Source organism: Bos indicus, chromosome 13 (assembly GCF_029378745.1).
Source record: "Bos indicus isolate NIAB-ARS_2022 breed Sahiwal x Tharparkar chromosome 13, NIAB-ARS_B.indTharparkar_mat_pri_1.0, whole genome shotgun sequence".
NCBI lineage: Eukaryota > Metazoa > Chordata > Mammalia > Artiodactyla > Bovidae > Bos > Bos indicus.
This window is the reverse complement of record NC_091772.1, coordinates 47154240-47442597: the sequence shown is the minus strand read 5'-3', so window position 1 is coordinate 47442597 and position 288358 is coordinate 47154240. Positions and strand designations below refer to the sequence as shown.

At 42.0% G+C, this 288358-nt stretch overlaps 2 protein-coding genes and 2 non-coding genes across 8 annotated transcripts; all 4 read left to right on the top strand.

Moving 5' to 3' along the window:
* Window positions 1-61185: 61185 nt before the first annotated feature.
* SLC23A2 (solute carrier family 23 member 2) lies at window positions 61186-203902 on the top strand. Of its 3 annotated transcripts, none has more exons than XM_070801141.1 (16): window positions 61186-61291; window positions 114424-114669; window positions 132179-132277; window positions 149297-149413; window positions 151919-152076; window positions 167609-167697; window positions 168718-168788; window positions 169761-169942; window positions 182121-182241; window positions 182903-183059; window positions 186351-186498; window positions 187621-187726; window positions 193359-193488; window positions 194559-194696; window positions 197599-197694; window positions 199533-203902. In XM_070801141.1, exons 2-16 carry the CDS (start codon window positions 114562-114564, stop codon window positions 199763-199765), a joined length of 1953 nt encoding a protein of 650 aa, XP_070657242.1. In that variant the 5' UTR covers window positions 61186-61291; window positions 114424-114561; the 3' UTR covers window positions 199766-203902. The 3 variants fall into 3 exon arrangements, with proteins under 3 accessions (XP_070657242.1, XP_070657244.1, XP_070657243.1); XM_070801142.1 differs by lacking the exon at window positions 61186-61291 and adding an exon at window positions 95495-98942; XM_070801143.1 differs by lacking the exon at window positions 114424-114669 and having other exon boundaries at window positions 61209-61291.
* On the top strand, window positions 74314-74386 carry TRNAW-CCA (transfer RNA tryptophan (anticodon CCA)). Its single transcript has one exon. It is a non-coding gene; the product is annotated as a tRNA-Trp (tRNA).
* A 9622-nt stretch (window positions 203903-213524) lies between the features above and the next one.
* LOC139186690 (U6 spliceosomal RNA) lies at window positions 213525-213631 on the top strand. The gene has a single exon (XR_011570362.1). It is a non-coding gene; the product is annotated as a U6 spliceosomal RNA (small nuclear RNA).
* Window positions 213632-219149: 5518 nt separating this feature from the next.
* On the top strand, window positions 219150-278250 carry RASSF2 (Ras association domain family member 2). 3 transcript variants are annotated; one of them, XM_019973352.2, is made up of 11 exons: window positions 219150-219461; window positions 251898-251988; window positions 253424-253499; window positions 255512-255663; window positions 259181-259269; window positions 264842-265002; window positions 268528-268629; window positions 270423-270474; window positions 270966-271087; window positions 272497-272594; window positions 273756-278250. In XM_019973352.2, the coding sequence occupies exons 2-11, from the start codon at window positions 251930-251932 to the stop codon at window positions 273823-273825; spliced, it is 981 nt and encodes a 326-aa protein (XP_019828911.1). In that variant the 5' UTR covers window positions 219150-219461; window positions 251898-251929; the 3' UTR covers window positions 273826-278250. The 3 variants fall into 3 exon arrangements, with proteins under 3 accessions (XP_019828911.1, XP_019828912.1, XP_019828914.1); XM_019973353.2 differs by lacking the exon at window positions 219150-219461 and adding an exon at window positions 225573-227775; XM_019973355.2 differs by lacking the exon at window positions 219150-219461 and adding an exon at window positions 227606-227626.
* The last annotated feature ends 10108 nt before the right edge of the window (window positions 278251-288358 follow it).

Sequence of the window (288358 nt, the reverse complement as noted above, 5' to 3'; positions counted from 1 at the left end):
TTTATGCATAAACTATGGGAGATCAGCCCTGGGATTTCTTTGGAAGGAATGATGCTAAAGCTGAAACTCTAGTACTTTGGCCACCTCATGCGAAGAATTGACACAATTTCCTAACTATGCTGCCTCAGATTATACTTCCACAAGGCAGTGAGGTTGATGTTTGTGTTTCATTCATGAAGTCTTTACTCCAGTGTTGCCTTCTCATTTAGGCTAACCTCTGTCCTCCATACTCCTTATTTATTTTTCTCCTGTAATACTTTTCACTATCCATCATGGTATACATTTACACATTTATCTTATTTATGTGTATCTCCCCTACTAGAATGTAATCCATGAGGGCACATATTTTTGTCTATTTTGGTCATTATTATATCCTCAACACCTAGGACAGTGCCTATCATATAGTGATTACTCAGTAAATATCTATCGAAAGAGTGAACAAATGAATTTAAAGAATATCAATAAGAATATCTAACAGGCATCCACACATTATTGGTTCACCTGCTCAACAATAGTTAATGATTTTGTTTCAAGTCACAGTATCATGTTATCCCCTGTGAATAGGGTAACAACTGCACCACAGCATTCTCTGTCCAATAACAAAATTGGGTCCTTGGCCCATTGCTGGAAATCCTGACGGTAATTGTGAAATTGCTCATTACACAGGATGTCATGAGGTTGGGACTCTATAGAACAGAGGGTCCCCGCCACCCACGCCTGTTAGGAATTGGGCTGCACAGAAGGAGGTGAGCAGTGGCAAGCGAGCAAAGCTTCATCTGTATTTACAGCTGCTTCCTATCACCGTCTGAGCTCTGCCTCCTGTCAGATCAGCAGCAGCATTAGATTCTCTTAAAAGCACAAACCCTACTGTGAACTGCACATTCCAGGGATATACATTGTGTGCACCTCACGAGAATCATCCTGAAACCAACCCCCACCCCTGCCCTTATCCCCAATCCATGGAAAAAAATCATCTTCCATGAAATTGGTTCCCGGTGCCAAAAAGGTTAGGGACTGCTGCTACAGGGAAAGAGTCTTTTTTAAAAAATAATTTTACTAGGTTGTAATTTACCATAAAATGCACTCATTTGAATGGTATGGCTTGATGCACTTAGATATATGTATATACTTACATTCTATGTTGTTTTATTTGGTAAAAATACACAAAATTAAGTTTACCATAATAACGATTTAAGTGTACAGTTCAGTAATGTTAAGTATATTTGCATTGTACAACAAAGATTCTCTAGAATATTTTTATCTTGAAAAATTGAAACTGTATACCCACTGAACATGAAATCCTCCTCCCCAGGGGAAAAGTTTCCTTTTAATTCATCCCTATAATGAAGCATTCAGAATGCATAAAGAACTCCTTAAAGTAATCTCAAAATCGGACTACTTCCAGAAAGAGTCAAGGAATCATTTACTACTCTTAAGTGTACAAATAAAAGAAAAACTATCCAACTCAAATCAACTACTAAATTAATAAAAAGAATTTAGAGGCTCCTGTAAATAATAGTCTTCTATCTGGGGCTCAAATGATGGGACCAGGACTAGCTTCTCTTTGCATTTCAGTTCTGGCTCTAGGTATTATAATCCTTCCCAGGGTGGTGGGAGCAGCCAACCTTTTCTTCCTGGGCCTTGTGAGGAGGCTCTTCCTTCCTGGCAATCCAAACAGATAACTCCTCAGTCCAATGGTAAGATGACTTCCCATTAGATCAGTCTGGTTTCCTGCCCAAGATGGAACTAATCTCTGTGGGCAGAGGAATGGAGTCTATTGATAGTCTTAAACCAATTAGGATCCATGAGGGAGCTTGGGTAGGAGTCTACCTTCTATGCACTGACTGGCTGAGAATGTGAGAGTGATGATTTTAATTAAGAAAATTGAGTGCAGGTGATAAGGGGGAATGGCTGCTGGGGCAACATCAGAATGTCATCATTGCTATGTACTTTATACAATTATATCAGTCAATCACTTAGTATTCAGTGAGTTCCAGTTGCAAAATGAGCACCTTGATGAACTTTGGAGTTGTGGATCAGGTTGTACCTGAATTTTCATTTAGGGCTTCTGAAAGAAGTGTTTCCAGGACAAACCTGTAAGGTGGTGAGGTGGGAGAAACAGGACAGGGAAGGAGAGGAAGCCCAGCAAGAATGTCAGCCCTGGCCTGATCACTCCAGAGCTGAGAGTAAATTACACACCCAGGCAAAGGAACTAGGCTATTGTACTCCCACACCAATGTTTGTCTACTGGCCATGGAGAAGGGGGGAAATTTCCAGGTACTTCCAGCCCTCCAGGTAATCACGGAGGCACCTATACCCAAGGGCACTCTTCTGAAGGTTTCTAGTGGTAGCCATTCACAATGAAACTGACTGGAGATAGGTGCGCAGAGCTGGTCAAAGGTGGGCTTTCAACAGAAACCACTACAGAACAGATGTGACCATGATTTTCTGTGAAAGCTGGTGCCAGATGAGCAGGCTCAGGGGCACAACACCAGGGCAGAGGTCAAGCATCCTACCTTGAGAGGAGTTGTTACCAAAAGTGCCACACAAAGGAGTAAGGTGCAAGGATGGCACTGGGAACAGCCACCATGGGCCTAGAAGAATGTAGTTGTGGAACAGAGAAGAGTGAGATGCAGGTGTCAAGAGGGACAGTCAAGAGTGGGTGGGGGGCTTCCCTAGTGGTCTAAAGGTTAAGAATCCACCTGCCAATTCAAGGGGCACAGTTTTGATCCCAGGTCTGGGAAGATTCCACATTTGTTGTTGTTCGGTCACTCAGTTGCGTGTGATTCTTTGCAGCCCCATGAACTGCAGCATGCCAGGCTTCCCTGTCCTTTACCATCTCCCAGAGTTTGCTCAAATTCATGTACATTGAGTCAGTAATATCATCCAACCATCTCATCCTCTGTCACCCCCTTCTCCTCCCGCCTTCAATCTTTCCCAGCATCAGAGTCTTTTCCAGAGAGTCACCTCTTTGCATCAGATGGCCAAAGTATTGGAGTTTTATCTTCAGCATCAGCCCTTCCAATGAATACTCAGGGTCGACTTCCTTTAGGATTGACTGGTTTGATCTCCTTGCTGTCCAAGGGACTCTCAAGCATCTTTTCCAGCACCACAGTTCAAAAGCATCAGTTCTTCAATGCTCAGCCATTTTTTATTTTCTAGCTCTTACATCTGAGAGTCCAACTTTGAAGGTCAGCAGGATTTAATTACAGAACTTCTACAAGACTGGGGAAACAGAGACTCTTGGAGGGTACAAGCAAAACCTTGTGCACACCAGGACCCAGAAGAAAGTAGCAGTAACCTCACAAAAGACTGAGCCAGACTTGGCTGTGTGTGCTTGGGAGTCTGGTGGAGGTGTGGGTCAACTTGGCCTACCACAGGGTCAGGGGCACTGACTACAACAATCCTGGGAGGCCCAGCATGCTGGTGTCAGTCCCTCTGAAGGAGGTCACCATTGCCCCTACCATTGCCTCAGGTCAAACTACAGGGAGGGAACACAGCCCCACCCATTAGCAGAAAATTGGATTAAAGATTTACTGAGCATGGCCTTGCCTACCAGAACAAGATCGAGTTTTCCTCATGGCCAGTCCCTCCCATCAGGAAGCTTGCACAAGCTTCCACATACCTTGAAGCAACTAAGCCTGTGTGCCACAACTACTGAGCCTGTGCTCTAGAGCCTGGGAGCCACAGTAAGAGAAGAAAAAGGTGAAAGTGTTAGTCGCTCCACTGTGTCTGACTCTTTGCGACCCTGTGGACTGTAGCCTGCCAGGCTCCTCTGTCCATGGGGTTTTCCAGGCAAGAAGAGAAACCCCCTCAATGAGAAGACCATACACCACAGTGAAGAGTGGCCTCCACTCACTGCAGCTAGATAAAGCCCACATTCAGCAAGGAAGACCCAGCTGAGCCAAATAGAGAACTATAAATAAATAAATTAAGCAAATAAATCTTTCAAAAAATTTTTCCTACTTCTTAACAACATAACAAAAAAGTGAAAAGGACAAGATAGCTTTTTTCCTATTTTCTCACCTTGCACCATCAACACTCACCAACCCAAGCCTCAGATTGGCCTTGGGCTCACCCATCCCAGAGCACGTCTGGGCTTGGCAAACTGCTCTTCACCTGGGCTCCAGAGATGCTCTCCCAGTGCTGTCACTGGTGCAAGGCCTCAGTCTCAATCCTCAGCTCTACCCCTCCCGCAGTGCCCTGACAACACCCAAGCCCTCCAAGCCGGCTCCAGCAGTTAACTTTCCAGATAGTAACTTTGGCTGTGCAGCAGTTACTATCAGTGTGGCATCCAGATCCTCTGGCAGTCCTTTCACTGGTTATGTGTGCCCAGCCCTGGGGTTTCTGTTCTTTTTCAAGTCTGTGACTTTCATGGGAGGACTGTTCTGGAGTTCTTGGAGCTCTTCTGTAAGTTCTAGGATTCTACATTCCCTGCGTGCTAAGCATCTCAGTTGTGTCTGAATCTTTGTGACTCTATGGACTATAGCCAACCAGGCTCCTTTGTCCATGAGATTCTCCAGGCAAGAATACTGGAGTGGGTTGCTATTTCCTTCTCCAATGCATGAAAGTGAAAAGTGAAAGTGAAGTCGCTCAGTTGTGTCCGACTCCTAGCGACCCCATGGACTGCAGCCTTCCAGGCTCCTCCACCCATGGGATTTTCCAGGCAAGAGTACTGGAGTGGGGTGCCATGGCCTTCTCCATATGTTTCCTGGGACAGCCCTTAATCAATGAGTGATAGTATAGGAGAAGGAAAAGTCTAGTTCTCTTGCCTGAGGGCAAGGTAACTCAAGAGCTCAGGTGAGGCTGGACTGCACCTGAAAGGCTGCCCTAAATCAGATTTGCTTCCCCATCTTCTTCCATCTAATTTCCCCTAAGAAGCCCTTCCTCAGGAATCTGTTGCACATAACTCTTTTCAAAGTCTGTTTCCAGGGAATAAGACCTAAGTCACTATGCTGGTTGGCTCCAGTTACTTGGGCCATCAGTCTCCATAAGAAGGCTGGAACTGAAACTGTGCAACTCGGATTGGGACTTGAACCCATGGTCTTTTAATTGAGATCACACATGTGGTCTCAGGACTCCATGAAACTCAGGTTCTTGATATCTCATTTCAGAAAGTATTCAGTGAGAGACAAAGTATTGGGGAAGAAGTGGATTTATTTAGAGGAACACAGTCCACAAACAGAGTGTGGGCTACCTCAGCAGGTGAGAGTGGCACCAGAGTACAGGGCCGTCAGTTTTTATAGGGGTGGCTAATTTCATAGGCTAATAAGTGGGAGGAGTATTTTGGCTATTTAGGGGAAGGGGTGGGGAGTTCGAAGAATCAGGCTATGACCCACTTTTGACCTTTTATGGTTGACCTTGGAACTGTCATGGTGCCTAGGGGTGTGTCATTTAGGATACTGATGTGTTACAATTAGTGTATGCTGAGGCTCAAAGTCTAGTGGAAGTCTTGTCTTCCATCTTGGACCTAGTTGTTTCTAACCATTTATGTCATGACCTATGGCTATGGCATTCTTTTAAAGTTTGTGCCCTGTCCCCTTCCCTCCTATTTCAGAACTAGATCCTTAGGAAGCTTCAGTTCATGCTCTGATAGCCTCATAACTGGTAAGGAAAAGTTTCTTCCCTACCAGCTTCAGGTAGAAAAATCCCAGAAAGCGTTCTGTTTAGCCAGAGTGTATCCAGTGTCCATTCCTGCAACCATTACAATGGACAGGAAAATGGGACTCTGCAGACTCCCCAAGAATTACATTGTTAGAAAGTAGGAAAGCATTCCCTAAGTGATAGGGATACTGTTCTGGTTAGACAGAGGAATAAATGGTAACTGCATTTGTGAGAATACAGGCTTGGCTGCAAGTGACAGAGATAAAAAATAATATCACCTGAAGATGATAGAAATGGGCTTTTCAAGCGCACTAGTGGTAAGGTGATGCTGGGAGGGATTGGGGGCAGGAGGAGAAGGGGACGACAGAGGATGAGATGGCTGGATGGCATCACTGACTCGATGGACGTGAGTCTGAGTGAACTCTGGGAGTTGGTGATGGACAGGGAGGCCTGGCGCGCTGCGATTCATGGTGTCGCAAAGAGTCGGACACGACTGAGCGACTGAACTGAACTGAAGTGGTAAGGAATCCGCCTGTCAATGCAGAAGATGCAAGAGACACAGTTTCGATCCCTGGGTCAGAAAGATCTCCTAGAGTATGAAATGGCATTCCACACCAGTATTCTTGACTGGAAAATTCCATGGACAAAGAAGCCTGGAAGGCTAAATTTCATGGGGCTGCAAAAAGTTGGACATGACTGAGCACAAACAGATAGAAATAGTTTTTTCTCTCACAAAAAGGTCCAAGGTGGTATAGCATCTCAGCTCTATCATGTTGCCAGAAGCTCTGGCATCTTCTTTCTTCTTGTTCTACCTTTCCTGCTCTGTGTTGCTTTTGACCTCATGATTCAATATAGCTCCCCAGCCCTCTGCCTTCCATCACTGTAGTAGAGACAGGGGGAAAAACAAGGGAGAGCATACTCCTTTTTTTTATGAGTGCGATCCAGCAGTGAGACCTATGGCCACATCTAGCTTCAAGAGAAGCCAGGCAGAGCTGACTTTATTCTTGGCGGCCATGTGCCCAGCTAAAATTTGTTGTTCTGGAAAAAGGGGAGAAGAAATATTGGGAGACACCTGGTCTCCCAAGACTCTTTCCAGATATTTATATTTGTGGGCATTTAGGGAAAAGACTACTGGGATTTTTGAATCCCAGTGAAAAAGGACAGACTTAAAGTAATATTTTTCAGTCATATTCTATAAAATGCTTCTTCTAAGGGATTCTAATAGGTGTAACAGTAAATCGGAGTTCCATAATCAAATACATTTGGGAAATTCTGGACTAAATGCTAGGGTTTTTTTTCTTTAATCACATGACTTCCGTCATGCCCTCATGGACACTATGACACTCCCAGGAGGACACAGATTGCAATGACATGTACTGATATCTCCAGGAGGAGTGTTTTTAGGAAACTGTTTGGAAAATATTTTCTTCAAAACGGGTCATCTTCTCCAACTCTCTCATTGGCATTTTTCCACTGTAACTCCTACATTCACAAAGATAACTACCATACTCCTGGTCATTTTTCAGTTCATTTCTACTGAAACTTTTGTTGTATGCCCCAAGCTGGTTCAGTTTGGAGAGGTGGAGAGACCTGTGCACACACAGTCCCAAAGGTAGGGAGGAACAAGCAAGTATCTCAATGGGGTGCTGACTAGGTTGATTTGACTGAAGTCAAGTACCTGTAGGGGCTCAGCCAGTGAAGAATTTACCTGCAATGCAGAAGACCTGGGTTCAATCCCTGGGTCAGGAAGATCCCCTGGAGAAGGGAATGGAAACCCACTCCAGCATTCTTGCCTGGAGAATCCCATGGACAGAGGAGCCTGGAGGGCTAGAGTCCATGGGATCTTAAAGAGTCGGACATGACTGAGTGACTAACACTTTCACTGTCTTTCAAGTATCTGCAAAGTTGATTAATGTCAGATGATGACAGACTAGGAAAATAATTTGACTATCCAGCAGGCACTGAGGAGTTCTTGAAGGGCTTTTTTTTTTTTTTTATGAGGGAACCAATACACTTAAATTTGTATTTTAGCAGGAGAAGGCAATGGCACCCCACTCCAGTACTCTTGCCTGGAAAATCCCATGGATGGAGGAGCCTGGTAGGCAGCAGTCCACGGGGTCGCACAGAGTCAGACATGACTGAGCGACTTCACTTTCACTTTTCACTTTCATGCATTGGAGAAGGAAATGGCAGTGTTCTTGCTGGGAGAATCCCAGGGACCGGGGAGCCTGGTAGGCTGCTGTCTATGGGGTCGCACAGAGTCGGACACGACTGAAGCGACTTAGCAGCAGCAGTAGGATTATTTCTTGGATGGCATTACCAATTCAATGGACATGAACTTGGGCAAACTCCAGGATACAGTGAGGGATGGGGAGGCCTGGCGTACTGCAGCGCATGGGTTTGCAAATATATGGACACGACTTCGTGACTGAACAACAAGTAACTGTGACAAGCTGGGGATGAGAAGAGGACCTACAAAGTCAATGAAAGTCACTTTTGGAACCATCCAAGTTCATGTGGTACCAGGCTGAAACGTTTCTCTGTTCCATCTACCAGTTTGGGCAGATTAGGAGGGACCTTGAAGACAGGGCAGTGCAACTCAGCAGGCAGAGCCACAGCCCTCTAGGAATGTCCTCAGACAATAAACTTCTATTTTCTGGAATTAAGGTGGACCCCAGGGCTGCAGTTTGACCCATCTTGGTACTTGTTCTTCCACTGTTTCTTAGCCTCAGCTCCATTCAGAGCTTTGTCTCTGTGGATATCCCTAGATTATTAATATCCTTCACCCTGATTCCTGGACCTTGGGAGAGGTTAAGTTGCCCTCAAGAGTATCACAAAGGTCCACGAGTTTAGGTTGTCCAAAGGCTATTCTGGGCATATAGATGGTCCCAATACAGATCACAGAGGGCCAAAGTCTGCTGACTTTGTGCAGCCCAAATATTTACTTGTCAAGCCCCCTAAAATGAGGGAACAAGAGCAGAAATGAGTCAATGCATTCTTGTGTTTATTTTTTGACCTGGTTTACTATAGAAGGACTCAGAAAACCTCAATGTGGCCAACATCTGCCCATCACCATGCTGAAGTTGCTCCAGTGACCTTAGAGGCCAAACTAAGTGAATTCTGGGTCTTGAGACATACCAAAGCAGACCACTCCTCCTGCTTGGGTGAGCCAGAATTTTAAATTTCAGTGTTTAACTTCCTCTCTCCTTTTTCTCCTTTACTTTTTAATTGTTGTTATTGAAAATAATGCAACATTTAAAAATTGTACATAAAAATAATTACCCTCAGGAAATTCCCTGGTAGTCCAGTGGTTAGGACTCAGAACTTTCATTGACGATGACCTGGGTTTGATCCCTGGCTAGGGAACTAAGATTCCACAAGCCTTGTGGTGTGGCCAAAAAAAAAAAAAAATTTACCCTCAGCCCTCTCCCTTAACACAATCCCACATATTTAATGTTTGATTTCAGTTTTTGTTATTTGAAGATATTTTTGTATGTAATTGTATTCATAGCACACACACGATTGTGTACCAATATTTAAACTTGCTGTTGATTAATTCCTAGGTTGTTTGAAAATATAACCATAGTTTTTAAAGATAAGACAACCTAATAGTAGTAAAAAAATCAAAATTAGAAATACTCTTAGTATTACCAGCCCTCTTAATTTTCTATCCCAGTCTTGTGTCAAGAATTTATTTTCTGGAGTCAGTTAATTTGGGGCTCAAATTCTGGGTCTGCCACTTAATACTTTGTGTAAGGTTACAAAAATTACTTGACATCAGATGTAAAGTTGACATAAAGTTATGAGAGCTCAGTTGGTAAAGAATCGCCTGCAATGCAGGAGACTCTGGTTTGATTCCTGGGTCAGGAAGATCCGCTGGAGAAGGGATAGGCTACCCACTCCCATATTCTTGGGCTTCCCTTGTGGCTCAGCTGGTAAAGAATCCATCTAAAATGCAGGAGACCTGGGTTTGATCCCTGAGTTGGAAAGATCCCCTGGAGAAGGGAAAGCCTACCCACTCCAGTATTCTGGCCTGGAGAATTCCATGGACTATATAGTCCATGGTGTCACAAAGAGTCGGACATGACTATATGACTTTCACTTTCACTATGGCTATAGTGAAGAGTAAATAAGAGAATGTACATGAACTATCTGGCACATTTTTGGTCATGGTAAGCTTTCAAGACATCTGAGTTCCTTTTCTTTGGTTTTACTATACACACATATTTCTGTAGAGTTGCAGTTATGAAATACTTGTTAGTTTCCAATTGAAATTGTATTGTAACTAATTTCTGTTACTGCAGTTTTCAGAATTACTATTTAAAAGTGGTGGAGTTAGGATCTGAAGCTAAGCACTTCAAATCCTGCTGTCCTACTCTTGATTTTTTTTTTTCCATCAAATGATTTGGAAGCTATATATCTCATCTTTATTTTATGTAGTTACCTTTGAAATTTAAAGACATCTGAACTTATATTTTTTAGTCAGGTGTCATCAATGAAACGGAATCTATTGCTTTCATTTGGTAAGGTAATTTAAGCACAATTTTTCTTTTTTCCTCTTCTCTTGCCTCCTAGTTTCTATTTAAACTTTTATTATTCATAGTGAAAAAATTTTAATTCTTTTAATAACTATTTTTATATCAGTAATGTTTTTAATAGCAACATAAACAAGAATTACTTAGACTTAGTTCAAAGTTTTATTAAGTTTCATTGTTCATCATTATTTATTTTATACAACTCTTCTTTTAAAAACTGTGGTAAAGTACACATAACATAAAGTTTGCCATCTTAACCATTTTTGGGCTTCCCAGGTGGCACTAGTGGTAAAGAACATGCCTACCAATGCAGGTAGATGCAAGAGACACAGGTTCAATCCCTGGGTCAAGAAGATCCCCTGGAAGAGGGCATGGCAACCTACTCCAGTAACTTGCCTGGAGAATACTATGGATGGAAGAGCCTGGCAGGCTGCAGTCCATAGGGTCGCAGAGTCGGACGTGACTGAGTGACTTCACTTAGTAGCATTAAGTACCTTCACATTCTTGTGCAACCTTCAGCACCATCCATCTCAAGAATTCTTTTCTTTTTGCAAAACAAATTCTGCACCTTTAATGGGTGAGCTAACTCCTCATTTTCCCTCTCCCCAGCACTGGCAACCACCGTTCTAATTTCTGTTTCTTTTAATCTGGCTACCCTAGGTACCTCATGTAAGTGGAATCATACAATATTTGTCCTTTTGTGAATGGCTTATTTCACTTAGTATAATGTCTTCAAGGTTTATCAGTTGTAGCATGTGTCAGAATTTCCTTTCTTTTTAAGGCTGAATAATATCCACTGTATGTGTGTAACACATTTTTTTTATCCATGGGCTTCCCTGTAGCCCAGCTGGTGAAGAATCCGTCTGCAATGTGGGAAACCTGGGCTCGATCCCTGGGTTGGGAAGATCCCCTGGAGAAGGGAAAGGCTACCCACTCCAGTATTCTGGCCTGGAGAATTCCACGGACTCTATAGTCCATGAGCAAAGAGCTGGACATGACTGAGTAACTTTCACTCACTCATTTATCCATATTCAGCTCTTTCTTAAGTTCTTTTTTTAAAAAAGAAATTCATCTGCTGAACTAATAGCAAACAAACACATTACTTAAAATTATATTAATTATTTAGAACTTTAATATTACTTAACACTATTTTAATAATTTCTGTATGTGCTGAAAATAGCACTTTGAGTTATTTTTTCAAGTAGGGCATTTGGTTCATCTCAAGTTGAATATTTCATGCCTGGCAGAATTCTAAAGATGGATTCCCCCCACCCCAGATTCTCATCCCCTGGACAGCCAACAAACACTAACCTAGGTACTGCTGGAAGGTGATGTTGCAATTACTAATTAAAGTTGCCAATCCAGAGGAACTTTAAAATACAGAGGTTATCTGGGTAGTCCTGATCAACTTATGTGAGCCTTTTAAAAAGCAGTAGAAGGCAGAAGTAAAAAATGATTCACAGAATAAGAATGACTTTACATGTCATTCCTGGTTTGAAGACTGCAGGGATCACAGGAAAAGGAATGTGACTGGCATTAAGGAATTGAGAGAGAAGTCCCTGGTCATCAGCCAGTGAAGAAAGAGCCCTCAGTTCTCTAAACTTCAAGGAATTGAATTCTGCCCACATCAGAAGGAGTTTGGAAGAACCACAGTAGAAACTCCGGAGAAGAATGTAGCCCTACTCCCACCTCGATTTCAACCTTGTGAGACCCTGAGCAGAAAAACAAGCCAAACTTGCCCAGATAACCTGAACTATAGAGAAGTGTAAGATAATAAAGAGGTGTGTTTCAAGCTGGTAAGTTTATGGTGATTTTTACACAGAAACAGGCAACTAATACAATGCTTCACTGTCTTAGTTCTCCCATATAATTAGAATAACTTTTTCTTTTAGATTTGTTTTTTACTTTATTTATTTTTTGGCTGTGGTGGGTCTTCGTTGCTGCATGGGGGCTTTTCTCTAGTTGCCGCGAGTAGAGCTCTTCGTTGTGGGGCTCTGGCTTCTCTCGCTGCGGAGCACGGGCTCTAGAGCACTGGCTTAGTAGCTGTGGTGCACAGGCTTAGTTGTTCCGTGGCTTGTGGGTTCTTTCCAGACCAAGGATCAAACCAGTGTCCCTTCCATTGTAAGGCAGATTCTTAACCACTGGACCACCAGGAAAGGCTGGTTAATAGTAACTTTTGATGCTTCATATAACAAATCCTTCCTCAGAGGATAAGAATCATTTACAATAAGATGAATCCATTTTATTATGGGCCTATTTGTGTATTATCATTAATAAAAAAATGTGCTGCAGGTTCTGAAAGTAATGTGCATGTTAAAAAGCCTTTCTGGATCAGAAATACCCACAAAAAACACTACTCTGTCCTGGAACAGCTTGGTTTAAAATTGGATATTTATCAAAGATGGTCATTTGTCAATAGTAACTAGTTCACAGAAATAAAACATAGTCAGTTATATTATTAACTATTTGGGACCATGAACATAGCTTTAAAGATTTCCCCTTTTTCCTAATGATGGAAGCCCTCTACTTGCCTCAACACCCTAACTAGATGTGAGATAACTGAATGTGTCTGTTAGTCTGAAGCATTTCCTACAAAATGTTTTACACTTTTTCTGTATCTTTAGACTTGTCTTTTCTTTTTTTAAAAAAAGTCTTTCTTTTGCACAAATGATACCCAGGTTCATTTTAGGGAAACGACAATGTGTTTGATGAACAAAAGGGAAAGACTTCTGCTTGCAATATCATCATACATAGGGAAATGAGCTCTCATGCATAACACTTCTTTACACTTTTCTGTTTCTCTCTCTCTCTACATGCACTTATTGGTATTTATATTCACCTCTATACATATTGCTATGATTATAAATCTATACATCCATATAAGTATATTCACGTCCTAGCCTTTCTCCAGCTCCTCATCTCCCCACCTGTTTCTTTATCTGTCTGGATAACTGTGTGTTCTTGACTTGCTCCTGCCCTGGATTAAACCACACACAGTTTAGTGATCCATGCTTTCTGAGCCGAGACATTCCCTAATGATTGGAGTCAAATATATTGCCACTCCAAGTTTTACCATCCAAGTTTTACAGGGCATCTAAGGATATGAACATCTGATTTTTGAGTACATCCTGACAGCCACCCCTTTGTGGATCACAGCCTTGTCATTACCAAAGGGCTTGTATAACTCAGTAAAGCTATAAGCCATGCCATGCAGGGCCACCCAAGACAGATGGATCATAGTGAAGAGTTCTGAGAAAATGTGGTCCACAAAATGGAGGAGGAAATGGCAAACCACTCTAGTATTCTTTACTTGGAACCCCAAGAATAGTGAAGAGGCAAAAAAGATGTGACACCAGAAGATGAGCCCCCCAGATCAGAAGGTGTCCAATATGCTCCTGGGGAAGAGTGGAGGGTAATTACTAATAGCTCCAGAAAGAATGAAGTGACTGGGCCAAAGGAGAAATGATGCTCAGTTGTGGATGTGTTTGGTGGTGAAAGTAAAGTCTGAAGCTGTAAAGAACAATATTGCATGGGAACCTAGAATGTTAGGTCCATCAGATCAGATCAGATCAGTCACTCAGTCGTGTCCGACTCTTTGCGACCCCATGAATCGCAGCACGCCAGGCCTCCCTGTCCATCACCAACTCCCGGAGTTCACTCAGACTCACGTCCATCGAGTCAGTGATGCCATCCAGCCATCTCATCCTCTGTCGTCCCCTTCTCCTCCTGCCCCCAATCCCTCCCAGCATCAGAGTCTTCCAATGAGCCATCTCTTCGCATGAGGTGGCCAAAGTGTTCCATGAATCAAGGTAAATTGGACAAGGTCAAGCAGGAGATTACAAGAGTGAACAGTGACATCTTAGGAATCAGTGAACTGAAATGGATGGGAATGGGAGAATTTAATTCAGATGTCCAATATATCTACCACTGTGGGCAAGAATCCCTTAGAAGAAATGAAGCAGTCTTCATAGTCAACAAAAGAGTCCAAAATGCAGTACTTGGGTGCAATCTCAAAAATGACAGAATGACCTTGGTTAGTTTCCAAAGCAAACTGTTCAACATCACCGTAATCCAAGTCTATGCCACAACCACTAGTGCTGAAGAAGCTGAAGCTGACCTAATACACGACCTACTTCTCTCATGATCGACTTCACTGAAGACCTACAAGACCTTCTAGAACTAACAACCAAGAAAAAAGATGTCCTTTTCATAGAAGATTGGAATGCAAAAGTAGGAAGAGAAGATACCTGGAGTAACAGGCAAGTTTGACCTTGGAGTACAGAATGAAGCAGGGCAAAGCCTAACAGAGTTTTGTCAAGAGAACACACTGGTCATAGCGCACACCCTTTTCCAACAACACAAGAGATGACTCTATACATGGACATGACCAATGGTCAATATCGAAATCAGATTGATTATATTCTTTGCAGCCAAAGATGGAGAAATGCTATACAGGCAGCAAAAATAAGACTTGGAGCTGACTGTGGCTCAGATCATGAGCTCCTTGTTGCAAAATTCATGCTTAAATTGAAGAAAGTAGAGAAAACTACTAGGCCATTCAGGTATGACATAAATCAAATCCTTTATGATTATACAGTGGAGGTGATGAATAGACTCAGGGAATTAGATCTGGTAGACAGAGTGCCTGAAGAACTATGGACAGAGTTTCATAACATTGTACAGGAAGTGGTGACCAAAATCATCCCCAAGAAAAAGAAATACAAGGCAAATTGGTTGTCTGAGGAGGCTTTACAAATAGCTGGGGAAAGAAGAGAAGTGAAAGGAAAAGGAGAGAGGGAAAGATATACCCATTTGAATGCAGAGTTCCAGAGAATAGCAAGAAGAGACAACAAGGCTTTCTTAAATGAACAGTGGAAAGAAATAGAGGAAAACAATAGAATGGGAAAGATTAGAGATTTCTTCAAGAAAACTGGAGATATCAAGGGAACATTTCATGCAAGCATGGGCACAATAAAGGACAGAAACAGTAAGGACCTTACAGAAGCAGAAGATATTAAGAGGTGGCAAGAATACATACAAGAACTATACAAAAAAGGCCTTGATGACTGGGATAAGCAAGATGGTGTGGTCAGTCACCTAGAGCCAGACATCCTGGAGTGTGAAGTCAAGTGGGCCTTAGGAAGCATTACTACAAACAAAGCTAGTGGAGGTGATGGAATTCCAGTTGAGCTATTGCAAATCCTAAAAGATGATGCTGTTAAAGTGCCACACTCAATATGTAAGCAAATTTGGAAAACTCAGCAGTGGCCACAGGACTGGAAAAGTTCAGTGTTCATTCCAATCCCAACGATGGCCAATGCCAAAGAATGTTCCAAGTACCATATAATTGCACTCATTTCACATGCTAGTAAGATTATACTCAAAATCCTTCAAGCTAGGTTTCATCAGTACATGAACTGAAAGCTTCTAGAAGTACAAATTGAGTTTAGAAAAAGCAGAGGAACCAGAAATCAAATTACCAACATCCATTGGATCATAGAGAAAGCAAAGGAATTCCAGAAAAACATCTACTTCTGCTTCATTGACTACGCTAAAGCCTCTGATTGTGTGGATCCCTTGGGAAGATCCCCTGGAGAAAGGAATGGCCAGTATTCCTGCCTGGAGAATCCCATGGACAGAGGAGCCTGGTGGGATAAAGTCCATGGGGTCCCAAAGAGTTGGACATGACTGAGCAACTATCTCTCTCAGACATTCAGATGATACCACTCTAATGGCAGAAAGTGAAGAACTGAAGAGCCTCTTAATGACGATGGAAAAGGAGAGTGAAAAAGCTGACCTAAAACTCAATATTCAAAAAACTAAGATCATGGCATCTGGTCCCAACACTTCATGGTGAAAAGAAGGGGAAAAAGTGGAAATAGTGACAGATTTTATTTTCTTGGGCTCCAAAATCACTGCAGACAATGACTGCAGCCATGAAATTAAAAGACACTTGCTCCTTGGAAGGGGACTATGACAAACCTAGATTACATATTAAAAAGCAAAGATATCACTTTGCTGCCAAAGGTCTGCACAATTTAGTCATGTAGTCATGTATGGATGTGAAAGTTGGACCATAAAGAAGGCTAAGGGCCAAATAATTGATGCTTTCAAATTGTGGTGTTGGAGAAGACGCTTGAGAGTCCCTTGGACTGTAAGGAGATCAAACCAGTCATTTCTAAAAAATCAACCCTCTATATTTGTTGGAAGGACTGATGCTGAAGCTGAAGCTCCAATACTTTGGCCACCTCATGGGAAGAGCCAATTTATTGGAAAAGATTCTGATGCTGGGAAAGGAGGAAAAAGGAGAAAGGGGTGGCAATGAATGAGATGGTTAAATAGCCTCACCAATTCAAAGGACATGAATCTGAGCAAACTCTGGGAGCTCATGAAGGAGACGGGAGCCTGGTGTGCTGCACTACATGGGGTCTCAGAGTCGGGCATGACATAGGGATTGAACAACAACTGACAACCACTCTATTGCCATTCACCTGGAAACAGGACTTTGTCAGCTGCTAACCAATAAGGAACAAAAAACAAAAAAATTCCGTATGTCTTCTGAGAAGTGTATTTCTTTTCCTCTGCCACACTTGGTCCCAACAACAATAACAACAAACAAAGCCTGCCAGATTATGTGCCCAAGAGGGACAAAATCCTTTTATGCAAATAATTTTTAAGTCTTCTCCCACTCAATAATTACCGCTTTTCACTTCCACTTGGTGAGTATAACCAATGTGGTGGAAGAGTGCCACCTGTCCACAGCTAAAGCCTTACTGCACCTGGAAAAGGGGTATGGCAGAGCAGGTGCTGGGCTGTGCTTTCTCACCAGTGAGATTCCTGGTAATCAGGACAACTTCTTCAGGGTTCTCCTCTTTAGATTTCCTTCTTTCCATGTATCACTTCCCCACTTCTTCCTGCAATCACTTCCAAACTGCTCATACCTAGATCCTACCTTTGTTGGGATTCACACTAAGACTAGTTGGAGGTCATCGGGTGCACCTAGAAGTTTCAAACAAGGGCTTAGTTGCATGAGAGTTGGCACTGGGGGCCCTAGAGGCATGGCCAAGAGATGGAAACAAGGTCAGTCAGGAGATGAAGACACTCCTATCCAGGAGGGGTGATGAAAGCCAGCCCAAGTCAGCGATGTTCTGTCTAATCCCAGAAACATTCACAGTAATTTAATGAATCACAGGAGGGTGTAACTCTGGAAGGAGGTTCTTTGGGTATGGTGAGGGTTTTGACATTGCTTCCCAGTCTTGCTTTTCCTGGGATGTTCCAGGACTCTAGGAAGACAAAACACCATTTCACATGCTCCATCAGGGAAAGCAGCATCTTGCAAAGAAGAATGATTCCATCCTGATAGGCCAACAGAGTGGTCCAAGGTCGTCCAAGCCCAGTCTATAAGAAGGCTTGCCAGGTTGGCAATGGTGTGTCACCTACTTGGTTTATTGGCCTGACTATGACTTAGCAAAGCTAAGTGAACTTTTCCAGTCTAAACCAGTGTGGGTACATGGGCAGAATAGAGCAGGGGGTGAGGGCATAGACCTGAACAGAATGCCAGAGCTGGGAAATTTTGTGGATGCCTTCTGCTATGCCATAGCTTCTTACTCAGTTTGGCTCCTGCTTCTCTGGTCCTCAGGGATGGGGTTTCCAATGCAGCCCAGCCCACATCATGGTACTGCCATCTCCAGTGCAACTTCAAGCTGACCTACAATTGTGGCTTCCAGAACAACAGGGGCACCACCTGCACCCCAACAACCAGTGAGTCACAGCCTGGGTGGTCCGGTGTGTGGTCTGATCACTCCGTGTCCTTCATGCTGGAGCCCTGCCCCAGAGTTCAGTCATTAGATATGCCCTGGTTTTAACCCGATTATTTCAGAAGTATCCCCACCTGAGTCCAGGGGACCTGAGAAACTGGTAGCAGTTAGCGGTCTCTACTCCAGCCGCCAAGCCTCCTCTAGGCCAGGCAAACAGGCCACCCCAACTGCCCCTCTTCCCTGCCTGCTAGTCTCTAGGAGATCATCAGAGCAACTTTGCTGTCCATAAGAATAACAGCCTGTTGGTGAAAACAACAGCCTGCTAAGGGAGGTAGATCAGGGAAATCAAAGAAGCAGAATTCTCTGTTTCAGTCCCTCCAAAAGCACCAGCCTGATCTTGCCAGGAGCAGTGTCTGATCCATCTCTCAGACCATCTCTCAGACCACATGTCTGGCTTACCTCTCGGGAACAACTGAGCCTGAAATGTTCCCTTCCTTAGCAACAAAGGTCACAGCATTCATGAATCATTCCAACTTGTTATGAAGTTACTCCTTATAATGAAACCAAACCTGCTTTCCTATATTTTCCATCATTTCGTATGTTTATTGTATATTTGTATTTCATTCACAAAATATTATAACTTTTGTTTAAATTTTTAAATTTATTTTTATAAAGTTGTGCCAATTTTTGAAATCTATTCATGTATCTATAGTTTATTCTCTCTCATCCATCATGAGGGAATTGAACCCACTAGACTACTGGGAAGTCCCAATAATTTTTTCTTTTTTTTTTTAATAATTTACACCAGGCCTGATATGGTCAACATTGGCCCACGGATGGGTCAGCCATGCACTCTGCCTGCAAATCCTAGCCTCGTGTTCAGCCAGAACCTGAGTGTTGACTGCCTGAGCGCTTACTCTGGGCCAGGATTTCGCCCATTTTTTTCTTATTAACATTGTCAAATGTTATTTTTGTTTTCTCCTTTTTGCTTTGATATTAATAATACTTTTCAAACTTGTCTATTTTATTGTTTTTCCTCCAGTTAATTTTTAGTTTTCTTTGGGGATTTTATTTGTTTCCATTTTATTCATTTATGCTTTTACCTTTAGTGATTTCTGCTTATTCTTCCTTTGGATTTATTTTGCTATTCACTTGCTAACTTCTTAGGTTGAAAACTTAATTAATCTAATGCCAGCCTTTCTTGTTTTGTCCTCAATGCATCTGTGGGTATGCATTTTCCTGACTACTGCTTTGACTACATGCCAAGATGCTGACATATAGGTTTATAATTATTGTTTATTTCTGAATAGTTTATAAAAAATTCCTTTTGCAAACAAGAATCATTTAGAAAGCTTTTCCAAAAATTTTGGAAATAAATCTTTCTTATTTTTTAATTTTGTTGCATGGTGGCCAGAGAATATGGCGCATGTGAATTTTCAGTTTTCTATAACTCTCATCCACCTCAAATCTGTTCTTTGATCCCCCTCAAAGAAACTCTCATTTCTTTTTCATGGAATGCTCCAGTGAACATGTGCCAGCAGTTCATGTGGCAGGAGAGGGGTGTGGTTCTCCCCTGGAAACTCCTTCATGGTGAGCTCTGCAACTGCCCACTTCTCTGCTCTCTATCCCATCACGGTCATGTGTTGACCCAGGAAAGGGAAACCTGCTCTTAGACATTCAAAGTGGGACATGTGTGGTTTGCCTCTACTTCCTGTGGTGCTTCTCTGGAGATGTTTCAATCCCTCCTCAATAAACCTAGGAAATCAAGATGGCATTCATTAGTTTTCAGGAAACTGGTGCCTCCTCTCTTTGCCCTGAAAACTATACTTCTCTTAATGTGTTCCAAAAGCAGCTTTCTCTTTTTCATGGCCCAGAGCATAAACTAAAACACCAAGCCAGTGTTTCCCACACTGTGTTCCATAGTATCAGTCCTGTAGATATTAATAGGTGATGTACAGAAAGGTTTCTGTTTGGGCACTGTTGAATCAAACAAAGAGGAAATGACCCCTTCAGAGCCTCTGTATTTTTTAGTGCATTAATTGACATAACAAAAGGAGAGGAGAGCATGGTTGTGGGTCCCAAAGTAATCTGGAATGCAGCCTTTCTGTGGGAAAAGGGTAATGTTTCACAGCAGACACTGTATGCCACTGCTATTTTCTTCTTTATTGTTGTTAAACATTTATTTTTTTTTAATTTAAGTGCAGTTAATTTACAATGTTGTGTTAGTTTGAAATGTACAGCAAAATGAATCAATTATGCATACATATGTTTATATGCCACTACTATTTTCAAATATGCTCCTACAAAGTCTTTAGTCTTGGTCAAATTTTATTTAGCCCAAAGGTTAGAGCCAGTCCTTCACACCACACTCTGAATGTGCTTGTATCTTGATTTTGAAATCCAGTGTTTCTGCTACCCCTCTAGATTTCTTACTGTGGGTATATCAGATCAGCTTGCCATCTATGTTCCCATGCAGTGCACAGATAAGCACTTGGGAAGGACAGGACCAAGGACAGAGCCTCGCAGTGTGTTTCTGGAATAGGGAGGACACACACATTTCACTGATACTTTTTAGATATTGCCTAAGCCATCCCAGGGACGGGGGAGCCTGGTGGGCTGCCGTCTATGGAGTCGCACAGAGTCGGACACGACTGAAGCAACTTAGCAGCAGCAGCAGCAAGCCATCACTTCTCATACTTACTTGTGCAGGTGATCATCTGAGAATATTTTTAAATGCAGAATCTGGAAGATTGGACAAGAGTCTGGTATTCTGCATTTCCAACAAGCTCCCAGGAGACGCTAACGCTGCATGCCCCAAGACTACATTTTGAGTAGTAAGAGCACTGAGTTGAGGTGGATTCTAAGGCTACATTTGTACTCAGTGAGAAAGAATACCATAATCAATTAATTAGTAATGCTTGCCATGGACAGAGGAATGAGTTGATAATACATGTCATCTTTGTCCTATAACTCTATCTCTGTTTTGAAAATGATGTATTATTCAAGAGAGTAGAGAAAGAAAAGTTGTAACATCCTGGAATGCGAAGTCAAGTGGGCCTTAGGAAGCATCACTATGAACAAACCTAGTGGAGGTGATGGAATTCCAGTTGAGCTATTTCAAATCCTAAAAGATGATGCTGTGAAAGTGCTGCACTCACTATGCCAGCAAATTTGGAAAACTCAGCAGTGGCCACAGGACTGGAAAAGGTCAGTTTTCATTCCAATCCCAAAGAAAGGTAACGCCAAAGAATGTTCAAACTACTGCACAACTGCACTCATCTCACATGCGAGCAAATTAATGCTCAAAATTCTCCAAGCCAGGCTTCAGCAATAAATGAACCATGAACTTCCAGATGTTCAAGCTGGATTTAGAAAAGGCAGGGGAACCAGAGATCAAATTGTCAACATCCATTGGATCATGGAAAAAGCAAGAGAGTTCCAGGAAAACATCTACTTCTGCTTTATTGACTATGCCAAAGCCTTTGACTGTGTGGATTACCACAAACTGTGGAAAATTCATAAAGAGATGGGAATACCAGACCACCTGACCTGCCTCCTGAGAAATCTGTGTGCAGGTCAAAAAGCAACAGTTAGAACTGGACATGGAACAACAGACTGGTTCCAAATCAGGAAAGGAGTACATAAAGGCAGTATATTGTCACCCTGTTTATTTAACTTATATGTAGAGTACATCATGAGAAATGCTGGAATAGATGAAGAACAAGCTGGAATCAAGATTGCCAGGAGAAATATCAATAACCTCAGATATACAGATGACACCACCCTTATGGGAGGAAGTGAAGAAGAACTAAAGAGCCTCTTGATGAAAGTGAGAGAGGAGAGTGAAAAAATTGGCTTAAAACTCAGCATTCAGAAAACTAAGATCATTGCATCTGATCCCATCACTTCATGGCAAATAGATGGGGAAACAGTGGAAACAGTGCAGGCTTTACTTTGGGGGGCTCCAAAATCACTGCAGATGGCGACTGCAGCCATGAAATGAAAAGAAGCTTGCTACTTAGAAGAAAAGTTATGACCAACCCAGACAGCATATTAAAAAAGAGAGACATTACTTTGCCAACAAAGGTCTGTCTAGTCAAAACTATGGTTTTTCCAGTAGTCATGTATGATGTGAGAGTTGGACTCTAAAGAAAGCTGAGTACAGAAGAATTGATGTTTTTGAACTGTGGTGTTGGAGAAGACTCTTGAGAGTCCCTCGGACTGCAAGGAGACCCAACCAGTCCATCCTAAAGGAAATCAGCCCTGAATATTATTGGAAGGACTGATGTTGAAGCTGAAACTCCAATACTTTGGCCACCCCATGCGAAGAACTGACTCATTGGAAAAGACCCTGATGCTGGAAAAGATTGAAGGCTGGAGGAGAAGGGGACGACAGAGGATGAGATGGTTGGATGGCATCACCAACTCAACGGACATGAATTTGAGTCAACTCTGGGAGTTGGTAATGGACAAGGTGGCCTGGCGTGCTGCAGTCCATGGTGTCACAAAGAGTCGGACACGACTGAGTGACTGAACTGAACTGAACATGGATTCTCTAGTTGCATTGCCCAGGCTTGTTTCTCCCAGGAATATAATATCTTAGTTACTCAACCATAGATCAAACTCGTGTCCCCTGCATTGCAAAGTGGATTCTTAACCACTGGTCTACCAGGGAAGTCCCCTATCATAGGGATTTTTATCAATTGTTGATATCCAATTAAAGAATTCAAAATAAAATGACACTGTTATATTACCCTAAAAGGGGCAAGCTTGGAGAATGAACTTTCTATGACTTTCCTATTTCTGTAAAATAATAATATATTCTGACAATACCAAGAACTAATAAAGCTATTGAAATTTCTTATACTGCTGGTGAGAATATAAACAGTTACAAACACTTTGGAGAACTGTCTGACAGTACTATTAAAGTTGAAGGTATTTGTGCTCAATTCAAGCTAGGCTTCAGCAGTATGTGAACTGAGAACTTTCAGATGTACAAGCTGGGTTTAGAAAAGGCAGAGGAAACAGACATCAAGTTGCCAACGTTCGCTGGATCATAGAGAAAGCAAGGGAAGTCCAGAAAAACACCTACTTCTGCTTCATTGACTACACTAAAGTCTGTGACTGTGTGGATCACAATAAACTGTAAAATTCTTAAAGAGATAGGAGTACTGACCACCTTATCTCTCACCTGAGAAACCTGTATATGGCTCAAGAAGCAACAGTTAGACTGAACTTGGAACAATTGACTGGTTCAAAATTGGGAAAGGTGTATGTCAAGGCTGTATGTTGTCACCCTGTTGATTTAACTTATATGCAGAGTACATCATGTGAAATGCCTAGCTGGATGAGTCATAGACAGGAATCAAGATTGTCAGGAGAAATATCAACAACCTCAGATATGCAGATGATACCACTTTAATGGCAGAAAGTGAAGAGGAACTAAAGAGCCTCTTGATGAAGGTGAAAGAGGAGAGTGAAGAGTTGGCTTAAAACTCAACATTTAAAAAACTAAGATCATGGCATCTGGTCCCATCACTTCACGACAAATAGAAAGGGAAAAAGTGGCATCAGGGATAGATTTTATTTTCTTGGGCTCCAAAATCACTGCAGACAATGACTGCAGCCATGAAATTAAAAGATGCTTGCTCTGCAGAAGGCAAGCTATGACAAAGCTAGACAGCATATTAAAAAGCAGAGACATCACTTTGCTAACAAAGGTCCATATAGTCAAAGCTGTGGTTTTATCAATAGTCATGTATGGATGTGAGGAGTTGGACCATAAAGAAGGCTGAGCACCAAAGAATGGGCACTTTCAAACTGTGGTGCTGGAGAAGATTCTTGAGAATCCCTCGGACAGCAAGGAGATCAAACTTGTCAATCCTAAAGGAAATCAACTGAATATTTATCAGAAGGACTGATGCTGGATGAAACACTAGCTGGAATCAAGATTGCTGGGAAAAATATCAATAACCTCAGATATGCAGATGACACCACCCTTATGGCAGAAAGTGAAGAGGAACTAAAAAGCCTCTTGATGAAGGTGAAAGAGGAGAGTGCAAAAGCTGGCTTAAAACTCAACATTCAGAAAACAAAGATCATGGCATCTGGTCCCATCACTTCATGGGAAATAGATGGGGAAACAATGGAACCAGTGACAGACTTTATTTTGGGGGGGCTCCAAAATCACTGCAAATGGTGACTACAGCCACAAAATTGAAAGACACTTGCTCCTTGAAAGAAAAACTACGACAACCTCAGTTCAGTTCAGTTGCTCAGTTGTGTCCGACCCTTTGCGACCCCATGAATCGCAGCACGCCAGGCCTCCCTGCCCATCACCAACTCCTGGAGTTCACTCAGACTCATGTCCATCGAGTTGGTGATTCCATCCAGCCATCTCATCCTCTGTCGTCCCCTTCTCCTCCTGCCCCCAATCCCTCCCAGCATCAGAGTCTTTTCCAATGAGTCAACTCTTTGCATGAGGTGGCCGACATACTGGAGTTTCAGCTTCAGCATCATTCCTTCCAAAGAACACCCAGGACTGATCTCCTTCAGAATGGACTGGTTGGATCTCCTTGCAGTCTGAGGGACTCTCAAGAGTCTTCTCCAACACCACAGTTCAAAAGCATCAATTCTTCAGTGCTCAGCTTTCTTCACAGTCCAACTCTAACATCCATACATGACCACTGGAAAAACCATAGTCTTGACTAGACGGACCTTTGTTGGCAAAGTAATGTCTCTGCTTTTCAATATGCTATCTCGGTTGGTCATAACTTTTCTTCCAAGGAGTAAGCGTCTTTTAATTTCATGGCTGCAGTAGATAGTATATTAAAAAGCAGAGACATTACTTTACCAACAAAGGTCCATACTATCAGCCCTATGGTTTTTCCAGGAGTCATGTATGGATGTGAGAGTTAGACCATAAAGAAGGCTGAGCACTGAAGAATTGATAACTTTAGAACTGTGGTGCTGAAGAAGACTCTTGAGAGTCCCTTGGACTACAAGGAGATCCAACCAGTCAGTCCTAAAGGAAATCAGTCCTGAATATTTATTGGAAGGACTGATGCTAAAACTGAAACTCCAATATTTTGGCCACCAGATGTGAAGACCTGACTCATTAGAAAAAATCCTGATGCTGGGAAAGATTGAAGGCAAAAGGAGAAGCGGGCAGCAGAGGATAAGATGGTTAGATAGTATCACCGACTCGAAGGACATAAATCTGAGCAAACTTGAGAGATAGTGAGAGACAGGAGAACTTGTCTCTGCATGGCGTGCTGCAGTCCATGGAGTTGCAAAGAATCGAACATGACTTTTTGAAATTTCCATGACTTTTTGATTTTTGAATCTCTTTAAGAATTTTCCACAGTTTGTTGTAATCCACACAGTCAAAGGCTTTGATGTAGTCTATAAAGCAGAAGTAGATGTTTTCCTGGAACTCTCTTGCTTTTTCGATGATCCAACAGATGTTGGAAACTTGATCTCTGGTTCCTCTGCCTTTTCTACAAACTCGGTTTGTACTTCTAGAAGCTCTCAGTTCATGTATTGATAAAACCTAGCTTGAAAGATTTTGAGTATAACCTTACTAGCATGTGAAATGAGTGCAATTGTGTGGTAGTTTGAACATTCTTTGGCCTTTCTTTGGGATTGGAATGAAAACTGACCTTTTCCAGTCCTGGGGCCACTGCTGAGTTTTCTAAATTTGCTGGCATATTGAGTGCAGCACTTTCACAGCATCGTCTTTTAGGATTTGAAATAGCTCAACTGGAATTCCATCACCTCCACTAGCTTTGTTCATAGAGATGCTTCCTAAGGCCCACTTGACTTCACGTTCCAGGATGTCTGGCTTTAGGTGGGTGATCACACAATTGTGGTTATCTGGGTCATGAAGATCTTTTTTGTATAGTTCTTCTGTGTATTCTTGCCACCTCTTCTTAATATCTTCTGCTTCTGTTAGATCCATACCATTTCTGTCCTTTATACAAACACTTATATCTTTTAACCTATTCCCTCTAGGGAAAGATTAATGACTATGAGTGATCACAGTGGTTTTTCAGGTGTTCAAAAGATTGAAATAAGATCCTCTGAAGTTTAAAGAAAAATCCAAATGGATGGTCATGATGGAAAGGACTGTCTTACACGTTTCCACATAGGTGGACTCTTAGATGAGGGATAGTATGGTTCCCTGTGGGGAGGAAGAGAATGAAGGTTACAAGAGGGAAAAAGGATGCTGATGAGGCCTACTCAGTGATAAAAGGATTTTTCTTACTTAGTTCCTTTGCATTGCTTTCTCCGTAACCCTAAAGACCCTCCTAGTCTGGCCCTGGAGAGAAGATGCAGGACCTGGAGAAGGGTCTACAGTTCAGAATGGACTATCAGACACAGGGAAGAGGGAACATATACCAACAGTGACTGAGCCATGCGTACTTTCTTTAAATAATTTTATTTATTTATTTTGTTTATTAATCTTTGGCTGTACCAGGTCTTTGTTGCTGCATAGGCTTTTCTCTAGTTGTGGCGAGTAGGGGCTACTGTCTAGCTGCCATGCACAGGCTTCTCATCACAGTGGCTTCTCTTGTTGCGGAGCACAGGCTCTAGGATGCGTGGACTTCAGTTGTTGGAGCATGTGGGCTCATTAGTTGTGGCTCCCAGGCTCCAGAGCACAGGCTTGGTAGTTGTGGCACACTGGCTTAGCTGCTTTGTGGCATGTGGCATCTGCCCAGATCAGGGACTGAATCTGTGTCTCCTGCATTGGCAGACAGATTCCTTACCACTAAGCCTTATGCACGCTTTCTAATGCAAGGAACATGTGAGTTGAAGACTTAGAAGACTACGTGGATCTGAATATAGGCCTACCCATGGGAATTGCCCTAAAACCTTGTGTTTTTGGAGCTGGGCCAGGGGTCGAGGGGAGCCTTGGGCTTCCCAGGTGGCACTAGTAGTAAAGAACCCACCTGCCAATTCAGGAGACATAAGAGGCTCAGATTGGATCCTGGGTAGAGAAGATCCCCTGGAGGAGGGCATAGCAATCCACTCCAGCATTCTTGCCTGGAGATTCCCTAAGGACAGAGGAGCCTGGCAGGCTGCAATCCATAGGGTCGCAAAGAGTCAGACACGACTGAAGTGACTTAGCACACTGGTGTTATTATCTGATGTACTAACTGTTCCTTCAACCTTTGAGTCATTTATAATTTGATAAACATTTCTTCAGTTTTTCATTTCAAATCACTGATTAATATGTTAAACAGGCATGAACTGTACAGGCTTCCATTTAAAGAGTATGAAAGTAAGCCTCCATTAATAAAGAAAGTGAAAGTGAAGTTGCTCAGTCGTTTCCAACTCTTTTCGACCCCATGGACACCAGGCTCCTCAGTCCACGGAATTTTCTAGGCAAGAGTACTGGAGCGGGTTGCCATTTCCTTCTCCATTAATAAAAGATCCACACAATTCCTTGATTATGTTCACAAGGGTATCTCAAATTCAGATAGCTTATTATCAGGAAATGTTGGGATTTGGCTCCACCAGAGGATACTATGTAAGGCTATGGGCTTCTATCTTTGAGATCCATGAGTATTTTGAAATATTGTTTAGTAAATGATAATATTATTGATTAAGCTTCCCTTGTGACTCAGATAGTAAAGAATCTGCCTGCAATGCAGGAGACCTGGTTTGATCCCTGGGTTGGGAAGATCCTCTGGAGGAGGGCATGGAAATCCACTCCAGTATTCATGCCTGGAGAATCCCATGGACAGAGAAACCTGGTGGGTTACTGTCCATGAGGTCCCATAGAGTCGGACATGACCAAGTGGCTAACACACACACAATGCTGCTGCTGAGTTTGAAATTCTCTCCTCCTTCTGGGCATGAATACAATTATTTCCAGCCCTCAGGATTATAGGAACAACCTTTGGAAGATAACACATAAGGTCTACTAATCATCTGGTTGTATTCTTTTGTTTCTCTTATCATGTAGGTATATAAAAAGATACATTGTATCTCTCAGTCTAGTTGTAGTCATCAGCCTTGAAGAGGGTCCTCATGATAATCACCTCATGGTATTCATGCCCTTGTGTAATCCCCTCCCAACCTGAAGCAAGCCTGGCCTGCGTGATCAATAGAATATGGCAGAAGTAATAGTAATGGTGGATGTCTTCCAAGCCCAGATAAGAAAAGGCAACTCTGCTTCTGCCTTGGTCTCTTACTTTGCTTTCTCTGGGAGAAGCCAGCCTCCAAGCCATAAGGCCATTCAGCAATTTCACAGAAAAACCCATATGGAGAGGAACCAGCTTGCCAACCCTGAGAGAGCCTTGGCCAAGCTTCCAGGTCACTGCAGTCCTGGCTGACTGTGACGTCAAAAGAGATCCTGAGCCAGAAACACCCAGTGAAGCAACTCCCAAATCTCTATATGGCAGAAACCATGGGAGATGCCACTAAATTTAGAATATTTTTCACACAGCAATAGTAACTTGTATAAAAGTCCTTGAGGTCATGACATTAATCAATATCATAAAAGATGAAGATTTTGAAGAGAATAGTGCAGCAAAAAGACAGAAAGGTAGGTTAGGGACAAGCCCTGCTTACCAGCCTTACCAAAAAAAATTCTCCCAGCAGTTCCCAGGGGGAAATCAGGTTCTTTCTGCCCCTAAAACATGTTCAGTTCAATTCATGAGAAATTTAGTGAGCACCCGCTATACGGCAGGTCCTGCATGAGATTCTGGGGTTTCAAGGACAAAACAAACTGCTTTTCCTTCAAGAGCCCACATTTGAGCTGGAAAGGCGGCCTCACATACAACTAGCAAGTGGGTAGTGAAACAGCAATTCCTAGCATTCTGTGATAATGAGGTTGGGGGGCTCAGGCAAGAATGGGGCACACAGGTGGTGAGGCTTTGGGGAAAAGCAACATCTTCCCAGATGAAGTGGAATGCAAGGGCAGGAAATAAACATTCATTCTAGGTAGAGAGGGCAGGCAACACCAGTTAACACCCTGTGATGAGTCTGGGGGAAGGGTGAGGTAGAGCCAGTCTAGGAAGGGCCTTGAAGGTCTTGCAAAGGAATATGGACTGTCTCTCCAGTAAGCAAAGAAAGGTAAGTGATGAAGGATGGTATTAGGAGCAAGCTGAGTGGTGGGTATTAAACAGTTTTAAGCTGGACTAAAGTTTTAATCCTAACAGTTTTATGAAAAGGCACCATGCACCTCTGTACTTTAGTTGAAGTTAAAAAGAATAAAAGAAAAAGTTATTCAAATGCTGAGTTAAAAAAATTAACATCAACAAGACATATGAACAGTAAGCTTTGCTGTTATAAACAAGCACTTCATATACTGTATAGCGTTTTGGGTCAAATACATTTAGGAACATTTATACTTTGGGTAGCTAGATCATTAATATGGATATAAATATATAATCTTTGTCATTGCATTATAATAAAAATATGATATACAATTGAGCTCATCAACACCAAATATTAATTTAGTTAATTAATATTTATAATTTATTAATATTAATTTGGTTTAATATCTTAAACTGGTTCAGGTTCAGCAAATTGTTACTATTAAGTAGCAAAGTGAAAAAACATTTTTAAGGAAATATTTATTATAAGGATATGAGGTACGTTTTTATAATGCAGAAGTGCACTAGGCTGCAGAAAAGAATTGGAACCAGAAAGACAGACAAGTCAGGAATCCAGACCATAGTTCCTCTTTCTTCTTGGCCTTTCTTTGCATTATAGCCTACTTCTCCTTCTCTTTTACTTTGCCCTCTCTCCCTTCCTCCCCCTCCTCCTCCCTCTCCTACTTCTTTTTCTCTGTCCCTGCAGATTGGCTTTCTCTGTTTCTTGGGCCTTGCAGCTGCAGTGGTATGTTAGAGTTAGCATCTTATAGATTCTTGAAAGCTAATTGCTATTTTCAGGAATTTTGTAGGCTAGTGCTTAAACACACTCATTAAAAATTGTTGTATAAATTAAAGATAGACATATTTTATTAAAGATAAAAGTAATAAATACTTGAAAGTCATCAATTCTTAATTATGTATTTTACTACATTTTCTATTGCCTATGCTCTGGAGGCTATTTGTGTCTATTTTATTTGTATGTTGAGAATACAATATAATGGTAGAGCATTGTGCATCTCTTCCCAACTCTGCATTTGCTCACCTTCATGTCTGTAGCCTGAAATCAGCTATGATAGGAATTTTTACATCACAGAAATTGGCAAAAAATATAATTGATTCATTGTTTTGTTGACTGTCAAAACTTAAGAAATTAATGATAAAATGTTAATAATGCAGAAAAGACCATGTGAAAGGATTACCCATTCAAAAATTAAGCTTAAAATAGTATTTTTAAAAAATTTATTTGGCTGTGCCAGGTTTCACTGTCCACACAGGATCCGCCATCTTCCCTGTGGCACGTGGCACCTTTTGGTTGAGGCACGGGGGAATCTTTGTTGCAGCGTGTGAACTCTTAGTTGCTCATGGGGGATCTAGTTCCCTTACCAGGGATCAAACCTGGGCCTCCTGCATAGGGAGCTCAGATTCTTAGACACCGAACCACCAAGAAAGTTCCAAAATAGTATATTATGAACTACAAAAATAGTATACAATTAACATATTGTATATATGTAACCTTTGCACTGAGAATAGCACAAAAATTTAAGGAAATATTTTCCAGTGTTCAAAAACATTGCCTTTTTTAGCAAAGAAGTTTTGGGTTGGTTTTTTTTTTTTTTTTTGCCACTTTATATTTTTAACTGAAGGATATTTGTTTTACAGAATTTTGTGGGTTTTTTGTAATACATCAACAAGAATCAGCCATAGGTACACCCATGTCCCCTCCCTCCCATCTCCCTCCCCATCTCACGCTTCTAGATAGTCACAGAGCCCCTGTTTGAGTTTCCTGAGTCATACAGCAAATTCCCATTGGCTATCTATTTTACATATGGTATTATAAATTTCCATGTTTCTCTCTCCATACATCTCACCCTCTCCCTCCATCCCTCCCCCAGGGTCCTTAGGTCTGTTTTTCTATGTCTGTTTCTCCATTGCAGCCCTGAAAACAAATTAATCAGTATCGTCTTTCTAGATTCCATACGTGTGCATCAGTGTATGATATTTGTATTTCTCTTTCTGACTTACTTCACTCCGTATAATAGGCTCTAGGTTCACCCACCTCATTAGAACTGACTCAAATGCATTCCTTTTTATGGGTAGTATTCCGTCGTATTCATGTACCACAGCTTCTATATCCATTCATCTGTCGATGGACATCTAGGTTGCTTCCACGTTCTAGCTATTGTAAATATTGCTGCAGTGAACATTGGGGTACATGTGTCTTTTTCAGTTTTGGTTTCTTCAGGGTATATGCATAGTAGTGGGATTGCTGGGTTATATGGTGGTTTTATTTCTAGTTTTTAAAGGAATCTCCATACTGTCTTCCACAGTGGCTCTATCAATTTACATTCACACCAGCAATGCAAGAGGGTTCCCTTTTCTCCATGCCCTTTCCCGCATTTATTATTTATAGACTTTTTGATGATGGCCATTCTGACTGGTGTGAGGTGGTATCTCATTGTAGTTTTGATTTGCGTTTCTAATAATGAGTGATGTTGAGCATTTTTTCGTGTGTTTGTTAGCCATCTGTATGTCTTTGGAGAAATCTGTTTAGGTCTTTTTCCCACTTTTTGATTGGGTTGTCTGCTTTTCTGAAGTTGAGTTATATGAGCTGCTTGTATATTATGGAAATTAATTCTTTGCCAGTTGTTTCATTTGCCATGATTTTCTCCCATTCTGAGAGTTGTCTTTTCACCTTGTTTGTAGTTTCCTTTGCTGTGCAAAGGCTTTTGCATTTAATTAGATCCCACTTGTTTATTTTTGCTTTTATTTTTTTTTTTTTTTGAAAGTCACAAAACTTTTATTTATTTATTTTTCAGGATTGATGGCAATGTCTATTTTAATGGGGTTGAATTTATATAAATATAAAATCCATTTGCAAAAATTCAGCAAATGAACACTTAATTTTATGCAGTTTGTTGTACATATATTTTACATTAAAAATTTGTAAGCAAACATTAACTAATTCACTCTGAAATACTTTTTATTTTTTTATTTAATTTTTAAAAATTAAAAAAAATATATTTTTTAAAAATATAAGTTTATTTATTTTAACTGGAGGCTAATTACTTTACACTACTGTAGTGGTTTTACCATACATTGATATGAATCCGCCACGGGTTTACATGTGTTCCCCATCCTGAACCCACCTCCCACCTCCCTCCACACCCCATCCCTCTGGGTCATCCCAGTGCACCAGCCCTGAGCACCCTGTCTCATGCATTTTTGCTTTTATTTCCATTACTCTAGAAGGCAGGTCATAGAAGATCTTGCTTTGATTTCTGTCATCGAGTGTTCTGCCTATGCTTTCCTCTAAGAGTTTTATAGTTTTTGGCCTTACATCCATTTTGAGTTTATCTTTGTGTATGGCATTAAGAAGTGTGCTAATCTCATTCAGAAAAGTCTTCTTATCACTGATAAACCTGTCAGGTGTTTTTTTGTAAAGTTCTAAAATGTGTTTTTGTTGTTTTACTTTTGTCCTCCTTGGTTACATAAATGAAAACTCATATTCATAACATTCATATCAGAGCTATCAGTTCAGTTCAGTCACTCAGTAGTGTCTGACTCTTTGTGACCCAATGGACTGCAGCACAGGCTTCCCTGTCCATCACCAACTCCCAGAGCTTGCTCAAACTCATGTCCATCAAGTCAGTGATGTCATCCAACCATCTCATCTTCTGTCGTCCCCTTCTCCTCCTGCCTTCAATCTTTCCCAGCATCAGGGTCTTTTCTAAGGAGTCAGTTCTTCGCATCAGGTGGTCAAAATATTGGAGCTTCAGCTTCAGCATCAGTCCTTCCAATGAATCAGGACTGATTTCCCTTAGGATTGACTGGTTTGATCTTCTTCCAGTCCAAGGTACTCTCAAGAGTCTTCAGCACCACGGTTCAAAAGCATCAATCAGTTGGAGCTATACTCACTTTTAATTGCAACTATAGTTTTGCTACAAATACAAGGGTTCAGCAAAAATCAATGAAAGTTTTCTGTTAGAATCAATTGGCTAAGTGGAATTTGCAATAAACAATATTGTATATTTTATTATCTATAAATTTTTTGCCACACATCCTTTATGTCAGAAGGGTTTGTAATAAATTTATGTATTATTATAAGCATTTATTTTTCATAAACATCTACCAACATACCACTTGATGGTCACCTTATTTTTATTTTATTTTAATTTTTTTGGTGGTGCTGGATCTTCATTGCTGCACTCGAGCTTTCTCTAGTTGCGTGTGGGGGCTTCTCACTGCAGTGGCTTCTCTTATTGCAGAGCACAGGCTCTAGGTGCATGGGCTTCGGTAGTTGTAGCACTCGGGCCCAGTAGTTGCCTCTCTCAGGCTCTAGAGCATGGGCTCAGTAGTTGTGGCCCACAGGCTTGGTTGCTCTGTGGCATGTGGAATCTTTCTGGATCAGGAATCAAACCCATGTCCCTTGCATTGGCAATCGGATTCTTAACAATTGTACCACCAGGGAAGTCCTGGATGGCCACCTTACACTCCTCAAATTTCCAACCAGATTAAAACATTGCCTTTAAATTTCAATTTCATATTTCCATGGCAGGTAATCTTTCAGTATGAGTCAATTGGTTGCCTTTGGTTTAGTCAGCTGAACTGAGGATGCTGGTCACATAGTATTTAAATCTTCCTCCAAGGCCAGGGAGCCTTTTCTTAGAGAAGAGAGGAGGGCAATGGGCTGAGCAGGCATTCCAAAAAAATGTCTACTCTAACATACTCAGTAGACAAACTCACATTTCTTCAAAAAGTAAGCAAAAGTCACACAGAAGGAAATGGCTGAGACAAAAAGATAGTAGGGTAAGTTAGAAGAGGAAATATGGATGAGATCAGAAAATCTTGCAGAAAAACTAAAATTTAAGAACAGAATTAAAATCCATTTTGGAGAATGACCTTTAGAAGCTGACGTCTAGTTTTGTTGGAGTTCACATTAAATACATTTTACCATCTCCCTTAAAGAAAGCTGAGTGCTGAAGAATTGATGCTTTTGAACTGTGATGTTGGATGAAGACTCTTGAGAATCCCTTGGACTGTAAGGAGATCCAACCAGTCAATCCTAAAGGAAATCAATCCTGAATATTCATTGGAAGGACTGATGCTGAAGCTAAAGCTCCAATACTTTGGCCACCTGATGTGAAGAGCCAACTCACTGGAGAAGACCCTGATGCTGGGAAAGATTGAAGGCAGGAGGAGAAGGGAACGACAGAGGATGAGATGGTTGGATGGGCATCACCGACTCTACAGACATGAGTTTGAGCAAGCTCCCGGATCTGGTGATGGACAGGGAAACCTGTTGTGCTGCAGTCCATGAGGTCACAAAGAGTCAGACACAACTGAGCGACTGAACTGAACTTGCCCCCAGATGACATTTATTTTTACAACATTCTTCTGTCCAGTGAGATATAAGCTGAAGACTTCTGGGAATTACTGGGCCAGTTTTGTTTTCTTGATTTAGGTGCCATCTCTTCCTCTCTCTAGCTTCTTCTTTTTTTCTTGTTGAATTATGGGTTGCATGCTCCTTATGATACTTTAATGCCTGATGATCTGAGGTGGAGCTGAGGCAGTGATGTTAGGATTGGGGATTGGCTGGAAATACAGATTATCATTAGCAGAGAGGTTTGACTGCACAGAGACAATAGTAAATTAATTGCTTTCAGACTCATATTGAAACCCTACCAGTGAGGGGCAAGTGACAATTAAGCTGCATCTGGTGGCAGACTTTATAGTGGCGAGTTTGATGTATTCCAATTCTACAGCTGCATCTGCCAGCAGGCTTTAAGTCAGAATCTGAAACTTATTTTAGAGTGTGTGTGACCTGCCCATTATTTTATTTACCACTTGTATCTGTTGCTCTTTCCTGCAGTACACACTTGTCTCAGTCACAGTTTTGGCCAGCTCACAAGCTAATCCTAGCCAAAATATAACACCCTGTAGATACTACTGTTAAGACTAGGCTGATATTTGTTTCTTTGTTGATATCCTTGTCTTTTCTACCTGGACCCCATTATTTTCTCAGATATTTTTGTTGATTTTATTCAGTACATGGTAAGCTCTTTTATCTGCACATTTCCTCATCTCAGGATAATATTATTCTCATATAATTTCAGTTACTAGGTCTAATCCACTTGTTCTGGTCTCCTTCTAAGAAATTAGTTATAGTCATGCTAGCACAGCAGTCAGGGATTTTGAGTTCATGTTTCAGAAAACTTGAATTACTAATGGCTTAAATAAAACAGGAATTTATTTTGCTTACATAATGACATGTCCAGTGATAGGTAGTTGCTAGTCTTGGTCCAGTGTCCTAAAGGACATCTTGGTCTTTTCCCTCATGGTCAGAATATTGCTGCTCCAGCACCAGCTATCACATACCTAAATCCCTCACATATGCAGTTCACAGTAGAGTTCATGCTCCTATGAGAATCTAATGCCACCACTGATCTGGCAGAAGGTGAAGCTCAGGTGGTAATGCAAGCAGTGGGGAGTGGCTGTAAATACAGATGAAGCTTTGCTCACTCACCAGCCACTCACCTCCTGCTGGGCAGCCCAGTTCCTAACAGGCCACAGACTATATTGGTTTTGGTCCATGGCCCAGGGCTTGGGACCCCTAACATAGAGGACAAAACAAATGTCCTCATATTTACCGTAGAGCTGAGCGCCGAAGAATTGATGCTTTTGAACTGTGGTGTTGGAGAAGACTCTTGAGAGTCCCTTGGACTGCAAGGAGATCCAAACAGTCCATTCTGAAGGAGATCAGCCCTGGGATTTCTTTGGAAGGAATGATGCTAAAGATGAAACTCCAGTACTTTGGCCACCTCATGCGAAGAGTTGACTCATTGGAAAAGACTCTGATGCTGGGAGGGATTGGGGGCAGGAGGAGAAGGGGACGACAGAGGATGAGATGGATGGATGGCATCACTGACTCGATGGACGTGAGTCTGAGTGAACTCCGGGAGTTGGTGATGGACAGGGAGGCCTGGCATGCTGCGATTCACGGGGTCCCAGAGTCGGACACGACTGAGCGACTGATCTGATCTGATAGTAATACCAAATAACAATGCCAGATAATTGAAAGAATATATATAATATAATAATTCAATAATAATCATGTTGACCAAAAGCTTGGATTATATTATACATTTTATTTAAGATGAAATAATGTCATTCCTAATTCTAACAGAAGATAATAGATTAAAGAAAGTTTTTTATTCCCAAAGCATACTTTATTTTTATTTATTTTTTATTATTTTTTAAAAAGTTATCTTTCATTTTTAATGGTAGCATAATTGATGACAATATTATGTAAGTATTGGGGTACAGTATACTGAGTCACAATTTTTGAAGGTTAAATTCCATTTAGAGTTAATATAAAATAGCAGCTGTGTTCCCTGTATTGTATCCTCACGGCTTATTTACTTTACACACAGTAGTTTGTACCTCTTAATTCTCTCCCCTTCTCTTGCCCCTACCTTCTTCCTTTTCTCCACTGGTAATCACTGCTTTGTTCTCTATATCTGTGAATCTGGTTCTTTTCTGTTATACTCATTATTTTATTTTTTAGAGTCCACACATAAGTAATGTCATACAGTATTTGTCTTTCATTGTCTGACTTGTGTCACTTAGTATAATACCCTCCAAGTCCATTCATGTTTCTGCAAATGGCAAAATTTCATTCCCTTTTTTATGATTGAGTAGTATTCCATCAAATTGCTGACATCCGTTGGATCATAGAAAAAAGCAAGAAAATTCCAGAAAAACATCTACTTCTGTTTCATTGACCATGCTAAAGCCTTTGACTGTGTGGCTCAAAACAAACTGTAGAAGATTCTTAAAGAGATGGGAATACCAGACCACCTTATCTGCCTCCTAAGAAACCTGTATATGGCTCAAGAAGCAGCAGTTCGAACTGGAACAACAGACTGGTTCCAAATTGGGAAGGGAGTACATCAAGGCTGTATATTGTCATCCTGCTTATTTAACTTATATGCAGAGTACATCATGCAAAATGCCGGGCTGGATGAAGCACAAGATGGAATCAAGATTGCAGGGAGAAATATCAATAACCTCAGATATGCAGATGACATCACCTTTATGGCAGAAAGTGAAGAAGAACTAAAGAGCCTCTTGATGAAAGTGAAAGAGGAGGGTGAAAAAGTTGGTTTAAAACTCAACATTCAGAAAACTAATATCATGGTATCCAGTCCCATCACTTCATGGCAAATAGATCGAGAAACAATGGAAACAGTGAGAGACTTCATTTTCTTGGGCTCCAAAATCACTGCAGATGCAGCCATGAAATTGCTCATTGGAAGAAAAGCTATGACCAACCTAGGCAGCATATTAAAAAGCAGAGACATTACTTTGCCAACAAAGGTCCACATAGTCAAAGGTATGGTTTTTCCAGTAGTGATGTATGGATGTGAGAGTTGGACCATAAAGAAGGCTGAGCACTAAAGAATTGATGCTTTTGGACTGTGGTGTTGGAGAAGACTCTTGAGAGTCCCTTGGATTGCAAGGAGATCCAACCAGTCAATCCTAAAGGAAATCAGTTCTGAATATTCATTGGAAGGACTGATGCAGAAGCTGAAGCTCCAGTACTTTGGCCACCTCATGTGAAGAGACAACTCGTTAGAGAAGGTCCTGATGCTGGAAAGACTGAAGGCGGGAGAAGGGGATGACAGAGGATGAGGTAGTTGGATAGCATCACTGACTCAATGGACTTGAGTTTGAGTAAACTCCGGGAGTTGGTGATGGACAGGGAGGCCTGGCATGCCGCAGTCCATGGGGTCGCAAACAGTTGGACATGACTAAGCGACAACAAAACTGATACACATACCAATTCCATATATGTGAAATTCTTCAGGATTTTCCCTAAAGACAATTATATTATCTGCAGATGATGATAGTTTTTTGTTTTCTTTCCAGTGCTTTCACTTTTCTTTTCTTTTTTGATCTTTCTTTACTGTGAACAATGTGCTGACAGAGGCTATTCTTATTTGTATCTTTAAAGGTAAAACTTTTAATTTTTCACCACTGAGAAGGAGGTGTTTTTCTTTTGGTTTAGGTTTTTTCCACTTGTTTGTTTTCTTTATGGTAAAATTCTTAATGATGAAAGATAGGTTAAAGTAATTAAGTGATTCTCTTCTGTTTCTAGTGTGCTGAGTGCAGCCCCTTCCATATCTTACAGCTTCAGGGTGTGTAGTGAAACCGCTCAGTCATGTTGGACTCTTTGTGACCCCGTGGACTGTAGCCCACCAGGCTCCTCCAAGAATTCTGGAGTGGGTTGCCATTTCCTTCTCCAGGGGATCTTCCTGATCCAGGGATCGAACCCAGGTCTCCTGCATTGCAGGCAGACGCTTTAACCCCTGAGCCACCAGGGAAGCTTCTCTTAGGAACTGGACTATAAATCGCCTTGTTCCCTCATCCCTCTGATGGGATTATTGTGAGGGTCTGTAGACTGTTTTCATAAAATGGTTGTTGAATTTATTATTTGTGGGGTTTTTTTCTGAATCTATTGAGATGATTTTTTGCTTTTCAGTCTGTAGCTGGGTAAATTAATATTGCTATTTTCTAGTGGCTAAATGGCATCCTTTTCTTCTTGGGATAAACACGCCTTGGGAACATTTGTTTTCTACAGTTGCTGCATTTAGTTAGCTGTGCATACATGCTCAATCATTCAGTCATGTCCAACTCTTTGTGACCCCACAGACTGTAGCCCTCCAAGGTCCTCCTCTGTCCATGGGATTTTTCCAGGCAAGAATATTGGAGTGAGTTGCCATTTCCTACTCCAGGGGATCTTCCTGACCCAGGGGTCGAATCTGCATCTTCTGCATTGGCAGGCAGACTCTTTACCTTTGTGCCACCTGGGAAGCCCCATTTGGTTAGCTAGTGGTTTATTTATACTTGTTACATCTGTAAAGTGAGGCTGAACTATCAGTGTCCTTCTTTCACTGTCCTTTCTGATTTGCTGTGAATGTTACACTAGCAGTGGTTAGTGACCTGGTGTTGTTTGGTCACTAAGTTGTCTCTGACTCTGAGACCCTATGGACTGCAATGCGTCAGGCTTCCCCATCCTTCACTATCTTCCAGAGTTGTTCAAACTCATGCGCACTGAGTCAGTGATGCTACTCAACCATCTCATCCTCTGTTGCCCCCTTCTCTTCTTGCCCTCAATCTTTCCCAGCATCAGGGTCTTTTCCAGTGAGTCAGCTCTTTGCACCTGGTGGCCAAAGTATTGGAGCTTCAGCTTCAGTATTAGTCCTTCCAAATCAGGGTTGATTTCCTTTAGGATTGACTGGTTTGATTTCCTTGCTGTCCAAGTGATTCTCAAGTCTTCTCCAGCACCACAATTTGAAACCATCAGTTCAGCAGTCAACCTTCTTCATGGTCTATCTCACATCCATACATGACTTTTGGAAAAACCATAGCTTTCACTATATGGACCTTTTTTGGCAAAGTGATATCTCTGCTTTATAATATATTATCTAGGTTTGTCATAGCTTTCCTTCCAAGGAGCAAGTGTCTTTTAAAATCATGGCTGCAGTCACTGTCTGCAGTGATTTTAGAGCCCAAGAAAATAAAATCTGTCATTGATTCCACTTTTCCCCTTCTATTTGCCATGAAGTGATGGGATCGGATGCCATGATCTTCGTTTTTTGAATGCTGAATTTTAAGCCAGCTTCTTCACTCTCCTCTTTTACCTTCATCAAGAGGCTCTTTAGTTTGTCTCTACTTTCTGCTCTTAGAGTGGCATCATCTGCATATCTGAGGTTGTTGATATTTCTCCTGGAAATCTTGATTCCAGCTTGTGATTCATCCAGCCCAGTGTTTTGCATGATGTACTCTGCATAGAAGTTAAATAAGCAAGGTGACTATTTACAGCCTTGCTGTACACTTTTTCCAATTTTGAACTAACCTGTTGTTCCATATTTCATTGTAACTATTGCTTCTTGACCTGCATAAAGGTTTCTCAGGAGGCAGGTAAGGTGGTCTGGTATTCCCAGCTCTTTAAGGGATGGTTAGTGACTAGCCTCACACAAATTGGTGAATCTTATTTCTGAGTTTGGGTAAGACAGAGTTTTTCTGTTTCTTGAAGGTAATATAGGTGCCTACAAAGACATCTAGGTTTGGTGAAGTACTTTTGTGCCTAGAATTTTTTATTTGGATTCAATTTCTTTAATGTATAAATCTATTCAAGTTTTCTATTTCTTGAATAATTTTTTGGTAAGTCATATTTTTACCAGTAATTGTCTACTTTATCTCATTTTTCAAAGGTATAGTTTAAAATACTGAGTTCAGAGTTTTAGGAGAGCTGCTCATCTCTGCTCCCTTGCAGGGTTGGGTAAACATGGAAAGGTGACAAAGAAAGATATGCTCTTGTTCTGTTCTGAGATAAGCCTCCAAAAGACATGGGGGAGGAGCTGTTAATTTCTCAGATACTCCTAGTTATAGTCATTAACAATTTTAAAATTTAATTGCAATTTAAAAAGAAAACATTAAATGCCACATTCTAAGTGTGTAGGGGACAGGGTAAACAAGGGTCCATGGGCTAGGCAGAGGCACCAAAGGTGACTTCAGGTGAAGGTGAGAGATAAGCAAGGCGGGATGCTTATTTGGCACAAAGGCCACAGCCACGTGATGGAGACCTAGAGGCCAAGTCAAGGAGGTAGAACTTCATCCTAGTTACTTGGTTTCCCACCTTTTGCCAAAATGCACCATTTTGGAGAGAATGGTAGGAGAAGGATGAAAGACACAGACTTTTTCTTAGTACTTTAAAGCCTTGTTTTAACATAACTTGGGGTGAAGGAGTGATAAGGATAAAAAGAGATGAAGGAGAGGCTGGATCAATAGAGTGCCCTTAGAGTAGCTAAGGATGTGGTGTGACCAGAGTGACAAAAGCCTGCAGTCAAATGGGAGAATTTGACCTGGGTGTTGGGAGGAAAGGGTGTGAATGGAGCTTTGGGACAAGAATGCACTAGGGGTTCGGGAAATCAAGTGCTTTGCAGCTGTGTGACCTTGGGCAAGTTACTTAACTCCCAAAGCCTTGGAATACCAGAATAAGGTCTCTGACTTTCAACTGAGTTCCATGCAATTTGAAATTTCTGTGGCTACGTCACAAGGATCAATGGGGTGGGTGGAAACTCCAGGGGTGTATTTCCCAAGGTCCCGTCTTTAACCTCAGTAGCACCCACATTCTCTCTCATTTGTGCAGCAGGGACCCGAGCGATAGCATTGTTTGGGAAGCCAAAAGATTCTGCAGTATGAAAAATTAAAGTAGTAAAGAGTAACTGCCACGGCTGATTCATGTCAATGTATGGCAAAAACCACCACAACATTGTAACACTCCAGTTAAAATAAATAAATAAATACCACCACCCCCAAAAAAGAGCAACTGCCACGGATATTCAACCACCACTGGGATTTTTAAAACAGTGAAACACAGCATTCTAGAAAAATTAATGCACAATGATGTGCAAAATGGATTAGAGAGGGGAGAAACTAGAACCTCGGTTCTCAAGGAATGGTCTGTTGACCAGGAATATCAGCATCCATCACCTGGAAGCATGCAAAAAAGGCAGGATCTTGAGCCCTGACTCAGAACTGCTGAATCAGAATCTACGTTGACTTTAGATGATTTAGAAATACTTCAAGCCTTTGTTAATGAGGGACCAAACCAGGGACTTCAGATTTAGTGAACTGCTGGGACTAGGAACGTCCAATAAATGAATGATGAGCCCACTATGTGGGACTGATGAATGGCAGGGAGACGCCACCCCTTACCCCCAGTGGGGAAGGACCCTCAGATCCAGCCCCAAAGGTGGTGGTCATACCACAGCAGAGGGATCAACAGGACTTTTGATTTTTCACGAGAAGCATGAAATCCTGATTCCAATGTTTAATCTTCTGACTTTTTAACCTTGACAATGTTAAATTTCCTGAAAGTGATATTGTGGTTGTATAGAATGTTTTTGTTCATAGGAGACTTACGGTGAAGTGTTTGGAGGTGAAATATGATGTCTGCTGCTGCTGCTGCTGCTAAGTTGATTCAGTCGGGTCCAACTCTGTGCGACCCCATAGACGGCAGCCCACTAGGCTCTCCCATCCCTGGGATTCTCCAGGCAAGAACACTGGAGTGGGTTGCCATTTCCTTCTCCAATGCATGGAAGTGAAAAGTGAAAGTGAAGTTGCTCAGTCGTGTCCGATTCTTAGTGGACCCCATGGACTGCAGCCCACCAGGCTCCTCTGTCCATGGGATTTTCCAGGCAAGAGTACTGGAGTGGGGTGCCACTCCCAAATGGTTCAGCCAGGTGAAAAAAGGGAGAATGAGAGAGAGGAGGTACAACTGGAAGATCTAGTATTTATTATAAATAAATGAGTATTTATTATATCTTTCTTACAAATTTTTTTTTTTTTTTTAGTTCTACCAGTTTATTGCTACCAACCCGTGACCCTCCACCCTCATGCACACATGCTCAGTCATGTAACCCTATGGACTGCAGCCTGCCAGGCTCCTCTGTCCATGGACTTTTCCAGGCAAGAATACTGGAGTGGGTTGCCATTTCCTTCTCCAATATCTTTCTTACAACTTTTCCTGAGGGTTTGAAGTTTTCAAAATAAAAATTGTTATGGTATTGATCTCTAATATCAGTCTATATTAAAATTTCCTTATTTGTCCTAATAATGTCCTTTATATATATGTTTCTTTTAGATCTTAAATCCAATTAAGGTTCACATGTTGTATGTTGCATTTAGCTGTCACACCTCTTTAATATTTTAATCTGCAGGAGTTTTTTTTTTTTTTGTCTTTCATGATGTATATGTGTATGATTTGCAGTCCTGATGTTTGGCCAGGCTCCCCTACTTAAAAACATCTCTGCCATCCCTATCACAGTGCCTAACAAGAGAGACATTGCTATACTCTCACTATAAACTCTGAGCCAGTCTTGAGGACAGATGACGAAATGGTGTGATAAGTGATTTGGAAAGGCCCCTTAATATGAGCTGGTGAGGGAACAGTGAAAAGGGGGCAGTGAAGAAGGCACCCCAGAGGAAAGTAACTGACAAGTTGGGGAGAAAGATAAACTAGCTGAGGTTTATGGGAGATGAGGGTGTTAACAATGAAGAGAATGAGAAAAAAAGTGGAGAGAGAGAAGTGAGAGTTATTGATTTAAGTATGCTTTCTTCAAGGGACAGAATTCAGACAGCTTTCTTAGAATTCTAGCTCATCACCTTAAATCTTGTGCAACATTGAGCAAGGTTACTGAACCTCTCAGGCTCTGTAATCTTAGAGTGAAAATGGAGGAAATAATGCCTCCCTGCAAAGGGATAGGGAGAAAAACATGGTGCAAGGAGCACCTGGCACCCGGTAGACACACATAAATGTTCATGTGGTATTCTTGTCTCTTCTCCACCATCCTGTGTTCAGTTGAATATGCTCCTTGCTGCATCATCTCACAAGACTTTCAGGGTCAATGATTCCTGGGAAGAAACAAAAGCAAGGTTTTCCTATTCCCTAACGAATTAAAATGAAAGCTGGCAATAGAACAGGTACAACTCCAAGAGAAGACGCTGGAGCAGAACCAAGCTGGGTCTGTAAGGAGCCCCACACACGAGGCAAGCACACTTATGTTGTGTCAAGGTCACGTGCATCTTATCATACCACTCTGAGAACATCACTACCTGAACAGCTGGCTGTGTTCTACTGCGGAAATGATTTTCCTCTTTGTGTCAGTGTTTCTGCACTAGTGCTTTGGCTTGGTAACAAATATGTAAGAGCTTTTGTTGGAAGGAAAAAAAATCTTAATGTGACCTTCAGTTTCACAATTTTGCCTGAGGCCAGTTCTTGCAGTACTTGTAGATGTATCTGAGAAAGTCTCCGTGTCCAGAATGTCCAGAATGTATAAAGAACTCTTTTTTTAAACCATGATGAAGTGCTGTTTATTACCATAAAACCAATTACTAATTTTCTATACACACATAGCACAAATTTCCATATTTTAAGTTACCCGTTGGCCATTTTATATTCAAAAAATAGCTTTATTGAATGTGCAAATTAAAATTGAGTGTATTTTACAGAGTGTGTGCAGTTATGATCACAATCAAGTTCTGAGCCTTTGCATCACTCCCAGTAGCAGCCATTCTCCCTTTCCTTCCAATTCCTCCGGCCTTAGGCAACCACTGACCTCCTTTCTGTCTTTGTGACTTTGCCTATTTTGGACATTTTGTATAAATGGAATCATACAGTGTGTGGTCTGTTGTGACTTGCTTCTTTCACTAAGCATGTTTACAAGGTTCATTGATACTGTGGAAGAACTCAGAAATTAGTAACAAGGGGCAAATAATTTTTAAAAATGGGCAAAAGTCTTAAATATTTCACAACAGAACATATTACAATGACCAATAAACACATGACAATATATTAATCTTCACTGTAATTGAGAAAATATAAGTTAGGGACTTCCCTGGTGGTTCAGTGGTTAAGACTCTGCGCTTCAAAGCAGGGGCACAGGTTCAATCTCTGATTGGGGAACTAAGATCCCATATGGTTGATGGTGTGGTCTAAATAAATAAATAAATAAAAATAAAATACATCTTTAAAAAGAAAATATAAGTTAAAATTACTTCAAGGTATCTTTTTATGCATACTAGATGGTTAAAATTTTTTTAAATTAATAATATCTAGGATTGGGGGTGTGTGAAGCAACTAAAAATCTCATACACTGATGGTGGAAGTGTAAAAATGTTGCAATCACTTTAGAAATCTGATTGCTCTCTAACCCCATAACCAGTAATTCCACTCTTGGTATTTATCCACATGAACGGAAAACATTTATCTGTAAAAAAAATAAAAAAACAAACACTTGTACATGAGTATTCATAACAGTCTTAGTCATAAAAGCCAAAAAATTAGATAAATAATTCCAAATATCCATTAACAGTATCTTCATACAATGGAATGGGACATCTATCAGCAATAAAAAGGAATGAATGATTGCTGCTTGCAACAATACAGGTAAACCTCTAAAACATTATGCTGAGTGAAAGAAGCCAGACACAAAAATTGTATATACACTGTGTTATTTCATTTATGTGGTAAACCTAATCGATGATGAAAAAAGTCAGAAAATGGTTACCTCTTGGAAGGTTACTAACTGGGAAGTGACATGGAGGAATTCCTAGAGTGATGGAGACATTCTGAATCTTGAAATGGGTGGTGATTATGTGGGTATATATAAGGGTAGATAGTCACCCAGATGTCTACTTAAGATCTTCACATTTTCTCCATGTAAATTATACCACAGGTAAAAATATTAAAGGTTATTGCTTGACTTTGGCTGGCAGGCAACTTATTCTTGTTTGGTTAAACACCCCGGCACCACCCCCACCCCTCCCCACCCTCCCCACCCCCCCCCCCCACTGCCCCGCTTCTGTCCCCTTCACCCTGTGCTGTACCTTTAGTTGTAGTAATACTAAAAGATGGGTATTCTGCCTTTTGAGCAGGATTAGAGCTGGCTCTGACCTGGGGAGGGGGCTGGGGCTCAGGGCAGCTACTCAGCAGTGCCCTACCAGGAGGGAAAAGAGATGAGTCACGATGTAAAGGGACTTTTGACTCAGAAAGGAAGGAACTTGCTAGAACAAAAAGTTGTATGTAAAGCACCTGGCACTGGTCTAGGAATCTTGTTGTTTGACCTCAAGCTTCCTTCAGCTTGTTTTTGAGGTCTTTGCACACCTGCCTGCTCTTTTGACCATACAGAATTTTGTCTGCAAAGTGGTATCTCTGCTTTTTAATACGCTGTCTAGGTTTGTTATAGTTTTCCTTCCAAGGAGCAAGTATCTTTTAATTTCAGGCAATTCACTGTGATTTTGGAGCCCAAGAAAATAAAACCTGTTACTGTTTTGACTTTTTCCTTTCCTGACAAAGGTCTGTATAGTCAAAGGGATAGTTTTTCCAATAGTCATGTCTGGATGTGAGATTTGGACCATAAAGAAGGCTGAGTGCCTAAGAATTGATGCTTTTGAATTGTGGTGCTGGAGAAGACTCTTGAGAGTCCCTTGGACAACAAGGAGATCAAACCAGTCAACCCTAAAGGAAATCAACCCTGAATATTCACTGGAAGGACTGAATACCCATTGGAAGGACTACTCCTGCTCAAAAGGCAGAATACCCACCTTCTTTTAGTATTACTATAACTAAAGGTACAGCACAGGGTGAAGGCGGCGGGATAGGGGATGCTGGGGTGTTTAACCAAACAAGAATAAGTTGCCTGCCAGCCAAAGTCAAGGAACAACCTTTAATATTTTTACCTGTAGTATCATTTACATGGAGAAAATGTGAAGATCTTAAGCAGACATCTGAATGACTATCTACCCTTATATACATCCATATAACCACCACCCATTTCAAGATTCATCAGTCCTTCCAATGAATGAAGGATTTGAGGCTGAAGCTCCAATACTTTGGCCACCTGATTCAAAAAGGCAACTCACTGGAAGACCCTGATGCTGAGAAAGACTGAGGGCAAGAGGAGAAGGGGGCAACAGAGGATGAGATGGTTGGATGGCATCACTGACTCAATGGACATGAGTTTGAGCAAACTCTGGGAGATAGTGAAGGACAGGGAAGCCTGGCATGCTGCAGTCCATGGAGTCACAGAGTCAGACACAACTTAGCGACTGAACAACAAATCCTCTTTTTGGTCCCAGGGCCAAGAAGCCTCTTCAGAGAAGCTGTCCTGGATGTTGTATTAACATGGATTCATCTCTACTCACTCTCATCTTGCTCTATTTGAATCAGAGTGCAGTACCCTACCCACAGTAAGTCTTCTACAGGTATTTATGGCATCAGTAAATAGTAGCTTATTATTAAGCTGGGGCTATTATTGATATCATCTTTGTTGAATCAAAGAAGAAATAGGTGATTTTGAGAAAGAGCCTAGAGGAAGCTGAGGGGTGGCAAATGGTGGGGAAATCCAAGGTTGGTGAGAATGAGAAAAACTCAGTGAAATTGGAAACGGACTGGTGATGATGGAAATGGGGGCTGATGAGAGATATTGAAACTCAGGGGAGGACTTCCCTGGTGGCCCAGTGATATGGTCTTCTAATGCAGAGAGTATGGGTTTGATCCCTGATGGGGGAACTGGGGAACTAAGATCCCATATGCTGGAGGGTGTGACCAAAAAAAATTTTTTAATGGATAAATAAAACCTGTTAAAAAAAAAAAAAAAAACTTCAGGGAAAAGTTTTCTTTTCACAGAAACAAAAATCAGAAAATTTTGAGTCCCGTAAGACCAAGTCAGGTCTTGGCTGACTCTCCCTTCTTCTGTCTCTCCAGGATGAGGTGTCCCTGCTGCTCTGTGGCCCCCTAATATCCTCTGGGTAGATTTATGGAGATGAATAAATCTCCATAAATGGCCAAGTCTTTATCTCCAGCCCTAAGCTGTCTCCCAAGCTCCTGACTCGTGTTTCTAAATATCATCAGGCATTCCTAGTCTGGTGTTCCACAAACATGCAAACCTTAACAAGAGTCAGACACAAAGTCCTTTTTGCCCTCTGGTCTCCAGCCTCTCAACCCTCCATTCACACTCCCATGTTCCCAATAACACCACGTCATCTGTGAAGTCAACATCTAACCATCCACCAAATTGGACTCTTAGATGATTTTCATCTTTAGCCTTTCTCCCCAAATCTGCTGTCTTTTAAATCTTGTCACTCCTAATATCAGCAATAATAAAAATAATGATGATAATTATTATTTATGGCTGCCATTTTATTGTTTCAACCATATTTTGAGAAAGGTGCTAGTCATGGGACCTTAATCTCTCTGAGCCTCAGTATCTTTGTCATATGGGGACAAGAACCGTGTACTTCATGGGGTGGTTGTGAGGGTTACACTAAAAATAACAATTGTGAAGTATTTGGAACAGTCAGTATCTTGATTGTAGTAAAGTGCTCAACAAACATTATTGCCACTAATTTTATTTTTTCACTATTATTAAAATTGACCCATTTCACAGGTGATGACCAGATAGGTTAAGTAACTCTTCCAAGCTCAGCTAATTGAGTTTTTCCAGCCTGGCTCTTCATATCTATCCCTATTGCCATAGCATTAATGAATCACTTCTCATATAGACTTTTCATCACCTTCTAAGCAGTCTTCTCTCCATCCATTTCTTTGTCCACCTCTCCATCCTCCACACAAGAAACACCTCAAATGCCTATAAGGGGTGCTTAGTAGATGCTCTCAGTGTTCCACCCAAATGCTCAACTCCCCCTGGGTTCCACTGACAACAGCTGTTCGTCATACACCTGGCTTCTCTGTGCTTTTGTTTCCAAAGGTCTACATCTATTTAGAGGACTATCCTACATCTGTACTGGGCTACTGGAATTGTTCTGCCTAAAAGCACAGAGAGGACAGGAGCTTATGTCTTGACTGTCAAGTACTGGGTACGAGCACCCAGCTCCCTTATTGAGATATAACTTCTTCTCCAGAACTCCCCTATGAGATCAGGATGAGGCTGAGACCTTACCTAAAATCACTTCTCTCTTAGCTTCTGTTCTCCTCATTTTGCATTCCCCACTGTCTTAGCAATTTCTCCTGGCAGCCTTTCCTTCATAAATCACCTGCAAACAAACCTTTGTCTGGTTCTGGAAAATCTGATCGAAGACATTGGATCTTACAAGGCTCTCAGGAATTTCTCCTGGTTTCTGTTTTTAGTTTTGTAGCACTTGACCTCTATGAATGAACTATGTAGTATTAGCCTTGTGGATCACCTGGAGAAGACAGAATTTGACTACTAGGTGAGACATCATGGTTTCTTGGCCAGCCAAGAGACACATGGCATTGTACAGGAGACTAACCTGAGTACTGTGGAAAAGCAGGTGGGAAGAATCGACTAGAGAGAGAAAGGTAATATGAAGATTCTAGTATATGTTCATTGCATAAACTTCAGAACTTCAAGTACAACAAAGAAATTGAGTCACTTGTAATCCGACCAACTCATGGATAATTACTACTCATAACTGATATCTTATTGTATTCCTGTTAGTTATCTATTGTTGTACAATAAATTATCCCCAGATGTAGAGGCCTAAAACAAAACTAAACATTTATTATATAACTTCTGTGGTCAGGAATTCAGGAACAGCCTAGCTGGGGTTCAGGCTTAGGGTCCTGGGAGGTTGCAGTTTTAAGACATTAACTGGGTCTGCAGTCAGTTGAAGGTCTGACTGGGACTGAAAAATCCTCTTTCAAGATGACATGCTCACAAGGCCTTTGGCAGGGGGCCTCAGTTTTTTGTCACATGAACCTCTCGCAAGAGCTGCTTGAGTATCCTCACAGCATGACTGCTAGCTTCCCCTAAAGCAAGGGATCCAAGAGAAAACAAGATAAAAGACACAAGGTGTTCATAGCCTTAGAAGTCACACATTGTTCTTTTTCCAAACTTCTTTGATTACACAGGTCAGCTTTGTTCATTGTGGGAGGGAACTACCCTGTAAATCATTCACCTACCCAAAAACCATTCACAAGTGTATGAATAATAGAAGGAAAGGATCATTGGGGGCCTTTCGGGAGGTCGGTTATCATGATCCCCTTCCATTCTTCTCTTTCATTTTGTATTTCTCTGTCTCTCTTTTTCAATTGTACACACTATCTTTTATAGGAAATTATACTGGTTGCTCACTCAACTGCCATTTCCTTTTTCTTTATTGTTAACACAGCACCAACTCATTAATGTTTTATTTTTTGGGATTCTTAGCAGCAGACAACATAATCTTCTCTAGCAGAAAGTATGTTGTTCACAGAATCATTGGCAGGGCTGAAGAAACATGATCTATGTTAGAGGTGGGTAAACTATGGCCAGCAGACTTACTGCCTATTTTTACAAATAGAGTTTTATTAAAACATAGTAACACTCTTTTGTCTACATATTGTCTATAGTTGCTTTCACACTACAATGCAGAGTTGAGTAGTTGTGACAGAGACCATATATAATACACAAAGCTTAAAATATTTACCACTTGGCCCTTTAAGAAAAAGTCAGAATGGTGAATCCACTATAGTATGGAGGTTCTTCAAAAAAAATAAAAACAGAATTACCATATGATCCAGCAATACCACTTGTGGGTGTATATGTCCAAAAGAATTCAAGGCGGGATCTTAAAGAGATGTTTGCATACCCATGTTTATTGCAGTACTACTTACAACAGCCAAAGATGGAAATAATCTTAATGCCATTGACAGAGAAATGGATCAAGAAAATGAGATTTACCTGGTGGTCCAGTGGTTAAGACTTGGTGCTTCCAATGCAAGAGGCATGAGTTCAATTCCTGGTGAGGGAGCTAAGATCCCACATACCACATGGCATGGTCAAAAAAACACAAACAAACAAGATAATGTGGTATATCTTGTTTGTGTTTATGATACAGAGAAATAATCTTCCTGCAATATAGGAGACCAGGGTTTGATCCCTGGGTCAGGAAGATCTCCTGGAGAAGGAAATGGTAACCCACTGCAGTATTCTTGCCTGGGAAATCACATGGAGAGAGGAGCCTGGTAGGCTACAGTCCATGGAATTGCAAAGAGTCAGACACGACTGAACGACTAGCACACCAACACACATACATACAATGGAATATCAGATTAGATCAGATCAGTCGCCCAGTCGTGTCCGACTCTTTGCAACCCCATGAATCGCAGCACGCCAGGCCTCCCTGTCCATCACCAACTCCCGGAGCTCACTCAGACTCACGTCCATCGAGTCAGTGATGCCATCCATCCATCTCATCCTCTGTCGTCCCCTTCTCCTCCTGCCCCCAATCCCTCCCAGCATCAGAGTCTTTTCCAATGAGTCAACTCTTCGCATGAGGTGGCCAAAGTACTGGAGTTTCAGCTTTAGAATCATTCCTTCCAAAGAAATCCCAGGGCTGATCTCCTTCAGAATGGACTGGTTGGATCTCCTTGCAGTCCAAGGGACTCTCAAGAGTCTTCTCTAACACCACAGTTCAAAAGCATCAATTCTTTCGGTGCTCAGCCTTCTTCACAGTCCAACTCTCACATCCATACATGACCACAGGAAAAACCATAGCCCTGACTAGACGAATGGAATATCACACAGCCTTAAAAAAGGAGGAAAACCTGTCACATGCTATAACAGCAATGAACCTTGAGGACATTGTGTTAAGTGAAATAAGCCAGCTTCAAAAGGACAAATACTATATGAGTTCACTAACATGAAATTTCTAAAGTAGTAAAAAGCATAGCAACAAGGTCAAAAATTGGTTGCCAAGGGTTAGGGGAGGGAGGAATTCATGTTTAATGGGTAGTTTCAGTTTTGCAAGAGGAAAAGGTCCTAGTGATTTGTTGTACAACAATGCAAATATACTCAACATGGCTGAACTTAAAAATGGTTAAGATGATAGTTTTTTTTTACCAGAATAAAAAAAAAAGGAGTCACAGAATGACTCCCCAAACTGCACTGAGAACTGGGATGCCAACGACCCTACTGCCCATGCCACAGTCAGGATACTGCAGATGAGGAAACTCCTGCCACCTCCAGAATCCTAACCCCTGTGCACCATTCCCAAGTGGCTCAGTGATAAAGAATCCACCTGCCAACGCAGGAGATGCAGGAGAGGCAGGTTTTGATGCCTGGGTTGGGAAGAACCCCTGGAGGAAGAAATGGCCACCTACTCCAGTATTCTTGCCTGGATAATCCCATGGACAGAGGAGCCTGGTGGGATGCAGCCTATAGGACTGCAGACTTGGACACGATTGAGCAACTGAGCACACACGCACGTGCCATATTCACACCAGCAGCCAGTCTTTTCTGAGTCCTGCCTCTCCTGCACATGATTCAGCTTTCATCCACAGGTCCACAGGAGCATTTTGAGGGGTGGAAGTTCTGACGGGTGGGAGTTTTAGCTTCTAGCCTTCTTTGTCCAGGAAAATATGCTGGGAAACCAATCCCAGTATTAACCATGACTGTCCATCAACCTCTCCCTAGTCATGTGCCACAGTCACATTTTTCAGGTATTCCCTATTCAAGAGTAAATCCTGAATAGTCTAAGCCAATGATTTTCAAACATTATAATTACCTGGAGAGTTTGTTAAAACATAGATTACTGGGTCGTACCTCCAGAGTTTATGAGTTAGAAAGTCTGGGATGGAACCCAAGAATTTGTTTTTTTAAAAAAAAATCCCAATTGAAACTGGTGGTTTAAGTATTACCCTTTGAGAACCATTGGTCTAAGTCACTGTTTCCTAACCTTTTTCACACCCTGCCCACACCCTGGAAAGAATCTGGGTCCTCAAAGGTGGTATGAAACTATTAATCAATCCTAAATCCATCCTTACCTCTGGGCTTTTGTTAGCAGAGAAAATACATTTTCCTTATGCCCTTACATTCTTTATTCCTTACGCATAAATAAGATTCAGCATTCTTTGTTATTTTCAGTCAAAGGTAATTTAATTTATATGCACTTCAAACTGCTTTTGATTTATGTTTCATGAACACTGTTTCCAATCATTTGATATTTTTCTACATCATCAAACAAAATAGTTGCATAACACTTGTGTTGAAATGTATTTAGTAATTCCTCTTGAGAATTCTATGGTAGCCCAGTGGTTAGGACTCCACCACTCCACTGCAGGGGCCTTGGGTTTGATCCTTGGACAGAGAACTAAGATCCTGCATGCTGTGCAGCTCAGGCCAAAAAGAAAAAGAAAAAACTTAAAAATCTCTCTTATTAGATGTTTAGGAGATTTCCCATTTTTTTATTATTACAAATTATGCTACAATAGACATCCATGTCCATAAACCTTTGCATACATTCATAAATATTTCCATAGGATAAAGTTTGATAGGTCATACCTGAATGGTCTAGTGGTTTTCCCCACTTTCTTCAATTTAAGTCTGAATTTGGCAATAAGGAGTTCATGATCTGAGCCACAGTCAGCTCATGTTTTTGCTGAGTGTATACAGCTTCTCCATCTTTGGCTGCAAAAAATATAATCAATCTGATTTCAGTGTCGACCATCTGGTGATGTCCATGTGTAGAGTTTTCTCTTGTGTTGTTGGAAGAGGGTGTTTGCTATGACCAGTGCATTCTCTTGGCAAAACTCTATTAGCCTTTGCCATGTTTCATCCTGTACTCCAAGGCCAAATTTGCCTGTTACTCCAGGTGTTTCTTGACTTCCTACTTTTGCATTCCAGTCCCCTATAAAGAAAAGGACATCTTTTTTGGGTATTAGTTCTAAAAGGTCTTGTAGGTTTTCATACAACTGTTCAACTTCAGCTTCTTCAGTGTTACTGGTAGGGGCATAGACTTGGATTACTATGATATTGAATGGTTTGCCTTGGAAACGAACAGAGATCATTCTGTCGTTTTTGAGATTGCATCCAAGTACTGCATTTCAGACTCTTTTGTTGACTATGATGGCTACTCCATTTCTTCTAAGGGATTCCTGCCCACAGTAGTAGATATAATGATCATCTGAGTTAAATTCACCCATTCCAGTCCATCTTAGTTCACTGATTCCTAGAATGTCGATGTTCACTCTTGCCATCTCATGTTTGACCACTTCCAATTTTCCTTGATTCATGGACCGACATTCTAGGTTCCTATGCCTAGAATGCAAAGATGTAGAGGAAAACAACAGAAAGATAAAGACTAGAGATCTCTTCAAGAAAATTAGAGATACCAAGGGAGCATTTAATGCAAAGATGGGCTCAATAAAGGACAGAAATGGTATGGACCTAACAGAAGCGGAAGATATTAAGAAGAGGTCACAAGAATACACACAAGAACTATACAAAAAAGATCTTTATGACCCAGATAATCACAATGGTGTGATCACTCAACTAGAGCCAGACATCCTGGAATGTGAGGTCAAGTGGGCCTTAGGAAGCATCACTACGAACAAAGCTAGTGGAAGTGATTGAATTCCAGTTGAGCTATTTCAAATCCTAAAAGATGATGCTGTGAAAGTGCTGCACTCAATATGGCAGGAAATTTGGAAAACTCAGCAGTGACCACAGGACTGGAAAAGGTCAGTTTTCATTCCAATCCCAAAGAAAGGCAATGTCAAAGAATGCTCAAACTACCACACAATTGCACTCACCTCACACGCTAGTCAAGTAATACTCAAAATTCTCCAAGCCAGGCTTCAGAAATACATGAACCATGAACTTCCAGATGTTCAAGCTGGTTTTAGAAAGGGCAGAGGAACCAGAGATCAAATTGCCAACATCTGTTGGATCACAGGAAAAGCAAGAGAGTTCCAGAAAAACATCTATTTCTGCTTTATTGACTATGCCAAAAGCCTTTGTGTGGATCACGATAAACTGTGGAAAATTCTGAAAGAGATGGGAATAGCAGACCACTTGACCTGCCTCTTGAGAAACCTGTATGCAGGTCAGGAAGCAAGAGTTAGAACTGGACATGGAACGACAGACTGGTTCCAAATAGGAAAAGGAGTATGTCAAGGCTGTATATTGTCACCCTGCTTATTTAACTTCAATGCAGAGTACATCATGAGAAACTCTGGGCTGGGAATAAGCACAAGCTGGAATCAAGATTGCCGGGAGAAATATCAATAACCTCAGATATGCAGATGACACCACCCTTATGGCAGAAAGCAAAGAGGAACTAAAGAGCCTCTTGATGAAAGTGAAAGAGGAGAGTGAAAAAGTTGGCTTAAAACTCAACATTCAGAAAACTAAGATCATGGCATCTGGTCCTATCACTTCATGGCAAATAGACAGCGAAACAGTGGAAACAGGGTCAGACTTCATTTTTTGGGGCTCCAAAATCACTGCAGATGGTGATTGTAGCCATGAAATTAAAAGACGCTTATTCCTGGAAGGAAAGTTATGACCAACCTAGACAGCATATTCAAAAGCAGAGACCTTACTTTGTCAACAAAGGTCTGTCTAGTCAAGCCTATGGTTTCCCAGTAGTTATGTATGGATGTAAGAGTTGGACTACAAAGAAAGGTGAGCTCCGAAGAATTGATGCTTTTGAACTGTGGTGTTGGAGAAGACTCTTGAGAGTCCCTTGGACTGCAAGGAGACCCAACCAGTCCATCCTAAAGGAGATCAGTCCTGGGTGTTCATTGGAAGGACTGATGTTGAAGTTGAAACTCCAATATTTTGGCCACCTGATGCAAAGAGCTGACTCATTGGAAAAGACCCTGATGCTGGGAAAGATTGAAGGCAGGAGGAGAAGGGGATAACAGAGGATGAGATGGTTGGATGGCATCACTGACTCAATGGATATGAGTTTGGGTAAAGTCCAGGAGTTGGTGATGGACAGGGAGGCCTGGCATGCTGCAGTTCATGGGGTAGTAAAGAGTCGGACATGACTGAGTGACTGAACTGAACTGAACTGAACTGAAACTTCTATAGACTTGTAAGATTAAAGTGTAAGCAGTTTTTAAAGATTTAAAATATACCTTGCCAAGGTTTCCAGAAAGGTTGTACTGATTTAACTCCTATCAAGAGTGTGGGAGGGTTTTAATTTCCTCATGTCTTCACCAACATTGGGTATTATGCAGTCTCCTGTGCTGGTGAAGACTCTTTGGGCTCATCTCTGGGACTTCACTCCTCTCCATCTGTATACTCTCCTACATGATCCTATTGGATTCATTGGTTTTAAATATTACACAGAGCTGATGACTCCCAAGTGTTTAAGTCCAGCCCAACCCTCCTCCCTGAGCCCATAAGAGTGAATCTGGATATAGCTATCCAATTGTTCCCTCTTGAGATGTCACAGATAGAAGACTTTTCCAAAGCTCCTCCATTCATCCTGTCTATGAAGTAGTTCCTCACCTATCTGACTGCCTAAGCTCCAAACCCAAAAGCCTTCCTTGATACCTCCCTTTCCTTTGCACTCTGTATACAGCCTGTTAGCAATCCCTGTCATTTTATCTTCCAAGGATATTTTGAATTTGCCTCCTTATGTTCATTTGTACTGCTCTCACTTTAGGTCAAGCCACCTTCTTCCATCTGAGCTACTATAACTCCTCCCTGTTCTGTGTTTGATTTACTTTTGACGTATCCCAAACCACATAGCAACAGAGTGATCATCTTAAAACAGAAATGAGATCGTATTATTTCCCTGCTCATACCCTCTAATGATTTCCTATTATACTTAGAAACCCTGTGTCATCTGGGCCTCTCATGACCTCTTCCCCAATCTCATTTCATCTCTGTGTCCTAATCACATCAACTGCTTTTCAATTTCTCAAACATGACATGCTTTTTCCTGCTTCAGGACATTTATACTTGCTATTCCTCTTTTTGGAATGGTCTTTCCCAACTGAGTATAATTGACTTTGAGTCACAGCAACAATGTCCCTTTAGGCCTTTTTTACTACTTTATCTAAGATGGTGCCCCAACCTGGATTATAGTCAGCCCCTTTTATTGTCCCTTTTTAGCATTTATCACAGACACAAATTTTACTTACTTACTGGTTACCATTTCATGACTTAGAATACAAGTCCACTAGGTACTAGGAGCCCAGCTAGACATTGGGTATACAATTATTTCTCTCCTGACCTCCCATACTTACCAGTGTATAGGCTCACTGCGGCAGGTGAGGTGAGCTTTGTCAGTGATGCCCAGTGCCTGCCTGGTATCACGTGACCAATGACGTGGCTATACTAACTTAGATGAGTAAGTGGAGCAGTCAACAATCTGGGCACAAAGGACCTAAATTCCAAGTGACCTTATATAACTGGAGATCTTATCAAAAACAAAGAGAATGAAATTCATTATAGATAGAATGTAAACATAGTCTAGGGAAAGAATGAGTGTGTGGTATGGCTCATTTTTATGGCTCAAAACCAGCTATGGGCTCAGTTTTACAGCTAGATTAGGCCTCTTATACTAATATGTAATTTTTATTTGTAAAGGGCTATGAAAAACATTTGTAGAAAATATTTTCACAGTAATTATATCATTTAATCCATATATTCACTAGGTGGTAGATAGAGTAGACAGAATTATCTTAAGTTTGCATAATGGGACACCTACACGTAGCCTGGTTAAATGGTTTCCCCAGGGTCATTTAGCAAGGCAGAGATGTGGAAAGGGTAGACCAATTTAGACTTCCTCCCACAGATTCCCTTTGCCATAACCAACCTTGTTATTAATCTTTGCCAATCTGATAGCTGGAAAATGATACAACGATGCCTAAATTTTTGTTCCTTTTTAGGGAATAGAGGTCCCAGCTCTCAGAGAGGGACTGAGTCATTTTCTATAGTGATCAAACACAAAGCACAAGTCTCTCCAAGCCTCAGGCCAGCTCTCGCTTTCCTGCTCACTCACCACCTGGACATCTCCACCAAGCCCAGCCCTCCTGCTGAAGAAGCCTCAGCTTCTTATCTTTTTATGTTGACTTCTCTGGCAGATTTCTCACCTGTACTCCCAGTCCTGGCCTGCACCTTGAGGACACTGCTACCCACAGCTGTCTCTCTTGGTGTCAGCCTGGTGGTGAAGATGTCATCTTATGGTATATCTATATATAGAATACATTCTGACCTTAAAAAAGAATGAGGACTTCCCTGGTGGTCCAGTGGCTAAGCGTCTGTGCTCCCAATGCAGAAGGCCTGGGTCTGATGCCTAGTTAGGGAACTAGATTCCGCATGCTGCAAGTAAGAGTTTGCTTGCTGAACTTTAACCCAGTCCAGCCAAATAAATAAATAAGTATTTTTTAAAAAAGAATGGGATTCTGATATGTGCTACAACCGGGATGATTGTTCACTTAGGCTAAGTGAAAGAAGTCAGATACAAAAGGACAAATATTGTATGAGTCCTGTTAGATGATATACCTAGAACAGGAAAATTCAGAGACAGTAAATAGAATAGTAGTTACCTGGGGGCATGGGAAGTTATTGTTTAATGGGTACAGAATTTCAGTATGGGATGATAAAAAAGTTCTGGAGATGGATAGTGGTGATGGTTACAAAACAACATAAGTGCACTTAATGCAACTGAATTGTACATTTAAAAATGACTAAAATGGTAAATTTTATGTTGTGTTTATTTTACCACAATAAAACAAGGAATGAAATACGGACATGCTACAATATGTTTTAACCCTGAAAACATTCTGTTAAGTGAAAGATGCCAGTCACAAAAGATAACATGTCATATCATTCTATTTATATTAAATATCCAGATTAGGCAAATACATAGAAATAGAGTGTAGATTAGTGGTTGCCAGGGGCTGGCGGGAGGCAAGGAAGAGTGAATGACTGCTAATAGGTATGATGTTTCATTTTGGGGGTGATGGAAATGTTCTAAAATTAGATAGTGGTGATGGTTGTACAGCTTTGTGAACAAATTAAAACTATTGAATTATGTACTTTAAAAAGGTGAATATTATAGTATGTGAATTATATCTCAATTAAAAAAAAGGGAAGTAAGGAGGTGGGATTGGGGAGAGGGCTACATGATACTCCATACAATGCTATACCACAGTTTATAGAGCCATTCCCCAGTTAATGGACATTGGGTCTTTCTTTCCCTTTTATTCTTTCTTTCTTTCATTTTAAAAAATGATGCAATGTACATCATTGAATATGCAAAAAAAAAAAAAAAGATACGGTTTCAGGTAGGTCTTGGGCCCTCCCATGCTGTGCCATGCCTAGGTATGTCTCAGTATGGGACTGATTTAGAAAGCGTCAGTTCCCCTGACACCAAGAGATGGTGTAGGGAGGAAGCTTTTGCCCTCCTCTCCAAGCACTTTCTCAGGGGTCAGCAAACTACAATGCATGTGCTGTTCTGGTCTCAGCTAAGAATGATTTTACAGATGAACACATTTGCAATCAATTTAATGGTAGGACTCCAACTAATTAATTGGATCCCAATTAAGCAAAATCTCCCCTTCCACTGCCAATTCTATTCTCATTAGTGCCCTGAATTACAAAAATATTATATCGATGATTATTGTATTTTGAATTTCATCAATAAAAATTTTGTGGAGATGCCATATTTAAAATTCCTAGATAGTATCCAGGAGAGGTTATCTGGAAGACAATTGGAAATGTGTGCCTAGAAGTTCAGGAAGATGTCTGTCTGGTCTGGAGAGAGATTTAGGAATCATAAGGAGATGGCTGACTTTCAGAGAAGGACAGGGCAGGGGAAAAGATGGAGAGAAAGGAGATACTAAGGAAAACTAACATTTCTAGAGGCATGAGTAATTCACTGAGAAGCAATGGGTGTAGAATGATATGTAAGACCCAGTGGTATTATTGCTAGAAAAGAGTTTTGAGAAGGAGGGAGAAATCAATGGAATGTTACAGAGGCATCAAGGAAGAAAAGGTCTGTATACAGGTAGTTGGATTTGGCAACTAGAAGGTCACTGGTAACTTTGTCATTAGGAAAAGCAAAGGGTGACAGTACCTGAGGAGTGAGGAGAAGGACAGGAAAGGAAGAAAGGTAGGAGGGTGGGAGAGGCCAGGATAGCGCAAGTTTTTCAGAATAGGAAAAACCTGTACATGTCTAGGGAAGGAGAGGGAGATACTGAGGATGCAATAGTTAGCTCCCTTTCTCTATTAGAGATCTCTCATCCCTGGCTGAACAAAACAGTAGTACCTCCTGTCCACATTCCACAGCCCCCCATAACAGATTGGCTGGAAAAGGCTCTCTCTGGTATAGGAGGTGGTGTAGATGTTAAAACGGACAGGCAGTGTGAACTTTTCTTCAGGTACTGGTCACAGAATTTTTGTCTCATTTTCTCCATCTTCAGTGTGGATCAAAACACCTGGCCTTCCAGGGTGTACTGAATTTTACAAGCCAACTCTTGTATTTTAAAAACACAAGTTATTAGAGAAGTAAATAGGATGACATTGATTCTCAAAGGCTCTGCTGCTGCTGCTAAGTTGCTTCAGTCGTGTCGGACTCTGTGTGACCCCACAGCCGGCAGCCCACCAGGCTCCGCCTTCCCTGGGATTCTCCAGGCAAGAACACTGGAGTGGGTTGCCATTTCCTTCTCCAAAGGCTCAGACCACATCTATTTTATGAAATTCCCACAGTTGCTGGTCACCACCCTCCATCATTGACATCTGTGATATCCATAACACCGAGGCCCCCAAACTGTGTAAAACAGGCAGAAATTCGATGATAAAATCTCCTCCTAATGTAAGATCAGACACCGTCCACTGTTCTTTAGCTCTCTAGAGTTGTTTGGGGGCACTAATCAGTTATTACTCAGTTGTAACAACAACTAGACAAACTTCAAGATGGAAGGTGCTATGAGAGTATTAATTATTAGGTTTTTGTTTGTTTGGGCTTGAGTTCAGATAGTCTTCAGCAGTGGCTCGCAAAGTGTGAACCCCAGAGAACAGCATGATCATCACGGGGAACTTGTCAGAAACGAAAAATCAGGAGCCTCACTCCACACCTCTGGTCTCAAAAGCCCTAGGGGTGGGACCCAGCCATCTTGATATGGTCAAGGTGAGGCTGCGGTGCGCTAAAGACTGACAGCCACGGATTTATTTGCGGCCTTTCCGCTAAGCCACCCTTATCCAGCGACATCGCTTTTTTTTTTTTTTTAATAGAAATGTAGACTCTCAGGCTGCATCCCAACGCACTGAATCAGAACCCGCAACTAAACACGACCTTCAGGGGAGTCTGAGAAGCCTCGTTCTGCACAATGTAACGAGGACCTCTTCCCAAGTTCAAAAAAAAAAAACAAAAAAAAACAAAAAAACAAAAAAACCCTGACAGCCTAACTGGAGAAACAGTGAAAGTGCCTTAAGACATCCAATCCACTGAGCCCAAGGCGCCGCAGATTGCTTTATTACCTTCTCTGAGACACGACAGGGCTCGCTCGGTGTCAGGCTCGGTAAAAAGGGGATACGAGGAGGGCGAGACTCCAGACAAGCGCTCTATAGTCCAAGTGGGTCCGCAAGAGCGATGAGACTGGAAGGCACGAGAAGGGGCGCGCTTCCCACGCGAGGGGCGGTGGGAAATAAAAGGAGAGCGGCGGGGCAGAGAGGACGATTAGGGGAGGGCATATGGGGGGCCTGACGGCTGGCTTGGCTTTGCGGACGGGCGGGGAGCCCCTCCCGCGGGGGAGACAAGAGGGCGGGGGTCGGGCGCGGAGAGAGAGGTGGGTCCAGGTCCGCGCGGGGGCGGGCGGCTCCACGGCTCCCCGCCCCCGGCCCGCCCCTCCGCGGCGCCATTTTGCAGGCGGCAGTCGCGGGAGCCAGAGGCAACGGCTGGTACTGCGGAGCGGAGGCGCAGCCGGCAGGACTGGAGCCCGGCGAGCTGCAGCCAGGTGAGAGCCCGGCCGCCGCGCCCCCTACCTGGCCCGCGGGCCGCACTTGCCAGGCCCGGCAGCGAGGGGCCTGCGGCGCCCACGAGGCCAACCAGGCACGGCCCCCGCGCGCTGTCAGTGGCCCCGCGGTGCGGCCTGCGCCCCCATACCCGGGCCCATCTGCCGGGTCCCCGCACCGGCAGGTCATCCTGGCCGCGGGACCCAGGGATGCCTGGCGACCCCCAGCCCCCGCCGGGCCCCTGAGCGCTCACCTCTGCTCGTGGCCGGAGCCGCGGGGCGCTCGGGCCCTCAGGCCGCGCGGCGGGCAGGCTAGTGGGGTCTCCCCGGCCCTCGGCCCGCGCAGCCTGCGATCGCTCTCCGGTCGGCCCTCCGCAGGCGGTGCGCGCGGGCATCTCTGTGCCCCCAGGAATGCAGGGCCATCAAGAGGGACGGCAGAGGCGGCGGGGGAGGGGGGGGTGCCCTTTATATTTTTGCTTTCTTTCTCTCCTACAGTGGCTGCGCCAAGTAATTTTAGGAGCTCCTGCCCAGTCCCCAGGGCCGTTCTTTCTGACAAGACTCTCGGGGGTCGGGGTCCCCCTGTTGCCACCTTCTTGTTAAAAGAAATTGACATTTTCGAGTATGACTAGTTTATGGGCGCAGAATTTTCTCCTTCCTTTGACTCTAGATGTCCCTTTGATGGGTAGCTGACAGGAATTCGGCCTGCAGGCTGGGGGTTTTAAACATGACTTAAAATTCTTGATTGTCAGTGCAAAGGGTAAATGAGGGCAACTGCAGGTGGAAGCAAGTCACCCATAGGGGATTTCTGGGTCTGAGGCATTAGGAGTCGCTCTACTTTTAGTCTTGCGGTGCTGTAACAGAGGAGAGGGAAGATGCTAACCCAGCTAATATTTGGACGTCCATGTTCAGAGAAGGCTGGACAGTGTGAGGACATGGCTGGGAGTCCTGAGACAGTCTGGTATGAGCTGTCATGAATTGCCATGTGACCTTCCTTTCCCAGTTTGTTCCTCTTTGAAGCCAGAGGCTAGAGGCAGTGGTGGTTGGAACATTTTAATTTTTACATTTTTTGCATTTGGATGCTGTTGGACTGAGACTTCTCTCTGCCAGTTGTCTGTACCTGCGTTTTCACCTTTACAAATGACTTTGCCCATTTAGCCCCTGAAGGTGAGTCTTATATGAGATTTATAAAAAGAGCCTTTCAGCTCAGAATTCTGAATTCTCTGTACTCATCCAGAATTTAATAGCTTTCTGGGCACTTGTCTTTTAAAAGCCCAGCAGTGAGTGTGCACAGAGTAAGCCCTCATGGCACATGTTTTAGTTAAAAGGGGGTGAGTGGGTGTGTCCAGCTGACTACTTGTTTTACCTGACAGCCTGAACATGAGCTATCTGCTTTCTAGACTATTTCCTTTGCTGAAATGTTGACCAGATTCTTTCTTTGAATCCGAGGGCATTTCACTTCTTTGCTTGGAGTAGGGAGTGTATTTTTTTTTTTTTTAAGAAACTTGGTATTTTAATACCTTTTTGTATTAGTTCTCCACCCCCATGCCTCAAATGGTTGTGTGGCAGTTGTATTTTCTGACTGTGGCAAGTCACTTAAGTCGATTTTTTTTTTTTTAATCTTTATTTAAAAAAAATATTTCTCTATTTGGCTGTGCTGGGACTTAGGTGCCTCACAGGGATACAGTTTTCTGCCCCAGGGTGGAACCCTAGCCCCGCAGCCCCCTGCATTGGGAGTGTGTAGTCTTAGCCAATGGACCATCAGGGAAGTTCTAATTAAGTTGAATTTTAATGTCTGTTAGGATATTTCAAAAATGCTTATGAAAGTACCTGTCTAGAACATTGGCTAGGTTTCAGACCATACCGCCTATCTCTTTTATGTAGCAAAAGCTCATAGCATTGCAGAAATGAGTTAGGTGTACCTCAGCTAATTTGGTGACTGATGCTATTAATCCAAACATTATTGACTGAAACCTAGTCTTTAGATACTGGAAATTCTGAGTTGGTTGTTGCCACCCTCTTCAGTGTCTCCATAGAAAAACCTGGGATCCGTTTGGGGACTCATTTCTTGTATTACTGATGGCTTAAGGAATTTTCCCATTATGATTAAAGGAATTAGAAGTTAGCAGTCATAATTTGTAGTTCTATAGAGCTTGTACTTGTAAATGGAAGCTTTTAAAAAGCTGATTTATTTTTATTTAATACTCTTAGGTTATTTTAATTTAAACATTTTGCAATCCTTCCCTGACCTGTTTCCAGGTCTTGCCTAAAGAACTCCCAACACACTAGCCTGTTCCCAATGCGAGGTAACCTTATTTATTCTTTTTCACTCCCTGCTTTTCTTCCAGTTATTCTTCCCTCAGAGGGCCTAACTCTGGACTTTCTTTCATTCTTTTGCTGGGGAAGAATTCCTGCTTAAGGTTAGGCTATGAGCTACCACCATGGGGTTTACTGGTCATTGGTGCTCCTTATGGTACTCTCTTCATTTTCTCCCTGGCTTTGCTGTTTCTGGCCTGTTGTTTTGTAACCAGTTCTAGACTGTTGGCTGTCCAAGATTTGAGATCTGCTTGCAGCTTAGGTTTTTCATAGTCCTCTCCACATTTAGTGCATGTATTGACTGCAGACTGTGTGCCAGGTAATGCTCTTGGTGCTCCAGATGCTATATGGAGATTTCCTCCACGCACACAGTTCACACACTAGTATGGAGGCAGACAATGAGACTTTGTGGTCTGAAGAAGAATCTGGCAGGATTGGGGGTAGTAAGTGTTGGGTGGGAGCTGAAATTTTAGGAAAGGTAGAACAGGAAGCTCTGAGTCATCTTTGAGTGGAGACGCTAGGAAGCGAGTCATGTGGATGTCTGGGGTAGGAGCATTCCCAGTGGAGGAAACTGCAGATTCAAAGGCCCTGAGGCAGGAAGAAGAGAGAATGATTTTGAGGTCAGAAAGACTATGGGAGTTGAGTCATGGTAGGCCACAGGCACCTAGGAGGAAGGCCTGTAGATTTTACTTTGAAAGCGGGGTTGGTGGTGGGAGCCATTGGAGAGTTTTGAACAGAGAGGGGATAGAGACATGCTGATTGTTGATATGTGTGAATAGACTGAAGTCTGGGTGAGCAGGGTAGGTCTGCAGGGGAGCTAGCTAGTACAGGGCTGAAGATGGTGATTGAGTGGAGGGGGGTGGTGGTGAGAAGTAGTCATATTGTGAGATGGGGCTGAGGAGATTGCTGATGGGCCATATGTGGGGAATGAGAGAGGGAGTTGAGGGCAAGAGTAGAGTTCTGGCCCAAGCACCTAGAAGGAAAGTGGCTGCCCTAGGAATCACACATTCCATGGCATGTTAAGTTGCCATGCCAACCTGGTGTGACCAAATGCAGTAGTAAAGGGTGGGGTGAGTGTTTGATGGGGGATTCTGTTACTTAGTCAAAGCTTGCTCTGCTTGCCACAGGTTGTTGTTTTAGTTGCTAAGTCATGTCTGACTCTTTTGCAAGCCTGCTAGGCTCCTCTGTCCATGGGGTTTCCCAGGCAAAAATATTGGAGAGGCCTTTTCCTTCTCCAGGGCATCTTCCTGACCTAGGGGTTAAACCCTATTCTCTTGCATTGGCAGATGGATTCTTTACCTCTGAGCTACCAGGGAAGCCTGCTTGCAGTAGGACAGGCCAATAGATCAGAAACCAGATGTTGAAGGAAGGAATAACGACTTTATTTGGAGAGCTGACAGACTGAGAAGATGGCAGACTAATGTCTCAAAATAGCCATCTTATTGGAGTCTGGATGCTAGGTTCCTTTATAGAGGGGTGGGAGGTAAGGAAGTAAAGTAAAAAGGCCATTAATCTTGCAAATATCTCCTGGAATGGCCAGCCTTGTGGGGGAGAGCAGATATGTTAATTTCTTCCTTCCCTGTAGCTATCCACAGGTAGACAGGGTTCTGAACAAAGATTCAAGCAGAGGGACAGGGTTCCCCTAGGCAGACCATTATGTGTGGACAGGAACCTTTTAGCGAACAAAAGCAACTGGAAGCAAAGGTTAAAGTAGAAGAAACAGACCCAATATGGAGTCAGATTTTGTTCTTCCTTGAAACAGGTCTTGCATGGAAATGTAAATCTTCTTGGGAACTTCTCATCGTCCTTTGTCTTAATTCTGTCCTCTGACCTCAGGCAGGCAAATCCCTGATCTCAGGTCTGGGTGGCCTCTAAAACCTTCCTTGAAAGTTTATCCCATAAAGGAAAATTCCGTCTACTTGTTTTTTTTCCCCATAACTGTCTCTTGCATTACTTCTTCTTTTTTTTTTTTTGCAGGCCTAATATAGAAGTATTCAAGTGTAATGGGTGCAGTAGTGGGCAGTGCATAATCTTATGGAGGATCATACTTAAGATTTCAACTAATTTAGTCTCACTGCCCATGAACTTTTCAGCAACTTCAGAGTGCAACTCACAGCCTCTTTCTGTTGGCTATGGTCTTGACTCTGGTTCTTCCTTCATCGTTGTTTTTCTATAGCATTGATGAGTTTTTCACTTTCTTCTTTTCATATGAGGAGGTCAAGGTTGCATTGGACCATAAGCCATGGCTTTTTCTGTTCTGCGGTCCAGAAAGCCTTCTTTAGTCCTGGGTTCTTTCCACAGGCTTTTCCGAAAGCAGCTGATCCGTACAGTCTCCTCGTGTCAGTTGCCCTGGGGTGTCTCAGTGAGTGCCTGGTCTAGGCCTGCCTATCTGGGTGGCGACCGTTCTCATTTGTGTGCATGTGAATCTTGCAGGGTTGAATCTTCCTATCTTGTAAGCTGAACTCAAAAGAAGTTTAAAAATTGTTCTTCTCTCCAGGAACCTCTCTAAGCAATAGAGGGGACCCAGGAAAGACCAGACAGTACTGATGGGCACTAGCTATGTATTGAGCACTTGAGGTCGTTATTGTTGATTCCAACAGCCGGCAGCCAACGTGGTTCTGGTCTGCATCTTATCAATGAAGAAACTGGAGCTTGGTTAACTTTTCTAAGTTAACTCTTGGGTCTTGAATTCTGCTCTTAATGCTTCAGTAAAGCTTGGGTCCCTTAGTGATAGAATGCTGTACCCAAGTCTTGCTTGAAGGTCTATGTTTCTTAGCTCCTTTTGGCATAGAAGAGAGCAGAGAAGATAGTGTCAATTGGTCACCAGGTGCTTAGCCTGGCACTTCTTGTATTCACTAACAGCAGCCCTGTGGAAGTAGGTATTATTCTCATTTTACATCTGAGAATGCTGAAGTTGGTGGTGGTTAGCTCCTTCCCCAGGATCATGGTAGCTGAGTCAGAATTTGACCCAAGTCTGGTCTGCACCCCAACTTGGAGTTCTTTATTCCTTCTGTTCCCTCATTTGTTCCTGTAGGAACATCCCACAAGCCCTCAACCCCAACACATTCACCTTTCTTTTATAGTCTTCCTTTGAGGTGGCTTCCCTCTAACCCTTTGTTCAAGTAACAATATACATGCCCCAGTGTTAAACTTGGGTGAACTTTTCCATTCTGGACCAAAACTTCATTACAAAGGTGTTGGTATAATAACTCTGTGGGTGGTCTTCTCCTGCTTCTGATGAAAAGCACTACTTGAAATGCTGTTTCTTCTGTGGTTGATATTTCAGTATCCAATTTGGAGACTATTGTCCCCTCTGCAGTGCTGGCTTAAATCCTTTGCTGTCTCCAAAAGGCACATCACCTGGCTGGGGGTACAGGCTCTTTTTTGTCTGACATGGTAGATCTTAAACTTAAGAGTTTCTCATTCAGAAGTTCTGGGGTGAGGCCTGGTAATCTGAATTTCTAACCAGTTCTCAAGTGATGAGAATGTTGCTGATTGGGGAACCACCAGCATCTGTTTTTGTAAAACAAGTTTTATTGAAACATAGTTGTGACCATTCAGGACACTATATGACCAGCAAGCCTGAAATATTTGCTATCTGGCTTTTTGTAGAAAGTTTGCTTATTCCTGCTTCATAGTAATAATTAATATTTATGTGATTAGTACTGAAAAGTTTGAGTTCACATTTTATTGTCAAGAGCTGTTTCTATATTAAGACACCGCTTCACAAATTACTGTACAAAAGTGTGGTATAGGGGAATATTTGCATATTTTGAAGTGCTGGGAGTATGAAAACTCTGACACTTTTAAGTCTTTTTATCTAAAATTAATGTGAATATTATATTCTATTCCAGAAACATCAGTACTTGGCTTAACTTTAAACACTTTTCCTCTCTAATCTTTGAGTAAAGTTGATGCTGCTAGACAAGTTATATTTGATTTTGCTTTCACTCTGTTTGAGAAATATGCTGTTAAGATTTGCATTTTTTAAACAAATGCTGGAGAGGGTATGGAGAAAGGGAACTCTTCTGCACTGTTGGGGGGACTGTAAGTTTGTACAGCCACTATGGAAAACAGTATGGAGGCTCCTCAGAACACTGAAAATAGATTTACTGTATGATCCAACAGTACCACTCCTGGGCATATATCTTGACAAAACTATAATTCAAAAATATACATGCGCCCTATGTTCATAGCCACACTATTCACAATAGCCAAGACATGGAAGCAGCCTAAATGTCCATTGAGAAATGAATGGATAAAGAAGATGTGGTATATATAATATATATAATAGAATACTACTCATCCATAAAAAGGAACAAAATTAGGGTTTCAAAATAACTTTTAATGGGCAGTTTCGTTGAATATATGTTAATTTGGGGAGACTTTTCATCCTATAATATTGAATTGTTCTGTCTATGAACAAATCTTTTGATTCATGCAGATTTAATAGCTCTTATTTTTAAAGTTCTCACTAATGTATGGTCTACAGATCACTTATTTATTGCTCTTTATTTTAAAATATTTGCTATTTAGAGTGAGATGATTTTCTTTCTCCTCCCTTCCGTACCCTATTTCCTAATTTTATAAAGCAAGTGTAAAGAAAGTATGTATATGCAGTCCATATATTTTATACCTGACCACCTATATTATTCAGCTTAATTAATTCTAGCCCAAATCTGTACACTAACAAAATAAAAAGTTATTTCTTGCTCACATTTTTCTAGGTGATTCTCCCCTAACAGGTAAGTTGGGAATTTAGGCTCCTTCCATCTTATATCACAATTGACTTCAAAATCTGGCCTTTAATTTTGTGAGATTTTGTCAGATTTTGTGCATGGAAGGGTTTTCTTATGGGCTGAGCTTGGAATTAGTAATATTTTCTCCCATAGGCCATATCCTAGATGCAAGGGGAGTCATTTGTGTGTCCTCAAGGGACATGAAGCAGCACTGTGTCTGGCATATGACCTGACCAAAGTCGGTGAAGTTTTACTTTTCAGTTGATTCTCTTGAGTTTCTTGGATAGACAGTCATGCTAGCTGCAAAAGGTCTTGTTTTGTTTTCTTCTTAAATACTTCTTTTTCCTAATACAAACTGCAGAGTACTTACAGAACAGGTCTAAATGTGATAGTGGTCCTTTTTATTTTCAATATTTATTGGTGTGCATTAATGTATATAATATTTAATGATATTAAAGTGTCCTATTTTCAGTGTATTTTTGACTTAATTACAATATCGTACTTAGTGTTTGAATGAACAAAAAATTTCTCATCTTGAGATTGACCCTGGAAATAAATTTTTGGTAGAATCTGTCCCTGTTTTTGTAATTCTCCAAATTCGTTTTTTGTGCTGTTTTAAGGATGAGCTCAGATTTTTAGCTGGAAGGAACTACACAATTTATACCTTTGCTTCAGGTTCAGGTATCCTGTGCTGTTCATATCTTTTGTATCAGGGATTCTGACCCTCAGTCTTTGAAAATGTTCCTTCCCTCAGAGCAGTTTTGTGGGTTCTTGTTTTCTTTTTTTCTTACCTGTGGAGATAAACTGAATATACTAGCAGTATCGATTTTTCCTTTTCTGTTGAAGTTCTCCTATTTGTACATGCTTTTTGACACCCAGTGTAAGTTGGGGTCCTGTATTTCCAGCAGTGATCCTGAACTTCCTGGGAGCAGGAGGCTCCTCTGAACCCTCTCAGAAGTCCTGGGAAGTTAACAGGGTAGGGAATCTTTTATTCACTTGACCAGTAAAAACAGACAGAAGAGTCCAGTTCACTTCTAGTGTTGAGTTCAGTGCCTAGGGTAATGCTCCAGAGTGGTTTCAGCTTTCTTGCATTTTGTTTTCAACTCTGAGGTCTTGTACTTTTCGTTTTGTTCCTTGAGTAGGTGTCTGTCAACTCCTAAAATATGTTTTCCAGACTTTGTCTTGACTGACTCACTTTTCACCGACATATATATGTCTGTGTGTGTATCTCAAAAACAAGTTTCACAAAAATATTATATGATGTATATTCTGATATTTACTTTTTCTACTTAATGGAAAAAATTAGTTGTGACATCCAAAGTGATTTTTTGATCTGGTTGTCAAATATAAGACTCTGAAGTAAGGCCTTTGGGTTAGTATGAATAAATAACCTTTCTATCTTATGGTAAAGGAACCACATGAGGTTCTGTGGGAATGACAGGGAAGGGGCTCTTGACAGAATAACCTTAAAAGAAAAGCTTTATTGAGATAGAATTCACACACCATAAAGTCTTCACTTTGAAAGGTATGTTTCAGTTGTTTTTAGAGTTGTGTAACCATCACCACTGTCTTAATTTGAGAAACCACATACCTATTAACAGCCATCCCCCCTTTTACCCTCCCCAGCAGGCCTTGGCAACGCTAATCTGCGCTGTTTCTGTGAATTTGCCTTATCTGGGTATTTCATATAAATGGAATCGTACAATATGTGGTCTTTTGTGATTGGCTTTTTACTTAGCATAGTGTTCTTAAGACATCTGTATTGTTGCAAGAATCAGTGCCACATTTTATCTACTAATGAGTTGATGGTCATTGGGTTGTTTCTAGATTTTAGCTACTGTTAAGAATGGTGCTGTGAACATTGGTGTGATCATGTTTTAAATTTTTCTTTAGTAAATATCAGGGAGTGGAATTACTGGATCATACGGTAATTCTTTGTTTAACATTTTGAAGAACTGCCAAATTTTTTCCAAGTGGAGGCATCAGCAATTTATAAGGGTTCTAATTTCTCCACATGTGTTATTGTCTGTCTTTGAGTATAGCCATCCCAGTAGGTGTGAAGCGGTGTCTCACTGTGGTTTTTATTTACATTTTCCTAATGATGTGGGGCAGTTTTTCATGTGCTTGTTCAGCAGTTTTGTGTCGTCTTTGGAGAAATGTCTTAAGTTCTTTGCTCATTTTTCAGTTGGATTGTCTTTTTATTGTTGAGTTATAAATTTTCTTAATATATGTGACGTGTCCCTTACCTGATACATAATTTTACAAATAACTTTTTCCATTTTATGGGTTGTCTTTATTTTTTTGCTGATGTCCTTTGAAACTTTCCGAGTTTTAAATTAAGCTAAACTTTCTGAAGTTTTAATTAAAAACTTCTGCTTTTTAATTTTGATAAGGTACTATTTATCTTTTTATTGCTTATAGTTTCGTTGTAATTTCTAAGAAGATTTACCGCTTTGTTTTCTTCTAGGAGTTTTATAGTTTTATCTCATAGATTTGCGTCTTTGATCCTTTTTGTATATGGTGTGAGGTAGGGGGGCTCCAACTTCAATTCTTTGTATATGGATTTCCAGCAACATTTTTAAAAAAGGCTATTCTTTCCCCCCGTTGAATTGTCCTGGCATCCTTGTTCAAATTTACCTGACAAACATTAAGATTTATTTCTGAATTCTCAATTTTATTCTGTTGATTTGTATGTCTTATCTGTATGCAATGCAGGTCGAGAAAATCCCTCGGGAGAAGGGAGTGGCTACCCACTCCAGTATTCTTGCCTGGAAAATTCCATAGACAGAGGAACCTGGTGGGTTATAGTCCGTAGTGTTGCAAAAGAATCGGACACAACTGAGTGACTAACAGTTTGTACCAGGACTATGTTGTCTTAATTATCACAACTTTTTATTAAGTTTTGAAATTGGAAAGTGTGAGTGCTCCAGTTTTGTTCTCTTTCAGGATTGTTTTGACTATTCTATGTCCTTTACATTTCCATTTGAATTTTAGGATCAATTTGTCAATTTTTTCCAAAAAGACAACTGAGATTTTTGATAGTGATTACATTCAATCTGTAGGTCAATCTGGGTAGTATTGCCAAGAATTACATATTATAAACAAAAAATTTCATGGGAAAATATGTATCTGTGCTAGCAGTAATACATTCTGATATTTTCTGATGTATTCATTCCATTCTTTTTTTTTTTCAATATTTATTTATCTGACTGAGTAGGGTCTCAGTTGCAGTACATGGGATCTTGGTTGAATCATGCAGGATCTTTCCTTGCTTTGCATGGGACTAACTCGAGTCTCACGGGCTCAGTAGTTTCGGTGTGCGGGCTTGGTTGCTCAGGGGCGTGTGGGATCCCAGTTCCCCGACAGGGATGGAAACTGAGTGCCCTGCATTGCAAGACCACTGGTCCACCAGGGAAGTCCCATTCTTTTATTTTTATTGATTTTTTAATTAAAAATATTGCTGGCCCCGGTCTACTGAATTGATTTCTCTACTCACTCTGGTATGATGTTTGGAAAAAATGCTTCAAGTCAGCAACCTTAACAGCAAATTAACAGCCTTAATTTCCTTAACAGCAAATTGGAATCAGCTAGGGTGCAGTTGATCAGAGTATAGCATATAAGTGTAGGGGTTAAAAAAAACTCTCCCAGGTGATTACAGTGTGCATCTAGAGTTTGCGAACCATTGCTATAAAAGAATTTTTGTAGTAGTGAGAGCCTCATGTGTGAAGCTTTCAGTCATTTTGGTGAAGATTGTATTCAATATTAGAGAAGTCTGTGCATTTCCTCTTTTTTTTTTTTTTTGCATTTCCTTTTAATAATATCACTGATGTCATTGTCTCAAGGAGTGATTTTGCTTTAGCCTTCCTGCTAGGTGTGTATAGTTGTACCCAGTCTGTACAGAGAGCAAAGACAGAGTGCACTCCCTGGAGAGTGTCTGTTATTTCTCAGGAAGTTTTGTGTCCTTTTTCTTTTTGCTATAGGAAATGGGCTGATTTGAGAAGAATATGCAGGAAATTCACAGTAATTAATTATGATATGGGGTTAGAATTGCTACTGAAGTATATGAAGGCATTGGTCAGGATTAAGATCTGAAAGTGGGACCAGTGTCCCATCTTAGAGATTTTAAGGAATTTGGGAATTGTGGTGAAAACTTATACACAAAAAAGCTTAGTTTACTCAGTGATGTTCCCTCTTTTTTTCTGATTTGTTTGAATGTATACTGTCTTTCACTTATGCATATATATATGTTTATTTGTGTGTGTTTCAAAATAGAGATCTCATGGGGCCTTTTATTTTTGTCCTTGCCACACAACTCGTGGGATCTTAGTTCCCCCTTCCAGGATTGAATCTGGGCCGCTGCAGTGACAGCCCCGAGTCCCAACCACTGGACTGCCAAGGAATTTCCATACATACGGTTCAGTTCAGTTCAGTTGCTCAGTCGTGTCCGACTCTTTGCGACCCTATGAATCGCAACACGCCAGGCCTCCCTGTCCATCACCAGCTCCTGGAGTTCAGTGAGACTCACGTCCATCGAGTCAGTGATGCCATCCATCCATCTCATCCTCTGTCGTCCCCTTTTCCTCCTGCCCCCAATCCCTCCCAGCATCAGAGTCTTTTCCAATGAGTCAGCTCTTCACATGAGGTGGCCAAAGTACTGGAGTTTCAGCTTCAGCATCATTCCTTCCAAAGAACACCCAGGACTGATCTCCTTCAGAATGGACTAGTTAGATCTCCTTGCAGTCCAAGGGACTCTCAAGAGTCTTCTCCAACACCACAGTTCAAAAGCATCAATTCTTCAGTGCTCAGCCTTCTTCACAGTCCAACTCTCACATCCATACATGACCACAGGAAAAACCATAGCCTAGACTAGACCTTTATTGGCAAAGTAATGTCTCTGCTTTTGAATATGCTATCTAGGTTGGTCATAACTTTCCTTCCAAGGAGTAAGTGTCTTTTAATTTCATGGCTGCAGTCACCATCTGCAGTGATTACAGGGGCCTTTTAAATCCCGTTTTTAAGCTTAGCAATGTGTCTTAGGCTTATAACTAAATCATTAAATAGTCCCTTAAAACATATTTTTTAACAGCTCATTTGTGCTGAATACATCATGTTTTATTAGACAGATCTTTCTACTGTTGGGTATTTAGTTTATGAGCTATTTATTTCCCCCCTGTAGTGAACAGAATACAACAGTGAATAGCCTTGTATGTAAATCTATATGCTTTTTTCTGATTTTTTTCTTCAGACTACATTTTTAGAAGAAGGGATATCATTTGCATTTTTAAAGCTTTGATACATATGTAACATATATGCCAGATATTTCTGCATCCAGGTTAGGGAATTAATCTTACTATTTAAACTTAAAAATTTTTTTTAAACCAAGAAGAACCATGTTTCTTTTGCTTTGATAACTAGTGAATTTGAACACTTTTTAATGAGTTTTTTTTTGTTTGACTTATTTCTTTCACTAGTTTTTATAATCCTGTGTTCATCTTTTTCCTGGTGATTTATAGCAGTTCTTTTTATATCCTAGATATTAACACTTTAATACTTGCCCACCCATTTTTTCTTGTAATTTTATGATGTATTTAAGACATAAGCTTTTGATTTGTAGATCGTTTTTCTTGGGATTTGGTTTTCAAAATAAAAATCTCATTTTTCAAAGGAAATATTTTTCTTATGGATGAATGATCAGAACATGATTTTGTTTAAAATTTTTTCAGATTTCAAATTTGCTTCTCTTTTAAAATATGCTTGGGTTAATCACCTGAATTAAAAAGTAAAATTTGAACTTTAGAAGTTGTCAACATCTTGGTCCCAATAAATGGGAACTTAAACTGTTATGGTCTGGAAGTTGGGTGCTCTTATTCTAAGCAGCCAGAATGGGAGACTGGGAGTCATTTATAAGCTTTTCTACCCAAGTTTTAAATTTGGGTACTTTTGGTGCTTAGTATTTGTCTTAGTGCATAGGCTTCCCTGGTGGCTCAGAGGTTAAAGCGTCTGCCTCCAATGCAGGAGACCTGGGTTCGATCCCTGGGTCAGGAAGATCTCCTGGAGAAGGAAATGGTAACCCACTCCAGTATTCTTGCCTGGAGAATCCCATGGATGGAGAAGCCTGGTAGGCTACAGCCCACAGGGTCACAGAGTCGGACACAACTGAGTGACTTCACTTTCACTTTAGTGCATAGCACACATACGATGTCTCTTTTGGGTTGATGGCGCTCTTGTGCCTTAATTCCTTACTTTTGCTCCAGTACTATTAAAAAGTAAAATCTGAGACTTTTGTGTCATATTTTGGTAATAGCCTTGCGTGCATGTGTTCTAAGTCACTTCAGTCGTCTCTGACTCTGCCACCGTATGGACGGTAGCCCTCCAGGCTCCTCTGTCCATGGGATTCTCCAGGCAACAATACTGGAGTGGATTGTCATGCCCTCATCCGGGGGATCTTCCCGACTCAGGGATTGAACCTGAGTCTTCCACATTACAGGCAGATTTTTTACTGTATGAGCCACCAGGGAAGCCCATATACTTTAGGCTACTGAAGCCTGCCTGCCCTAAGGATCCAGGGGCTGCAACTGCTGCTGCTGCTGCTAAGTCGCTTCAGTCGGGTCCAACTCTGTGCGACTCCATAGACAGCAGTCTACCAGGCCCCGCCGTCCCTGGGATTCTCCAGGCAAGAACACTGGAGTGGGTTGCCATTTCCTTCTCCAGTGCATGAAAGTGAAAAGTGAAAGTGAAGTCGCTCAGTCGTGTCCGACTCTTAGCGACCCCATGGACTGCAGCCCACCAGGCTCCTCCAGCCATGGGATTTTCCAGGCAAGAGCACTGTAGTGGGGTGCCATTGCCTTCTCCAGGGGTGCAACTACTGAAGCCCAAATGCCCAGAGCCCATGCTCCGCCATAGGAGAAGCCATGCAGTGAGAAGCCTGCACACTGCAACTGGAGATGCCCGCGTACAGCAACGAAGATCCAGAGCAGCCAAAAATAAAATTAATTAATTTTAAAAATCTAGAAATTTATTTAAAAAAGAAAAAAGGCATTTACAATTCATAGGAGAACTATATACACATGGATCAAAGAAATCAAGATTAAAACCAGGTGTCATTTTTTGCATGTCAAATTTGCAAAAGTTAAAAAAATCTAGAAATGGCAAGTGAGGTTAACATACAGTTTTCTTCTGTTCTTTGTTAGCTTGTCAATTTTTCTAGAAGAAATTGGGAAGGTTACCAATTTCCCATTTCTTTCCAGAAAGTTTAGGAAGTAACTGGCCTGTGAATTTGTCTGAGGCTGACACTTTCTTGAGAATAATTCTTTTGCTTTTATATTTTTCTGTAGTTATTATTACTTATTCAGGATCTCAAAAAATAGTTTTACTAAAAATTTGCTCATTAATCTAGATTTTCAGGTACATACAAGTGCTTTTGTAAATTCTTTAAAAAAATATAAATGTAAAAAGCATGAAAAGTGTATTTTGTGTTTGCCCTTGTTTTCAGAAGATATTCTTTGTCATGTTCAGCAAGTATCATTTTAATTTTAATTGAAGAGGTTTTGTTTTTGTTTTTTGAATCCAGAGTAGGTGGGACTTCTCTGGTGGTCCAGTGGTTAAGATACCACACTTACACTGCAGGGGGCATGGGTCTGGGACATTCTGCTTGCCGCATGGTGCGGCCAGTAATAATAATAAAAATCAGAATAGGTGTTTTGACAGCCTATTTGGCATCTACTGAATTGATGTAATAATTTTGCTTCTTAGAGTTTCTGGCCTGTGAATTGTATTAGCTCTGGGGTTAGATTTGTCCTGCTTTTGAAGTGTTAATGTTCCTTTTTAAAGAAATGGTGAATGCAAAAATGACAGTTCTGTATTATTCTCACTACATTTGAAAAATGTTTTTATTTAGTTGACTGCACCGGATCTTAGTTATGGCAAGCAGCATCTTCGGTCTCGCTTGTGCACGCAGGATCTTTTAGTTGTGATATACAAAGTCTTAGTTGCTGCTTGTGGGTTCTAGTTCCCTGCTCAGGGATTGAACCCAGGTCCCTTGAATTGGAAGTGTGGAGTCTTAGCCACTGGGCCACAAGGGATGTCCCTCCCATTTTTTTTTTTTTTGATGATTTTTTTCTCTAGGAAATCACAGTTGGAAATCACTGCATGTAGTACTTGGGCCTAGGCTGTGACGTCAGCTGTGTAGCCTTGTGTGCAAAGGACAGGTTTTCAGAGTATGAAGGGAGAGGTGTTCCAGTGGCACTGTGGATGCTCATTTGATAACTCAGTCTTGTTTTTGTTGAGTGGCTTCTGCTTAATTTCTTTCTCCAGATTCTTTTCTTTAAAATGTTTGCATTTCCCCAATATTAGAACCTCTGACCCAATTCTGTTTTGGTTTCTGATAGTTGTTCAGTAGAGTAGAAAGTGAGTTCTTGTATTCAGCTTTACAAAATATTTTCCAAAGATAAGTATTCAGAGTCATAGTTCTTTCACTTTCAGAATTTTTCTATCATATGTCTAAATGATATTTTGTTAATTTGCAGCTTTGCTATCATGGAACCTTTTTTTTTAAAACAATTTTTTTTCTAACTTTCTAAAGGATTTATAAAAGAAGCATATGCATGTTGGAGAATAACCAATTCTGACTCTAATCAGAATTCTAACTAATTCTAAATAATCAGAATTGGATAACGTAAATTTTGAAAGTCATAGATTCTTATATATTTATAAAACAAGCATATGCATGTTGGAAAATAACTAATTCTAACTCTAAATAATGAGAATTCTAACTAATTCTGAATAGTCAGAATTGGATAAAGTAAAATTTGAAAGTTATATAGATTCTTACACCCCCTACACTCAAGGCAGTTTAATGTTTATCCTTTTCAGCTCATTCCTGTGCCCACAAATATGGTCTGTGTAATTATAATAAAAGTCAAATGACGCTATGCATATTGTACAGCTTGCATTTTTCAAAATACAGAATGTGTAATTTATTTCACTAAAAATAAGATGTTCTTTTAAAGCTTTTCTTACTTTTTTTCCCATGTTCTTTCCAGTATTCCTCTTCTTGGCTAATCTTCATTGATTGTTACCTCCCTTTTGACTCTAAGTTTTTAATAAACATAGATTAAAGTAGATTTATGTTTTTGAAGATTTAGTTTTGGAAAGTAAATTATGCTTTTTTTTTTTCCCCTTGTATGCAGAGTATGTTTTAGATGGAGAAAACCATAGTTTCTCTATTCATATTCTGTATCATTTAAAATGAGTAGTGTCTTTTGTTCCAAACAGCAAAAGACCATTGTTTAGTTTCTGAAGTTAAATATACAAGATCACTGGAGGCTTCTTGAAGGCGACTGGTACAGCTCTGTTGGCATTTATTTACTTATTTACCTAGAGTCATCTGTGAGTGGTAATGCTAAGTTGGCCTAGAATAATCAGTGAAGTTGAAAGATTCACAGCCTAAATATTTCCCAGTGAAGAACTTGTTGGTATCTGGCTGAACTGTAGTCATCTCATGCATTTCTCGTTATAATGGAGAGCCAGGCTCCTAATTGCACTGGCCGTTCCAGAGATGCTGCCTAAGTCAGGCTCTGGGTTTTTATTGTGAAATTCATGCATACATACAAGAGTACATGAAATGGTTTCATTTAATAAACATTAAGATGTTTATTTAATAAACATTAAGAAAATGATTTTTGAGTAATTAAGTCTTCTATTTTCCTCTCAAAATATATTAGCCTCAGTTTATTCTAGGGGTGGCCTTGAAGGCAGTGTAGAGTCATAATGAAAGGTGAAGGTTCTGCTGTCTCAATCCTCTTGGGGCTCTGTTCTGTGTACTGTCACGCCTCCAGGACCTTGACCAGGAGGCCTCACCCCTTCTGGGTTTTCTTATTCGTAAAGTGTGGGCCCAGTTATCAAGGGTTGTTTGAAGATGAAATATTACACATACGATGTAGAGTACAGTGCCTGACACATAGTGAGAACTGAAATCTTTAAAAACTTTTTAAAAATAGAGGCGTTGTGTTAAGGCATGTGGAGTTATCAAAAAAGCCCATTGGGTACAAAATTGCTTTCTCCTGCCACTCTAAAATACTGTCTTCTAAAATATTTTGTGCAAACGGGGAGTTACTTTTTGAGGGACTGAAGTTTCAATTTGTAATCCTGCCCAGGGATGGTTTAGGGCCTTGGATATTTTCCTCTGGAGGAAAGAAGTAAGAGAGGGAGTTCTAGGATTGAGCATGGCCCAGTGAAAAGTAGACTGCATTCATGCCTAGTGCCTCCTGCCAGGTTTATTATTACTTTTTATTTTGATTTACCGTTTGCTTTTCTCTAGCTAGGTTTTGACTTCATAACCGGGACTCCACATGCTCCTCTGAGCTTGGACTTTGGCAGCACAGGGAATTATAGCTTGGCCGCTGGTAATGGAAAGCATATGGACATGTCTGCATTTAGGTGCATCCAAAACACAACCTTGCCTGTTGTGCGTTTTGTGACAGAGTTGTGCTGAGGGTCCCTTTGCGCTTGACTTTGCCCTTTGCACGGGTCAGCAAAGATCTAAATGCAATCCTGGGAATAATCATTAGGTTGGTGCTAATGATAAGGTAATGGACTTCTTTGAGGCCAAATTCCACATAAGTAGATTAAACTAGAAAACAAACAGGCACAGTCTTGCCACTTATACTAATTACAAGGTAGGAGGTAAATATTTTCATTTTCATTTACGTGGGCTTTTGACTTTTTTTCAATCCACAGACATTTAAACGTCTATTGCTGTTGGAGTTCTTGGTCAGGGTCACAGATGTGAAGCCTGGGGGGTAAAAAAATTGAAGACCTGTCGCCTTGCTTTAATTCAGGTACTCACCAACTTAAGTAGTGAGACTATGCACAAACACCTTACTAAGAAACATTTCTTTTTTTTCCTCTTGTTTCCTCCTACCATTTCCCTCAACCCAAAGCTTGAGGGCCATTTTGGTCATTTAAAATTTTTTGCTGTTATAAATAACACTGAAGTGAAATTTCTTGTATGTATTTTCAAGAGACTTTTCTTGTATGTACTTTGAAGAGAAATTCTAGGAGTAAAATTGTTGGGCACAGTGATAAGATTTTCCAGTTAACTTTGATGGATTGGCAAACTGAGAATTGAGACACTGCAAGAATTTATAAGCAGAGACATTACTTTGTCAACAAAGGTCCGTCTAGTCAAGGCTATGGTTTTTCCAGTGGTCATGTATGGATGTGAGAGTTGGACTGTGAAGAAGGCTGAGCACTGAAGAATTGATGCTTTTGAACTGTGGTGTTGGAGAAGACTCTTGAGAGTCCCTTGGACTGCAAGGAGATCCAACCAGTCCATTCTGAAGGAGATCAGTCCTTGGATTTCTTTGGAGGGAATGATGCTGAAGCTGCAACTCCAGTACTTTGGCCACCTCATGCAAAGAGTTGACTCATTGGAAAAGACTCTGATGCTGGGAGGGATTGGGGGCAGGAGGAGAAGGAGATGACAGAGGATGAGATGGCTGGATGGCATCACTGACTCGATGCACATGAGTTTGAGTGAACTCCAGGAGTTGGTGATGGACAGGGAGGCCTGGCGTGCTGCGATTCATGGGGTCGCAAAGAGTTGGACAGGACTGAGTGACTGAACTGAACTGAACGGAAGAATTTATGCTCTGCTTTGCCTTGTTACAGCTAAATTTATTCAGCATGGTGAATGTAAAATATTTTTTCAATGATAATTTTAATTTACATACAGTAAAATTAATTTGCTGAGTGAAAACTTACAAGAACTTTCAAAAATGCTCAGAGGGAGACTTCCCTGGTGGTCCTGTGATAAAGAATCCTCATGCCAGTGCACAGGACACAGGTTCAGTCCCTGGTCAGGGAGGATTCCACATGCTGTGGGACAGTTAAGCCCGAGCATCACAACTACTGAGCCTGCTCTATAGTGCCTGTGAGCTGCAACTGCTGAGCCTGTGCACCATAAATACCGAAGTCTGTGCATCTTAGAACCTGTGCTCTGCAACGAGAGAAGCCACCACAATGAGAAGCCTGAGCCCTGCAACTAGAGAGTAGTCCTCACCTACCGCAACTACAGAAAGCCCGCTTGAAGCACCAAAAGACCCAGCACAGCCAAAAATAAATAAAATTTAAAAAATACTTAGAGGAGATCATTCCTTTTTAAAACATTTTTAATTTTCTAATGTTTTTGTTGTTCATTCGCCCAGCCGTGTCTGACTCCTTGCGACCCCATGGACGGCAGCACGCCAGGCCTCCCTATCCCTCACCATCTCCCAGAGTTTGCCCAAGTTCACGTTCATCGCATCAGTGATGCTGTCCAGCCATCTCATCCTCTGACACCCTCAATCTTTCCCAGCATCAGGGACTTTTCCAATGAGTCATGTGTTCCCATCAGATGACCATAGTACTGGCGCTTCAGCATCAGTCCTTCCAGTGAATATTCAGGGTTGATCTCCCTTAAGATTGGCTGGTTTGATTTCCTTGCTGTCAAAGGAGCTTTCAGGAGTGTTCTCCAGCACCACCAGTTGGAAGGCATCAATTCTTTGGCGTTCTGCCTTCTTTACAATCCAGCTCTCACAGCCATATGTGACCACTGGGAAGACCATAGCCTTGACTATAGGGACGTTTGTCAGAGAGTAATATCTCTGCTTTTCAACACACTGTCTAGGTTTGTCATAGCTTTCTTGCCAAGAAGCAATTGTCTTCTGATTTCATGGCTGCAGTCACCGTCTGCAGTGATTTTGGAGCCCAAGGAGAGGGAATCGTCACTACTTCCACTGTTTCCCTTTCTATTTGCCATGCAGTATGGGGCCAGATGGCATGATCTAGTTTTTTTTATTATTTAGTCATAAGCTGGCTCTTTCACACCCCTCCCTCACCCTTCTCTAGAGGCTCTTTAGTTCCTGTTGGCTTTCTGCCATTAGAGTGGTATCATCCACATTAGAGGTTGTTGAGGTTTCTTCCGCCTGTCTTGATTCCAGCTTGTAACTCAGCCCAGCAGTTCTCATGATGTGCTTAGTGTACAGGTTAAACAAACAGGGTGACAGCAGACTGCCCTTTTGTGCTCCTTTCTCAATCTTGAACCACACAGTTGTTCTATACGGGGTTTTTACTGTTGCTTGACTCACAAGTTTCTCAGGAGACAAGTAAGGTGGTCTGGTTTTCCGTCTCTCTAAGAGCTTTCTATAGTTTGTCATGATCCATGCAGTCAAAAGCTTTAGCGTAGTCGATGAAACCGAGATAGATGTTTTTCTGAAATCCCCTAGCTTTCTCTATAATCCAGCAAATGTTGGCAATTTGATCTCTAGGTCCTCTTCCTTTTCTAAACCTAGTCTGGACATCTGGAAGTTCTTGGTTCGCCTAATGCTGAAGCCTGTCATGCAAGATTTTAAGCATGACCTTATTAGCATGGTAGATGAAAGCAGTTGTCCGATGGTTATCATATTCTTTAGTACTTCCCTTCTTGGGAATTGGGATGAGGATTGACCTTTTCCAGTCCTGTGGCCACTGCTGGGTCTTCCAGATTTGCTGACATAATGAATGCAAAACCTTATGGCATCATCCTTTAGGGATTTGAACATTTCTGCTGGAATTTCATCACATCCACTATCTTTATTGATAGCAGTGCTTCATAAGGCCCACTTGACTTTGCAGTCCAGAATATCTGGCTCTAGGTGACTAACCACCCAGTTTTCTAATAGAATTCTATTTAAAAATTAAATAAAATTTGGGAAATAACAAAAATTAGGAAGAAGAAAATATCCTTGATCCTGTTTTTAACAACAGCACTGTGAATATTTTTGTGTATTTATTTCATTCTTTTTGTTTTCTGTGTATAGTTTTTTTCACATAAGACATCATTAAATTGTATGTTTTGCATTCTTAAAGTGACAGTTACTAATGAAAAGAGAGGTGAGGGGAAGGCAGTTCTGCCTGTGGATATCTGCAAAATAAATGGTCTCCTAGCTCCCAGAGTTTCAGTTACTATTTTCATATTTCAGTTGACAGATCTTTCTCTGCTATGTTCTTTCACAGAAGTGAAGTGAAGTGTTAGTTGCTTAGTCGTGCTGGACTCTGTGACCCCAAGGACTGCAGCCCACCAGGCTCCTCTGTCCAGGCGGTTTTCCAGGCAAGGATACTGGAGTGGATTGCCATTTCCTTCTCCAGGGGATCTTCCTGACCGAGGAATCAAACCCAGGTCTCCTGCACTGCAGGCAGATTCTTTACTGACTGATGAGGGAAGCCTTTCACAGAGCTTCTCTCAATTTCTGGTGGTCTTTGATGACCCCTTGTCAAATGTACATGCCACCACCAGCTCAAATTCACAACGTTCAAACTTCATTCACTACTCGCCATCAAATCTGTTCCTTACGTATTTGTGAGTAGAGACAGTCTTGTTTTCCCAGAGGTCATCTTTAACACTAAGTCTTAGTTATTTTTGGAACTGCTCCCTCTAGCCATCCCTTTTTATCCTTGTTGCTTCTGTCGTCCCACTTGCCAAGATCCATATACTTGGATTAACGTGGTGGCTGCTTGATCGGCTATCTTGGTTATCCAGCGGTGGGCTCTTTCTACTCTCCTCACACACCCAGAAGCTCATGTGTCATAAAGCTGTGTTGCAGTCACATGGACTTCAGAGACTCCAGTGACCATGTGAGGGGTGTTCTTCCTCCATCGCCCACTGTGTGCCCTCTTTAACCTGTTTTCATGCCTACCTCTGGACTCCATGATGACCTCCTGCTCAAGACTCTCCATCCTTCAAGGCTGGTGCCAAGTCCCACTTTCCAAAAGTCATTTCTAACAGTTTGAAGCCTTGTTGAGTTGCTACTTTTCTGAGCTCTCATGCACTGTTTGATAATTATGCTGTGTTTTTTAAATTCAGTAGTTGTCCCAGTCTGTCCAGTTAGGTGGTATGTTGCTTCACGTGTACTCTTAATTTCCATCCCAGTGCTAAGATAGTTGTGGTTCAGGAAGCTAGCTGAACAGTTGGTTTATTCCATTTTTTTGAGATTATCAGTACAGATGATAAACTACTGAGCTCTTACTGAGCTAAGAAAAAGCAAAGGCTTAATAGTACTTTTCATTATTGTTATCAAGAGCACACAGGTGACAGTTCACTGCCTGGGTGTTCATGGCTGAGAACAACAGCTCTGCCCAGTCCCTGGAGCCTGCAGACTGGATGCTGATTCACGTGCATTTTAGGAGTTTATTTGACTACCACATATCTGAAGGGTCTCGGATAAATATACTGAATGAAAAACTGAGCAGGGAAGGGAAATTTCTGTTTTATTGGAGGCTGATTTCTTTTTTTTTTTTTTTGGAGGCTGATTCTGAGAGACCTCACTGTGTCCGGTAATTCTGGTGTTTTTGGTTTATAAACTCTTCGTGCTGTTGACATCAGAGTCCTATTTTCTCATGACTAAAAACGTCATATAGAAATGCTGTGTTGTTTACATTAATAGTTCAATCAGTGGCAACAAGGGAATTAAATATTTATGAGAGAAATTGCGTAGTTTCAAAAAACTGTATAAACACTAATGATGATTACAGAGCTTGCATAAGAAAGAGGAAGATGGAAGAGTTATGTAATGGTTATACGAAAGAGATTCCAAGCATATTAGAACAGCTGTGGTCTTTTCAGTTGGATATATTTTAAAATCAACATGTTAGTGTTGAATTAAGACATATAAATTGCTTAATTTGTTTGGTATAGACAGTAAATGTCCCATTCCCTCTGATGGGACAAATTCCCATCAGATTCCCTTTTAAATACAAGTATTTTGTTTTAGGTTAGCCATGTAAAACCTGAACTTACAATTCAGTAATTATAAAGCCCCTTTGGGGTCTCCTTGGTGGCTCAGTGATAAAAAAAAATCTGCCTGCCTGTGCCAGAGACACGGGTTCGATCCCAGATCCCACAAGCCAAGGAACAGCTAAGCCCCTGCACCACAACTATTGAGCCTATGCTCTAGAGCCTGAGAACAACAAGTGCTGAGCCCATGCACCACAACTACTAAAGCCTGTGCATCCTGGAGCCCCTTCTCTGCAACAGGAGAAGCCACCACAATGAGAAACTCGAGCACTGCAACTAGAGAGTAGCCCCTGCTCACCACCACTAGAGAAAAGCCCAGCTCAAGCAGGGAAGACCCAGCATAGCTCCTGCAAAAAAAAACACCCCTTTAGGTTTGTAGTAGAGTTTACCCTTGGATGGGCCCTGTGTTTTTATTTAGATTTATTCTGGTTCTGAGCTTCTTAAGAAGAGCTCCTGACTCCTCTTTTGGCCTTTCAGCTTGTGCTTGTTACCACATGGATTTCAGCTTTGGCCTTTTCCCTTCCTCCTCTCGGTGCTATGAGTGAGAAATTAGGTGAAGGCATGTGTTCCCATCTATCACAGAGCCGGCTGCAAAGTTGATTATGTAGGACATGATATAGGATTCGCTTTGATATTTGGACTAAGATGCCCGTGTTGTGTACATGTGTATTTATAGAAAGGTGTCAGAATACGCTCTTTGAATGAGTCTGATTACGTACTGGTTATGTACTATGAAATAGCATTTACTTTTTTACCTGATACCTACTTTTTTTAACCTTGGTCATATTTTATTACTAGTAATACCCACTTTCTTAGACTGGGCTGTCTGATACAATTACAATGGAAGTCACATACATAATTTTCTGGTAGCTATGGTGAATAAAGTTAAAAACAGGTAAAATTTATTTTAGTAACATATTTTATAAAATGTTATAAAATTGATTATTATTAGTAATTATTATTATCGCTTCATTATTATTCTCAATTGGGCTGACTAGATCTCAGGTCTCAGTAGTTACACAGGGCTGGTGGCATTGGGTGGCACAGCTCAAGACCACATTACTTTATCTACTACTGAGTTGTCAAGTTCTAAGCTTCTGGATGTTTGAATATTTAATAATGGAGGCCACTTACATTGAAGGACTGGGTAATAAAATGTACTCATAGTTTAGGATGTTTCTATCAGCTTCCCCTTTCTCATTTTTTTCCTGTCAAATATAGAGGTTTCCCATTGTCCAAAAAATGTTACTGAACCACCAAAATTAGATCAGTTGATAGGCAGTATTTCTAGATGTTAATCCATTTATTCCATAGCCTGAGAAGTAGAAAAAAAAATTTTTTTTTAATATTTATTTATTTCACTATTTGTTGCTACATGTGGGGTTTCTCTAGTTGTGGCAAGCATGCAACTAAGACCCAGTGCAGCCAAATAAATTAATAAGTATTTTAAAAAAGAAATAAATTATTTAGTAGTTATATGGTTTGTTGAGTAAATTTTATTTATGCACTTTTGGGTTTCTTATATTATCATAAGAAAAATTACACATAATTATATTCCCATCAGCAGTATAGTGAGAATCACATTAAAATAAAAAAGGAATCTTAATATGTTAGAAATTCTTACCAAGTAAACTACTTTTGAGTGTGTATGGGTCCTTAGCCATAACAAAACTAGTTTGTTAGAGAACCTGCCTTCCTGACCTGGCAGCTCTGGATAGATTCTTGGGTATACCCTTCCCTTTCTGAAATCCTATTTTGCTAGTCCAAACTTAGGAACCAGATAGATTAAGGAAAATGTGGATTCCTTGCTGTATGAACTCAGGAAGAACATCAATTTGTGTAAAGAATTGGTATGAGTTGTGTCATTGCTTTGAAAGGAACCGTGAAGGGAGATGAGCAGTTTAATTTGGCTTTTGAGGCTACTGCTAAGGAATTGCTGAGCAATTGATCATTTAAACAGAGGTCTGAAGTATGAGTAGGAATTCTCTAGATGTAGCGTTCCAGGTAGTGAGAATAGCTGGCTGTATTCTCTAGCCATAATCCCTGTCTGTTTGAAGTTCATACCAATTTTTGATAGCATTCTCCCTTTACTTTTTTGCCATCATCTATAAACTTGGCCATTATGTGGCCTTGGATGTTGGCTCCTGCCTTGCTCTGTTTCTTTGCACTGTGTCTTCTAACATCATCTCTAAGTTGTTGGCTCATCCAGTCTTCCAACCTTGTGTTCCTTCACATTATCTTTTCCAGGGAGTTTTACATCCAGTTCACTTAAGCTTTCTTGGGCCTTGTTATCTCCCAGATGATACTTTCGAACCTTGAGCTTGGAGAATCTCCCATCTACAAACATCCTGTCCTTCATACTCTCATTTGTTCTCCTCCAGTGGTCCTTGATCTTTGGGTACTTGGGTGTTCTCTGGCTTCCTCTAGGCTTCCCAATCTGTCTTACCTGCTGTGGACTCCAGGGAGTCATGCGACTCTCATCTCACCAACAGCTTGGTTTTCTCATTCTCTGAACTGGCTGCAAAACTTGCCAGCTTTTGTCCGTGGTGCAGTCCTACTTATGTAACTTTTCTGTCTTTTTGTTGTTGTTAGTTGCGCTCTGCTGGAGAGAAATCGGCTAGCATGATGACTTTCTTTACATATTTCTAAGTTTTGGACTCCGTTAGATCCTTGACTTTTTTTTTCCCTTTGTCAGTCATTTTACTCATCCCTTTCCCAGATTTCATCCTTGGCCTCCTTACTTTTCACCGTGACCTCCACTTTTTAGATCAGTAAGAAAATAAGTCATCAGATAAGTGCTCCCTCAACTTCCTGCCTCATTGAGTGTTGAGTAACAGTGAATATCTGTGTACATCTCTACCCACGTTTTTCCACAGAGGACATGAGGCAATCACTGCAGATGGTCTATGTAGACCTGTTATAACAGATTCTAAAAGTTTTCCACCCAGGGTTACAGGAAAACTGCTTATTGTTCCTTGCTGGTGTACTTAGAACTTCTAATCTCTCATTTATGGAGAGATGTTTGTGTTTTCACAGAAGGTAGGATTTTAGAAGTGGCACAACACTTGGAGAAGGGTGGATTAAATCGCCTCCCAAGATGACAGAGCTCATTCATGGCAAGTCTGGGCTGGAATCTCCATTTGTGGCATTTCTTTATCCAAAATAAAAAATACTTTAGTTTTCTTTTTCCCCCTTGGAGGTGAAGAGTACGTCAAATTTATTTGTAATTAAAAAAAAAAAGTAGATATACATGGAACAAAATTCAGAAAGTACATGAAGACAGACAGGGAAAGTAAGTCTCCCTCCTGTCTGATCCCAGCTTACCTCTCTGGAGGCAACTGCTTTTACCAGTTTTTTTTTTTTTTTTTTTGATAAGAGCCTGCCAGTCAGCAGGCTTCAGTGCCGGGATGGCGTCGTTCCATCCCGGTCACGGGCTCCTCAGTTACCCCGACCCCCTTTTACCAGTTTTTATCTGTGTTTTGTGTATACTTGTAGAGATTCTTTGTTAAAAATTTGTTTTTAATTGGGACATTTCAAATAGAAAGAAATTGAAAGAATGAACCCTCATATGTCAGATACCTCAATCTAATAAATAAATGTTATCTTCGCTTTAGGGTTTTTTTTTTTTAATAAGAAAATGAAACATTTTAAATACCCTTTTTATATCCTAATCTCTTTCCCTCTTTCTCTCCTATAGGTAACTTTGCAATCCACATTTTTACTTTTGTATCACATGTTTCTATATCCATAAGCCCACATATAATATTGACTGATTTAAAACCTATAATCATAATAAAAGATTTCATGTGACATGTTTTCTGCAGCCTACTTGCTCATTCAAGTATGTTTTCAAGCCATGTTGATCCAAGTAGCTAGAGTTCACTTGTTTTAACTGCTCTGTTTTATTCTGCTGTTTAAACATACCAGGACTTATTTTTGTATTGTCCTATTGATGTGTTGGTTGCATACTGGTAAATTAGGGGAGAAGTGTCATTGCTGGATCATAGGGCACACACATCTTCAACCTGCTGCTGTTGCTAAATCGCTTCAGTCGTGTCCGACTGTGTGTGACCCCGTTGATGGCAGCCCACCAGGCTCCTCCGTCCATGGGATTTTCCAGGCAAGAGTACTGGAGTGGGGTGCCATTGCCTTCTCCATTCAACCTGCTAGATGTTACCAAATTATTCTCCCAAGTATTTCAACTAATTTACACTTCTGGCAATGGTGGGAAAATTCCTGTTTATCAGCAGCCTCACTAACATTTGGTATTATTAAACTCTTTTATTCCTGCATTATCTGATAGGTGTGAAATGATATCACATTTTAATTGGCATGTGCCATGGTTTGTTTATTCATTCACTAGTCAAAGGTGAATGTTGTTTCCAGATTTGGGCTATTATAAACCACTATAAACATTTATGTTACAGACTTTGTTTGAGCATAAGTTGTCATTTCTCTGGAGTGTATTGCTAATAAGATACCCAGGAGTATATTGCTGGGTTTTAGTGATTGTGCCATTTTAACAAACCCATCAGAAGTGTATGAGAGTTCCAGTTACTTTGTGTCCTTATTAGCATTTGGTGTTAGCAGTTTCTTTTTGTTTTAGCCATTCTAATAGGAATGTCATATTTTTTTAACCCAAAGAATTAAATTTAAAAATGGATTATATTTTTAGATTAATTAAAGTAGTTGATATTTTTGCCTTCTTTGGTCTTGCATATTCTCCCCATTGCCTCCCCCCCCCATTTTTTAAAATAAATTTTTTAAATGGTTCTTTGTTCTACTTATTTATTTATTTGCCCGTACTGAGCAGGCATGTGGGATCTCAGTTCCCTGACCAGGGATTGAACCCATGCCTCCACATTGGAAGGCAGAGTGTTAATCACTGTACCGCCGAGGAAGTCCCCCTTTAATTCAAAATCAACATTGTGTTATCAGATCAGATCAGATCAGATCAGTCGCTCAGTCGTGTCCGACTCTTTTCGACCCCGTGAATCACAGCACGCCAGGCCTCCCTGTCCATCACCAACTCTTGGAGTTCACTGAGACTCACGTCCATCGAGTCAGTGATGCCATCCAGCCATCTCATCCTCTGTCTTCCCCTTCTCCTCCTGCCCCCAATCCCTCCCAGCATCAGAGTCTTTTCCAATGAGTCAACTCTTCGCATGAGGTGGCCAAAGTACTGGAGTTCCAGCTTTGGCATCATTCCTTCCAAAGAAATCCCAGGGCTGATCTCCTTCAGAATGGACTGGTTGGATCTCCTTGCAGTCCAAGGGACTCTCAAGAGTCTTCTCCAACACCACAGTTCAAAAGCATCAATTCTTCGGCGCTCAGCCTTCTTCACAGTCCAACTCTCACATCCATACGTGACCACAGGAAAAACCATAGCCTTGACTAGACGGACCTGTGTTGGCAAAGCAATGTCTCTGCTTTTGAATATGCTATCTAGGTTGGTCATAACTTTCCTTCCAAGGAGTAAGCGTCTTTTAATTTCATGGCTGCAGTCACCATCTGTAGTGATTTTGGAGCCCAGAAAAATAAAGTCTGACACTGTTTCCACTGTTTCCCCAACATTGTGTTAAGGTAACTAAATAATGATGGTGTAGTGCAGCATAACATTTGCATGCCGCTGCTGCTAGAAAGCTTGTAAATGTACTTTTCTTGCTGCTCTCAGCAAAGTTCGTATGGTTATGGAATCTTTGATATACTGGTGGACATTTTTTTTTTGGTATTCTGGAAAGTGTGTATTAAAACTTTACAGTAAAGAGTATCAAGTCCTCATTTTAATAACATCATCTACCTACTTATGTAAACCACTCCCCCTCCTAGCTTTGAATTTGAGGATGCTTATTTCATTACTAACAGCAAAAGTGCAGAAACCATAGATTTAGACCAACGTCCTTATTTTACAGAGGAAGACATCTGAGGCCCACTGGATAATGGTTTTCCTGCACTTACACCATCATTCATGGTCTGCACAATTGTGCATGGTCTATAGCATGGGCTTCTGGATGCTCAGTGAGTTCTGTTTTCCCACCCCTTGTATTCTACGCCAAGGTTCTGATGACAGCACACCATAATGTGAATCTTCAGTTTGAAGGATGCGGTCTTCACTATGGATTTACTTTCAGAGTGGAAAAAGTTTACTTTTATTGCTGAATTCTTCCGAGTTGTGCTCTGAGATTATGTATGAAAGGCCAGCGTTTAAGTGTTTGCCAGTGAAGCCTTTGGTAGTCAAGGGAAACAGTGAATTTATTCACCTCATGCAAATGTGTATTCTTTATTGTGATCCATCTCTGGAGAGTAGCATTCAGTCAGGTTTGAAATATGTACTGGTTTATTTCCTATTGAAAATTTAGTAGCTGGGTTTATTCTAAATATGTTGTCTTATCAGATTTTCTTTTACGTGTGTTTTGTTATTTTTTGGAGATGGGGTATAGTTTTGTTTCAATATACACAAATATGAAATAGCTTTTCACATAATCTGGCTCCTTTTTTTCTTATAGTTTCACCATTTCTAGAGTATTTATTCATTCACATGGCTCAGGATGTTTGCTTCAGTCAGTGGGAAAAGGGAAAGGAGCACATGTTTATTTCAACTTCCATCCCATTGGCCAAACATAATCACATGGCCACCTCTGGCTGCAAGGGAGGCTGGGAAGTGTTGCCTGAATTTAGTTGGTTGTGTGTTCAACTTAAAATCAAGACTTTTTATTAGTTTAATTATTAATTGAATGGCAGCAGATTCACAAACACCTGGTAGTCTCTTGACACTTCTAATGAAGTAGAGAAGTTGCCATGTGAATCAAAACAATATATAGTCAGAAATAAATTGGATATGAAGTTAAAATGTAGTTTTGTCTACTTTTTGTGTGAAATTTTCCAAAATATTAATAAAATAATTTTCATATTTTTTAGTTTGTCTTATAACACTAGAAAATGAAGTCGCTTAGTCGTGTCCGACTCTTTACAACCCCATAGATTGTAGCCTGCCAGGCTCCTCTGTCCATGGGTTTCTCCAGGCAAGAACACTGGAGTGGATAGCCATTTCCTTCTCCAGGGGATCTTCTGACCCAGGGATCAAACCCCCGTCTCCTGCACTGCAGGCAGACTTTTTACCATCTGAGCCACCAGGGAAGCCCTTGTAACACTAGAGGGTCCTGTTAATATGTTTCCTTTTAGTGTTTACGGAATTCGCTCCCCGCTCCCCTGATGGCTTAGGATATAGAATCTGCCTGCAGTGCAGGAGTTGCAGGAGACACAGGTTCAATCCCTGGATTAGGAAGATGCCCTGGAGAATTCTCGGAAATGGCAGCCTACTTCAGTATCCTTGCCTGAAAAATCTTATGGACAGAGGAGCCTGGCGGGCTGCAGTCCAAAGGGTTGCAGAGTCTGAACATGACTGAGCACAAACACTTACCTACCTACTGCCCCCTCTGCCTCAGTTAATCTTATTACCAGGATCAGAGTAGTTTTGTCCAGTTGATAATTGTAAACCTTCTTTATTGTTTTACTCAGTTTTACAAAAACAGGGATGCTCAAATGTCAATATGTAACATTTATCTGGAAAGGCAGAAATAGATAATTACCAAATGTGTAAGGTTTAAAAAAAGAGTTTATATTTGTCCTTAAAGGAAAAAATATAAATCAGCGATTACATTAATCAAATTAGATATTTTCAAATACATAATTATTTCTGAAGAATTAAACTTTTTTTTTCTTTCAGTATTTGGCCATGTTTAAAGCCTTTTGGTTGTTTTGCCTAATTTTTGGTTCTAGATTTACTAACCATATATAGGTGCTAAGTATTGAGCTACTACTAATTTTGCCTTCTAATACATTGGGAGGGACAAAACTAAAGCTTAAATTAAAACTTTTCTACAAAGTAAAAACAATTATAATCACACTTTGCAGAGATAACCACTGTAGCCTGCTTGCATGTATATCTATGCAGTACTTTAAGAGAGGGTTATCCTTTGAGGTAATGCCAGTCCATGGGGTGGGGTTTCCCTTTGTTTGTAAATGGATGCTCTTTTGAAGCATCAGGTTCCAGTGCTCCCCCTCACCCCTATAACTCATTTTCTCTGTAGACAGATCTGTGAATAATTCTTTTGTCTTCCTTTTTTAATTTTTATTTTTTTGACGTGGACCATTTTTAAAATCTCTGTTGAATTTGTTGCAACATTGCTTCTGTTTTGTATTTTGGCTTGTTTTTTTTTTTTTTCCCTTGGCAGTGAGGCATGTGGAATTTGGGTTAGCTCCCCAACCAGGGACTGAACCAGCACCCCCTGCATTGGCAGGTGAAGTCTTAACTAGTGGACTTAACATGAAAGTCCCCTTCCTTTTCTGCTGTTTGAACTTTAAAATCCTTTTCGTACTGAATTAGAACTTCCAGAACAGTCTTTTCTAATGGAGACATCACACTCCCTTCTGTTTTTGGCTTTAATATGACCTTGCTGGATTTTTCAGAGAAAGTATCTCGTTGGTTTTTGGCATGAGATAGGGATTCTTTTGGGGGACATTTTTCTTCTATATTGGAATGCATGACAGATTTCATTTGAAAATTGATTTTGAGCTTTATTAAATATCTTTTTGGTTTCTGATTTTCTTTTTGGCTCTTAATGGTTTTCTCCCTTCTGCCTGTAGATATGAAATGTAATACTAGCTTTTTCCCTTCTCTTGTGCTTTGTTAAATGTGGAGTCAGGGTTATGCTTAGATTCTAAAATGATTGACAAGCTTGTCATCCTTTACCAGTGCTTTGGCACTGAGTAGCATAGGAAGAAACTTCCTTATACTGGGAGGCATTTGCCTGGGAAATGCCTTGGGTTTCCAAGTTGTAGAGGGATGATGCACCAGGACTGGGGTCTCTGTAGCATATGCATCTGAGCCCAGTGTGTTTTTGAATGGAAGGTCTCTATCTGCTTTGGCCTTGTGCGTGCATGCTCAGCCACGTCCAACTCTTTGCAATCCCATGGGCTGAGCCCACCAGGCCTCTCTTTCCATGGAGTTTTCCAGGCAAGAATATTGGAGTGGGTTGCCATTTCTTACCCCAGGGGATCGTCAAGATTCAGGGATCAAACTTGTGTCTCTTGCGTCTCCTGCATTGGCAGGCAGATCCTTTATCGCTATCGCTGTGCCATCTGGGAAGTGCCAAAAGGCTTGTTTAAGAGCTCTCTTGGATGTATTTATCAAATTTATCAACTCTGCTGCTTATTTCTTAGCTATTTTCTCTTCCTTTATTTTTAACTTTCTTTTTTTTTTTATTATATAAAATTTTTAGAAAAGTCATAGCCTTTATCACAACTAAAATATGTGCACTTAAATGTAACAAAAAGGGTAAAATGACCAATTCAGAATTTTACCCCATATTTAGACCCATCCATGTAGAAATCCTGTCAGAACAGAGCAAACTAAGTATACAAGAGTAACTATTGAATTAAGGGACAGTTACATGCAACCATCTATTCAAGTATTAAAAGGCCTCTTACTTATGAAGCATAGTATTCCCTTCCAGTCAGAAATTGCCTCCTCTAGGGCGCATTTTCCTCTAATTTTCCTCTAGAAAAAATAGTTCCTCTAGTATGTTGGAAAAGCTGAAAATACTGCTCAAAATCCAGGTAAGTGACATCTACTGTGGTTTTTCAGGAAGATTTTATGGTCAAGATAAAAGTTAACGTAACTCTGCTGCTAAGTCGCTTCAGTCGTGTCCGACTCTGCGACCCCACAGACGGTAGCCCACCAGGCCCCGCCGTCCCTGGGATTCTCCAGGCAAGAACACTGGAGTGGGTTGCCATTTCCTTCTCCAATATTTTTAACTTTCTTTAGAGTATTTTGTTGCTTATTCTTTTTTTAATTGTAAAGATATTTTTTAACAGTCTTAGTTTTACCTTTGAACTAACGTATTTGGGAGAAAGGCAGAAAATTTTGAAGTTGTTAAATTTTCTTGGTTGATAATTCTTTTAAATCTGTTTTTAACATTATGAGCAAACAATCAGAAGTGTTCTTTTTGTGGAGGCTGAAATTTTTATTCGTCATGGTGGTCAGTTTTCACTAATGCTTCTTAGCCATTGAAAATAAAGCTCTACTTTCTGTGGTATGCAAAGTTTGATACTTACTTTATTAGCCTTATTCATGATATTGGTCAGATTCTCTAATTGATGCACAATAGAATTAACATGGAGATCAAGTCTCTGCTCATTTCCCCTCTACCCTCTTGCCTCCTATCTTCTTGGAGACCAGTAGGTATGTTTATAAAATTTTAGTCATTCTTCTGTGTTGATAAACATTATGGACCTTATTTCAGTGAAATAATGTTCAGAACATAAAAATTAACATACTTCTATTGTTAATTTTATAATTTAGCAATGTAAAATGATCCTTTTTCTCCCTTTTAATACTTTCTGGCATGAATTCCATTGTGTCTGACATTTAAAAATAACAATTGTTGTTCAGTTGCCAAGTCGGTGTCTGACTCTTTGGACCCCATGGACTGCAGCACGCCAGGCTTCCCTGTCCCTCACCATCTCCCAGAGTTTGCCCAAGTTCATGTCCATTGAATTGGTGATGCCATCCAACCATCTCATCCTCTGTTGCCCTCTTCTCCTGCCTTCGACCTTTCCCAGCATCAGGGTCTTTTCCAGTGAGTCAACTGTTTGCTTCAGGTGGCCAATGTTTTGGAGCTTCAGCTTCAGCATCAGTCCTTCCAAAGAATATTCAGGGTTGATTTCTTTTTAAGATCAACTGGTTTGATCTCCTTCCTTTCCAAGAGACTCTCAAGAGACTTCTCCAGGACCACATATTCTTAGTTCCCACATGATTATAAAATTCTTTGGGAAACTCTTTTCTCCACCTCTTTACAGATCTCTTTTTTCTTTCGACTTCTGACATTTATCAGAAGATCCAGGGGCTAATCTCAATTATTGCTACTGTTTAAGTAAACCAGGGTTTGAACCCAAGTGTCCTGTGGAAGCTTGGAGTTATAACCACTGAACGTCCAAGAAAGTCCCTCTACCACCTCTTATAGCCTATGCCCTCAGAGCCATTAATCAAGGGACCTAGAGTGTGACAGAGCAGCCACGCCACTGATTTCCAGATTGATGCACTAGGACTGGGGTCTTGGTAGCATATGCACAACTTCTTTGAAGTCCCTTCAGTTTGATCCCTTATAAATCCTGAACTTTTAAAAAAGAGCACAGGGTCTGTTTATGTTTCATTTTTTAACCATGGGATCCCCAGGGAATTCCCCTTGCTTCGTTTTTAAGGTCTATCTTAGGCGTTTATTTTTTGACAAAACAGGGAATATTTTTAATGAAATGAATTTGATTTACAGGTTTAGTTTTAGTCTGTAGTTTTAGTCTTCAAATTCTAATAATGGTTTCTTTTAAATTTAAAAAAAAAAATGGAAAACAACTTTCTTCAGTTGTCATAGCTGAAATCTAATGGTATTTTTTCCATTCCTGTCCGTGTGGAAGGGCTTCATCATCTTCTCATTTTCTGTGTTCAGTCTTTAATGTTCTCTTGTTCACTCTGCTTTGTTTTTAATTACATTTTTAACATCATGTAGTGGCTCAGATGGTAAAGAATCTGCCTGCAGTGCCGGAAACCTGGGTTCAGTCTCTGGATTGGAAGATCCCCTGGAGAACGGAATGGCTACCCACGCCAGTATTCTTGCCTGGAGAATTCCATGGACAGAGGATTCTGGAGAGCTTCGGTCCATAGGGTTGCAGAGTCAGACACGACTGAGTGACTAATACTTTCACTTTCAGTATATGCTTAGAGAATAATTTGATGTACTGGGTTTATGTTTTAATTTTGATGGTTTTGGCTGCCATACATCATTAGTAGTCTTGTTGACTAGTGACCTTTCTGAATTTTGCTTCTTACGTGGCTAGAATATAGCCCCAGGCTTTGCTTTTCTATTTCATGCATTTCTGAAGTTTTTGGCTTTAACACACAAAGGGCAACTTGTTTGATTATAAAATTCTTTGGGAAACCTTTTTCTCCAGCTCTTTACAGATCTGTATTTTCTTTCGACTTCTGGTGTTTATTACTGTCTTGGAAAATCCTGGGGCTAATCTTAATTATTGCTACCATTTAAGTAAACCAAACATTTTCTCCATCTCCCTGAGTGTGTCTGTTTCATCCCATAGCTAAATTATTTTGCCAGGATATGTTCAAGTTTAATTTTTTGCCTTGCCTTTTTAATGACTCTGGTGTGCCCATGTATGTGTGTACTCAGTCATGTCTGACTCTGTGACTCGTTAGACTCCTCCGTCCATGGAATTTTCCAGTCAAGAATACTGGAGTGGGTTGCCATTTCCTACTCCAGAGGATCTTCCTGACCCAGGGGTTGAACACACATCTCTTTCGTCCTGCACTGGCAGGCAGTTTCTTTACCATTGAGCCACCTGGGAAGCCTGGTGTGCCCATCTCTGTACTCAGATTTTTCTTAATCTCAGAATTGGTTGTGATTTTTCCCTGCATCTTTTGTATCTGGTTTCATTGTTTATTTGGTTGCGTCAGGTCTTAGTTGCAGCACTAGGGAACCTTGTTGTGGCGTGTGGGTCTTTGTTGCGGCACTGGGGCTTCTCTAGTTGTGACACAAGGGCTCCGGAGCCTGGGGGCAGCATGCAGGATCTTTGATGCCAAGGTTTAGTTGCTCCGTGACCTGTGGGATTTTCGTTCCCTGACCAGGGATCAAACTTGCATCTCATGTATTGGAAGGCAGATTCTTAACCACTGGACTGCCAGGGAAGTCCTCTTCATTGTTCTTTAGAAAAAAATTTTTTATTGAGGTATAAATCAGAAACTGTAAAGTTCTCCCATTTAAAAGTGTACAGTTCAGTGGCTTCTGGTGAATCAGCCTTGGGCAACTGTCACGACAATCAAGTTTTAGAAATTTTCTTCATCCTATAAATAAATCCCAAACCCATTAAATCACTCCCATTCCTGTCCCCTATTTCTACCCCAGCCCCAGGCAACCACTAATCTTCCTGTTTCTATAGATTTGTCTATTCTGGACATTTCATATAAGTGGAATCCTACAGCGTGACTGGCTTCTTTGTTTTTTGTTTTTAAGTCCATTTAAGAAGCACTGGATTATTCATGTCTTGACTTTGCTCTTTGCTTTGTCCCCTCCATGATACTCATCTCTGAACTGTTACTGCCTTTCTGGCTTTTTCCACATCTAGGAGTTTCTCAGGCTTGTCCTTTACCTTTCGTTTTTCTGCTGTTTTATGCAGTTTCACTTCTCTTTATTGCTTCTAAACTAATTCTGTGCTTTTTGTTTCCTCATAATTCTCCCCACCCCAGCTTGTTGTCTCTTGGTCTTAGACCATTTTCTTCATGTAACTGTTTGATCCTGTTTCCTGTGTTTATACTCAACTTTTTTTTTCCTTTGCTCCTTTTTTTCCAAATTGAAATTTTGTTTTGGTTCCTTTCTGAAGCTTGTCTTCACAGAACATCCTGATTATAGTTCTTGTATTCAGGATACTGAGACTTGAGTGTTTTTTCCATAGGTTGGACCCTGGGTTAGCTCACCTTGGAGCAAGGGAGTACCTGGGCGTGTTGCCTGGTGGGTCGAGTGTGTCACATGTCACCTGTGTTTTGGGCGCTTGTAGTTGTGATCTCTTGCCCCTGAACAGTTGAAGTGCTTAGCTTCCAGCCATCCCTCTGGCTTCTGCTGTAGCTTCTCCCCTAGTCCAGTGGCATCTTCCTCTTTTGTTCATTGTTGATTTCCTTAAGATTACTCATGAATAAGTAACACTTAATGCTGCTTTTCTCTCCAGAAGTTGTCCTCCTCTTTCTTCTGCTTTTATCTCAGGGATCTCATCTTCCAAGATGCATCTTCTGTCTGGCTGTTTCTCATCTGAGTTTCTTGGTTTTCTCTTTGAATTTGGGAAGTGCAGTGGTGGTGGCAAAATGAAGGCTAGTATTTGTCCTCTCACAGCAGAGATGAGGTGCCCATTGCCCAGGTTTTGGCAGTCCTTTGGTAGGTCAGGACTGGAAAGGACAAAGTCTGATTGCAGGTGCAGCTTTTTCCCTTTCAGTGTATATCTGCCCCTTTCTGTGTCTTCATGGGCACTTCCACTGTCTGGTGGGGCCTCTGCAGCTGGGAGTGCATACAACAGGTGCCACATCCAGCTGGGCCCCAGGGGTTAGCTTTCAATGTAACAGTTATTATTGGCTCTGCCTGTCATTCAATGAAGAAATCATACCTGCAGATACATTTTTAATCTCTGAAAGTCTCTGAGTTTTGAAAACAGTTGTCTGTGGGCCCCGATTGGGGAAATGAAAAATGACCCCCCCCAAAATAAGGAGTAAAATTAATCTCCCTTTTCACTGAGCAGAAAGCAGTGTGGGTGGACTTGTTCATCTGAATGGAAGGGATTGGAAAGATAGGTTTTAATTTTCCTTATTTGTGTAAGTTTGAGACATGTAATCCCAGCAGTTGCTTGGTTTCCACAGTGGTATCCAGCTTGCCACATAGAAACCTGCCACAGATTGATGGTAAACAGACCATACTGGAGGCATGCAGTAACAGTTTGTAACCAGGTGGTGGCTGTTGTGTAATACAAAGTAGATAGCATTTCTGATTAGGTGGGGTGGTTATACAATTTTGGTAAGCCTCTGTGGGTTATAAAAACCGAAGTTCCTTCAGCACCTGAAGCGTCTCATGCTGAGCATCAGAATGATCCCATCCTTGAGCAGAGCCCAGCACAGAATTGGTGGGTGGGGGCAGTGAATACAAAGTATTTTTGGGAGATACTACAGTAAGGTTTCATTCTTCAGGTAAGACCATTTCTTGGTACATAAGCTGTACTTTGGGGAATTAGTGTCTGCGTCTGTCTGTCTGTCTGTGCATCTGAGTTCTGGGTGTCTGTTTCCATGCATATGCATCTGTGACTGTGTGTGCCCCGTCTATGACTGTGTGCTGGTTTGGGGGGTGGGGATTTTTTTTTTTTTTTTTTTGGCTAATACATGGCTCCGTAGGTGGGTAAGGCACCTATAGCTTGAGTTTCCCCAGCTGGGTTGCTAGAAAATCTCCAAAGTCTTTTTTGGTGCTGTCAGACATTATTTGAATATTAATAACATTAACATTTATGCAACTCTTAGAAGACAGTGCTCTTCATTAAATATGTGAGAGTGCCAATAAAAAATCTGAGCTGCAGCAATTAAAATGTTAAATTCAGGGAATTCCCTGGTGGTCCAGTGGCTGAGATTCTGGAGTTCCCAATGCAGGGGGCATAGATTCCATCCTTAGATCTGTCAGGAAAGTAAGTTCTTGCGTGCCAAGTATCTTGGCCCCCCCAAAAGTTAGATTGAGTGTTTTTCAGGTGTTCATTTACCTTATTCTCTGAGTGAGGTCCAGTCCAGGAACTTTCCAGGCCTTGTGTGCTCTTTTATACAGAATTTTAGGGGTTTGAGGAAAAGTAAGTACACAGACAGCAAGGAACATAGATTAAACAACCCTCAAGGAGAGCTGGATCCTCTTTTATAGCTGAATACATCCATTTTTTAATTCTTTTAAGGTTGTGGAGGTGTAAAAATGTCAGATTTAGACACCAACAAAAGCCATATATCTGTGCCATAGGATTCTAAGTAATTGTAGTCTCTGTATCAATTGGATGTGGTTTTCTTTTCTTTCTTTTTCTTCTTTTTTAAATAGGTTAGGAGGAACATACCCCTCTGAAGGAAAAAAAGAAAGGTATGGGATGTTTATTAAAGGTCAGGAAAAAGGCTCCCATTCAATGAAAGTCGAGGAAAAGCTGTTTCAGTCACTGTGTCCTTGGTGTGAGTCTGGAGAAAAATCAGTGTCCCCACCCCAGGCATTTGCAGTACAGTGCAGTTACACCCTGGTGTGGCTTCCCTGGTCGCTCAGATGATGAAGGGTCTGCCGGCAATGCGGGAGACCTGGGTTGAGAAGATCCTCTGAAGGAGGGCATGACAGCCCACTCCAATATTCTTGCCTGGAGAATCCCCATGGACAGAGTAGCCTGGCAGGCTATACAGTCCATGGGGTTGCAAAGAGTCTGACACAACTGAGGGACTAAGCACATTCCACTATTCAGCCTTCAGGTAGTCCATCAAGGTGGGTGAAATTGCAGAGCGCCCCTTTTCTTATCTTGGGAGAGTCTGTGAGGTGGAGACAGAACTCTTAGTAAACTGGAATAGGGGGCAGCAGGGGTGAGTGAGGAGAAAAAAATTACTATAGAAGAGATTTGCAAATGGGATTTCTTCCAGATATAGGAAGAGAACAGGTAGTTGAGAGAAGTAAGTGGGCCAAAGTCCAGCAAAACAGAGCAGATATAATGGGTAGTCAGGAAATTAGGGAAAGGTGGAGCTTGACCTCTCTCTGCAGGTGCAAGAAAGAAATTTTGTTTTGGCAGTTGGGGCAGAGGAAAGGTGAGAGCATTCCAAAGAGGAATGGATTAGTCTGAAGAGTAATTCAAGGAGAGAGCTGGTAAGTCAGTTTGAGCTTGAAGCATCGAGATGCTGTTCCCAGCACATGAACAGTGTCTTCTCTTCTGCAGTGGGGGCTAGCTGGAGGTGACAGATGAGTCATCAGCTGTGCTGGAAAGGGAGGATGCAGCAGGAGCTGAAGTGGGTACTGAGGGGCACAGAGTTAGTGGGGGCAGGGCCATCCCCTGGAGATTACTTGAGCACTCAGGGTTGCTGTTGTACTGGAAAGGTGGGCGGGAGGGAAACATCAGATGACAAAGGTTACTTGGAGGTATAGAAGTGTCTTTTTATTCCCTGATAATAACTGGGACTTTGCTCAGCTTCCTCCAAAATGACCATCAGACCTAACATCTCAGGCCTTTACTGGCAGTTCATCTTTAGAGCCTTGTTCTGTTAGTCAGTCCGTGAGGGAATAGGAGCCGTTTTTGTGCTCTCAGTGATCGATGTGTTTGCCACTTCCCCTTGGCTTTTGTCCAAGGGTATGTCAACCTCTCTGTGCCTCAGTTTTCTAAACTGTGGGGATAATAACAACCCCTCCTAGAATTTGAATAAAGTTAAGTGAAATTATGCAGTTTTTCACATTTTGCCATTAAAATCGCGTGTAAAATTAACTTTTCAGTGCCCTGTACATTAAAAATAACATTAATACATTAAAAATAGTGTTTCAATAAAAAATATCATTTGTACAAAAAGTGACGTGTTAAATCACACAGAAGTAAATGCAATAGAATGCATCTTGATTCTGCTTGAGTTTTCTCAAATATCTATGTATATTTTAATCCTGGCCCACAGGCTATACCTTCTCCTCTATTACCTCTCCCTCGCCTTCTCTCTTATCCCAGCCATATGTTTTCCTTGAACAAACCTGGAGAGCAGGGAATAGGTTTTGTTTTGCTTGTATGGCTAACTGGTGCTTGGAAAAATGCTGAGGATTTCTCCACATATTTGAATGCCTTTTATGTGATGAACACCGTGTCCCTGCCCAATCCCTGCCTGGATGGGGAGCTGGACCAAGAAACTATGTACTATGCAAACAGGAAAGTGGAGGGACAACTAACCCAGGAATACTTCCCTATAGGAGGAGGCTTTTTGAGCTAAGACCTGGGAACTCTGCGTGTCAGCATGGTTCACGTGGGTAGTATTTGGGGCAGGAGAGGCACAGTGAAGATGATGGATCTTAAAGTCTTATAATTTTAAATAAAGTTTGGGGAAAAGATTTCTGTTGGATGATACTAGGCACAGCATCTGACACCTACATTAAGTCAAAAAACAGCGATCAATGATGACTTTGTATTTTAGAGCCATCAAACTAACAGAACATCAGTTGCTTTGTCCTCTTACTGTAAACTTGACTCTAGTTTTCCCCTAATGGAGCAACCAATGAGTCATTATCTTCTCCAGATCGCATGACCCACGATTTTCATGACTCAGGCTGTGTGTAGACTGTCATCAGCGAAACAGCCTATCTTGGGCTGGATCTAAGCTTCTTTAGGGTTTAGAGTTTAGTTTGGGACTGGAGGTTATTCTGTGCCAAAGACTTCCCAGGCCATGTCTCTGGAAGGAACCAAAGGGGTCTTCTGCATTCAGAGAATACTTTTTAACATCTATCATTTTATCATTTCATCTTATGCTCCAAAAAATTTGCTTTGAATTAGGAGTGGTCTTCTTTACACCATAGATGTGCCAGGAATATTTGCCACGTCTTTCCAATGGCTTTGTGTCCCCTCTGTTGAGGACCCTGACTCCATTTTTAAGTGATTCCTAAGTAGTCAAGCCCCTGGAGAAGAAAATGGCAACCCACTCCAGTATTGCTTGGAGAATTGCATGGACAGAGGAGCCTGGTGGGCTACAGTACCTGGGGTCACAGAGTCGGACATGACTGAGTGACTATCACTCACTAAGTAGTTGAGCAACATTCGTCCCGGGGCCTTTCCCTTCCACGTTCCCTGTAGGCTTGCACCATACGCTCCTCGTAGGTCCTGGGGCTTCTGAGGTTGTTAGCAGGTGGTTTCTGAGATGAAACCTGGCAGCCAACCCTGATTGCCCTTCAGAAAACCAGGTTCTATTTGACTTTTTAAAAATTCCCTTCTTGAGAACAAATTGACAAACCAAGACAGTGCCAGAAGCTTACACAACTCACTGCAATGTAAACAGATACTGTCTTGAATGCAGTTACTGAGGTGTTTTGATTTCGGGCTCTGAAAGATTTTAAAGAAAGGCCACTCTGAAGCCATGATTCTGGGCACTCTCTCCATTGTTAAGTCAAGGTGATGTTATATTTTGTTATCAGTGTTGTCATCTTGTATCACTTTGGCAAATTATTTTTGTGAGTATGTTAAAGTTTAGCAAATAACATGTATTAAACTGCCTTTTGTGTCACTGGGCAGAGCTTTAGTTTACATCACTGACTTTTAGACTCTTTTTGACTGACCCACAGTTTTTACCTTGATAAGGGTTACCCTTATCTTGTGAGGTGTGCTCTGAATTTTCTTTATTCTATTAAATTTCATTGTTGTACAAATTCTGGTTGAGATCAAGTTGATTTCTTGGCCCATTAGTGGATGATGACTTGCAGTTTGAAAAATAAGAGCAAGAGTTCTTAAGAGTGTTTTGGAAATGACTGTAGAATGATTCCCACCCCGGCTAGTTACAGCCTGTGAGCTTAACTGTAATCACAAGATCAAATAATAACCACTTCTTATTCATTTCATTACTGCTTAAATGAAATAATGATAACTAGCCAGGGTCAGAATTTTAAACTGAATTTTAAACCTCAAAGCAAGACTCTATGTTAGGCAACCATTTAAGTCATTATATTTAAAGGGAGTTTGATCAGGTACAAGTTGAGGTTATTTTTCCCGGTAATCTTTCTTTTGGCTTGAATTAAAAGTATTTAGGTCACATGTTAGTATTTAACAGAATGTAATGGAGAGCCACAGTTCATCTATAATCCCCTAATGATGGGATTTAAGCAGAGAGCCAGAGATTGACTTAAAATGTGCTTTATCATTGAACCTGGCTGGCTCTGAGAGTTCTTGTTTGTGTCTTTGGAAGGACCAGACTACCACTTGGTAAGTTCAGGTTTTGAGTTTACTTATTCCAGAGTTTTCCTTCTTGGTCATTTACTCACACCTGTCTAGATATGTTTCTGCTTGTAGAGAGCATAGCTTGATCCCACCCCAGGTTGCCCAGTCCAAAGGTGTTGATCTGACCACTAGCATTAGAACATTACGTACTTGTTAAAAATGTCAGCCCCAGGTTTCAATGCAGGTCTATGGAATCAGAATTTGGGGGAAGGGACATTTTTTAATGTTGGTGGGGTGAGAGTTAATTAAGTTTCTTTTCTTCTAAAATCAATTTTATTGAGCCATAGTTTACATACAATAAATGGAAGAAGTGAAAGTGTTAGTCACTCAGTTGTGTCCAACTCTTTGATCCCATGGACCTTGGCCCTCCAGACTCCTCTGTTCATGAGATTCTCCAGGCAGGAATAGTGGAGTGGGTAGCCATTCCCTTCTCTTGAGTATCTTCCCAACCCAAGGATTGAACCCGGGTCTCCTGTATTGCAGATGGATTCTTTACCATCTGAACCACCAGGAAGCCAATGAATGGAGCCACCAGAATCATATCTAAGATATGGAACATTTCTGTCACTCCATAGGTTCCTTCCTCTGCCTTTGGAGTCCCTTCTTCCCACCTTTGCTCTGTAGGCCACCATTTTCTGCTTCCAGCCACCAAAAATTAGTTTTGTCTATAGGGAATCAGGCAACATATCTTGTGTCTGGCTTCTTCCACTCAAAGTAGTATCTGCCATTTCTCCTTCTTGTTAGGTACATCAATAGTTGCTTCCTTCTAACTGCTTAGTATCCCTTTGTTTCGACCCACCATGATTTGCTTATCTATTTGCCTGTTGATAGAGTTTTCTGTGTCTTTAATTTGGTAACGTTATCATAAAAACCCAGCTCTCCCACGTTACAGGCAGATTCTTTACCACCTGAGCCACAGGGGAAGGAAGCCCAAGAATACTGGAGTGGGTAGCCTATCCCTTCTCCAGGGGATCTTCCTGACTCAGGAATTGAACCAGGGTCTCCTGCATTGCAGGCAGATTCCTTACCAGCTGAGCTACCAGGGAAGCTCTGATAATAATAATAATAATAATAATAATAATAATAATAATAATGATAGCTTTGAATATTTTTCTGCCAGTATTTGTATAGAAGAAATGTGTATACTGAATAAGATTCCCACTTGAGTTTTAGGGATACGAACCACTGATTCTTACCCTCTCTTTTCTTTCTTATTCTGTGTCATTTTAGAGAACTGTAGGTTTTGTATCTGTATCAAACAGTGGATTTGCTGTGCAGTTATGGTTTCAGTGTAGCATTTATTCAATGCCACCTTTTTGGGGTAAATGTGTACCTTATCAATATTTGTTGTGTATTGTTTTAAGAACTCCCTATCTGCCTGACAGGGGGCTTCCCAGGTGGCACTAGTGGTAAAGAACCCGCCTGCCAGTTCAGGAGATGTGGGAGACTCAGGTTCGATCCTGGGTTGGAAAGATCCCCTGGAGGAGGGCATGGCAACCCACTCTGGTTTTCTTGCCTGGAGAATCCTGTGGACAAGGGAGCCTGGCGGGCTGCAGTCCATAGGATCACAAAGAGTTGGACATGACTGAAGAGACTTAGCACACACACCACACAACAACCTGAACGCCAGACTTATTCACAAATTCTCAAAGGCTATACATGAACTTCCCTGCTATAGGGATCCCTCTCAGACCTGTGTTGTGCTGTGGCAGGAGATTCAAGTCTAAGAAATTACTATTTGAGGTGGGGTTTTTTGTGTGGTTTAAGTGCTTGGTGCTATTGTGTGGAGGCCATCTAAGAATTGCAGGCTGCCCGACCTGGAAAACTGAATGATTTATAACCAATTGGTGCTGCTGAAATTTGAAGGAGCCTCCATGGCAAGATTGAAAAAGTACTATTGAAAGAGTTGGCATTTGTAGGTGTAGCAGAATGCAGGAGTCTAGAGCCTGGACCTTTGGCAGTTGTAGTGGGTTACGAAGAGTTCCGAAGACACCTGGGCCAAAGGGAAGGCTGGTCTTGGATTGACAGTTGCTTTGCAATCAGGTCTGCTAAAGCTTTTTGAATATAAAGATGGAATGTTTACGGGGGTGAAATGGTAAGTCATAGTTGAAGGAGTTGACATTGACAAGGGAAAAATGGTCAGATAAAAAAATTCAGTGCAAAAGAAACAACCACTGACTGAATAGCTGATGAATAGCTCATGAAATAAACATCGATTAAAAATTATTCTGCTTGGAAACGTATACATTATAATAGGTAAAATAGATAGCCAATGGGAATTTGCTGTGACTCGGGGAACTCAAACCAGGGTTCTGTTTTGAGGGGTGGGATGGGGAGGGAGGGGACACAGATATATCTATGGCTGATTCATGTTGATGTTTGGCAGAAACCAACACAATGTTGTAGAGCAATTATCCTTCAACTAAAAATAAATGCATTTAATTATAAAAAATTGTTATTCTGCATTTGTGCATGATTATTGGTGGCCTGCCAACGCTGAAGATGCAAGAGATGCAGGTTTGATTCCTGGGTTGGGAAGATGTCCTGGACTAGGAAATGGCAACCTGCTCCAGTATTCTTCCGTGGAAAATTCCGTGGACAGAAGAGCCTGGGGGTCTATAGTCCATGAGGTCACAAAGAGCGTGGTCATAAAGAGCATGCGCACACACGTACACACACTCTGATGGCTGAGACACACACCCACACCCATACACACCCTGATGGCTAGAGAGCTGGTGGCTCAGTCTTTAGGGAACTGAAAGATTTGTTGAAGATCTGATTATTTTTACTTTTTATTTATAGCAGAATCTCCCAAATTGCTATTTTCCTACCATGTCAGCATTATGTTTATTGAGGTTGATTTATTATTTTTTTGAGTCTATAGTGATTTCTTACTTGCTCTAAGGTAGTGATTTTTAACTCTGGCTGCAGGAGAGTTAAACAAAATCTAGATGCCCAGGCTGGGCAGTCCTATTCAATAGACTCTAGGTATTTTTAAAGTTCTTAAGTGGTTTCAACATAGAGTCATGGTATACCTCGTTTATTGTGAGTTCCCTCCTTCACTTGCTAAGTATAATTTACAAATCCTTGGCTTTTCTCCATGCTCTTCTGACAACAAAAACTACTTTATAACTTTAAACATGAGAACTGTATTCTATACAACTTTGCTTTGTGTCCCCTTGGTAAGGAGAAATGATTACTTCTCTGGATTTGATTCTTAATAGCAGGGAAGAGCTGGGTGCTGATGTGGCTCTTGGGTGAGAAAGTGAGCATAGCTTTGATTGTTAAGTACATAACTTTAGGAAATACAGAGGAATAAGAGGAAGAAAATAAGTCCTTTGCTGTCCCACCAGTCAACATTACAGTTAACATTTTGGTGTGTTTATACATATGGCACACTTACACATACACAATGAGTTATTGCTGTACATACTGCTTCTTTCATTTTTTAAATTGCTTTTAATCCTTTTCATTCATTGTATCATTTTAGGAAATTGATATTGTTATATATTGCTGAGGTCTACCCTCTTAATGAACTTTTAGATGAACAGTACATTGTTGTTAGCTGCAACAGATCTCTATAACTTATAGAGATCTTCATCTTGCATAATAAACTTTATATCTGCTGAAAAGCAGCATCCTGCTTTCCCCTCTGCACCAGTTCCTGGCAACCACCATTCTACTCTCTGCTTCTGTGATTGACTGTTTCATATATGTCATACAAGTGGAATTGTGCGGTATTTGTCCTGTGACTGGTTTATTAATATAATACTGTTTTTTTTTAAAATACCAGTTTTTGTATATAACTTAGGGCACACATTTCCCCATGTCAGTCAGTATTTCTGTGCTATCTTTTTAATGGCTATAGTGGCATTCCTCTGTAGGATCATACCATGGTTTTGGGCTTCCGTGGTGGCACAGTGTAAAAGAATCTGCCTGCCAGTGGAGGAGACGCAACTGATCCCTGGGTCGGTAGGGAAGATCCCTTGGAGAAGGAAATGGCAATCCATTCCAGTATTCTTGCCTGGGAAATCCCATGGACAGAGGAACTTGGAAAGCTAGTCTGCAAAAGAGTCAGGCATGACTTGGCCACTAAATTGCAACAACAGTCTCTTGTATCACAGATGAATTTAATATTGGCTGTTGATTTCCTTTTCCAAGATTAAATAAAAGTATTAAGCAGGAATGATTGTTACATTATATGAAAGTGAAAGTTACTCAGTTGTGTCTGACATTTTGTGACGCCATGGACTGTAGCACACCAGGCTCCTCTGTCCACGGAATTCTCCAGGCAGGAATACTGGAGTGTGTAGCCATTCCCTTCTCCAGGGGATCTTCCTGACCCAGGAATCGAACCGAGATCTTCTGTTACATTATATGATTGACCTTTATTATTAATTTTTAAGCATCATTTACTCTGCATATTTTGGGGCATGTTTAATACAGGTGCTAAGTTCAGCACTGGGGATAGTGCCTCTTGTTCTGTACTTGTCTGGCTGAGCAGGTAGACATTATCTTGCTGTGTCGTAACCATCTTTATGGTTCCCAGATGCTATGATGAACTATGGTGATCAGAGGCCAGACTGATGGAGTTACCCCCTGAGGGAAATGGGTGAGATGAATGTGTTTGGAGGAACAGCATGTGCAAGGGCCGGAGGGCTAGGATCTGATGCCATCAAGGAATTAACTGAAAGATGGAAACCACAGCATAGCAGGATCAAGTTACATAGTAGGCTTCACAGTGGACCTGAAACCTCGTGAAGCAATTTGGGTGTCATTCTTTGGCTAATTAGGACACCATCAAATGGTATGGTAGTTTCTGTAGCATGGCCATTCCTGGTGCAGTAGAGCCATCAAGATGAAACAAACAGGAGGCTTTTGTGCTGTTGAGATGATGGTTTATGCAGTGGAAGTGCACATATTTGGGAGTTCTTGGTCTGAGGAGGGCAGGCTTAAGCTCTGGAGAAGGAGCTCTGCCATCTTAAAGCTTATGTCTTGTTTGTATAAGCATTGTTAGGACAGGAATACTGATTTAAAGTTTGAGTTCTGCTGCTGCACTGCTTATAACTGGGTGTCCTTTGGCAAGTTACTTTTAATTTCTCTGAAGCTCAGTTTCCACTTTTATAGAGTTAGTGTGCCTGTCAAGTAGTAATTTTTGTTTATATAATGAGAGGTAAGAGATGTCTCTGGCACACATGGACACATAGCTGGAAAACTACTGTCATTATTTTCATTTTCATTATTGATGAATCAGACCTTTTATCCCTCAGCCCCGTCTTTCCCCTTGTCTTGGGTTCAGGGGCAAGATAGCACTTGTTCAGTCACTCAGTCGTATCCGACTCTTTGTGACCCCATGGACTGAAGCCCACCAGGCTTCCCTGTCCTTAACTGTCTCCTGGAGTTTGCTTAAGTTCATGTCCATTGAATGAGTGATGCAGCATGCAGACAGCATGGGCTTGCTTGTTTCTCTTTGTTTTGCACAGAATAGGAAGAAGGGTCAATTAGGCACTGGGGGAGGACACTTTCCCATTTCAGGTTTTTTGGCAGATTTTGCCTTCTGTTTTACCACAAATTCTAACATAGACCCTAAACGTCACTGTTTAAAATCTTTTGCTGTGTTTGCCTTTGGGCCTTGGCATTTCCCCACTTGAAAGTTCAACTCTACACACAAAAGACTCTCATCTCAGGTTAGTGCGTGGTTTCTGGCCTTGAGGCTGTCTTCATAAGTCTTGAGTACTTGGCTGTTGAGTGCTTTGTCATTTTGGGACTTTCAAGAATATATTTTTATTTTCAGTGGTCACCGTCTTCTCCTTTTCTTCCTCTTCTTCTTCCCTCCATTTGTCCATCTTGGACTTTGCAGCCCTCTGCCCCAAAACCTTTCTCAAACTTCCTGCCCTATACTTTCTTTGGCCCCAAAACCTTTTATGCTCACTTGGGTCTACGTCTTTAGGGCTTTCCAAAGGCTGATGTTCTGTAATAGACAGGCAAAAAGGAGTGGATGGGTCCCCTCAGTATAGCTTGTGTTGTTGTTCAGTCGCCCAGTCGGGTCCCACTCTTTGCAACCCCATGGAGTGCAGCACGCCAGGCTTCCTTGTCCTTCACTATCTCAAACTCATGTCCACTGCGTTGATGATCCATACAACTGCCTTCTCCCCTGCCCTCAGTCTTTACCAGCATCAAGGTCTTTTTCAGTAAGTTGACTCTTAGCATCAGAATGCCAAAGGATTAGAGCTTCAGCTTCAGCCCTTCCAATGAATATTCAAGGTTGTTTGCCTTTAGCATTGACTAGTTTGATCTCCCTGCTGTCCAAAGGACTCTCAAGAGTCTTCTCCAACACCACAGTTTGAAAGCATCAGTTCTTTGGTGCTTGGCCTTCTTATTGGTCCAGTTGTCACAACCATACATGACTACTGGAAAAACCTTTGACTAGATGAATCTTTGTTAGCAATGTGATGTCTCTGCTTTTTAATCCACTGCCTAGGTTTGTCATAGCTTCTCTTCCATGGAGCAAGTGTCTTTTAATTTCATGGCTGCAGACACCATCCACAGTGATTTTGGAGCCCAAGAAAATAAAGTCTGTCACTGTTTGCATTTTTCCCCTCTCTATTTGCCATGAAGTGATGGGGCCGGACGCCATGATCTTAATTTTTTGTATGTTGAGTTTTAAGTCAGCTTTTTCAGTCTCCTCTTTCACCTTCATCAAGAGGCTCATTAGTTCCTCTTTACTTTCTGCTGTTAGGGTGGTGTCATCTGGATATCTGAGGTTATTGATATTTCTCCCTGCAATCATGATTCCAGCTTGTGCTTCATCCAGCCCAGCATTTCATATGATATACTCTGAATATGTTAAATAAGCAGGGTGACAATATACTGCCTTGATGTACTCCTTTCCCAGTTTTGAACCAACCTATTGTTCTATGTCCAAGTCTAACTGTTGCTTCTTGACCTGTATACAGGTTTCTGAGGAAGCAGGTAAGGCCATCTGGTATCCCCATCTCTTTCCAGAGTTCCTTGTGATCCACACAAAGGCTTTAGTGTAGTCAGTGAAGCAGAAATAGATGTTTTTCTGGGATTCCCTTGTTTTTTCTATGATCAAGTGGATGTTGGTAATTTTATCTCTGGTTTCTCTACCTGTTTTAAATCTAGCTTGTGCATCTACACTTAAGGCTTCCCTGGTGGCTCAGTTGGTAAATAGTCTGTTGCAATGCGGGTGACCTGGCTTTGATCCCGGGGTTGGGAAGATCCCCTGGAGAAGGAAATGGCAACCCAGTCCAGAATTCTTGCCTGGAGAATTCCATGGACAGAGGATCCTGGTGGGCTACAGTCCATGGGGTCACAAAGAGTCTGACATGACTGAGCGACTGACTTTACTTTTGTACACCTGGAAGTTCTTGATTCACATACTGTTGAAGCCTAGCTTGAAGATTTTGAGCATTACCTTGCCTAGCATGTGAGGTAGGTACAATTGTGCAGTAGTTGTAACATTCTTTGGCCTTGTGCTTCTTTGGGATTGGAATGAAAACTGACCTTTTCGAGCCCTGTGGCCACTGCTGAGTTTTCCAAATTTGTTGGTATACTGAGTACAGCACTTCAACAGCATCATCTTTAAACAGCTCAGCTGGAAATGCATAACCTCCACTAGCTTTGTTTATAGTAATGCTTCCTAAGGCCCACTTGACTACACACTCCAGGAAGCTTGTAAGGGTCAGTTAAACATTGGGTAGAGAAATGGAGTACAGAGTACTTGATGAAAGTGGTCTTGTCCAGATGGAATTTTACCCCTCTCTGTTTCTGGTGATGAGGGCCAATGGGAAGGGTTGGCTCCTGCAGTGGACGTATACATCTGAAACAAACATGAAGATAAAATTAGCCTAGTAAAATAAATGTATTCTACACTAAAGTCCTATGTTTTAGCTAAAGTTTACATGGGTTTAGTTCAGTTCAGTTGTTCAGTCATGTTCGACTCTGTGACTGCATGGATTGCAACATGCCAGGCTTCCCTGTCCATCACCAACTCATGGAGCATGCTCAAACTCATGTCCATTGAGTTGGTGATGCCATCCAACCATCTCATCCTCTGTCGTCTCCTTCTCCTGCCTTCAGTCTTCCCCAGCAAGTAGAATAAATGTATTCTACATTAAAGTTCTTTCATTTCCCCTAACTTGGGTAAGTGTAGATTTGAAAGCTCTGCTGGCATGCATATGGCAGTGGGGCTGGGTGTACAGCAAAGAGGTTATGGTCCCTCTGGATGTGACTCTATGGCAAGTAGTCTTATAAAGACCCAACAGTTTTCACCATCCTCTTTGCTTGTCCTATCTTCTGGAAAACATAAGGTCTTGGCCATGGTAAAAATCTGTCAGGGTCTCTTCAGGCATATTTTATTAATACATTTAGGTATGGTTGTTGTCACACTCTTTTTTTGTTCAGATCTTGGAAAACTGATGGATGGCAGTGGCCAAATCACAATGTAGAAGACTGATGGATTTGGTTACATAAAAATAAAAACAATTCTAAAAGATCATTCATAGAATTTGCGAGCAAGCAAAACCCTGGATTAAGATATTTGCATCAAATATAACAAAAAAGTATTATCTATCCTATGCATTCTACAGAATCTTTAGCAGCACACCTGGCCTCCACTTATTAGATACTAGTGGCAATTTTCCCGGAGAAGGCAATGGCACCCCACTCCAGTCCTCTTGCCTGGAAAATCCCATGGACAGAGGAGCCTGGTGGGCTGCAGTCCATGGGGTGGCTAAGAGTCGGACACGACTGAGCGACTTCACTTTCTCTTTTCACTTTCATGCATTGGAGAAGGAAATGGCAACCCACTCCAGTGTTCCTGCCTGGAGAATCCCAGGGACAGAGGGGCTGCTGTCTATGGGGTCGCACAGAGTCGGACACGACTGAAGCATCTTAGCAGCTTAGCAGCAGCAGCAGCAGTTATCTCCCAGTTGTGATGACCAAAAGTGTCTTCAGACATTGCCAGATATCCCCTGGAGGGAAAAAAAAATCACTCCTCACTGAGAGCCACTGCTTTGAAGAGTCATGGATGAGATGTGAACAAGAATGCAGAATGTGGATGAACAGTTAAACCGAAAGAGCCACCTCAAACATTTTTGTGTTTGTGTACCTAGCTCTATCCCATTGCGGCAACTTGACATTCTGGCAGCTATTTCTATTATTTTTCCTTTTTGCCCTTTAACTGTTGAATTCTCCAATTTTGTGTTTTCTTGTTTATATTTCTGTTTTTCTCCAGCCTATCTAAAGTATTTGTTGATTGAGGTGTCTTAAGAAAATTTCCTAAACAGAAGGTTTTCTACTTGTCTTTCCAAACTTCTTGTAGGGCTGCCTTCTCATTTGCAGGACAACTTGTCTGGCTTATTCATTCTCTGTGGGAAGTTAATTGACGCTAAGATCTGACATTGTTCTAACCTGAGAGCCAGTGAAGGTTTCCTGTCCCTTCTCCCCTCTACCTGCATGTGGTATTTTTTTTTTTTTTCTATCTTAGGGAATTCCCTGGTGGTCCTGTGGCTAAGACTCCACACTTTCACTGCTGAAGGTTCAGGTTCAGTCGATGGTTGGGGAGCTAAGATCCATTCATTCCTAGTACGTTGGCTGTGGCTGAGCTGTCTAGTATGATCACCGCTAGCCAAACTTAAATTTGATACAAATAAAGGTTCGGTTTCTGTATCTGCACTAGTTACATTTTAAAAATAATTTTATTTATTTATTTATGGTTGCGCTATATCTTTGTTGCTGTGGGCTTTTCTCTAGTTTTTGCAAGAGGGGGCTACTCTAGTTGCTGTGTGGGGGCTTTTCCTTGTGCCGCTTGTCTTGTGGAGCACAGGCTCCAGGGTGCACAGGCTGCAGCAGTTGTAGCTCCCAGGCTCTAGAGCACAGGCTCAGTAATTGTGGCACAGTCTTAGTTGCCTCGAGGCATGTGGAATCTTCCCGGACCAGGGATCACACCCGTGTCTCCGGCATTAACAGTTGGGTTCTTTACCACTGAGCCCCCAGGGAAGACTTGCGCTTGTCACATTTTAAGTGCTTAGTATCCTGTGACTAGTGACGAATGTATTGGACAAGACAGATGTAGGATATTTCCATCATTGTAGAAAGGTTCTGTTGGATAGTGCTGGACTAAAAGATAGATACTGTAATGCATGTCAAAGAAATGCCTCTTCTATTTTTTTCCTCCCTAGTATTCTAATATTTTTGATAGTCAATTTTGGTGGTCCCCCTCTCCAGAGGGTGGTTCAGAATCTGAATGACTATAAATGAAAGTGGATGAGGACTTGAAAAGTGATTAAGTAATGAGTTTTTTAATGCTATGCTATGCTAAGTCACTTCAGTCGTGTCCGACTCTGTGTGACCCCATAGACGGCAGCCCACCAGGCTTCCCCGTCCCTGGGATTCTCCAGGCAAGAACACTGGAGTGGGTTGCCATTTCCTTCTCCAATGCATGAAAGTGAAAAGAGAAAGTGAAGTCGCTCAGTCGTGTCCGACTCTTAGCGAACCCCATGGACTGCAGCCCACCAGGCTCCTCCATCCATGGGATTTTCCAGGCAAGAGTACTGAGTGGGGTGCCATTGCCTTCTCTGGAGTTTTTTTAATGTTTGGATATAATTGTATTCTGACTTTCCTGTGCAGGAAATACAATGTCTGTGTGTCTTATGTTGTTTGTATGCTTGACATGATTTGGCTGCTTTCTCTTTTTCTAGGTGCTAAGAAATGGCACTTGTGGGGCTCATCTCTGCCTGAGAATCGGCACTGGAAGAGCTGACTCTGATCTGGGCTCCTTGTATTGACAAGCCTTAACTTCCAACCACTTCGGTCCCCAAGCTACTCTTTTTCTCTTAATGATGGGTATTGGTAAGAACACTACATCCAAATCCATGGAGGCTGGAAGTTCAGCTGAAGGCAAATATGAAGATGAAGCGAAGCACCCGTCTTTCTTTACTCTTCCGGTAACAGCATTCCCTGTCTTCCTTTCTTGTTAAGTCACTCTAAAGTAGTTTCTGCATTGATAGGATTAACATTAATACTTCTGTTCTCAGTGAAAGTTAAGGCGATTGAAGAGCAAATGCTTTTCACACAAGATAGTCTTTGGGAACCCTGTTGTCTGACAGTGGTTTTAGCCTTGCTCTCTGCCTAGAGTCAGGGCTTTCCTAGTGGCTCAGAGGGTAAAGCGTCTGCCTGTAAAGCGGGAGACCTGGGTTTGATCCCTGGGTTGAGAAGATCCCCTGGAGAAGGAAATGGCAACCCACTCCAGTATTCTTGCCTGGAGAATCCCATGGACAGAGAAGCCTGGTAGTCTACAGTCCATGGGGTCGCAGAGTCGGACTCAACTGAGTGACTTCACTCACTCACTGCCTAGAGTCACCTGCTGGGATTAATTCCAAGAAGGAAGCATGCCTTGCTGTGAACACTGTAAAACTGGCCCAGTGTTCACTGTGCACTAGAGGGTGTTGAAGGCTTAATTTTATCTCCAAAAATGTGTTTTTATGAAATAATCTGTGACCCAACTTCAGACTTGGATTTCAAGGTGGGAGGATGAATGAGTGCATTCATTGTTTGGAACCCAAATGTCCATGACTTGTATTATGGTAATAGCATCCAAGATAGAGATATTTTACCTGGATAAGTGATATCAGATAAGTCGGATAAGGTTGATGACACACATTCATTATATTCAGTGCTAATATTTTTTTTCAGATGTAGGATTATGACTTGATGTGTGTAAAGATACCTAAAGTGTTGGTTTAAAAAAGAAAAAAGCTCTTTAGAGGGATCTTGCCTCAGGTTTTTTCCCCTTAGTATTAGAAATGGTAATATCAAGAATACCATTCTAGGATTCTTTAAAACAGGGTCCTGGAATTTGCCTTGCTGCAAATACCCAGTAAGAAAGATATGAACACAGCATCTTTAAGTACATTGGTTGACCAAATCTGCAGTTATATTTTGATTTTTACTCTGTGAAATCAGGGAGATTTTCCACTGATTTTGTAAGTGGTGTTACTTGTTTTCTTTCTTCAAAGTAAAAATTTCTGTTATACTGAAGGCTTATCTAGAGCAACAGAGAAATCAGGTTTCCAGGTTTAAACTAGAGCATCTTTGAAAAATGAAAAGGAAAGTTCATGCCTGGGTTTTGACTTGTCTCTTCTGCACCATTTGCTCAGCAGACCATTTACCCTGCCCTACTCTACTTGAGAGACAAAAACTTTAGTTCACTTGAGTCTGCTTTGTCATTATGGTTTAGAGATTTAGGCTTATTTTAGCATTCAGATTGTGATAGTGCACAATTAGCAGTTAAATTCACCAATATATGTTATCAGTTTTCATATTCACTGTTGTTTTTTGTGTCCCTCTTCTCTGTTCACTTGTCTTTTAAACCATACCAAGGGTCTATGAATGGCCACTGTCTTTGTGTGTTTGCACTTCTGAAAACAACTGTATTTTGCTCTGAATTCTTGAATGGACTTCTCTTAACTGTACAGTACAGCCTCCCATTCTATCTCCATTTTTCTTTAACTGCTTTCTTATGATTTGTAAGTCTTTTTCTAGTGCTTCCTTCTGGCTGGATTCCCCAGTGTTATTTTTCAGTTTATTAATTCTTTGTGTACAGTTGTGTGTTTATATTGAACTTTTATTGCCATGATTGTATTTCTTATTTCTAAAGTTACTATTCAGTTTGTATCTGCCTATTTTTAGTTCTTAATTTCTTATATGTATGTGTTTTTAAATATTTGTGCATTTTAAAATGTACAAATGACCCTAATGTACTATTTTTCTCATTGTTCTATTATACTTTCATCTGGTGTGAAGTCCTCTTGTTTCTTTTGATATTTTCTTCTCTCTCCCTGCCACTCCCTGCTTCTCTCTCTATAGTTTTGCCTTTTCTTTTCCTGGATCCAGTCCAGAACCTGGTCTTACAGTGGGAGGTCTTCCCGTCTTCCCCCGGTGGTACAGACCATAGCATGAAGGAATGAGGAGACCTGCTGGCCCTTGTGTACTGCCTGATTCTGGCCCTCCCCTTATGCAGGGACCCCTGAGCCCCTGTTTCCCCATGGAAGTTGCCTGACCAAGGTCTTCTGGGCCCAGAGCTTCTTGGGTCCCAACGTCCACCCATTCATTGTTTTATGTTTCTTGTATTCTAAAAGACTTGTCAGTTTCTAGCCTTGCCTGTTTGGAGGTTTTCCAAATGCCATTGTTTTTTTAGGGGTGCAGTTGGGAAGGAGAATTCCTCAAAGCCTTAATTTCCAGATTCATTTTCACCAGGAGTACAACAAGAACATGGGAGCTGGGAATATAGATATACTGTGTAGTTAGACTTAAAAATAATGTGAATATAAAGTTAATTTAACACTCGAGCAGTTTCATTTAGAGATGTTATGGAATTTTTACTTTATTCTTTGGCTATAAAAGTTAAGCATTAAAAAGGGAGAAGAAATAGAGGAGTAATAGAGTTGAAATCAATGGGATTGAGCTACTGGGAAGGATGTGACATATCAAGGGGAGAAGCTGTAAAAATCAGCACATGAGCCACCAGGATGCCATAGAACAGGGATGCCAAGAAATGTGTTAACATGGGCTCCCTCAGAGCGTATAAGAAAATAGAATATGAAATAAAAGAAGGAAAACCAATGAAAACAAAAGCTTATCCAAAAATGTTCATGAAGAAATAGTTCATGTGTTGGAATTTGAGGTTGTAGAAAGTTTTGTTAGAAAATATTTTGTAATATAATAAAAACAGGAACAGTATGCCGCCCTTATTTAATCACTAGTTAAATTACTTACTCTAAGAAAACTGAAAAAATAAGGTAGAAGACCATTTGAAAATATTTGTTATTATTTATTTGCTGTGCTGGTTCTTGCTGTGTGGGGGGGATCTTTGATTTCCGTTGCAGCATGCAAACTGTTAGTTGCATCACGTGGGCTCTAGTTGCCTGACTAGGGGATCAGGCCTGGCTCTTGGCATTGAGCATGTGGAGTCTTAGCCAGTGGAGCATCCTAGTGGGATTTTGAATCTCATTTTGAATGACTTGTTGTTGATAGGGCAGAGGTAGGGGGTTAGGTTGGAGCCGGTCCCTTTTTGATACCCAGTTGGTGGGATTATTTTGGTCACTGCCTCTCTGCTCTTAGGACATGCATCTGTCTCTCCTTCCTCATTCAGAGACCACAGGGTCTGCACACTAATTTCATAGAATCTGATAGTCTTAGAGTTGAAAGTGGCTTTAGAACTTTCGTAGTGGTTCTGTGGGAGGGTGAAATGTAGGGCTTTGCCCAAAGCATCTAGCTAATGTGATGTGTTAAGTTTATCAGTTGGATCACACAGGCTCTTGTCCCCAAAGAGTTCAGAGCCAGGTGAGCAAGACAGGGGCTGCACATGCATTGATCATCTGAGTTTCACTGATGTTCCTGGGGATAGTCTTCCAAATAAAGAGTTGGGAGTGGTGGTGATTTAACTGCTGTAGTTGATGCTCCAGTGGGAGCAGTGGTGAAAAGTGATACTCAGTTTTGTTTCTTACAGCTATTTGTCAGTGTTAGCATCTGACTGACTTTGTGGTTCTGGTTGTGGTTTTGTTTTCTTTTCCCTAAAATGTGGCCCCTCAGTGCATTTGAGAAATGGTGTTTTGGATTAGAAGGTTAGCCCTCCTAAGAGAATCTCTAAGCCAGTTTCAAATATAGGTGGTTTTTTTTCTTCTGACTATATTCTCTCATGGAAAATGTGATTGCATTCGAAAAAGACAGGTGTGGGGAAAGGCAAGGGATGTTGAGGTGGGGAGAGGACCCTTGGCTATGTTGGTCCCTGGATGCAGTGGCAGCTGAAATGGACCCTGAAGTGAAAGGAGGCAGGGTCAGAACATGTCAGGATAGTGCAGGGGAAGGGAGCAATCTGAGGCAAGTCAGGGGTAGAAGAGTAAAGGTGTGGAGGATGGTGTCAGAACAGTAGGCTGGAAGCTGAGATTCCAGGTAGTTCCTGAATGATTGGCTAAAAAGTTTAGAACTTTATAGTCTATCAGTAAAAAGCTCTCCCAAGAGTTTTGACCAGGGGAATAACCTAAAAGGTTGCACTTTAGAACACACTGGAGTTGGGCACAATTAGACAAAGAGAAGTGTCATTTTAGTCAATGCTGGCTTCTGTAACAATTTACCATAGACTGGGTGACTTAAGGGTTTTCCTCGTGGCTCAGACAGTAAAGAATCCTCCTGCAATGCAGGAAGCCTGGGTTCGATCCCTGGGTCAGGAAGATCCTCTGGAGAAGGAAATGGCTACCCACTCCAGTATTCTTACCTGAAGAATTCCATGGACAGAGAGGAGCCTGGTGGGCTACAGTCCATGGGGTCTTAAAGAGTCAGATACAACTGAGTGACTAACACTTCCACAGACATTTCTTTCTTACAGTTTTGTTGGAGTCAGGGAAGAACAAGATCAAGGTACTAGCAGATTTGATTCTTGATGGGGATTCTTCTTGGCTTGCAGATAGCTGCCTTCTCACAGGATCCTGACAAGACTGAGAGAAGAAGCTCTGGTGTCTCTTCTTAAAAGAATACTAAGCCTGTTATGGGGGTTCTACCCTTAAGACATTATCTAAATTGAGTTACCTTTCAAAGGCCCTACCTTCTAATCATCTTTCGAGTTAAGGCTTCAACATAATGAATTTTAGGGGGACAAAACATTCAGTCCATAACAGATATCTGTTGTAGTTCTCATTTAGCAAGTATTTATTGAACACATTCTGTATTAGAGATGGCCCATATCTATGCATAAAACCTTCCAATTTACTTTTTGCCCTCAAGTAGTGGGTGAGCTGGAGAAGGCAATGGCACCCCACTCCAGTATTCTTGCCTGGAAAATCCCATGGATGGAGGAGCCTGGTAGGCTGCAGTCTATGGGGTCGCTCAGAGTCGGACACGACTGAGAGACTTCACTTGCACTTTTCACTTTCATGCATTGGAGAAGGAAATGGAAACCCATTCCAGTATTCTTGCCTGGAGAATCCCAGGGACGGGGGAGCCTGGTGGGCTGCCGTCTCAGGGGTCGCACAGAGTCGAACATGACTGAAGCGACTTAGCAGCAGCAGCAGCAGCAGTGGGTGAGCAGAAGCAGTAAGTGGACAGTTCCAGCACAGTAGAGTGAGCATTGCAGTAGGAATTCCTGGAGCATACAGTTGGGCTGACTAGAAGGGCCCTGCAGAAAAGGCAATGGCAACCCACTCCAGTACTCTAGCCTGGAAAATCCCATGGACGGAGGAGCCTGTAGTCTGCAGTCTATGGGGTCGCTCAGAGTCGGACACGACTGAGCGACTTCACTTGCACTTTTCACTTTCATGCATTGGAGGAGGAAATGGCAGCCCACTCCAGTGTTCTTGCCTGGAGAATCCCAGGGATGGTGGAGCCTGGTGGCTGCCGTCTGTGGAGTTGCACAGAGTCAGACACGACTGAAGCGACTTAGCAGCAGAAGGGCCCTGGACTCATTTGGGGAAAACTGGTTGGGGTGAAGACAGGTTAGGACAGGGAGAGTCAGGGAGGCTTCGGAGATACCAAAGTCTTAAGTGTGGGTAAATGCAGCAGGAATGGAGATGAGGCTGATAGAAGAGATGCTGAGGAGATTTTGAGAGCTGAGAGAGAGGAGAAAGTTAAGGGTGACATTTAGATTTATATAAAGGGAACCTGGTTGTGTGATGGAACCTTTGCAGAAAAGAAGGAGTACAGGGAAAATCATAGGTTTGGAGGATGGGGGAAGATAGAAGATAATGGATTGCATTTGAGAAATTGTGGATTTGAGATGCTGATGAAATTCCTGCAGACACTGGGGCCATGGAACTTGAAGCACAGAGAAGCAGGAGTGTAATTATAATAATAAATTCTCTTAAACACATGGGGCTAAGGTGGCTGCTGGCTGAATCCAAAGAGAGCTGGCATGGGAAGAAAGGAGAGTTGAGAATCTCGCTGTTGGAGATGCCTGCCTGTGGGCGTCTTAGAGCACTGGGACAAGGACATCACTGCCTGCCAGGGCCTTACTTCATCTTGGCTTTCCAAAATGTAAACATAGAAAAGTAACCAATAGGGCAGCTCTGTATTTGTTTTTTTCTCTAGATCTGTGCCACCTCTAGATTCTCTAGGTCTTGTGCTACTAGCACAGTAGCTGCTAGCCATATCTGGCGATTTAAATGCAAATTAATTAAAATTAGATAAAATATTAGTCCAGTCTCTCAGTTGGACTAGTCAACTTTTTTTTTTTTTTTTTTAATTTGTTAGCTGATCAAGCCCTTCCTAGACTCTAAAATTCAGGCTCTTATTTCCTTGTTTGCTTTGGAGTTAGAAGTTGGGCCTCAGGCTGGCTAAGACATCTAGAGGCCAGTGTGCTGGAGTGCAGGGAGGTGGGACAGTGGGAACAAAGCTGGCTGTTACTCAGAACCAGGTTTGGTGATGGTCTCAGGAATGGGTTGCTGGGGGTACAGGTGTTCAAGATCTCGGGGCATCCTATGTTAGATAATTGTTTCCTCAAACGTTACAAGTGCTGATTTTTTCAAAAACAATTCCTATGGAAGGAAATAAATGAAAATTTATTTTATTCTTAAAATAAAGACTCATGACAATAATGAGAGAGTAAGCCATACATAGAGGAAGAATAATGAATAAATCACATTAAAATCAAGAGACATGCAAAGCCCCAAGGTTCATAGAAATTAGGTCATATGTTCAGTTCAGTTCAGTCACTCAGTCGTGTCCAACTCTTTGCGACCCCATGAATCACAGCACTCCAGGCCTCCCTGTCCATCACCAACTCCCGGAGTTCACTCAGACTCATGTCCATCGAGTCAGTGATGCCATCCAGCCATCTCATATGCTGTCATCCCCTTCTCCTGCCCCCAATGCCTCCTAGCCAGTGAGTCAACTCTTTGCATCAGGTGGCCAAAGTATTGGAGTTTCAGCTTCAGCATCAGTCCTTCCAATGAACACCCAGGACTGATATCCTTTAGGGTGGACTGGTTGGATCTCCTTGCGGTCCAAGGGACTCTCAAGAGTCTCTCCAACACCACAGTTCAAAAGCATCAATTCTTCGGCGCTCAGCTTTCTTCACAGTCCAACTCTCACATCCATACATGACCACTGGAAAAACCATAGCATTGACTAGATGGACCTTTGTTGGCAAAGTAATATCTCTGCTATGTTCAGAGTTGATATTACATAGGAGAAAGATAGTAAAAGAGCTTCTCTATATCCCAGGGAAATCTTGTTAGGCAAGTTTGTGTGCTTTTAGAGGTAGGGTGCGACGCTCAATTTGCCAGCAAATTTGGAAAACTCAGCAGTGGCCACAGGACTGGAAAAGGTCAGTTTGCATTCCAATCCCAAAGAAAGGCAATGCCAAAGAATGCTCAAACTGCCACAAAATTGCACTCATCTCACATGCTAGTAAAGTAATGCTTAAAATTCTGTAAGCCAGGCTTCAGCAATACGTGAACCATGAACTTCCAGATGTTCAAGCTGGTTTTAGAAAAGGCAGAGAAACAAGAGATCAAATTGCCAACATCAGCTGGATCATGGAAAAAGCAAGAGAGTTTCAGAAAAACATCTATTTCTGTTTTATTGACTATGCCAAAGCCTTTGACTGTGTGGCTCACAAGGAACTCTGGAAAATTCTGAAAGAGATGGGCATACCAGACCACCTGAGCTGCCTCTTGAGAAACCTGTATGCAGGTCAGGAAGCAACAGTTAGAACTGAACATGGAACAACAGACTGGTTCCAAATAGGAAAAGGAGTACGTCAAGGCTGTATACTGTCACCCTGCTTATTTAACTTCTGTGTAGAGTACATCATGAGAAATGCTGGGCTGGAAAAAGCACAAGCTGGAATCAAGATTGCCTGGAGAAATATCAATAACCTCAGATATGCAGATGACACCACCCTTATGGCAGAAAGTGAAGAAGAACTAAAGAGCCTCTTGATGAAAGTAAAAGAGGAGAGTGAAAAAGTTTGCTTAAAGCTCAACATTCAGAAAACTAAGATCATGGCATCCAGTCCCATCACTTCATGGGAAATAGATGGAGAAGCAGTGTCAGACTTTATTTTTTGGGGCTCCAAAATCACTGCAGATGGTGATTGCAGCCATGAAATTAAAAGATGCTTACTCCTTGGAAGGAAAGTTATGACCAACCTAGACAACATATTAAAAAGCAGAGACATTACTTTGCCAACAAAGGTCCATCTAGTCAAGGCTATAGTTTTTCCAGTAGTCATGTATGGATGTGAGAGTTGGACTGTGAAGAAAGCTGAGCGCTGAAGAATTGATGCTTTTGACCTGTGGTGTTGGAGAAGACTCTTGAGAGTCCCTTGGACTGCAAGGAGATCTAACCAGTCCACCCTAAAGGAGATCAGTCCTGGGTGTTCATTGGCAGGACTGATCCTGAAGCCGAAACTCGAATACTTTGGCCACCTGATGCGAAGAGCTGACTTTTGGAAAAGACCCTGATGCTGGGAAAGATTGAGGGCAGGAGGAGAAGGGGACGACAGAGGACGAGATGGTTGGGTAGCATCACTGACTCAATGGAAATGGGTTGGGTGGACTCTGGGAGTTGGTGATCTACAGGGAGGCCGGCGTGCTGCAATTCATGGAATTGCAAAGAGTCAGACATGACTGAGTGACTGAACTGAACTCAGCTGAGGATGTGTGTAAGGAATGAATGTAGACCAGCACGAAATCAGAACCAGAAACAAACAGAAGTCTTAACGAACTGCCATACCCTAAGGACACTGGCCAGGTAGCACAGCCAGGAAGAGGTTTACTGTGCAGTTCCCCTGTGTTGCTAGCTCCTATATCTTCTGAACCTGGAAGGACATCCAAGGAAAACTAAGTAAATAGGTTGAACTTACTGTTGGCATAGAGTGATGATACAGTCTAGTGTTTCCACTGAGCCTTAAGTTTTTGTTTTTTTCTCCTTCTAACAGGCTCTGTGAGAGTATTTGAAAACTTGGCACCTCTCTTGGGTGCCAAGAATAGATTATTCAATCTGGAGATATTAAGGGGATGGTCTGAGGAGTAGCTTTATTAGGTTCAATTTTATCAAAGAATAGGAAAAATATTCATCAGTGTTCATACAAATCTGTTATTTCAGATTTCCTTGGTATATTTTCTTTAGAGCCATATAATGTTAAGAACCCGTGATCCCTAACTTGGTAGGTACCACGCAAACCTTGTAACAAGCTACTTACAGCCCAGTTGGGGTGTGAGATATTAGGGAAAAAAAAAAAAGTATGTGTGTGTGTATATATGTGTGTGTGTGTGTGTGTGTGTGTGTGTGTGTGTGTGTGTGTGTGTGTGTGTGTGTGTATGTCTTTGCCCCTGGCTCCTGGCACAGAGCTCCGGAACCCCTTGTAATTTCCTAAGTGAGAAGTACACTAGGAGCATCATGTTTTAATGAGGTGACTCTGGGTGGGCTTCTGGATGGCTTCTGGTTGGAGACTGGTCACCAAAAAGACCAAGCCATAATTTGAAGCTTGGAAATTTCAGCCTCATACCTCATCCTCTGGAGAGAGAAGAGTTGCTGGAAATGGAGTTAATGATTGATTATGTGTACTGGAGAGAGTCTCCATACAATCCAGTAGTGGAGAACTTGGAGAATTCCCAGGTTGGTGAAAATGTTCGCACCAATAGGATGATTGACCCTGGTTCCACAGGGACTGATGCTCCTGTCTAGACCTTGCTCTCTGTATCTCTTTATCTGGCTGTTTTCCTGTATCCTTTATTATATCCTTTAATAAACTGGCAGACATAAAGTATTTCCCTGAGTTCTGTGACCTCTAGCAAATTAATCAGACCTGAGGAGGGGGTTGTGGCAACCTCCTATTTGTAGATAAATTGGGCAGAAGTTGTGGGAAAGGCTTGGATTACTACTTGGGATTGACGTCAAAAGTAGTAGGGGGAGCAGTCATGTGGGACTAAGCCCTTAACACTGTCTAGGTAGACTGTCAGAGTTGAGTTAAATTGCAGAACGTCTAGCTGATTTCACAGAGAATTCCTTGCTGTGGAGAAAAATCCTCTCCCATTTGGTGGCAGGAGTGTCAGAGGTGAAGTATTCTGTGTGAGCAATAAAGGAGACAGAAAAGATGGGAGTAGGTAGACCAAACTGGATTTTTCTAATATAGTAGAAGACACAGCAAGTCAGCAAACAAACCATAAGTATTAGGGTTTGAATTCAGTAAGGGTGCTGTGGGCGTGCCCATGAGGAACCCCTGCCCAACCACACAGAAGATGGCATGAGTCCTGAGAAATGTCTGGGTGTAGCAGGTCCAGAGGAGGGAGAACGAGGATCTTTTGACTGAGGGAATAGTGGCATCCATCTCCTGCCCTGGGTACAGGTTCATTGTAAACAATACGGTAGAGTTGGGTTGGGCAGTAGGGGTGCTCATGAACGGTTTTAACAGAAACAGTTGCACTCAAGTTTTAGGGTAGAGAATTCCTGCTGTGGGCACGAGGAGGTCTGGAGATTGGAAGGAGAGCTAGGGTTTAAAACAGTTCAGGTGGGACTGATTATGACTTGACCTGGGAGAGCAGAAAGGAAAGGAATTCTTTGCTTCCCAGATGCTTCATGTGAGGTTCTGGGAACACAGATTCCTACCCCTGTGAAATTGATCTCCAGGTGGTGAGAGAAGACAGATGATAAATAAGCAGAAGCATCATGTGGCAGCTGGTGACAAGTTCTGTGACAAAAATAAATCAAGGAAGGGAGATAGCAAGGGATAGAATGTGAAGTCACACTGGTCATTCAGTACCTGCAGACTGTTGATTAATTTATCCTTTAAAAAATGCTCTTGGTTATTTCCCTCTGGTTCAAAACTCTAGGGAACAGCAGTGAATTAAACAGCAACCCGCCCTGACCTCACAAAGCTTTCATTCTGGCAGGGGAGACAGGTAATGTACACTAAAAATAGATCACATGTGTAGATGTATATCTAAGCACCAAGGAAAAAATAAAGCCAGGAAGAGGGATAGAAACTGCTCAGGCTGATACGTTAAACTTTCAGTTGGCCAGGAAAGGTGGCACTAGAAAATGGAAGACCATCATGGCAGTGTGTGAGCTGCAAGTGCAGACACTGAGGCAAGAGGTGCCTGGTGTGTCTGAGGAGCCCTGAGCAGGAGGTGTGGCTGGACAGAGGGTGGGGTGATGTCAGTAGACTATGTAGGCCTCATGGCCCTGGTGAGGATTTTGGCTTTTCAAGTTAGATAAAAAGCTGGTAGTGGGCTTTGAGCAGAGGTGTGATGTGCTCTGCCTAATTTTAAAGGCTCCTTCTGACTGCTGAGTGGGAAGCCAACTGAAGAAGCAAGCAGAAGATCAGTCGGGAGGTGATTCCCACAGAGCAGGTGGGCTGACAGGGCTCCAGGTAGGGTGCCAGCAGTGTAGGGGTGGTGACAAGTGGTCGGGCACTGGAGGAGAGCTGACCTGGATGCTGACGGACTAGATGAGAGTAGGAACAAGAGAGAGGAACCAAGGATGGCTTCAGGTTTCCCCCCCGAGCATCTGCGAGATGAATTGGCCAAGTACTGAGATGGTACAAGGCAGAGGGAGTCGTGAGTTTAGTGTGACCATGGAGACACTGGATAGAAAGCAGGTAAGGGCAGCGGTGTGGCTGAAGCTGTTCCCTGCATGTGGGCAGTGTGGAGATGGTGTAAAGCCAAGGGATTAGATGGTATCTCCTAGGGATAGATGCCCCTAAGAGAGCAAGAGTGTCTGCGGACCCTGCACTGAAGAGATGTGGTGGTTGGAAGTATGGAAGCTGAGGAGGACCAGCAGTAGGGAGAAGGAAGGAGTGGTAGCTTATGTGGGAGGGAGACGTCAAGAGAGGTCATTGTTTGAGCGGGAGAATGACATTCTCCTTGGTGTGCATAAGCAGCCAGTGAGGAAGGCATTGCAAAAGTAAGCTGGATGAAGAGTAAGGATGGATGACTTGACTTAGCCAGGTGAGCACCAGAGAGGACAGTGAAGGTTTGTGCGAGAGTGACTGTAGTGATGTGCCGTGGTCCTAAGATGGGGTAAAGAGGGAATTAAGGCTGATGCCTCATGAGCTCTGAGGCATAAGATGTTGAAAAGGCATTTGGGCTTGGCAGTCCTGCTGAGGTCAGGAAACTGGGAATTAGGGTCCTTGGAATTAGGTCATAAGATGGAATTAGGGTCCATCTTTCCTAAGAGGAAAGATGGGTAGATCGGGAACAGGCAGCTTTGAGAGGCGCTAAAGGTACAGATGTGACCAAATTTGGTGTTGTCTTAAGTGTGGGTGGTAGGGTATACAATAGGAAGTCAGGAATGACTTGAGGAGGTTGGGATAGGCCACCTGGGTGTATGGTGGCCCCTTTTGCTGAAGTAAGAGACACACAGACAGGAACATTTTTAAGTTGGTGTGAGGAAGTAATGAATTGATAGAGCAGAATCTTTAATTCTGTATTCTTTCATTATGCTTTGTGTTCACGTTCATATATAGTCAGGAAAGCCGTGATTGATTCCTTTGCTGCTGCTGCTGCTACTAAGTCGCTTCAGTTGTGTCTGACTCTGTGTGACCCCAGAGACGGCAGCCCACCAGGCTCCCCCATCCCTGGGATTCTCCAGGGAAGAACTCTGGAGTGGGTTGCCATTTCATTCTCCGGTGCATGTAAGTGAAAAGTGAAAGTGAAGTCACGCAGTCGTCTGAGGTCTTTTCCCTCTTGTCTTCTAGCAGAAGTAGGCTGCTAGAAGACAAGTCATACTTGTTGATACATCTCCCCTTTATGCTCACAAGGGTCCTGGTTTGGTTGATATCTGGTCACTTTAATTATAACAAAAAGTCATGTATTAATTTTAGTTGTTCAGTCACTAAGATGTGTCCAACTCTTTGCAACCTCTTGAACTGCAGCGCGCCATGCTTCCCTGTCCTTGACTGTCTCCTGGAGTTTCAACAAACTCATGTGCATTGAGTCAGTGATGCCATCCAACCATCTCATCCTCTGTTGCCCGCTTCTCCTTTTGCCTTTAGTCTTTCCCAGAATCAGGGTTTTTTCCAGTGAGTTGGCTCTTCCCATCAGGTGGCCAGAGTATTGGAACTTCAGCATCAGTCCTTCCAGTGAATAGTCAGGATTGATCTCCTTTAGGATTGACTGGTTTGATCTCCATGTTTTTAAGAGACTCTCTTCTCCAGCACCACAGTTTGAAAGCATCAGCTCTTTGGCACTCATCCATCTTTCTGGTCCAACTTTCACATCTGTACATGACTACCGGAAAAACTGTAACTTTGACTATACAGACCTTTGTTGGCAAAGTGATGTTTCTGCTTTTTAATCTACTATCTAGCTTTGTCATAATTTTTTTTCCAAGGAGCAAGCATCTTTTAATTTCATGGCTGCAGTCACCATCCACAATGATTTTGGAACCCAAGAAAATAAAGTCTGTCACTGTTTCCGTTTTTTTTCCCCTTCTATTTGCCATGAAGTGAAGGACCAGATACCATAATCTTAGTTTTTTTGAATGTTGAGTTTTAAGTCAGCTTTTTCACTCTCCTCTTTGACCTTCATCAAGAGGCTCTTAGTTCCTCTTCACTTTCTGCCATTAAAGTGGTATCATCTGCATATCTGAGGTTGTTGATATTTCTCCCGGCAATCCTGATTCCAGCTTATAAGTCATGCAGCCAGGCATTTTGCATGATGTACTCTGCATGTAAGTTAAATAAGCAGGGTGATAATATGCAGCATTGATGTACTCCTTTTTGCAGTTTTGAACCAGTTCATTGTTCCATGTCCAGTTCTACCTGTTGCTTCTTGTCCTATACACATTTCTCAGGAGACAGGTAAGGAGGTCTGGTATTCCCATCTCTTTAATAATTTTCCAGAGTTTGTTGTGATCCACACAGTTAAAGGCTTTGGCGTAGTCAGTAAAGCAGAAGTAGATGTTTTTTGGAACTCCCTTGCTTTTTCTGTGATCCACCAGATGCTGGCAATTTGATCTCTGATTCTGCTGCCTTGTCTAATCTAACTTATACATCTGGAAGTTCTTGGTTTACGTACTGCTGCAACCTAGCTTGAAAGATTTTCCCCTTGGACAGCAAGGAGATCAAACCACTCAGTCCTAAAGGAAATCAACCCTGAATATTTATTGAAAGGACTGATGCTAAAACTGAAGCTCTGATACTTTGGTCACCTGATGCGAAGAGCTGATTCATTGGAAAATATGGAGTTTGGATCATGGTTGGAACATGGTTCTTTATAGTAGTGAGAGTTTCATGTTGTGGACTTAAACTTGGCTGGGAGATGTATCCTGCTGGCAGCTAGTTGTGTAGGCAAAGAAATGTCACAAACCCAGTTGTCTTGTGTAAAAAGCCATAGCATGACTTAAAGGTAGTTTTAAAAGCAATTTTTTATTTGAATTAAGACTATTTTATACTGTACGAATTATATACTAGTGAATTGAGATTTTTTTGGAATACTTTGAAACTAGCCTTATACTTGGGTTATATAATCTGTATGACCTTGAATAAGAAATTAAAGTTTTCTGTGGCCTTATTTCTTCAACTGCAGAAATAGGTGGATTGAAATCTCTCTGGACTGCCTTAGCCAAGCCATGCTGCTCAGATCTTTATTTAGTCTTTTTAAAGTCTTCCCTGTTATAAAAATAAATTGTCTCCATTGTGGAAAATTACCAAAATCTGTAAAGAGAAAAAGAGGGTAAAAATGGCTCCATTGATTAAAGACAATCACTGTTACTATTTTGGTATACTGGTGTATGCCTTTTATATTAGCCCTTTTAAAAAGCAGTGTACAAACAACACCTGAATGTGTACTGATTATAAAAGATCCAGGACTTCCCTGATGGTCCAGTGGTTGGGAATCTGTTTGCCAGTGCAGGAGACGGCTTTGATCCCTAGTCTGGGAAGATCTCACCCGCCTTGGGACAGTTAAGCCTGTTGCACTGCAGCTACTGAGCCCATGCTCCCTAGAACCCATACTCTGCAACAAGAGAAGCCACTGCAATGAGAAACCTGCACACCATAGCTAGAGGAAGCCTGCATGCTACATCGAAGACCCAGCACAGCCAAAAGAGAAAAAAGGATCCAGATCCTTCTGGATCCTAGTCCAGAAGGGTTGGGAATGAAAAGTGCCTATCATTACTCCTTGCCCTGCTGCTGCTGCTGCTAAGTCGCTTCAGTCGTGTCTGACTCTGTGCGACCCCATAGATGACAGCCCACCAGGCTTCCCCGTCCCTGGGATTCTCCAGGCAAGAACACTGGAGTGGGTTACCATTTCCTCCTCCAATGCATGAAAGTGGAAAGTGAAAGTGAAGTCGCTCAGTCGTGTCAGACTCTTAGCGACCCCATGGATTTCAGCCTACCAGGCTCCTCCGTCCATGGGATTTTCCAGGCAAAAGTCCTGGAGTGGGGTGCCATTGCCTTCTCCGACTCCTTGCCCTGAGGGCAGCCTATTAGTGATTTTGACTTTTCTGGATCCTTTCCCACATATTTTGGAGAGATAGAGAGGGTATTAAAATTGTTTTTTTTTTTTTTATCATAATCCGGATAATTGTAGGCTTATACTTGTGACTTAAAAAAAAACCAACAGAATTTCTTGGACTTGTTTCCTTGTCAGTGCATCAGTTTTATGCTTCTATTTTTTATTTTATTTTATCATTTATGCTGGGTCTTCGTTGCTGTGTCGGCTTTCTCTTCTGTGTCAGGTAGGGGCTGTTCTCTAGTTGCTGTGCACAGGGCTCTCATTGCAGCGGCTTTTCTTGTTGCAGTGCTCTAGGGTGCACAGGCTCAGCAGTTGCAGCACAACAGGCTTGGTTGCCCCGCAGCACATGGGATCTTCTCAGATCAGGGATCAAACGCATGTCCCCTGCACTGACAGGCAGATTCCTAACCACTGGACCACCGGGAAAGTCCGTTTTATTCTTTAAAATGGCTGAATATTGAGAATTCCTTAGCTGTCCAGTGCTTTGGATTTGTTACTTTCACTGCTGTTGGCCAGATTCAAGCCCTGGTTGGGGAACTAAGATCCTGCAGGCTGTGCAGCGTAGCCAAAAAAATTTTTTTAATGGCTGAATGCTATTCTTGAAATAGATACATGATACTTTAACAATGACTTTTTGATAAACATTTATGGTTTTCCAAGTATTCAGCATTTTAAGTAATGCTGTAGTCATCAACTGTGAACATATATATTGCATAGATATTTCTGGAGGATAAGTTTCTGTAAGTAAAATTGCTGGCTCCAAGAAAATGCCTATTTCAAATCCCAGTGCTAAGTTACTCTCCAGAAAGCTCATTCCACCAGGAACATAATCTCTCTACGCCCTGGTCAACACCAGATTCCTCTTTTAAAATTTCCTCCTGATTTATGTTAAAAAATAAAATTATATTTTGTAACTTTTGTAGTTTTAGCTAAGGTTGAACGGGTTTTTGTTTGTCTCATTGGATATTTTACTTTTTTTTCCTATGGATAGATTCCTATCCTTTGGGTTATTTGTAGGTATTCTTTTTGAATTACTAGTACCAATCATTTGTTATGTGTTGCCCTGTTTTCTCTTACACCATCACTCATCTTTTTACATCTCCTTAGTGTATTTTATCACACTAGAATTTAAACTTTTAATGTAGTTTTTCTTTTTTTCCTCAGTATTTAAAAAATGTAGTTGTGTTGTTATTCACACATAAAATCACTTTCAGTATTATTTTTTTCAAGATAATTTTTAAAAAATGGAATCACTAAGCTAAAGACTGAAAATATTTTCAGATATTTGCTGCAGTCAGCCAGGACCTAAGTTGCACCTCACCAAGGGTAGGCATGAAGAAGGTCATGACCTACCAAGTGGCCAGGTTTTCTTTGAATCTCAGGATAACTTCTAGTCCTTATCTTGAGGGTCTAGAAACTCAATTTTGTTGTCATAGACAGCCACTACCTATCCACATCCCCTCAGTGCCACAAAGAAGTGGACATACCAGTGGGCTAGTTTATTTAATTGCTGTGAGAAATATAAATTAGTAAATGAGGGTAACAGCAGTGCATGAATTGCTCGAACTGGCATACATTTCTTCCCTGTAGGGACATAGAAGTTGTTAATCTGGCATTGGGAAAGGACCTTAACCAAGGCCGCTCAGGATGCTTCTCACCTGCTCAGAAATTGTAGCATTGTCCTCACACCCAAGCCTCCCTTGTCCCTAGAGGCTGCTGGGGTCCTGCCCCTTATAGTTCCTCAGAGCGTTCCATTTCTGGTGTCCTTCAGCTGACTCCCATTCACGTATCCTCATTCTATAGGACACATGATGCATTCCCATCAGAAACATGTGTGGTCCCTGGTGCATATGTGTATGTCAGGAGCTTCATTTAAGAAAACTTAAAACTTGGCTAGTCTGATAGGGGAATTCATGCAGTTATTTTCTTTGAGGGAAAACATTTTTATACAACAGAGTGGTATAGGGTGAAACAAACCTCTGAATGAATTGTTTCTCTTCAGGTGGTGATCAATGGAGGGGCCACATCCAGTGGTGAACAGGACAATGAAGACACCGAGCTCATGGCAATATATACAACAGAAAACGGCATCGCAGAAAAGGTACCTCTTTCATCAGCCCCATCCATTCACCCACTACTATACAAGGAAGATCCTATATAAGGAAGTGGGTATCCATCTGGAGTTTTTGTCTCTTCCTTTCTGAGTGTATATGTGTTTGTGTTCTTTATAATGGAAATAGAAGGAGTGATAAGGAATAGTACTTAGAAATTTTTATTGTTTTAATGGCAATATTTAAGTCAGAACCATGTAGAGGTCTTTAACTAGATATTTTTAAACCTCAGCCAGGATCCCACAGTGAAGTGGTTAGGAGTTTGAGGTCTGTCGTTAGGTCTGGATACTAATATGACTCCAATCCTGAGGGAATTACTTAAGCTTTCTGGGTATTAGTTTCCTCACCTCTAAAATGGATATAAAAATATCAGCATCTGCCGTAAAGTTGTGGGTATTGAAATAATATATATAAAGTTATTAGCATTGTGCCTGGTACATACTGTTCAATTCTGTTCGGTCGCTCAGTTGTGTCCGACTGTTTGCGACCCCGTGGACTGCAGCACACAGTACATACTGTGTACAGTAAATAAAAGACACCAGTAGATAAGTTATGTAGACTGTGAAAATGCCTTGAACAAAGATATTTGAGAATCACACACTGAAGTGGGTGATCCCTCATCCCATCTGCTTGGCAAATCAGTCTGTGTGACCATAGAATGTATGACCATATTCATAGGGGCCTGGAGAAAGCTGCCCAGAGAGGATCCGCATGCCGTAATTTCTTTTTCTCTTTGTATCTGCTACTGTGTCTGATATATGTGAAAAGTATAATAACATGGAATTTCCAGACTGCTTTGCAGCCCTTAGACGTCTCAATTTCATTTGAGTTTCATTTGACAGATTTTTAAGACAGATTTTATTTTTTATCATTAACTTATATAATGATGTGTTATATTCTAGAATTGCTATATTATACTATAGACAGTGTATACTGTGTATTCTAATAACAGACCCCTGGGAAGTTGATATATACAAATATAATTCCTAGCTCAGGTACTAGTGCAGTAAGTATACAGTACAATCACAAAAATGGTAAAGAACAAAATAAATTATGTTGAAATTCTTAAATAATCAAATTTTTGTGTCTGTAATTTCTTTTTCTCTTTCTCTCTTTTTCTTTCTTTTCTAGTTTGGGAGATGGAAATTTCATTTTTGGCTATCTTGACCAATATTGCTGTTGTTTGGTCAAGCTATTATAAGTTACGTGAATCTTAATTATAGATTCATGCCAAGATGTTGAAATTTCTATAGTACTGATTTCTGAGTTGCTCCTCAGAGCATGGAGATGGGAGCAGCCATTGTTGAGGCTTTGGTCTGCAGCAGAGACTCTTTACATAGGGCAGGATCTGGGGGCTTACTCCTTATCTGGCTTGAGTTTCAACATCCTAGAGACACATTTTGTAGCAAAGTGCTTCTGTCTTTTACAGACTTGTTGAACTCCATCCTAACCACAGATATTTGATCCTTAATCAGAGAGTCACCAGAATTTCCAGTCTGAAGGCTGTCATGATTTTAGATGTTCATTATCCAGGAATTGATGGCTCTCTTTTGAAATGATTGATAGAGTATTAATTTTTCAGGTTGTAAAATATCTGTAGGTGTACCTTTTACTGATCTGCTGGCAGGAAAAACGTCTAGTATGGTAATGTTAGCACGTTTATGCTAGACATTTATTGTTCGGGTGAACATTTTCTTTATCATCTGAACTTTAATCGGTGTGTATTTCCTTGAACACTAGTGAAATAGAATATCTTCCTATTTTACTGGTCCTTTTTCTTTTCCTACGAAATGGCAAGAATAGTAAGAATTCTTGTACGTTGAATAGTGCCAAAGGTCCAGACCCTTAGCTTCAGCAGCCTGTCACATTTAGTCCTCTTAGCAACCCTGTGAGAAAGGTACCATCACTATCCTTGTTTTAAAGGTGAAGAAAATGAAATATTAGGTCTTTTGTTGTCTTGAATTTGTGTAAAGAAAACTTGACACCAGAGATTTTACTCTTTGGGATCTTGCTTTTCAGATGGCATTGAAAGGCTCTCTGAACACTTGACTATGAAATAAGAATGAACCATTCAAGGAAAGACAAAAGAACTGAAAGCAAGAGATTCTGTCCCATGTGTTCTCCATATCCGTAGGGTTTCTTAGCTGTTCATTTTAATGTACTTACTTATTTTATTAAAAACTTTGCTTTTCTGGTGTCCATTAAAACTCTTGAATTTCTTTTTTTTTTTTTTTTACTGCAAAGAAAATTTTATTTTATATATATTACTAGTCATGAATTTGTCATTATGACATAAATGCTGCCCAGTGCCATTAAGCAAATGGCATGACCATTTTATGTCCACAATTCACTTCTCTATTTACAAACATAGTTTTCATAATTTATAAAAGTGTATCTCTCAGTGAAGGTTGAACATTGAGATGCAACCTAGCATCCATAATATCTGCTGTTCTGCAAATATCAATGTAGGACAGAAGTATTTATTCCCCTTTCATCTGAGTGACCTTACGTGGGAAAAAAAAAAATTCTGGCTAATCTGATATTAGCTATAAGAGACTCATTTTGGAATTTGCTCAAAGGGATTTTTTTGCTGAAAAGACCAGAAGGTTAGTGCCCCAGATCATCAATCATAAGTCCGTAGGATGATGTTGGGACTCATGTCCAGTACTTTCTTAGTATGGACCTCAGTATCATTAGGATTCTTCAGTTAGGGAGGCTGAGGGACTTGAACTTCATAATGAGGGTGTTTGTTTTTTAAGTTTTAACCTTTTTAAATTTATGAACCATGCAGATTCTCTCTCTCTCTCTTTAACACCAAAAACATTTTGTATTGGGATATAGCCAATTAACAATATTGTGATAGTTTCAGGTGAACAGTGAAGGAACTCAGCCATATGTATACATATATCCATTCTCCCCCTAATCCCCCTCTGTCCAGGCTGGCACATAACATTGAGCAGAGTTCCATGTGCTATACAATAAGTTTTTGTTGGTTATCTGTTTTAAATATAGCAGTGTGTACATGACCTTCCCAAAGTCCTTAACTATCCCTTCCCCATGGCAACCATGAGTTTGTTTTCTAAGTCTGTGAGTCTCCTTCTGTTTTGTGAGTAAGTTCATTTGTATCATTTTAGATTCCACACATAAGGGATGTCATATGATATTTCTTCTCTGTGTGACTTACTTCACTCAGTATACACTCTCTAGGTCCATCTATGTTGCTGCAAATGGCCTTATTTCATTCTTTTTGATGGCTGGGTAATATTCCATTGTATATATGTACCACATCTTCTTTATCCATTCCTCTGTCAATTGACATTTAGATTGTTTCCATGTCTTGACCATTGTAAACAGTGCTGCAATGAACAGTGGCATGCATGTGTCTTTTCAGGCCATGTTTTTCTCTGGGTATATGCCCAGAAGTGGAACTGCGGGGTCATATGGTAGCTCATAGTTTTAGTTTTTTAAGGAACCTCCATACTGTTCTCTGTAGTGGCTGTATTTTACATTCCCACCAACAGCACGGAAGCATTCCCTTCTCTCCACACCCTCTCCAGCATTTGTTGTTTGTGGATTTTTTGATGATAGCCATTCTGGCTAGTGTGAGGTGATATCTCATTGTAGTTTTCATTTGCATTCTCTAATAACTAGCAATTTTGAACATCTTTTCATGTGCCTGTTGGCCATCTGTAGAGAAATGTCTATTCAGGTCTTCTGCCCATTTTTGAGTGGGTTGTTTGTTTTGATGCTATTAAATGTCATAAAGAAAGAAAGAAAGTGAAGTCACTCAGTCATGTCCGACTCTTTGCAAACTCATGGACTGTAGGCTACCAGGCTACTCCATCCATAGGATTTTCCAGGCAAGAATACTGAAGTGGGTTGCCATTAAATGTCATAAACTCTTTGTAAATTTTGGAAACTAATCCCTTATCAGTCCCATTATTTGCAAATATTTTCTCCCAATCTGTGGGTTGTCTTTTTGTTTTGTTTATTGTTTCCTTTGCTGTGTAAAAGCTTTTGAGTTTAAGTAGGTCCAGTTTGTTTATTTTTGCTTTTGTTTCCATTAGTCTGGGAGATGAGTTAAAAAAGACATTGCTGTGATTTATGTCAGAGTGTGGTCTGCCTATGTTTTCCTCTAAGAGTTTATAATGTCCAGCTGAACATTTAGATCTTTAATCCACTTTAAGCTTATTTTTGTGTATAGGGTCAAAGAATGATCTAATATTTTTTACATGTGGTTTTCCATTTTTACTAGCATCATTTATTGAAGAGACTGTCATTCCCACATTGTGTAGTCTTGCTTCTTTTGTTATAGATTAATTGACTATAGGTGCATGGGCTTATTTCTGTTTTTTTTTTTTTTTTTTTATCCTGTTCTGTTGATCTATTCCTATTTTTGTGCCAGTACCATACTGTCTGGTTGACTGTGGCTTTGTAATATAGCCTGAAGTCAGGGAGCCTGATTCCTCCAGCTCTGTTTTTCTTTTTCAGGATTGCTTTAGCTGTTCATGGTCTTTTGTATCTCCATACAAATCTTGAAATTTTTTGTTCTAGTACTGTGGAAAATGCCATTGGTAATTTCATAGAGATTGCATTGAATCTATAGATTGCTTTGGGTAGTATAGTTATTTTAACAATATGAGTTCTTTCAATCCATGAACATGGTATATCTTTCCATCTGTTTGTCGTCCAATTTCTTTCATCCGTATCTTAACGGTTTCGGGAGTACAGGTCTTTTGTCCCTTAGGTAGGTTTATTCTTAGGTATTTTATTCTTTTTGATGCGATAGTAAATGGAATTGCTTCTTGTAATTCTCTTTCTAATCTTTCATTGTTAGTGTATAGAAATGCAACAGACTTTTTGTGTATTAATTTTGTAACCTGCAAGTTTACCAAATTCATTGATGACTTCTAGTAATTTTCTGGTAGCATCTTTGGGATCTTCTGTGTATAATATATCATCTGTAAACAGTGACAGTTTAACGTTTTATTTTCCAATTTGGATTCCCTTTACTTCTTTTTCTTCTCTGATTGCTGTAGCTAGGACTTTCAGAACTATATTGATTAAAAGTGGTGAGAGTGGACATCCTTGTCTTGTTCCTGATCTTAGAGGGAATGCTTTCAGCTTTTCACATTAAGTATGATGTTAGCTGTGGGTTTGTCATATATGGCCTTTATTATGTTGAGGTTTGTACTCTCTGTGCCCAGTTTCTGGAGAGTTTTTTTTTTTTTTTTTTTTAATAATTTATTTCGGAGGCGGCAGGACGCGCGCGGCCCGGCGCAGAGCGCCGCTCAGGCCTCACGTCCGGGCCACCCGCGTCGACCCGCCCTCTGCCCGCCGCCCCGCCGCCTGGCGCGGCGCGCCGGGAAGCGGAGTCCGCGATAGCCCGCCCGGCCGCCGCCGGCCTGGAGAGTTTTTATTATAAATGAGCACTGGATTTTGTCTAAAGCCTTTTCTGCATCTATTGAGATGATTATATGGTTTTTATTCTTCAATTTAATTGATTTACAGATGTAGAAAATCCTTGCATCCCTGGGATGAATCCCACTTGATCCTGGTGTATGATCTTTTTAATGTGTTGTTGGATATGGATTGCTAGTATTTGTTTTGCATCTATGTTCATCAGTGATACTGGTCTCTAGTTTTCTTCCTTTTTTTTGTCATATCTTTGCTTTAAAACGAGTTGGTAAGTATTCCTTCCTCTGTGGCCTTTTGGAACAGTTTCAGAAGGATAGATGTTAACTGTTCTCTTAAATGCTTGATAAAATTAGCCTGTGAAGCTGTCGGGTCCTGGATTTATGTTTTTGGGGAGGTTTTTAATCATGGTTTCAATTTCAGTGCTTGTGCCTGATCTGTTCATATTTTCTTTCTGTTTCTTCCTGGTTCAGTCTGGGGGCACTGTACCTTTCCAAGAGTTTGTCCATTTCTTCCAGGTTGTCCATTTTATTGGCATGCAGTTGTTCATAGTAGTCTCTTTTCATTTCTAATTTTACTGCTTTGAGTTCTCTCCATTTGTGTTTTTTTTTTTTAATGAATCTGGCTAAAGGTTTATCAATCTTGTTTATCTTTTCAAAGAACCAGCTTTTAGTTTCATTGATCTTTGTGATTGTTTTCTTTGTTTCTATTTCATTTATTTCTGCTCTGACTTTTATGATTTCCTTCCTTCTACTAACTTTAGGTTTTGTTTGTTTTTCTTTATCTAGTTGTTTTAGGTGTAAGGTTAAGTTGTCTATTTGAAATTTTTTCTTGTTTCTTGAAGTAAGATTGTATTGTAACTACTTTTGCTGCATCTAGTAGGTTTTGAGCTGTTGTGCTTGCATTTTCATTTGTCTGTAGGTTTGTTTTTTTTTTTCTTTTGATTTCTTCAGTGAACCAGTGGTTGTTTAGTAGCATATTGTTTAGCTGCCATGTGTTTGTGTTTCTTAGAGGTTTTTTCCTTGTAGTTTATTTCTCATCTCATAGCACTGTGATCAGAAAAGAAGCTTGATATGATTTCGATTTCCTTAAATTTGCCAAGGCTTGCCTTGTGGCCCAGCATGTGGTCAATCCTGGAGAATGTTCTGTGTGCACTTGAGAAAAATGTGAAGTCTGCTGCTTTTGGATGGGATTCTTTATAAATAACAATTAAGTCTAAGTCGTCTAAAATATCCTAGGTGGCAAGAATACACAGAAGAACTATAGGAAAAAAATCTTAATGACCCAGATAATCACAATGGTGTGATGACTCACCTAGAGCCAGACACCCTGGAGTCCGAAGTCAAGTGGGCTTAGGAAGCATCACTACAAAGAAAGCTAGTGGAGGTGATGGAGTTCCAGCTGAGCTATTTCAGATCCTAAAAGATGATGCTATGAAAGTGTTGTACTCAATATGCCAGCAAATTTGGAAAACTCAGCAGTAGCCACAGGATTGGAAAAGGTCAGTTTTCATTCCAATCTCAATGAAAGGCAATGCCAAAGAATGTTCAAACTACCACACAATTCACTCATTTCACAGGCTAGCAAAGTAATGCTGAAAATTCTCCAAACTTGACTTCAACAGTATGTGAACCGAGAACTTCAAGATGTTCAAGCTGGATTTAGAAAAGGCAGAGGAACCAGAGATCAAATTGCCAACATCTGTTGGGTCATAGAAAAAGCAAGAGAATTCTAGCAGAACATCTACTTCTTCTTCATTGACTACACTACAGCCTTTGACTGTGTGGATCACAACAACCTGAGGAAAATTCTTAAAGAGATGGGAATACCAGACCACCTTACCTGTCTCCTGAGAAACTTGTATGCAGGTCAAGAAGCAGCAGTTAGAACCAGACATGGAACAATGGACTGGTTCAAAATTGGGAAAAGACTATATCAAGGCCATATATTGTCACCTTGCTTATTTAACTTTTATGCAGCGTGCATCATGTGAAATGCTGGGCTGGATGAAGCACAAGCCAGAATCAAGATTACAGGGAGAAATATCAATAACCTCAGACATGCAAATGACACCACCCTTATGGCAGAAAGTGAAGAGGAGCTAAAGAGTCTCTTAATGAAAATGAAAGAGGAGAGTGAAAAAGCTGGCTTAAAACTCAACATTGAAAAAGCGAAGATCGTGGCCTCTGGTCCCATCACTTCATGGCAAATACATAGGGAAACAATGGAAACAGTGACAGATTTTATTTTTGGGGGCTCCAAAATCACTGCTGATGGTGACTGCAGCCATGAAATGAAAAGACACTTGCTTCTTGGAAGGAAAGCCATGACAGAGCTAGACAGCATATTAAAAAGCAGAGACATCACTTTACCACCAAAGATCCGTATAGTCAAGGCTATGGTTTTTCCAGCAGTCATGTATGGATGTGAGAGCTGGACCAATAAGAAGGCTGAGCACCAAAAGTTGGTGTTTTTGAACTGTGATGTTGGAGAAGACTCTTGAGAGTCCCTTGGACTGCAAGGAGATCAAACCAGTCAGTCGTAAAGGAAATCAGTCCTGAGTATTCATTGGAAGGAGTGATGCTGAAGCTGAAGCTCCAGTGCTTTGGCCACCTGATGCGAAGAGCTGACTCATTAGAAAAAATCCTGATGCTGGGGAAGATTGAAGGCAGGAGAAGAAGGGGATGACAGAGGATGAAATGGTTGTATGGCCTCATCGACTCAGTGGATGTGAGTTTGAGCAAGCTCCGGAGATAGTGAAGGACAAGGGAAACTGATGTGCTGCAGTCCATGGGGTTGAAAGAGTCGGACATGACTGAGCGACTGAACAACAACAACAAAGGCCTGCATTTCCTTACTGATTTTCTGTCTGAATGATCTGTCCATTGTTGAAAGTGGGATATCAAAGTCTTCCACTATTAATTTTGTTACTGTCGATTTCTCCCTTTATGTTTGTTTGTATTTGTCTTACATATTGAGGTGCTTCTGTGTTGGGTGCATATATATTTATAATTGTTATTGAACTCTTGATCATTATGTAGTGTCCTTCTTTGTCTCTTATAACAGTCTTTGTTTTAAAGTTTGTTTTGTCTGATATGAGTATTGCTACTCCAGCTTTCTTATGATTTCTATTTGCATGAAATACCTTCTCCCATCCCCTTATTTTCAGTCTGTAAGTATCCCTAGGTATGAAGTGGGTCTCTTATAGACAATATATATTTGGGTCTTGTTTTTGTGTCCACTCAGCCAGTTTATGTTTTGGTTGGTGCATTTAATTCATTTACATTTAAGGTAATTATTGATATATATGATCCTACTCTGATTTTTTTGTTTGGGGTTTATTTTTTATAGATCAGTTCCTTCTCTTGTGTTTCCTGCCCAGAGAAGTTCCTTTTGCATTTGTTGTAAAACTGATTTAGTGGTGCTGAATTCTCTTAATTTTGCTTGTCTGGAAAGCTTTTGATTTCAATATCAAATCTGAAAGAGTCTAGTTGGGTAGGGTATTCTTAGTTGTAGGTTCTTCCTTTTTATCATTTGAAATATATTATGCCATTCCCTTCTGGCTTGTAGAGTTTCTGTTGAGAAATAGGCTGATAACCTTATAGGTTTTCCCTTGTATGTTATTTGTCTTTTTTCCCTTGTTTCTTTTAATGATTTATCTTTAATTTTTGTCAGTTTGATTACCATGTGTTTTGATGTGTTCCTCCTTGGGTTTATCCTTCCTGGGACTCTGCTTCCTGAACATGATTGACTATTTCCTTTCCCATGTGGGGGATGTTTTCACCTGTTATCTCTTCAGATATTTTCTTGGGTCCTTTCTCTTTTCTCCTTCCGGGACCCATATAATGTGAATATTGGTGTGTTTAATGTTGTCCCAGAGGTCTGTTAGGCTGTCTTCATTTCTTTTCATTCTTTTTCCTATATTCCATTTTGCAGCATTGATTTCTATCATTCTATCTTCCAGGTCACTTATCCATTCTTCTGCTTCAGTTATTCTGTGCTTGATTCTGTCTAGTGTATTGTTCATCTCTGTTTGTTTGTTCTTTAGTTCTTCTAGGTCCTTGGTAAACATTTCTTGCATCACCTTAATCTTCACCTCCAGTCTTTTTCAGAGATGCTGAATCATCTTCACTGGCATTATTCTGAATTCTTTTTCTGGGAGGTTGCCTATCTCCATTTCATTTAGTTGTGTTTCTGGGTATTTATCTTGTTTCTTCATCTGGTACATAATCCTATGTCATTTTGGGTAGTTTTCTGTGATTGTGGTATTAGTTCTAGAGGCTGATGGGATTGTGGTTATTTCTTCTGTCTGCCTTCTGGTAGATGAGAATAAGAGGCTTGTATAAGCTTCCTAATGGTAGGGACAGGCTGTGGGGGAAACTGGGTCTTGGTCTGGTGGGCAGGGCTGTGCTTAGTAAAACTTGAATACAATTGTCTGCTGATGGGTGGGGCTATGCTCCCCTCCCTGTTAGTTGTTTGGCCTGAGGTGACCCAGTCCTGGAGTCTATAGGTTTCTGTAGTAGGACTATCAGCGACCTCCAAGAGGGCTTAGAGTGTCCCTGTCTCCATGGCAGGCCACTGCCAGCCCATGCTTCTACAGGAGACCCTCAAACACCCACAGGTATGTCTGACTCAGTCTTCTGTGGGGTCACTCCTCCTTTCCTTTGGGACCTGGTGTGCACAAGATTTTGTTTGTGCCCTCTAAGAATCTCTTGTTCCCCCCAGTCCTATGGGAGCTCTGTAATCAAATCCCACTGGCCTTCAAAGTCAGATTCCCTGGGGATTCCCAGTCCCTTGGCCAGATCCCCAGGCTGGGGAGCCTGATGTGGGGCCTAGAATCTTCACAACAGTGGGGAGCTTCTTTCCTATAATTGTTCTCCAATTTGTGAGTCGCCCACCTGGCAGGTATAGGATTTGATTTTATCATAATTATTCCCCTCCTACTATTTCATTTTGGCTTCTCCTTTGTCCCTGGATACTGGGTATCTTTTTTAGTGGGTTCTAGTGTCTTCTGTCAATGGTTGTTCAATAGCTAGTTGCGATTTCGGTGCTCATATGTAAAATGAGTGGGAATTTACTACTGGTCTTGGACAGTCTCCTGGAGAGGTGGAGGTGGCTGCGTTACATGCTGGGGAGTGTTTTCTACCTTGTGAAGCCAGTGAGGGTGGGTGCCATTGCGGAGGCTCCTCCCCCTCACTTCCAGATTTTCTTTACCTTTTATTACCGTTTGTTCTTGAGCATACTTGTTTAACATAAACAGCCCAAAATTGTATTAAAAAGTTTGAAATGTGCTGCTTCCATTCTTGGTCTCCCGAGCATAACTGACAACTGGCAGTCTGATGTGTGTATTCCACATGCTTTTCCACTCATGAACACACATATCTGAGAGTGTTGTACTATAGACAGTGAGCTACTAGTCTCTACCCCACCTACATAACGTGTATACCTCACTAGGTTACTAAATGTATGTGGAATTTTTTTATTTTTAAAAATTAATTTTAATATTTTGAATAGATAATCTCATGATTTAAAAAATCATTTGCTGTATATACACCTATTATTTCTGAACTGTTTGAAAGTAAATTACAGACATAATACTCCTTTTTCCCTAAATATTTCAGTGTGTATTTCTAAAAACAAGGACGTTAGAATATTCACATTGATAAAACTATTATTGATAATAGATCTCATTAATTGTAATTTTAAAATAAAGCTTAATAATTTTCACTTATCTACCGTGAACAATAACAAAATTGGTGATTTTTCTTCCTTCCCTTTTCTTCTACTATCTGATTTTGGTCAGAAATACTACTTACACTTTCCATTATAATTGATTTGTCAGCTTTCAGTATCATGCTTTGACTTCCAACTATATTAGATTACAATTTACTGCTTGCCTTTTTCTTTTCCTCTCTCACATTTTGTTAATTGTAATGTTTGTATCTTTTTGGTGCACGTGAGTTTTATACATTCTGGTTACCTACTTCCTACTTTTAGTTTTATTTCTACAGCTAATTTGAGTCAAACCTTTTGCTGATTTTCACCAGTAATTTCTTGGTTGACTGAAGTTCATCCTCCTGGCCCTTGATATTAAAGTGTAGTCCATGCATCAGCTTTGTTGACATCATTACCTACAAGCTTGTTAGAAATGTAGAATCTCTGCCCCAACCAAAACCTGCTGAATCAGAATTTGCATTTTCATATGATTCCTATGTGATTTGATATGTTCATTAAAGTTAGAGAAATAACACTGAAGAACTGAATCAGGGGAATAATTTTGGATGAGAATTTATCTATAGCATTTAGGCTTGAAGGAAAGTTTGGCTGTATGTAAAATCTTTAGGACGTTGTTTAGATCCTGACTCAAATAAATCAGCTGTAACAAAATTTTAACATAGGATGAAAAATTTGTAATAAGCATTGGGTATTAGCTGATATGAAGAAATTTGATTTAGTTTGTAATGGTATTTCCGTTCTTTTTAAGGGTCTTTATCTGCTTAAGAGACATATATGTGTTTCTGAGCAAATATATGTATTTTGAGGATTCAGTTTAAAATAATCCATCCCTTTACTCCAGTAAAGTTAGAATGAGATGGGGAGTAGATTAAATAAGAATCCAGGGATAATAAATTTTGAAGCTGGAGCTGGGGATAGATATAGGGCAGGCATTTGATGTTTCTTCTACCACTGTATAGTTTTGAAAAATTATATAATATAAAATTAAGGAAATAATTGAATCATACCTTATTGTTTGCTCTTTTCTCATTTTCTGGTGTTGAAGATGGCTTTGAAGAACTCAGGCTGGTCTTTTTTTTCCCCCTTGTAAATCAATATCTTGATCTTTTTGCCTTTTCTGTGGATTATTTATCTTTTATATTCAGTAACTTTACTGACTGTCATATAATAATAGTCATAAGTTTTGAAGCTGACCTTCTGTGTCAGCTTTTCCTGGCACTTTCAGTATTTAGCTTCAAGTCTCCTGTTACTTCAGCAGTGTTGTCTTGAATTATATCTTTATTTTTTATTCTGGTTTCTTTTGGTTTTCTTATTTGGGGGCTCCATTTATGTCTGTTCTGGATCTACTTTGTCTGCCCTCTCTCACTTCTCTCTAATCTTGTTTTCTCTTATCCTTTTTTCATGTTGTCTTTCCCTCTTGTGCTCCTACCATTTTGATTTTTCTTTTTTTCCCCCTTCTGTCCAAATTCTTAAAACTCATGTTTTATTTCCCCTTTGTCCTTAAATTTCTTGACATACTAGATTCTTTTGTTGAGTTTTCAAAGATAGCTGAATCTTTTTTAATTAATTTATTGAAAACTTAGCATATTTTTCTAATTTGCAAGCATATCCTTTAGTTCTTAGAAATTTTCTTATTTCTTTGATTCTTATATTCTGTTTTCTCCCATAAAAATTGTTCTTAACCTACATTTGTCTTTTTGTTATTTGGGGCACATGTTATTTGGGACTCTCAACCCGTTTGTTGAATTTTTTTTCCTATCCTGTTTTTAGTTCCTAAGGTCTTTTTTACTCTTTGTTTTTACTTACTGATTAGAGCTTTGAAAATGACATTTCTTTCCTCCCAGGTTCAAAATACTTTTGTGAAGAGACAGGTTTCTCCCCCTGCCAGTGTGTTTTCTTTCTACTACATGGACCTATTTCCTCTATTTGGCTCTTATTTTTGGAGGAATGTGAGGCAATAAAAAGATATGATTGTAGAATCATTGTGTGTGGATAAAGTTTTCTGTTCAGCCTTTCCACTGAATAGGGAGAGTTATCTTGTCACTGTAGGCTCTGTAGATGGTAGTGTTTTGTCTCTGAGGCTGATCAGATCATCTGGAAAGGAGTCCTCTAGTCTTCCTGTAGCTTCTGGCATTCTGGAAACAGATAAGGATCTCAACTGTTCATGCTTGTGGGTTAAAACCACACATAGTATTCCTCAGTCTGAGGTATTTCTGATTTGTATTCTTCAAATAATACATTTTTGTGTCTTGCAGGCTGAGGATAGCAGTTGGCACGCAGCAGTGTGGCTGATTGGTTTGCAGAGTTAAATCCCATCTTTTTCCCATCCCTATCCTGTCTTCTGCCTTCAAGCATAGAGCATTTCTCAGCTTCCATTGGTCAACCAGCTCACTTCTTTATACCTTTCCCCTCCAGCACCTATGTTGTGGAGTCTTTCCCTCTCCCAGATGGGTCACAGCTCATGCAGATGCTCTACGTATTCCAGAAATAATGGGGTATAGTCAGTTAACAATGTTACGATAGGGTGAATAGTGAAGGGACTCAGCCATACATATACATGTGTCCATTCTCCCCCAAACTCCCCTCTAATTCAGGCTGCCATAGAACACTGAGCAGAGTTCCATGTGCAATACAGTAGGCCCTTATTGGTTATCCACTTTAAATACAGGGTTTGTATATGTCCACCCCAAGCTCCATAACTCTCCCTCCTTCCATCTTCCCCTGATCCTCACTCCCTCACCCTCACTGTAAGTCTGTGAGTCTCTTCTGTTTTGCGAGTTCATTTCTTTCATTTCTTTTTAGATTCCACATAGAAGGGAAGTCATCCAATATTTCTCCTACTCTGTCTGACTTAATGTGATCATCTTTCAAAGAAACTTCTCTGTTGGAGGTTTTTGTTTTTGCAGTTTTAAAATGGTTCATATTGTTCATGCTGTGATAACAGACTGTGGTACCATGGTCCACAGTGACCATTCTCCTTCTATCTCAGGGAGGGCAGTGTAGCATTTGTCTGACAGGCTTCATTGATCCCCTTGACCACACAATTTCCTGCTTTTTCTTGATATCATCAGTGGACATTGACATTAGTTCCATTACTGAGTTGTAGAACCACCCTCATTACTAAGAAAAATTGTGTGTATACAGTGTGTGTGTATGTGTGTATGTATATATATATATTTGTGTACACATCTTAATCTTAGCCCTCCAGGTTATAAAGAGGACAGATTCAGTCTTTTCAGTTCTGTTCATGTGTTTTATACGTAAAACTAGCCATTTGGGAATCATTAGAGTAATAATGCTTACAATACTATTTTAACAGATTATACTAATCTAATAAGTGTAGTGTTACTATACTCTGTTTTCAGACATTTCTTTTTGTTACTTTGTGAGCAGTAACACTCCTGCCTGTAGGCCCTATGATAGTGTTGAGTTGTCCTTTGTGTAGTGAGTCCAGTGTCCACTGTTGCATCATATCAGCAAATGGTCAGCCTCGTTCAGAGATATCCAAGACTGGTTTAGGAGTCCCGAATCAGGTTCAATGATTGGCTTGGATGACTCACACTGACTCAGTGGACATGAATTTGAGCAAACTCAGGGAGATAGTGAAGGACAGGGAAACCTGGCATGCTGTAGTCCATGGGGTCGCAAAGAGTTGGGCATGACTTAGTGACTGAACAACAAAGCCGACTCATAGAATTCAGAAAAGCTTCTGGTTGTAGCTTATTTGAGAAAAAGGGTTCAGATTAAAATCGATTAAAAAAACCCATGTAGACACTGAGCAAACTTTCAGTTGTCCTCTTCCTAATGGAGTCATGTGGCAGTGCTTAATTTCCCCCAAAACAATGTGTGAGGACACTCAAGAAGCGTTGCCAGGCCCTCTGGAGTCAAACTGATACCATGTGGCCCAAGGCCCCCATCGTCAATTGCACTGTTAGAATAATCTGTGAAGGGCTCAGGTAAACAAATGCACTCTTAAGAGGAAGGATATTCTAAAAACATTAAAGTATCTTCCAGGTGTCAGGTAAGGACCAAACTTTTCTTTCAAATGTTCAGGGTTTGAACAGCCCAGACCTGCTGAGTTAATCCTTTACTGCATATCACTGCATATCATGGCTTCCCTGGTGGCAATAGTAAAGAATCTGCCTGCAATGCAAGAGATGCGGATTCGATCCCTGGGTTGGGCAGATCCTCTGGAGAAGGTAATGGCTTCCCACTCCAGTATTCTTGCCTGGAGAATCCCCACGGACAGAGGGGTTTGGGCACCTGCCGATATCCATTGTTTGAATGGAAGAAAAATTCTTTCAGAAAGATCATATTCAGTTCACATTTGGATTAGATCAAATGTCCGTTTACTTTTGATATTTACCTTTAGGCTTTCGAGAGTGACGCTGAAGTGTGTCACTAATACAACACTCTTTGTTCAAGAGTATTTGGCCAGTGTATGTTCAAATTCCAGTGTAAGAAAAATGGAGTGATAAACAAGGAGTCAGCATCTTTCTCAGAATCTTTCTGTGGATCAGATCCATTGGAAAGTGGAACAAATTGGGCTAGATGTGACCAAGGTTTAGAATATTGTCATCTTTATCTCTTTTGTGGTACATCTTGTAATTTTGTTTCTTCTTAGGCGCTTTATTATTAAAAAACTTTAAAAGGCACATCTTGGATTCCAAGAAATTGTTAGTATGGTTTTAGAAACAGGGTAACATTGAGGGTATATAGGGGAATCCCCCAAGTTTTCAGTTTGGCTCAGATACTGGATGAGTTCAGAAGTGACACTGAAGATGATCAGAAATGTCTGGAGTATAACCTGTGGTCTCTGTAAAGATTTTTGTTTATAAAGCAGACAACACAACATTAAAAAAAATCTTCAGTAATGGGGGTTGGTGGGGTTATCCTCAACTATAAATATATTTTTAGTCTTTTTTTTGAGCATCTTTAAATTTTTTTTCTTTTTTAAAATTTATTTTTTAATTGAAGGATAATCGTTTTACAGAATTGTATTGGTTTCTTTGAATCATAGTATCTGTATACCTTTGCTCTCTTCACTCACATTTGTGTCTGAGCAAAAGTGTTTTAAAAGAAGGATGTTTCCTGAGATTTCCTTAGTGGTCCAGTGGTTAAGAATCTGCGAGCCAGTGTAGAGGACATGGGTTTGATCCCTGGTCCAGGAAGATCCCACATGCCGTGGAGCAGCTAAGCCCATGTGCCACAACTGCTGAGCCCTGCACTGCAGCTACGGAAACCCGCATGCTCTGGACCCCATGCTCTGTGAAAAGAGAGGCCACTGCAATGAGAAGCCTGTTCAGCGCAACTCGAGAGTAGCCCCCACTTGCTGCAACTAGAGAAAGCCCACATATAGCAACAAAGACCCAGCACAGCCAAAAATAAAATTCAAAAATAAATAAAAGAAGGATGTTTAGGTACAAAAATCTTTTTCCTTGCAGGGATGGGTTGGGATAGGAGGGGCAGATTAGTGCTATTGAAAGTAGTTAGCATTTTATAATATTTCTTAATTCAGGTTACCACCCAAGGATGGTATCACTCATGCCATGGTACTACTTTGTGGTGTCAACCTTGGGAGCATCTCTCTCTATGCAGGAGGTGCCCAGGTTTGGGAGAAGCTCTGAGCAAGCTGGTTGCTCTTGGGGATGAGTTGACTGCAAGTGATACTGAGCCCCTAAATCCTGATAACAGACCGTCCCACTGAGTGTGCTTAACATTGTGTCAAAGGTAATAAAGGCTTAATTTTACATTAGAGTGACAGCCACTTTATAAAATTGTTTTTCAGTAACAGCCTATGCTGAGTTAACCTTAGACCTTGCTTTTATTGAACAACTTCTTTTCTCTCTTGCTCACAGAGCTCCCTTGCTGAGACCTTGGATAGCACTGGCAGTCTAGACCCCCAGAGATCAGATATGATTTATACCATAGAAGATGTTCCGCCCTGGTACCTGTGCATATTTCTGGGGTTGCAGGTAAGATGATTCCTTTGGAATGTAACCACCAGCAGATGCTTGAATTGTCTGTCTAGATTATTTAAAATTCAATTTTTATTTTTTACTTATTGACAGCTTTAAATTACTCTTTTAAGGATGATGAATGGTAATTGTTAATATGAATTTCAAAACAGTGAAAGGTAAATAGGAGGGGTGGGTTAACCATGATAGGAAAAAAGGAAAATATTCAGGGAATAAGCAATAGAAATGACATGGAAGGAAGGAAAAAAGATCATAGGTGTATGGAAAGGGGGAGAATAGAGGGAAGAGAATGTAGAGGAATAGAGATAAGAAGGATTAGTGTTCATCTCTCATTCCTAGTTAACCAATCCATAGTCACTGTCAACTGCCGTGAAATATGGGTGGCATTAAGAAGTGCTATGTTGTCATAAAAAGGAATGCATTTGAGTCAGTTCTGATGAGGTGGATGAACCTAGAACCTATTATACAGAGTAAAGCGAGTCAGAAAGAGAAAGATAAACATCATATTCTAACACATATATATGGAATCTAAAAGAATGGTACTGAAGAATTTATTTACAGGGCAGCAATGAAGAAACAGACAGAGAATAGACTTATGGACATGGGGAGAGGGAAGGAGAGGGTGAGATGTATGGAAAGAGTAACATGGAAACTCACATTACCATATGTAAAATAGATAGCCAATGGGAATTTGCTGTATGGCTCAGGAAACTCAAATGGGGGCTCTGTATCAATCTAGAAGGGTGGGATGGTGCAGGAGATGGGAAGGAGGTTCAAAAGGGAGGGGATACATGTATACTTATGGCTGTTTCATGTTGAGGTTTGACAGAAAACAACAGAATTCTTTAAAGCAATTATCCTTCAATTAAAAAGAAAAAAAAAAAGAAGTGCTGTGTTGGTCAGGACATAAATGTGGAGGCTTCAGTCTTATTTTTAAAGGAAGGCAGGCTTGCCTTGGTAATGTCTGCTTGCAATTTCCAGTGGGAGCGGAGCAAGGAGGCTGCCAAGGAACGGGTAGGAGGGATGGGGCGAGAGGTGACCCAAGCTGGTACAGGACTTCTGCATCTTTGGTATCCACTCCCCGCCTCCCCCCAGCCACCACTCCCTTTTCCCACTTACGATTGAAGTGGGCTTTAGGAGAAAGGGGATGACATGGAAGGCTCTTTGCCCAGACACATAGCTCTGGTCTGTGTGTGCCTTGGTTTTGAGGTCTCACTTTGCATTCTTACTTTCTCAAGTTTGAATGATCAGTTCATGCTAAGGAAATCAGTCTCATTACCCAGACAAGTTTATTCTCTTGGAGGTGGACTATATCTGCTGACAGCTGATACTTTGGTTCAGTTTCCAGGCCCTACCCCATCTTAGGTATTAAAACAGTTGGTAAACTGGACAGAAAGGCATTCTAATAAAGAAGGCATAACCAGAGGACCTGACTGGTTAGGCAAATGATTTCCCTAGGACTGAATGTCTCAAACGAGGTTCAGGAAACTTGCTTTTTGAAATGTTGATAGATGTGTCTAGAAGTAGTCTCCCCTTTCAGATGAAATTGGGAAACTCTGATGCATCACTCCCTTCTTGACAGTGCAATCGTGAGCAGCTCTGGGAAGTCCTGATGGGAATGTTCTCTTCCCTTCACCAAACACCTGTTAGTGTTTTACAGTTGGTCTTTTGGGGCTGCAAGCAGCGCATTTTGGCAAAAATGAGCAGAGATGGGGAACTGTTAGGAAGAAAAGAGGAAATTTGCACAACAGAAGTAAGAACTCAACAGGCAAGCCTCTGGGAGGAAGGGATGTGAGCAGTGAGAGCTGGAATGTTCTGCCAGGGCTGTAGGGAATTGGGGAGGGGTCCTAAAGGAGGAGTGGGACCAGCTCTTTCTGAATGATTCCCACAGCTGCTTGTGAGTGTAGCGCTTCCCTGACTGCTGTTAAATAATGCCAGGTCATAGGAAAAGATGGAAAATGCCTTGTGCAGTGAAGCTTGTAGCTTTAATCCCCAGACCTAAAAGAATTTTTTAAAAAGGATGAATTATCTCAAAACATAGTTGTAAAATTCTACATAAAATATAGGCAAATCAAAATCTAACATGACTAACTAGGGTTTGTTTCAAGAATGGTTCAATGCCACAGAATTCATGTTAACAGATTCGAGGGGAAAGATCTATGGTTTTAGCAATTGGTGGTGAAAAGCAGTTAAAAAGCAAATATTCTCAGTAAAAATTCTATAGATAAAACATTACTGGTGTTTGTATTGCGTTTCCTTTGTGCTGGCCTGGATTCATGCAAGTAATAAGTAATAATACAGGTGAGTTAGAAGACGAGAAAATGTAATAGAAATGCTGGGGGGAGAAAAAAACAATTTGGCATATGATGAGTGTGTACCTAAAAAAACAAATTCATGTGTGCTACTTTTTAAAAGCAACAGGGGAGTGGTCAAAGTTAGGGTAAAATCAGACAAAATACAAAAAAAGATGAACTTCTCCCCTCTGTCTCTCTGTCCCCACAGCATTACCTGACGTGTTTTAGCGGCACCATCGCAGTGCCCTTTCTGCTGGCCGATGCCATGTGTGTGGGGTATGACCAGTGGGCCACCAGCCAGCTCATTGGGACCATTTTCTTCTGCGTGGGAATCACAACTTTGCTGCAGACCACTTTTGGATGCAGGTGAGATTGGGGCACTGAATTGGGAATGCTGACGTGCCCACGGGGCATTGTGCACATCCACCCAGGGCTGCTTGGAAGGACTGACTGGAGTATGGGGAAGTGTGGCCTAGGGGCCTTTGCCTTGCCTCTCCCAGTCCTGTTGTGTTTCTTCTCTAGGTGGGTGGCACCACTTCCTGGCCAGTTGTGCAGGCTGGAACTCAGCTCCTTCCATCCCACCAGCTGGCAGGGCAAGTTTTCTCTAGTACTCTGTCACTTCCCCAGTTCCTGAAGTTCAGACCTGGACTGTGTTTGACTAGGTTTCCAGTTGGTCTCCCTGCCTCCAAGGCTACTGTCCTCTGCCCCGCTCTGTGTGCCACCCTGGTGTCATTTTTTCAATGTTTGCATCTTCCTGGGTGCTAGGAGGCTACAGCCCTACTCCCTGTTTAAACACTGGGATGTGCCCATTTGTAGGCGTCTCCTTTGTTCTCTGTCCCACCCAGGTATGTCCCTGAGCCCTGCAGTCTCCTCCCATGCACTCACCAAGAAATGAGCTCCTCCTCAAGCCCGCTGTGCTGTCTTACCTGAGCTTGTGCTGCCCTGCGGCCTTCCAGTCCTGGCTTGTTCCTCTTTTCTCTGTGAAGCACCCTTGACTTCCCCACGCCTCCGTTGTTCTCTCTGAATTCCCACACATGCATCTTGTGTATGTTCTTCTAATGTGACTCTTATTCCACTTTGTCCTTTTTTGTTTGTGTCTTTTCTTGCTGATGTGTGTTCCCTCAAAGTGCAAAGTGCACTTTGCATCCCCAGGCCCCAGCTTACATGGATATGGGGCTGGCATAGGAAGGAAAAGAACTGTCTTCTTTTACCTTCTCCTGCAGTCTTGCTTTGTCCCCTCCTGTCCCCTTTTTCCACCCTCTTCACATTCAGCCTTTTCCTTTACCCTAGGATGTTGCTCAAGGTGGGGAGCCTGTGGTGACAGGACTATTCTCAGGGCAAGGACAGCAGAGTAAACGTATAAGTTCTGTGTCTCCCTGCTAGGGAAGCGGGAGCAAACTCAGAGGGCAAAGAAGGCAGCCTGGTAATCATGGACTGTATTCAGTGAGTCAGAATCCTCAGAACAACCTTCACTTACAGGGGACAGGAGAATATGGGAAGGACAGTGTTAGGGCATTTTGGGTGGCAGCTTAAGCAGTGTCCTCATAAGGAATATGACAGCTCCATAGCAGGTCTGATGATGCAAGGAAGGCTGAAAGGGCTGGCCAGCTCCTCGGATTCTCCAGTCCCCAGCCCCTGCAGGACTGCCTGAAGCCACCATGCTGAGCAGATCCCTTACCTCAGAAAGGAGGGTCGTCTTAGGGGACCCCTGAGGGAAAGGCAGCGTGTTACTCACCTGTTAGGGGAAGGAGATGTATTTGGACACTCCAGAGAGGGCTTGATTAAGTTTCTTAGTGCTCAGGTAGTTAAACTTGGCTGATAGCATCTTTCATTCTTTTGTTACAGCATTCAAGATTTTGTGTTTCAAAGCCAGGGTGGTTTAGAAAGTTTTTATTGGCTGACTCAAGGGCCTTACCTTGTACATGGGGAACTGGTTCTCTGGGGAAATACTTGTTTTCTAAACAGCTAGCTCATCAGAGAACTTGTAGCACAAATCATCTATAAATTTAGGCAGTGCCTCTAGTTGAGAATTGTTGGTTGACTTGAAGAGGAAATGAAAGACGTGTTTACCGTGGTATGGCAGGTACCAGGTACAGCTCTGCCCTGGTCTCATATCAGGAAGGCCACTCCTGACTCTACTTCCCTCTTTGTGCTAACACACAGCACCTTTTTCTTGCCTGGGATCCTTGCCTCGAAGCTTCCATCTAGTAGGGAAAAAGTGAGAAGGCACTCAGTGGCTTGGTTTCCAACTCCTCAAAGCCACAAGCTGTTGTTGATACATTCTTTTAAGTTTTGTCCAGCATACATTTGAGGGCCTGCTGTGTGAAGGCGAGCCCAGATGATGAGGTGTATGAGAGGCATTTCCCTCCCTGCTTGACTGGTCACCACCTCTGAGGCTGTTTGTTTGCTGTGCCCCATGTCCCCTGTTTGTTTGCAGTATCCCATCTCCCCCATCCCCTGCATCTCCCTGTCCTTCACCCTTTTCTGTTAAAACTCTAACTCCTCTTTTCCCAACTTCCCTTTGTTTCACTGTGCCTGAAGAGGCAGGGCTACCCCTTCCAGCTGAATCACCTCTCAGATTCTTGCCCCTAGGTCTCCTGTGGCTTTTGTAAAAGAAGAGCAGAGATCTCAAGAATGGCTAAATACCACACCCACCTAGTATTTCCAGCAGACCAAGGTTGACACTCAGACCTCAGGAGAGTGGGGACCCACCCCTGGTACTCAGACACCCAGTACTTACTCAGAACGGGTCAGGGTTGAGCATCCCTAAGTCTATTCCAGGGATGTCTATTCAGCAGAGTCAGAGCAGCAGCATTGCCAGTGTTGGTTAAAATCAAGTTATTGACCATTGTAATGATAAAACTGTAATCCCACGGGCAGTCAGATTCTATAGTTCCCAATAAAGAGTTAGCTCATGCCACATGGCAAATGGTTTCTTTGCCGTTCGCACATGGGGGAGTGAAATGAGTGCGTATGAGGAGTTAGAGAGACCTATGCAGTGTTACAACTCTGGACAGAAGACCTCTCCAGCTCCCAGTTTGCTTTTGTGAAAATGATAGGAGGCTCTTCCTAAGGTGTCCCGTGGATGACACTTGCCATTGTTGTGTGTTTGTAGATTATTATATTATATGCTTCTTCCTAAAATACATTGAAAAGTTACAAGAGTATAAATAATATGAAAAACCTTCTAATTCTGCTGCTTACTGACATAGACCCTCATCATCGATTTTGAATTGTCATGTTTACAGACTTGTGCATTTACTTTCTGATCACAAGAGAATCAAACAAACGGATAAAGCAGTTGGGGCTGTGGAAATACAAGGGTGGGACAGTGCAAAAGAAAGGCTGACATGGCCAAGAGTGGAATTTATTCCCAGTATCACAGCCGTAAAGATTGCAGGTGGCCTCTGCGTGTTTGTTGGTGTTTGCAGTTCACACTGGAGAGCTGCAAAAGAAAAAGTTAGGTGGAGTTAGCTGGAGAGCTGCAGAAGAAAAAGACTTTCATGTTCAGCTGTCATGATTTCTAGGGCAGATTTTCAGACTTTTCTAACTGAGTGGTTTGCCATGTGTGTCTGAGTTCTGTCTATTTCTTGGTGTGTTTGCCTGACTCCCGTGTAGTACCCAGAACTCCCCTGCACTGAATGTCATGGGTAGATGGCCCATGCCTCTGAGGGATGGGGCCTTTATTGTGAAGAAGCTAAAACCATAATTGCAGGTCTAGAGCAGGGGAAGGAAGTGTAACCATTTCCATTCTCTGGGCTCTGGCCACATTTCACATGGGTGTGCTGAAGAGTGGTGTGCTGTTTCTGGAAAGCTGTTTCATTGCATAAAAATAACCAAAAGTGATATGGAAAAAGTGAGAGTGAAACAGAGGTGTGCCTTTGCAAACCTGAACCATGAGCTTGCAGTGCCAGCTTTAGGATTCAGTGTCAAAAATACTCCTTTGGGGGTCTGTTTTCCATGAGCTGGGCTGGCTAAGGCCACAGAAAATGTGTCTGATGCAGCACATGCTGCAGACCCTCCTTCCTTCCCTGAACATCTCCCCTGGCATGAACGTGGTTTCCTTTCCTCCAGAGATCATGACTTATTTTGGAATGGAGATCATGTGTCTCAGCCCCAGTTGTGTGACTTCTGTGGCTTCAGTGCTTCCCAGAGCCTCTGCCTGTTGGGGATGGGATGTTTCTGTTACAGCTGCTTCTTTCATCCCCTTTCTTCCATCCGACTTTTTCCTTCTTCCTTATTTCCTTTGACTTTGGTCCCCTGCACTTGGCTTTTAACAAGGTCTTTATTGCTCAGTGCCCTTGAGTAAGGTTTCAGCAGTTCTCATTCTGGTTGATTTCAATCCACCTTACCCCTTGGGGTCTTTCTAGGAATTAGTGCAAAGCCTTTAAAATCCCATGAGCGGGGGCAAGGGTCAGAGTCCCCCAACCCAAGTGTTAACCAGCCCGCAGCAGCCAGGCCTCCCTAGCTTTGGGGAGGACTCAGTTAATGCATCACTTTGGCTGTTATTGTCTTTTCCATCAGAGACCAAGCCTGGGTAGCAGCTCTAAGCTTCCCAAGTCCCTGCCCTTGACTGCAGGTGTTAGTGCATAGCTGGGGATGAAGGAGGGCCCTCTGGGATGGACCCTGCCCTTTGCACATCATGCTGACCTTTTCCGACCTTCCCTGAGGTGTGCAGGTGCTGTGTTTGGGGACCACATCCAGTCTTTTGTTCTAGGTTCCTCTTAGAGTCCTTTCTGTCAGCTCTCCAGAAAAAGAAAAAATTGCGGGCTGAGAGGCCCTTTCCTTGAGAGCCTCTCCTGGCTATAACAGGCCTGCTGGAGACTCACAGAATTTTCCTTTGCTGAGAAAAGGTAGGGTTTTGGCTAAGACAGTAGCTAGCACAGCAGCCTGACCTCTAACAGAGTTGTCTGTCCTGAGGAGGAAGCTCCCCTGTTTCTCACCTCCTTGGGTTCCAGGGCTGGTACATGTTGTGTGCTCACTCACTGTAGGGGGTGGCTCCAGGATACTTCAAGATCTCAAGTTGGAGGCTTTGAACTCTTCACTTGATGATATTTAGAACAGTGGAGAGATGCAGGGCTTAGATTGGGATATGGGAGACTGGGATTTCTCTCACATTCTTTCTCTGTATATGTATTTGTGCTGGGGTATATATGCAACTTTTTTAATTAATTGAGAGTTCCAGGCAGCATGGTGATACCTCACTCCTAAATACTCTCCTAGAAATGAGGGTCTCTTGTGTAACTATTTACCACACCTGAGAAATTTGAGTCATATCATCTAATATGCAGTCTATATCTAATTACCCTGCTGCTACTGCTAAGTCACTTCAGTCGTGTCCGACTCTGTGCGACCCCACAGACGGCAGCCCACCAGGCTCCCCCGTCCCTGGGATTTTCCAGGCAAAAACACTGGAGTGGGTTGCCATTTCCTTCTCCAATGTATGAAAGTGAAAAGTGAAAGTGAAGTCGCTCAGTCGTGTCCGACTCTTAGCGACCCCATGGACTGCAGCCTCCCAGGCTCCTCCATCCATGGGATTTTCCAGGCAAGAGTACTGGAGTGGGGTGCCATTGCCTTCTCCGTCTAATTACCCTAGTTGTCCCTAAAATACCTATTGTGGCTATTCTGGCCACCTCTCTGAACCAGGATCCAGTTAAGTTTGTATGGTGCATTTGTTGTGTTTCTGTGGTCTGATACATTTTTCTTCCACATGATCCAGTTTTTTTTACCTAATGATTAAAGGTTTTATTTGGCAGGAAGATAAATAATAATTCTAACCATACATAAACATAACAACAATGCTCAAGATGTAGAAATCAAGAACTAATAGAACTATAAAAAGAAATAGAGAAATACACTATCATAGTGGAAGATGTCAACCTTTTTGTTTTAAATTGAAGTCTATTTAACCTATAACACTGTGTCAGTTCCGAGTTGATATTTCTATACATTAAAAAATGATTGCCACAGTAAGTCTAGTTACCATTTGTCACCATACAAAATTATTACAATTTTTATTGACTATAAAATTGTGATTATTTTATTTATTGACTCCTGCTGTATATTTTATCCTAGTGACATTTGTTTTTAAACTGGAAGTTTGTACTTCTTTAACTCCCTCACATGTTTTACTCATCCCTTCCACCCTCTGCCTCTAATGATCACCAGTTTTTTTCTGTATCTATGAATCTATTTCTGTTTTGTTATGTTTGTTCATTTATTTTGATTTTTATGTGTTCATTGATAGATGAATGGATAAAGAAGATGTGGTTTATATATATATTTATATATATATACACACAGACACACATATATATACACACAATGGAATAGTACTCATCTATAAAAAAGAATGAAACCTTGCTATTTGTGACAACATGCATGAACCTAGAGCATGTTATACTAAGTAAATAAGTCAGATAGAGGAAGACGAATATCATGTTTCCACTTACAGGTAGAATTTAAAAATTGAAATACATGATCCTCTTTTTAAAGAGTCCAGGGCAGTTGTCTTGTTGAGCGTTCCATGGTCTGAATGTGTCTACTTGTGTTCTTGGGGGTGGTATTTGATTTGTTCCACAATTCTAAACTGGGAGATGGGTCCAAAGGCATGGTTGGTTCAGAATGAACCTTTTTGCCAGCATTACTGTATAGATGATAGTGAGTGTATCATGTTAAGTAGGTTCTTAATGGCAAGTTGTAGGTTTTTCCTGCCTCCATGTAAAAAAAAAAAAAAAAAAAAATATATATATATATATATATATATATATATATATATATATACTATTTAACTCAAAAAATTTTAGGTAGTATATTAAAAACATGGGCATCAGTGAAAAACTAGAGGTCACTACCTTGGAGAAAGAGGGGAGCTTTGCCTGGCTCCCCTCACCAGCTGTATAGTGGGGCTTTGGCTTCAGAGGTGACATCACTCCCATTCTCCCGTTTACTTTTTTAAAAACATTTATTTGTTTGACTGCGTTGGAGCTTTGTTGCGGCATGAGGGCTCTTCATTTAGGAATACAGGATATTTTGTTGTGGCAGGTGGGCTTCTGTAGTTACAGCAAGCGGGCTTAGTTGCTCTTTGGCATGTGGGATCTTAGTTACCCAACCAGGATTCAAACCCACATCCTCTGCACTGGAAGGTGGATTCTTAACCACTGGATCACCAGGGAAGTCCTCAGCTGTGTGGCTTTGGCTAGTTGACTGGTCTCAAAACCCCTTCTCTCCTCTCCAGAATGGTAATAGTAATAAAGTTGTTAGTAAGCATCAAATAAGATAATATCTGGCACCTGTCCACACTTGCCTGTTGGTGCTTATTAGTTTAGTGGCCCCTCGGAAGGGTGTGTAGGTGAGGCAGATGAGGGTGCACCTGCTCTGGGACACCAAATGGAGCTGCTAGTGCTTGATGACACAACAGGGGTTGAGTGCACTCCTTGGCCACACGACCACTGGTGAACTCCTTCAACTCGAGCTTTTCTGAGTGGTCTCCCCCTTCAGTTAACATGTTATTTCTCTGTTTGCTAATATTTCTGATGCTTCAGATGACTAGGAGACTAAGTCCTCTTATATGTGGGGTTAATGAATTTAGTTCCCCACAGTCTTTTTTCTTTGACTGTGACATCTCACTTGCCCCTTATGTTTCCACGTGTTCTAAAATGCACGTCTTCCTCATGGCCCACTGACTCTCCCTTTTATCCTTCCTTTTCAGGCAGGTGGACTGCCTGACAAAAGCTGCACCGGGATAGAGCAGCACTACACACGAGCCACAGATAGAGCTTCTTGTCAATACCCAGAGTGAAGCTCTTTTCTTTTTCAGTTTTGTGTTTTTGTAACTATTTGACATAACTCTAGTACTTTAAGGAATCATCCCCCCATTTCTCCTCCAAGAAAGACACTTTATAGACAAAATTTTTTTAAGTCTATCGATTGAAGGGTAATTGACACAGAGTAAAATTTTCCTTTTTTCCTGTGCATAGTTAGATGAATTTTTACTCATGTGTATAGTCACTTAATCACCACCACAACCAATAGATAGAGCATCGTCCACATCAAAGAATTCCCTTATGCTTCTCTGTGACTGACTAGATATTTAAGTAATGTAATAAACTTTTGACTTGAAATAGTTAATACTATCATGCTTGAAAAAGAGGTTATCAAAATTGGACCCAGCCAGGCCCCCTAAATTCCTGTGCTCTGTCTGGACAAAGCCTCCTGCTGGGAGAGTAGCCAGTTGGCTGCTTTCTACTGGGGTCCCCCAGGAGTGTGTCTAACTGAAAGTGTTAACTGAGCTAATTCATATAATTTTGATATTTGCATATAAGACCAGAATATCATGGACATGAAGATAAACATTAGACTTGCCTTTAGTTAAGAGTTTTCTTTGAATCAACTCAAAATGGATTAGAAATCCAAATGCAAGAAATGTGAAACCATATAACTGTTAGAATAAAACCAGGGTGAATTCCTTTATAACTTGAGTAGGGAAAGAGTTTTAAAATAGGACTCAAACTCTAGAATCAATAAAAGGATTAAAATATAATGCCATTAAGTGTTTTAAAATTTTAAGCTTTGCATTGTAAAAAATATAAAAAATGGCAAACTGGAGAAAATATTTGTAATACAGGTAAGTTCTAATATCTCTAACTGGGGCTTCCCAGATGGCTCAGTGGCAAAGAATCTGCCTGCCAATGCAGGAGACTCAGGTTCGATCCCTGGGTCAAGAAGATTCCCCATGGAGAAAGAAATGGCAACCCAATCCAGTATTCTTGCCTGGTAAATCCCATGGACAGAGGAGCCTGGCAGGCTACAGTCCATGGGGTCACAAAAGAGTTGGACACAATTTAGCAACTAAACAACAATGTGTCTAATATAGAAAGAACTCTTACAATCAAAGTTAAAAAATATATATATATATAGAAAAAGCAAAAGACACAAATAGACAATTCTCAAAAAAGCTATATGTATGATGGCCCTTCATCATAGGAAAGGATCAAATTGACTTTATAATAAGAGAAGTACGAACTAAATCTACTCTGAGACACCATTTGTCTCCTTTGTCAATTGACAAAAAATAATTTGGACAAGCCACTCTGATGGCAAAACTGAGAGAATGGGCATTGTTACACATTGCTGTCAGGAGTGTGTGGCTCAGACAGTAAAGAATCAGCCTGCAATGCAGGAGACCTGAGTTCAATCCCTGGGTTGGGAAGATTCCTTGGAGAAGGGAATGGCTACCCACTCCAATATTCTTCCCTGGAGAATTCCATGAACAGAGGAATCTGGCGGGCTACAGTCTATGGGGTTTCAAAGAGTTGGACATGACTGAGTGACACTTTCAGTTTTTCAGAAACTAAATCTACCCTAAGACACAATTTGTCTTGTCAGATTAACAAAAATAATTTTAACAAGCCTGTAGGAGAACAGGCATTGTTACATGTTGCTGTCAGGAGTGAAAATAGTTCAGTCCCTATGAGGAGGGGTGTTACAGTATTGAGAGCACATATGCATTTACCATTTGATCTAACAGTCCTACTTCTAGAAATTTACCCTGCAGATACGCTCCCACAAATGCAAAATAAATGCAGAAAGTTTTTTTATTGCTGTGTAATTTGTAATGACAAAATAGTTAACACAACTTAAATGCCCATATGTAGGAGACTATCATACATCACAGTGAATGCAGCTCTGAGAAAGAATAAGGAAGAGCTTCTTGAACTGGTATAGAGTACGTTCTAAGGATATATTGGAAAAAGCAAGTTGTAAAACAGTGTGTATGTTTGAAGAAATAAGGATAAGTTAGAAATTAATAAAAATGGTTAATGATAAGTGAGATTTGGAGGGTGGAGGTGATAGGAATGGGAGTGACCATATGTTTTATGGTTTTATTTTAAAACTATAAAATATTCAACATGTTCAAAACACAAACTCTAAAAGGATGAAGAAACACAAATCCTAAAATTGAATACAAACAGAAACAAGTGAACCTATGACAAATTGCTGGCCACATGGGAAAAGAATTAATTCATAGACTTTAGAACATAGTACTATGCACACTCTGAATGAAATATATTCTAAAGGAAAAAAAAAGAGAAACCTTAAACTTTCAGTTTGGTTCAGTCGCTCAGTCCTTTCCAACTTTGCGACCCCATGAACCTCAGCACGCCAGGCCTCCCCGTCCATCACCAACTCCTGGAGTCTACCCAAACCCATGTCCATTGAGTCAGTGATGCCATCCAACCATCTCATGCTCTGTTGTCCCCTTCTCCTCCTGCCCTCAGTCTTTGCCAGCATCAGGGTCTTTTCAAATGAGTCAGCTCTTTGCATCAGGTGGCCAGAGTATTGGAGTTTCAGCTTCAACCTTAAACTTAGTAGTCTTATTAGTAGTGACATTGGTATAATTCTGGAACTGTGGTGCTTTGGGCAAATTTGGGACAGTTTATATTAAAAGGAATAGTCATGGAAGTGTGTTATTAAACTGAATGAAAAATTAGTCCATGTGTTTATGATGATATTTTCTTTTTGGACAAAAAGAAAAGCTCTTTACAAAAGGACACAAAGGGACTTCCTTGGTGGTCCGGTGGCTAAGACTCCGAGCTCCCAATGCAGGGGGTCTGGGTTCGATCCCTGGTCAGGGAACTAGATCCCACATGCTGCACCTAAGACCTGGCACAGCCAAATAAATAAAAGCATTTAAAAACAATCAAACAAACAAACCAAAAGGACACTAATTAATATCAATGGAATGATAAAATTAAAAATTATAGTTTTTAAGCCACACTGTAAGAATGTTAATAAACTAGTGAGAATATAATATTTGTACAATTTACGAATCACCTTATAGATAATTTATTCATTACAAAAGGAAGAGGCACTTTTAAAATGGAGAGTTCCAGTAGTCACTACCCTGACCAAGTTTTCTTACTTCATGGGACAGCCTGACAGGCCTCCTGATGTGATGCTATAAGAAAGGTACGACACCTGAGCAGTCTTTGCCAGAAGTATTTGGAAGTGAAAGTCGCTCAGTTATTTCCGACTCTTTGTGACCCCATGGACTGTACAGTCCATGGAATTCTCCAGGCTGGAATACTGGAATGGGTAGCCGTTCCCTTCTCCAGGGGATCTTCCCAACCCAGGGATCAAACCCAGGTCTTCCGCATTGCAGGCGGATTCTTTACCAGCTGAGCACCAAGGAAGTTCAAGAATACTGGAGTGGGTAGCCTATCCATTTCTCTAGTGGATCTTCCCCACCCAGGAATTGAACTGGGAGCCTATCCCTTCTCCAGGTGATCTTCACCACCCAGGAATGGAACTGGGGTCTCCTGCATCGCAGGTGATTCTTTACCAGCTGAGCTACCAAAGAAGGCAGTGACACCTGAGTAGTCTTTGCCAAAAATGTTTAGCCTGACTCTTAAGTATGGTGCACGATAACCAGCTGCAGTGTAGAAACTGTGACTGGATATAAGCACTTTTATAAACAATTAGGGACTTCTGTCTAGTGACAGATTTCACCTTCTAATGCAAGGGGTGCAAGTTTGATCCCTGACTAGGGAACTAAGGTCCCACATGCCTTTGGCCAAAAAAATGCAAAAAATGTAAAACAGAAGCAATATTGTAACAAATTCAGTAAAGACTTAAAAAATGGTCCACATTAAAAAAAAAAATCTTAAAAGAATTTGGGGAATTTAAGTATGGCCTAACTATTAGGCCTTGTTATTAAAATTCATGTCACCTTTCTTGGGTGTGATTATGGGGCAGGGGGCAATGATGTGGAAGGATTTATTTATTCTTAAGAGATGGCCTGCTAAAGTGTTTGGGTAGAGGACTCCATGCCCACAAGCTCCTTTTCAGCAGTCCAGCAGATACATACATACATGTAGGTGTAGTAAACAGTACGGAAATATTTCCAATTAAGAAAAGAATATTCTTTGACACATTGTATTTTGCTTTTCTTAAGGCCAAACTTGGAATTGTGCTGCAGCTTAGATTCAAGTAAATGTTTACTTGGTGATGAAAGTTTTTGTTACCAACTTGATTACTTTCTTGGTAGATGGAGGAAGCCAGGCACAGAGTGTATTCTCTGTGCTGTTGAATTATGTGTTTGCTTTATTCATTTTCATTAAATGGTTTAGTTCTGGGCAGATGCATTTCATCCCTTCTTGGTGCTGCTAGTGGGACTGTTTCCTTTTAAACTTTTTGATACCTTTTCTTTGATGGCACCATAGAGGACGGCCAGCCTCTGGGGCATGGGGGAGTTATCTGATTTTATCTTGAAAATCCATGCACATTGAACTCTCTACTCTCTCTGCTGCTGCTGCTGCTAAGTCGCTTCAGTCGTGTCCGACTCTGTGCGACCCCATAGACGGCAGCCCACCAGGCTTCCCATCCCTGGGATTCTCCAGGCAAGAACACTGGAGTGGGTTGCCATTTCCTTCTCCAATGCGTGAAAGTGAAGTTGCTCAGTCGTGTCTGACTCGTAGCGACGCCATGGACTGCAGCCTACCAGGCTCCTCTGTCCATGGGATTTTCCAGGCAAGAGTACTGGAGTGGGTTGCCACTGCCTTCTCCACAGTCTCTACCCAGTGCCTTTAATCTTAAAAAAGTTCTCCCCCAAATTTGCAGTTAAAATCAACATGGCAGAAAGACATAACCTCTTATTTCTAGTCTAATAAAATTCCTCTCGAAAGATATTTGTCAATAGCACCTTCATTAATTACTAAGCGAAAGTTAGTGCTGGGGGTCCAGTGATGGGTAAACAGGCTCAGTTCCTACTGTCAGGGCGATACCACCCCTTGGGGAGATGAGCAGGTTAGCAGCAGGGAGCTCTTCAATACAGATGCTTCAGTGCTGTGAAGGGAGCTGTAGAGGCCGAAACCTGACATGGGCAGGCTGGTCATCTGAACTGCCACCAGAGGATGGGTGGAGTCAGTGAAACGAGGACCACTAACCAGAGCTCTGTCACAGCCTCTTGGAATGCCTTGAGAATAGTTTTGGAGTTAAGGTCAACTTTTGCATTTTCCCCCCAGAAGTGATCCTTTCAGAGCAAGGTTCTTCACTAGTTTTTCTCTTGTTTACAAGAAAATTGCAAGGCATTTGCTCTTTGGTCCCCTCTGACCTTCACCACACCAATTCCCACCCACAGTAAAGTATCTGCAATTCTTTGAGGATTTCTGGGTCTGTTTTGTGGCTCTCATTTGCATCTGCTCTCCTCTGCCTGGATTACTAACTTCTTGCTTATGGGCCAAAGTACCTATTGTCCCTTTAAGTGATAACAGACTCCCATGGCATCTTGTACCGTCTCCCTCACTACCCTTCATGTATAGCCATGATAGATAATCTGTTTCACACAACAGAAACCCTTCAAGGGCCCAGGGGTGGTTTTTCCCATTGTCTCATCTGTTCATAAGTGTGCCTGTGTCAAGCAGACACCCAGGAAACGTTCATCAAGAGACCAAAATGATAAATCACTTCATCTGGCATAGGGGTCGATGCCTAGTGTGTCAGCCTCACCCAGAAGTAATTATTCAAAATGCACATTCAGAGACTCCACCTGAGACTCTGATTAACTTGGACTGAGTGAGATGAAGAAATGTTCATTTTTAACCAGCGCCCACCACCCCCCCACGCCACCCCAGGGAATCATGAAGCAGTTCCCTGGCAACTTGGGGAGTAACTTGTAGAAATCATGGCCAGAATGTCCTCAGTAGGGGAATGCATTATAGATCCTTAGGAGAGCCAAGAATAGTTCCTGGAGGAGATGGTATTTTCTGTGGCCTTTAAATGTTGAATAGAAATGGAGCTTTAGAAATGAATTGATAACTGAAGAGATAAGCAAAGGCTCAGAGGCAAGAACATAGACTGCTTGCCTGGAGTGCAGGTGTGTGACATGATGGGTGAGAGACTAGACTGGGAAATGGATTCAGGTCACCTGGATGCTCAAGAGGAAATGAGGCACCTCCAGCAGAGTTTTGAACAAAGTAAGAACTTGTGTGGGGCTTGTTAAGGTTCTTTTTCTCTCCTGGGGCTACAAAATCTGCTCATATTTTCTTAATGACATCTGCTACTGCTGCTAAGTCACTTCAGTCGTGTCCAACTCTGTGTGACCCCATAGACGGCAGCCCACCAGGCTCCCCGTCCCTGGGATTCTCCAGGCAAGAACACTGGAGTGGGTTGCCATATCCTTTTCCAATGCATGAAAGTGAAAAGTGAAAGTGAATCACTCAGTTGTGTCTGACTCTTAGCGACCCCATGGGCTGCAGCCCACCAGGCTCCTCCATCCATGGGATTTTCCAGGCAAGAGTACTGGAGTGAGGTGCCATTGCCTTCTCCATTAATGACATCTAGTTAACACTATTTATTAACTTTTAAAATGTCTACTAAAAAAAAAATTCTACATTTTTGGGTTATCTTCACATATTTAAGATATACTTTCCCTGTAGTCAAGGTTAGCAATTTTATTTTTTCTGTAGTGTGTTAACCAGTGAATATTTTAGGCTGTGTGTTCCCTGTTGTAACTATTCAGCTCTACCATTGAAGCATAAAAGTAGGCGAAGACAGCTTATGAATGAGTGAGGGTGGTGGCTGTGTCCCAGTGAAACTTTACTCATAAAACCAGGTGGTTTTCCAACTCCTTGTGTAAAGAAAAGCACAGTTTAATTTGTTTCCTTTCCAGTCATCAGTACAGAGTAAAAGAACAGACAGTCCTGTCTGCTTGGAGAGCCCAGGGATCTGAAGTTTAGATGATTGTATGGGGGAAGAGCCTCATCTACCTCAGAATAGTGTGTATCAGCTCTGTATTTGTAAAGTGGCTCTATGTCCTTCAGCCAGAGCCACTGTTTCTCAATCCAGTTACTGTGTCGCTCAGGGCAGGACGTACTGTCAGCTCAGAGGAGAGCCTGGCTGGGTTCCTATCCTACTGGCCAGGACACTGATTCAAGGCTGCTTAGGAGTATTTTAAGAATGATCTGGATATCTGAAAGTTCCAAACCCTGCAAACCAAAGGGCTAGTTTCATATTTTACCCTCAAAATAATGTTAAAGATAGTGATTGAGTTCCTTTGTTAGCCCATTAGAGCCACCTTAATACAACTCCAGTGGAAAACACTCTATTATACTCTAATAATAAATAATAAAATCTTTTGAATTTGAGTAGCACCCGTGCTCATAAAATCAATATGAATTATCTAGAATGTAATTGAATGATGGTATCTGAGGATCTCTGCATTTAGTTTGACAGTGTAGGCAGGAAATTTAACAGAATCTGCAAGTTTTCTGGGTCCTTTAGAAATAAGGGTACAAGCGCTTTTTTGAGTATTTTTTATGATTAAGCAGAATGTTTTATCTACTGTTGATTTGTAACTTGCAGTTTTCCTTTTTCTCAATAGATAACTAACATAATCTTAATGCTTATCCCCAGTGATTCATGGCAGTTTTTGACTTACAAAATGGAATGACAGGGGGAGATAGGTTTTTCTCCCATGATAACCAATAAGAATTTGAAAGGGAGGAGGATGGTAAAATAGAAGAGGTACATTGATGTTTAATAAGGAGCTCACAAGCTCAGCAGGACAGAGACACCCCAATGCCTGCATTCCCCCCACCAAGGGGAAAGGTGGTAATGTCAGGGGCTGGTATTGGGGTGCTGGCACTGACTACAGAGCTCCCCCAGAACCTACCCTGGGGCTCTCTGGGGAGAGAGCATTAGGAGGGGAGAATGGAGAAGCCAGCGTCCCTGGCTGCATGGCCAAGGATATCTTTGCAGACTGGGGCTTTTTTTCCAGGTGTGCCTGCGTTTACTCATGTGCTGTTTGTCTATGGAAAAGACTGTTAAGCTGTCAAATAGTGAACTACCTCGGTAGTTCCTGATGCCGTGATCATGGTTTTGGTCTCGTTTCTTTTAGGTTACCCCTGTTTCAGGCCAGTGCTTTTGCATTTCTGGCCCCTGCTCGAGCCATCCTGTCTTTAGATAAATGGAAATGTAACACCACAGGTAATTGCAGTTATTTCCACATATGTCATTGGGGTCCTTTAATGCAGATGATAGAAGGGAGGCCTGGATGTGCTGCCCCCAGCAGTGGTAAATCCTTTCTGGAATCAGGCACAGAACACACAACCAACAAAATAGCTTAGAATACTCCAATCTGTGGATCGTGTTTCTGTCTCTCTCTGTATCCACTCATTCATCCCTACCCCCAGAGCAAGTAAGGACCAGTAAAGGACCTCATTTCTCTGTGCTAATGAAATTGATAAATATGGAAACAGAATAGAAAAATATTTGTGCTGTTTTTCTGCCTCTTTCTTTCAGTGGATTTTACGAACCACCAGTAGTCACTCTCTTTGCTGCATCAGCATCCTTTCTCTGAAACATCTTTGCTTTTTAAGGATCTAGCTGCTTTGGTTTTCTGCAAATGACTTTCATTCCACCTCCTATCCTCCTCATAGTGATTGCAAAGATCCTTAAATAACCCAGTAAGGTCAGGAAGAGATCAGATAGGGGATTTGAGGAAAGCAGACAGACCTGTTGTACTCTCAAAATACTGTTAAATTTTTAGGCTCTAGGAGCAGAATTTTCTAGTCTTTATTTCCTTCCTTGCTCCTAGGAGTTACTTTGTGACCACTGATTTGATTTAGGAACAGAAAAAGGGCCTCAGTTTTATCTAGGTTTTTAAAACCTTAGTCAGGCAACCTTGCTATTGGTCATTTCAATAAGCTGCTTGCAAAGGTTGGTCTTCGTATGAGACTGGGACTAGCAGTGTGTATCAGCAGTTCAGTCAGCTTCTGAGAAGCTGGGAGCTCTTGTTGGTGAATAAATTTGGTTATATTAGCGATAGGGAATCCACCTTTCAGTATGATATGCTGTACTGTTGTAACTTGAATTTTAGGGTTGGGTATTTATACAGATATACTTAGAACAGGGAGAAAATTCTTCTTAAAAAGAGTAAAATGAATATGTCCCATCAAACATCAGTGTCACTCCAAGAAAAATTTTGTCTTTGTTTTTGTTTTCAAGATGTTTCGGTTGCCAACGGAACGACAGCGCTGTTACACACAGAACACATCTGGTATCCCCGAATACGCGAGGTAAATGATGAGCATTGTCTACTACGGCTTCTTTGTGTTTCTTCTCATCTTCAGTGTTGGTCATGCCCAGTATACTGAAGTTGCTTACACTGAGCTCTTTTTTTTTTCCAGCTACTGATATGTTCATTTGTGTTGTGAAATTCAATTTAGATGACATCGCTATAAAATAAAGCTTGTAGAAGTGCTTTGTGCCACCAGACAGTATTGTTTCTTGCCCTCTTTTCTGTCCTTCTTTCTCTTCCTCCTCTCCTGTGCTGCCACAGACCTGTCTGCTTACACCCTCCAGCATAACCAGCCGAGGGACATGGCTCCCTTTGGAGGGAGCCACAGAGTTGATAGGTTGCAAAACGATTTATTCTTGCCTCAGTGTTTGTCTGTGTTGGTTGAAGGAATTAAAGCCATTTGTCTGCTTCGGTGCACTTGGATAGAATAGGGAGGGTATGGGAGTCCTTAGATACAAAGAATGACTGACATTTTATCCATATCTTCCAAAACCTGTAAAACCATTCACCATTAGTTTAGAATTAACAGATATGACCATTCTGTACAATAGAAATATTCCTTTAGAATTTTTGTCAGTAACACTACCTTTTAAATGTCCTGCAGGAGCTACTTCTTAAAGTCAAGAATCTTTGTATTGCATTGTACCTTTGAGGCTTGTTTTGAATGTTGTGTCTTAAATGAGAATGATAAATTATGTCTGTCTCAATCAGTGCAATAGGAAAGCTGATTTTGTGTCCAGTGCCCATTTCGGTAATACTCTTACATCAGTCTGGTGATACTTAGGTTTGCTAGGTCCCAATCACACCCACTGGTATCTTTAGGGTTTCCCAGGAATTTCTCAGCTATGTCATGCCTATTTTATAATAGCTTGATGCCTTACAGAATTATCAGTTGTGGTTGCAGGTGACATTTAAGAGTGTGTGATTTATAAGCAGCTTGCTCTTATGTCTGTGTCCTCTCTTGCTCCAGATCCAGGGAGCCATCATCATGTCCTCATTGATAGAAGTGGTCATCGGCCTCCTGGGCCTGCCTGGGGCTCTGCTGAAATACATCGGGCCCCTGACCATCACACCCACTGTGGCCCTCATTGGCCTCTCTGGTTTCCAGGCAGCAGGAGAGAGAGCAGGGAAGCACTGGGGCATCGCCATGCTGTAAGTGTTCCAAGGCCACTCAGGAGTGGACAGTAAAAAAATCTCCTTTCTTCCCAACACCGAGGGACAGCTTCTTTGAATGTTTTGAACATTTATACAGACTTTAGGAGATATGTAAGATTAGTCTGATAGTTTAAACTTTATTTGTTTCATGCCAGGGAATTATTAAAGTGCCATGCAGTCAAGGTATTCTAAAGATTGGGAGGGTTGTAAGGTTTTAAACTTAGAGAAAGGAGTAAGATGGGGGTGCCATTAACTCTTGACTTCTGGGGTCATGCCAAGTCTCATATATGGAAATTGAAATACTAAGAAGCTGAATCCTTTAAATGAGACTCAAAAATATTTCCAGACTGGCAGGAGACAGAGCTGTGGCCTGCAGTGTTGGCATCAAGGGTCATGTGGCTCTCAGGTCAGACAGCTCTGCACACCTGTCACAAAGCTGTCATTTCTGCCAGAGTCCTGCTGGTCGGTGCCAGTCCTTTCGCACAGTACTTGAAGTGAATTAAATATGTCACTTATCCCTTTTTTCAGTAATGTCAGTAAAGACATTCAGAACTTTATAAGGTTGATTATTAGAGCCACTGCTTTCTGTGTACCACAGATAGAACCCACAGTCTCTGCATATCTCTGTAGAGCATATTTCTGTAGAGCATATTTCTATAGAGCATACGTAAGAGTTGACCACCTCATAAGAAATGATTCTAAGACTCTAGAATTTTTGCAATCAGTCAGATTTCTTAAAAAATTAAGTAACACAAGAGGATTTCTAATTGTTTTTGTTTTGTGAAAATTTCTGTAATTATTCAATGAAAAACACTATGTATTGAGCCTACATATCATGCTTTACATAACACTGGTTGTATATATTATAAATTAAGGTAGGTACCAGTGTTATCCCTGTTTAACAAGTAAAGAAATCCAGGGACAAAGATGCAGTGTTAGTTTTTCAGGGTCACACAGTTAGCCAGGATGCTTTTCAAAACCCAAATAGTCTGATTCGAACTTAACCCGTGACACTTAATTCTGCCTCTCTGTGTTAGAATGTGGTTTACAAATAAAGTGAATCCTTACATAATTGTAATCCATATATCATTATAAATTAAAGTATGAGAAAACATCCAGCGTTGTTCTTAGTTTTCTCATTTCACCAAAGGTTGTCAATATTTCCATATCAGGATGGGTGTGTTGAAGGCACGTGAGAATGTTCACTCAGTGAAATGCAGTAAGTTCCAAAAAGGAGAAATTGTGTTTACTGTCCTGCTGTAAACTTTAGGAACCAATAATAAAAGAATGAATAAAACCCCCAAACCACTTAGAAGCAAGAGAATACCATTATAAATAACTCAGAGAAGAACTCCAAACTTTACAATTGCTGACAATTTAGAAAATGATGATAACAGGACTAGTCACACTTATTGAACGCTCAGTTCTCAAGAAGAGTCAAATAAAAATGAAGAGCTTATCTTCAGAAATGAGAAAAACAGGATGAAAAATGAGCGCAGTTAAAGCAGGGGAAAACATTGGTAGAGATAGAAAAAATATGCTAGCAAAGTAATGCTTAAGATCCTTCAACCTAGTCTTTAATGGTATATGAACTGAGAGCTTCCAGATGTACAAGCTGGATTTAGAAAAGGCAGAGGAACCAGAGATCAAATTGCCAACATCCATTGGATCATAGGAAAAGCTAGAGAATTCCGGAAAATATTTGCTTCATTGACTATATTAAAGTCTTTGACTGTGTAGATCACAACAAACTGTGGAAAATTCTTAAAGAGACGGAAATACCAGACCTCCTTACCTGCTACCTGCCTCCTGCGAAACCTGTATGCAGATCAAGAAGCAACAGTTAGATAGAACTGGACATGGAAAAACGGACTGGTTCAAAATTGGGAAAGCAGTACATCAAGGCTTATTTAAAATCACCCTGCTTTTTAAAAAGCAGAGATGTTACTTTGCCTACAAAGGTCTGTGTAGTCAAAACTATGGTTTTTCCAGTAGTCGTGTATGGATGTGGGAGCTGGACATAAAAAAAGGATGAGTGCTGAAGAATTGATGCTTTTGAACTGTGGTGCTGGAGAAGACTCTTGAGAGTCCCTGGGACTATAGGAGATCCTAAAGGAAATCAACCCTGAATATTATTTGGAAGGGTGATGCTGAAGCTGAAGGACCAATACTTTGGTCACCTGATAAGAAGAGCTGACTCATTGGAAAAGGCCCTGATGCTGGGAAAGATTGAAGGCAGGAGGAGAAGGGGATGACAGAGGATGAGATGGTTGGATGGCATCATCGACTCAGTGGACGTGAGTTTGAGCAAGCTCTGGGAGATGATGAGGGACAGGGAGGCCTGGCATGCTGCAATCCATGGAGTTGCCAAGAGTCGGACACAACTGAGCAACTGAACAACAAAATAAAAAATAAGAAACAAATAGAAGTGATGCATGCCAAAGCTGGTTTTTTGGAAAATGGCAAACATACAGATAGACTTCGGGCAGGGCTAATTAAGGTGAGAAGGGAATGCACACACAAAGCAGTGATAAAACTTAGCTCTAGGGAGGATGAGTTAGATCTAAGTTTAAATATATATATATATATATATATATATATATATATATATAGGTGGTTTTCCAGCTGTTTTTTTGGTAAATAATCAAAACTGCCCCCTTCTCCCCCAGACCTCTGGATGTTGGGGCTCCTCAGAACTTGGTCCTGGGCCTCCTTCTGTCTCCATTCTCTTCCTCTGGGGTATTTCATCGAGTTCATAACATCAGCAGACATGGATTATGCTGGTGGGCTCCACATGAACCTGTAATGTGGACCTCTAAACTCAGACTTTCAGATCAAAGCCCTGACTTGCCTTGTCCATTTGCTGTTACACAAGACACCTCAAACTTTAAGAAAACTCCAACTTTTGACTCCCTCCTTGCCCATAAACCATTTCCTTCTGAGGCCATCCTCACAGTAGCACAGCCACAGGTGCAGTGGTAGCACAGGTGCTTAAGCCAGAAGCCCTGCAGTGATCCTTTGTTCTTCACATCCTCATTCACCATGCACGACCCATCATTCTCTCCTACCTCCAGAAAAAAATCCTGATTCTGTCCTTGGTCATCATTGCCACAACACTCAGCCATCACTTCCAAACTGGTCTCCGATTTATTTTTTCTCCCTTCCTTTGCATTGTCAGTCCTATAAAATGCTTGATCATTATCTCTTCAAGACTTTCTCTTCTGTCCCCAATTCTTGCTGGATTCTAGAATCTTTTAGGTCTTCCTGTCATCACGATGTCTGAAACCTTGCCTGCTACTCTTTGGTGGTCTGTTTACATCTCAGGCTTGGCACTCCAGGCTGTTTTACTTTGTAATCTTGGGTGTTCATGGGAGATGATCTTGAATTATTTCACAGATACCCCCCTGCTTCCGTCCCTGCTTGTCTCTCTTTTTCTGGAACTTCTAGGATGTTGGTCCTCCCAAAGTTGTCCTCTTACTTTCCTCTTCTTTCATCTCTTTGTTTTTTTCCTCTGTTCCTAGGAATTTTCCTCAGCTTTATCTGTGACTCCTTCTCTTGAGTTTTTTTTATTTCTGCTGTCTTGTTTTTTATTTTCCAGAGCTCTTCTATTGTGCTTGGATGTCAGCTCTGTGAGGGCAGGACCTCAGCTCTATAGTAATCACCATGACACTGCCAGTACTTGGCTCACTATCTGTTCAGAGCAGGGATCTTCAGTAAGAGCATTGTGAATAAGTTAGGGGAGGAGCGGGAGGTGTGACCACACCCTTGACTCTGGGAAGAAAAGTCGAGGATGTTGTGGAAGGACTTTCATTCCTAAAGGATGTGCTTTACTGGTTAAGCATTGAGTATATTACATCTCCAAGGAAGAGAGAATTCCTGTACCGTTTAATCTGTACTGGAGCTTTGAAAAAGAAGGGAAACTTCACAGTTTTATCTTAATGGCAAATTGTGACAGAGCTAATGCAGAAGGGAGATCCTGGATCAACTTTTTCCTTCCTAGGGTTGTATAAAACCCTAAGGAAGTATGTTCATGTAGTAGCATCTAAAACTCAGTGTCTTAAAAGGCTCGATACAGTCTCTAAGATGCAAGTGTGTAGAAAACTTTCAGAAAAGGGCCTTACTATACAGCTCTGTACATACTTAATTTTTTTAAGTGCTGCATCTATAAACATATCTGAAAAGAATGTTCCTTGGAACATGGTTTGGGAAAATGCTGCTACAGATAATACAGTAAAAGGGCAATGTATTTGTCATTTCAGGAACTCAAGGATGATTAAATATTAGAAAATTTAATTTTATTAAAATCCACTATGTTTTTTTATTTAAAAAACATGGTGATGATTTTTAAAAATTGATCAACCTATGTTCCAACTGCAGACTGTTAGCAGTGATAAATATGATTTTTAAATGCCCCATACACCTTACTTGCGTCCTGAGAAACCTGTATGCAGGTCAAGAAGCAACATTTAAAACCGTACATGGAACAATGGGTTGGTTCAAAATTGGGAAAGAAATACGTCAAGGCTGTAAATTGTCACTTTGCTTATTTAACTTATATGCAGAGTATATCATTCAAAATGCTGGGCTGGATGGCTCACAAGCTGTAATCAAGATTGTGGGAGAAATATCAGCAACCTCAGATATGCAGATGATACCACTCTACTGGCAGAAAGTGAAGAGAAACTAAAGAGCCTCTTGATGAGAGTGAAAGAGTGAAAAAGCAGACTTAAAACTCAACATTCAAAAAATTAAGATCATGGCATCTGATGCCATCACTTCATGGCAAATAGATGGGGGAAAAAGTGGAAGCAGTGACAGATTTTATTTTCTTGGACTCCAGTATTACTGTGGACGATGTCTGCCACCATAAAATTAAAAGATGCTTGCTTCATGGAAGAAAAGCTATAACAAACTTAGATGGCAGATTAAAAAGCAGAGACATCACTTTGCTGATAGAGTTCTGTATAGTCAAATCTATGGTTTTTCTAGTGGTCATGTATGAATGTGAGAGTTGGACCATAAAGAAAGCTGAGTACTGAAGAATTGATGCTTTTGAACTGGGGTGCTGGAGAAGACTTTTGTGAGCCTCTTGAACAGCAAGGAGATCAAACCAATCAATCCTAAAAGAAGTCAACCCTGAATATTCATTAGAAGGGCTGAAGCTGAAGCTCCAATACTTTGGCTACCTGATGCAAAGAACTGACTCATTGGAAAAGGCTCATGCCGGGAAAGATGGAGGGCAGGAGAAGGGGCTGACAGAGGATGAGATGGTTCGATGGCATCGTCGACTCAATGGACATGAGTTTGAGCAAATTCTGCCAGATACTGAAGGACAGGGAAACCTTGTGTGCTGTAGTCCCTGGGTTTGCAGAGAGTTGGACACGACTTAGTGACTGAACAACAACATACATTAATGGTGAAAAACTTAAATTAGACAGCCTATTGTAATCATAAACTGAGATAAGAATGTTTATTATCAGAATCATTTAAAGTTTTGAATGTGCTAGCCAGTAAATAAGACAAAGTAAAATAATATGGATCAATGCAGGAATAGGGAGAAGGGCTTGATGACTTGCCCTTAACGATAATTAAAGCACATTCTAGGACTTAATACTGTGATCTGGGACAGGGTAGACATTGATAGAGTAGAACATAAAGGATAGAAACATGGCCAATAAAAAAAATTAATACTTATACATGATGCTTGAAATCAGTGGAGAATGAACTGTGTAAAAAATAATTATTTGGGAAAAAGTTAGATTTCTGATTTATATCAAATTACATTTCAGTTGAATTAAAGACTCAAATGTAGAAAATAAAATCATGAAAGGGCTATAAGGAAACCTATATTAAATAGGCTAGATAAGGCAGATAGGAAAAGAGAAAGATTGGTTTTACCACTGATTAATTTAAAGCTCATATCAAAAACCATTGATAATAAATTTTAAGTGTATCTGAGAAAATACAGCAAACTCCATAAGAAAGGATAATGTTCCCAATTCATAGAATTTCACCAGTTAATTTAAAGGAGAGAGAGTCCTGGTAGAGTAATAAATGAAGGATGTAGTATGAACAACCACTTAACAAAAACATAATAATACAAATAACCAATCAGTGTTTAAAAAGGGCTATCTTCACTTGTTATCATTATGCATATTCACATGGAAGGGGACCCATTAGCAGTAGGAGTATTGGTGGTGGGTCACTGTGCTCCTAAGTCAACCAATAGATGTGGCCTTTAGAGACAGACTGTCTCTAAAGGAAGAGTCAATGTGGTGAATTACTACCTGCCATTTCTAACACTGTACATAAATTCTGAGTGGGAACTGTTTTTCCTGAAAATATTTTTCTGTTTACTTTTCTTATGGATAACTTAAAATCTATTCAAAAGTAGAATAGTTTAATAAATTGCCATGTACCATCACCAAACATTCCAGAAAAGTCTCATTTTACCTATATCCTCAAATTCGTTGAGATTCTTGGCATTTGGAGTTTAATAATAATTAAACAGAGAAATCTAAAGTAAAATAATAGTCCCTCCCATACACCCCATCCCTCAAAAAAATCTTCTCTTGAATAACTAACAATAATATAGTGTTTCTCCTTCCATATTTTGCATTATTGCAGAAATACAAACGTGTACATATACAGCTTTATCATTATTTTATAACTTTTCATCTCAATAATTTGTTGGGGTCACCTTCCCAAGACAATCTGTTTAAATCTATTTCATTCTTTCTACAGCTGCACAATGTAAGTAGTATCAAATAGTCTATATTAAATTACTCCCAGGTGATGCAACAGTAGAGACTCCACCTGCCAATGTAGAAGATGGAGGTTTGATCCCTGGGTCAGGAAGATCCCCTGGAGGAAGAAATGGCAACCCACTCCAGTATTCCTGCCTGGGAAATCCCATGGACAGAGGAACCTGACAGGCTATAGTCCATAGGGTCACAAAGAGTCAGACATGACTGAGCACACACACGCACACAAGCCATTTCCCAGTTGATACACAAGCATGTTATTTAAAATATTTCCTGTTGCAAACAATGCTGAAATACCTATTTTCATGTTAAAGAATGAATATTAAAATGATGATAGTGTTTTTAAATTGATGAAATTGGTAGGGATTTAAAAGAATAAAGGGCTTCCCTGATAGCTCAGTTGGTAAAGAATCCACCTGCAATGCAGGAGACTCCAGTTTGATTCCTGGGTTGGGAAGATCCCCTGGAGAAGGGATAGGCTACCCACTCCAGTATTCTTGGGCTTCCCCTTGTTTGAGGTGGTAAGGAATCTGCCTGCAATGCAGGAGACCTGGGTTTGATCCCTGGGTTGGGAAGACCCCCTGGAGAAGGGAATGGCTACCCACTCCAGTATTCTGGCCTGGAGAATTCCATGGACTGTATAATCCATGGGGTCACAAAGATTCAGACATGACTGAGCAGTTTTCACTTTCACTTTTAAAAGTATAAACCCCCCTGCTACAGTGAATAGGAAATGGATATTTAAAAAAATTTATTTCACAGAAGTGTAGTTTATTTACAGTTTTGTGTTAATTTCTAATGTATAGCAGTGATTCCGTTATCCATATATATGTGTGTGTATATATACACACACACACATTTTTCATTATGGTTTATCACAGGATATTGAATATAGTTTCCTGTGCTATACATTAGGACCTTGTTTTCTCGTTTGGTTCTGGTTTTTTCTGGCCAGGCCATGTAGCATATGGGATCTTAGTTCCCCAGCCAGGGATTGAACACATGTCCCCTGCAGTAGAAGCATGGAGTCTTAACCATTAGACTGCTAAGGAAGTCCCATGACCTTGTTGTTTATCCATTCTATATATAATATTTTGCATCTGCTAATCCCCAAATCCCAGTCCATCCCTCCCTTACACCGCCTTGACAACTACAAATCTATTCTCTGTGTCTGTGAAGCTATTTTATAGATAAGTTCATTTGTGTCATATTTTAGATTCCAGATGTAAGTGATAATGGTATTGTCTTTCTCCTGACTTATTTTACTTAGTATGATAACCTGTAGAGCCATCCACGTTGCTGTGAATGGCATTGTTTCATTCTTTTTTATGGCTGAGTAGTAGTCCATTGTGTGTGTGTGTGTGTGTGTGTGTGTCTGTCACATCATTTTTTTTTAGTATAGGTTATTTTAATTTTGGGCTTCCCTTGTAGCTTACTCGGTAAAGAGTCTGCCTGCAATGCAGGAGACTTGGGTTTAGTCCCTGGGTCAGGAAGATCCCCTGGAGGAGGAAATGGCAAACCACTCCAGTATCATTGCCTGGAGAACCCCATGGACAGAGGAGCCTGGCAGGCTACAGTCCATGGGGTCGCAAAGAGTCGAACAATACTGAGCAAATTTCACTCGATTTTAATTTTCATTGAAGTCTAGTTGATTAGTTTCTATACCACATCCTCTTTGTCCATTCACCTGTTAATGGACATTTAAGTTGTTTCCGTTTCTTGGCTATTGTAAATAGTGCTGCAGTGAACATTGGGGTGCACGTATCTTTTTAAATTTCTCCAGACATGTGCTCGTGAATGGGATTGCAGGATCATATAGCAACTCTATTTTTAGTTTTTTGGGGAACCTCTATACTGTTTTCCATAGTGACTGTGCCAGTTTACATTCTCACTAACAGTGTGGAGAGCTCTCTACACCCTCTCCAGCATTTGTAGAACTTTTTCTGTCTGATCTTCAGATAAATTATTTCTGGACTTCTTAATGATGGCCATTCTGACCAGTGTAAGATAATACCTCATTGTAGTTTTGATTTGCATTGCTCTAATAACTAGTGATGTTGAGTATCTTTTCATATGCCTGTTGGTCATCTGTATATGTTCTTTGGAGAAATGTCTATTTAGGCTCTCTGCCCATTTTCCAGTTGGGTTTTTTGTTGTTGTTGAGATATATGAGCTGTTTGTATATTTTGGAAATTAAGCCTTTGCTGCAGATCACATTAGCACATGGACATTCTTGGTCTCTGAATGTGATTGTAAATTCACCCAACGTTTCTGTATGTATTTAATATTTAGCGGTTTGTATCAAAGCACTTTTCAGTAAGGTATTCATTGTTTGACAGATCTATTCTAGTCCTGGGAACTTGTCATAAGCAGATATTCACACTGGTGCCAGGGAAAGATGATTCATTGCAGTTATGTTGCTCCCAATGTCATACTTTAGGGACGTGTTTAAATAAGATGTGGTATGGTACAGCCACTAGATGGAATGCTGAGCAGCCACTAAGATGCTGATGGAGGTTGCCATCTCTTGAGGTCAGGCCTTAACTGGGGCTGCAGGGTAGTTGGGAAGCAGCATGTAAAATATGATTGATTCCTTTTGGGGCCAGTTGATGACCTGTTTGTGCTCCAAGGGCAAGGATGACATCAGATAGTCCTGTTTGCCTTTCTAATCCCAGTGCCTGGGACCCAATAACATGCTCTAAAAGCCCTGGGGTTCAGTAGACCAGAGTGCTGCATCCTTGTCATCCAATATGAGATGATGAGCAGTCTTCAAGATTTTGAGTCTTTCTTTTCACTTATCTGCCTTTTATAGTTTTTCTACATTTTAGTATGTATTGCTTGCATAATATAGGTAAAGTTAAAACAAAGGTAGACAGATAAGCAGAATGTCACATGAGATGGAAATCCTGGTGTGGTGGACAGAACTGTGGGCTGAGCATCAAGTCTCAGATCCTGTCTCTTCTGTGCTGGGCCAAGTCTTGTGAACTCTGACACAGCATCCAGTGCTGAGCCTCTGCTCTTGCCTTTCTGCAATGGGGCTGCTGCCCTACCTGTCCCACAGGTGTATTCAAGGATTAAAATTAAAACAGAAGAATCCTGCTCAGTTCACTTTTCAATTTCAGTTGCCAGATTTGAACCTGAAGTGTGGGTGTCCTTCGTTGGACTCTGTTATGTGTCCCCTTTCCCTTTTTAAACGTGCTTTGAAAAGTGGACACCGTAACTGTCAGATGTAACTGTCAGGTGACATGTCACCTGCACTAATAATAACAGTAATAACAGATACCAGGCTTTTTGGATCTTAGTATATAATTGGAAGTAAATCAGTAACGTTTTTTAAGATGTGAAAAATTTATGTTGATCTAAGTTTAAAATACACCTCTTTTCGTATCCTTCATTGTCATACTGGTTTTTGTTAAACATCACCCATTCATGGGGGAGTTGGAATAACTCGGGCACCATGTATGTCTTCATCCTTGAACTGGTACTGATCTGATGACTTTGTGGTGGCACCAGGTCAGTGAAGTGCCTGCATAGGTGAGGAAATGGTAGAGTGGCAGCCAGCTGCAATCCACACCTCATTTGGAGTGTGACTGTGAAGCGGCACTTAACTGGCTGTCAATGGAACTGATAATTCCATTTCAGCAATTAGAACTGTTCCCAGGAACAGTTAAGCTTAACTTTGAGAATCCTCTCTTCCTGTCAACTCTAAGGTAATAAGAGAAAGAATGAGTCCCTACAGGTGATGAGACATATTATGGTATACCTTCATTGTTTCAATATGGGAAGCTATCCCACACCTGCCATACATGGGGCACCAGACACGTGAGGATGTGTTGGGTTCTGCTCCAGGGGGTCACTGGACCACCTGCTTCCTACAGCATTCAGCATAGCTGGATCAAGAGTATAGGACTTGTTACACATAAACTTTTGAGTCAGCCCAGACATCCCTGCCCTCACAATGTGGCAGCATAGTTCAGAGCCCAGGCTGTAGAGCTAGACCCCTGGCCAACATAGCTGCATGATCTTGGACTGCTGGCTTTGTCTGTCTGTAAAGTAAATGATTATAGAAGCTACTGTGGAAGAGTAGGCTAATGGGCGGGAAGACCAGTGCATAATGTCTTGAGACAGAAATCTCTCAGGAATATTGTTTATATATGAATATATTTCATGGGCTTCCCGGGTAGCTCAGCTGGTAAAAAATCCACCTGCAATGCAGAAGACCACAGTTCAGTTCCTGAATCAGGAAGTTCACCTGGAGAAGGGATAGTTAGCTACCCACTCCAGTATTCTTGGGTTTCCCTGGTGGCTCAGATGGTAAAGAATCTGCCTGCATTGCAGGAGACCTGGGTTCGATCTCTGAATTGGGAAGATCCCCTGGAGGAAAGCATGGCAACCCACTCCAGTATTCATGCCTGGAGAATCCTTGTGGAGGGAGGAACAGGAACATGGCAGGCTACAGTCCATGGGGTCACAAAGAGTCAGACACAACTGAGCGACTAAGCACACATGCACATATATACGTATATATATATATAATTTTTAAAAATTTATTTTTGGCTGTGCTAGGTCTTTGTTGCTGCTTGGGCTTTTCTCTAGTTGTTGCAAGCAGGGGCTATTCTAGTTGCAATGTATGGGCTTCTTATTGAGGTGGTTTCTCTTGTTGCAGAGCACAGGCTTCAGTAGTTGAGGCTCCTGGGCTCTAGAGCACAGGCTCAGTAATTGCGGCACATGGGTTTAGTTGCGTTGTTGCGTGTGGGATCTTCTTGGATCAGGGATCGAACCCATGTCTCCTGCATTGACAGGCAGAGTCTTTATCACTGAGCCACGCTAGGGAAGCCCAGGAATATAATTATTAATATTGAATGCTATTGTATATAGCTTTCTTAAATATTTAAGTTTAGTTTTTTCTTTTTAAAAGTAATTTATGTTCCTTCCAAGTAAATCAGAACATACAGAAAAATGGGGACTAAACCAATCCTTGTGAGCATCCGGATCATGTCCTTCTTACCTGTTTGCGTTCATGCATGTGTATACACATGCACTCTTGTGTGGTAGTTGCTTGTTTTTTAGTTAATTCGTAGTTGTAATTTTGTATTGTTGTATCTGGCATCTTGTCTTTTTCTCACATAGCGTGAACTTTTCCTATCAGTATGTACATTCTTCAGTTTTTCTTCATCTCCTAAGGGATATTTAGCTGAAGCATTTACATGACAATCTCATTTCCATATTTGGAAATGTTAAGATGTAAAAATGACATTTCCAAAAGACATTTCCCAAATAATAGAGGAATAGCAGCTTTCTAGAGAAATGAATTGAACACATGTGGTCAATTTTGTCATTGAAACTTTGAGTATTATTTTTAACGTAGATGTAACAGCCTTTAACCTAGTTCATTTTCTTTCTCTCCTCAGGACTATTTTCCTAGTATTACTATTTTCTCAATATGCCAGAAATGTTAAATTTCCTCTCCCAATTTACAAATCCAAGAAAGGATGGACTGCATATAAGTTACAGCTTTTCAAAATGTTCCCTGTGAGTAATTACCTTTTTTTTTTTTTTTTTTTTTTGACACTATTGCATTTGGTTCATATGTAAAAAGTTTATAATGAGAAGAGGGGGTTAGGCATGTTGTCCTGAGGGACCATGTCTGTGTGATGATCTCAGACTTCTAATGACCATCATGGACCTAAATTTTAGAAGTGGTAGAAGTTTCCAGTCCTGGAGTCCTTTTCAGTTCAGTCACTCAGTTGTGTCTGACTCTTTGCAACCCCATGGACTGCAGCACGCCAGGCTTCCTTGTCCATCACCAACTCCCAGAGCTTGCTCAAACTCATGTCCATCAAGTTGGCAATGCCATCCAAGAGACCATGGAGTCTTTTTAACAGTATGTAAGAGGACATTGATTCTCCTTGGAGCTGAGGGAGGTCTGACTCCACGTGGCCTTTTCAGGCCCATTGTCCATTATTCTTATTTTACTAGCCAGTTTCAAACTAAATAACTTTACTATATGAAACTACTGTCTCTAAATGTGATTCCATTCAAGGAATAGGTTTTACACAGATCCTTTATATGTTTTTTTCTGCAAAGTACTGATGGGCTCTGAGATATAATAATCCCATTGCAGGAAGGCATGTTTTGCTAGCAACCACCAGTTCTGTTGGCCTGACAGAGCTTTTTCCTTTGACCACTTCAGATCATCCTGGCCATCCTTGTATCCTGGCTACTCTGCTTCATCTTCACAGTGACAGATGTCTTCCCTCCTGACAGCACGAAGTATGGCTTCTATGCTCGAACTGATGCCAGGCAGGGTGTGCTTCTGGTAGCCCCGTGGTTTAAGGTCCCATACCCATGTAAGTATTCTGGTGGTCATGAGTGGTCAGGAGCTCACACGGGTCCAACCTAGAGGAGTTGGGAGTTGGCAGGAAGCTCTGCAACACCAAAGGTCTTCTTTGTTGCAGAGCATGCCCCGAAAGTCGTACCATTCTGGCCTTCAGAGGATTAGATTAGCAGAGAAGGGAGGCAGGAGGCTCTGTTTCTAGAGGACTGTAGAGACTAACCAGCTCTCTTCTCAGTTGTACTAGTTGATTCTTTTGGTTCCATTAGGACAAAATCTCAGGCTCAAGGAGCCTCTTGCCAGATTTGAGCTCTAATGGCCAGGATTTGAGGTCAGCTGCTTAGAAAGGCAAGTATAGAGCTGCACAGTACCCAAACCACCGAAATGAACAGACTTGAGTAGGAGGGGCCTGAAGATTAGTAGACTGCTCAAGCCTGGTGGAATTTGTATAATCTTTCAATAGGTAGCCATAATCATTCTTTTTTTTTTTTTTTTTTTTGGTCACAGCTGTCAGGTAAACTAATATTCACAAACAGACAATGGATCTTAAGTTATAATTTCATTGTTGGGTAACTCTTGGCCAGGTGGCAGGGGTGTATGAACCCCAGCTGTGAGGTGTCACTTGGATTCATGTGTAGCATTTTCTGGACCCTAGCCCCAGAAGCGTTTTGTGTGAACCCAGTGATTATTACATACTTGTTGTAATGTGAAGACTGTTCCCAGCATTTAAGGTTTTTGTTAGAATAAGGCCTGAGCTTAGTCAGATTGTTTCAGTTTACACCCCTATCCAATTGTCACATTTTCATATTTTCTGACAATGAGGAAAAGCCAAAAATATTAAGATTGGGTCAAAGATAAATGTTCTAAGCATGTTAAACGATAGTGATTCTGGAAGTTGTTCGTCCTGGTCTTAACACATTTACAAACACTGTAAAAAGTTTCGTCTTTCTAAAGCATTCTGAATCTCATCAGATTATATGGTTTAAGTATGTATTTATGTATGCCTGTCCCCTCCATACAAGGTTCATAAACATACATGTAATCTGAGATAAAATGAGATTAAAAGTCTGTTGATGAGGGAGTCAGTTGAAGCCATGGGAAGGCAGGTAGCCCCCACAGCACATATGGGTGGTCCTCTCTGCCTATACATGTGGCTCCCAAGATGAGCACAAATATTAATAGAAACACAGAGCGGGCTGTCCCAGAGAAGCAGCTGTGCGTGTGTTGAGAGATGAGACTTTGCTCAGGGACCATGGGGCCTGTGCACAGGGAGGCATAACCAAGTGGGCAGGTCCTTAACATTATGATTGCAGAGGGTGCTGTCTGGTTTCTTTTCACAACAGCCCTTGAGTGCTACCAGCTCCTCTATTGCCAGAGCTTCCCTAGATAAAGAGCTGTTCCCTGAGCCAGAAGGGTGTAGTCTTATGTACTTCCTAATCCAGAGATAAGTTTTCATGTATCTTAATCCAGAGACAAGTTTTTATATATCTAGACCAGTGGTTCTTAGTCTTTAGTATGCTAGGAATTACTTGGACTGGTTGTTAAAATACAGATTTCACATCCAAAATGTCAAAAGTGCCAGGCTGAGAAACCCTGCTATCAAGTAACAAACTAAAAGTTCTAGATGAAAAGAAAGATGAAGTAACAGGCTTAAATAGAAGGCTGGAGGCCAACAGGTTTAAATTTTAAATAAATAATCTGAAGGAAAAGGGGTCAAAAATTAAGATTATAAATTTTAAATGTTGAAGTAAATAGGATAAAGATTTTAAAAATCTTGCTGAGGATTTCAGGCAAAGTGTGGGGGATAAGAAAGCAATTAAAGTAAAAAGTCTGAGAAAATAAAAGGCAATTTCTGATAAATAATAAATGGCAAAATAAAATAAGACTCCCATCCCAAAATCTAGACACATAAATGAAACCATATTGCTGCCTTAGTAAAGAAAACTGTATCAAAGGTTATTTAGAAAACACAAAATGTTGCTTGATAAAGAAATCATCTGCATGAGAAGAATCCATTCCAAACTAGTCCAGGGACGAGATGTTGACCAAACCAGTTGCTGGTGGGTCTGGACCTTGAACCCCTGAATATAAACTGCCTCAACATCCCCTGGTCAGCTCCCATGGGGCAAAGTGAGCTCCAGGAAGGAAAAGTTCTGTCCATACACACACACAAGGGATATTCTGTACATCTTACTTTATGTGTTATCTTTCCCCTCCTAAACTTGGGGTTGCTCCATCACCCAGGAGCCAGAGGCCAAGCCCCTCCAGGAGGTTGGTTAAGGCCTTCCAAGCCCACCTGCCCCAGGCCTCCTCTGGTGAGCAGCAGCCTATTTCTCCCCGGCTCTGTCCATCCACTGATTGCCCCTCCAGAACGCCTTCTCCGCTCTGTGTGCTGCTTTCCAGACTCTTCTTCAACAGAGACTGTGGCACTTCCTGACTTCCTAACTGGTACTGATTGCGACATCCAACCATTGCACTGTTGAAATCTTTTAGGTATATTGTTGGCCCCTGCACAAGACATTCTACACATTTCTCTTCATGTACTTTCTACTGAGTAGCTCTGTAATAACTAATGGTTCAGGGAAAGAAAGTCTAGGTACTTCACAAAGAAGTCTATTCATTTTAGCAGTGAAGGTTCCTCATGCTGTTTTTATTAAAGAAGATCAGTGGTTTTCAGTGTCCAAATAGATACACTTTTAAATCCGGATACTCAAAATGAATCTACCTGGGGTCTTTGCTTTGCTTTCTTAAAGGAAACTCTTTAGTTTTCTGTAACATGATGTACTTTTAAAAAAGTGCTGGTATTATACTAGAAAAGGGTTGTCTATACTTTGTGCCATGCTCGACTGTTGGCATTTAAATTTACGTGATGACTTTTCACTGCTTTTCCATTTGATGCCTCCCTCTGGACAGGAGCACTGTTTTGTACCATGCTTTGCACAGCAGGGCTAAACATTCTCTGCATACAAATACCCATCCCAACACAGCAGGCTGTGTTAAATTCTAATTTAGCAGACACTGAGTGTGGCTTTGAAGCAAGAAAGAGGAGCACCCGCCTCTTCCAGTCAAACAATTTCTTTTAAATAAAGCAGATCAATCCTGATTATTACTGTTTTCATTCAACTCAGGAACTATTCCCAGGCATTTTGCACTGATGACTTACGTGTAAAAATAGTTACCATGAGCTTTAAAAATCTGAGTGGTTCTTATAGAGTCCTGACATACTGAATGACTCAATATCCTGATAACTTTCGCCTGCCCCTCTAAGAAAGTTTATGAGGCTTTCATGCTTGTTTTTCTTCCTTAGTTCAGTGGGGACTGCCCACTGTCTCTGCAGCTGGTGTCATCGGCATGCTCAGTGCGGTTGTTGCCAGTATTATCGAGTCTATCGGGGACTACTATGCCTGTGCAAGGTTGTCCTGTGCCCCATCACCTCCCATCCATGCAATAAACAGGTGGGTTCCTGAGAAAATGAACTCTTCACTGGGCCCAGTGCCTTATACTTTGCTCTTTGGTTTGGACAGTCAAGAGTTTCAACATGAAGTAGCCAAGCATCAGGGCTCTTTATTGGCTGTTTGTTTTGAATAAGTAACTGCCCCTGTTTTGCTCTCATTTTCCACATCCAAATAATATAGAGCAGAATTCCCACCCTTCTTTCTCATGGTGACAATCGTATAAGACATTCTCTGTGAGATCTCGCCAGACCTTAAACTCAGCAAAACAAGTGCCAGACACTGCCATTGTTCTTTGCTTGGTTTGGGATCATGGATGTATTGTCCCCTTTGATTTCTTGTTTTCCCTACTGTTCATTTCACAGTTACAATTCATATAGAGAGAGACAAGAGCAGAAATAAATGAAGTCTATAAAATCTAGAGGTTTATGAGCTGTGAAGTTTATATTCTCAGTAGATATAGTCTTCAGTTTCTCAATGCTGGGGTTAAATTGGGCTGTATAGAAGCTGTAAAGAAAATAAAGTAGCCCAGATCATCCCACCTTTCCCAGCCAGCTGCCACCCTTCCAGAAGGAATTGTGTGTGATGAGAACGAAAGGGCTGATATCTCTGCATCTTTTGCATTGCTTCTGTTGGTGTTTAGAGCCCTAGTCTTTCCATTTTTCTCTAATGGAGCTAGTGCATATGAATAAATTATTTATATATTGGTTCTTTTGAAAGTTCCAACATTTATAAAATTACAAAGCATTTTCTTTCTGATAAAACTGTATTAATAAGAAAGGAATCAAATCTATGGATGACCTATGTTGTCTTAGATTACCACAAATGATTATTTTCTGGCAAAAATATTGTAATTTGGAATAATTTTTAAACACTTGCATCTAATGTGTGATTCAGAGATGTGCTTCTGAAAGCACATCTTTCATTTCTCCATGAATGAGCATGGAGAACCCTGTTAAAATGTGCGTCTTCAGGCCTGGGATTCTGCATTGTTAACCCCTCCTGGGGAGAGTAGAGGCTACAGGTCTGTGGACCCTGCCTTTGGGTCATAACCATTTAGACTATTTCAGAGTGTTTCTCCCATTGAATTAATATTTTTCTTTACTCCATTCCTTTACATTTTAGGGGGATTTTCGTGGAGGGTCTCTCCTGTGTTCTCGATGGCATTTTTGGAACTGGGAATGGCTCTACTTCATCCAGTCCCAACATTGGAGTTTTGGGAATTACTAAGGTACAGATATTTTTATAATTAAATGGTTGGGCCTCTAAATGTTGATCCGTTTTGTTGATTGGTCTGGCCACTGTGAGTTCCGAAATGATGGCCTCCAATTCTGAGATTATCTTCTTCCCCATTTCTTTTTGATTCATTGATGAGTTTTTGGAATGCTGATAGAGGTCTCTTTCCCCTTGACTGGCCTGGGTAGGCAGGCATTCAGGTGCAATTTCTTCATGCATTCTACAAATTTTTGTTAAGCACTGACCCTTTGTGAGGCCACTATTCTAGGCACTTGGGATACATCAGTGAATGAAAAAGAAAAATATTTCCATCATTTATGGAGTTTACATTCTATCAGAGGAAGACAAGCAATAAATAGTAAGCATAATAAGTATGACAGAAATATGGGGCAAAATGGGGGGATCAGAGGGGTAAGTTAGGGTGATCAGGCTAAGCCTCACTGAGAAGGTGACCTTGAGCAAAGGCCTGACAGAACTGAGGGAGGGAACTGTGCAGGTACCTAGGGAAGGGGCTTTCAGACAGGGGGCAGAGTGCTATCACAGAACCACCCTGGTATGCTGCAGCTCAGCAAGGAGGCCAGTGGGGCAGGAGCAGAGATGGGAGTGGGGGTCATTGGGTAAGAGCAGATGAGGTTCTTGAGGTAACTGAGGACCAGGTCATGTAGGCCTTAAAGGCTGCCAAAGCCTAAGTGGAAGTAGTCAGGGAGAGAGTCCCGCAGGGTGTGAGTCCATCTGGTTTTGTTTTGGGTGTTTTTTTTTTAGAATTACTATGGCTGCTATGATGAAAGTAGACGACTGGGGTCTGGGAAGAGGGTGGAAACAGGAGACCAGTTAGGAGATGGCACTAATTCTAGATTAGAAATTGCATTCTATCTCTGTGCTTAGTTGCTCAGTCATGTCTGACTCTTTGCGACCCCTTAGACTGCAGCCCGCCAGTCTCCTCTGTCCATGGGAATACTCCAGGCAAAAATACTGGAGTGGGTTGCCATGCCCTCCTCCAGGGGATATTCCGAACCTAGGGATCAAACCCAGGCAGGTTGCAGGCAGATTCTTTACTGTGTGAGCCATCAGGGAAGCCCGAGAATACTGGAGCGGGTAGCCTATCCCTTCTCCAGGGAAACTTCCCGACCCAGGAATTGAACCAGGGTCTCCTGCATTGCAAGCAGATTCTTTACCAGCTGAGCTACCAGGGAAGCCCCAGAAATTGCTTTACCCATTACAAATAAATCAATCTTACAGTAAAGAATTAATGAAGTTTTCAAACTGTAGCAGCATCATTCTCTTTCAGATGAAATCTGTTGTGGAGTTAGTGAACACAACAAGCCATAGCAAGTCACTCAGGTTGAAGCGGTACCTGGTCTGAAGTCCTCCCCACTTGTCTTTCCCCCTAACCCCACTCCAAGCATACATACCATAATCTAGCTTCAGGAACAAGGAGGCTGCTTCTCGGCCTTTCAGATTTACTAGGAAATAAATTTTATATCCCAGTTGCTTTGGGCCAATGCTTGCTGTTAGCCCAGGGTGTTGAGGAATGCAGCTCGGCCCTGGCCATTGTATGCTGCGCAGCTAGACACGGTTAGAACTGGTTCAGCATCATCCAAGATGGACTGCATGGGTCAGAGGTCTCCCTCTCCTCAACCTTGTATCTTGAGAACTTGGGGGTGAGTTGGAGCATTCTGGAATCATTTGACCTCTTTAAAATTAGAAATCTTCCTCCAGCTCTTTGCACTATTCTATAACCAGGAAAAAGAAACCAGATACTTGGTTTGGGTAATTTTAACTGCAAATCCAGGTCAGAGGGAGTAGAGCATACATTGTACAAGCCTGACTTGCTGGTTGGTTTTTCTGTAAATTGGCCAGGCCATCACAGAGCTCAACCTTAGGTGTGCCAGTGGCCACGCTGGCTGCCTGTCTCTCCTTGTGCATGACATGTGAGGGCTGCCTGATGGGCATTTCCTTCCAGGATTCCTGGGTCCTATTGCTGCAGATACTGAGCACACAGAGCTAAGGAGAGGGTCAAATGGGCACCAAATGGGGTGTAAGCCATTAACTCTCTAGCAAGTTTGCTGCCATGAACCTGTAGACCTGTAACTAATCCAAAATAACATAATGGTAAAATTATTATAGATGGAGGGACTCTTGGGGAAACAGTTTAATAAGCCAGCTCTCTTTCTGCACCTCTTTAAAATGCATCACAGATAATTTAACTAGAGTCACTATAGGGAGTAAGTAGTGCTGTCATTAGGGTTCCTTCTAAAACATTACTGAGATGGTTTGAGAAATAATTACCTTTATTATAATTTAGATGGTGCTGGCTTATTCTGAAAAGGCACCCTGCCAGCATTTTTTAATTGAGCCAATTGATCTTCTCTCTGAATTCCTTTGGAGCCACTTCCCCTAGCAGAGGCCTTATCAATTTGAGGGAGTTGGCTCCATTACTCTTACTCACAAGGGGCTATAATTGAGACATCTATACAAATGCCTTGGGGTTGGGAAGTAGGACTAGCACCAGAAACTTCTCTGTGGCCTAAACCATGTGGCTAATGGGAGATCCCTGCCCAGGAAAAAGGAAGCAAAAGTTTTAAGGCTGTATCCTGCCTTTTATCCAGCTGAAGGGCTTGGAACAGTTGCTTTTCTGATAAGAACTCATATGTGAAATCTAGCAGTTCTAGATCTAGGTCTATGTTGTACAGTATAGTAGTCAGTAGCCACATGTGGCTGGTGGATGCCAAAGGAAAGCACAGATACAGAACATTTCCATCATTGTGTGAAATTCTTTCAGACAGCATTAGTCTGGACCATTGTACCAGTCTTCCAGAACATATAGAAAGAGGGTGATCTGTGGCTCTTTCTGAGGATCTGTCTCCATTTCCTGGCAACTCTACTATTTACTGTCCTTTATCCAGTTATGGCATTCCATGTACAGACATGGACATTCTGACTACTTGATTAGAGGTGAGGCTGCCTACCCTGCTGTATATTCTGAAGTTCTGCAGGTTGGATGGGTTGGATTCCATGTGCAGGACTGCTATGTTGAGAGTGTTCCACTGTCTGTCCCACAGAAAAGGGCAGCATGACATGGTAGGGAGGTGGTTGCTTTGGATTCAGCCCTGGCTCTGTCATATTCTTCTGACATGACCATGGGCAAGTTACATCTCCTCTCTGAATTTCTTGCAGAATTTTGGAATTACTTCATGTAAAGCATTTAGCATGTGCTTAGATAAGCAAACTAGAGATATTGTTATATAATATTTAGACCTAAGTTTATTTCTAGGAAGAGTAAACACCATCTTCTTGGCCATACTATCTTTTTTGATGGTATCCAAAAGGAGATCATTTCTCCTCTGCAGCATACCACCCTGTTGAACACTTTTGGAAAGTCAGAAATGCAGTGTCAATTTTTCAGTGGCCCTGGAGGCAGAGCTGCAACTCAAGAAGGAGATCAGAAGGGAGCCTAGGAAGTGGTTCCAGGGAGAGTGCAGTGAGAAAGATGTGAAGGCTTCACATAAGCACCAGGAGGGCAGGGATTTTAGGGCTGTGTCTCTGGTGTTTAGAATAGAAATGTATAATAGGCACTTGGTTAATGTTTGTTGAACAAAAGAGTGACTAACTTGCTGCTTTTTTTGGACAGCGTCTAAGGGAGATCAGCCCTCCATGCATGGTTTTCATACAAGATTTATTGTTTCAGCATCCTTAGGGCCAGCCCAGTCCTCCCCACTGCACATCTAACAGGACTGACTCTGCTGGGAGATGGATCCCTCTGTCTGGTTGCTCTTTGTCTTACTCATCCCTCAAGACCATCTCTAGGGAATCCTCCCCAACTTCTCAGAGTTTTTTCTTCCCACTGGACAACCCACAACCTAATAATTGCAGCAGTATCATTATTTGATCATAAGCTTATGATTTACTTGTATTTGTATCCATCACCTCCCCCTCACTCTGAAGTGCTGGTCCTTGAAAATGTTTGCTGAAAATGCTTGCTTTTTGTAAATGAAAGGCTTCCTTATCATGTAATATAGCCAAGTGTAAGTCATTTTTGCTCCATTGCCAATTTGCATGACCCTTTTTGCTGCATCCCTGCACTTAGTGGTGGTATAATGGGATGAGCTGTAAATTGGAATAATGGAAGCTAGGCCCCAGCATCAGCTGTGACTGATTCTAGCTGGGTAGCTTAGTAAAAGATTTGCTTCTTACTCTGAACTTGACCCTTGGGCTCATTGAGAAGCTCTTGCAAGGTCTAGCCCAGCAATCATCCAGGAGAATGGTGCAGCAGTGGAAATGTTCTGTACTTGCACTATCCCCTGAGGGAGCCCCCAACCGCTTATTCCTACTGAACACTTCAAATGTAGCTAGTACAACTGAGTCCGGTTTTACATTTCATTTCATTTTAATTATTTAAATAGCCATTTCCTATTCATTGTAACTCCCACATAAAGCATTGTGGACACTATTCCATTTCTGGAAGCTCTTTAATCCAGTTTATGTCCTCAGGATGTTCTCTTGGGAGAGGCAGCACAGAGTAGAGACCAATAGTGCAGGATTCTTGAGCCCAGTGCCAGCTCTGTCTCTTGTTACCTGAGTGACAGTGAACTAGATGGACGCTTCTAGAAGGCAGAGATCAAACTTAACCAATAAAGTTGAGTCCACATGGGAAATGCTGTGTGTGATGCTGCAGAAGTCCAATGTTGGGAGAATCGAGCCTTGGAATGAAAGAAGGCTTTGCAGGGGAGGTAGCTTTAGGGTAGTATCAGTACTTTGATATGTGTCAGAACTGGCCAGGAGGGGGATGAGCACCAGAAGACTTAGGCAGGGACCTGATCTCCTAAATCATGATATTAAAGAGGTTACTCCGTTACAATGGAGAGGACAGGTGGGCAGAAGAAAGGCCACAGGAAGCAAGTTCAGGTGGGAGGCTATCAAATAACCTAATGCTTGCCAGATGTTGTTCAGACTATTTTACATGGAGCTTATAAATCCTCAAAGCAGAAGCACGCTGTTCATTGTCACGGAGATGAGGATCCTGCCACCCAGAGAGGCTAATGCCCATCATATGGTTAGAGATGGAGCAGAGATAGGAGTCAGGCCTCTCAGCTCTAGAATCCTGCACACAGTGGTCTCTAGGCTGTGCCACCTCTCATGATTAATATGCTGGGAGGAGAAGTTCCAGAACTGTTTTGTCTCATCTGCCGGAACCCAGAAGAAAAGCGGGGTCAAGTGTACTTTTCGAATTTTGGATTTGAGACACTACCAGATCATCCTGGCTGGTGGCTGTAGGCATTAAGAAACCCAAGACCACAGCTCAGGAGTGAGTGCAGAGTGAGGTGACATTGCCCAGGGCTCAGAGACCCATAGGTCAAGCCCTGGAGTCCCCATAGTCAAATCCAGCAGGAACCAGATGGGACGGGAACAAGGAAAGGTGGTGAGAATCTTTTTACCCTGGATGTGTTTTCAGTAGTTATGTATTGATATCAATCCTCATTGTAAAGTTAGACCCTCTTAACTAAAAGTTTTAAGGGTAACCTAGATTTTGTCTGTGGGTTTTGGTCACATTTGCCTGCTAGGACCTGAGTGTGCTCTTGGAGGACCTCAAGGTGAATGCCTGTCTCTGCCCTCTGTGTGTCCTGCAGGTTGGCAGTCGTCGAGTGATACAGTACGGCGCAGCCCTCATGCTTGCGTTGGGGATGATCGGAAAGTTCAGTGCGCTCTTCGCCTCCCTTCCAGATCCTGTGCTTGGTGCCCTCTTCTGTACTCTCTTTGGTAAAATTCCATTTCTTTGATAGTTGGCTTTCTTCTCAAGCTCCTTTTCTTTCTTCACATTGCTAAGGAATTCCTTCAGTGAGACTGAAGATAATGATAAATTTCTATTTTAAAATACAAAAGGATATACCTTATAAACATATAAATGCATATCACTTTCTGAGTTGAATTGATATTAAAGGTAGAATAACTGAGCTAGGAAAAATCAGATTAAATTTTAGTCTCTAGTTGCCATTTTTTTAAGGTTCTTATCATGCTTTATTGAAACCATACTGCCTTGAATATCCTCTGCAGATATCTTTGGATATCACATTTTTTTAATGTGGTATAGAAGCTGTTTCTTTTCTTGTATCTGAATTATTCCATTACAAATTTAGTTGCAGATAAGACCTTCAGGAGCAACGTTCTTTTCTTTTCTCTTTCGTTTGCCCATACTGTACAGCATGTGGGATCTCCCATGCAGGTACTAACTAGGCTGAACCCTGCTTGGTTTCTGAGATCAGATGAAATAGGGCATGTTCAGGATGGTATGGCCATAGACAAGCGTGTGGGATCTTAGTTCCCAGTTCTCTGACCAGGAATGGAACCCACACCCCCTGCATTGTAAGCACGGTCTTAACTACTGGACCACCAAGGAGGTCCCTAGTTGCCATTTCTAATTGATTTGAGCTCAGATATCATCTCCCTGTAGGCCATTTAAAACTGTCCGTTTTTACAGAAGGGAGTCAATTTGATCTCTGTGCCATTCACGTTAGTAATCAGGGACCTGATATTCAGGCCCATATCCTGATGTAATTGAAATGTTTGAATTGAGTTTTTAAGGGGAACCATTGTCTTTAGTTTTCTGCCTGGTCTAAAGAAAGTGTAATGTTTATACCTCTGAATAAACCCAGATAGTGCCTGAGTCAGGTGGTCACTTTCTGGTTCCGTCCTGACACTACACAGGTCTCCCAACTTGTTTCTGATGGGACAGAGAAAGGCCATTGTAGGGAGTCTGCCCTGGACAGCATACTTGTCATCCATGCCATAGGTGAGATAATGGAACTTGTGGTCTGATGTTTTCTCTCTAGGAATGATCACAGCTGTTGGACTCTCTAACTTGCAGTTCATTGATTTAAATTCTTCCCGGAACCTCTTTGTGCTTGGATTTTCAATCTTCTTTGGGCTCGTCCTTCCAAGTTACCTCAGACAGAACCCTCTCGTCACAGGTAGGAGAAACAGACCTTGAATCTTGTGGCAAAATTGGAACCACAAACACCAGTTCATGGAACTTCAGGAATCATTTCAGTGAATGTTCATCTGTGTATTCATTGCAGTCTGCTTGGCCGAAGTTTAACTTGAATCCCTTTGCAACACTCCCCACTTGAGTTGGCACATGCATGTAACTTATGTGCGTGGCAGTCTCCTTTTTTCCTTCTTCCTCTCCCTGCTTCCATCTGTTCATTTTTTGAAAAAAAGCCAAACAAATCAGGACCCTACCCTTTGGGAGAATGCCTCTGTAAAACGTTTTGATTTTTCAGACTAAGGCTATATTAAAATTTAGAATTTCTTGAAACTTAACTTCATATACATGTTTTTCTGTTGGAATTACAACTATTTTGAGTTCAAGATCAACCTTCTTAAAAAAATTTTTATTGAAATATAGTTGCTTTACAATATTGCATACATTTTCTATTGTACAGCAAAGTGAATCATTATACAAATATAAATACCCCCCTCTTTTATGGATTTCCTTCCCATTTAGGTCACCACAGAGCACTGAGTAGAATTCTCTGTGCTATACAGTAGGTGCTCATTAGTTACCTGTTTTATATGTAGTAGTGTGTGTATGTTTAATTCCTTTTTTAAAAAGTTCTTTGTGATGTGGCTTATTTTTAAAGTCTTTATTGAACTTGGTGACAACATTACTTCTGTTTTATGTTTTGACTTTTTGGCCACAAAGCATGTCGGATCTTAGCTCCTTGACCAGGGTTCAAACCTGCAAACCCTGCATTGGAGGACAAAGTCTTAACCACTGGACCACCAGGGAAGTCCCTAATTCCTTTTTATGTTAATACCCAAATATCATAAAGAATGAACAAAGGAAGAACATCTTAAGAAACAACTTTTGCTGCTGACATTTTATGCAGAATTGGGGATCATTTTATATATGTGTGTATTTTTTTTTTAGCTGATGTTCACATAACATAAAATTAATCATGTTAAAGTGAGCAGTTCAGTGGTATTTTAGTACATTTACAATGTTGTATAATCACCATCTCTCTCTGGTTTCCAAAACATTCTCATCAGCCCAAAATAAAATTTCATACCCATTAAATAGTTAACCCCCATCATTTCCCTTCCTGTCAGCTCCTGGCAACCACCAGTCTGCTTTCTATTTCTATAAATTTACCTATTCTGGATGTTTCATAAATGGAATCCTACATTATGTGACTTTTTATGTCTGGCTTTCACTTGTCAGAATGTTTTCAAGATTTATCCATATATAAGTATTTCATTTCTTTTTATGGCTAGATAATATTCCATCGTATGTGTATACCATGATCTGTTTATCCATTTTCCACTGATGCACATTTGAGTTGTTTCTACTTTTGGACTCGTGTAAATAGTACTGTTACGGACATTGATGTGCAAGTACAGGCAGTTCTCACTCATGGTAGTTATGTTCTATAAAATCCCCGTGAATATAGACCTAGCAAATCCTGAACCATAGCTCTTGGGAGAACACAGTCAATAGCACTAGATCTCATGCCTGAATGACATTCATCTCACATATTTTCTCCATTAGGCACATCATGGCCATCTTGCAATGGGGTTGTTTTAAATAGCGAGATCACCAATGAAGAAGCACAAAAATGCAAAAAAAAAAAAAAAAAAAGTGTTATTATACAGACTGCTAAAAGAATATTGTTTACGATCTGAGAGCTGAAACCAGAAGGCAGAGCATTACCTTGTTTAACCTCAGCTGGGAACATGTGTGTTGGGTGACTCAAAATTTTCACTGCTTTGTACATGTCTGTGAATGACTAAAAGCACCACGAGTATTCATTTTGGGTTTACAAATAAATTTTAGTGTGTAGGCAATTCACAAACAGCAGAATCTGCCTGGTAATGAGGACTGTTTGAGTACCTGTTTTTAATTCTTTTGGGTGTATGGCTAGGAATAGAATTGTTGGGCCATTCTGTGTAACTGTTTGAGGAATACCTGTTTTCCATAGCAGGTGAGCTATGGGACATTGCTCACAACATTCCCATCAGGTATGTTGAACACAGTGATTTCTCTTTCTCCACATTCTCACCAAACATGTTATTTTTCTGTTGGAGATCATTATATTTTTAAATATAAAAAGTGTGTGAATTTCTATTTTAATGTATCTCATTCATATAATGACATCTTTAGAAATAAATTTGCTCTAAATTAAAAGCAGCTAAGCACTAATTAGTAACCCAGAATTTTGAAGCCCTTCATTTGATTGCTGATCTCACGAATATTTTTGTCATCTTGTTATTCACTTTGTAAACTTTTCAACCTTACAGTAGCCATCTTTTATATTGGTGTTTTTGTTTTTTTTTTTAATAATCTGCAAGCAGCACTCCCCCACACCCCTGAAGGCTTCGTAGTTTATTATAGAATGAACTTCATTCTATGAGATTTGGGGTGGGGACTGTGCTGGGTCTTAGTTGTGGTACACAGGATCTTTCATCGAGCAGAGTGCAGGTTCTCTAGTCGTGGTACACAGGCTTAGTTGCTCTGAGGCATGTGGGGTCTTAGTTCCCTAACTAGGGACCGAACCCTCGTGCCCTGCATTGGAATTCTTAACCATTGGACCACTGAGGAAGTCCCCTCTGTTAGATTTACTTTCTGTGAATCATTGTTAGAAATTTTCCTTATGGCGATAACTTGATTATTGTTGAAAGTAGTTTAAATAATTTATTTACTATTATTGTCATAGTAGTTTAAGGCATTACTGGCGAAAATTTATACATGCGCAATAGAAATTTACACTTTCATGCACTGCATTGATTGGCAATTAGGGTCCACCCCAGTGTTCCTTTTTAAGTCAAGGACAAGTCTATTCTGTCTGTGACCTGTTGCTATGTTGTTTTTAGGGATAACAGGAATCGATCAAGTGTTGAATGTTCTTCTCACAACTGCTATGTTTGTAGGAGGCTGTGTGGCTTTTATTTTGGATAACACCATCCCAGGTATGTGGCATATATCAAACATGCTTATTATATATGTGACTTACCTTTTTGCCAAATAAATATGGGAAGCAGGAAGCATGAATCAGTTCAAAGCCATCACTGATTACACTTTTCTAAAGTGGTTAAGATGATACCTTGAGCCACCTTTCATGAATCACTTTTTTGCTAGTAAACTTAGTTTTTTTCCTTCTTGCTGAGTTATTTCTAAGAGAAAACAGGTGAATTCTTTGTATATGGTGATATGGCAGCAGGATGCCTTGAGCATGCTCCAGCTACCTGCCCTCCTGCTCAGCCTTGCCTGGAGCCCTGCAATTTGGCTTTCATTGACTTGTTCACATACTTCTGAGCCAGCTGCTACCAGCGGACAGCACTCCTCCTCCTTCTATGCCAAGTGCTGGGTGACAGACTTAAGGTGCGATGTGGCCCTGCCTTGTGGCTTCCTAGAGAAGGCTACTTTATATTGTTGTGAAATGCCGCCATGGACACACTGGTAGATTCATCCTGTCAAGGAAGGGTGATGTTTATTTTTGAGCTTAAAGGTTCTGTTGAGATTTTGCCCTTAATCTACCTCCAAAAGCCTCAATCAAGAACAGGTCACTGGGGAAATGAGAGATGAACACATCGGGCAGAAGGAATCACACACATGAGTAGGTGGAAGGTGTTAAATTTGTGGGAGGTCAGTAATATCCTCTTTCTTTCCTAAGTCAGCACTTAATAGAAAGAGAGACGAAGGAGTCAGGCAGATGGAAATGGTCAGTTTCATTACTGAAATGCCCATGGGAGGGTATAGCTTATATATGCGAAAATAATGAGAAGTTCTTAAGCCCTGCACCATAGGATAGACCTCATCACCCAGGCTCAGGCAGAGAACTATATTGTTAGGGCTCCCATGGAGCTAAAAGCAGGTACCAGTGCTATCTGCACTGTAAAGACTTTTGGAAAGGAGCCCAGGAGTACTGAGCCATGAAGATCCAGATCTTTCTTGTTGACTCATCTGTCAGGGTGCAGAATTGCCAAGAGTGTTACACCAGTGGAAGTTCATCCTCATAGGACCACAAGTGGGGAATTTGTGACAAATGCACCCCACCCCCCAGTAAAATGGAGCAAAGCAATATAAAAAAGGTATGTCTACATAAAGAAAGCTGAGTGCCGAAGAATTGATGCTTTTGAACTGTGGTGTTGGAGAAGACTCTTGAGAGTCCCTTGCACATCCAGGAGATCCAACCAGTCCATCCTAAAGGAAATCAGTCCTGAATGTTCATTGGATGGACTGAAGCCGAAACTCCAATACTTTGGCCACCTGATGTGAAGAACTGACTCATTTGAAAAGACCCTGATGCTGGGAAAGATTGAAGGCGGGAGAAGGGGATGACAGAGGATGAGATGGTTGGATGGCATCACCGACTCAACGGACATGAGTTTGAGTCATCTCCAGGAGTTGGTGATGGACAGGGAGGCCTGGCATGCTGCAGTCCATGGGGTTTCAAAGGGTTGGACATGACAGAGTGACTGAACGGAACTGAACTGAACTGATGTCTAGATGAGGGGGGTTGTGGGTGTGCAGTGACCGAGTAGTGAAGTCATTGTGAGATGTAATAAGGATTCTGATCCTATTTTGCAAGATCAAATCTGTGTTTTAGAAATATTTGTTTTGAGTGGTTAGTGATTCTTAGATTTCTGGCTTAAGCATCAACTACTACTTCCTCAAGTGCTCTTTTCTGTCATCCTATTCCATTCAATCTACAGGACAACAGAAGCAGAGAATCTCAATTCTTGGTAGAACTGTTTAACTAAACATTCCATTGTTCTGTTTTTGTTTTGCTGTGTGTGTTCCACAGGTACTCCAGAGGAAAGAGGAATCAGAAAATGGAAGAAGGGCGTGGGCAAAGGGAGCAAGTCTCTCGATGGCATGGAATCCTATGATTTGCCATTTGGCATGAACATTATTAAAAAATACAGATGTTTCAGCTACTTACCCATCAGCCCAACCTTTGCAGGCTATACATGGAAAGGCCTCGGGAAGAGCGCTAGTAGCCGGAGTTCAGATGAAGACTCGCAGGCCACAGTATAGCCGTAGCTCATCCTGTGGCCTGGCCACAGTGAGGCATGAACCTATAGTTCCTTGCTGAGTAACAAGCAGTAACATATATGTTTGTAGATCTGCATTTACATTCTCCACCCCAGAGCTAAGACAGATTACAGGTAGCTTTTTCTTGTGGGTTGTGATCATGTCTAATACGATGTCTCATCTATCTTTTTATTTAAGCCCTTGAGAACATCCGTTGATAGTCATGGTCACTGAATTTGAAGTTCCTGCTCTCCTGTGGGAGTGGATGCTTGAAGTCTACAGTGACTCCTTGTTTGCAGTCCCCTTCTAACACCCTGTGCTAGCTTACTTACAGGGCACCTCCAGGGCTTTCTGTCCTTGAAAGCACCAGGACCTGTACCTATAGAGACCTCCTCTGGTCAGGAGGTACCAATATCCTTGCATTGTCACAACTGACTGGTCAAGTGTGATTTTATGATGCCTGATACTGTGTGTAGGTGGCTGCTGGCCAGTTGAAAACAGTGAGATGCTTTACACTGTGCCCAGATCTGTGCATGGGTAAAGTCTGTACAGATAGAATGGGAATTGGGGGATTGGACAGGAAGGGAAAGTACCTTGAAATCAGTATCTGATTCTCAAGTACACTTTCTTGGTGCCACCCTGGCCCAAGCTAGGCCAACCCATCTCTTATTGGTCTCCTTTTTATTAGTAGCTGAGACACTCTATTTGGTATTCATCACTCCTGGCTGGTGTGACGGGTATAGAGTGCTGCACAAAGGCACCAAGCAGATATTTATGAGGATCTTGGCTCTGCTGACATGTGGATGTCAGTTATCGTTGTGTGTATTTGTAATTACAAGATTTTATTCCTATTTAATGTTACTGATTATGGATTTTTTAAATCAGTGTTTTTCCATGTGACCCTCTTACCTTACATCCCTATTACTTGTCCCTTATCTCCTATCCCCCATTAAGAAAGGAACCAGCATTTGTTAAAGCTATGGACACCAACAGGGAAGTTTGTTGTCATGGCTCTAGAAGGCCAGTAACCATTTTTGTGGTTGTGTTTTGTATTGCTTGATACCATGAAAGTGTAAATACATAATGCTTAATCTGTTTATCAAACTGACTGCTGGACCAGAGCCCAGAAACCATGAGTTAAGTTATACGTTGATTTGTTTTCTGAAGAAGGGAAGCCAGGGCAGGTGACAAAACAGCTGCCGTATTGAATGGTTCCGCATCCTGGTAAATTAATCACTGCAGTTAAGTTGCCATTCACATCTGGCAGTTAAGGCTTAAGGAGACTTTCTGTGGGTTGTCATGTTGAATGTCCACTGGATTTTTATTTTCCAGAGGGGAAGACTAGATCCCCTGACCAAATGCTTCCTTTCTTGTTGAAGGGGTAAGAAAAGCAGCTAGCAGTCCCCCTCTCTTAAATTCTTATTAATAACATTATTTCTGACAAAAATGACTTACTGAATTTGGTTTGAAATTTTCAGTCAAAAGAAAAGCCTGAGTGACCTTGTTTCATGAGATAGTACTTCTTGAGTGTTTATTTACCTGATTGTTTACAGGCAGTGGGCACATGGCTCTTGGCAGCCTTGAAGCCACATGGTGAATTTCTGGCCCCCACAACTGGCCTTGACTCCTATAAAGTTTGGGGCTTTAAGGCCTATTCTGGCAAGAACACTCCAGAGCTACTGCATTGTTTTGCCAAAACCTTATTGCAAATTAAGTAAAGAAAGACTCTAAATTTAAATTTGTATGGGTTTTTTTTTGGGGGGAGCATATTTAGAAGCACACTGGTTAATGATTTTCATCCTGTTGACTTGGTGAGTCCTGAAGACTGACAGCCCTAGTTGTCACCTTAATTGCCTAGTTTATTCTGTTTGTATTTTGCTTAGCATCTCCAATTTCTCTCCTCTGAACAGTGGGGAAAACTGTTAAACATCCCAGAGATTTGCAGTATTCTTGCTCTCTAGATGAGCAGAATGACCAAATACCCAAATGAAAGCCTCTGAACCATTGGTAATTCAGGAACAAGTTCCCTTCAGCTTAACTTGACCCAGGCATCTTCTCTCCCAATGGGTAACACTCAGGACGTGTGCAAGTCTTCAAAATGTGCAAAGAAGCCCTGTGCCCACACCTCCTATTGGAAAAAGAGGGTTTTCCCCCTTCTCGTTCCATTGGGGCCAACTTAGATTCTCTGTCCATGGTTGGGGGGGAAGGCATAGGAGGTTAGAAAATGTCCTCTTGCTTGCAGACACACTGCAGAATGAGTCTGTAGTTGAAAAAAAACTATATTCATCTGCTTCTTGGTTTGAGCACATACCTGAAAAGGAGGTTTTGGGGGATACTGTGCCTGTGCACCTGCCATGTGCGTTATTGGGGCCACATACACCCCATGCTTTGGCCAGTTGAACGTTGTAGGATGTTTTGAATGTGAATGTCTTTGGACATAGCATTCATTCTCCAATTCCCACTTGAACACCTACCCCCGCATTTTCCCATTTATATTGGTGATCATGATGTGAAAAGTAGAAACTTATAAATAGGACAAAAGACGCTGCAGTATCACTGGTTGGGGGGCAAGGGAGAAGCCACACTGGTTTTGATAACATATCTAACATGGATCATAGAAAAATGGGAAATGGCTCCAGTCTTTGTAGGCAATTTTCATTCTTATTCTCGCAAATTTCACATAGATTTACTGATACAGAATATTTCTTAAGAGGGCTTCAGTGTTAGATTGTAGTAAGTTTCTTGTGATTGATCAAGGCAAGGGTCCTGATGGTTTCTCGTTTTCATGGTAACAAATTCATACACAGAATTTACTTCATACTGTAGAATACTGACTTTCATAATGATAACCTGGTTTATGCATGAATATTGCAGTATTTCCATATAGTAAAATAATATTTCTACCCAGGATAATAGTCACAGTTTTCCAGGGAGGGAATGTAATTTTCATGACAATGTCATGTGATGATAGAATTTCTCCATTGATGAATCTCTAGTATGTGTTTATACTTTATTTACCCACGCATATATTTTATGACCATGAGCTAAGTTGTTATTTCTTTAATTCATGTCCCTGCTGAAATATTAGTACTAGCAACTTGGACTTGAAGTTGACAACTATAATCTTCCATAACAATCAATGCCACAAGAGTGGTCAGGCCAGATAGGAGATGAATAAGGAACTGAGGCAGAAGCCTCATCCCAGAACCTGTCTGATGCACAGAAAGGCAGCATCCTGCATACTCACCCCCACAGCTTGGGGTGGACACACAGCTGCGGGCAGCATGCCTGGCATGGCTGTTGCTGCCTGCTGGTTTGCTCACCCAGCTGTGCCCCCTGAATGCCCTGGCAGCCTGAGCTCTCACAGGGCCCACTTCTCCAGGGAGCTACCCCTTGGTCTTAGGAAAACACTTGGGGCCTCATATGTTACTTGTATTGTGCTCTGTCCCCTTACGATTTTGACACAGAGAATAGGACCTCCTCTACCCTCCATTCCTCCTGCAGTCACAAGTGGAGTAGTGCTAGACAGTTGCCCATTTTTTGCCAGTCCTCAGCTTCTGCCCTTGGACCCTTGAAGCATGTTAACACTGAAGATCCCTTTTCAGCTGCCTCTCACACATTCCTGTCCTTTTAGTCTATTCTTGACCTCCTTGTCCTCACCCTACACTGGTGACATCCAGCCTCCTTAGAATTGCTCTGTGTGTTTCCTGGCACTTAGGACACCCTCCCCAGTGGTGCCATCTTACTGACGGTCAAGTTAAAACACTTTTTGTTCATTCATAGCAACCTTTGTCATGTTAGTCAGTTTCTGACTGTTCTTAAAACAGTAGGGATGCCTATATTTTCCTTAAGTTTTTGTGACTGACTTTGGCTATATACCTTTCTGGGATTTTGTTTGGTTTTTATTTTTATTTTGCATATTGAGGGTATTTGGGGTGGGGTTGTTTTTTATGTCTAATTCTTTTATGGCGTTTTTAAAAAGAATTTTCATATTGTTTTTCTAACATACCTTCATTAAACGTTTAAGTATTTTAATATGTAATATTTGGACCAGATGTTGTGAATAATAGTAGAGATAAAGCTATTTTATTCTGTATTTTTAAAACTGTTCCGTACAAATAAAAGCTCTCCTGGACGCAATTCTGCTGTTCATGTACTTTGGCTGGTCTTTAAGAAACTTGTCATTAATTAAAAGTCATCACCTAGGAGAGGGAAATCAACTAATAAAAATTTCAGTTCAGCAGGTTCTAATACATTAAAACTCAAAGGAGGATAGCAGTTGCTGAAGTATCATTGGCCCCCATGGCTAGAGAACATTTGTCTCCTTGGGAGAATACCTAACAGGGAAAGGAGACCTTGGTTGGAGGATGCCCTCATGCTGGGCTTTGGGGTGAAATTATGAGTCTCTTAGTAAGTTAGTGACATCTGGAGGCTGGAGACCTTTTAGGTATTGGTGACCAGAAAGACTGTCGTGTCCACACAGTGGAATCTAAGGTTCCCAGAGCAATCTTGGCCCCTTTAGGATTGAGGCTGGTACAGGAAATGCAGAGGTGTGGGTGCCAGAAAAAGCTCAAAGCCAAGCTTGAGAGCTGCTCATTCAAAGGCATGGTTCCCAGCGGAATATGAAGACAAATCCAAAGGTGCTTTTTGGGCATATTTCTTAATTTAGAGCAGACTTAGAGCGCCTCCATCCCCATCTTTTCTCCAACTAGTTGCCTTTAGTCTTTCCCAGCATCAGGGTCTTTTCTAATGAGGCAAAAGGAGAAGAGAGTGGCAGAGGAAGAGGTGGTTGGATGGTATCACTGATTCAATGGACATAAACTTGGGCAAACTCCAGGAGACGGTGAAAGACAGGGAGGCCTGGTGTCCTGTAGTCCATGGGCTCTCAAAGAGTCAGACACAGCGACTGAACAACAACAATAAATCCACATCTGTATCCCTCGTTTGTCTCTGGCAGTTTGAGCCATAGTGAACACCACAGCTGCTTCCATAGGAATTCAGCCTGCTGCTTCCAGTTCCCAATATCCTGACCTATGAGTCACTGCTAAGCATCCAGTTACAAGATGAACTGTTGCACCTTACACCACTATATACGTGAGGAAAATACATGTGAGGTATTTCATGCTCATGTTCTCACCCCTAGTTGGGACAACAGCACGTGTCAGTATTAAAGCCCCACCCCCTATCCCATGGACCTCTCACCTGGTACACCCCCATTCCTCCCCAAGAGAGGCCCACTACCTGGATTTTGGGTTTATCCTTTACTTGCTTTTCTTCACAGTTTTGCATATATATACATTTCTATACCACTTACTGTTTAGTTTTGCATGTTTTCGGACATTTAAAAGGTGTATGAGCTGTCACATTTTACTATTGTGAGATTATTTCATGTTGGTACATAAGCTTCCAGAGAGAATGAGCAAGAACGAAGCCCTGTAGAGCTAGGATCATCCCATGAATGCCAAATTTTCCATCAACCCTGTTAGTGGAGTTACATTTTTCACTTCAGTCATTCAGTCGTGTCCCACTCTGCAACCCCATGGACTGCAGCACGCCAGGCTTCCCTGTCCATCACCAACTCCCAGAGCTTACTCAAACTCATGTCCATAGAGTCGGTGATGCCATCCAACCATCATTCTCTGTCATCCCCTTCTCCTCCTGACCTAACTACCCCCCCAAAGCCCCACCTCTTAGTACCAACACACTGGAGATTAGGTTTCAGTATATGAATTTGGGTAGACGCAATATAGCACTTGGTCGTTAAAATGTAGTGAAGGCCAAAGGAAAAAAAAAATGCCAATAATATGCTCAAATTATATTTCAGGCCATATCAACTTGGTGATGGAAGGAGAGAGACTTACAGAGATGAGAAAAACAAGCCCAGTGTACCAATATCAATAAATGGACTAAACTTGTCAATTAAAAAGAAGATTGTTAGACCAGGTAGCAGAATGAAATCCTGATCATATACTGTTTGCAACACTGAGTTCATAAGTGTGGCTGTGATTGTTGAAGGCTGCAACAACTTATGTCCAGAAGTTGATAAAAGCTATTTGCCTGTCATTTTTATATATGTTGAGTCCAGTACTAAAATATCTGGCCTGTAGTTTGCATGTCTTTAATTCTAGGAATTTATTTTTTGGTATATTTTACGAAAGTCTTAACCTATAATGGATTGGGAAAAACAAAAAAAACGATCCTTCATCACAGATGTGTCTAGAAGTACTATTTACAGACTGGTTTACATAAGAGTGTACAAAACTGAAAGTAAAAGCATGGGTGAAAGAATCTCAGGGGGCAAATACTAACCATCTATTATATTATTTGCAGACAAATCCTAAGACGAAAGTTGCTAAGGATAGGGAGGTTCTGGGAATTCTTTGGTGGTCCAGTGTTAGGACTAGAGCTTTCACTGCCATGGGCCTGGGTTCAATCCCTGGTTGGGGAAATAAGATCCCACAAGCTGTGTGGTGCCGCCGAAAAACAGGATGGGAAAGTTCAACTGACAAAGAGGAGTATTTTAGACATATGCACCTAATCAGATAACCTCAAAATTTATGCAGTATAAATGGGTGGAACTAGAGGAAGAAACTGATAAAAGTCCACCAGCCAGTGGGAGAGTCCAGTACTTCCGTTTTGATATGTCAGGTAGACAAAAATTAAGCATGATCTTCTTTTTCTGAATGTTGAGCTTTAAGCCAACCTTTTCACTCTCCTCTTTCACTTTCATCAAGAGGCTTTTTAGTTTTTCACTTTCTACCGTAAGGGTGGTGTCATCTGCATATCTGAGGTTATTGATGTTTCTTCCAGCAATCTTGATTCCAGCTTGTGCTTCTTCCAGCCCAGCGTTTCTCATGATGTACTCTGCATAGAAGTTAAATAAGCAGGGTGACAGTATACAGCCTTGACGTACTCCTTTTCCTACTTGGAACCAGTCTGTTGTTCCATATCCAGTTCTAACTGTTGCTTCCTGACCTGCATATAGGTTTCCAAGAGGCAGGTCAGGTGGTCTGGCATTCCCATCTCTTTCAGAATTTTCCACAGTTTATTGTGATCCACACAGTCAAAGGCTTTGGCATAGTCAATAAAGCAGAAATAGATGTTTTTGTGGAACTCTCTTGCTTTTTCGATGATCCAGCGGATGTTGGCAATTTGATCTCTTGTTCCTCTGCCTTTTCTAAAACCAGCTTGAACATCTGGAAGTTCACGGTTCATGTACTGCTGAAGCCTGGCTTGGAGAATTTTGAGCATTCCTTTACTAGCGTGTGAGATGAGTGCAATTGTGCGGTAGTTTGAGCATTCTTTGGCATTGCCTTTCTTTGGGATTGGAATGAAAACTGACACTTTCCAGTCCTGTGGCCCCTGCTGATTTTTCCAAATTTGCTGGCATATTGAGTGCAGCACTTTCCCAGCATCATCTTTCAGGATTTGAAATAGCTCAACTGGAATTCCATCACCTCCACTAGCTTTGTTCGTAGTGATGCTTCCTAAGGCCCACTTGACTTCACATTCCAGGATGTCTGGCTCTAGGTGAGTGATCATACCATCGTGATTATCTGGGTCATGAAGATCTTTTTTGTACAGTTCTTCTGTGTATTCTTGCCACCTCTTCTTAATATCTTCTGCTTCTGTTAGGTCCATACCATCTCTGTCCTTTATTGAGCCCATGTTTGCATGAAATGTTCCTTTGGTATCTCTAGTTTTCTTGAAGAGATCCCTAGTCTTTCCCATTCTGTTGTTTTCCTCTATTTCTTTGCATTGATCGCTGAGGAAGGCTTTCTTATCTCTTCTTGCTATTCCTTGGAACTCTGCGTTCAGATGCTTATATATTTCCTTTTCTCCTTTGCTTTTCGCTTCGCTTCTTTTCACAGCTATTTGTAAGGCCTCCTCAGACAGCCATTTTGCTTTTTTGCATTTCTTTTCCATGGGGATGGTCTTGATCCCTGTCTCCTATACAATGTCATGAATCTCCATCCATAGTTCATCAGGCACTCTATCTATCAGATCTAGTCCTTAAATCTATTTCTCACTTCCACTGTATAATCACAAAGGATTTGATTTAGGTCATACCTGAATGATCTAGTGTTTTTCCCTACTTTCTTCAATTTAAGTCTGAATTTGGCAATAAGTAGCTCATGATCTAAGCCACAGTCAGCTCCCGGTCTTGTTTTTGTTGACTGTATAGAGCTTCTCCATCTTTGGCTGCAAAGAATATAATCAATCTGATTTCGGTGTTGACCATCTGATGATGTCCATGTGTAGAGTCATCTCTTGTGTTGTTGGAAGAGGATGTTTGCTATGACCAGTGCGTTCTCTTGGCAAAACTCTGTTAGCCTTTGCCCTGCTTCATTCCGTACTCCAAGGCCAATTTGCCTGTTACCCCAGGTGTTTCTTGACTTCCTAGTTTTGCATTCCAGTCCCCTATAATGAAAAGGACATCTTTTTGGTGTTAGTTCTAGAAGGTCTTGTAGGTCTTCATAGAACCATTCAACTTCAGCTTCTTCAGCATTACTGGTTTGGGCATAGACTTGGATTACTGTGATATTGAATGGTTTGCCTTGGAAACAAACAGAGATCATTCTTTCGTTTTTGAGATTGCATCCAACTACTGCATTTCGGAATCTTTTGGTGACCATGATGGCTACTCCATTTCTTCTAAGGGATTCCTGCCTGCAATAGTAGATATAATGGTCATCTGAGTTAAATTCACCCATTCCAGTCCATTTTAGTTCACCGATTCCTAGAATGTCAACATTCACTCTTGCCATCTCCTGTTTGACTACTTCCAATTTGCCTTGATTCATGGACCTAACATTCCAGGTTCCTATGCAATATTGCTCTTTATAGCATCGGATCTTGCTTCTATCACCAGTCATGTCCACAGCTGGGTATTGTTTTTGCTTTGGCTCCATCCCTTCATTCTTTCTGGAGTTATTTCTCCACTGATCTCCAGTAGCATATTGGGCACCTACCGACCTGGGGAGTTCCTCTTTCAGTATCCTATCATTTTGCCTTTTCATACTGTTCATGGGGTTCTCAAGGCAAGAATACTGAAGTGGTTTGCCATTCCCTTCTCCAGTGGACCACATTCTGTCAGACCTCTCCACCATGAGCCGCCCGTCTTGGGTGACCCCCACAGGGCATGGCTTAGTTTCATTGAGTTAGACAAGGCTGTGGTCCTAGTGTGATTAGATGATTTTGTGAGCCCCCCAAAATAAAGTCTCTCACAGTTTCCATTGTTTCCCCATCTATTTGCCATGAAGTGATGGGACCAAATCTCATTATCTTAGTTTCCTGAATGTTGAATTTTAAGCCAACTTTTTCACTCTCCTCTTTCACTTTCATCAAGAGGCTCTGTAGTTCTTCGCTTTCTGCCATAAGGGTGGTGTCATCTGCATATCTGAGGTTATTGATACTTCTCCAGCCAGTCTTGATTCCAGCTTGTGCTTCATCCGGCCCAGAGTTTCTCATGATTTACTCTACATGTAAGTTAAATAAGCACAATATACAGCACAAATACAGGTGACCATATATAGCCTTGACATACTCCTTTTCCTATTTGGAACCAGTCTGTTGTTCCATGTCCAGTTCTAACTGTTGCTTCCTGACCTGCAAACAGATTTCTCAAGAGGCAGGTCAGGTAATCCAGTATTCCCATCTCTTTAAGAATTTTCCGCAGTTTGTTGTGATCCACACAGTCAAAGGCTTTGGCATATAAAATATGTATTCCTCTGACTGTAGTTGACATTAAAATAATCGTAATCAAATATATCTCAGTAAAATAATGAAAGTGCTAAAGCTAATGCATGTATATTTACCACCTTTTGTCCTGCATAGGAAGGTTTCACCTAATAAATGACATGGCTTGTTGGATGAAGTCTTCCAGAACATTCCAATAGTCTTTTTTGGTATTTTACATGGGCTATATATCCAATATCTATTTCTCTGCATGTATTGTACAGACTAGATATTTATTTTTATATATTTGTCTTATATCTAGTCAGATACGATTAAATTATTTTCTTAATCACTTTAGTGTTTTTTAGTCAGTTAGATTTTCTTTTTTTTTCTGTCCATATTGCAATTACTAGAGTTCCAAGGTGATACTGCATAATAATAATGAAGTTGGGCATCCTCTGAAGTTGCTTATTTAGGTTAAGTGTTTGTTCTTAGAATATTTGTCACTGAATCTTGGTAAATTGTCTTTATTATATATTTAAAGTTTTTAATTTTATTTAGCATTTTAATTGGGTGGCTGCTCACTTTTATCAAATGGCTTTTAACCATTTAATTATTTATTATATGTTCTTGGTCCTTTAATTTATTATAATGAATTAAATTGCCAGATTTGCTGATTTTGAACTCGCCTTGCATTCTTGAAATATATCACACATTGTCACAGTGTCACACTCTGGGTACATGGATGAGTTCTATTTGCTAGCAATCTTTAAGGATTTTTACAACCATATTCAGAAGGGCAATTGATTATAGTTTTTAGTTTTTGTATTTCCAAATCAGAATTAAATGTTCAGGTTATTGTGGCTTCATAAAAGAAATTCAGTTCAGTCACTCAGTCATGTCCGACTCTTTGCGACTCCACGGACTACAGCACACCAGGCTTCCCTGTCCATCACTAACTCCCAGAGCTTGCTCAAAATCATGTCAGTGATGCCATCCAATCATCTCATCCTCTGTCATTGATGTCGTTCATATTTCTCCAGGCAATCTTGATTCCAAATACTGTCCAACCATCTCATCCTCTGTCATCCCCTTCTCCTCCCACCTTCAATCTTGCCCAGCCTTAGGGTCTTTTCCAGTGAGTCAGCTCTTCACATCAGTGGCCAAAGTATTAGAGTTTCAGCTTCAGCATCAGTCCTTCCAATGAATATTCAGGAGTGATTTCCTTTAGAATGGACTGTTTGGATCTCCTTGCAGTCCAAGGGACTCTCAAGAGTCTTCTCCAACACCACAGTTCAAAAGCATCAATTTTTCAGCAGTCAGCTTTCTTTATAGTCCAACTCTCACATCCATACATGATTACTGGAAAAACCATATCTTTGACTAGACAGACATTTGTTGGCAGAGTAATGTCTCTGCTTTTTAATATGCTGACTAGGTTGGTCATATCTTTTCTTCCAAGGAGCAAGCAGCTTTTAATTTTATGGCTGCAGTCACCATCTGCAGTGATTTTGGAGCCCCAAAATATAAAATTTCGGTTTCCATTGTTTCCCCATCTATTTGCCATGAAGTGATGGGACCAGATGCCATGATCTTAGTTTTTTGAATGTTGAGTTTTAAGCCAACTTTTTCACTTTCCTCTTTCACTTTCATCAAGAGGCTCTTTAGTTCTTCTTCGTTTTCTACCACAAAGGTGGTATCATCTGCATATCTGAGCTTACATATTTCTCCCAGCAATCTTGATTCCAGCTTGTGCTTCATCCAGCCTGGCATTTTGTATGATGTACTCTACATATGAGTTAAATAAGTAGGGTGACAATATACCCTTCCTGATAAAAGAAAGGTGGATTTATTTTATTTATTTTCTTTAATAAACTGTGGAAAATTCTTCAAGAGATGGGAATATCAGACCACCTGACCTGCCTCTTGAGAAACCTATATGCAGGTCAGGAAGCAACAGTTAAAACTGGACATGGAACAACAGACTGGTTCCAAATAGGAAAAGGACTATGTCAAGGCTGTATACTGTCACCCTGCTTATTTAACTTCTATGCAGAGTACATCATGAGAAACGCTGGGCTGGAAGAAGCACAAGCTGGAATCAAGATTGTCAGGAGAAATATCAATAACCTCAGATATGCAGATGACACCACCCTTATGGCAGAAAGTGAAGAGGAACTAAAAAGCCTCTTGATGAAAGTGAAAGAGGAGAGTGAAAAGGTTGGCTTAAAGGTCAACATTCAGAAAACAAAGATCATGGCATCCAGTCCCATCACTTCATGGCAAATAGATGGGGAAACAGTGAAAACAGTGTCAGACTTTATTTTGGGGGGCTCCAAAATCACTGCAGATGGTGACTGCAGCCATGAAATTAAAAGATGCTTACTCCTTGGAAGGAAAGTTATGACCAGCCTAGATAGCATATTGAAAAGCAGAGACATTACTTTGCCAACAAAGGTCCATCTAGTCAAGGCTATGGTTTTTCCAGTGGTCATGTATGGATGTGAGAGTTGGACTGTGAAGAAAGCTGAGCACTGAAGAATTGATGTTTTTGAACTGTGGTGTTGGAGAAGACTCTTGAGAGTTCCTTGGACTGCAAGGAGATCCAACCAGCCCATTCTAAAGGAGATCAGCCCTGGGTGTTATTTGGAAGGAATGATGCTAAGGCTGAAACTCCAGTACTTTGGCCACCTCATGCGAAGAGTTGACTCATTGGAAAAGACTCTGATGCTGGGAGGGATTGAGGGCAGGAGGGAAAGGAGACAACAAGAGGATGAGATGGCTGGATGGCATCACCGACTGAATGCACATGAGTTTGAGTGAACTCCAGGAGTTGGTGATGGACAGGGAGGCCTGGCGTGCTGCGATTCATGGGGTCTCAAAGAGTTGGACACGACTGAGCGACTGAACTGAACTGAACTGACTAGACGGACCTTTGTTGGCAAAGTAATGTCTCTGCCTTTGAATATGCTATCTAGGTTGGTCATAACTTTCCTTCCAAGGAGTAAGCATCTTTTAATTTCATGGCTGCGATCACCATCTGCAGTGATTTTGGAGCCCCCAGAAATAAAGTCAGCCACTGTTTCCACTGTTTCCCCATCTATTTGCCATGAAGTGATAAGACCAGATGCCATGATCTTTGTTTTTGAATGTTGAGCTTTAAGCCAACTTCACTCTCTCACTTTCATCAAGAGGGTCTTTTGTTCTTCTTCGCTTTCTGCCATAAAGGTGGTGTCATCTGCATATTTGAGGTTATTGATATTTCTCCTGGAAATCTTGATTCCAGTTTGTGCTTCTTCCAGCCCAGCATTTCTCATGAGGTACTCTGCATATAGGTATTTTAGATGCTATGGCGGATTCATTTTGATATTTGGCAACACTAATACAATTATGTAAAGTTTAAAAATAAAATTTAAAAAAAAAAAAAAGAAAACTTCTTATCAGTGGATAAAGTAAACTCTTAATTAAGATAGTCCTTCCTCATGAAAGATAAACTTGTGGCGTTCAATGACAAAATCTTTGTTACTAAAATGTCCTTTAGTTCCTCCATTTATGAGAACAAATGGGATCACACTAACAGTCATAAATATAAATATTATCAGCTCACTCAGGCTTTGGCCATCTGACAATACCTCTGTATTGCTTTGGAAGGGGGTGTGTGTAGGAGGAGAGTTCCCCAGGTGCCTCTCTCTCACAGGCTCATACATAATCCAGAGGACTCCAGACTTGTGTCCACTAATAACCCAGTCATGTCAGCCATGGATACTTTATCCTATTCTTTTTTTTTCTTTGTATTAAAGACTTTCATTTTTTGTGTTTCCTTTTTCCCCAGGTTTATTGAGGTATAATTGACATATGGATTTAAGGGGTACAGTGTGATGATTTGATGTATATATATATATTGTAAAATAATTACACCCATAAAGTTAGTTAACTAATCCATCACCTCACACAGTTACCTTTTTAAAAAAATTCCACTACATTCTTTAACAGTTAGCTACTGCCATGTAACAAACTGAGGCAGGAGATAGATGGGCCCCAGGCTGAACAGTTTCTCCCCTGTGTATAGAAACTCTATAAGATAGTGCTCGCTTCGGCAGCACATATACTAAAATTGGAACGATACAGAGAAGATTAGCATGGCCCCTGCGCAAGGATGACACGCAAATTCGTGAAGCGTTCCATATTTTTAGATCAGTCTTTTGGACTCTGTGGGAGAGGGAGAGGGTGGGGAGATTTGGGAGAATGGCATTGAAACATGTACAATATCATATATGAAACGAGTCGCCAGTCCAGGTTCGATGCAAGATACTGGATGCTTGGGGCTGGTGCACTGGGACGACCCAGAGGGAGGGTATGGGGAGGGAGGAGGGAGGAGGGTTCAGGATGGGGAACACAGGTATACCTGTGGCGGATTCATTTCGATGTTTGGCAAAACTAATACAATATTGTAAAGTTTAAAAATAAAATTAAAAAAAAAAAAAAAAGGATGATGGAGGAGGCTGGGCCCTGCTCAGATAAGAGTAAAAGACAACATATTCTTCATTCTCCAAGTTAAGGAGACCTCCTGACTACACATGTGCCAGAAGACTCCTTGGAGGTCAGAAAGGGAAGGGGCAGCACATCATTGTAAGTGATGACAACCACCCATAAGCCTCTTCACTAGAATCCATCTTGACTAAGAGATAAACATGCACATATGAGAGGTTCTTGAAACATACCAACTGTGGCCTCAGAACCAGGCAAATCAAAATGATTGGCCAAAGGAAAACTGGAAGAAATTCCCCATAAAAGTTATTCAAATTGCCACTAGGGTGTGACTCAATGACACGAGTCTGCCCATGTGTCTATTCACACATACTGTACTCTTTTTCCTCCTTGTTTCACTATTTTCCATTTTTGTAGGAATTTTTTTTCAGCTGATCACTAGTCCAATGGCTAGGATTTGACACTCTCGGCACTGTGACCTGACCTCAATCCCTGGCCAGGAACTAAAGTTCTGCTTCGAGTTGCTGTAGGCTGAGGCCATCCAAGATCAAAACTGCCTCAAATTTAGTGACTTAGAATAACAACCATCTATTTACCTTATGCTTTTATTGGTTGGCTATTTGGGCTAGACTCAGCTGGGCTCCCCCATGCATCGGTGGTCAATTCTGGGTTGGGTAAGGGGCTTTAGTGATCTTGTTTGTAGTCTCCCATACATCTGGGGCCTTGGATGACTAGCTGGGCTGCCTTTTCTCTGGGACATTCTCCAGCCAGCTAATGCACGTTGATTCACATGGCAGAGAAATGTTCCAATAGAGCAGAAGACTGCAAGGTTTCTTGAGGCCCAGGTTCTGAAAAGGTACAGTATGACTTCTGCCACATTCTAATGTATTGGCCAAAGCAAGCTGCAATGTCAACCCAGATTCAAGGTAGATAAGGAGACTCTACCTCTGTGAGAGGAACTGCCAAGTGTATGCAGAAAGAGGATACTTGTAATCATTCTGGCAATCCATCTACCACTTTCTGGGTAATGTTGTCAACATACCAAGATCTTGAATTTGAGAAGCTGAGTGTTAGAGTGTTGTTACCTTAAATATTACTTAGCAGCAGGATCCCCAAGCATGTCTGGTTGAGCCCCAGAGTATCCCTGAAGTTTATGACCCAATCTGTTCCTTTAAGTTATGACTTAGAGCCTCTTTTATCTTCTCAACCCCTCCCCTCACTATTTGTCAAGGGAATCAGGTTGGAGGCAAAGCTCAATGACAACCTCACCTCCTTTCTTTCAACTAAAGCTTTGTTACTGGGTCAAACTTGGTTTCTTCTTTCTCTAGAATGAAAATTATCTCCCAAGAGGGCCTTTTTTCCACCTCTCAAACAGATTTCTAGATAGCCCACTATGCTAGTGTGCCAGACATGTCCAGATGTATTAGGTGCCAGGGGCAGACCTCACTTAGGCTTCCCAATTTCTCTATTAACTCACTGGATCCTCCTTTGCAGATTCTCACCTCCTACATAGCAGATGGAAAAAATGGAGTCTGATGTGATAAACAGTCCTGCTGGTCTCCTTAGTTTAAAAATTCTGAGTTATTCCTCTCTTTCCAGCTCTCTCCAAGATGGATCTTTAGGGGATATTCTCTTCCCTTCTCAAGGCTAGTGCCTCAGCTCCCTTGACTGCCCTGCAGAGGGACTGCTTTGCACCATCCCTTGAAAGCAGAATGCTGAGGGGTGGTGTCCCCATTCATCAATGTTTGGTTGGCAGATACCGCTAATATCTGCAGCTTGTATACCTCATGGTTTGGGTGCTCCATTCTCCTTCAGAGCTCTGCAGTGCTCCCTGTCTTCTCTAACCTTAACTCAGCCCTCACCAATGGTCCCTCTGAGTCCCCATCAGCTTCCAGGGTCAACTTGCCCTCTCCGAGTTGGGTCTTAGAGCAGATGTTTTGTGTCACCTTCCCGCAGCCCACTGTTCACTCCCAGCATAGCTAGGGTGGGCAGCTCCACGCACAGTAGTTCCTCCTACCTCAAGTGTCAACGGCAGTGGTTCTGGCTTTTCTACCTCAGATGTTTCCTTGAGATCAAAGATATTCACACAACCAGGAAGTAAGAAGAGGTAAACTTTCTTGGGAATAATCCTCAACTGTTGTGGAATGAGAGTCAGTGGATAAATTTCCAGCTGCCTGACCTTCAGAGAGAACAATTCTGAGGTGCATTTTAGAGTTGCTTAGAGGCCCCAAAGGAATGCAGGACCAGTTGTATATACTGTATTAACTTTTTCTCCTTGTTTGTCTCATGCCACTGCTTTCTGAGATCTACTCCTAAGTACATGACTTACACCCAAGTTCTTTCCTCACATTCTGCTTGAGGAAGCTCAAACTAAGATAGGTGCAACAGAAGGGCATGGTTCACCATTTAGCTTTTTTCTGAGGTCCCTGGTCCTTGGGAGCAGGTGAGAACTCTACATCAGTTCCATGCCATGCAGGAACTGTGGGTGACCCCAGAAAGCTAAACCCAGGCCCTCCCTTTGGGTAACATAAACAATCCACTAAGTTGACTTTAAAGAGGCTCCCCTCCACCCTCGGGTCAGTGTCTGAGAACCTTGGAGAAAGAAGGAGGCAGCCAGTGAGGTGATCTCCTCTATTTTATCCCCAGAACTCCCTTTGGTCCATCAACATATCTTCGCACTCTGGTTGAAATCACAAACAAAGAAGTTGTAGCATTTCCTACTGTCTATATCCCCTACTTCTCCTTCCCTTCCCCCAGAAAACAGTGCAATTGAAGAGTAGGCTCTGGACTTCCTGACTTCTCTGCATCTCCTGCTTTTCTTCCCAGGCACAAAGTAGAACTCTGATCTTGGTAGGCAAAGTCTGCCTCTTGAGATATTACAGGGGAAGATAGAACAATATTGAAAATCATTTTCTCCGACCATGCTTGATACTTCTGTCACTGTTTTGCTAAAGAGAAAAGGGAAATCAGCTTTGAGACGCCAAGCTCCTCAGTGACCTCCTTGCTCTTTAAATTTGTGCGGTCCCAATATGGTAGCTACTAACCACATGTCACTATTATGCACTTGAAATGTGACTAGTGGAACTGAATATTAAGTTTATGTAAGCTTAATTGTTAAAACAAATTTAAAAACTGATAATTCAATTATTGGGAAATTTTAAGCATGTTGGAACAACTTGGGTACATGTGAATATACTTTTTTCAAGTGAAAGTTTCATAAAACCTTAATACAGATCAAGTATTTTTAAATTTTTATTTCAAAATTTAATCCTCAAGTTGAGAGTTTCTGAAAAGACCCTGATGCCTGGAAAGATTGAGGGTAGGAGGAGAAGGGGACAACAGAGGATGAGATGGTTGGATGGCATCACCAACTCAATGGACATGGGTTTGGGTGGACTCCAGGAGTTGGTGATGGACAGGGAGGCCTGGCATGCTGCGGTTCATGGGGTCGCAAAGAGTTGGATACGACTGAGTGAGTGAACTGAACTGAAGTGTAAATACATACCTGATTTCAACCTTAGTACAAAAATGGAATGTAAAATATTTTATGAATAACTTTCTTTATATTGTCTACACATTGAAATAGTAATATTTTGGTTATGTTGGTTTATATAAAATATATTATTAAAATTAATCTCACTTTTTTTGTTTTTTACTATTTTTAATGTGACTACAAGGTTTTAAATTGCATCTGTGGGCATGCGTTGTATTTCTACTGGAGGATGGCTCTAGAAATACTTTTCTGCTGCTTCTTTGAGGTCATGTGCCTCCTGGGGGTAGAAGTTTGCAAGAAAACATGAAAAATTATCTGGCTGCTTTCTTCAACAGGAGCGTTAAGCCCCAGTGATGGAAGTGATGGCCACTCTTTGGCATATGTCTGGGGTGCAGGGAAGGCCAGTCTATGATGAAAGAGAAGAGTTGGCTTCTCAGAGAAGACCTTCTGGGTTACTGGAAGCCCTTCAAGTTCTGTATTTGCTTCTTATGGAGCTCTGCCTGTAATTTTGACCTTAATGTTGGAGGGAAATCCTCATGTCCTCAAAATACATTTCCCTGAAGGTGCTCCTATTACTTGCAAAGCAAAGAAGCTTACTGAGAATTAACTCCAAAGTTTGGGGGGTGGGGGAAGGGGGATTAATGATTGAGCTTTTGTGTTTTACAGCTCACTGGGAAGGAACCAGAAGAGTTTTTTCCTATAGAAAAAGTTCATCAGTGGTCTCCTTGTTCTGGGGTAGCTGACACAGTTTTCACCACTAACCTTCAGCTGCATTTTGGATTCAAAAGACTTTTGTGGCCAGCCTGGGAAGCAGATCACCATTTATAACATTGTTTCTAAGGGAAACACATTGCATGCACCAAACAATGAATTTATAAAGTGTGTCTGGCTTCCAGGAGGGATGAGCTGACCCAGCTGTACCCTGAGGTATAGTTTAACCCTTAGTCTCTGACACCAAAAGGCCTGGAGATCAACTTTACAGGGCTGGAGTATGTATGTTAGTCGCTCAATCGTCTCTGACTCTGCGACTCCATGGACTATAGCCCGTCAGGCTCCTTTGTCCATGGAATTCTCCAGGCAAGAATACTGGAGTGGGTTGCCATTCCCTTCTCCAGGGGATCTTCTTGACCCAGGGATAGAACCCAGGTCTCCTGCATTGCAGGAAGCCCATAGTATGTTTGTGGGGCTGGGGGAGAATTGCGATAAGGAGGGAACAGATAAAGCGCCCCTCATCTGGGGTACTCTAGGGATCCCTGTACACTGAGAGGCCATGGAGGCTCAGGGATGACTAAGAGGGGGAGGTGAGAGGAGGACAAAGAAACTTGGCCTGCATATTGCTGTCATGTGTGCCAGCCCGCGAAAGCCCGCGAAGTCCAAAGGGCCTTGCTCAGCTCAAACCCTTTCTGGAATAAGCAGGTGTTAGAAAAAATATCCCATATTCTCTGCTTGGGGAATCCAGGGCGCTCGACGAGGGCTTCGCGGGGAGTGGCTATCACGGTCCAGAGCGAGCCAAGGGCCAAGACTACATCCCTTTCGGAGGTTTTGGAGAATGCAGTGAGTGAGCCAGCTCATCCTCCCCACCCTCTTACTTCTACCCCTCCACCCCAGGCCGGAAGAGGCGCCTGCAGCCTGAGCCCTGACTCGCAGGAGGGAAGGAGGCGACGCGCAGCCACAGCTTTGTCTTGGAGGGAGGGGAGAAGCCCCGCCCCCAGGGGGCGGGGGGCCGCGAGAGGAGGGGGAAGAAGAAAGGCCAGGGAAGCAGGGTGGAGGGAGAGGTGGAGAGCTAGAGAAAAGAATAAGGGAGGGCGGTCAGATCCGATAGAGGCAGATAAAGACAGAGGGGCAGGAGAGAGGACGAAAAAGGGCGGAGGGGGGCGGGGCGCCCGACCCCCAACTGCGCGGCTGCAGCAAGCTCTGCCGAGCTGCTAGGGAGCCTGGCCCGCCGACTGCTGAACGAGCTCCGCGGCCACCCCCGCCCCCCTACTTTCCAATTCCACGGTCCCCGCAGCGCGCGCGAGATGCAGCCGGTTCCGGACGCAGGCAAGGCGCGGGGCGCGGGCGGCTGGGAGCGAGGCTCCCGGAGCAAGTTGCGGGGCGCGAGGTGTGGCGCACTGGGCGGTCCTCTCTCCCCCGGCGGAAAGTTTTCTCGCAGTGTCCCCCGCTTCCTCCGTGTCAGCCCCTCAGTCCCTCAGCGCCTGTTCTCCTCTCTCCTTTCCCAGACGCTGGGGGTTCCAGGGCGTGCGGACTCCGCTGGGGCCGCGTAGGCGCGGAACCCCGGCCAGCCCGCCTTCTGAGGGACAGAGTGGTCCAGGCTCGTCCTTCCCCCTCGATTCCCTGGGGGGTTCTTCCATCTCTCCGCGCCAAGGGCGGCGTCAGGAAGCCCTCCCTCGCCCCCCCCCCCCCCCCCCGCCACCTTATTCCCGGGGTCCCCCGGGACTCCCTGGCGAGAAGTTGCCGGGCGGGCAGGTGCAGGGACGTCAGGCCCCGACAGCCCGGGGGCTTGGGTGGGTGGTGGTGTCCGATCCTAATCCGGTTCTCTTCTTCCCGACTGAACCGAGGGTTCCCTGGAGGCGAGTCCCAACCAACAGCGCCTGAGCCTCCCTTGGCCTTCAGAAGGGCGTTGGACGCCTAGGGCCTTGGGTCCTCCTTGTACTTCCCCTTTGCCGGCTCTTGGCCTGCCTCCAGAGCCTGAGGTCGTTGAGAACCTCAGCTTTGCGTCCTCCCTCACTGAAGAGGCAAGTGCCTTGGGCCGACTCTGGCCACCACTGCATTTTGAGCGCCTGCATTGCACTCAGTTCCTAAGCTGGGAGAGCCCTAGGGACAGAGAGAGGCACAGTGGCCTGACAGGGAGACATGCGGCTCCATTTTATCCTGGGGCGCTCTTTGGGTCCTGAGTTGCTCACTGCACCTCTGCCCCTCAGTGACAGAAGGAGCTGAGGGCCAGGCTTCTGAACCCTGCGATGCACTTTATTCCCAGGTGTGTGGAATCTGGATCCCTAGAGCTTGTTCTCCCAGAGAACAGAGTTGTCTAGAGCTGGCCAAGTTCATAGTATGTACTTTACATGTGATGAGTGAATGTAGGCACCAATGAGCTGACAAATAACAATTCCTGTCACAGTTGATCTTGGTACAATGGGAAGAAAGAATTAGAAACAATGATTCTTTTAAACAGCTGTGAGACAGAACCAGGGGCCTTCTTTCCAGAGCATCTGGTTGAAGAATCTGGGGATGGATTTATTTTATTCATCAATCTACATTTACTTACTGGAAACTTTTTCTTCAGGTGGTCTGAAGAATTAAACCTCTTGTGGCTAAGCTATATTACATTGTTTGAGAAGAGGTTTTGTTTGTTTGTTTGCTTGTTTTTGTTGTTTTGTTTTAAACTTGTGTCCAAACTCAGTGTTTTAGGGACTAAAATTGAAGTCAGCCTGCGAGGTGCCCATTTGGGATGAGAGACTCGAGTAAGGCCATGAGTATGGGCAGCAACTGTGCTTTCTCCTCTGAACAGGTCAGCCTGATGCCTGGGAGCTGCAGCAATCCAGTGGGTCTCAAGGGGATGGAAGAGGGCCTCAAAGAGGCTGAGCTCAGAGAGGCAGGGTAGCTTTAGAAAGAGGGTAGTTCTTGCCCTGGGGTAAGGATGTAGAGATGTCTGGGAGTCTGGGCTGGTTCAATTCAGGATTCCCTGGGCTAAGAAAGCTGGAAGGTGAATCCTGCTCCTCCTTCAGAAAAAGGGAGAGCAGAAGTGGAGTACTGAGTAGATCTTTGACATGCAACCTAAACACACCCCATGTTCCTCTGTCCTTGTTTTTATGCTGGTGAAATCCGGTTAGAATGATGAGGACACCTTTGGCGGACCTGGTTGAGAGAAGGCCAGGGGACCTGGAGCCCCTAGTCACATCCTTGTCCAGGGGAAGGTAATATGCCCTCTGCACCTGGCCAAGCAGGCCAGGGCCTGCGCAGTATCTGCCCCTGCTGTATTTCTAGCTGGCAGCATCCCCACCCTCCTGAGAGTGGTTTCACCCTGCTCCAGAGTCCACTTCTCTGGGGTTCATGCAGAGGTGGGACGAGATTATCAGAGAATCCCTTGGAGAGCTTGGGGAAACTGGACAATCCCGAGAGCAGTCTCAGGATTTGTCCACGTTCCTTTTCCTCTGCCCAGAGTGAGAAACTGGGAAGGTCTCAGCAGTGTTTTGGGGGATGGAACAAGACATCCAGTCTGTCTTCAAGCCATAGTTGCAATTTATAGAGTTTGTAAAACTAGGGCAGTTGTCCTTTTCTGCACCTCCTCGCTCATCCCACTACTCATCACAATATGGTCCAGTTATTTATCCCAGTGACATACCGTGCTATTTAAACACTCCCTGCCTCTCCAGAAGAATTTTAAATAAATCCTTAAGGCTGGGTTAGCTACCACAGGCCCATGATTACTGACTTCAATTGTTTGATTATTTGTGGGTTCCTATGGAGGACGTGGTGGGGGAGGGGATGGAGCGGGAGGCAGAGGGGAAGCAGAGCGCAGTAAACAGGAACATCCTCCAGATTCCATTGGCTAGGTGGCCAGGAGGTCATTTTTAATCATCCCTTGGATGGTAGACTCTGGAGCCTGTAATCAGAGGTTGATGCAGCTGCTCAAGGACGACTGCTTGAGGCTGTAGAATTCCTGTCCAAGGCAGCTGTGACTGAACTAGAGAAGGCAACCTCTCACTGAAGAAAGGGCAGGGAACGGGCATTTGGTTAATTCTTGTGGGATGAGCAAAGTGACTTAGAATGGCTTTTCCTAATCCTTATGTTGATAAAAATTAGCAAAAAGATACATTTTATTTCCTTGGACATATTACACCGAGATCATTTGGCAAATACATTTACTTTTACCAGCATGGCACTTTGCCCATAGTCTTAGTTTGATTAACTGCTCCTTTCTATAATGAAAAAGGTATTGGATTTGGAGTTTGAATGACTTTCAAATTTTCTAGCTGCATAATCTTGGGCAATGGAATAGATGCTGTCAGCATCCATTCTGTGTTCCCTTGACCTCAACCAGTGCTGTTGGGAGCAAGTGTATAAATGCTCCAGCTCCCTCACTTCTCTGCTGGGGCAGCTTTGGGGCATATTCTATGCTGTCTTTCAGAGTTGCTTAGTAAGACCATTTCACAGTTGCTTATAATAATAACTGACTCCTGTCACTGGCTGCCTTCCCTTCCCTCTTTCACTTTCCCACTCCCTTTCGACTTGGACTTGAATCCTTGTCCTATGGTCAACCTCTGGGGGAACCAACCTAAGTCTTTAGTTTGTAGTTAAAAGTCATTTTAAGTCTTTGCCTCTCCATAGAGAATAGATCTTGCCAAAGGGGAGGAGTGCAGGAGAGGGTTGGATTAGGAGTTTGGGACCAGCAGATGAAAACTATTATATGTAGAATGGATAAACAACAAGGTCATATTGTGTACCACAGGGAAATATATTCAATATCCTGTAATAAACCATAACGGAAAAAATAAAAATAAACCTTGGTTCTGATAAAAAGTGGACGATTCCTCCCACCCAGCAGGACCTGAAAAGCTTGGGGCCACGTTTCCAGTTACTTCCAATGTCACTGCATCCAGGAATTGTTCCCTGACTGTGCCCCATGGGAGTATAGCCCCCTCTTTTGCATTCTCATTCACATTTTGCCCATCCCTTTCTTCCTTGTTCCATTGTTGTCTCTCTCTCACCTTGTGCAATTTGAGAGCTGAGTCCTTGACTGATACTTCAGTAGCATCCTGCAAAATGCTTTTGACATCTTGGATTCCTTTTAAATATGGTTGAGTTAATAAAAAGTGAGAAGAAAAAAAAAAAGGCTCTGAGTCTCAGTTTCCCCAACTGAATGATGGAAATGATAACTGTCTCACTGTGATACGTGCTCAGACACAGCGAGCATCCGGCAAACGTTTGCTGGCTCTTTGAATAGTACAGGTGAGGCTGTGATGGATTTGGGAATGGGTATTGTGGTGGACCATGAAGAATTATGCTTTGGAGAGAGAGGCTCGAGAGCCAGTAGGAGCCAGCTCCAGCACACACCTGGCCTTGACTGGACTGGGATGTGATCAGTGTCTTAATTTCCCATTTTGTAGACAGGTGAGGAGGATAAGAATTACCTAGGTAATTACTAGGAGAAGGCGATGGCAGCCCACTCCAGTACTCTTGCCTGGAAAATCCCATGGACGGAGGAGCCTGGTAGGCTGCTGTCGATGGGGTCGCAAAGAGCCAGACACAACTGAGCGACTTCACTTTCACTTTTCACTTTCATGCATTGGAGAAGGAAATGGCAACCCACTCCAGTGTTCTTGCCTGGAGAATCCCAGGGACGGGGGAGCCTGGTGGGCTGCCGTCTATGGGGTCACACATAGTCAGACACGACTGAAGCAACTTAGCAGCAGCAGCAGGTAATTACTAGGTAAAAAGAAATACTAGGTGTCGGAACTCCCCTGGCAGAGTCCAGTGGTTAAGACTCCACACTTCTAGTGCTTCCACTGCAGGGGGCGTGGGTTGGATCCTTGTTTGGGGAACTAAGATCCCAGAAGCCATGCAGCATGGCCCAAAATATTTTTAAAAAAAGAACTGTACTAGGTGTCAAAATTTGGGTATGTTCAACTGTGCCCTAAACTGACTGAATCATTGTGTATGAGACACTTATGGGGTTCAGTTAAAAATTATTGAAGTGTCTATGCTATGAGTTTTGGGGTGGAGCCTTGATTTCCTCTCCTCCAAGGGTAGAGATTAGATCATTCCACAGGTCCCTTCTAATCCCTGGTCTCCTCAAGAAGAGTCCATTGCAATCTCCTTCTGTCCATACAAAAAAAACCTTTAACAAAAGAAAACCTTTCATGTGTCTACACAGAGGTTACTCACCATGGGGCACCCAGCACTGGGCCATCCTAGAGTTTAAGTTTTACTATAGTCTTTCCTGCTGGCACAGGAGATTTCAGTGGAACCATCTCAGTAAATTTTGCTTTCCTTGTGTGCCAGTTTCACTTAATGACCTAGGCATGATATGTCCCCAGGAGGACTGGGGAGTGGGTAAAGAGGATATGGAAATGATACGCCCTTTCCTGAACCACTGTGCAAAGTTGTAGACACCCACATGGAATCCAGGAAAAGTTCATGTGGAAGAAGAGACTTCTATATGACAGAATTCAGCCTTCCTGGTTGGGTTTTACTCATAAGGCTCTATTGATAACCCTTCTGAGGGAGTCCCTGATTCAGCAATTCCACCCAGAGGAATTGGACACGTGCAGAAAAATAAGTGCATGAGCAATGTCCTGTGAAATATTGTTTATAATAATAATAAAACCAAAAATGGAGACTAAATGCCCCCAAATAGTAAATTTGTTAATCATGGTGTATCTCTACATTAAAATACCGTGTGATTATAAAATATTTAGGATATAGATATGTATCTGTTAACATGGGAAAATATACATTTGTAAAGAGTAGGTTACCAAACATTGTGCTGTTGTTGTTACTGTTCAGTCATCCAGTTGTGTCCAACTCCTTAACGACCCCATGGACTGTAGCCCACCAGGCTCTGTCCATGGGATTCCTCAGGCAAGAATTCTGAAATGGGTTGCCATTTTCCTCAATTGCCATTTCCAAACAATGTGCTGGTTTTGTAAGGTCCATTTATATTTGCCTCTGTAAGGGTATATGGAAAAATATTAACAGTGATTGTCGTTGACTGGTGGAATTTTGGAAGATTTTAATCTTACATTTTCTTATATTAAGTATTTTCAGTTTTTTATTGTATTTAAAATATGCACAATATAAAATTCACCTTTTTAACCATTTTTAAGTGTACGGGTCAGTGGCTGTCTTAGTCCGTTTGAGCTATGTTGTATAACAAATGCCACAGAATGAGTGACTTATAAAAAACAGAAACTTACTGCTCACAGTTCTGGAGGCTGGGAGTCAGATCAGGCTGTGAACATGGTCAGGTGAGGGTCCTCTTCAAGATCACAGACTTATTATTATACACTCCTGTGGCAGAAGCAGCTGGGGGTCTCTTTTAATCCCATTCATGGCTCTACCTTTGTGACCTAATTTACCTCCCAAAGCCCACCCCCCCCCCCCCACCCCTGCCCCTAATGCCATCATAGGATTTCAGCATATGAGTTGGGAGAGGACACAAACATTCAGACCATAGCAATGGCATTGAGTGCATTCACTGTGTTGTATGACCATAGCCACTATTCATTTCCAGAACTTTTCCAGAGACTCTGTACCATTGAACACTAACTCTCCATTCATTCCCCTCACCCCAGCTGCTGGTAACTTCTGTTAACATCTTCTTGAGTTTGCCTACTCTAGGTTTCTTTTAAGAGTGGAATTGTACTGTAATTGTCCTTTTGTTGATCTTAATCTTTTTGCTTTTCTATATCTTTAAAATTAAAAAAAAAAAATCCGTTTTACTCGTATAAAAGAAGAAAAGGAACAAGGAAGCCCTGAAGAGAATTGTGGTATTTGGTCTCTTGCATTTTCATTTCAGACTGGGCCACAAGGACCTGGCCATCCTTGTTGCTTCTGCTGCCATCACCTGGGATGGGGGTCAAGGTCTGACCTCCATCTCAGCCAAGCAGAACAAAGGTGGACAGCCAGTGGGCATCACAACTAATCACATTTGGGACTTGCTGGTTGCTAGCAGCTGGGCCTTGGGCCCCAGGCCTCTACTACTAAATCATCATATCCCAGGGTTTTTTGTGTGTGGTGGTGGGACAGAGAGTGTGCTTGGGGTTTACTGTGCCTTAAACCTAACAGCTATCCTGTAGTGAGTAAGGTCCAAACCAGATGGAAGTTGGATTGTTGATACTATCTTACTTAAAGAATGAGAATGAGAGCCTCAGCCTTTCTATTTGAAACATCCTTTGTGTATTCCAGATCCTGTGGCTCAACTCAACTTACTAAATACCCACCATGGCACCTGTGGCGGCTGCTGAATGCTTTGTCCACAGGCAGGGTCAGCCTGCCTGGGATGCAGAGAAGACTTTAACTGGTGGAGTCCATGAGATCCTAAGTACTCTGGGGAAAGGGTAGTGGCCTCAGATAATCAGTGCCCTCTTCCTAAAGCTCCATGCAAGCTTTTATAGACATCTGGGCCAAGGATTGCTCTCTTGTGTGTATGGTGGGTTGTGTATTTGACAGGATAATCAGGGACATGGAGCAGAGGAGTGGAGGCAGGGGAGGTGGTATGTATGTGTGTTTCAGTCTGGTCTGAGGTGAGAGGACATCAGGAAGCGTCAGTCCCCAGAACCTGGGTACTAGGTTGCGTGACTGTATTCAGGGATCAAGGGAGTAGGTCAAGTGGCTTTGCTGTGGGACGCCTTGTTCTATGGAAAATGCTTTAAGTTCCTCATTAATCAAGCTCCCAGAGGAAACTGCCCGCCCTCCAGCAAGTTGCTGAGAAAATGTAGGTCTGGGAGGGACAGATGTACGTACTGTGCTCTCTGGCAATTACTTTACCTGGCTCTGTCTGTTTTCTCTCTGCCCAGCTGCTCTTTGAATCCCAGACAGTGAGGGGGAAGTGAAAAGACTTTACAGAAATGGCCTTTGAAGACCATTTTGAGAAGTTCAGTTTTTCATGGTGCTGATTTTTCTTTAGGTTAGTCAGCTGGTTGCAGGACAGGAGGAGGAGAGTGTGAGTGTGGTTTTGTGTAAAACTTCCCCTGAGCCTCCTGGAAATGTTCTGGAAACCCCTGGATGAGCTGTCTCTCCTGGGTCCAAGATCTGCTGTGTGAGGCTGAATTTCCCTGCCTGTATATACTGTAGGGTGTTAACGAGGTTAAGAAAGGGTGGATATCAGATGCTGCGCCATGGCTGCCCCCAGGGGGAGGCTCAGTACTTGCTGGACCCTCCTCTGCCTGCCCTTCCTTACTGCTTCCAAGGGCAAGGAACCTGCCCATACCTGGGGGTGAAGGAAGCCAGCACTTTAGGCTTTTGCGTTTCCTATCCTGGCTCCGGGGAAGCAAGGAGGGGAAACCCTAAGATCTCTGCACACAAAGCTGAGTCTCAGTCAGTAGCACCAAAAAAGGGAAGGACCGCTGGGCTATCCTTAGGAAGGGGATGTGAGGTCAGAGATGAGTCTCAGAGAAGCACTCAGTAAACAGGAAGTGTGGCCAGAGAGAAACCTGTGCTTGTAGGAAGTGGGGCATTGGCGGCCGCCTCCCAGCTTGGCCTGGGTAAGCCAGCACTCCCTGCCGAGCTGATGGCAAGTGGAGGCTCAGAACACGAAGGGTGACACAGATCTTGGGCCCTCCCTGTGAGACAGGGCTCCACTTGAATCTTGTAATTATTGGGCTGGAGGAGAGCTTAATTTGCCCTTCGGAAGGTAGGACTTTAAATATCCCATAAAATAACCCTCGGTTTTGAGAAATGCAGGTCAAGGGATGTTTAGTCTTATTTGCCTCCACCAACTTCCCATTCTTTGCTCGTGCCAAGTCAGTTATATGGAATTTTGCACTTCGTTGAGTTTTATCCTGTGAGGGGACACATCTTGGCAGAACCCCTTTGGGTGAAGGTGATGGAGGTGCTGCTTTAGGGAGGAAGAGGTGACTAGGCCCTTCCCTGGGGGCCTGTAGATATTGGAAGTTATCTTTCTAAGTCTTGTAGGTTCTCTGAGCTATAGTCAAAGTTCTTTATACACACACACACACACTCCCTCTCTCTCCATACACTCTGTCATACACCCCTACCTACACATTCATTTGCACACTTACTTACACTCTCCCTCACACCGATACTTACACATTTACACATGCATACTCTCTTACACATTTACACCTATACATTTCCTCACACATCTACACCTACACATTCACACACACAGAGCTTTTTCTGTATGGAGTTTTTGCTTTCTTTATGTCTTTTTGGTCCCATTCCAACACCCTGCTTATTTGACATGAAGCTAAGGGTCTTTGGGTTTCCTTCTAAATATGCATCCAGAAAGTCAAAAACTTGGGGATGTAGATGAGACTTCCCTATAAACAAGTAGTTGCTCACCTGGGCCTGTGAGGTGATTGTTTAGGAGAGCGGGATTGTGGGGGGCAGGGGGTGTGATTGTGGGGGGGGGGGTTTGTTGTGACTCTCCAGATCACTCATCTGGGCCTGTGAGGTGATTGTTTAGGAGAGCAGGATTGTGGGGGGCGGGGGGTGTGATTGTAGGGGGGGCGGTTTGTTGTGACTCTCCAGGTCACTCACCTGGGCCTGTGAGGTGATTGTTTAGGAGAGCGGGATTGTGGGGGGCGGGGGGGTGTGATTGTAGGGCGGAGGGGGGGTTTGTTGTGACTCTCCAGGTCACTCACCTGGCCTACTAGCATGGGAGTAGGAGACAGGTCTTCTTAGCAGGAAACAGACCATTTCCTCAGAGCTTCCACAGGCACACTGAAGAATTCAGACCAGTGTGCAAAAGGCCTGAGCAAGAAGGATCAATGCCCAAGCTGTCAGTGGAAGAAGCTGGGGCTTTTGCAGACCATGCTCCTGGCACGAGGGAGCCCACTTGACCACCTGCCGAATCTCATGTACTCGTCTGGCAGGTGTACCAGACAGAGGCTTCTCCGGGGATAGGAGTGAGGTTCCCTGTCAGCAGGGGCCTTGGAGCTATGGTTAGACCCCCAGGCATTGTCCAGAACGAGGAACAGACAGTTTGTGGGGCCCATGAATGTGAGGAATAGCTTGTTCTGTAGACAGAGGGTGAGATATGTCTGGGCATTCATGGCCCTGTGACGTTGCAAGTACCCAGGTCTCTGGGTGGGATCTCTATCTCCTGCAGGGTCTGCTTTTCCTGCAGGTTGTCTGCCAGGCCAGTCACTGACTCACCTGTCTTCCCCAGGACTCTGGGGCATTCTGTGGCCAGCAGCTGAAGCCAGCCTCCAGCTGCCTGTCCTACTTGGAGCCTCTCATGCCCAGTGCTTAGCCAAGGCACCAGAAAAGGAACACTGTTCATGTCAGCTCTGTGACCTGGGACAAGTCACACAACCTTCTGTTTCCTCATCTTTAAAGTGGGAAAGTCCTGGCTGTTCTTTTGAAGAAATGATGCTAAAGCTAAAACTCCAGTACCTTGGCCACCTCACGCGAAGAGTTGACTCATTGGAAAAGACCCTGATGCTGGGAGGGGTTGGGGGCAAGAGGAGAAGGGGACGACAGAGGATGAGATGGCTGGATGGCATCACTGACTCGATGGATGTGAGTTTGAGTGAACTCTGGGAGTTGGTGATGGACAGGGAGGCCTGGCGTGCTGTGATTCATGGGGTTGCAAAGAGTCGGACACGACTGAGCGACTGAACTGAACTGAACTGAACTGAAAGTGATAAAAATAAAGAGTTCTTTTAAGGAATAGGCGAAAGCTTTTAGAGTCTTGTTACCAGGAGCACCAGCAGCATTTGGAAGCTTGTTAGGGATATACCTTCTCAGACTCCATTCCAGAAGTGTTGAATCAGAAATTGGGGGGTGGGAGAAAAGGAATCTGTATTTAATGAGCCCTCTGGGGGATTCTTTGGAAGGAATGATGCTAAAGCTGAAACTCCAGTACTTTGGCCACCTCATGTGAGGAGTTGATTCATTGGAAAAGACTCTAATGCTGGGAGGGATTGGGGGCAGGAGGAGAAGGGGACGACAGAGGATGAGATGGCTGGATGGCATCACTGACTCGATGGACGTGAGTTTGAGTGAACTCAGGGAGTAGGTGATGGACAGGGAGGCCTGGCGTGCTGCGATTCATGGGGTCGCAAAGAGTCGGACACGACTGAGCGACTGAACTGAACTGGGGGATTCTGATATATATTTCTCTAGAATATGGCCGGGTCAGGTGATTTTTAGCTGAAAACTTCTTCACTGCAAGGCAGCTGTAGTAAATATAAGTTCTGTTTTGCATCAGACAGTCCTGAGTTTGAACTCCAGCTCTCTCTTCCTCACTGTGTGTCTTTGGACAAGTTATTAATACTTAACTTCTTTGTGCTTCGTTTGCTTCATGTGCAAAGTGAGACTATTAAGATTTCTTTCTACATGGGGTTGTTATGGACATTAAATGAGTCAAAACAGGTAATAGCTAGCCTGTAGTAAGCTTGCGTTTCTGTTAGTCATCTATTATTCACATTTGTTGTTTTATTATTAGCGTAGTAATATTGTTGTGATTGTTCTGTTCACTATTTGTGAGGAAAACGGGTGATCAGGGCTTCCTTTGACTAGTCTTCTGTTAGTTGTTTTTGCTGCCTGCCTCTGCATGAAAGTGCCATCCCTCCTCAGGCAGGATGCACCAACCTCTTAGTTATTTAGGTTGGTGCAAACATTTTTGTGGTTTTGGACTATAAATTTTTAAATTTAAATCATTGTAACTAGGTTCAAACACATCTTTATTAATCAAAATAGGTACCATTGCAATCACATTTTTGCCAATGGGAAATAAGTTTGTTTATTCCTGTAGCTTAAAAATCCCTGCTTTGGGATTCCACAAACTCTTGGAAAGCATTTTCTGTATGCTGTTGGTTGTGGAAGTATTTTCTCTGCAAAAAAGTGGTCGAGATGCTTGAAGAAGTGGTAGTTTGTTGCTGAGTGAAGTGAAGTGAAAGTTCCTCAGTCGTGTCCGACTCTTTGTGACCCCATGGACTGCAGCCTGCCAGGCTCCTCTGTCCGTGAGCTGGTGAGAGGGCAAGTGAATGTGGCGGATGAGGCAAAACTTCACAGCCCAATTCGTTAAACTTTTGAAGCATTGGTTGTGCGACATGAATTCGGATATTGTGGTGGAAAAGAACTGGGCCCTTTCTGTTGACCAATGCCAGCGGCAGGCATGGCAGTTTTTGGTGTATATCATTGATTTGCTGAGCGTACTTCTCAGATGTTATGGTTTTACCAGGATTCAGAAAGCTATAGTGGATCAGACTGTCAACAGACCACCAAACAATGATCATGACCTTTTTTTGGTGTAAGGTTGGCTTTGGGAAGTGGTTTGAAGCATCTTCTCAGTCCAGCTGCTGAGCTGGTCATCATGTTTTTGTTGCACGCCACAGTCCGATCAAGAAATGGTTTGTTGTTGTGTAGAATAAGAGATGACACTTTAAAGCGACAATTTTTTTGATTTGCAGTCAGCTTATGAGGCACCCACTTATTAAGCTTTTTCACCTTTCCAGTTTGCTTCAAATGTCAAATGACCATAGAACTGTCAATGCTGAGTTCTTCAGCAACTTCCCATGTGGTTCTAAGTTTCATTGATGGCTCTCAGTTGGTCATTGTCAACTTCTGATGGCCGGCCATTACATTCCTCATCTTCAAGGCTCTCATCTCCTTTACAAAACTTATTGAACCACCACCACACTGTTCATTAGGAGTTCCCAGGCCAAATGTGTTGTTGATGTTGCAAGTTAATAAGAAAATTGCTCGAATTTGCTTTTTGTCTAATGTCATTTCCATGATCTAAAATGAATATAAACAACAAGTAGTAAGTCATTAGCCAAAAATAAATAAATAAAGCAAGAAATACGCATTAAAATGATGCCATATAACCACATTTATTTAAGAATGCATTCCAGGATCAAACAGCAAATTTCAACAATACAAAAATTGCAGTTACTTTTGCACCAACTTACTACCTTCCCCTCTCCCTTTTCTCTAACCTCTAACATCTTTTTGGGTGCAGAGGGGCAAAGCTTTGTATTCGCAGTCATAATAAAGCTGAGGAAATGGAGTACATATACCCAGTACACTTGACCTTATCTCTCCTTTTTGTGCTGTTTAGTGCTCTTTTCTAGAGCAGAGTGACTGAGAACCCTGTAGGTGGTTCCCTGGAGGCCTGGACACCAGGGGTGGGAAAGGAATGGAGGAGGCATGTGGGTTTGGCCAGAAAGTGGACCTTTTACTGAAGAAAGCAATGGAAGGGAAAGTATGCTGTTCCTTCCTAGGCAGTCCAGATTTTGCCATTGTCTAGGACGGGCTCAGGTGGCATCTCTTGTAATCTCTAGATCTTGGCAGGGCCCCAGGCCATAGCTCAAGTCTCCTTCCATATGTGGTGCAATAGGACTGGGGTTTCCTGTTTGCCATTGATACTTCTTCCTGCTGCCATCCTAGCGAGCTGAAGTGCAGAGGGGCAGCACTATCTCCTCTTTCACTGCCTGGTTATAAAGTGGAGTCCCTCTGGAGACCTGATGAAGCAGTGATCAATGCTCTAGTATAAAGCACCATGTCAGAGAGCTTTTTTCTCCAACCTTGGAGCTCCAGATTGTCCCCAGAGGGCAGGGCAGAGCAGGGTTCAGAAAAGGGGTAGAGAGAGGCCTCAAAAGGGGAAGCTGCAGGCCTCCAGTTGGTGTTTCATTTGCATCTGGGGCCTGTAGCTGACTTCCTGGTTTCTGTGGTGTGGTGCCCTGGTTTGCTGGATGGGGCCCCTTGCATCTGCTCTGTGCATCTCTTCTCATCCTTGGGGATGTTCTATGCGGTCCCCTCTCCCCTTTGAAGTTTGGTAATGGGAGGGGGGTGCAAAAGACAACTCATTTGTTTTTAGAAAATTCTTTTCCTTCCATTCTTGAAAGACTACTTTGAGATGCGTTTGGGGGTGTCCTCAGTTTATACAGCTCTATCTCCATCATATTTCATGGTGGCTCTCAGCCGTGGTTGTACATTGTCATGACGTGGGGAGGTTTTAAAAATGCTCATGCCTGGACCTCTTCCTGGAGGGTCTGAAGAAATTGGTCGGAGTTGCAGCCTCAACATCAGGAATTTCAAATCAACCCTCCTACCCCACTCCCTTGGCTTCCCACGTGGTGAGGTAGTAAGGAATCTGCCTGCCAGTGCAGGAGACACAGAAGATGTGGGTTGATCCCTAGATCAGGAAGATCCCTTGGAATAGAAAATGGCAACCCACTCTCGTATTCTTGCCTGGAAAATTCCACCGGCAGAGGAGTCTGGTGGGCTATAGTCAAGGCGGTCTCAGAGAGTCGGACACAACAGCACACACCAACATACCCCATTCCTACTCCAAGAGACTCAGATGAGCACCCAGAATTAGAACCTCAGATGCTGTGTGTCTTGAGGTCAACTGTTACTCCTTTCCACCTAGATTTCAGTTGAGGCCTGGCCAAGTGCATATCCTTCTCACTGGTCAGGGCATAGCTCCGTGGGGTTTACCCCACTGGGAATGCTTTGTGGAATAAGCCCTCCCCTTTCCCAGCCTGTCTCCCTCTTCCAGTTATATCTTAGAGACTGGGACTGCCTGGGTCCTATAAATTGGCTGTTGTTCCCTCACTCCCATCCTACCCGGGGAGCTGAGGTGGGAGTCAGGATGTGGGGCCTGACTCTGGTTCTGGAAACAGGAAGACAGAAACAAAGAAGCAAAGAAACCACTGAGGAGGTTCTTCGTCTCACTCTGGGCTTTCCTGCCGGGGGTTTCCCTGTTTCTGTTCTTTATTTGCCTTCTGGGACTTTCCAGTTGATCAATAAAATGAGAGACACTTGGTCTCTAGGCTGAATCAGAAGCTTTGTAGGGATTAGCCGCCTCCTGGCGATGCTCTGAAACCAGATTAGCTTCAGTGTGTTCTCTGGGCTCCCTGACAGAAAGGGAGTGAGGGCACAGGAATTTGGAGGAACCAAGAACCAAGAACAGACAAAGCTGTTCTTTTAAGACAACGTCGAATGCCTTTTCTACCTTCTTAAGCTTCCTAAGGATTTAATGCTTTCTCTTCTCATAGGAAGTTGAGCTGGTTAATTTCAAGGGCCTGGAGAGCCCCTTGTTTATTCTTGGGGAGTCTGGAAACACCTGTGAGTGGAGAGTCTGTGAAAAGAGAAAGGAAAAACTCCCTTGTGCAACAGCTACAGGGTAGCTGCAGGGTTTTTACTGGTCCAGGGCTCGGGCATCTGTCCCCGTTTCTGCAGCTCAGCCTTGCATTGCACCCATTGATGCTGGGTGGGCAGCTGTTTCCTCCCAGCTTGAGAGTGGGTGGAAGAAGGTGACAGAGCCAGGAGCTGTTTCAAGCCCTAACGTGGGGCATGTGTGGTGGTCGCTGCTGGTATCCACCCAATCTCCTTTATCTACCGCATGTTATAAGTGTGGACTATTGACAGGTCTCAGTTGCTCCCTAGTCTTGAGAACTGCTCTTCAGGGAATGCCTCGGCTCTCACCCCCTCCTCCCAGGGGTGACTCTCAGCCAATGACTGACTAGTGCCAGATACAAAGGCCTGGTCTGCCTCTCTTAGGGTGGGACAGTTCCATGAAGTTGTTCACACCCTAGAGCTCCCATGGGATCAGGCTGTGGCTAGGCTCCAGTTCCTTCCCCAGCCCAGTCTTGCTTCCCTCACTTCCTTACAGGTTTCTCCTGAAGTCACTTCCTCAATAACTCATGTGCACAAGAATCCTCTGCCTCTAGGAATTCCCTGACATAAAACAGCAGGCTAGCTTTCCTAGGGCTGACTGTTGAATCCATTGTTACCGAATAACTAATAATGAGAATGGGAATATTTTCAGGAGAGAGACACAGTGTGGGATCTGGGCCCCAAAGAGAGAAACCTCTAAGCTCAGGAGAAGAAAGAAACACTAAATGAGTGGTTTCTGTGTGGTGGTAAGTGCTGTGATGAAGGACGGGCTGAGGTGTGGGTGCCGTCCCCTCAACACTACCCAGGGATAGTGGGAACAGTTTGTAGGGGGAGGTGGTTTTGGCAGGGTTTAGGGAATGTGTGAGTTTCCTTGGGTCTGAGAAGAAGGAGTACCCTCACAGAGCATGAAAAGCAGGCCCCAAAAGTTCTCTGTAGCTGGGATGTCATCATCTTCAGTAGCTTAGGAACCTTTGGTTTGTCAAGACATTGTCTTGGATCTTAGGGAAGATTGTGTCCTCAAGTTGTCCTGGGAGCAGGCAGGAAGGGTCTTCATGTGAGAAGTACTAGATTCTGCTGACAAGCTGCATGGCATCACACAGGTATTTAATGGAGCTAAGTAGAACCCAGTACATTCTGCTAGGGCATGAAGTGGTGCCAGAAGAGAGGACTGATTGGTTAGTGGCCTCAGCAAGTGTCCAGTGTCTAGGTGACTAGGAGGCTCATGTCCTGACTCTGCAAGCCCAATAGTATTCATGTCTCTAGACATTTTAGCAGATGCGCTTTATAGTTAATGGGGCTTCCCAGGTGATGCTAGTGGTAAAGAACCTGCCTGCCAATGCAGGAGACATAAGAGATGTGGGTTTGATCCCTGGGTTGGAAAGATCTTCTGAAGAAGGGCACTGCAACCCACTTCAGTGTTATTCCCTGTAGAATCTTATGGACAGAGGAGCCTGGCAGTTCATAGAGTTGCAAAGAGTCGGATACAACTGAAGCCACTTAGCACACACACATGCATGCATTCCATCTTTTAACGTTTTTCTAAAGAGAAGTTGTACTGATTTAGAATTCTTGAGGGCTAAGTGGTCATGTTCACAGCGTGGGGGTTCAGTAGGTTTAAATATGTTTTAAATGTCAAAGATTATTTGTGTCAAATCTGCCCTTTCATTCCTGTCCCATGCTTTCTCTCTTCTCCTTTCTCTGTATGGGACTCAGTAAGCTGTTTCAGTTCTGTGCCTGAGATGCTGGCTGATGTGGGAAGCCCCCTCCTTCCCCTCTCTCTTACTTTCCCCTCTTCCAAGAGATGGTGAAGAGTTGTTCTGTATTCTCAAGGCAATGTGGAAGCGATGCTTGGAAATGATCCTTACAAGGCATTTTGGAGTCCAAAAGGGCTTCATAAATTCTTGTTAACAGAGAAGACAGAAGAATTGCAACTAGCTAGCTGAGCAGATCTCTCTCTTCAAGACTGTAGATACTGGTGGGCATCCTTGGCAAAAGTGTCCAATTGAATCCATATCCCAGCCCCATCAATCATCATCCTCTGACTCTTCCTTGTATGAGAAGCAATATTCTGTTTAAGGAAGATTGGACTGAACTCTAAATTCTGGCCTTTTGTTTGCTCTGTGTTTGCCTTACAGTGTAGGTAAATTTAGCTACCTTTTTTTCCCCTCTTCTGCTGGCTGGGGGTAGCCAGTGATTTGTGGTGATGGTTGGAAAGTTTATGAAGACAGATGCAGATGTTATCCTTGAGACAGACAAAGAAAGGCTTGGGCCCTAAAATCAGTTATCTGCAATTTCAGTTCAACAATATGGTAGACTGTGTAAGTATTTTCCTAACATTCCTAATCCAAGAAATGTAAAAGTCAAAACAAAAACGAAAAAGCTGGTGGGGAGAAGTCAGGCTGGAGACAAAGATTGGGCCAAATGAATCTGTGTGTGTGCTCCATTGTGTGCAACTCTTTGTGACCCCGTGGACTGTAGCCCACCACGCTCCTCTTTCCATGGAATTTTCCAGGCAAGAATATTGCAGCAGGTCGACATTTCCTACTCCAGAGGATCTTTCCTACTCAGGGATCTAACCCACATCTCTTGCATCTCCTGCATTGGTATACCAGGCGAATTCTTTGCCACTGTGCCACCTCGGAAGCCTAGGTCAGATTTATAGTGATGGCCTTGTGAAATCACTCACTAGGGAGAGAGCGACTTAACTTTCGAGAATTCCCACATTTGGGCCATCAGACTACTTGATGGTTTTTATCAACCTGGTAAGTAAAAAAGTATGTATGGATGTGAGAGATGGAAAGAAGGCTGAACACCAAAGAATTAATGCTTTTGAGCTGTGGTGTTGGAGAAGACTCTTGAGAGTCCTTTGGACTGCAAGGATATCAAACCAGTCAACCCTAAAGGAAATCAACCCTGAGTGTTCATTGGAAAGGCTGATGCTGAAGCTCCAATACTTTGGCTACCTGATGAAAAGAACTGACTCACTGGAAAAGACCCTGATGCTTGGAAAGATTGAAGGCAGGAGGAGAAGGGGACAGCGGAGGATGAGATGGTTGGATCGCATCAGCAACATGAGTTTGAGCAAGCTCTGGGAGTTGGTGATGGACAGGGAAGCCTGGTGTGCTGCAGTCCATGGGGTTGCAAGGAGTCAGACACAACTGAGCAGCTGAACTGAACTGAATAGTGCTGGAGAGAGAGGACAGACATTGCAGAAGATAAACCAAGAATGGAAGGAAGAGAAGCAGCAATCAAAGCTAGTATAGGATAACATTTCCCTGGCTGGAGAAAGACTTGAATGTTCAGGATGAGGTCTGTCAATGGACAGGCACCACTAATCTGATTTCCACTCTATCTAAACTTAGGAACTGGCTCTGGCTGAGGTCCCTCATGACCTTATGTGGTAAATCAGAGACTGCTCTTTGTTTCTATTCCTTGGGTTCCCACCACCAGCTCCTGGCTCTGCTGATCACGGACTCCTTCTCTTGGTTTCCAAGATACTGTGTCTCCTCTTTTTCCTCCTCTTCCAGGGACTCTTTTTTTCCTGCCTATGCCTAACCTAGTGGGTTCATTGGATCCCTGCCCTTGGCCCTGCCCTTTAGTCCTCCCTACTCTCTCCTTGGTGACCTTGCCACTCTCCTGACCTCCCTCCCCTCAGCAGGGCCAGGATTCCCTCCCTGGGAGCTCCACACTGGCTCTTTCCTGGGGCACAGACCTGGCAGGGTTTCCTGTCTTCAGCATCATAGGGTTCCGTGACCTGCCTCAGACTCGGCCCATATTCCTCACAGCAGTGTTTGTGACTGCATGGCTACCTAGCAGCCCAGTGTAATGTGGGAATCTGGCCCTTTCCAAATCTTTTTACTGATGGAGTGTGACTTTTTTCTCTACCTCTTTAAACTCACTGGACACTGTTACTCCATCCCCACTGCCTGCTTCCCTGGGACAGGCCTCTCAATTGGTCCCTTTGCCTCTGTTTTCTTCCCTTATCCTATCTCAAAGTAAAGAGTAGAATGAGGTAATCATTCCAAAATTCAAATCAGATTACACCCTTCCCTTATAACTCCCCTTATTTTCCTGTTGCCACTGTAAAAAATGATCACAGACTTGATGGCTTAAAACAACAAAAATGTACTCTTTTACCTTCTGGAGGCCAGAAGCCTGACATTGGTTTCAGTGGGCTGAAACCAAGGAGTTAGTAGGGTTGCCCTCCCTCTAGAGCCTTTGGGGAGGGGTGAGGGGGAGGGTTAATTTCCTTGCCTTTTCTCGCTGTGTTCCTTGGCTAATGGTCCCTTTCTCCATCTTTCATCCAGAGTAGCATCTTCAAATATCTTTCTCTGTTGAGGCTGTCTGTAGCAGAATCTCCCTCTGACTTTCTTTTAAGGATACATGTGATTATATTTAAGGTCCACTCAGGTAATCTAATTAGGCTTATATAAAGAAAGCTGAGCACTGAAGAATTGATGCTTTTGAACTGTGGTGTTGGAGAAGACTCTTGAGAGTCCCTTGGACTACAAGGAGATCCAACTAGTCCATCCTAAAGGAAATCAGTCCTGAGTATTCATTGAAAGGACTGATGCTGAAGCTGAAACTCCAATACTTTGGCCACCTGATGCGAAGAACTAACTCATTGGAAAAGAGCCTGATGCTGGGAAAGATTGAAGGCGGGAGGAGAAGGGATGACAGAGGATGAGATGGTTGGATAGAATCACCAACTCAACGGACCTGAGTTTGAGTCAACTCTGGGAGTTGGTGATGGACAGGGAGGCCTGGCCTGCTGAGTCCATGGGGTTGCAAAGAGTCGGACACGACTGAACAACTGAACTGAACTGAGCTAGGTGGCCACCCACTCCAGTATTCTTGCCTGGAAAATTCCATGGACAGAGGACTATAGTGGGCTACAGTTCATGGAGTCATAAAGAGAGGGACATGACTGAGTGCACGTGTGCAGGTAATCTAGGGTAGTCTTCCTGTTTCCAGATACTTAATTTAATCACATCTGCAAAGTCCCTATCTTCATATAAAGTGACATGGACAGGTTCCAGGGATTAGGACCTAGATATCTTTGGTGGACATTGTTCAGCCTACCACACACCCCATCCCATTGCACTTCAGAGTCCAAACTCCCTGACATGGTCAAGCTCCAGCATATGTACTACCGCGTCTTGGTGCATGCTCCTTCTGCCTGGACCACTCTGCCCTTCACCTTTGCCAGCTCCGTCTCGTCACTGAGGTCTCAGTTTAGAGTTCACTTCCTCCAGAAAGCACCTGGGACACCACGCAAGTCCAGATTAAGGGTGTTTCCTTGTCCTTTCCAGCTTCTAAAAGCCTTTCCCACATTTCTTCTGCTCACACCCTTCTTCCTCCAGCTTCAAAGCCAGCAGGAGTGCGTTGAATCTTTTTCACATTATGTCACTATAACACTGATTTTCTGCCTGGTTTTTCCATTTAAAGTTTTGTGGCAAAACATACATAAAATGTACCACTATAACCATTTGTAAGTGTACAGTTCAGTAGCATTAAGTACATTCACATGGTTGTGCAGCCATCACATTATCCATCCACGGAACTCTTCATCCTGCAAAATTAAAACTATACCCATTAAATATCAGTAGTAACTTGCTATTTCCCTTTCCCCAACCCCTGGCAACCACCATTCTACTTTCTTGTCTCTTTGGATTTGACCTAGGTACCTCATTTAAGCAAAATTATACAGTATTTGTCATTTTGTGACTAGATTATTTCACTTGGTGTAATGTCCCCATGGTTCATCCATGTTGTAACATATGACAGGGTATCGTTCATTTTTAAGTCTGAATTGTATAGATGTATTATTAATCTAGTCATCTGCTAATAGGTACCTGAGTGGCTTTTGTTATAAATGCTATGAAGAACATGGGTGTACAAATATCATTTCAGGTCCTACTTTCAGTTCTCTGGGGTATGTACCCAGAAGTAGAATTGCTGGATTGTATGGCAGTTCTATTTTTAAGTTTTTGAGAAACTGCCATACTGTGTTTTTGTTTTGTTTTTTGTTTTTTATATAAATTTATTTATTTTAATTGGAGGTTAATTACTTTACGATATTGTATTGGTTTTGCCATACATCAACATGAATCCGCCACGGGTATACACGTGTTCCCCATCCTGAACCCCCCTCCCACCTCCATCCCTGTACCATCCCTCTGGGTCATCCCAGGGCGCCAGTCCCAAGCAGGATAATTGCTTTACAACGTTGTGTTGGTTTCTCCCATTCAACAACATGCTGCTAAGTCACTTCAGTCGTGTCCGACCCTGTGCGACCCCATAGACGGCAGCCCACCAGGCTCCCCCGTCCCTGGGATTCTCCAGGCAAGAACACTGGAGTAGGTTGCCATTCCTTCTCCAATGCATGAAAGTGAAAAGTGAAAGTCAAGCCGCTCAGCCGTGTCCAACTCTTAGCGGCCCCATGGACTGCAGCCCATCAGGCTCCTCCATCCATGGGATTTTCCAGGCAAGAGTACTGGAGTGGGAATGAATCAGCCATAAATATACATATGTCGCCTCCTTCTTGAACCTCCCTCTCTCCCACCCTCCATCTCATTCCACTCCTCTAGGTTGTCTCAGAGTACTAGGTTGAGCTCCCTGTGCTATGCAGCAACTTTCCAATAGCTATCCATTTTACATACGGTAATGTACATGTTTCATGGCTATTCTCTCAAACCCGTCCCACCCTTTCTTTTCCCCACTGCGTCCAGTCTGTTTTCTATGTCTACATCTCTGTTTCTACCCTGAAAATATAGGTTCATCAGTACCATTTTTCTAGATTCCATGTATGTGCATTAATATACAATATTTGTTTTTCTCTTTCTGACTTACTTCACTCAGTATAACAGGCTCTAGGTTCATCTACCTCAGTAGAACTAACTTAAATGTGTTCCTTTTTATGACTGAGTAATAATTCCTTGTATGTATCTACCAGCTTCTTTATCCATTTATCTATTGATGGACATCTAAGTTGCTTCCATGTCCTATCTAGTGTAAATAGTGCTGTAAGAAACATTGGGGTGCGTGTGTCTTTTTCAGTTAAGGTTTTCTCAGGGTATATGCCCCATAGTGGCATTGCTGGGTCATATGGTAGTTTTAGTCCTAGTTTTTTTTTTTTTTTTTTTTAAGGCATCTGCATACCATTCTCCACAGTGGCTATGTCAACATTCCCACCAACTATGCAAGAGGATTCCCTTTTCTCCACATATTCTCCAGGATTTATTGTTTGTAGATTTTTTTTTGGTTTTTTTTTGTTTTTTTTTTGGATGATGGCCATTCTGACTGATGTGAGGTGATACCTCATTGTAGTTTTGATTTGCATTTCTCTAATAATGGGTGATATGCAGATGACACCACCCTTATGGCAGAAAGCAAAGAAGAACTAAAGAGCCTCTTGATGAAAGTGAAAGAGGAGAGTGAAAAAGTTGGCATAAAACTCAAAATTCAGAAAACTAAGATCATGGCATCTGGACCCATCACTTCATGGCAAATAGATGGGGAAACAGTAGAAACGGTGACAGACTTCATTTTTTTCGGCTCCAAAATCACTGCAGATAGTGACTGCAGTCATGAAATTAAAAGACATTTGCTACTTGGAAGAAAAATTATGACCAACCTAGACAGCATATTAAAAAGCAGAGACATTACTTTGCCAACAAAGGTCTGTCTAGTCAAAGCTGTGGTTTTTCCAGTAGTCATGTATGGATGTGAGAGTTGGAATATAAAGAAAGCTGAGTGCTATAGAATTGATACTTTTGAACTGTGGTGTTGGAGAAGACTCTTGAAAGTCCCTTGGTCTGCAAGGAGATCCAACCAGTCCATCCTAAAGGAAATCAGTCCTGGATATTCATTGGAAGGACTGATGCTGAAGCTGAAACTCCAATAATTTGGCCGCCTGATATGAAGAACTGACTCATTAGAAAAGAGCCTAATGCTGGGAAAGACTGAAGAATCTTTCCCAGCATCAGGGAAATAGACGATGAGATGGTTGAGTGGCATCACCTACTCAATGGGCATGAGTTTGAGTCAACTCCGGGAGTTGGTGATGGACAGGGAGGCCTGGCATTCTGCAGTCTGCTGCTGCTGCTGCTAAGTCACTTCAGTCATGTCCGACTCTGTGCAACCCCATAGATGGAAGCCCACCAGGCTTCCCCGTCTCTGGGATTCTCCAGGCAATTAGGTTGCAAAGAGTCGGACATGACTGAGAGACTGAATTGAACTGAACTGAACTGAATAATGAGCAGTGTTGAGCATCTTGTGTTTGTTGACCATCTGTGTGTCTTCTTTGGAGAAATGTCTGTTTAGGTCTTCTGACCATTTTTTGATTGGGTTGTTTGTTTTTCTGGTATTGAGCTGTATGAACTGCTTGTATATTTTGGAGATTATAACCTTTTGTCAGTTGTTTCATTTGCAATTATTTTCTCCCATTCTGAGGGTTGTCTTTTCAAAATTGTTCATAATTTCCTTTGCTGTGTAAAAACTTTAAAGTTTAATTAGGTCCCACTTGTTTATTTTTGTTTTTATTTCCATTACTCTAGGAGGCAGGTCAAAGAGAATATTGCTGTGATTTATGTCTGAATGTTCTGCCTATATTTTCCTCTTAAGAGTTTCATAGTTTCTAGCTTTACGTTTAGATCTTTAATCTATTTTGAGTTTATTTTTGTGTATGTTATTAGGAAGTGTTCTAATTTCATTCTTTTACACATAGCTGTTCAGTTTTCCCAGCACCACTTATTGAAAGACTCTTTTCTCTGTTATATATTCTTGCCTCCTTTGTCAAAGATAAGTTGCCTATAGGTGCATGGGTTTATCTCTGGGCTTTCTATCTTGTTCCACTGATCTATATTTCTGTTTTTGTACCAGTACCATACTATCTTGATGACTGTAGGTTCGTAGTGTAGTCTGAAGTTAGGAAGGTTGATTCCTGCAGCTCTATTCTGCTTTTTCAAGATTGTTTTGGCTATTTGGGATCCTTTGTATTTCCATAGCAATTGTGAAGTTTTTTTGTTCTAGTTCTGCAAAAAATGCAACTGGTAATTTGCTAGGGATTGCATTGAATATGCAGATTGCTTAGGGTAGTATAGTCATTTTCACAATATTGATTCTTCCAATCCAGGAACATGATATATGTCTTTATTTGTTTGTGTCATTTTTGATTTCTTTCATTAGTGTCTTATAGTTTTCTGTGTACAGGGCTTTGGGCTTTCCAGGTGGCTCAGTGGTACAGAATCCACTTGCCAGTGCAGGAGGCACAGGAGACATGGGTTCAGTCCCTGGATTGGGAAGATCCTCTGGAACAGGAAATGCAATTGGCTCCAGTGTTCTTGCTTGCAATATTCCATGGACAGAGGAGCCTGGTGGGCTACAGTCTGTGGGGCTGCAGAGAGTCAGATACCACTGAGAAACTGAGCCCACATACCCGTAGGTCTTTTGTCTGTTTAGGTAGGTTTATTCCTAGACATTTTATTTTTTGTTGTTGTTCCAGTGGTAAATGGGATTGTTTCCTAAATTTCTCTTTCTGATTTTTCATTCTTAGTGTATAGGAATGCAAGAGATTTCAGTGTATTAATTTTGTATCCTGCAACTTTAAGTAAATTCATTGATTAGCTCTAGTAATTTTCTGGTGGCATCTTCAGGGTTTTCTATGTATAGTATTGTGTCATCTACAAATAGTAAGAGTTTTACTTCTTTTTCAATCTGGATTGCTTTTATTTCTTTGTCTTCTCTGATTTACATGGCTAGGACTTCTGAAACTATACTGAATAATAATGGTGAGAGTGGGCACCCTTGTCCTATTCATGATCTTAGAGAAAGTGCTTTCAGTTTTTCACCATTGAGAATAATGTTTGCTCTGGGTTTGTCATATATGGCCTTTATTATATTGAGGTATGTTCCTTCTATGCCCATTTTCTGGAGAGTTTCTTTTATCATAAATCAGCATTGAATTTTTTCAGGAGCTTTTTCTGCAGCTATTGAGATGATCATATGGTTTATATCTTTCAATTTGTTAATATGGTGTATCACTTTGATTGATTTGCATATACTGAAGAATTCTTGTACCCCTGGGATAAATCCCACTTGATCATGGTGTATGATCCTTTTAATGTGTTGTCAGATTTGTTTGCTAGTATTCTGTTCAGGATTTTTGCATCTATGTTCATCAGTGATATTAGCCTGTAATTTTCTTTTTATGTGACATCTTTACCTGGTTTTGGTATCAGGGTGATTGTGGCCTCATAGAATGAGTTTTGAGTTTTCCTCCCTCTGCAAGTTTTTTGGAATAATTTGAGAAGGATAGGTGTTAGCTCTTCTCTAAATGTTTGACAGAATTAAACTGTGAAGCCATTGACCCTGGGCTTTTGTTTGTTGAAATATTTTTGATCACAGTTTCGATTTCAGTGCTTGTGATTGGTCTGTTCGTGATTTATCTTTCTTCCTGGTTCAGTTTTGGAAGGTTGTACTTTTCTAAGAATTTGCCTGTTTCTTCCAGGTTATCCGTTTTATTGGCATAGAGTTGCTCGTAGTAGTCTCTTATGACCCTTTCTATTTCTGCATTGTCTGTTGTAACTTCTTTTTCATTTTCAATTTTATTGATTTGAGTCTTCTTCCTTTTTCTCTTGATAAGTCTGGCTAATGGTTTACCAATGTTGTTAATCTTCTCAAAGAACCAGCTTTTAGTTTTATTGATCTCTGCTATTGTTTCCTTTGTTTCTTTTTCATTTATTTCTACTCTTATCTTTATAGTTTCTTCCTTCTACCAACTTTGGTGGATTTTGTGCTTTTTCATTTGCTTAGGTGTAAGGTAAGGTTGTTTATTGGATGTTTTTCTCATTTCTTGAGGTAAACTTGTATTGCTATCAGCTTCCCTCTTGGAACTGCTTTCACCTCTTCCCATAGCTTTTAGGTCATTGTGTTTTCAGAAATTGCCATACTGTTTCCTATAGTGGCTGCACCATTTCACAGTCTCACTTGTGGTTCATAAAGGTTTCAATTTTCCTGCATCCTCACCAGCGCTTGTTGTCTCATGTCTTTGTAATGATAGCCATTCTAACAGGTGTGAAATGATATCTCATTGTGTTTTTTTTTTTTAATAATTTATCGAGGTATAGTTGATTTATAATGTCATATTTAATTATTGCTGTATAGTAAAGTGACTCAGTTGTACACATACATATTCTTTTTCATATTTTTTCCATCATAGTTTATCACAGAATGATGAATGTATTTCCCTGTGCTGTACAGTAGGACTTTATTGTTTATCCATCCTATATTTAATAGGTTGCATAATCTGTGTTTCCCTGATTATTAGTGATATTGAGCATCCACAGTTAGAAACCTCTCAACAAAGGAAAGCCCAAGATCAAATGGTTTCACTGGTGAATTCTACCAAATGTCTAAAGAAGTGTTAATATTGATCCTTCTCAAATTCTTACAAAAAATTGAAGAGGATGGAACACTGTCAAACTCATTTTACAAGGCCAGATACCAAAGCCAGATAAAGACATTACAAAAAAAAAAAAAAAACAGCTACAAGCCAACTAATTGGAAAAGACCCTGATGCTGGGAAAGATTGAGGGCAGGAGGAGAAGAAGGTGACAGAGAATGAGATGGTTGGATGGGATCACTGACTCAATGGACATGAGTTTGAGCAAACTTTAGGAGATAGTGAAGGACAGGGAAGCCTGGCATGCTGCAGTCCATAGCGTCGCAAAAAGTCCAACACAACTGAGCGACTGAACAACAACAACCAAGGTCAAAATACTAGATGAATATGAATAGAAAAATTCTCAACAAAATACTGGCAAACTGAATTTCGACAGTGCATTAAAAGGATCATGCACGAATGGTCAAGTGAGATTTTCCCTTGGAATACAAGTATGGTTCAATATATACAAATCAATAAATGTAATTATTGATTCAACTTATACATTTCTACTTGTTTATCTTGTTTAAAAAAAACCCAGCTCTTAGTTTCATTGACCTTTTCTATCATTTTCCCGGTTTCCATTTCATTTATTTCTGCTCTGATATTTGCTGTTTCCTTCTTTTTGCTAGTTGTAGACTTAGTTTTTTCTTTTTTAGTTCTTTAAGGTGTAAAATTAGATTGTTCATTAGAGATCTTTTTTTTTTTTTTTTAATGGAGGTATGTATTGCTATAAACTTCCCTCTTAGAGGTGCTTTTGGTGTATCTCACAACAGTGTGTTTGCTTCTGTTTCTATTTAAGATGTTTTTAAATTTCTTTTTTGTTTCTTCTTTGTCTCTTTGGTTTTTCAGGAGTGTGTTGTGTAATTTCCACGTATTTGTGAATTTTTCAGTTTTTTTCTACTATTGATTTTTAATTTAATACACTGTGGTTGGAAAAGATAGTATGATTTCAGCTTCTTAAATTGCTAAGATGTTTTGTGTGTAATTTACTTTGAAATGTATGAAAAATAAGATGAATTATTGAATGGATAAAGGGATGGACAGATGTGTGATAGTGTAAGAATAGTAAATGCTAAGGGTTCAGTTCAGTTTAATCACTCAGTTGTGTCCGACTCTTTGTGCCCCCGTGGACTGCAGCCTGCCAGGCTTCCCTGTCCATCACCAACTCCTGGAGCTTGCTCAAACTCGTGTCCGTCGAGTTGGTGATGCCATCCAACCATCTCATCCTCTGTCGTCCCCTTCTCCTCCTGCTTTCAATCTTTCCCAGGCTCAGGGTCTTTTCCAATGAATCAGTTCTTCACATCAGGTGGCCAAAGTATTAGAGTTTCAACTTTAGCATCCGTCCTTCCAATGAATATTCAGGACTGATTTCCTTTAGGATGGACTGATTGGATCTTGCAGTCCAAGGAACTCTCAAGAGTCTTCTCCAACACCACAGTTCAAAAGCATCAATTCTTCAGTGCTCAGCTATCTTTATAGTCTAGCCCTTACATCCATACATGAATACTAGAAAAACCATAGCTTTGACTATTTGGACCTTTGTTGGCAAAGTAATGTCTCTGCTTTTTAATATGCTGTCTAGGTTGGTCATAGCTTTTCTTCCAAGGAGGAAGCATCTTTTAATTTCATGGTGGCAGTCACCATCTGCAGTGATTTTGGAGCCCCAAGAAATAAAGTCTCTCACTGTTTCCATTGTTTCCCCATCTATTTGCCATGAAGTGATGGGACCAGATGCCATGATCTTAGTTTTCTGAATCTTGTGTTTTAAGCCAACTTTTTCACTCTCCTCTTTCACGTTCATCAAGAGGCTCTTTAGTTCTTCTTCACTTTCTGCCATAAGGATGGTGTCATTTGCATATCTGAGGTTATTGATATTTCTCCCAGCAATCTTCATTCCAGCTTGTGCTTCATCCATCCCAGCATTTCATGTGATGTACTCTGCATATAAGTTAAATAAGCAGGGTGACAATATATGGCCTTGATGTACTCCTTTCCCAATTTGGGACCAGTCTGTTGTTCCATGTCCAATTCTAACTGTTGCTTTTTGACCTGCATACAGATTTCTCAGGAAACAGGTAAAGTGGTCCGGTATTCGCATCTCTTGAAGAATTTTCCACAATTTGTTGTGATCTACACAGTCAAAGGCTTTGGCGTAATCAATAAAGCAGAAGTAGATGTTTTTCTGGAACTCTCTTGCTTTTTCTATAATCCATTGGATGTTGGCAATTTGATCTCTGGTTCCTCTGCCTTTTCTAAATCCAGCTTGAACATCTGGAAGTTCACAGTTCATGTACTGTTGAAGCCTGGCTTGGAGAATTTTGAGCATTGCTTTGCAGGCATGTGAAATGAGTGCAGTTGTGTAGTAGATGCAACATTCTTTGGGATTGGAATGAAAACTGACCTTCCAGTCCTGTGGCCACTGCTGAGTCTTCCAAATTTGCTGGCATATTGAGTGCAGAACTTCAACAGCATCGTCTTTTAAGATTTGAAATAGCTCAACTGGAATTCCATCACCTCCACTAGCTTTGTTCGTAGTGATGCTTCCTAAGGCCTACTTGAGTTTGCATTCCAGAATGTCTGGCTCTTGGTGAGTGATCACACCACCATGGTTATCTGTGTCATGAAGATCTTTTTTGTATAGTTCTTTTGTGTATTCTTGCCACCTCTTCTTAATATCTTCTCTTCTGTTAGGTCCATACCATTTCTGTCCTTTATCGAGCCCATCTTTGCATGAAATGTTCCCTTGGTATCTCTAATTTTCTTGAAGAGATCTCTGGTCTTTTGCATTCTATTGTTTTCCTCTATTTCTTTGCATTGATCGCTGAGGAAGGCTTTCTTATCTCTCCTTGCTATTCTTTGGAACTCTGCATTCAGATGCTTATATCTTTCCTTTACTCTGTGCCTTGCACTTCTCTTCTTTTCTCAGCTATTTGTAAGGACTCCTCAGACAACCATTTTGAATTTCTTTTTCTTGGGGATGGTTTTGATCACTGCCTCCTGTACAATGTACAATGTAATGAACCTCCGTTCATAGTTCTTCAGGCACTCTATCAGATCTAATCCCTTCAATCTATTTGTCACTTCCACTGTATAATCATAAGTGATTTGATTTAGGTCACACCTGAATGGTCTAGTGGTTTTCCCTAATTTCTTCAATTTAAATGTGAATTTAGCAATAAGGAGTTCATAATCTGACCCACAGTCAGCTCCCGGTCTTGTTTATGCTGACTGTAAACAGCTTCTTCATCTTCAGTTGCAAAGAATATAATCAATTTGATTTCGGTATTGACCATCTGGTGATATCCATGTGTAGAGTCCTCTCTTGTGTTGTTGGAAGAGGGTGTTTGCTATGATGAGTTGTGTTCTCTTGGCAAAACTATTATCCTTTGCCCTGCTTCATTTTGTATTTCAAGGCCAAACTTGCCTGTTACTCCAGGTATCTCTTAACTTTGTACTTTTGCATTCCAGTCCCCTATGATGAAAAGGACATCTTCTTTTTGTGAAAAATAAGATGAATTATTGAATGGATAAAGAGATGGACAGATGTGTTATAATGTAAGGATAGTAAATGTTAAGGATAGACTAGCCAAAAGTATATTGGTATTCCTTGTCTTCTTAAATTTCGTTTCTGAAAAATTTCAGAATAAAATACTTGAGAAAAATTCTAATAATACTGTTACCTGAGAGAGCTGGCCTTTCATTCACTTACATATACATATGCCAAAAGTTCTCAACTGGGGGCAGATTAGTTCCCAGGGGACAGTGGTAATGTCCTGAGACGTTTTTGATCGTCATGACTGGGGGCCATGCTGCTGGCATCTGGTGGGTAAGGGCGAAGGATACTGCTAAACATGTTTCAATGCACAGCACAGCCCTCACAACAAAGACTGACCTAGCCCCCAAAGTCAATAGTGCTGAGGTTGAAAAACCCTAATATTTATACATATATCCATTCAGATGAATGTATGTTGTTCTTGTTCAGTCGTTCAGTCGTGTCTGACTTTTTGCAACCCCATGGATCATAGCATGCCAGGCTTCCCTGTCCTTCACCAACCCCTGGAGCTTGCTCATACTCATGTCCATTGAGTCAGTGTGCCATCCAACCATCTCATCCTCTGTCGTCCCCTTCTCCTCCTGCCTTCAATCTTTCCCAGCCTCAGGGTCTTTTCTAATGAATTGGCTGTTTGCATCATGTAGCCAAAGTATTGGAGCTTCACATCAGTCCTTCCTTTATTATTGACTGGTTTGATCTTGCAATCCAAGGGACTCTCAAGAGTCTTCTTCAACATCACAGCTCAAAAACATCTGTTCTTCAGCATTCAGCCTTCTTTATGGTCCGCCTCTCACATCCACACATGACTACTGGAAAAACCATATCTTTGACTAGATGGACCTTTGCTGGCAAAATAATGTTTCTGCTTTTTAATATGCTCTCTAGGTTTGTCATAGGTTTTCTTCCAAGGAGCAAGCATCTTTTAATTTCGTGGCTGCAGTCACCACCTGCAGTGATTTTGGAGCCCAAGAAAATAAAGTCTGTCACTGTTTCCACTTTGTCCCCATCTATTTGCCATGAGGTGATGGAACCAGATGCCATGATCTTCATTTATTGAATATTGAGTTTTAAGTCAACTTTTTCACTCTCCTCTTTCACCTTCATCAAGAAGCTCTTTAATTCCTTTTCTCTTTCTGCCATTAGGGTGATGTCATCTGCATATCTGAGCTTATTGATATTTCTCCCGGCAATCTTCATTCCAGCTTGTGCTTCATCCAGCCCAGCATTTTGCATGATGTACTCTGCATAGAAGTTAAATAAGCAGGGTAACAATATACAGCCTTGATGTACTCCTTTCTCAATTTTGAGCCAGTCCATTGTTCCATGTCTGGTTCTACCTGTTCCTTCTTGACCTGCCTGCAGGTTTCTCAGGAGGTTGGTAAGGTGATCTGGTATTCCCATCTCTTTAAGAATTTTCTACAGTGGTTGTGAGCCACACAGTCATAGGCTTTAGCGTAGTCTTTGAAGCACAAATAGATGTTTTTCTAAAGTTCTCTTGCTTTTACTATGATGCAGCAGATGTTGGCAATTTGGTCTCTGATTCCTCTTCCTTTTCTAAATCCAACTTGTACATCTGGAAGTTCTTGGTTCACGTACTGTTAAAGTCTGGCATGGAGAATTTTGAGCGTTACTTTGCTGGCATGCAACAAAGTAATGTGTATATATATGCATATTGTATGCTTGCATGCATGCCTGCTCAGTCACATCATGGAGCTTTGCGGCCCCATGGACTGTAGCCTGCCTGGCTCCTCTGTCTATGGGATTTCCCAGGCAAGAATACTGGATTGGGTTGCCATTTCCTCCTTCAGGGGATCTTCTTGACCCTGGGATCCAACTCACATCTCCTCCTGTGTCTCCTGCATTGGCAGGTGAATTCTTTATCACTAAGGTAACTACCCTTGAAAGTATAATTGCTCAGTTTTGTCCAACTCTTTGAGACTCCTTGGATTGTAGCCTGCCAGGCTCCAGTGTCTATGGAATTCTCTAGGCAAGAATACTGGAGTGGATTGCCATTTCCTTCTCCAAGGAATCTTCCCAACCCAGGGATCGAACCTGGGTCTCCAACATTGCAGGCAGATTCTTTACCATCTGAGCCACAAGGGGAGCCTTACATGTATATTAAACAAAATTGGACTCATAGTTTTATAACTTTGTTTTCATAATGTATTGTCATTTTCTCAGGTAATTAAATTGCCTTTCATATTGTCATGTTTTAATGATGATGTATATGCTGTGATTTATTGTGCCCATTTTTCTTTGGGCATTCTTTTAGGTTGTTTACCAATCTTTAGTATATCTCAGTACTATCAACCTTCCTTTTCAGACAAATCTCTATTCTGTGTAGTGAAGTTCTCTTCAGGAAGATTCATTCCTTCAAATCAGCTTGGGTGCCAGCATCGTCTGTGGCTGTGGCTTGGGCATTTGTTTTGGGGCTGTGCCCGGATTGTCATCTTTTGTTTGGGTTTTTTTCTCAGAAGCTCTGGCAAGCAGAGGCAGCAGCCAACAGTGTGGCATCTCCCTGGCCCTTTGTCAGTGCTGGGCTACTCAAGCTATGTATCTGGGGCAGGGACAAAGAACCATGTGCTCCCACTCCCTGGACCATGTTCTGCTGACTTCTTAAAGACCCAACTGGACATTAACTGCTATCTTCTTTCAAATATAGGCCTCTTCTTCTGATGAAAAGAGAAAGGAAGAATGGACTACCATCACCAAACTTCCCTAGTCCCGTGTGGACAAGATAAATACATTTCCAAGTAAGATTTTTTGTTATGGTATTGTCCTTGCAGTGGCCGGTCCCATGTGGAGGGAAGCCACTGGCAGAGGAGCCTCCTCTGTACACGAGAGGAGCTCATGTGTGTGAGAAGGAGAAAGCAACTGCGTGTGGACTAGTGAGAGCATCAAGCAAGTTTGCTGCTATAGATAAAGAACATGCCCCCAGAGCCTGGCCATAGGGAGTGAAGTTAAGGGGGTCAAGACATGGTACCTTTAGAGGCTCGGAAGAGTTGATGTCCTGGAGAGTTTCTAGGAGGAGGAGTTGGTTGTGACAGCCCCAAATCTTTACACTGAATGACTGGACTTAAAGTGACAGAACGCCCTTGCCTCTTGCCTGAGAAGAGGCAGAAGCATACTTCAGTCTCCGCAAGCTCCTCCCTCCTCCCAGGCCTCCCTGCATTCACTTTCGGATAAAACTTGATCAGAGCATTTTCAGGTTTGACAGCTGTCACTCTGATCACAAAGGGTGTCATATGCTCTCTCTTCCATGTTTAGTATTGACAGCTATGGTCCCAGGGGAACAACTTGGAAACCAGTATTTAGAGGCCTTGTAAGGTTTTTAAAAAATGTTTTTATAAACTAAAAGCACGTAGGATAAAGAGACAAAAGCACCTCTTGAAGGAGAGTAGAAAAGTACATTAGAAGAGTAATGCAGAATATTACATTAGGGGTTCCCATGTGGTTCAACGGTAAATAATCTGCCTGCAATGCAGGAGACATGGGTTCAATACCTGGATTGGGAGAATCCCCTGGAGAAAGGAATAGCACCCCATTTCAGTATTCTTGCCTGGGGAATCCCACGAACAGAGGAGCCTGGTGACTATAGTCCATGGGGTTGTTAAGACTTGGATACAACTTAGCGACTAAACAACAAAGGTATGTCAATGAAGCCTAAGTCAATGGGGCCCAGAGCTCTCCCTTTTAACTTCCTGAAATCCTTGGAGTTTCTGAGTCTCATGAAGGTCTGTAGTGAATGTCTTCTTCTCACAGCATTTGTGAGAGAGGAAAGTCTGTGGAGAGGCTGAAGAAACCTTGTGTGTGGGCTTTAAAGTGCATTCGCTTCTATGAATCTGTGGTTTAACAAGGCCTGTGTATTTAGCTTGGGTTTGAGAAATGTAGTGAGAGCTGCTAACCATTGTCAGCAGACCAGACCTCCTTGGTTTTCTGGAGTTGCTCCTTACATTAAGTCTGTTCTAGGTAGTATTTACTCTTGATCTTGATCCTGGGAAAGTTTGTGATGGAAGATTGGTGGTTCTACACACCATGGGTGTGTGTATTTGTGTGTATGTACACATGTAGACAAACACCCCGACTGGAGTGACTGAAGGCCAGATTAGAGGTGAGAAAAAGAGGGAGTAATTGCATTATAAGTGATTTTAGCTGAGATTGTGACACCTCTTGTATTTTTCTCTTAAGGAATGAACTTCTTCTGCATTTGAAGACCTACAACTTGTACTACGAAGGCCAAAATTTGCAGCTCCGACATCGTGAGGTAAGGAGTCACAGGGAAGGTCTTGGGGCTCCTCCCCTAGTGGCCAGCCCAGTCTTCGTCTCCATGTCTTCTGGGTCTCCATGTCTCCATGTCACCCTCACCAAGAGGGTCTCTGCCTCTTTTGCCACAGTGAGTAGCCTCTCAATGTTAGTGATGTTATTGGGAGTCCCTAGAGTTCTTTGGAAGTACACCCCGGGCCCAGATTTTTTCTAAAAAGAATGAGTTTTCTGTTTTGGAGATATTCCTGTGGCTGGACTAATACTAGCCTCAGAAGGAGGACCCTCCAAAAGGATGCTTTCATGAAATGGCTATTTCAAATGGTACTCAAGCAACCTTTTTCCTCTTGGGCAATTCAGGAGCCTCACCCTGTCCTCTGTGTTGCCACATCTGGCCCATGTGCTGTTGCAGCAATCTGGACAAGTTACATAAGCTTTGGGTGGTAACTCTTGGCTTTTCCCCACAACTGCAGCAGCCTTCCTAGAATGCCTTCTTAGCATGTCTTTTGTTATCCATATGTCTTTCCTCAGCCCCCTTCCTGAGTCTAAGTTTACTCACCCTGTATCCATTTCTGTAGAGCCTGTTTCGGGTAGATGGTGAATTATATGGGAGCCTGGCAGAGTAATTTATACTCAAGTGTTCTTGGCTGATAAGAAGGTACATGTAATACCCTTCTAAACACATTTTCAGCTTATCAAGCCATATTGATTTAATCTGTAGAAACAGATATCAGATGGTAGAATTTCAGCTACTAAGGCAGGCTGGTTGGGGATAGTATGTAGTGGCTTTTTGTATGTTCCTCACACTACACCACTTAGGCAAAGTCCTACTTTGGGTTAAATTCTGCCCTCTAATCATGTGGTATAAAGTATCGATGCCAGCCTTGACCGCTTAGAAGACCATACATGTAACCTGTGCTTAAACAACGCTTTTCTCCTTAAGATCCCCAAACACCCTAAAGTTGTTCCACACCTCTCCTGCCTTCTTTTATTACCCCCTCCCTCTCTAAGGATGATCCTGGGACCCGGATTGGTTGTTCACTGAACATGTGTCATCTTTCACGGGGCTTGTCCTGAAGATGTGGCCATAGCCCAGACCTTAGTCTTGACCCTGCTTATAAAACATGGGTTCAAAAGGTTTTGCTGAGATTCTAGAAAGAAGACCTGACTCTTTAGGCACTGTCCTCAAACCTTCTACTAATTAGTGGCTGGATCCGTAGCAAGATTTTGGTCCTTAAACAGCTTTTCTGAGGTATGTCCTGTAGATGACTCAAGGGGTATGGTGATTCCTGAGATCCATCTCTTTGGGATAAAACATCAGGTATTTTTAGAAGGCCTTCACATTTAAATTCTTATCAATTAACAACCCTTGAGTATAAATTTGGAATTCTTGCAGAATTTATTCACCTCTTGGAGAGTTATTATGTAGCACATTAGTTAATTATTGGCTCTCGGAAGTTCTGCTGTTAAGAAATCTGATAACACAGCATCTCCCAACTCACAAGATCACTTGATACTCTTTTTAAGGTAACAGTTCATCTGCCAGATGAGCTAGTATTCTGTTGAACAAACTTGAGGAAATGTTACTCTAAATCATCAACCAGTGGGTCAGATTGCTAAACATGTTATAATGAAAGACACATCACTTTCTATAGTAGGGGAGGGGAAAAATAGCTAATTCAAGGTTTTAGCTCTTGCTTCTGTTAGCGTAATTTAAGAATAGCAGGCTATTTTCTCACATACTTTAAGAAATATATTTATTGTTCTTTAAAGTCATTAGTATAAAAAACAACAAAGAAACCATTGTTAGAATTTGCACATGTCTATGAATTTTGAGGCAATGTGTGCTGACCTCCGAGCTCAGCTTGAGAGCCTGGAGAGTGTCTTGGAGCTGAGGTGTGACTATAACTTGGGTGCACCTACCTGGGCACATCAAGAAAACTGTCATTTACCACAAACAACATGGTGCTGGCTTCTTTGGGACTTTTCTGGACTTATCCAATTGCTTTGTGGCAGGAGGAAGATGAGTTTATTGTGGAGGGGCTGCTGAACATCTCCTGGGGACTGCGCCGGCCCATTCGTCTACAGATGCAGGATGACAATGAACGCATTCGACCTCCTCCATCCTCTTCCTCTTGGCACTCTGGCTGTAACTTGGGGGCTCAGGGGTGAGTAAAGAGAGATAGGACTGGGGGTTGACCAGAGGTATCTGGAGATTGCATGTGTTCTCAAGCTGGTAAATGCTACCTACTTCCAGCAAGCCTTGATCCAAGCTCCCATTCCCACTCCCCCCTGCTCTAGACTTGGAATGAGGAGAAAGGGTCATATGTTGGTGTTACTGGGCTTCCAGAACTGTCATCACAATCAATGAATGAGTGAGGAAGGGAGATGCTGAGTCCAAGAGGAGAAGCACTAAGGCTTGAGTGAGCAGCGTGCCATCGCTCATGGAGACCCTACCTCTCTAAGGGGCATTGTAGTGGCTAGCCAGGCTCAGTCTGAAGATTTCTGACAGGACACCCAATACCCCAGCATCCTCCCCACTGGGACCACTCCTCACAGAATGACCCCACCCCAGAGTCATTTAGGGCTCAAAACTTCTGTCCAAAGCTCTCTGTGTCTTAGAGGAACCTGGAAGTGGGGAAAGAATGTCAGGCCCTGACCAAGCCAGCCAAGCAAGCTCTGCTTCCTTGGCTATACCTGGAGTTGGGTGGTGGTGTGATGGTCTTGGAGGTCCCCTCTCCTGTGTTCCCACTAGAAGGTCTGTGAAGACTAAGCCTGTTCCTTCCTTAGCCAAATGAGGAGCTCTGTACATCTAGCAAGGCACACCCTCTTTACTGTTTTGTGTGTGTGTGTGTGTGTGTGGCTGTGTTGGGTCTTCTTGTGGTGCATGAGCTCTTCATTGCTGCATGCAGGCTTTCTCTAGCTAAAATGCACAGGCTTCTCATTGACGTGGCTTCTCCTGGCAGAGCACAGGCTCTAGGGTGTGTGGGCTTCAGTAGTTGTGATGCACAGGCTTAGTTGTCCTGCAGCATGAGGAATCTTAGTTCCCAAACCAGGGATTGAACCCATGTCCTCTCCGTTGGCGGGCAGATTCTTAACCATTGGACCACCAGGGAAATCCCTACTATCTGGGATTTCAGTTTTTAGGATAAAGTGACAACCCTTTGCTCCATCCTAAAATTTGCTAATGCTGACTGCCTTGGGGCCAGAGCATGATGGAATGCACCAAGATCCCAGCCAAAACCACAGTGATGTTTTTTTTCTGTTTTAAATGAGAACCAAGCCCTCTCTGTTGGCCCCATTGAACATTTTGTTCAACTCCACAGCCAAATCTATTCTTGGCTGAATTTAAGAGAAAGCTACAATGTTGCCCAAAGCCTGTAGCTGATCTGGTTTATTTCCAAGGGAATTTAAGGAGGAAAATCTTTGCTTGTACCATCAGTGCTGGGGGTGTGGGGTATAGGGGGAGCCGCGGAGAGGTCCAGTCAAGGTTCTTTGGTTTCATCGAACTTTGCAGTTTCATACTCTGCTTTGCTTTCGGCATTCTCACTGTATTTGGTTTCAAGCGGGCCAAACCCATTCCATAGCACCAGCCTAGCCCGTAGAGTATTACATTTCGTTCCCTAAGTGAGATGGTTTTTAAAATTCCATTTGACCATGTGGCCTTTGGCTGGCCTACTCCAGCGTCTTTCAGGCTGTACACTTGTTTCTTTTCCCTTCCTAATGGCATCAAGCTGGTCTTGGTTGCTTCTTGAAACCTGCAAATACTTTAACAGAGTTTTCAGGAATGATAAATAATGTTATTCCAGTGCCTGCTATAGTAAAGTGAATGCCTGGACCACTGTTTTAAGAAGGATGCTGACTTTGGAGGAGAATGGATACATGTATATATATGATTGAGTCCCTTCGCTGTTTACCTGAAACTATCACAACATTATTAATTGGCTATACCCCAATACAAAATAAAAAGTTGTGGTTTTTTTTTGTTTGTTTTTTTTTTAAACATGCTGAGACCAGTTTCTGCTTGGGCAATAAAGAGGGTTTCAGACTAGGGAGTGGGCAGTGGCTGCTGTGGGTGCCAAGTATACACCATTCCTGAGAGGCTCTGATTTCATTCTGGGGCTCAGATTATAACTATACAACAGGTAGTTCTTCAGATTTTCAATATTCAATTGTCTTTCCTTAAAATTATCATCCCTGGCGGTCCAGTGATTAGGACCCCATATTCTCACTGCAGAGGGCTCAGGTTCAGTCCCTGGCCAGGGAACTAAGATCCCACAAGCCACATGATGTGGCAAAAAACAAAAAAATGTCACCCCTGGACTGTAAGTCCTATGTCTGCTGAGTCATAGTATTACCAAACCAAATTTGCGTCTGCTCACCTACATGCAGTAAAGCCAATTTACTGACATGAGGTTATGGTGAAGGAAGGTGCTGCATTTATTGCAAGTCCAAGCAAGGAGTATAGGCAGCTCATGCTCAAAAGACCTGAACTCTTTGATGGCTTTCAGGGAAGAGTTTTTAAAGGCAAGGTGAGGGAGACTGTTGCAGGGTGGTAGATGCTCTTCTCATTAATTTGGTGGTGAGGTAATTAGGTGGTACTTCAGGAGTCAACATCATCTGGTTCCAGCTGGTTTGGGGTTTACCTGCTTGTGGTCAGAAGGCAGTTAACTTCATATACCTGGTGGAGGAGTCAGTATCTGCAAAACAACTCCTGGATATGGCTCAGGATATTATCTATAGCCCCTGAGGAGGAACTAAAGGTTCTTGAATTGTTTTATGGCTAAACTATTATTTTTTTGTCTTGCTTGGCTGTTTTCCTTTGTTTCTGCATTTTCTCACTTCTCTGATTATGTTTTGTTTTGTTTTTGTTTTTTTTTGAAACTCAGGGAAGGCCTAGAAGGCTAAAGCTTTTTAACAAGAAGAAGAGGATGCAGGGGTCTGTTCCTTAAAAGCCCCCATAGGGTCTTGATTGGTTTCACCAGGGCACCTACATTCTTCTCACCATGGGAAGGTCTTAATTGGTCAAATATGATTCTCCTTTCTAGCCAAATCCTCTGTTGATTTTGGGTGTGCTTCTCTGAGCTGCTTCCATTGTCCTTCTGAGCTTTGGGAAGTTATTTCCCAGTTATCAGGGCAATTCCAGGTCTCAACTCAGATTGCCTGCGTGTGACCCTGTCTCCAGCACCCTGAGCACACGGCCATCAGTGCCACTTCTATAGTTATTCTGACTCTCAGAGCAACCAACCTATTACTTTCCATTCCTGTTAGATTCCAGAAGAAATTTCTGAGTAATTCCTCCAACATAAATGGGTCTGTACTAGAATCTTGTCCTTAAAAAAATGACCATTATTAGGGTTTTATAAATAAGGCATAGACTTTGTAGGTGCTTAGAAACCCAGCACAGGTACCACACAGGTATTATTATTGTTCTCTGTCCTGGGCTTGATGTTGCTACAAATGCTGGGAGCAAGCACTTTCTCCCTCCAGAATTCACCTTCCTTGCTCAGTGCTTGGCTCAGGAGCTGGGCCAGCCTCATGAGGCCTTCAGCACAGCCTACCATGTCCTTCATCACCTACTGCATGGTGATCCCCAGAACTATTCGCTTTGCATGTGTGGGATGGGGTGGGACTGAGGGAGTTCCTCTGCAGGGGCTGAACCTTTTGTTTGTTTTTGCTTCCCAGTACCATCCTGAAGCCCCTCACCATGCCCAACATTCCGATCTCAGAGGTGGATGCCCTGCCTGAGAGTGATCAGACACTGAGCCCCACAGGTATGTGCATGGTGGGAGGATCCTCCAGTTGGAGCCAACTGTATGAAGACTGATGTGATGAATGTTGTATACTGTTACTTATTTTTTGGAAATATAAAATTCACATAGTTTGAGATTCAAAACTTATTAAGAAAAAAGAACTGAAAGTTTCACATCTCATCCACCCCCTGATTTTCCCTCCCTAGAAGCAATCTGAAGGCTTTCTTCCCAAGATATTCTTTGCAAACACAAGGAAACACACACCAACAAAGCTTAATGTTTGGATGTCATTTTTTTCTTTCCTTTTCTTCTATAAGTGGCAGCATTTTGCACATCCCATTTCTGTTAGTTTGTCTTGAGGATTGTTCCATACAAACCCAGAAAGAACCTCTGCATTCTTTACAGCTCTGCAGTATTTAATTGTATGAATAAATAATCACTTCCTATTGATAAACATTTAAGTCATTTCTAGTCCTTAGACAAAAGTGTAGACAATATCCTTGTACATGTCTCATTTCACACATTTGTGTCTGTAGAATTCTTTCAAATTAAGTTTCTAGGTCTGAGGCTGTGTGCATTTGTAATTTTGATAGATATTATCAGTTCATAATATCTTGCAAGTCCTTATATCATGCTTATCCTGTGCCTGACACTGTTCTAAGTGCTTTCAATTAATCAACTTATTTAAACCCATACAACAGTCTTGTGAGGTAGATGCTATTATTAACCCCTTCTATAGGTGATGTAGCTGAGGCACAGAGAGGTTAGTGATATATGGTGTCGGGAAGGAAGACATTTTTCTCTACCTGTTACCGAGTCCAAGCTCATTCTGCTCCACCACACAACAGGCCAATAACCTGAAAGCTGAGGTGCTGAGGCAAAGAATATGAATTGGAAAGCCATAGACTGAGAAGATGGCAAAGTAGTGTCTCCAAAAAACCCATATTATCAGGGTCTGGATTCCAGTTTCTTTTGTAGAACAGAGAAGGAGAGAAGGTGAGGACATAAAGTAAAAAGGCCATTTATCTTGTAATATAGGAGATCTGTTAAATTCATCTTTTCTGCAACCATTCATTGGTGGGTAGGGTCAGATTGTCTCCCTGTGAACTGAACAAAGCCACTTTAGCTTAACAGTTAGACAGAGGGGCAGAGTTCCTTGAGGCAGGCCATTATGTATTATTATAATAATAATAAAAAAAAAAAGGTAAAGTCCAATATGGAATCAAAATTGGCTTTTCCCTATTATAATCCCCCACTGTCAATGTCTGTTCCACAATCTTGTGGAAGGGGGTGATGACCATTCTAACTGCTTTATCAGATGGACCTATCTGGGAGTGTTCACCATTGGTGCCAGTGTTCCAAATGTTGAGATTTGTCTTCTTTTGTTCCCCTTTGAAAAGTGTCTTCTTTGTACTTTGTACTTAAAAATATTCACAATCTAAAAGTTGAGAGTTAGGTTTTATTCAGCAAGAATTTTTTAGGACTTCAAACTCAGGAGGCAGCATCTCAAGTTAAGGAATTCCGTGCTACATATGGGAAGATACAAGCGTCTGGGCTCACTGAAATCATTCTTTTGATACACTTCTCAGTTAACTAAGGACCTGTATCCTCTATTCTCACGTTGTGAGTTTCCTCAGGGCTCACCATAGGGAGTAGCCACAATCTGATGGCTGCAAATGGCAAATAGTCCTTCCTTCTTGAGTTCCCTCAGGGCTCATCAGCTCACACTGGAGAGCTGCAAGTGCTGATGTCTGATCTCCTCTTGGTTAGGAATTTGGCCAACATTTGGGAAACATTTCATAATCAAACTTTGTCCCCTGGTGCTGGCTAGGAGGCTCATCCAAGATCAGGCGAGCATTCTTGATATGCCACTCCAGGTGCTAAATTTTTGGTTAGGCCCTGTCAATAATTAAAGATTATCCAGATCTTCTGTCTAATTATGATCCAAGAGACATTCTCCCTTGTTACTTCTTCCCATACCTAGAATCACACTATTACAATTACTTTATGAAATAAATGTGGTCTGTTTCTCAAGATGTTTAGCCATAGAAGTTTTGTTGGAGGCCTGGTTACACACGGTACCGTAAGAGACGATAATCTTGTAAAAAAGACAGGATATAAGTGATGCAGCTAGTAACATTTGACGATAATCTTGTAAAAAAGACAGGATATAAGTGATGCAGCTAGTAACATTTGACGATAATCTTGTAAAAAAGACAGGATATAAGTGATGCAGCTAGTAACATTGACAAAGGCTTAGTGCCGCAGGGAGACACAGAGCACAAACAACTTGGAAACAAAGAACAAACTAAAGTGATGATTAGCATAGCTAGTTGTAGTGTTAGTCGCTCAGTCATGTCCGACTTTTTGTGACCCCACGGACTGTAGCTCGCTAATCTCCTGTCCAGGGAATTCTCCAGGCAAGAATTCTGGAGTGAGTAGCGATTCCCTCCTCTAGGGAATCTTCCCAACCCAGGGATCTAACCTGGGTCTCCTGTACTCCAGGCAGATTCTTTACCATCTGAGGCACCAGGGAGTCCAATTGCAATAAAATATCAAGTCCACAGGAGAGCCAGCTGGGGCCTCCAAATTTTGGCAGGATCAGATACAAAATGATAAATATTTCAGCTTTGTTTGCAAAGGTATACTTTGTTAGCTTATTGTAGGTCATACCATGAAAGCTTTTTTTTTTAAAATTAAATCTAGTGTATTTCTCAAAGTCATAAAATTATAAACCATATTCATCAGTCCATGTACAAAACTTAAAATTGCCTAGTTAAAGATTTGAGTAAAATGCAGTTAGCAGGAAACTTGGTTATTTCTGTGACATATAACATTTTAGATAATGTATCAGGACATATCAGCTGTTAGGGATTCCACATAAATTTTGGAATATCTACATTAGTGGCATTTATCCATACACTATAACCTAAGGTTCTTCTCCAACCATTTGACAAGAATTTTGAAGTAATTTAACATATCAAATAAACTTAGTTTGACCTTCCTCTTTGAAATGTCTCAAAGATGTTCTTTTGAAGTATCTCAGAGTCAGCTGGAGCCTAAAAAAGCTTTAGTCAGATTTTGATATTTGGGAAAGTTTGTTAAAAATATCAAAAAGGTTTTAAAACACAGGAGGATCATAGGTCACTGTGAAACAATATTTATTCATTTAACCAAAGTCTCAAAATGATTAAAAGAAAGCAAATATGGATCACCTAAGGGCCCAGAAACTCATACAACCTGTAATCAAAAATGAGCACTTCTAACAGAAAGAGATATATCAAATTCCAGCCCTATATTAGTTTACGTAACAAAATCCATTTACCTAGTCAACTTCAGTCTAAATTTAGTTAATCCTGACCTTGTATAAAACTTTCTCAGTAAAATGTAATTTCATGCCTCATACCTTCTTCTCCTGTTTTCTTATTAACTGGGTCTTTTTTAACATTATAACTGGATCTTCACTGCTGTATGCAGGCTTTCTCTAGTTGCAGTGTGGGATGGTAGGGGGTGGTGGTGGCTTCTCAATGTGCTAACTTCTCTTGTTGCAGAGCCAGGCTTTAGGTGTGCAGGCCCAGTAGTTGTGGAGCACAGGCTTAATTGCTCTGCAGAACATGGGATCTTCTGGGACCAAGGATCAAACCCCTGTCCCTTGCATTGGCAGGGACATGGACCACCAAGGAAGTCCCTCCTCATGCCTTCCTAACCTCCTCACACATTCTACCATACTGAAATGTTTTATTTCTTCAGTAGCTTTAATTATATATTCAAATTAGAATTCCTAACAATCTTAATTTCTAGTGAAAACCAAGAGACAAATAATAGTTACCAAAATATGGAGAAACTATTTCAGATAATTTTTAGCTAAAGTTAGCAAGTTATTTTTTCTTGCTGACAAATTTGCAACAGGTATAACAAAATTTCCTTTAACCTCTATTAAAACTAGGTACAGTAAAAGACTGCTGCTTAATGTTGATGGCTCAAAGACATATCTATATTAATTAGATCAACAAACATTAACATAAGATATTAATTTAATACTAAATACTTTCCTGTTCACTGAACCTAAAACTAATTTAGCTTAATTTCCTTTGTATTTAGAATTGTTTGGTTTGTAAGCACTTACTTTTCTTGAAGGCAACTTAAACAGAGCTCTTTTATGAATTAACCTTAACAATGATATCCAAAGACACTTACTGAGATATACACATATCCACACAGACACAATAAGAAATATTATACTTTATTTTCCAAACTTAGTCGTATCAGATATCACAATACAGAACTCACTAGTTTGTAAATAACAGAATAAGAAAAAATTTAAAAGGCTTCTTCCTTTTTTACTAATATTTATGGAAAACAAGTCAAGTTCTAAATTACTTTACCCTTTTTTCAAAATTTGCGTTTTAAAGAGATGGCAGAGATGAGGAGACCAGATAGGACATTTGCATCTCAAAGATACAGGGAAATTTCTCCTAAGATGACTTTGTTTCCCCTTTGTTTAATACTTGCCAGCCTTTTACGGGGTGGTATTTGGGGACTTCAGAGGGGAGGAAGGCGATTCACACGGAAATGGAAAAGCAATGGTTGGTAAACAGATGTTTGCTTGGCCCTGAAAAGACAGTATGACATGGGGTGAACTTTGATCTCTGTTTCCTTTACCACATTTAGTCCATATTCTTTGTAGATATCTCTGATTGTAGCTCTAGTCCTATAATAGGCCTGCTATCTTAAATCCTTCAGACAGTTAGGGGAAAAATCAGTTTCTTCCTGAGTCTTTTTGGCTAAAAACTTATTACAACCTAAAAATTAAGAATTTTAGGGAATTTTTAGGACTTCAAGCCTGGGAGGCTGCATCTCAAGGAACCCAGTCTGAGAGAGCTGCTGCAAAGAATCCAGTGGTGGGCAGCTAAGATATATAGGAGTTTTGCAACAAAGGACAGGTGATCAGAAGATAATTGTTAATTTTAAAAACCCAGATAGTTCAAGTTAAGGAATTTAGTGCTTTTCTATGTAGGGGAAAATGCAAGAGTCTGGGCTCAGTGAAATCATTCTTTTAATATGCACCTCAGCTATCTGAGGCAAATATCCTGTGTTTTCACTTCCTGAATTTCTTCAGGGGTCACCGTAGGGAGTGGCTGCAGTCTGGTGGCTGCTAACTGGCAGGTATTCTTTCCTTCCTGAGTTCTCTCAGGACTTACCAGCTCACCATCAGCTATGACTGCAGTTGCTGATGACGGTGATAGCCTTTGTTTACTGATATGGCAGGTATTGTTCCATTTATCAGTCTTTTGGGTCTTGATTATTTTCAGCATACCAGTGACATTTGGGGGCGGCAAACTTTGCTACAATGGCAGTGGTAGAGCTGGGGTTTGAACCTGGGAGTCTGGCTCTGAAGTCTGTGCTCTAAACTTTGTCACTGTATTGCTTTTTGGTAAATTATGTATCATGTTTTTTCCCCAGCAAGAAATACTGTTTTTATAAAATATATTTTTGGGGAAGTTGTAGGTACTGTAGCATTGGTCAAGAAGTTACTGTAACTGCCACATCCCAGGTCCAGGCAGACAGAGCTCATTTCCTCTTTCCATCTCAGACTCCAGGGGCCTGAAGTCCCTACAGGAAGACACCCCACAGTTGATGCGCACACGCAGTGATGTTGGGGTACGTCGTCGTGGCAATGTGAGGACACCCAGTGACCAGCGGCGAATCAGACGCCACCGCTTCTCTATCAACGGCCATTTCTACAACCACAAGGTAGGGGAGGCAGGGTAGCACGGGGCAAGGGGTAGCCCTAGTGGGAGCAAGAGCCCTTCCTGGGCAACTGCCACATCAGGTCTACAGACACCTGGGAAACCACTCAGTCTTTGGCTTGTGGGTGGGCTGCTGGCTCTGTTAGAGATCAGGAGCCCCCCCAGATGGTGGTGGTGTGGGAAAAACTGTGAGAAGATGGTTGTGTCCTAGGTCTTGGGTGAGTCCTTTGGGATGGGCCACCAAATGAGGGTCCTTGGCTTCACACAATTCAAGAGTGAGCCACAGTAGAGTGAAGGCAGGTTTACTCAGAGAGCTACACATTCTTCCATAGACAGAGTGTGGGCTGTCTCAGAAGGGGGAGGTGGACCTAGGGCATGGGGTCACCTGAGAAAGTGAGAGCAGTGCTGGGAGAAACACACTCCACAGAGAGTGTAGCCCTGGGAGATACACGTTCCACAGACAGAATGTAGGCCATCTCAAAAGGAGAGTGGTGGCCCCAGGGCAATGGTTCATCTGGGAATGTGAGAGCAGCCCTGGGCTATGGGGTTGGTTAGTTTTTATGGGGTGGATAATTTCCTAGTGGGAGGAATATTCTGACTATCTTGAAGAAGGGGTGGGGATTTCCATGAATTGGGGTACCACCCACTTTTTGGCCTCTTATGGTTGACCTCAGAACTGTCATGGCACCTGTGAGTGGGTCATTTAGATGCTAATGCATTACAATGATGCATATGGAGGTGAAGGTCTGCTGCTGCTGCTGCTAAGTCGCTTCAGTCGTATCTGACTCTGTGCGACCCCATAGACGGCAGCCCACCAGGCTCCCCCGTCCCTGGGATTCTCCAGGCAAGAACATTGGAGTGGGTTGCCATTTCCTTCTCCAGTGCATAAAAGTGAAAGGTGAAAGTGAAGTCTCTGAGTCATATCTGACTCTTGGAGACCCCATGGACTGCAGCCTACCAGGCTTCTCCATCCATGGGATTTTCCAGGCAAGAGTACTGGAGTGGGTTGCCATTGCCTTCTCCAGGTGAAGGTCTACTGGAAGTCAAATCTGCTGACGTCTTGGGCCAACCAGTTTTTGTGGGATCCTGTTCACAATGGCTGTGCTGTTCTTTTAATGGTTGTGCCCTGCCCCCTTCGTTCCTGTCTCAGTGAGTGAGATGTGAGATGACCCATAGACAACCCTCATCAGAATCACCCCCTTTACCCCCAATCCACATGTTACTCTCTTTCTGCACCATGTGCCTCCAGCTACTATGTGGCCTGACTTCTCTGTGAGTTAAAGGGCTGCCCTGAAATAGAGCTGCAGGATTCAGGTTGATCTCACGTGGCCTGAGCCTATGGCATCTTGAAGCAGGGTTTTGGTTTCTGGTTAGAGATTGAGATCAGACAGCAGCAGGAAAATTGCTGAATCCTAGCCACTGGACCACCAGGGACCAGTGGCCAGTGACAAAGTTGGCCCATCAACTGTGTAGAAATGAATTTCCACCTACAGGCAGAAAGGAGTGAAGCAAGTAAAGTGTTTATTAGGAAGAAAGAGTACAGTATGTGTGGATAGACACCCTGGAGGGCTCAGAGAGAGAAGTTCACACCCTCACAGTAGTTTGAATCACTTTTATGGCGCATTTCTTCTAGATTTCCTTCGATCAATCATCTTGGTTTGCCTGGTTCTGAGTCAGTATTTGATATATCTCAGGGTCCTCCCCTGTGTGCATGCACATCTCTTAGCCAAGATGGATTTGATCTAGGAGAGGCACCCAGTGAACAGTAGCATGAAGTGAAATCTTAATTCCCTGCCCAGGAACTGAACCTGGATAGCCTGGATGAAAACCAGGAATCCTAGCCACCAGACCAGCGAGGGCTTGAGGCTGGAAGCTATTTTTCCCTGGCTCTTGCTCCTAGTGAAAAAATGCATGTATCATGGAGGCAAAAACTAAATGCAAGTACAGAGTTTATTATTAGAGACATAGCACAACAAACATGTGGGAGAGCGCACAGAGAAACAGTTTGTTTAGATGAGAAAGAAGCAAGGCAGAGACACACACCTGGAGAGAAAGGGTATGGGTGTCCTCCCTAATGAGGAGGAGCATACTTAAGAGGTGTTTAATATAGGGCAGTCCTTTTGGGTCTTTGTCTTCCACCTGGCCAACCATCTTGTTTTGCCACCCTGGCTAATTTGTCTCAAGACCTTCCTCCTACGTGCATATGTACATTTCAGACGAGATAGATTTTGAAGGAAAGCATCCTGGGAGAAGCAAGACTCATCATGGCCTGGCATTGTCCCCTGACTTTTGACCCCCAAGGAGCCTTTATGCACATGTGCAGTGTCTCCTTTGCCTCAAAGATGGGAAATATATGGCCTCCTTATCCTTTATTCAAATAAGATTTAGCCCATCTCTGTTCCTGTCATGACTATTATCTTAAGGTAAATAGATAGGAGACAAAGCCTATCCATTTACCCTGTTTCTGTTATTCCCTTTGGAGAGCAAACATATCTAACCTGGAGCCCACCTATCTCCTGTCTCGGGAAATATGAACAGGAGGCTAATTGTAAGTGTCCAGCCTGAAGCCCACTTTTTCCTGCCCATGAAATGCAAACCTGAGACCAGTTGTAAATGCCTAGCCTGTGGTCCATCTAGCTCCTGCCTCAGATTCTAGTGAAAAGGCCTTGTGGGTAGTTGACATCATACCCCCTCCCTCTTTGACCTCCAAGGAGCCTTTTTGTGCATGTGCAATTGGGAAGGTCTCCTTAACTTCCCTGGTAACTCAGATGGTAAAGCATCTGCCTGCAATGCGGGAGGCACGGGTTCAATCTCTGGGTTGGGAAGATCACCTGGAGAAGGAAATGGCAACCCACTCCAGTATTCTTGCCTGGAGAATCTCATGGACAGAGGAGCCTGGTGGGCTACAGTCCGTGGGGTCGCAAGGAGTCAGACACGACTGAGTGACTTCACTTTCTTTTTTCTTTCCTTAACTTCAAGATTGAGAAATATGTGGTCTTTTATCTCTTATCTGGGCAGAGCCCAGCCTTCTCCATCATCTTGCTTTTATGGAGTTTCTACTATTAAGGCATTTCTACTCACGGGGAGAAACTGTTCAGCCTGGGGCCCATCTGTCTCCCACCTCAAGACCCCAAGCTAGCTTCAGTCTTGCTGTTTGGCTTTAATCTGGCCCTAGAAACAATTGCATCATGGAAGAATGATCACAGACTTCCTCCTGTTGAAGTTGTAGTGGAAGGTGCTTTATGTGTGTTTTGTTTGGATGGAGGGCCTTCCTTATCTGTTCCTCTTTCCCTCCCCAGGCCTGCAAATTGGCAGCTCAGATCCCTCCAGCCTGCTGTGGTGGGGTGGGTGCAAGTTCCTGAGCTAGACAAAACACAGGGCTCTTTGTTGACCTAAAGCCTGATACTTCTAGGTTGTCAGGGGCAGGGGACTCTCAGGAAGCACAGATTGAGTGCCATTGTCCTTGTCCCTTGGGTTGTAGTGCCCCATTCTTGTACACCTGCTCTGAGTCAGACTCTTCTGTTGACAGACATCAGTGTTCACGCCAGCCTATGGCTCCATCACCAATGTCCGCATCAACAGCACCATGACGACTCCACAGGTCCTGAAGTTGCTGCTCAACAAATTTAAGGCAAGTTCTCTCCACTGGCTGTCTCAGACAGTGATGTGTGTGCCTTGGGACCCCCAAAGGTATAGGGGCGGAAGCTATGGAGAGTGTGTGTTGCCAGGGTAGGAGGGCACTGGGCAGAGAAGGTTTAGGTTCTTTAGATCCCATAAAATCAGCATCACCTGGGAGCTTGTTGGAAAAGCAGGTTTTCAGGTCCCTCTCTCCCCTGAATCAGGCCCACTGGAATGGGAACTCAGAGAGGAGGCCAGGGAACCTGTTCAACAAGGCTTACAGGGATTCTGATACCACTGAAGCCTGGGAAGCACCAGCCCTCAGGTCCTTCTCCACCAGAGAAGGACCCCAGACCTGATGACTGGATCAGGGCTCCATGTTCATATTGACTTCTGTGCATTTAGGGAAGCTACTTTAAAATATCAGTCTTTAATAGATGTGAAAATTACAGTGCATGGTGTTTTTAAAGTCTTATTACTCTGTGTTTTCCACCATCACCTTCTAAGTCTTTTGGAAACCAGGTATTCTGATTTTTATAGAAGCCAGTGTCTCCTAGTGATTTAAGGCATGGGCTCTGGGTTTGAATCTCCACCCATCATCTGCTGGTTGGATGAGTTGGACAAGTGACTTAAAATCCCTGTGCTTCTGCCTCCCCATCTGTAAAATGAGGTTGGGAGCACCCATTGCTGGTGTCAACAGAAAAAAAATTGCTCAACCTGAAAGTTGAGAGCTATGTATTTTTCCTATTTAAACAAAATCTTGACGTTTGTCTTGGAGTATAGCCGATTAACAACGTTGTTAACAGCTTCAGGTGAACAACGAAGGGACTGAGTCACGCATGCGCATGTATCCATTTCCCTCAAACCCTCCTCCCCTCGAGGCTGCTACATAACATTGAGCAGAGTACCCTGTGCTATACAGTAGGTCCTTGGTGATTATCCATTTTACATACAGCCGTGTGTATGTGTCCATTCCAAACTCCCTAACTATTCCTCCTCGCAGGCAACTGTAAGTTCATTCTCTTAAGTCTGTGAGTGAGAGCTGTGTTTTAGTTGGCGGATATTCTTAGGACTTCAAGCCCTGGAGGCAGCATCTCAAGTAATCCTGAGAAAATTGCTCCGAGGAGACAAGGAGGGAGCTAGAATACATAGTTTTCCAACAAAGGGCAAGTAGTCTGAATGTCAAAAGATTATTGTGAATTAAAGGAAAACCAGATATCTCCAGTTAAGGAATTTAGAGTTTTTCTAGGTATGGGAAGATGCAAGTGTCTGGGCTCACTGAAGTCGTTCTTTGGATATGCACCTCAGCTATTGGGCCAGTGTTCAGTCTTTTCCCATCCTAAGTTTCCTCTGGGGTCACGTGTGGAGTCGCTATAGTCCAATGGCTGCTAGTTGGCAAGTACTTTTTGATCCCTTCCTGAGTCCTTGTCAGGACTCACTGGCTCACCATTGGAGGTGCCTGCAATCGCTGATGACTGTAACATCTTTTGTTTACTGATATGCCAGGCAGTATTTTACTTCTCACTGGATTTTCATGAGTATTAGATGAATTAAAACATGTAGAGTTTGCTAGAACTGTGTCTAGCATGGTGCAATAAATATTAGCTCTTATTACCTATTATTATTAATAAACTTACTTACCTGCCCCATATCCTCATCACTTTTAATACTGTAGATAAACAGTCCTCCCCTCAAAAGAGCCTATTATTTATTTAGCTTTGCAGCGTTCAAGAAGAAGAAATGGCCACAGTTTAGATGTGTAAATATATGCTTTTAGTGAGTATCTTTTGCTCCTTCCCGATTCAGATTGAGAACTCGGCAGAGGAGTTTGCACTGTATGTGGTCCATACCAGCGGTGGTAAGTATAAAGAATACAAAGCGCTTAAAACTTTTAATTAACTCAAAATAGCAAGTTAAAAACAGAATCTCTCCCTCATTTGCTTAGTTCTTGGTTTTGGAAACCTCCAAATGTTGTTTGTCTTCAAGGCGGGTGGGCTCCCTGGGTAAGTTCACTGGGGAATGCCATATATGGTCAGTAAACAAACCCTAAAACCTAACTGCCTATAAAAAAAAGAACTGGATTTTCTCAAAGCACAGAGAAAACTATTTTCTCCAATGCAGCATCTTCCAAAAGGCTTGAGGCATGGAAATATTGCCGAGGGGTAGGAGAGCGGCAGCAGTTGCTTTGAACAATACCTGTTGAATCTCTCATTTACAAATCAGTTTCCTGACTTGTATGGCCGCATCTCCTAAGGTGTCGGGTCCATTTGAACCCCTGAGTTGACAGCTACTTATAGTAAGAAAGACCTCAGGCAACTCAGAGCTGCTCTTGGCTGTGTGTGGTTCCAGAGAAACAGAAGCTGAAGAACACGGATTATCCTCTAATTGCCCGGATCCTCCAAGGCCCATGTGAGCAGGTCTCCAAAGTGTTCCTGATGGAGAAGGACCAGGTGGAGGAAGTTACCTATGATGTGAGTCCCTTTTCAGTCCAATATCTGTCCCAGGAGGGTAGGGGGTGGGTTGGATAAATGATAACTGGGTTATAGCTTGGTTTTTTTGCCCAACTTTGTTGCTATTTCTCAATACTAGGTTTTCTTGAATGGTAGTGATCTTGGGGCCAAGGAAAATTAATGTAGAGGCTAGGCTGAGGGTGTGTCCTGTGATAATTAATTGAAAGAATGCTCAGGCACAAAATGATTTCCATAGAAGGAATAAATTTATTCAGGCTTTTTGGTATACTTAAGGGCTGAAAAGTTTCTGCAAACCTTTTCTAAGCAATTTCAAGAAGTTAGCTGAGATTTTACCTTGAGCATTAGTCTGCTTTTGCTATAGTAACAAACATTCCCAAATCTTAGTCACTTAAAACAGCAAACATTTACTTTGTTGATCAGGATTCTGCAGGCTGGTAGCAGTCATTCTGCTCTAGATGTGGGTTGACTTCAGGTGGCTCAATGGTAAAGAAGTTGCCTGCAATGCAGGAGACCCAGGCTCAATACCTGGGTTGGGGAAATCCCCTGGAGAAGGACATGGCAACCCATTCCAGTACTCTTGCCTGGAGAATTCCATGGACAGAAGAGCCTGGTAGGCTATAGTTCACAGGGTCACAAAGAATAGGACATGACTGAGTGACTTTCACTTTCACTACATTGTATGTCTTATTCAGAGGCCAAGGGTTCAGAGGCAGTGGCTACTTAGGTATGCTTCCTATGGCAGATGGCTGGAGTGCAAAAAACCATGTAAGCTCATTTAAAGCCCCCACTTGGATTTGACATATGTCACATCCACATACATGTTCCATTGGCCAAAGCAAGTTGCATAGCTGAGCCCAACATTAACAGGGTGAAGACATATACTTCTTGCATAGAGAAGAGCTGATAGAGCAGGGTAAGGACTCGGGTGAGGACCGAAGAGTGGCTGGTGGGGGCCACTCTCTCACTTACAGCGTCTCAGGAGGAAGTTCACATTTGGATACCTGTTTGAGACTTGAGGCACAAATCATCATTCTGAACATGGTTCCTTAAATTCTTTTAGGGGAGATCAGAGGGGTTTATTGAATATTATGAGTTCCAGTCTTCTCTGCATGACTGAGTCAAGAGAAAGTGCTTTTCTGTGTTTGACATTACCTCTCGTGGTATTGAATACATGAGATAAAAATGAGAAGTCATGAGATAATGTATTAAATATCATGTAGATAAAGCGATCTTTATCATGGACTCTGCCCACCTTGAGAAGAATAACACTTGGTTCCTGTCTTTGAGGAAATCCTGAATTAGCACAGAAACAGATTTCCCAAGCCTTTGTGCCATGAGAGAGATGCCCCAAAAAGTTGGAATAGTGCTGATAGGGGTCTTACACCCCAGACTTACTTTTTCCTCCTCAGGTGGCTCAGTATATAAAGTTCGAGATGCCTGTCCTTAAAAGCTTCATTCAGAAGCTCCAAGAGGAAGAAGATAGGGAAGTCAAGAAGCTGATGCGCAAGTAAGCATGGCCCCTGGGGTGGCTGGTTGGATTCTCCTGAGGCCTCAATGAGAGAAGGCTCTGCTCTGGAGCCCTGCAGGGGCTATGTGAGCTGCTGCCGGGATCTGGGTCTTATGGACTTTGTTCAGGGGACTTTGTGTTGACAATGCCATATGTCAGGTGGGGACGTGAAACTTGTATTGATGTGTTCGTCTTTCTGCTTCTTGTTCAACTTCTCATTTTGATATGGGACATAAAAATATTCCAAGGATTTTAGGAAGGTTGTCTCAGTAATGGAAATTCATCTGAGCAGAGTACCTCTAAAATCCCTTCCTTGTATCTTTCCTCCTTTTTTTTTTTTAAACATCTCTTCTGGAAATTGCATTTGAGTTGAAAAGTCCAGTACTAAAACTTTGTTCTAGGAAGGATTTTGTTATTTTTTTGTCATATTTAGTCACAAAGTAGATTACATTTCACAGAGATGGAAGAACAATTGAGGTTTTCTTGCCACTAGAGAATAAAGTCAATGCTTCATTTATTGTGTTGGTGATAAGTCGTATGATAGCAATTAACATTTATTGAGCACTTACTATGCCAAACTTTAAATATAGTTTTTGCTGTGTAGTGCAAAGCCATGTTCACTCTGTATAACAGTGTCCACTCCAGTATCTGAATTGCCATAATTCAGGAAAGGTATAAAAAACAGTACTTATCAATAAGCCATGGACCTCCATGCCTGGTAGTTACTATATCCTCTTTGGCAAAATGCAGATACTGATATTAGGTTGAACCATATGAAGTTGCCATTTTTGTAGGCTCCTCCAAATGGTAAAAATAATGGCAATTTCCTGTGGTCCAGCCTAGTTGAGGATTAGATGATCCTCTGTGTATAGTGCCTTAAGCATATTAAGCACTCAGTGAAGGGAACCTTATTACTGTTCATGTTATTTCACCTTCTCATTCTTTGTCAGATTTTCTAATAATTATAATAGTTTGGAGTGAGCCTCTTCAGCTCTTTCATCCTGTTGTAATGAACACAAGTAATGAAGTGGTTCAAGAGTGGGCCAGTAAGAGAAGCAAAGGGTTGACACATTTGGCCCCACTGTGACCCAGGTGGTGGGGGAGGGTCCCGAGAGGGAGCGTGTTGCTTTCCGCTCTCCACCACAGCTCTTCTTTCCCCAGGTACACTGTGCTCCGCTTGATGATTCGGCAGAGGCTGGAGGAGATAGCTGAGACCCCAGCAACAATCTGAGCCACTAGAAGAAGGGGATCCAGATGCTGCAGAGGCCATTGTGGCCCAGAGAAGACTCACAGGAAGCTGGATGCCTTCCACGGAAACATTTAAAAGCAAATCTTGCCAGCTTTCAAACCACAATGGAGAAGCCAGCAACTCCCTGTCCTTTCTTTTCCTGCTCCTTTCCTTCACTCACGAGGACTTTCAATTTTTATTATAAGGAGGACCCAAAATGTGCGTGCACATGTGTGTGCTCAGATGGTACACATCCACATGCCTACATGATAAATTCACATGCAGTTCAGTTCCAAGCAACCAGCACTAGGGCTTGAGGCTGGCAGATATGCTGCTTGTAGGCAGGAAAACCAGAGGAGTCACCGCCAATCTGAGGGGTTTTAGACTGAAGAAAAGATTTCTCCTCTCAAGTGCCAAGGAGCAACTATACATGTCTGCTCAACTTTAGAAGGAAAAGAAGGCCTAGCAAACTCACCGTCTGGGGCATTTATGTGTTAATAGGAGCTTCCCTGGTAGCTCAGCTGGTAAAGAATCCACCTGCAATGCCGGAGACCCTGAATCGATTTCTGGGTTGGGAAGATCTCCTGGCAAAGGGACAGGCTACCCACTTCAGTATTCTTGGGCTTCCCTGGTGGCTCAGATGATAAAGAATCCACCTGCAATACAGGAGACTGGGGTTTGTTCCCTGGGTTGGGAAGATTCTTGGAGAAGGGAATGGCTACCCACTCCATTATTCCTGCCTGGAGAATTCCATGGACAGAGGAGCCTGGTGGGCTACAGTCCATGGAGTTGCAAAGAGTCGGACAAGACTGAGCGACTTTCACTTTCACTGTGTTAATAGATAGTCCCTCTGTATACCTAGAAGGATCTGTGAGTCTGAGATCCTTGGAAATAAATTAATTAACAAACCATGCCCTCAAGGCAGGTCTGATGAAAAGAAAAACTATCAGTGGGGTAGATGCAATAAGCCCACAGGTTTTTACACTGGAAACTTTGATTGTTCTAAGTAACAAGGACGTGTCTGTCTGGATACCAGTAAAGAATGGACTCTGCCTTGGCCCTTGCCACCCTGGCTACCTCTCAGAGATAGGGGGAGCCTGATGTTTCTCTCAGCATGCCAAGCTGTTGACCCCAATTCTTTGGTGCCTCCTGAGTTGAAAGAAATGTCTTATGAAACAGGTCTCACTCATTTGTATAAGGTGCTGACTGGCTGGCGAGGCTAGCGCCTAGTCTTGGGTGGCTGGGAAATTTCCCCTCCTTAGGGAAATGTGAAGACTTCTTGTAGAATGACAGGTGCCTGTAAGTTCAGTCCATTTGCACATAATCGAGGAGTCTTCCTGCACTTGGAGCTGAAGTCCTATGTTTGAAGTCAAGCCTTTAAACTTTCCAGCCACTATATTCTTGCAAGTTGCTCTCACCTTGTATGTGGAAATGGACTCTTAGGAATGAAGACTTCTGCTATTTACCAAGTATGGGGTTCAGAGATGCCTTTTGGACTGCCCTGTGATGGTGCATAGTTAGGATGGAGCTTCTCTCTCAGCTTCTCTGAGCAGCTACCTGGGTGATCTTTAGAGACTCCAGTGGAGGGGAAAGGGCAAGAAGAGTCTGTCCCTTGGAGCCCCCATTGGGAAGATTGACAAGTAGCTCAGCCCCAGTACAGCTGATACTGTTTGAAGAGGGTTAGATGGATGGTTGGAACAGGGTGCTGGCTGTGGAGGTCAACCAAGCAGGGCCAGAAGCTCCTAACAGCAGGAGTCTGAGCCTTGTTGGGGTAGAACTCTCCATCTCTCCTCTACCTCCTCTCTGAAGATTTGGAGAGCTGGGCAGTTGAGGAAAGAAGAGCCACTGATCTGTGCCTGCAAGGAAAGTGGACCTTTGCAGCAGAGTTCTTCCTGCCCTGGGCACCCTTGCCCCCATCTGCCACTGTGGCTTCCAAGAAAGACCTCTTTAGATGGCTTACAGCTGTGGTTTCATTGTTGACTTTCAAGAAGATGGTATGCTGCCACCTGTCATTTTGCTAGGGGTCTCTTAGCAAGCTTACTGCCTCTGTGGGGATATCCACCAGCCTTGTGCAGGGTGGACTGGAATTCAGGAGGGCCTTAGCCTCCTCAGTGGGCTTCTGCAAAATGCACAGAAAATAATAGGGGCCCAGGGAGAGGCTTCCTCTGTTATAGATGGGAAAGAACAGTTTTGTGAATGTAAACATACTTCCTGAATTTTGCATTTGAGAAATGACTTGGAAAACTTTTTTTCTGGTTATTTTTATTTTGAACGTTCAAAGCCTTTGTTGGCCCCAATAATCTTCTTTGAATGGCTTGGGAAAAATTTTTCCACAACGTAAATTACTAATGACTAACTTTTATTGGACAGCTGTTTTGGTTTATCAAAGTTCTCTTTAATTTGCACTAACATTATGATAGTGTTAAACATGGAAATGTTGCCAAATGTCAGTTTGCCAGGTCACTTTCTGAGAAAGTGATTCTGGGGTAGGCTTGATTTTTTTTAAAGATTGGGGATTGGGTGGAATTAAGGGAAATCTCTTACATGATAACATTCCACTTAATGCAGACCCCACTTTTCCATTTTGGCTCGCCCTGTTTAGAAATCATTTCTCATGTACTAATAACCCAGTCAGGAATTTTGGAAAGATTCTTTGAAACAGAGGCACTGCTGTGATGCAGAGCTGTATTTTCTCACTGGTATCACATGGCCTTGCAGCTTTGAACTCCTGGGCAGATTTGTGTGCATTTATGTAAGTGTGTGCAATGAACCTGAAACCGTGTGATGAACAAAAGGCCAATTTATAGGTTTTTTCCCTCACTTGTGAAAAGCGACATAGCCTCATCCGACTTAATCTGTTTCCTGGAGCTTATGTTATAAGGTGATCAAATGAAGGAAAAACTTGAGTTTATCTGATTGGTAATAAGGGGATCCAGTCCCCCAGGTGATGTTGGAATTAAGCACAAGGTAACATTCTTAGTAATCACATTAGTGAGAATGTGAGGAGTTAAATTGGAGGGGGAGGGGGAGGGGTTACCTTCAGGAAGAACTGAAAAGCACAAAATAGGCTTGACTGTGCAAACTGGTGAGGAATGCATACTGACCTCCGGGCTTTTGGATTTTAACTCTGAGTTGAGGCTGAGGTGGGAGAATCTGAGATTAACCATCCCTGTGACAAATGCTGAGCCCTGAGGTTGAGGTTTTGGCCTGAGACTTCAAGGAATAATATAATTCACCTTTCTCTCCTTTCTACCAGAAACAAAACAAGACACTGTCCTAGAGACCTCCAGATAATGATATTTTGTCATCTATGTAGATAAGACTTTAGGACATAAAGACCAAAAAATAAAAAAGTCACTCAAAACACAAACCTTGTTCTCTGATGCAAAAATGTCTTGGCCAGAATTCTTTGGAGTTTGGGCAGTTATTTCAGGGTTAGGAGATTGGAAGGAGAGATGGATACAGAAGGGGAAGAAGCTCTCAAAGAAAAGAGATGCTCTCTTTAAAAAACAAAACTGTTTCAAAGCTCTGTAGGACAGAGAACACGGTGCCATAGGTACATCTCCAAGAGAAATTTCTGTATGAACAAAGGAATTCCACAGGTGGCCCTACTAGTAATGAACCTGCCTGCCGGTGCAGGAGATCTCAGAGACACGGATTCAATCCCTAGGTCAGGAAGATCCCCTGGAGAAAGGCATGGCAACCCACTCCAATATTGTTGCCTGGAGAATCATGGACAGAGCAGCCTGGCAGGCTATGGTTCATAAGGGTCGCACAGAGTCGGATAGGACTGAAGCAACTTAACACACCAGCATAGCACCCAAACCAAGATGTGAAGGTCTAGGTAGGAGGCAGAGATCTCCTTGAGCACCGATGCAGCAGTACAGATTCTCTAGTCAAGTCTCTACTTAAATTGTTTTACACAAAGTCTTCTTGTTGGAGGCAGATGAGATGAGAAATGATCTAGAGAGGTAAAAATAGACAAATGTGGCACCCTTTCTTTCTGAGGGAATTGACAGCATTTACCCTGTCACGGGAGGTTACGGCTCCCCCGGTGTTGTAGCCAAGCACTAGACATGGACAAGCTGTAAAGGGAGAAGCTCAGTTTACCTGTGGAGCCTCCCCAGCAGATTGCAGACCTGTTTTCCAAGCTGCTGGTTTCTGGTGTATAACTGCTAGTGTTTCTTAAGGGTTTCCCCATTTGATTTAGCTTTGTGAAGTATCTTTTATCTTAATCATAACTTGCTTTTCAAACAATGGTACATGACCTGGTTCAATGTTTGGTTCTGAATTTATAAACTGATGTGTTTAGATATCTTAATGTAACTTGACAAGTCCTCAGTAGGGAGCTGTGAATTTCTGTAACATTTTGATATGTTTTAAAGCACCTGACCTAGATCTTGTTGAATAAAGCACTCTCAAAAAGAATTTTCTGGTGGACGAGTATGTGTGTCTGCTGCATTATAGGAGGGTTGGGGATGGGAATGTGAAGGTGCATCTGGGAGAGGCTTTGATTTTCTTCCTTCAGAGTTTATGGTTTGAATGTGTTCAGACTTGGTTCCAGTTTTCCAAATAGAAAGTAAAATTAGAATATTCCTTAGGAATCTTGAGTTCAGGCCCCTGGTGGAACCAAGAATGATAGGAATAGCTGGGGACAGCTGTTCAATGAGGCTGGATTTTTGTCCTAACTCTACCCTGGGTTTTGGGGGGCCAATTCATTGAACCTTCTTCTAGGACTTGTTTCCTCATCTGTAAATGGTCAAACCACTGTCTCGGGTTGGGGACCTGGGTTTATCTCTGTTGGTGGCAGCCCCCCAGAGGTTGCCAAACCTAAGACCTACCAATTAGGGCCCAAGTTCCGTCAGGTGATATGGGGGAAGGGATATGGTTAATTTTATGCACAACTTGGCTAGATCATGGCACCCAGATATTGGTCAAACACTAGTCTGGGTACTGCTGTGATATTTTTAGATGGGATCAACCAGGTGGCACAAATGGTAAAGAACCCAACTGCCAATGCAGGAGCCATAAGAGAAGCAGCTTTGATCCTGGGTTGGCAAGATCCCCTGGAGGAGGGCACAGCAACCCACCCCAGTATTCTTGTCTGGAAAATCCCGTGGACAGAGGAGCCTGGCGGGCTACAGTCCATACGGTCACAAAGAGTCAGACATGACAGAAGTGACTTGGCATGCACACAACATTGAAATCAATAGACTTTGAGTAAAGCAGATCACTGTCTATAATGTGAGTAGGCCTCATCCAATCAACTGAAGGCCTTAACAGAAAAACACTGAGGGAGAGGGAGAGGGAATTCTGCCTCCAGTCTGCCTTTGGACTACAGCTGCGACACTGGCTCTTCCCTGACCTCCAGACTGCCAGCCTACCCTTGAGATTTTGGATTCCTCGTCTCCCACAATTGCATGAGTCAATTCTTTAAAGTAACACTCTCTCTCTCTCTCTCTATATATATATGTATATGCATATATCTATATATGTATCTATCTATATATATATCTTCATCCTGCTGGTTCTGTTTCTCTGCAGAACTCTAACACAGAGAGAGGTTGTGTAGTTGGTTTACAACATTTAAATATAAGACTGACAGTTGTCCTAGAATATCTGGTCATGGAGCATAAAGAATGAACAGCATAATTTGGCCTCTAGAAAAAGATAACAACCAAGACTATATTTTTATCAGTGCCACCGATCAATGCTTGTATATTTAGTTTTCACTCCAAGCAGCAGCTTTTTAGGTGCTGAATTAATTAAACTGAGTGAAATAGATGAGCAGACAGCTAACACATATAAAGCAGTGAGGTTTTTGTACTGTACAGTATGTGGATGTAGGCAACATAAACAAAAGATAAATGGTCTTTTTGGGGGTCCTACTAAGACCTCAAGTCAGGCAGTAAAATTTATAGAAGTTAGAGTGCCCGAAGTCACCCAACAAATACTAATAGCTGCTGCCAAAGGAGTTGGTAGTTTCTGTCTTGCTTTATGAAAACAGATTTTATGAAATAATTTGTTGGTATCTATTTTATGTAATGAAGCTATTACTAACTGGAGTTTGCTATGAGAGCAAGACTTTACTGTAAAGTTCTGAATAAATTTAAGTAGGTTTTCCTGGAACACTTAGATGCAAGCAACCCTACTGAAAATTGAACATGGGTAAAAACTGGCAGTGCTCTTTTTGTTTTAAAACCAAACAAAATAGGAGGTGGAGGGAATGCAGCGGGAAAAAAGGCAACCAAACAAAGTAAAATTTTTTACTTATTATTTAAGTATGTAGTTGTATTGGAGAAGGCAATGGCACCCCACTCTAGTACTCTTGCCTGGAAAATCCCATGGATGGAGGAGCCTGGTAGGCTGCAGTCCATGGGGTCGCTAAGAGTCCGGCACGACCGAGCGACTTCACTTTCACCTTTCACTTTCATGCATTGGAGAAGGAAATGGCAACCCACTCCAGTGTTCTTGCCTGGAGAATCCCAGGGACAGGGGAGCCTGGTGGGCTGCCATCTACAGGGTCACACAGAGTCGGACACGACTGAAGCGACTTAGCAGCAGCAGCAGCAGCAGTAGTTGTACAACTATGTAAGTTAACTTTATCATAATAGTAACTTATAAATGTATATTTTATAAATACATAAGTTTAGCAGTTTTAAAACTATGGGTTCATTGGTAGGGGCTGTAAGTCCTGGTTGCTCAGGACAACTCCAGCTTACGTCTGTTACTCTAGTGTAATCATCAATAGCACCCCCTTTTTTTCTCAAAATGTCCCAGTGTGGGTGATAAATGTGGTCACTGTGTGCATTGGCCAAAAAGCAGCTTATCACAATTTTAATACGTAAGATGTTTAAGAAAAGTCATAAATTAGAGTCTAAATGTTAAATTTAAACTTTAGAGTAGTGCTGAAATCTAAACCCATGTTTTGGTGGAAGGCAGACTATAACATGGATATTTTATTTATCACTATTTTGATAATGCTGATTTAAATGTTAAGTTGTAAAATTGAACACAATTCAAATTCAAACTCGTGACTTTCAATGTCACCCTAACTGTGTCTGCAGAACCATTTAAGGGATCAGGAACGCTACTGAGAGAAACCTGGGCTCCCAGAGTGTGCATGCCAAGTCACTTCAGGCGTGTGACCTTATGGACTGTAGCCCTCCAGGTTTCTCTGTCCATGGGATTCTCCAGGCAAGAATACTGGAGAGGGTTGCCATGCCCTCCTGAAGGGGATCTTCCTGACCCAGGGATTGAGCCTGTGTTTCTTATGTCTCCTGCACTGGCAGGTGGATTCTTTACCACTAAGGCCACCTGGGAAGCCCCTCCCAGAGTGTAGTTGGTACCAAAGTTTGGATCAAAGGAACAGGACAAGCATGGGTTGTCTTATTAATGTAAATAATTATGTCTTAGAGATGTCTGAAGTGTAATTTCAGGAACAAACTGCTGATGAGAACTCCCACACATATTGAATGTCTGGACTGTAAAAAGCCTGGAATCCAAAATGACCCCAAGGAAAGATTTTTAAAGGCAAGGGACATATTTACAGAAATGTAATGAGTTAAATTGTTAAAGTTCCTTTTCCAAATTTTGGCAATAGCAAGAGTCATCACAAAAAATTAATATTAGTAGTCTCACCAGAATCTTTTAGTTAACTCACCTCAGTCACATCCAACACTTTGTGATCCCATGGACTGCAGCCTGCCAGGCTCCTCTTTTCATGGAATTCTCCAGGCAAGAATACTAGAGTGTGTAGCCTTTCCTTTCTCCAGGGGATCTTCCCAATCCAGGGATCCAACCTGGGTCTCCTAAATTGCAGGCAGATTCTTTACCATCTGAGCCACCAGGGAAGCCCCTTAGTTAACTCAGCAGAAAGAACAAACTACAACATCCATGACCCACTGAAAGAAAACAAGTAGAAGCTGAATTTAAAATGATCATAATAGGACTTCTCTGGTGGCCCAATGCAGGGGACATGGCTTCTATCCTCAGTCTACAAAGATTACACAAGGCAACTGAGCCCCTGTGCTGGTTCACAAATCACACTCTGAACAAGGTGAGAAGCCACATAAACCCAAAGGATCCTAAGAAAACTAAAACTACCCTACATTCTAAAATACCCTCAAAGATCCTAAACAAAACTAAACCCTAAATCCTAAACAACACAAAACATCCTCAAGTTTCTTAAATGATGCTTAAAATCTTAAGCCCCAAATTACCTAAACTAACTCAAACAACTCTACATGACCTAAGGATCATAATAGACTCTAAAAAATCTTAAGCTTCATACCTCCCTAAAGCTCCTTAAAAAATTCACATTTGCTTTAAATCTATTTTAATGAATTTAAATCTATTTTAATAGATCCAAACCCTTTCAGTCCAAAAGGCCATTAAAAAAACCCCAAGAAATCCTAAATATGCTTATATTCTAGATTCCCTAAACAATTCTAATTGATCCAAAATTATCCTGTGCTTGCTAAGTCACTTCAGTCATGTCTGACTCTTAGTGAGTCCATAGTACTATAGCCTGGCAGGCTCCTCTGTCCATGGGATTTTCCAGGTAATACCGAGGTGGGTTGCCATGCCCTCCTCCAGGGTATCTTCCCGACCCAGGGATCAAACCCGTGTCTCCTGTGTCTCCTGCATTGCAGGTGGATTCTTTACCACTGAGCTACCAGGGAAGCCCCTTTGTAAGTGCTTGCTGATAGGATACAACCCATCCTCCTCATCTAGGAACCTGGATGCCCCAGGGCCCTAAAAGGTGGGGAGGCTGCAGAACATCCCTCTCTCCTGAGCAGGGGAGTGCCTCTTCTCTACAAGGAAAGTCTTGTAGGCGTCTGGTTGCATGGCCGACCAAAGGCCCAAGTGGTCCTTTTCACATCAGTGACTCCATACTGGCTACACATTCTGGCATCTTCAAACCAATGACTTGGTCAGCTTTGACAGGTCCTGTCAAGAGCTAATGCTCTATCTCTTGCCCATTTGGAGCTTCTGTTAGGACCAGCAAGGTCATTTTGCTCAGATTCAAATTAATGAAGTGCCTTAAATGTCTGCTTTTGACATTATCACTAGATGACACACAATTGTGTTTTAGTTTGGATTCAAACTTAGTTTGGGAGTTGATTCCGCAGACGAGGTGGAATAGGAAAGTGTGATAGGAAAGGGAAGGAAAGGAAGGAAGCCAATATACGGTTTGTTATTAAGTTACCACTTGGGCAACTGCAGCTCAATCCTACTGAAGACCTTTGGCAACACTGTAGAGTGCACCTGAGTTCCCCCACTGCAGGGCGAGACAGCCGGGGTATTTAAATACCAACCTTCATCAGGCAATGGTAGAGGGCTGCTCTTGGGGGAGGAGGGAGCCATTCATTCCCTAAGCACATCAGCTTGCAGTGTACACAGGGAGCACAGACTCTGGTGGCCAAAGAACGCAGGTGCTGGCTGTTAATGATCAGGTGTGTGTACACAGAAACAAGTGACATGAACACTATCTCCTACATGAAGTCATTGTATCTGTATATGTTAAAAGCAACAATTTGTTCGATGTAAATATTAAAGCTATTCCACAGCACAGGTTTGTAAACTTGTTTCTTCATTCTCCATCTTACAATTTCCTGGATGTCCTAAAAAGAAAGGCTTTTCTCCTTCACTCCAGGAATTTATCTAGGGTCCATATTCCACCATAATTTCTTCCTTTCAAAATCTTTAAGCACATTTGCAAGGATCTTTTTTCCATATAAGATAACATTTATAGGTTCCAGGGATCAGGACCTTATATTTTGGGCATCATTTTTCAATCTACGGAACTATGGAAAGCCTGAGCTACTTTGGAAACAGTGAAGTTAGACACAAATGTTGCCCGTAGTTGGTTGCATGATCCTGTTTAGCAGATTAGAAAATGTATAACTTTGAAGCCTGGAATAACGCCCAGTCACGAGAAACAAAGTCAAAGACAAACAAGGCCAAAGCAGGGCTGACCCCAGACCTCCAACTCCTAGGATCCATACTTCTTGAAGCTCGTTCCCTTCTTCTAGGCCATCCCAAAGCTACCATATAATTGTCAGTAAAAGCAATTAGTGACCTAAGGAAGCTTTGGTTCTTTTGCTTTGTCATTCATTTAACACTGGAATCAATTAAGATCCCAGACAGAGAAAGATGAGAAAGAGGGTGTTTTTTGGAAAGACAGTGTGTCTCAGGGGAGGAGCCCTTCTCTATGTAAGCCTGAATGACATGCTGAAATTGCCCCTCTACTTTCTTGCTCCTGCCCAGAAGTTAGTTCCAACTTATTTCACTTTGGTGAGATCGCTTCCATTCTCAGATGACAACAGATGGCCCCATCTCAGATATCCAGCTTAGCTTTTCTTTCTCCAAGTCATTTAGATGTTTGGGGTGGCAGCTTTCAGTTGGTTTTCTTCATTCTGAGAGTGCACAGCTGACAACCCAAAGGTATCTACCAGACAGAAACAACGAGGAGTGCAGGCATTTTGGGGACACACTGCTGATATTTCAGTCACGTGACCATATGAGAGAAACCCTTTGCCTTACAGACTTGTGGATTAATTTATGCACCATATGGACCAACCAGGCACCTGTATCCTGGAACACTGGACTTCCCAGGCTGTGTCTACAAGATGGCTGCCGGACTCCTAGGAGTGGGCATACAGGGAGCTCAGGTCAGTGGTTGGGCAGTGCCCTTCCTGCTGATGGCATTCGACCTTGTCCCTATTCTTCTGACTCACTTTTCAACTGTGTTCCTGGGGCTCATTTCAGGAGGCATATATTGGTGCCCACTTGTGGAATACTCCAGGCCTAGGAGCCCTCCAGGTGAACCTGGATCTTTCTGACTCCTCTACGTCCTGCCCATCCCCTGCTGTACTTTCCATCTGTGGGCATAATGCCTACCCTGGACAGCTTGGACCCCTGTTGCTTGTCTGCTGTCCAGGCCACTAATGTTAGTTCTCAGGTGTTTCTTGACTTCACTGCTTCCTCCTCCCTCTTCTCTAGACTCTGCCTGGAGACGGCCTGGGGCTTACCAGGCTCAGGAGCTCTCTTTCCTCCATTTCCTCTCATTCCTCCCAGAGACTTCCAACTGCACTTAGAATGAACTCCTACACAGACCTTCAAGGCCTCCTCAGCAGCCCCTGGCTATGTCCTCAACCTCATCTCACACACCTGCTCTTCTGCTCCCTTTGCTCATGCTTTCCTCCTCGTGCCACCAAACACATTCTCAACTTGGGCTGTTTAACACACAGGTTTCTCCTCCTGAAGTATCTCAGTGGCATGGTTACCATGGCTAACTAGTTCATTCTTATTCTAGCTCATTCTCATTTTTCAAGTCTCAACTCAGATGTCCCCTCTGCAAAGAGGCCATCCTGATCACTCTAGTAATGTCTTCCTTCTCCAGTCACTCTTTTCATTATTTAAGAAGGTTTTTTATTAAGATAAATTCTACTTATTAAAGATAAAATGTACCTATCTTAAAAGTACAGCATAAAGAATTTTGACAAAGGTATACATCCATTTGAGGGTAGCAATACCCCAATCAAGATCCAAATCAATGGAAATGAGTTTGAGCAAACTCTGGGAGATAGGGAAAGATGGTGAAGATGGGTGCTGCAGTCCATGGGGTTGCAAAGAGTCGGACACGAATTGGCAACTGAACAACAACTCCAATCAGGACACAACCTTTCCCCCGTGCTTTGTTATCATACTGTTTCGTCAGCTTCACTCTGTAGGACATTTCTTACTTGTTTGTTGTCTGCCTCCGCCTCTAAAATGAAAGATCCTGGAAACCAGAGATCTCCTCTGTTGCCTTCGCTGCTGTATTCCTAATGATCAAAACATTCTTCTCTGTGGCACAGAATGGAATTAATCAATGATGTTTTCAATTGATATGAGCATGGAGTCCCGCCTTCTAATGCTGCAAACTCACCCACGGTATTCTGTGGGATTTGGCATTGCCCTTTCTTTGGTGGAAAGGAATATAAGATGCTGGTACCAAAAACAAAAAAAAAAAGGTGCAGGCACTGCTGGAGTGACTAACACTCTTAGTCTCTGTCTTTGCCAGAGTGACCCTCAGAGCTCTTTCCTCTAACTCGCACTCTGCTTCAGTGCTGTCACATTCTGCATCTGCCTAGCCTCAGAGGCCACCTTGGAGAGTCAAGGTTAGGGTCCCACATGCAGTCCCAAAGCCAAAACTCATTCGTGTTAACCTCAGAAGTTTGGATGATGCCTGAGTGTGTGGGTTAGAGGGTTTCTTTTCTTTTTTTTTTTGCAAAATATCCTAACAGGTGTTTCCCAGGCCAGGTTCCTCTGTCTGTGGAATTCTCCAGGCAAGAATACTGAAGTGAGTTGTTGTTGTTCAGTCACTCAGTCATGTCCTACTCTTTGCAACCCCATGGACTGCAGAACACCAGGCTTCCCCTTCACTGTCTCCTGGAGTTTGCTCTAACTCATGTCCATTGAGTTGATGATGCCATTCGACCATCTCCTCCTCTGTTGTTCCCTTCTCCTCCTGCTCTCAATCTTTCCCAGAATCAGGGTCCTTCCCAATGAGTTGGCTCTTTGCATCAGGTGGCCAAAGTATTGGAGCTTTAGCATCAGTCCTTCCAATGAACCTCAGGGTTCATTTCCTTTAGCATTGACTGGTTTGATCTCCTTGCTGTCTAAGGGACTCTCAAGAGTCTTCTCCCACACCACAGTTCAAAAGCATCAATTCTTCAGCACTCAGCCTTCTTTATGGTTCAACTGTTACATCCATACATGACTACTGAAAAAACCATAGCTTTGACTATACAGACCTTCGCTGGCAAAATGACATTTCTGCTTTTTAATATGCTGCCTAGGTTTGTCATAGCTTTTCTTCCAAGGAGCAAGTGTCTTTTAATTTTATGGCTGTAGTCACCATCTGTAGTGATTTTGGAGCCCAAGAAAATAAAGTTTGTCACAGTTTCCATTTTTTCCCCATCTATTTGCCATGAAGGGATGGGACTGGATGCCATCATGTTCATTTTTTGAATGTTGAGTTTTAAGCCAGCTATTTCACTCTTGTCTTTCACCTTCATCAAGAAGCTCTTTAGTTCTTCTTTGCTTTCGGCCCTTAGGGTGATATCATCTGCATATCTGAAGTTGTTATATCTTCCGGGAATCTTGATTTCAGCTTGTGAGTCACCCAGCCCTGTATTTAGCATGATGTACCCTGCCCAGAAGTTAAATAAGCAGGGTGACAATATACAGCCTTGTCAGAGTCTTTTCCCAATTTTAAGCCTGTCCACTGTTTCATATCCGGTTCTGACTGTTGCTTCTTCTCCTGCATACAGGTTTCTCAGGAGCCAAGTAGGGTGGTCTGGTACTCCCATCTCTTGAAGCCTGACATACTGCAGTCCATAGGATCACAAAGAGTTGGACACAACTGAGTTTGAACTGAACACAGTCAAAGACTTCAGTGTAATTAATGAAGCAGATGCTTTTCTGGAATTCTCTTGCTTTTTCTACTATCCAGTGGATGTTGGCAATTTGATATCTGGTTCTCTGCCTTTTCTAAACCCAGCTTGTACATGTGGAAGTTCTTGGTTCATGTACTACTGAAGCCTAGCTTGAAGGATTTTGGGCATTACCTTGCTAACATGTGAAATGAGTGCAGTTGTATGGTAGTTTGAACATTTTCTGGAGTGGGTAACTATTTCCTTCTCTGGGGATCTTCCCCACCCTTGGCGTCAAACTCAGGTTTCCCCCATTGCCGGTAGATTCTTTACTGTCTAAGCCACCAGGGAAGCCCCTGAAATCATTAAAAAAGATCTTTTAAAAATCTATCTCCAGGAGGTGGTAGATGTGGAGGCAGCAGGTGAGGGCAATGCCCCCTTGTTTTACCTTCTAGCTTTGGAACTCCCTGAGAATTGCATGGTCATTGCCCCATCCGGGTATTAACAGAGATTAACACCCAGGCTTTTCGTCCTCCCAGGCCTAGCGCTGAGAAGGATTTGGAATTAAGACAGGCCCATCTTTCAAACTGGATGAGTCTGATGGCTAAGGAGCAAAGCAAACTCGGCAGAAAGGCGTTCAGGTCGTGAGTGCCGTCAACAGGTCTGGCGCTTGCTGATCAGGGCCGGTTTATGTTTTATGTTTATGGTTTATGGCGCCCCTTGGTGGTCCAGACGCCGTGTTACATCTACTTCCACACCTGAGTAGAGGCTTCCAAAGTGAGGTAGGACAAGCCTATAACCTCCATTTTAATTGAAATAATTGAATTTTTAAAATTCTTAAAATAGTGACACTTTGTGCCGTTTCTTGGTTTGTATGTCAGCTCCGTAGCTTGCTGCACAAGTAAAGCAGAAGGGACACCCTGAGAGTACGTGAGAGCTTCATGCCTTGAAGAGGCTGCTGGTGACACCCTCCCTGGGCTCAGTGTTTGGGACATCAAAGCTTTTGACACATCCTGGTGTGTTTTGATGCTTTCTGAGCCAGACTGCTCTGGTTCGAATCCTCACTCTGCTATTTTGAGCCCTGGCTTACTCACTTCTACTTTCTTCATCAT

Excerpts from the sequence above, each read along its gene's own strand:
- SLC23A2 (XM_070801141.1), top strand. The coding sequence starts at position 114,562 with ATGATGGGTATTGGTAAGAACACTACATCCAAATCCATGGAGGCTGGA. Across the intron at positions 169,943-182,120 it reads CACTGGGGCATCGCCATGCT|GACTATTTTCCTAGTATTAC; the intron begins GTAAGTGTTCCA and ends TTCTCTCCTCAG. Across the intron at positions 197,695-199,532 it reads TTTGGATAACACCATCCCAG|GTACTCCAGAGGAAAGAGGA; the intron begins GTATGTGGCATA and ends TGTGTTCCACAG.
- RASSF2 (XM_019973352.2), top strand. The coding sequence starts at position 251,930 with ATGGACTACCATCACCAAACTTCCCTAGTCCCGTGTGGACAAGATAAA. Across the intron at positions 265,003-268,527 it reads GCCATTTCTACAACCACAAG|ACATCAGTGTTCACGCCAGC; the intron begins GTAGGGGAGGCA and ends TTCTGTTGACAG. Across the intron at positions 272,595-273,755 it reads GTCAAGAAGCTGATGCGCAA|GTACACTGTGCTCCGCTTGA; the intron begins GTAAGCATGGCC and ends TTCTTTCCCCAG.